Source organism: Scatophagus argus, chromosome 15 (assembly GCF_020382885.2).
Source record: "Scatophagus argus isolate fScaArg1 chromosome 15, fScaArg1.pri, whole genome shotgun sequence".
Lineage (NCBI taxonomy): Eukaryota > Metazoa > Chordata > Actinopteri > Scatophagidae > Scatophagus > Scatophagus argus.
This window is the reverse complement of record NC_058507.1, coordinates 15,933,655-16,218,086: the sequence shown is the minus strand read 5'-3', so window position 1 is coordinate 16,218,086 and position 284,432 is coordinate 15,933,655. Positions and strand designations below refer to the sequence as shown.

Genomic DNA, 284,432 nt, shown 5'->3' with positions numbered 1-284,432 from the left:
TTCACTTGCTTTATACTCCTAAACTAGGAGTAATTATAGCATCATAGAACTGAACGGCCACTGCTCAGGCTGCTGCATTTTACACACTGAGTGAGAATGTGTGACATGGTGGGCTGTCCCCATGTGGTTCAGACACTGAAACAATGTTTACTATCTGTCTCCTCTGCATTGCATTAACCTGATCTTTGATTTACTCTGGAAAACTCTGTCAGTATGATTGACCTTTGCCTAAGGTTTCTTTAACTGACTGCAGGTCCTTTCTCAAATGGCTGTATTATATTGACATGTGTGATTGTTCATTCCTAACCATTATTAGCACACACTATAACAGACCATTCAACAAATTAGGTTGCTTCTGAGGGTGTGTGCTGTGTGCCCGAAGTGAATTGAGGTTTGCCAAAGGGAAAGGGATAGAACATAATATGCATGTTTCATTTTTTTTTTTTTTAATTTAGAAGTGTAAAACCCATGTTGCTTACTTCATTAAAGGTGTTGCTGTAAATTAAAATACCACAAATACTGTATAAAAACAAATGTATTAATTGTTAACTGATTTAGCAGGTCGGTTTAACACTTTTGCAAGGCACTGTATGCGTGTCACGTTCTCATTAAGGGGTCGAGCCCTTAGTGTAGATGTACCTGAAGTGTAGATGAGAGACCACCCCTGGTTTAAGCACAAAAGGCCCCTGGAGCCCTCTCCCAGTCCTCCTCAGCAGCCCAACAGAGCACAAAAATACAATTTTTGTTTGGCACTGGGCAGTCAAATCCATGGGGGTCCAGATGGTGTGTTTTACATCTGAGCAGTCTGCAGAGCCCAGGAGGTTACCTGCACTACTTTCACCAACACAGAGACACTTATGCTCATTTGTTTTGTGTTTGTGCCAGAAGTTATGCCTGACACAGATAAGCCAGGAATGTGTTTTTGTGTGTGTATGTCAGTCAGTTTCACGTGATCGACTTTTGCTGCCAAGAGCTGCAAGTCTGGTTTGTGGGGTGGGGGGGCTCGGTACTCCATCAGGAGCTAGCAGTCAGTCACATGCCATATGTTTCCCTGAGGAGGATTCTTGCTAGAGAGAGAGAGAGAGAGAGAGATGAAGGAAGTGATGGACAGAGAGAAAGCAAATTAATGTATGCAAAAGGAAGACAGTACTAGTGTTAGAGCCGCAGGAGAGAAAGACAAAGCCGGAGACAGACGGAGAAAAATGCTCATGGGAAAAGTAGAGAGGGAACATGCAGGAATCAAAGGGAGAGTATTATTCACATTCTCCACCTCCACCTGACTGTGACACCAATCCTCCCAGGCAGCTACTGTAGGCGTTGCTTTGCAGCTGTCCCCAAGTCCTCAGCAGGGCTGCAAGAGCTCCGCAGAGAGAGACAGTGTATCCAGTTCTAATATCATATTCATAACCTGTGAGCTCCTTTAGCGTTATCAGCCCCATCCCATATTACTGCTGTTTCCCTTCCTGGTGTGTGTGTGGTGGGGAGGGTTGCAACTGATGCGAGAGTAGATTTCATTAGCAGTTGGCTTGTCAAATAATCAGCCTCATGGCACTCCTCTCTTGCCTTTCTGAATTAACTGGCTTGCATTCTCTGTGCAAACACTGCTGGATTGATTTTCATACCCTGCCTTTTGACATTTAATTAGAGAAAAGAGTGTGGTTCTGTGTTTGTGTGTGTGTGTCTGTGTGTGCGTGTGCGTCTCTCGGAAAGAGAGAGAAAACATTCAGTTTTGAAGTCCCCCACCCATCCACCTCCCCATGCCAGCACTATGGGGCATGAGTGAACTCAACCCTCCCAAAGGTGATTCTTATTTTCTTTTGTTGGTGTGTTTACTGTGGGACTGCTTTACTTTACAGTGACGTTAATGTTGCTTGAATGAATTGGAAGAGCTGAAAGAATTACAGGACGTGAATGAATTCAATGCAGGGAAACTGGTAGAAAAATATACCGTAAAAAAAGGACATCCTCACTAACAAAAGGCAAAGCACAATATTATATTTTCATTTAATTTGAGAATTAAGTTCATCCAACAAAAAGAAATGTTATGGAGTTGATTATATGACAAAATGTGGATGAAGGATTTTTTTCCTCTCAGTCTCACTCCTGCTTCAAAAAGTAGTTTTTTTGTTTGTTTTTTTTTGTTTTTTTTTGTTTGTTTTTTGCTTTGACAATCCTCCAGTTGCCACTTGTCACTACGCCATTGTGTCATCTGGCAAACCGCTACCAAACAGGTTAACTTCTGGGCTATGAACCAACTTGCACACCTATCAGCCCACCCTAATACAGCAGTCTGAAACTGGCCCTGCCGCCTCCATACCTCAGGATTCTCAGTGCCAACGGGGTTTGAAAAATTCATTTCCTATGAGTAAATAACTCATTTCTCTACAAAGGGACAAAAAGACCCTTAGGTGTGATTATTTGACAGCACTGGGCTCCTGGCAGAAGGGACCACACTATTCAACATGCAACACATGCAGAAAACACACACATACATCTGCCTCCCACACACACACAAACAGAGGCTGTGCGGCTGTTAAAGAGAACATCCGAAATGAATTCAAAATCAAAATCAATAGACTGCCTCGAAATATTCATAAGCTGCACATCTTCCCACATAAACCAGATGATCAGCAGCCGGTGTGTGAGTGACATGAGGCTAATCAATAGCAGAATACATGAAGAGTGAGTCACAGCTCAGCTACCGTCTCCCCTTTTCACCCACCATCCTCCTCCCTGCACCCAGTTTCCCACTCAAGTGTCGGTTAACGGGCAGAGAGCTTTACACACCAGGCTATGGAGGAGCTGCCAAAAAGCCCCAATGTAGTAGCTGTGGAGAAATATAGCGAGAAGCATTGGAGAGGCAGACAGAGATGAAAAGGAGAGACAAAAGCAGTTAGATGGTGCAGGTGTGTGTGAGAGGGAGGTTTAGCACCAAGTGTCCATTACAGTCACAAATATAGAAGGTGAAAGTGAACAGAAGAAGAAAAGGTACAGGAAACGTATGAGGTGGATTTCCTCTGACAAAGAGGAGGTTGATACGGACCCAAAAGCTCTGGCAGTTCTGTGAAACAAATGGCAGGACAAAGTTAGAAGAAGAGAAGAGGGTATCCATGGGGAAACTGTTTTGTAGTTTATGTAGCAATTCAAGCAGTCATATGGAAAAGTTGTGGAACGGCTGTGAAACAGTAGGCAGCCTCTAATGAAAAAGGCATTATGGGCAGTCCATTACAAAACATGACACAGCGTTATAGTGTGACTCTGACGCAAACACATGGGTTAGATAGCACTTCTAAATTATTCACCAGATGCTTGAGCTTATAAATGAAACACATTAACATCTCATGTTTACCTCCTGAGCGGGTTTATGGGTGTGTGTGTGTGTGTGTATGTGCATCTACAAGGATGAGAGCGAGTGTGCCAAGGTCTCCTCTGACACTCGCAAGGGCAAACTCCAGATCAGCACAAAATCCTGATGGCTCTATCATGGCACATTAACTATGAATGTTAGGGGAGCCAGGGTCCCCACCAGCTGAATGCATATTAACCCCTGAGAACACAGCACAGCCGCAGCTCATACACTCACAAACATGTTAGCTGGGGAAATAAACTGCAAGCAGCCATAATTCCCCCTGCGCTGTTGTTATCTGTGGTGTGGGACATTGCCACATTAATCAATGTGCTAATTTATTTAACTCCCCCATGGCCTCACGCTTTGTAGCCATTACAGTTGAAGCGCAAAGTTTTATTTCTTCCATTTCCAAAGTGTTTCTTTATAGTGTGTTACTACACACTACGTGAAGTGACTGTGACTGTTTACATGCTAAAGCGGTTCAAGTTGCTCAACATGAATTCGTACAGTGATCCCCAAAGGGATTCAGAGAAAGGAACGGGAAGTAACAGACAGCAACGCCTGCCTCTAAAATGCCAGATAACAGTGGAATATGATGCTGATAAAAGGCAGTTTTCATGTTAGTTTACAAGCCTACAAACCAACTCATTCGCATCACAGGGACCAGAACCAGACCATGAGTCTGAGAGATGCATTTCGAAAGCTTGCAGAGCTGTAATGCAGTGATACAAATCAGTAATATCTTCCCACTGTTACCTTGGAAGCTGGAACACCACCCTGCTAACTTTCATGCTCCCTCACTTTTACAGCTCAGGTGTGTGTGTGTCAGACTGTTTCAGCTGACACTCACAGGTTGCTCATTGGAGGATTTACTCTTATCCTCAGTTCAGGCAGTTGGGTAATTTTACCAAAAACACAATCAAACAGACCTTGACTTGTCATAGTCGGAAATTCAGCAGCATTATTAATATAATTAATATCATTAATGATGACTTTGTTCACTTTAAGTGTACCCTGAAGTGCTACATGAATTTTATTAGTTACACTTACACATTTGTCAAATATCTAAATGTCTTCTCTAAAGGGCAACATGAACTGAAAAGACCAGGGGCCTTAAAGTTAATTATACACAGAAGCCCCATCTGATCAGGGGAAGGGACACAGGACCTCTTCAGGCATTTTGTGGTCACCAGCATCACAATGTTCGATCCTTTGGCTCCTGTGAATTAAGAGTGGGACCTAGTGGGAGGGTGGACTTAATACAGTGCGTCCCACAGACCCTCTATCAGCTTGGGATCTGGGGAGTTTGTAGGGCGTTTTTGTGGGTTTTGAGACATTCCTGAGCTGTTATTTAAAATGTGACAGGGTGCATTGTTCAGCTGGGGACAGGCTGCTGCTGAAGGGAGGAACGTTACAAAATATTTCATTGTAAATAATTATTAATGTTATTCACTTCACCTGTCAGTGGTTTTAATGTTGTATGCACAGAGACGAAAACTCACAGCTCGTTCTCCCCCTGGGGGCCCTCTGGTGGGTTAATTCATCCCTGCCTCAGCCCCACCTTCACCTGGTATTCGTGTATTATCTGTATCCAAGAGGGTTCCAGGTTCAAATCCCGGTCTGGGCCCTTCTATGTGGAGTTTGCATGTTCTCCCTGTGCTCCGGCTTCCTCCCACAATACCAAAAACATGCACATTAGGTTAATTTGCTACACTAAATTGCCCCTAGGTGAGAGTGTGTGGTTGTGTGTTGGCCCTGCGATTGACTGGCGACCAGTCCAGGGTGTACCCCGCCTCTCGTCCGTGGTCAGCTGCGATAGGCTCCAGCTCCCCCGCGACTCTGACGGATAAGCGGTATAGAAAATGGATGGATGGATCTGTATCCGGACACAATGCACACTGTAGAGGCTGCATTTTACGCCTGACTGAAATTACATTGTAGTGTAGGCCAAACCAACTGCAGGTATGGTCTAACCCATTCAATGTATTCTGCCTGCATTTACACTCATTTTTTATGTAAGATATCCAGAACCAACATGTTAATACTAGGAGTAAATGCAGTCTCGATGATTGTGGTAAAGAAAACAAATTACACAGAGTCCATTTACAGATCTCTGGCAATGGCATTAAAAAATGAGAATGACACATCTGGTAAAGGAAAAAACAAACAAAAATAGCACTTTGTGATTACCTGCTGTGTTTCCCCATCTGCAAATTCACTCAAAAATTCACTACCTTGAAAGCAACAACTGCACTTTACCCAGCTTTGGGAAGTCTGCGGACACAAAACAAACTGAAAAGAGATCCAGAGGAGGAGTCAGGAGGGAGGGATGGTAGCAGGCCTGGAGGAGGTGTGGGAGGAGATCCTGTCTGTCAGAGGCTGACAGAGAGATGAGGAGGATGTTCATGAAATAATGATAAGTTTTATGGGCCATGACTGTTCAATCACACATATGCACACACACACACACACACACACACACTCCCAGTGAGTTCTCTAATGAACATGGAAATTAAGGAGCTGTCACCCTTTACACTCCTCAGCATGGGATAGACAACTAGCTGTCACTCTGATCATCATCGGTCTAACAAAGACACACACCCACACACCCACACACACCCACACACACACACACTAGAGACATCCGTCATGACTCAAAGTCACCCCCATCTCTCAGAGTGAGGCAGAATGTGTGCCCCTGTGATGGGAGTGAGTTTATGAAGACATCTGTCTGGTGTTTCATTAGAGCCGACTCTCATGTCATGTGGATATTTAAGGCATGCGGTCACGGTCAACGTCTGCTCTCATTGTCCCTCAGCGTAGCTCAGTCCTACAGGGGAGAGAAGATGGATAAAAACAGACAAAAAGTGATCACTAGCAGTGAGACATGAGGACACTCAAAGGGAGCTTCAGGTTTATTTTGCAGAGGAATAAATAAAAAATGAGAGCATGTCGTTTTGTTAAATTGCTCCTTCAACATTATGCAATTTAAATGCTATCATCTTTTTTTATCATTTACTTACATTTAATCTCTGTGTCTCCGAGAGATCAAAGCCGGTTTTCCAAGAGAGACCTTAATTCACTTACAGATTCCAACAGGCAGTCAGCATACAGTAAGGGAAGGAGAAAACAAAAGAGCTCTACTACACTATATAGTGCAATGAGATGTCATTATTTTGAGATCATCCAGTGGGAGAAGAATTTCTCATTTCAAAGGGTATTTCAGAAGGCTGCTCCATTCTCAGGAGCAAAGAGAAAGCACTCACTCCAAGATCAGTAATTTAAAGGTTTTATTTAAAATGAATAGACTGTGCAAAATTCTAGGGTTATGAAAGCATATAGGATTTAAAAACATGAGGTGTGAGGTACAGCGCCTCACAGGGAGATTCTCACAGATCAGACTGGACTGATTCTATTGTCACGTATCCATTAGAAATCATGTTAAAAGTCAAAATTTTGTTAGCTCAGCCCTTGCTTTTTCTTCTCTTCTTTCACTCTCTATTCAAGCCCTTTAGAGAGGGAGTTCACCAATTTTACAGTTTTGCTCAAGGTAACAGCATGTTTCCTTTGGCTGCCTGTCACCGTCCCACACGGAAAGGAAGTATGTGAACATATATCCAAATACATGCAGGGTATATGCAGAATATATGTTGCATATATGCCATATTTAGGGTCATATATGTGAATGTATGTGGATATATAGGAAATATATGTGCCATATATGACTCATATATAGTCACATATATGCAACAGTCAGGTGCATATTCATACATAATGCCTATATCTCACTTTATTTGCAAACGATGTAATGTGCATGTATGTTCAAACAAAATGTATTTGTGGTTGTACTTATTTTAATTCAATGCAGATTGAGGTTTGTAGAAGAAAATTCAATGTATAAGACAATAGCTTTTGATTGTTTTACAGTCATTTTTAAAGTGGCCTCACTTTATCATCCATCATCAACTCGATCCATACTGCGGCGACGGGCGAACTACCGACTCATAAAGCCGAACCGAGACAGCCGGCTGAGAAGGCTACAGGGCTCGAAAGTGTGACGTAGCGGAGTGGGAAAACCGCAATGTATTGTGGGCTTTGCGGTGTGCGTTTTACGGCGGCTGCACGCGTGACGCTGCTCTTGTGTTCTGTTGTTTTGTTTAAACAAGTTAAAACATGGCGCAAACGTGCCGTGTCGTTAACTGACAGAGTCGTTCACATGATCGCTTCGGTAAAAGCAAACGACGGGCTGAGATTTGTCTCATTTCCGACGTGGAAGCAAAGCCAAAGACCTCGGCTGGTCCTGGTGTCTCCATGCAGCTGGCCGCTGTTTACATTCATCAAAGTTTTTCCTCTTTTTTGCTGGAATTGTGCTACATCACGGCCTAACAACATGAGTTCATTACAGTAAGTGGACTTTAGAATATTTTATGCAACCTAAGATCGTAGTGTTGTCATTTATTCCCACCAGTGTGTGATAAAGAACATTTTAAACAATATCCCCATGTGCTTGACAAAACAGAAGTATGTTGTTCAGTAAGGACGTTCATTCTAGACCTTGAAAACACTATGCATAACATAACAGATTTAGAGGTCCAATTCCTACATTTTTGTAGCTTTCAACTACATCTCATATCTGTAACAGGAAGTGGAATAAGATTAAATAATCAAACGACCTAATGCCTGTACTTTATTCAGTCCCCTGAAAATGGAGACTTAGTCTTCCAGCTTATCAGACTGGATGGACAGATGTACATGATGCAACAGCAGAGCCGCGCTGTTGGTGCATCATGATGTTTACACCTTTTTCACTGTACAGTCCCACATGGAAAGAAAATATATATGTTTTTGATCTATGCCACATATATTTTCCAACATATGTGCACATATTTGAAATTGGCCACCCACATATATGTCTTTCAACTATATGTACACATATATGGACATATATGCTGTATATGGAAAATATATGTGGCATAGATAAAAAACATAAATGTTCATATATTTTCTTTCTGTGTGGGGTAACTTCCAGGTCAAAGTCAGAGAGCAAGTCAGCGAATGTGACTCAGTGTAATGTGAGTAAAAGTTTAAGGCGTTACCTTGCCCCTGAACGACTCATGTCAGAGAGATTTTCATCAGCGATGCTGGTTGTTTAACAATGAAGACAACAACTCCCATGATCCCACATTACTTCATCAATCATCAAACCAGGTCTTTTGTTTTGATCGAGTTGGATTGAGAAACCCATAATGGCTGAAGTTGCATACTGTGCATTTAACTTTTCAAAAAAAGCACTGCTCCGACTAAGAAAACAGTTGTATAATGGCTTCTTCCTTTGTCCTTGATGATGGCATGGTGATGTCATCAAGGTTATCTCAGATTTGATTTAGAGACTATCAAATTCAAGAGCCTGTATTACACACTGTGTACAGAGTTTAAAGATGCAGGCTTTTATCAGACAGTGAAGGTCTATCAGAGAGATGCTATCAGGCTGAATTATGGGAGACAGAATCCTGTGTATTTTGAGCTTAATTCATATGCAGGACTAAGGTTTCTTTCACACCTAATCTGTATGGAGTTCTGGCAAGTTTAGCCATTTGGTTTAGAACATTTGAGAGCTGTTATTGGAAGTGAACAACTAGACAGAGGTTGCCTTAAAATGAGAGTTCCATTTCAAGTGATTTTAGCATAAATTGAAAGCATAAATATTCAGTTCCTTTGTCAACTAGTGATGTGTAGTAAGTCACTGATTACAGTACTCAAGGAACTTCACCAACCCTGGTGACCACATAGTGACCATCCCACTGTAATATTAGAGTAAACATCCTTTGACTGTTCTGTTTGTGTCGGTCTGTGTGTTAAGGAGTAGTGCATTAATTAACATTAACTGGATTGTTTCATGTGGGTCCACATAGTGTTGATAATGCAGGAGGGTATCACCAAAACCTGCCCAGTCAGCTGTGGTGAAAGGAGTATTTTTTACTGAAGTAGAAGTAGTGACTCTACAATTAAGAAATATTCAGTTACATGTTCCTTAAAGTTCTCAAAATTTCACTGAAAGTATAAAAATGTTTGTTTAGAATGCACTCTAAGTATCAAAAGTGAAAGTATCAGTTTAACAGACAGCCAGTTATATTGCAGGAATATTAAAACTGAAGCATTAACATGTATAAAAACTAAAGTAAAGCACAGTTACCTAAGTACAGTCTTCGAGTAAATGTGCTTACTTAGTTACTTATCTGTCAGCCTATGGAAGTGTCATAGCAAGTTATCAGAGAGAGGACGCCTTTTTGTACATGTCAGTGTGTGCAAACAAAGAAATTGCGTAGGTCATAGTCACAAGAGCTTAGTGTTTCTCTGAGGAACATTAGGTCATGGTGTGTTTGGAGAGTAAAAGCACCAACCAGGAGATAATGAGTTATAACCTCTTCTGTGAAATCAGCCCCCTTCGCCAGGCTTCTCAGGAAACGTCAAACAAACAGCTAAACATAAGTAAAGCCACTTCAAAAATCTGAGTCCACGCTGATGAAGAGATGCATCAGGTCTCCTTCCTGTCATCTGCTGTTTGTCGGTCCATTCATCAAAATGTCGGCAGCAGGCGGGTGGAAACGTAACACTGCTCGGCCCTGCTTGGATATGGTGTGCTGTCTCTCAAAGTGCAGAATGTCAGTGTGCTACAGTAGCCCATCATCCTGTAATTACCAGCTGTGTGATTTGTACCCGTCGAGGGGCGTTAGCCTATTCAATAACTGATTGACTGGATTTTTGGTCGGCTGAATGAGATTTATATCCCGTTAAAGACAGAAGAGTCACATCACTTGGCGTTACCACTCATCCTTGTCTTTATTCATCCGTCTCCATTCTGCTTCACGCTGCAAATACCAATCAATCCCAAGAGGCCTCGAGGGGTCATAAGAATTGCTGTCTACTGCAGTATCAAGGTGTAACAACAGTCCTCTCATGGTGCGGTGTGATACAGCACACAGACTTTATGGTTGAACAATATTAGAAAAGCGATGAATGAAGACAAACTGTGTCTGTCAGAAAGCTCCACTGTCCCATTCTCTGCTAGTTGAACATTTTGGAAACTTGCCAGGAGATGAGATGTTGCCAGTCTTTATGCTGTGCTAAGCTAACAGACTGCTGGCTGTAGCTCTCATCTAACTCTCCGCAAGAAAGCAAATACATATATTTTATAAAATTTCAAACCATATCTTCAATAAATTACTCGATAAAGTGCACAGTAAATTGAACTTCAGAAATGATTTGTGTTGACACCGACTGGTGTGGTGTGGACAGCTTTTTTTTTTTTTTTTTTTTTCAAGCAAATAATTTTGTAAATGAAAGTGAAATATGCAAACGGAAAAATAAATAAAAAATGTCTAACTGAGTGAATGAATGTCCTCAATTAGACATTAAAATCAGACTGAACTTAGTTTAGGATATGATTTTTCATTCATATGCCTTCAGATCAATTGATTTTATACATTGATAATCTTCTTCCTTTAGAAAATCATGCCGACACCTTCAGGCAGCAGTTCAGACCTCTGACAGTTCACACAGCGGAATAAAGTTTAATTAGATCCTCAGGCATAACAAAGGCTACACCCTGTAAGTCATGACTGATTAGATTTACATGAAATTATGATCCATTTCGAACTCCACGGTGCTCAGTCGCATTTTTGTGCCACAAAATGTCGACTATGAGAGCCTGATCTGACTCTGCTCTGAAGTGCGTCTCACCTGGCAGCATTCAGCAGCTGTTTGAGCACACTGATTCAACTTATTTCAACATTTACACAAAATCTGTGAAACATGTTACTGAAGCTAAACATCTCACATTTTTCAAGTACAATAAACAGTGATCAATACAAGTTGTGTCTTCTAGGAAAAGTCACCAGACTTCCTTAAAAAATATTTTGTGAGTTCTTGAGTTATGAGAAACTTAAGAATGAGAAACGTAAAACTGGAAGCGTGAAATGTAGTCAGCAAAGGTTCTACAGTCACTTTTTTCCTTTCCATTGTGTCTGTCCCTTGAGACGTATGTGGAGGCGTATAATAATTCCATACCGAACTTGACCACATGTGATCGGCTCACCCACGTCAGATGTTAATGGTATGAACAGACTTTCAGTGTGTTGTTACATCTGTAGTGCAAGGCAACGATGTCATGGAGCTGACACTCAGAGCTGCCCCTTATGGTTTACGCATTTTCCACAAAAATGATTTTTATGGGAAAAGAAAACATTCAGAAGGACTATCAAAGAAAAGTCCATGTCAGACTTATTTAAAGCAAACTGATTCTCTTCAGCTTGTGCAGACAAACTCCCATCATGAGGGGTGTGTGTGTGTGTGTGTGTGTGTGTGCGCGCGCAACATACAGTAATTAGACAAGTTGATTCAGCAGAAGCTGAGCCTGCAAAAGTACACATGAACACATGCACACAGACAGAAATTTCTCTATAATGAAACCAAATCATTACTCTGTTCTGTGTCATTCTCATCCAGACCCTCACAACATCTTTTAAAAATACTGAAACAGGTCAGTCACTGTGCACTTCCAGGAAAATGTCAGCAGTGGAATTTAATGAGGACTTCTCGTAGTCACCGCTGAGAGAATTATAATGTTCAGTTATGAACCGGCCTCAACAGTTTCCATTAAAGTGAGACAGATATCATTTAATGAAGCCATATTTCTATGTAGCTTTGGGCACCACCAGGAGGTCTTCCAACACATAAAAGTAAAATTAAGATTTGAATGGCTGAGTTGAGTTAGAGTCAATATTCAGATCTGTACTTTTCAGTTTTATTTGCTAGGATTTCTCTCACTATTTTAATGGGAGAAAGTATGTATTCTGGCATCATCCTTGTTGTTTGTACATTCAATACGCTGTATTTTGTGAGGCATGAAAAAGCCCCGTTTAAAATACTGCAGTAATGTTCACTTTGATTTTGGGGTAAACTGTATAAAGAACAGAAATGGGAGCTTTTTCAAAAAGTTGTTCGGTGTTCGAAATCTCAGTGGTCATTAGAATCATTAGACAGGCAGACTGAGCGACAAAAAGAAAACCACAAATCCAGAGCCCAGTATGGAGCAATTGGTTAGCATTTCATTGAATTTCAGAAGTTGACTTCTGAGAGATGATCCACAATGGAAAATTCACAAAACAAAAAGCCAAAGCCTCAGAAACTCTACATTTTAAGTTTTGTTGAGTTGCAAACATTCCCGGCAAGCATCACAAATTAGTTATTAACAGAACTAAGAGACTTCAGTTACGTTAGCTTCTCCCTGAGGCGTACTGAGGCACAGCTGTGCTTTAAGCTAAACATCAGCTAAACATATTTGCCTCATACAGCAGGAGACAAAACAAGCTTTTCTCTCTCTTTCTCTCTCTCTGTCTGTCTCTTTGTTTGCAGATAGCTTGTCACCTCCTGTCAATGTGACCATCAAAGCAGTGAAAGCAAACTCTGCGGTGGTGACGTGGGACATCCCCGAGGGAGACCCCGTCATTGGCTTTGCCATCACACAACAGGTGAGCTACACACACAGACAGCACAGACACAACAATATATGGATTATATAGACAAAAGTATTGGGTGTTTTATATAATGACCATTATATGTGGACTGGACTCTTGTGAAATAGCGTTTTATGTGTGACCCGTATGTGTGACACATGTGGAGTTGGTCGCCCCTTTGCCGCTGTGGCAGCCGCCGCTCTTCTGGGAAGGCTTTCCACGGGTTTTTTGAGTGTTTCTGTGTGTGTGGGGGCGTTGTCATTCATGCAGTGGAGCATTTGTGGGGTTCGACAAGGAGGCCTCAGAGTCTCCAGCCTGTTGCAACTGAATTCAAGAGGTGTGTCCTAATACTTTTGTCTATATAGTGTAAGTATAATCACATGCAACCACACACACTTATTGAATTAAGTTGCGGTTCATCACTGGTTGTTTCCTGCCAAGTCCACTTCTCGTCATGTTGTTGTTGCCCTGCTCAGAGTCAGTGTGCATTATGGGAATTACCACAGGTTGCTGGATCCTTTTGGACTTGCTGTCTCCTGTTTGACAGCAGCAGACTCCGACAGCTCTGTGAAAGGGGAGGAAAAGGATATTATCTGCTGCCATCGTGCTCGCATAAACAAACAAACTCACACATGCAGACAATAACTACATCACTTTGCAAGCTGCCGACTTTATGGACACAAATACCGGTACACACAGACACAAACTCATTGACAGCAGCTGGCAGTAACATAATTGAAAGGACAGCTGCAGGGTCAGTGTGGGTCACTTTGTCACAGTGGTACTGAGGTGTGTGTGTGTGCAGGAAGTAGATATGGTGTAGAACTGTGATGTTCTGAAAGGGAAAGTACACATACATGACATTGTATTATTTCCAAAAAAAGCAAATAAAGTAGCAGCAGAAATATACAGTACATCTGTCAGTACTGTGATTATTGTTGGTACAATATACTGATTCCCCCTCATCTTACTGTACCTGCTGCCGTAATTATGCTATTTGTAATTTCACAGTACTTAAGGACGGTTTTGATAAATATTATTTGGGAAATATACTTAACTGCTTTCTTTGCGAAGATTGATACCACTTTCTTTTACCACTGCCCCTGGGTGAGGCATCTGTCCTCCTGCTGTACGTTCATCATCCTCTTCCATGTCATACTCCAACAGAAAAAAGACGTGCGCATGCTTCGATTCATCCAGGAAGTCAACACCACCACACGATCCTGTGCATTATGGGACTTGGAGGAAGAGACAGACTACATTGTGCATGTCCAGTCCATCAGCATGTCTGGGACAAGCCCGTTGAGCGAACCCTTGCGCTTCCGAACACCGAAGGAGGCCGAGACTCAAGCCTCTAAGAGTAAAGGTAAAGCGGCAAGCGAAAACACACTCACACATAAATGTGAACGCTTGCTCAGTCATCCGACATTTCCACTCACAAGATCTGCACATTTTCTTACTGTGTTTCTATCCTTTTCAAGAGAGCCAGCGCTGAGGGGACTTGGCCTTTTGACAATATCTTGACTGATTTTGTCTAAAGACCAATGAAAATCAATAGACACACAAAGCGTGAAATTAAATTTCACTACAGAGTGCTTCTGAAGCTCACCCCTGCTGACCACACGGGTGTATACTTCACTGTGTATTGACATGCATCACCAGGCTGCATCGTGTATGCACCCAGCATAACTACACAATAAAAAAAATGAGGAAACGCATTTATCAGACACAGAGAGGTAGTCAGAGCTGTGAGGGGTGGAGAATCAATGTGTTAAAGCCCTGTTCCATATATTCGTCCTCTCGTTAACATTCATCTGTCATGTGAGCTGCCATAATACTTAGGCAGGAGTCTGAACTTCTTTTATGTTGGCAAGTGGGCTGGCAGAGACATGTTGAATACAAATACAATCGTAGAGCAGTAAAGAAATGCTCCTCTCACTACTGAGGCTTAATTAGCACAGGAAGTGTTGTCTGTGTGTTGTTTCTGCAAGGGGAAGAATTTACAGAAATCAATAACTGCACAGGATCCAGATGAACAAGTGATTCTTTTTCCGTTTTCATCCTTCTGTATGGCGGCACATCATCATTTCCCTGAAGCTGCAGTTATAACTCTCTGTCCTGCTGTTTTCAAAAGCTGTGAAAACAGAAAAGTGACTCCAGCTCATTCACAATGCACAGACATGAGCAGAAGTGCCTCATAACGACAAACACACGCTCAGGTAAACAAAGAGATGTGGTAAGAGCGGTAATTCATTTTTTAATAAGAGATGGTGACACGGGAAAATCAAACTCTCCTCAGCAAAGGTTTGACATTTGTGTTCTTGCCAAAGGCTGAATGAGAAGACTGGAACCACTCTCATGTCTGTACACTAAGCTACTGCTAGCAGCTAGCTGATTCAGCTTAGCATACGGACTGGAAACACCGAACTCTGTCCTTAAAAATCCCACAAAATCCACTTATCTGCACCTTTAAACATAATTTTACTAGCAGTAAGTTTTAAATCTTGTTTCTATCTATAGTTTCTATCTTGTTTGTTCAGTGTGTACAATTAGTGTTAAAAAAGTGACCCCTGGGGTCTCCCAGACTTTCTTGGCCAAGAAAATACAGTGCCTAAAATGTTTTTCACGCTTTGGTTTTTGTGCACATTAAAAAATGTGACACAAGGCGTTAATGATCTCTAGAGATGCTTTAAGGTGGATTTTGTTATCGTTAGGCAGAGCCAGGATAGTTGTTTCCACCTGTTTCTTGTCTTTATGCTAAGCTAAGTTATCTAGCTGATGGTAATAGCTTCATGTGTGAGTGGGATCATTCTTCTCATCTAACTTATAGTGAGAAAGCAAATAAGCACATTACCCAAAATGTTCAATTATTCATTTAAATCCAGCAGAGGGCAGCCTTCAAGCTTTTCAAGTCAGGTTACTGAATGCAGTAGATGCCCCCATAAATGTTTGCTTGCTTGTTTTGTTTGGAAGGAAGGAACACAGTGCATCAGCTCACTCAGCCTTTTCTCCAAAAATGTAAGATCTTCATATACACACACGCTCACACATCGAATGAGCGCCTATTCACAGCAAAGAAGACTTCCCCGCTGCTCCACACATTTCCCACCATGCACACGTTTCACAAAGCAAATCTCCCCAGAGAGCACGTCTGATTCATCATCCTTCACTCACACTCAACAACAGCTTCACAGTTTAGGACAACACCACACATCTTTCTCCCTGGCCCATTTGCACCGCTTGCTCAAGGATGTCTGTTTAATTAGCTAAGTTGAAACAGTGAAACCCTCTGATGACAGATGAGCAGATGTTCTTCAAGTTAACATTTTGTAATGCAGTGGAAAATTAGTGTAGTTAAGATTTAGGACCACCCCAGTGTCAGAGTGAATGTTAGCTCATTTTTCATAAGTGCGAGTCATCTGTTTGAATCCACCAGGAAATGTTAGGCTTTTATACTGAAAGGCTTTATTTTACATGGTTTCCATTATTTTTTCCCCCCAACTAAGTAGCCAAAAACAAACAGCTGCAAAGTGATTACTGATCATTGATCACTGATTTTCACTGATTCGGACCTTCTTTAGAGATCAAAGCAATGATTCGGTGTGACCTTACCTGCTCATCATTTTACAAATTGCCATTAATATAAATAGTAACACATGAGTGTAAACTGAGGTGACAATATTGTTATGCTGAACTGATAAATCATTTCTAAGCTCACCTTTCATTAAGGGGACAACAAACCCAAACGTTTGGAAATGGGTTGTGTAGGTAGTGTGAAGGATTGACACTGAAAATGAGGCATAAAGAGAGGCACAGACTGTCTTACTGCAGATAATTGCACAGGGTAGAAAGTGTGGGAGAAAGAGTGTCACCCTACAGCTGCTGTTCCATTGTCTTGATATGACAGGCGACCATCCCTGGAAGAAAAGGGAGGTTTTCGCCATCCCCGCTCGACTACTCAGCCATTCTGTTCTGCCCTATCTGCTGATCTTAGTGGAAAGGATGAGCCCAAAATGCTGGATTATTCCATGTCTCTTCTAATTTCCTCTTTTAGAATGGGTTTAAGCTTCGGGAGATCAAAGGAAGTGAGTGAGTGAGTGAGAGAGAGAGAGAGAGAGAGAGAGAGGAAAAAACACAACCGGTGCACAAAGCAGGAGGGAGAGATAATGTATCAGAGAAAGACAGGAGGGGAGAACAGAGAGGGTCTGAGGAGAAAAGGAGGGCGAAGTCACAGAGCATGTCAGTGAGCACCAGACAATTAAATTCTACTGTTTTCCCAAAAACACTTTGTGCCACAGTGGGGAAATTTGTGATAGGATGCAAAAGACATACTAATATTTTTCTCTTTAAAATTGACCATTTTGAGGATAAGGAAAATTCAGAAGTACATGAACTTTACAACAACCTAACAATTTAATCCTGGTGGAATAGAAAACACTTTAAACATCATGTAGAGAAACTCTGTCACATACAGCTGTTTAAAATGGACAACCGGAGAACTGAAAAGGAGGCGGAGGGATTTTAGAAGCTATTTGAAATTCAGTTTGTGACCCTGCTGCTCACTCCTTCTGTACTTTACTCCACCTATAGTATAGGTTGCTAGATACAGTCTCTGACAGTAGGTTCCAGTCTTGTATCTTGTATTGCATCCTGCAATTGTTCACCAAAGAAAGAGTTATGCCACATAACTCCCCAAAAAATTCAATTCAATTCAATTTTATTTATAAAGCACAAAATACAGTCAAAATTGTCTCTAGGTGCTTTACAAAAACCCAGAGCCTGAACCCCCGAGCAATCAGGCAGTGGCAAGGAAAATCTCCCTTTTAACAGGAAGAAACCTTGAGCAGGACCGGGCTCACAAGGGAGTCGGCTGGGTGAAGGGGGGGAAGAAAAGGTAGACAGGACAGAGAGGATGGAAGAGAGAGAGAGAGAAACATGCAATAATCATCATTCATTACATCATGTTTAAATGTTTCTGTTTGGATTAAAGTGGCAATCCAACACACTTTGAAAGTGTATTCCTAAAACCCACAGCCCGATCTAGCAAATGGTCAGCATGTATGAGAGGCGTTACAGCTGACCAGTTAGTGCCAGTGAGGTTAGCTGGCCACAGTGTCAGGTGCCTTGGGCTGTTGTGCTTTGATTAGTTAATACTGGGCAACAGAGGCCAATCGATCCACAGAATTGCTTGTTGCTAAAGGCTACTGGAGCGTGGGGTTCCTGCCACCCTGGGCCCTCCAAATGTCACCCACGGCATCTAATAAAAGGACAGAAGTGTCTCTTCCACAACAGTCTGCAAGAGAAAGTTACTATGCATTGCTTCGTTTGATAGAAACCCGCAGGCATCTACAGGCAGACTGTTGCATGTGCAAGCTCACTTCTCTCTTTGATGCTTCTGATGTCTCCTGAATGCTTCAAAAGTGATGAAAGAGTTTTATTGCGACTGATGTGAGTCGATCCTGACTGTTATGATTAACTTTTTCTTTGTACCTTCATCACGCTCTCATCACGAGGATCCCCAGTGACCTAGACAAAGCCTTAAACATTCTCTTCATGTTCTGCTTCTTTGTGATCTTTTGACTTCTGCAGGCTTTCATGGAATCAGGCCTATTAGTGATCACTCGAAACACATCTCTATAGCTGCTCATGTATGTATCTGCCTGCGTTTAAATGCTGCTTTCATGAAGTCGGCCTTTAGAAAATCATCTTTTCTTGCTGCAGGATGCAAGGATCTTATCAACACCTGTGCTACAGCTCCTTTCCTATACTTTTCTGCACCTGTAATTTGAGACATAATCTCAACAGGAGAGGACTAGTCGACAAGTGCCAGTACAGACTGTAGTTTGAATGAGCGAAAGCACTCAGTTCAAAGACTATTCAAGAGGTAAGATACCAACCCTCAGTCGCTAAGTGACGAAGTTCAAGATCTCAAGAGTTAAGAATATAGACCTTGAACTGCAACTGTGCAAAATAAAAGAGTATGTCAGTGAAACCCCAAATGGTTAAAATGACAGAGCAGTATAGTTCAGTCATCCCTGTCTACACCAACGTGCTCTGAGAAGGTGGAAAGCAAAAGGCAGAGAAAAGACTCTTATCCTCATAGGAGCTGCAATAAACAGGAGTTGAGAGTAAAAAGATGACTTAAAACCATCTCCGTGGAAATAAGGAGAAACAGAAGGGAACTCTCCACCTTATCCACATTAGTGCGTAACTACTACTATAGCAGACGCAAAGGCAATAACTTAAAATGGCAGAGTGTTGAGGAAAAAGTAAAAAAAATAAAATGCTGGACTAGAACTGCAACTTTTAGGTCTTTTTACTTCATAATGCCAGTGTAAGTTAGAGAGGGGAAAATAACTTGGCCCTCTGCATATGTTATAGAGCAACCCCAGTGGCAGAATGAAATTCTCTTGCAGGACTTATGCACACCTTTGAGGTACTTCCTTTGAGGTATGTCTATTAATGCAACTTTATAGTTATAATCCACTTGATCTCAGAAGGAAATATTTTTCTATTTACTACCTCGGTTTGCTTTAGTCACTAGCTACTTGTCAGATAACAATTTTGCATACTCTTCCTGACCAGTAAAAACTGCATATTTCCAAATGAGCTTATTTCAAATGTTTGTGATAACTTGAAAGCTGAAGTGTTCCCTAATGTGTTAAAATCCTGCTACTTAAGCCAGTAACACTGTTTGTGTATTACACTCTGAGTACTTTTACTTTTCATACCTTAAGTACCTTTTGTTGATAATACTTACATATGTTTACAGAAGGACTTGCAGTGTAAATCCTGCACTTTCACAGTGTGGTATTGACTCTTTGATTTAAGTAGACAATCTGAACACTTCTTCCACCACTACAACCTTAATTGGCAAACATTTGATCTTTTTATTTAATTAGTCTCACAAGGAAAGGCTGAAATAAAAATCTAAACTGGTGATGACAAAACAATAAAGTAAAAGAGCCCTGCCCCATCAAAAGTCGGACTGCTACTGCAGTAAAAGGAAAAACAACAGAAACCTCCCCCATTTTTGTGCTCCCTCCTCCCCCTAATGATCATCTCTCAGTCTCTGAACTACCAGAAGAGGAAGAAATGCCCAAAATAAGTCGTTTACCATTTCATATCTGAATTTTGTATCAAACGTTTCACAATTTTTAAAGTTATTGAAATTACAAACCTCCGCTGTGATCACAACACCTTGATCTGTCAGCCGTTTTATCCCTGAGGAAATGGTGTTGATGCAAAGTTGTGAGTGCTTGAGTGCTTGTTCTGTGATACGGCAGGCTGGCAATTCTTATTACAAGAGGCCTGCACTGCACAAACATACTGGTGCTGACTTATTTGCTTTTGAGCTCAGTGCACTTGAAGTGTCAGTCATTTGACTAAGGGAAAATGCACATTTTGCTGATAAGTTCTATAATTTTGCTGTTTGGCTCTCCTTGTATCTCCTTGTTTTCCAAACTACAACTTGCCCTCAAGACTCAGAAAGTCTCCCACCTTGATGAAAATCTTTATGTCTGTAAAGTGGAAATTATTCAAAATTTAGCACAGCAAAGGCCTTCTTAAAAAGTGGGTGAATGGAAAATACTGTCATATCACCAAGATGAAGAGAAACTTTGACTGAAAATGTTGCTGCTAGGGCGGCACAGTGGTGCAGTGGTTAGCACTGTCGCCTCATAGCAAGAGGGTTCCAGGTTCGAATCCCGGTCTGGGCCCTTCTATGTGGAGTTTGCATGTTCTCCCTGTGCCATGCACATTAGGTTAACTGGCTATTCTACATTGCCCCTAGGTGTGAGTGTGAGAGTGTGTGGTTGTCTGTCTTTGTGTGTTGGCCCTGCGATTGACTGGCGACCAGTGCAGGGTCAACCCCGCCTCTCGCCCATAGTCAGCTGGGATTGGCTCCAGCTCCCCCTGATGGATAAGCGGTATAGAAAATGGATGGATGTTGCTGCTAACTATGAGTTCTGATGAAGATCAGCAGCACATTGACCAGTTATGCAGTATGATAGGATTTTTTAAATGAATAGAGTGGATGTACATGGAAAATGTACAAATTTCCTTTGTCTCATTCAGTGATAAATGACAAATAACTAGTCATATTGTCCACTGTTTTTCAATTAGAATACAAAATTTGACATTTTTGGTCATCGTCATCCACTTCCCACTAACATTCAGATAAACATGTTGCCCCCTGACTCCAGACGAAGTAACCATGGAAGAAGTGGGCCAGACTACCCAGCTGAGGGCAGGAGAGCTCATCATCATCGTGGTGGTGCTGATCATGTGGGCAGGTGAGGACCCAAAAATTTACTGAACCGGGATCAGACACCTTCACATATAGCATTTCTGTTATAATCTGTCTCAAAATCAAAAAAACCCTTGCTGGTGCTTACACAAGCAGGTAAATCTATTGATATTCAGAGGAAAGCCAGAGATGGCTGAACACTTTCTCCTTCTCCTTCCAGGTGTGATCGCTCTCTTCTGTCGCCAGTACGACATCATCAAAGACAACGAGCCCAACAACAACAAGGACAAAGCCAAAAACTCCTCAGAGTGCAGCACTCCTGAACATCCAACAGGGGGGCTGTTGCGCAGTAAGGTATAACCTATCACCCCCTCCTCCCCCCAGGGCGCCTCCCCCCTCAGCGGCGCTGGGCAGGTGAATTGTCCCGGCCACTTCTAGTCTCTTTCCACTGACACTTCACGCAAAATCATAGTGCCATCTGAACGTCAGCTTCAGATTTCAGCTAAACACCGCTTCAACGTGGCACCATTATGTGCATGACTCTGCAACATTCAAATGGCAAACACACGTCATGGCTTCTAATAACACTCAGGCCCCATACCATATCCATTTCCTGTGCTCAAAGTGCAGAAAACAAAAGTCAAAACAAATCTTTATTCAGTTCACTCTCTTGTTACAGACATCAATAAAACATCTGAGTACAGAGGCATCTTCATGCTCACTGAAGAAGCTTATAGCATGATTCCTGTGAGTCCTTCAGCCCTCTCATATCTGTCATCTTCCTCCTTCCTCCCACAGTTCCCCAAGAACAACAACAACAACAAAAGGATGCCATCTGTCAACATCATCGAGGTGTGACTGCCAGGACGCCTTCTCTTTATCCAAGACTTTGTGTTCTCACAAACAAGTGGGCCCGTTTTTAAGCCCATCTGCTTATCATGATGAGGCCAGGACTCTGGGCCCCTCGGCGGCATCTACTCTCCTTTGGCACGGGGCCTGGCACTGAAGTGAAGCTGCGGGACTGCGGGGGCCGGGCACAGCCTGTCCTGCCGGAGAGTGGAGTCTGCATTGGGACGACTGTGGTGAGAGTTCAGCAGCTGCACTGTGCTCAATAACTACTGTACCATGGGGCAGCAGAGCCAAACAGTCCCAGCTGTGGAGAGCCTGTAGATAAACCAACCCCAGGGACCAAAGCCCGTGAGCAGAGCCAGAGACCCTTTTGTTTTCACTCTCTCACCCTTTGCCACCTCTTCTTTCAGTGCATAGTCAACAACCACAAACCAGGACATTTCCTGGGTCACACTGAGATGCATCCACTTATATCTTTAATTGCATCTTCTTCAATTTACATTCTTCACATCCTTCTTTCTGCACTTTTGAAAGTTAACACTATACATCATTCAAGTTAGTTCACTATAGTTTTACTTATCTGACTTTTAATAAGGTGCCACCAGAATGCTTCTGTGGTTCTGGTATCCCCGTTTTTTCTTTTCTTTTCTTTTCTTTTTTTAGATGCCCACCTCAGGCAAAAACTCTTTGCCGTCCTGTGGGAAATGTTGTCATTCTGGCGAGCTTGTTTCCCCCCCCCTCAGGGAGTCCAGACTCCACCTGGCTAATTTAGGAGCCATTTCTTACATGCGCTGTGACGACGCCAGAGCAGCTTTAGCGGGATCACTTGGCTGACCGCCTGAGCTGCATCCCCCAGTCTTGTCAGAACAAAGGAAACTCATTCACTCGTATTGAAAGGCATCTCGTTGGTCATGTTTGCTTTTGTCCTCTAATTTCTTTAATGCTATAGATTGTTGAAATGTTACATTCCACATCTAGGATGAGCCCTTTAGTATTTCCCCGTGTCTTTCTCTTTGAGGGTGATGGATGAATTCAAAGCATTCTGGGGAGGTGAAAAACTGCCATTATGAAGTGCATTCATCTAGTTAATGAGCTTAAAAACTCTATGGACCTCTATGGGGAGGTGGACATTCCTCTGCAGAGACACTGAAGAGATCCCTTATATCAGCAATAACAGCCTTTGGAGGAGCATGGAAGCAAGGACTCAAACGTTTTTGTCCAAAACTTCACCTGCCAGCATGCAATGTTCAGAAAAATGAACAAACTGCACATTGAATATGTGGGAATTAACCCTGAGCCTCATTTACAGGTGATCCCTCTCCTACACTGTCAGAGGACAGTCTTTGAGCGCTGTTGTAAAAACTTTAGATGGTAAGCATGAACAAAAAAAAAAACTTTTTGTGAGCGCATTCTTCAACCCTGAAACATCCTTATGACATCCTCAACATAAGGGCTTCTATCGAGACTTTTCTCACTTATCAGTCAACATCTGTGCTGAGACTCCATGTTGAAGAGGCTAAAAACAATGATGTGGGGTTAACATACGGTACTGTGCACCGTATAGTTTAAGGGAATATGTTTTAAGAAAGCAAATGGTGTATCTGAGGGCTGATTCCAATTCAGTAGTGCTGCCTTAACAATTACTGTATCTTCTTATTCATCTAATAAGACAGAATGCCCCGTATCTTTATGTCACATTCATTAGCTTTCACATAATATTTGACTGTGTGTGAGAAAAGGAAAAGGAAAAAGGAAAAAAAAGGGAAATATGACTGACTGGTGACATAGACTGAGTTGAGGCATTTAATGTGTAAATATATTTTATATTTCGGTGGTGTCATTTTAGAGAGCCTTTAAAGAAATATGACAAGAACACCATGGAAAATGTATAGACTCCTAATGTAAAAGGTTAGCGCTAATGGCAAAAATACAGGTGAGACTTTAGGTTAATGCAATGCTTTCATGAATGGGCAACACTTCCCTACTATTATATATTTCTATTACATTATGTCATTGTGCTGTTCATGTGCAATAAGAAAAGACTCATTTTAAGAGGAAACGAAATGATTTAAAAGTGCAGGATATTTTAAGGTTGGAAGGTTGAGAGCCATTCAGCAACTGGAAAACTGTAGTGACATGCAGGATTTCATCACAGTCTGCAGTACTATGGCCAGTCATTTATTGTCAACTTACAAATACATGCGTGCTGGAAGAGAGAGCAGTGAAGGTTACAGTTGAGCAGAATGGGTGGAATGGTGACTGATGCAAAGGCAGGCTTCTATCACTCCCTACCTCACTCTCCCACTATTTCCACCCTTAATAAGAGTGGAAAGTCAGTCGCAGGGGCCCCTATGATTGATTAACGCAGACATTTAAGCTATTGCCAGGACAAGCGTGGTGAAGCACTGAAACAGCGTTCTGCTACGTTACACAGAGCGATCAGCATTTCAGCGAAAACGTCAGCGACCCGAAGGAGCAAGAACACTGCACCAGTAGCTGGCTCTACAATCAATAGGCATCTATCCACACCACAATGAATAATGAGGATTGTCTCCCTTTTGCCCAGGTCTATATTTTCTCAACAGTATTCCCAGTGGAATTGTTTTTTTAATTTACATTCCTCCTCTTCGGTTGCTTACATACGTAAAAGCAAGCAAAATCAGAAGTTTACTTTTGAAGCTGTTAGAGGTTTGACTGAATAAAGTTAATTCAAAACTGCATTCTGCATTCTAAACCCCAAGTTACTGTCCTCTTTGTTGCCACTGTACACACTGTATTCCTTATTACTGATTTAAATGTGGGTTGTTGTGAACATCCACTTCTGTGACAGGTTGTTGTCCAGTTTTACTGTAAAGGGAATGGTTTGACTGAGGGAAGTACATTTGTTCACTTTTTTGAAGAGCTTTAGATGACCGATAGCACTCACACATGTGCAAAGTACATGAAGCTAGAGCCAACAGTTGCTTACTGGAAACTGTGATTTGAGCAGAGCCAGGCTAGCCTTTCTCCCTTTGTTGGTGCCACTGAGTTAACCGACTGCTAGCGCCAGCTACATAGTGTACATACGAGAGTGAGGTCAACCATCTTGTTAATTTCTTGCCACAAAACTAAAACTATTCCTTTCAGGGTCTGCATAACAGTAATGTCTTTAGGTGAGCTCTCTACGCAGTGCTGGTAATCAGCTGCCTCACTCTAATACATGTCTTCTTTGATTTTACATGGAAGTTGGTCTGACCATATTGAAGACAGTTGGGCATCTTTATCAGAACCCACACATTTTATATCTGTTGGAGCGCAGTGAAGTTTGTTCTGTTAGTCATCCACCAACCTAACCGCTCCAACAGCTTAAGGAACTGATTATTTGTATTCAAGTTGTCTCTAGCCATAAGGACAGTCAGCCACTAGTGGTGTTTCTGATTAGAACCAGTTAAACTACCAATCACAGATGAAAAGATTTTTATTCCTCTCGATTACTGGTGTCGACTGTAAGAACTCAACATTCCACTTCAGCTGTGGTGACAAACCGCTCTTAACATAGAACTTTATTTTAGCAACAGGCCCAAAGTATCCAGTGCCTGAAAAATGCTATGTGCTCGATAGCAGAAATAATTTACAATGAGATAACAAACAAATTCACTAATGTGTATTTTGTATGACATGTCTGGAAACTCAAATGCGTCATTATGATATTACAGAGAAATTGGACTATTCAATTTCGGGTTCTTGAAATACAGCAATGAAATTCTCAAAGCAGCATGATTTAGAAAAATGAACTGCTTTATTAGTGTTATGTTTATATTCATTGTATGAAGTGTACAGCAGTCATTGCTTAATGAGGGCTAGCATGGTTTAACTCTTATGCACAAGGTTACACAACTTCTATTATGAAGGATATGGTGTATGCTTACTTGTGTATGCTCAAATAAAAAAAAACTAATCTTTTCCACAAATATCTGGGTTTGATCTTAATTGGGAATAATAACATTCAAAACAAGAGATTATCTAATCCTTTCTGAACAATGGGGTCAGGGTGGTGAAGCAGTTTTTCCAAAGACAACAGTTTTACAGAACCCAGAGAAGACATTTTTTTCTGTGTTGAATAATAAATGTGAGTCTCAAACTTGAGCAGACTTCAACTGTCAGAGTTTTCTCTATCAAAAAAAAGCACAAAGACTTTCAACTGTCCACCTTTCTGATATTGGGAAGGAAGGCAGTTCTGCCTGAGAAAGTCCTCCTGAAAAATTCACCCTGCAACATGACAGCAAGCAACTACATTTACTGCTGGGTCAGCACTTTGCGTAAGAAAACATGCCTGAATTTGTACTAACTGAAATCAATGAAAATTAAACAGAAAAACACAACAAATCACTTGGATGTTACTTAAGTTCCACATCAGATTATTTATTAACATGTTTGCCTATACATCAATACAAGAGCAAACACTTGCTGTACTGTTTGGCTGAACAGCAGAAATATACACTGGGATTTTGTAGTTGACAGGTGTGACTTCCATTTTAAATGAGTCTTTTGTTTTTGGTCATGTAGACCGTCTTGACAAAACCCAACACAGCCACAGAACTGTGAGGCATGACAGATAAACACAAACAGCTTCTTCACTGCTGAGAATCTGCTTGTGACTCTAGAGGGTGAAAACGAAGGTGTAGCGAGTTGCTGCAGCTGCTTGGCTGCACACGTGCCCTGCAGTCTGCACAGCATGTGTCACGAGGCCTTCCCCCCAACACCCACACACCTCTGCCTTCTGGATGGCTGGATAGGGACAGGCTGCTGCACTATATGTAGAGCCAGGGTTACTTTAACGGCCTGCATTATTCAATAGATGGGACCCATGATGATAAGTTCGTGTATTCTGGCTCCCTGGGGTCGCTTCTATCAGCCTATACTTGAACACAACACGCAGAAACAGCAAAGTAGACTCAGAATAAAGCTGACAAGTATGCTTCATTATTCTCCAAACGTTAACAAAAGGTGACGACTGTAATGCAAGTTGAACAGGCTGAGTTTTATTAAGAAAAAATAAAATTTGGGACCCTGGCAAAGCGCTTGTAATTGATCAGGTTCTTTGCCTGCCATTCATGAAGTGCCATTGTTGGCATCAAGTTTCCAAATCGTCTTTGGTAGTTCCTACAAGCAAGCACAAATCCAAAGCCACGCATTTTATACAGGTCCAAACACATCTGTCTAATTACTATTTTAAATCAAAACCTCTTCATAACTATAAACAAATCCAATGAGAATGATGTACCTGCGTGTGAGGTCAGAGGGATGCTGCCACTGCGGGCCATTAGTGCCTTGTGTCTGGTCAGCCACACGGGTCATCAGGTTCAGGAGCTCAGTCACAGGAACATCAGTCACATCTTCAGGACAAACAAATACACTTTTTTGAAAACAGGTTCAAAAATAACTACAATTACCACCTCACAGTTATGTTGTAGTTTACATCCAGACTGTGCAGACTCATACTATAGGAACAGATGGAGACTGAAGTCGAGGAACATTGCTGAGTATTTGATATGATTTAATTCCAATTTCGACTTTTGTGAATGCCTATTGTCCTGTGGGGTTTCCGTAGCCGTGTGACAAATGGACAGGAAGTGGAACTTCACTGTGAAAAGTTACTGATATACTAATAAACGAGTGACAGCGGAGGTACGTGGTTGTTTTACCGAGCCACCAAACGTTAGTGTTTCCAATTCAGTATTCCACCACATGTGAAATGAGGGCTATGACACTGAATAATGGCCAGAAATGTGGATGTAGAACATTAGGAAGTTAGAATGACATTAACCTATTGGTTATAAAATGATTGTATTATTTAGACCTGGACAGAACAGTGCTGTCCATGATTGAGTCTGTATGCTTGCTGGCTGAATCAGTTTCTCAGTTTTCACCCTCAAATTTAATGCCTGCCTCCTACAAATCCAAACATTGTAAGACATATTTTAGACCTTGAATGTCCAAATAAATAAATAAAAAAACACCTAAGAACAAGACATTGACCTTGGTTCTGAAGATAACGTATTCATGAGTATGGGACAGAAAACCCAATAACATAATAGGTGGGATGGAAGAAGGAAATACAGATATCAGAGCATATAAATTCAAGCACTTTCAATGACTCATGTATATTTATGTCTATTTACAAAAATGTTCAAAGTCTTACTTTAGTTTCCTCAAATTCACAAACTTTCAAGGACCTATAGGAAACCTGTATAACTCACCCAGCAGTATTCTACTACTGCATCAAAGCTCTGCGTTGCTCCAAACAAAATCCCCATTAAAAGGCAGCCTTGGTGTAGTTCTCTAACGACTCTTAGTAGAGCTAAGGGTCATACCTTGACCTCCTGCATTCTCATTCATGTGTCTGGCGACTGAATGAAGATACATCTGTTTGTCACGCTCCAAGTCCAGCTCACTGTCGAAAACCATCGGCCTGGGAAGTACAATATCCCTCTTTATAAGCACACTTAACTACATTCTGTAAACACACTCAACAAATATAGTTCTATAGAGTATGATGACACAGAAAGTGAGAAAGGTAAAAAAAAAAAAAAAAAAAACATAATACTTTTATCAATGATAAACAAAGTCCCCTCTAAAACCACCCAGACATAAAACAAACTTCCACATTCTGTTTTATATGGCCATACTGCTCCCCCTAGAGGTGAATGAAAACACAGTACCTTCCACTCCTGGCACTGCTGACACATTTGACAGAAACTCCAGTCTCCTTCAGGCTTGGCTTGGTCTGCTTTGGCAGAGCTCCTGCAGCTTGTTTAGTGCTGGAAGGGTGCTGACCAACAGCCACTACAACGGACTTCACCTTGAAGATGCAGAGGATGTGTGTGTGAACAGAGCATATGCATACTGTACTGTATAAAACGAGCTAGACAAACATGACTGCATGTGTGTAGAACCGCATCACACCAGCTGTAACAGCTTACCTGTACTTGGAGAGGCAGCGTAGCTTCATAGCTGATGTCCAAGGTGGTTCCCTCCCCACCAAGTGTGGGTCGACACCCATGGTTAGGGTCAATAATACTTCCATGCACATTCTCTGATACCTGCCTACTCTGATCGCTATCAGAATTCAACTTCACAATGACATTGTGACACACTGAAGATTCAAATATAGGGAAACCGATATTCCACACCTCTTCCACATCACCTTCTAAAAGCTCAACAGGAGAGTTCACAGACTCTAACAGTGGCCCACTGACAACAGGATCCAAATCACTAACTGTGAAGGAAACACCCTGTCCAGATAGCACAGCTTGTTTATGACACCCTGGGTGAGTAGATCTTTCAGGCTGGCACTCAACCTCTGTCACTTCAAAGTTATCTATTCTGAACAAGGGGCTAGAGACAGCTTGAGACAGCTGAGGGTCCAACGACCAAGAGGGGTCCTTTCCTGTTTTAAAGTCTTTTATGTAAGACAGAGAGGAATAGCGATTATCCTCCTCTATGTCTTTTACATTCACGTGCCTTTTCCTCTTCATATCCTCTTGTTCTTCTACCATTTGCCCATCTGCTCTGTCCAAGTCTTGCCTAAGTGCCACAGCGGGACAGAAGACATGCTTACTCTGAAACGTGCTATTACTTGGAGTTTTGCAGCTCTCTACATTGTCAGAAGGTCCACTAGCAGAATAAGTACCACAGAAATTGAGGCATAAAATGTCATTGACATCATCATCAAAGGCATGTGCAACATTAAAGAGGACCTTTTCATACTTCAAATGATTTGGCACAGTCAAATTACTATCCCCTGGTTCTGAGGACCCACATTCCACATGCTCCAACTGTAGCTGAGATGTCACAGTTTGTTTTATTTCACTGTTAACAGAATCTTGTCTTGCAATGGGAATGCAGCAGTCCATGAAACATCCAGAATCTGGAGACAAAGCTTCTGGATGAAAAGCCTTTTTTGCTGGAGTCTCAAAATGTTCATCAGAACCTGAGTCACCTAGTTTTCTATTTTTATGAAAATTGTTCATGATTTCAATTTTATAATTGTTGAACGAATTACAAAACTGATGAAGAAAGGGCTTTTGGTTGCAGGTGATCATCCTTGAATGTAGACAGAAGTATCAAGTGTAGAGCTGCAATCGAGTCAATTAAATGATTAGCACATACAAAGAAAACTGTTTGCCAACTGTTCTGAAGATAATCATTTCAGACATTTTCAATCCAAAATGTCAAACATGTGCTGGTTCCAACTTTTTATATGTATATGATTTGCTGCATTTTGTCACTTGATAATACAAAAACATTTTTAAAGGAAATTGCTGAATAGCGTGCCTTTAAATTTAGGGGAAGAATGCACATTGTATGCAATGCTATGATGTTAGCGATTACACATTTGTGAGGATTCCACCATTTAAGCTGCCAAGAAAAGCAGAGCAGAAACAGCACCATGCACTGAGCTATGGACAAAAGATGACAAGTCTTTACTGCTTCCTCAATTATCCGTCTTCCCAGATAATACAAATGTAAAATTACATCAACATAGTTTTGTAATCATTTTCTCAAAAATAAACATGGTGACTTCGGGTTCCAACTTCATCTTGTTTTGGTCTTTTTTTATTGTTCGATTTTTCATGCATGTTCAAAATGACTTAGCAACATGCACTGTCGGTTTAGGTCAGCGTGTTTTGCACAGAACTGTACTTATTTCTCAAAATGTGTGCGCACTAAATGCTACCACACAACACGCAGGCCTCAAATAGCATGTGGATTGTTCCCCTAAATTTAAGGACATCACGAACCTAGATGTTTCAGTGATTTGATAGCTCAATTAGTTCTGTCGTCTAACATTAACGGTTCGTATATAGCGTTAGCTAAACCCCACGAGTTTTAACACTCTTCGTGAAAACATAAAGTAGTACTTTTCGAAGTCAGCAAATGTCACTTTATCGTTTCGTTACGTAGATAACAACAACGTCCTCCAACCTTCAGCTACATTAACACTGAAATGGCACGGGGGTCTCAGTGATAAATGCTCTGTGGCCATTAGTGCTAACGTTACCTAACGTGCAGCAGTTAACTAGCTAATTTCGTCAACGTTACTAATTATATACAGAATATAAACTGTATGCAGTAAGTTACCTTTGGTGGATGCGAGCCATCTGAATTTGATATCAGTGCGCTACCCAAGTGTAAAAGCACTAAAATAAACTCGTCTTCTTTCATAAATCAGCTAGCTGAAAACAAACGACTCGCTGCTGCCTAAACGCCTCGCTCTGTGAGCCGCGCGATGTGCTTCGTGCGAGAACGTGCACACGGAAGTTACATTTCGTGGGAACGGGGCGCTGTTCAAGTTCAATCATTTATCTTCAAACGCCAATGTTCTAATTTCCGTTAGTTGGCTCAACAAGCTTTTCATACTTCCAAATGGGTGAAGTTTATGATATCATATTTATTCTGAAGAGAGACTTCAGCTTTTAAGTCTCATTATGCCCATTTGATTGTGTAGTTTTGGGCAAAACAAGACCACATTGTGCAACCATCTTGTTTATTTTTACAGTGTTGCAGGTGGTTACCACAGATATATATATATATATGTATATATATATATATATATAGATGGTGGTTACATTGATTTTATCTGGCTTGTGTTGTGTTATAAATACAGGAAGTATGTCCCCTACGTTTAATTCTATTTTACTCTACATATTTCTTTCGACCTTTTTCCTTTTGCTTGGGCTGAGAGAAACAATGTGCTTATAAAAGCCAAAAGAATGTGCACGCAAAGACACGGTAATGAAGTCCAGTTCTAGATATATCTGAATGTTTAAATATATGAAAACCATGCTTTTACCGCTCTTTCCTCTCATCTTCTCTTGTTTTTTTCTGATTGGGAGACTCTTCAGAATTAGACTGCTGCAGAATTAGTTGCTTTTTGTGCAGTCAAGTCTTTGGTCTTGGTCTCATTTGTCTGGGGACAGGCATTCTTCAGCACTGAAATCCTGAGTGGTTTATCCCAAATGTCTATGACATCAGGGTCAGTGTGAGACTTAGTGAGTCTTTACATACGAGTAAAAGAGGAAAAAAAGATGTTTTCTTATGTATGAGAAAATATCTGTGACGAATAATATACAGCATGTGCGAAATTGTTTGAATAAAAGCGGTTTCACAATCCTCCAAATCCACAATTTCATTTCCCTTTCCACTTTAAGCTCACGATTGGATTAAATTTTCAATTTAAACATTTTTTTTCCTAACACGGACATCTATTCAGTTGTTAGACTATCAAGTCAAGATTTGAGAGAGCTCAACAGCTGCTGAATAATTTCTGTATTTTTGTGATATTATATGAGGGTCATGTCACCCACCCCTATAGTTGAGAGGAAAATAGAGGAGACTGATAATCACTTATATCGCTCTTGATTTTGATAATTAAAATCAAATCCTGATTACAATCGATTTTTGATTTGAAACTGAAACTGTGAAACTCCTAACTAAAACACAGATAAACATCATTGCACTTGCACAACATGTGTACAGACACAAACATAAGTTGTAAATATGATAAATTTTGGTCATGATGAAAATAAAACAATTGATTTGATTTACTCTAAAAACACAAAACATCATATTATGTATTAAACCTACATGTAAATGCACACTTTTTACTCTGTGACATCTCTTTCAGTAGTCTGCTCTAAGCCTCAACAGCTTCATATTTTGAGAGTTTGTCATATTTTTTTGTCATGTTTTTTCTGGCGCTGATCGTTTATTGCAGTAAATTTAAAAGCTTGCTGGGAGCAAAGATAAAAGAAAAGGAAAGTAAGTGAACTTTTTTATTCATTTTTTGATAATCATTCATATTTGTTGCATGTTTGCAGTGGTTACCATGAAACAAGCCCAACTGCAGCACATTTTAAAAGATCATCTTGTGAATCAAACATTACTGATGATCACATGTATTTGGCACACATAAAGGGCCTCTTGGAATAGCAGTTTTCATCGTTCCAACGTCCCCAACCTGGAAAACACAACATGAACACCAGCCGTGTCATTATGTGAATTCAACATTTACGTAAATTAAAACACTCTGTCTGAATCCTCCACTGGTTTAATGACATGAAGTCAGAGTCAAGACTGAATAACCTTTTGTTATTATGTACAGATAAGTCACTCAATTTATTTTCTTCACCCCTTTGATTCATAAACACTCCCACTGCCCCATTTCTTTCTAACTTACTCCCGTAATTCATCTCGACACAGTCCTCGCTGAATAACCAGTTGTCTGGTTGCCATCTCGCCCATCTGCTGAACTTCATGCGTCCACTTCCATCAACCCAAGAAAAGCCAAACTAGAAAGAAAAGGTCAGTCAAATGGGAAGAAGAAACAGCATTTTTCTGTCAGTCATCGTAGTATTTGATTCATCCGTCCATCAGCTCTCCACTCACTCATCTTCCTTATGTATGTACAGAGGAATTCAGGACTCACCCGACCTCTCCTGGCTCCAATCCAGAAAACCTGTTTCCTAATAGCAAACCTGAACATGTTACACAGCACTTTGTCATAGTTGTCAAGGTTGTGTATTGACACCAGGTGACCACCGTCTGCCTTACAACGTTTCTGAAATAAAGAGAAATAAGAAGAAGAATCACATCCATTTCACCACGACTGTCTGAAAGGAATTTGTGTCCCCATTCTCACATATGTGAGTGTGTGTCACCTCTGCATCAGAAAAGGTCAGGCGTTCTACGTAGATCTTCATGCATCGCCTGTTATCCAGCCTGTACCAGTCTTTCACATTGCATTTTACGTCTGGATACTTGCTGTTACAGATTCTAGAAATTGTAGCTTTAAGACAGAAGAAAGTTTGTCATGTTTGGCTTCCTGTTGGGTTCCTCTGTGTAGAACATTAGTGATGGGGTGATTCTTACCAACGTTAGCCTCCGCCATGTGCATCAGAGCCACCAGAAGTAAGATGGCAGAAACCACGAGAGGACGCATGGCTCAGGGGTGATTCTCTCAGCGCTCTACAGCTGGAATGGACTGTGGAAATATCACACAGTTCATCTCTGTTAGAAACAGCATTCAGTGCCAATGTATTGTAGCCTACAGCGAGTCAGGTCTGCATTTTGGTTCAATTTTCTATCCCAAAGAGCTCAAAGAAAACTTCCACTCAGTTTCCTTACAACATCCGCAGGAACAAGAAGGACTCACCACAGAGGTGCGATAGCGGTTCCTCGTCTTTCCCCGGTCTGAATATCAGTCACATCTTCTCCACACTTAAATACTCGTGGCTGATGCCTTCAGCGCCTGCTGATTTTAATGTTCACACAATGTCAGAAGAGCGAGGCACACCTGGTAGGGGCAGGGCACCAGACAAACAGTCACATGACACCTTTCAGGGATCCTGCAGCATCTGTTTTATGAACTATGTTTAAATAGGTACATACGTGGCTCCATTCATGAAATACAGTTGTATAACGGTTGTGTTATGCAGAATTGGATCATCAGCTCCAGACTGACGTTTGTGCTCATCTTCTTTGTGCAGCTGTGCACAGAAAGCTGCTGCTGTTGCTTCTCACAGCAAGTGAATCATGGTCCTCTTCTGCCACCAAACCACTTGTCTGTAAAATACACATTCTAAGAACAAGAAACTAATTTTAAAGACTTTGTTGTATAATGGATAGTGCTGATTTGAAGGAGATCTCTGCCGACACCATCTTACTTGTACAAGAAGTTTATTATAAGAAGCTCAGCATCAAATGTGACATCACTAAAAATGAGGCAGATGGAGAAAGAGACATGAGCACTAAGATATTTGCTGACATACTGACACTGAAGTGTCTACATAAGTAGAGGCCGACATCTCAGTCACATCAGGCAGAAATGTGTGAGCAAAAACTCATCACACAAAAAGAAAATAACACACAGTGCTGCCTAAACACCAGTATGAAGTTGTGTTGACTTGGAATTAAATTGTATTGGTATAGTATTACAGTTTGTGACTGGGTCACAATGGTAGAAAGCCTCAGTCATCATTGGAATGAACTGAGCTCAGTTGGTAAAGACGAACAACAGGAAGCAGTGGGACATAATTACACTGCAGCAAAAAGTTGGACAGAGACAGTCAGGGTAGAAAGTTGGATGTCAAACCACATGACCATCACAGACCAGACCAAACGTCCCGTCTCATGCTTCAAGTCAGCATGTTATTTTCTAATATTTAACCAAAGTGATCAGTTCATGGACACACTGGGCTCCTACGGTACAGAATGAACACAGACATACAAAACTATGATGGGAAGCTTGCACTGTTAGTGAAAAGAAACTGAAAATTAACAGATGGACCATATAACAAACCAGAGGAAGCCTTGATGAACTAATCACATTACATACAAAATAGAAAGAACAGTGTACCAATAAACACATCTATTCAGGCCTGTTGCTGGTCTGGACAAATAAGGACAAACTGCACCCACATGAAAAAGCCACCTGATCCCATCTTGTAAAAAAGATGGTGATAAAAGTCACGTCTTCTGTACTGAAAGAAGCCTTAGGGAAACACTTGTACCATCAATATTGGCATTGTAATATAAATGCTTCGCATTGAGAGCCAAGATCAACACGTTATTCCACAAGATGACTGTCATGTGTCTCTTCATGTTTGAGTTTCTATATCTTCACTTCTTTCAGTATTTAACCATTACATGTCTGTGTCCTGACTTCTGGAATTCAGTGGCCTTAAATGGCTCCAAATGCATCACCACAGAGTGTAAGTATTCCTCATTTTCTCCTCCCCATAGAAAGATTTTTGATATTGATAAGTCACACAAGTAAAAAGAATGACAAGAGAGTGGAAGCTGGAGGTTCAACATGTATCAAACACCACAACACTCTACAAAGGAGGTGGCCCCTTCTTGCATTGAGAAATGTTCTACCGAGACAGTCCGAGACCAGACTATACATCCACACTTAGACCAAACTTCACCTTACTTTGACCACAGTGTTTTCCAAATCTTCATCAAGCATGCATCAGTTACAAAGACTCTTCACAAAGTCGGCATTTTATTTTGTTATCAATTTGAGGTCTGTTTAGCATAACTGATATGTAATGAACAAAGTATTCACAGTGAACGTGGGTTGGAAATATACAGTGTATATTGCATGTTGTTGTTTGTTGCATTAAAATGTACTTTATGCTTCCTGTTATTCGTGATATAATGTAATGATATGGTAAAAATTTTAACAAGCTAGCTAACACTGATTTATATATTCATTATTTATTTTAAATTTATTTCGAATTTCTATTTTAAATTGTAATTTATTGTCTCTTATTGTTGTTAATATTGTGTCTGTTTCTATTATTAATGATGTAAGGTGACCTTGAGTGTCTAGAAAGGCGCCTGTGAATAAAATGCATTATTATTTATTATTATTACCAGAAGCACTCAGTGAGGGTCAATCAATTAATAGTTTTGCTTAGTAATATCACTACTACTTTAATGTTACTACTAGCATAACTACTGATACACTGCTGCTTCCAGTAAAAGTAACAGCCCAGCCATCCATCGATTACTTTTCTCGTCCATCTAAATGGTTTGCTCTGCTGGTGAACTCAGTAACAAAAGCAAAGGGTTTAAGGAGGGTCTGACCTTTCCTAACCCTGAACTTTTGGCAATGTTCCATCTAAATGTTAAACTAGTTGTTCAATATGTATATAAAGAGGCATGGGGCTAAAATTTTCTTTTGTCCAGCTGGTCACATACTTCATCAGCAAGTGAAGAAAACGTCAGGATAAAAGCAAACGAAAATGTGTTGTACAGCTTTCAGCCATAAGAGGTCAGGAATGCACAGGCTTTAAGTGATGATACAAGCTCCATAACAGGAACCAATGGTGTACATTTTCTGGAATCTGGTCTCACATCAATTAATATAATGAGTTATGACAAAATCTACCAGATATTATTCATAATTACACTGAACACTGACACTTTGTTTAGGAAGTTTTTAACTTAAGATTTGAACTGAAATTGGTGAAAGAAAAAACGTTTTGAAGACTTACTTTCATATACATTTTAAGATTTTCTTTCTTTAGCTTTTCTTTGATAGAATTTGTTTTAAAATAATGGTAAAAATGGAAAATGAAAGCATGAGAATAGTAATCATTACTCAGTAACAGTTACAGGAGTTACAGAAACAAAGACCATTCGAAATGTTCAGACCAAAAAGAACAAACCCAAAACAACAATCTAAAGCTGTTCTAAAACTCTCCCAGCAAACAGGTAACCTTCAGTAAACGTTTTCTAAGCGTTCCCTAAAGGTTACATTTTTTAAACCTAAAGATTCCCCCAACATTTGCAACACTGGGAAACAACCGTTCCCAGAACATTCCAAAATTATGGTGGGAGAACATTTGCTGAAGGGGTCCCACAACCATTCCCCTACCCTTCAGGCCCCTCCAGGCCCGTTTCACAGAATCAACCTTTAGTCTCCTACAGTATGTATTTGATATGGTACTGCTGTCCCAGAGATTCAATTCAGTTTATTTATATAGCGCCAATTCACAACAAAAGTTATCTCATGACACTTTCCAATTAGAGCAGGTCTAGACCCAACTCTTTAATTAAACTGTAATACAGAGAACCTAACATTCCCTCTTGAGCAAGCACTTGGCGACAGTGGCGAGGAAAAACTTCCTTTTAGAAGGCAGGAACTTCGGAGAGTCTGCCTTGACCGGTTGGGTTGAGGGAGAGAAAGAGAGAGAGAAGGAGAGAGAGAAAGACAGACAAAGAGAGAGGGGCGGAGGCGGGTGGGGTGTGAAAGACGGAGTAATGTAATAATAATAATACCAGAAGTGTTGGAACAGTAGCTAATGAGAATGACAATGAAGTATACAGAAGGTACTATGGTGATTATGATAGCAACATTAGTAACAATAATAATGGTAGCAGCAGTACAGAGTAGTAACAGAATTAAAACAGATTATGACTAAACAGTAGCAATCGCAGAAAGTTTCGAGCAGAACCGCAGCAGGAAGTCCGACCACTATCCATGGGAACCTGAGAGACGAGAAAGCGCAAGAACTCCAGGGAAGAAGTTGAGTTAGTGATATGCATTAATGGGACGTGTGCAGAAGGAGAAGGAGAGGAAGAAAGAGCTCAGTGCGTCATGGGAGGACCCCTGGCAGTCTAAGAAGGAACAGGAACAGGAAAGTTTGATAAAGCTTTATCAAACAGGAAAGTTTTTAGTCTACTCTTAAATATAGAGAGGGTGTCCGCCTCCCGGACTGAAACCGGAAGATGGTTCCATAGTAGAGGAGCTCGATAACTAAAGGCTCTGGTTCTCAGTCTACTTTTAAGGACTCTAGGAACCACAAGTAGCCCTGCATTTTGGGAACACAAGGCTCTGGTGGGATAATAGGGAACTATCAACTCTTTAAGATAGGATGGTGCCTGACCGTTCAGGGCTTCATATGTGAGGAGGAGAATTTTAAAATCTATCCTGAATTTTACAGGTAGCCAATGTAGAGAAGCCAGTACAGGAGAAATATGATCTCTTCATTCATAGTCAATGAATGAAGTGTTAAGATACAAAAGTCTCGAATCCACTATTCTCTCCATCCATTCTCTTTATTTATTTGTGAATTAGCAACAGCTAGCTCAGCAGCTAGCTAAAAGCCTAATCATCTGTGTGGTTAAAACGCTTAAAATGTGGAATCTGCACTTACTGAAATTTTGCATGGCGTCCTACCGCTTAGCTAACCTCATTACCTTCGATAATTCACACAGGACGGGACGGCACGGTGGTGCAGTGGTTAGCAATGTCGCCTCATAGCAAGAGGGTTCCAGGTCTGAATCCCGGTCTGGGCCCTTCTATGTGGAGTTTGCATGTTCTCCTTGTGCCTGCGTGGGTTTTCTCCGGGTACTCCAGCTTCCTCCCACAATACCAAAAACATGCACGTTAGGTTAATTGGCTACTCTACATTGCCCCTAGGTGTGAGTGTGAGAGTGTGTGGTTGTCTGTCTTTGTGTGTTGGCCCTGCGACTGACTGGCGACCAGTCCAGGGTGTACCCTGCCTCTCACCCGTAGTCAGCTGGGATAGGCTCCAGCTTCCCCGCGACCCTGACGGATAAGCGGTATAGAAAATGGATGGATGAATTCACAAAGGACATGTGAATGTTCTCCAAAGGTGATGTTATTAAAAAAAAAAAATCATATCACATCCTTTCAATTTTCAGCCTGTTAAGAAGGACCTTTCACTCAGCACACATGCTTCAGTCTCACGCCTAAAACTAACCAACCTGACCAACAAAAGCAGTGAGGACCAGCCAACCAGAGGCATGTCAGTCACTACATGTAAACTGGTGCGCAGGATACAGCAATTGGTCGCAGTCCGGGCAAGTCTAAAGATGAATGGTTGAGTAACAATGCAAGTTGTATGACAACGAAATGACAGAGTTTATTTGAACAGTCTTCTTGTCACATCTTATCCTCTCATTCCTACAAGCACACACGTCAAGCCCCACTTATAATCAGATCAGTTCCCCCTTTGTCAGCGTGTTTTTGTATGGTACTTCTTCTATAGTTTGGCTGGTTGTCACTCCATTGCAAAGAAGTTTGATGGTTTCATATTACAGTTATTGTTAAAATTAAGTTGAAGATAAGGGTCGAGGTTGGAGGCTATGTAACATACTATGGCAAACATTGTCCTTACACTTAATAAAGTAGGCTACAGATTGTTGGTTTATGAGACAATATCCGATAAGGGCTTCAGTTTAGGCATGTACAACAAATAGTTGTAATGTACTGTTACTAGTAGTAAGGGTAAGATGATATTTTTTGAGTTTTAGATTACTATAAGTGTGGAGGGAAAATGGTGTGGTCATGGTGATTCATCTGTTTTCTTGTTGATAAGTGTAGTGGGAAAAGCCTGCACCACTGAGAGCATCTTGAGTGGGAGCATCACCACATGGATGGGCAGCTGCACAAAGCAGGACCTCTCGGCCCTTAGGAGGGTAGTCCGCTCAGCTGAGCGGACAATCAGAACAACCTTACCCGACCTGCAGGACATTTACATCAAACGATGCAGGTCGAGAGCCGAGAAGATCCTCAGGCAGCCCCATCACCCTGGACACTCTTCTCCCTGTTGCCATCAGGCCGTCGGTTCCGCTGCCTGAGAACCAACACTGAGAGGATGAGGAAAAGCTTCTTCCCCCAGTCCATCCGTCTGCTCAACAATGAGCGTTAATCTGGACAATCTCACTCCCACCTGCACTACATGCACTAGTTGTAAATACCACTTTTTTTTTTAAATTTAAATTTAAATTTAATTTTATTATTATTATTTTTTTCTTTAAATTAAAAACATTTTTTATTTACCTATTTTTTGGTAGCAGGGACACAAAGAATTTCACTGCACATTGTACCGTGTATGATTGTGTATGTGACAAATAAACCTATCTTGTATCTTGTAGTGTGACATCTCTCTCACATCATTAAACTGACAAGGATCACCAGAAGGAAGCAGTCAGAGATGGAAATTCCTACATGTAACAGATTTCATATTGTGTGTGATTCCCCTTGCATTTACTCTAGTAGTTAAACTCTATAGCATCGGGTCTAGTTCATTGCCACTCCGTGAGATATGTTGGAGGTGGGTTCCAAAAAGGGTAACAGTCATACACACACTATGCATAAATGGCTGTTTGTTCATTATTAACATAACTTTGCACTGTGAATCACGAAACTCTTACTGAGAAGTACTATGAGAGGGTTTGTTGCACTTTTGTGGCACTAAAATGCCCAAATAGCAATATATTACTTTCCTGTAATTTAGGTAGTTCACTGGTGTGCTGAAGTAACTTGCTGTCCGCAGATACATACACAAGTACTGTGTCCTGGGAGTGATGCTGCAAAACAGATTCATTAAACTATTTTTAAGAATGTGTGTAGACACTGAGGACAATGAACTTTCAGCAGAGCCATGGCTGTAAAAATCCTGGATAGATAGAGGCGACTGTCAATGATATGACCTATTCAGGTGTTACAGGAGAGAAAACGACCAGAGGATTTAGTTCTGATAAGTAAAACAATAATTCAGCTGGCTGCAATACAATACACTTATATGTAAATGTAATTATGTGCTAAAATAGTTTTTTACCGTATACACCAGTCAGAAACAACATGTTCTGTGGGAAAAAATTAGATTCTGGCAATCACGTGGATGTTCTCTGACACACACCACCCACCTAAACACTGCAGACCAAATACACCCCACCATCACCACCATCCCACCACCCATGGCCACAGCTCTTCCCATCAGCAGCAGCCACTCCCCCAGCTGAACGAAGTACCCCATCACATTTTGAAAATAGCTCAAGGATGTGTCAAGGACCATAACAACATCCTGCAGAATCCCCACATCCCAGCCTGATGGAGAATCTGTGGGATGCACCGGAATAGGCCAAATTCATCCTCCCACCCTCAATGCACAGAACCAAAGCATCCAACATTCCCATGCCGGTGACCACAAAATCCCCCCAGAGGTCCATTTTCCCTTCCCCTGACAGGTCAGAGCTGTTTTGGTAGCACAAAGGGGACCTACAAAATATCAAGCAGGTGGTTTTAATGTTGTGGCTGATTGGTGTATTGTAGACATATTGCAGTGATACAATAAACATGTAAATTTCAAACTCTAAATACCATGCAAACATATAAAATAAATGATAAGCAATAAGAAAAATACAGTACTCTAGAACAGACTATATAACATGGGCGACAAGTTAATTTTTACACACTCTCAGCTCACATGGAGTGACAGTACACACTCTCAGTATACAGGCTGACCTGTCTATGCTGTAGAGGTGCTGGTTACAGGATCTACAAAAGAAATTACAAGTAGTCTGTACTCAGTATTGTAGTTGACTGATTTTTCTTTTTACTTGCACTTTGAGTAGAACCAAAATCCTGCTTTCACTAAATTACATTTTTGCTGAAGTCTGAACTCCATTTTTTTTTTTTTTTTTTTATGGCCAGGCATGACACCACCGTTACCTCTCATGACTTACAGTAACCTCTCATGACTTACAGTAACAAAGAAAAGGAAATTCCCACATTGCACAAGCATTTTTTTTTCTGTGAATGAGGCTGCCAAACAGGCAGTGCTATTCCTATTACACACATACACGTGTTCAAAACACAATTCAAAGTCACGTTATTTGTGACAAATTTTACAAGCAACTCAAGACATTTCCTAAAGTCTTGGTCACTACTGTGCATCATGTGACACGCTATTTTCCATTGACAGTTTTGACAAGTAAACTCCAGAAGAAGTATCTTAGTTCCAGAAAATTTCTTCAGTACAGTGTTCTCTATTTTTGTTTTTCTGAACATGGAAGGTTTTTACCACTAACACTGCTGGTACTTTATGCTTTAAAGGTCAAGATAGAAGAAGTAAGGGAAGTTTCAGTGGTAGTGTCAGGTAAAGTGCCAAAGAGCTCCCTTCCCGTGGCAGCTGCTGAGCGCTATCTGTAAGATCAATGACTTCACTTCCTATCACATGTTTACTCAGGCTACACGAGTTTTCCCCTCCTCACCTAATTTCACTGGCTGGCAGAAATCACCAGATGCAAGGACACACCCACTGACTGAGAAACCAACAGCTATCAGTTGGACAATAACCAAAATAAAAACAGGACTAGTTTTCAAACTACATCTTTATAATGATTTATTGAGGAAAGTAAATCAGCTGAAACAGTGATGGCACATAAAATGTGACATGATTACGAAAAATACAGTTCACAAAGCACACAGTAAATAGAAGAACTCATGATGTATACTTTAAGACTTTAAGACATACGGTGAATGGACACAACCACCTCATAATATGCCTTCCAATACAACTCTATCTTCATTATACTATATATAGGTATATTTAAAAGAACTCTTCATATACTGTAAATATTATTACAAATATTACAATATCCATAACTGCATACAAATATTAGATATACTATTTTATATTTCTATTTAGCGTTTTATACAATATTGTGAACACATATCTATACATATTATATATGTATATATAAATAAATATATGTATATATGTGAATATATATAATATTTTTTTATAAATAATATACATATTTCAATAATAATTGCAGTTGGCAATTGCAATACTTATTCTTCTAACTGTCTTTTCAGTTCATAATGCCCTCTCAATTTCACTGTTCACTGTACTACTGTAAACAGCTGAAATGACAATGAGGAACCACTTCACTTGTCGTCATTTGACTAATACAACAGGACACTCAAAGGGCACTTCCTGGTGCTGCATTACGAGTCTCCTAGCTTCCACAGCTTTGATTCAAGTTAACACCAATACCCGGGTCCTGACTGGACCTGGGAAGGTTACTCCTTTGCTTATACGCCTTGGTCCTCAAAGTGCACTCTCTGGTGCAGCAAAGAGTCTGTAAGCTTCCACAGCCACGAGAACTATTCATGTGTGCACCAATAAATCACAGCCAACTGAGTGGCTATACAGCTTTTATCAAGGCTTATCAAGTGTTGAAATGCTGCTGTGTGCTAAGCTGAGATGTTGCTCTGTCAAATCTGGAAAATGGGCACTTCAAACTGAACATGAGAAAAGGCAATTTCTGGAATAGACTAAGTGTTTGAAGAGAGTTTGGCACATTAATTTTCACATATGGTATAATATCTACATATGGAGGCACTCGTGGTAGATTGGTCCAGGAACAATGAAACAATAGTGACAAGCTGTAAATCAACACCTGTAAAGTCGAAAAAGATACCAACATACAGTAAAGTCGAAAAAGATACCAACTAACCCTAACCCATACATAGTTTCCCAAACCAAAGGATGATTGAATCAATTAATGTACATGATTATTCTACATGCAAAAGATTGTCCTTAACTGATTCCATTCATAACCAATTTGTCAACAAATACACCTAAAAAGCTAAAAACGTTTCACATTTTCTTTCAGCAGTAGCATGTTGACAGAATGGAAGTGGGGAAAAGAAGGTTTTGCTACACAATAATCTCCACGCCATGAGCTGCTATTGTGTCAGTGTCTGCCATCTTAACTGTAGTGTAAAAGCATCCGTGGTGACTACAGCTGCAGATCCTATCAATGACAACACAGCATTATTTGAAACATGCCAGATGAGGGCAATGCATGTCATTTTATCTATCAACGTGATTTGGACATACCTGGCAATGTTTTGTCTGAATGTGTAGCAAAGGAACGCCAGAAACATGATAATGATGACAAGAGCAACAGCAGAAATCCAGTAGAGGGAACTCCCTGTGAGGAGAAAAGGCAGTTTGACAAATGACATGAGACTATCCCTACCAGCTCTATCTTAACTGTAGACAGATAACTTGTTTTCAAAGTGCTGCTTGTGGCCTGAAGAGTCATCCTTTGCTTGTGGAAAATGCCAGTGTATCTTACTCAGGACAACAAATTGCTGCATACCATTTATTCATGGAATCTGCTTCGAGACAGTCTGCGTGCGGTCTATGATTTTACACTCTCCAACACAAGGCTTTCACTCCACACAAGTCAAGCAGGAAGTACAGATTCATGATGTAATCTTACATTAACAATGTTTCTGACTTCTCGTGTTCTGCAATCTAAGCATGAGATAAGATATGCACTGCTGGACTGTCTGCTTACTTCACTTTAATACAGAGACTAACAGCAATGAAATTCATGACTTTTAGATCATCCCTACCTTCGCGTGCTTCAAACATTACATTTCTACTGCAGTTGACTGTAAAAAGAAGACAGTTTTACATCAGAACAGGGTCTACAATTAGCACTTGCCATCAAATGATGGCAAAATCTACATTGGCACATAAGATAAATGAGCTCAGTCACTACAGGAGGGTTGCGGAAATACACCAACTTCACTTCAAACTCTAATCATTATAACATGTAAGTTGACTGACAGGGTTTTGTTTTTAATCAATTGTGCTCACCGGTGGCAGCGTACAATGACCGTCGTAACCGTCAGTTATCAGAATGAAATTCTTGAAATTATACTCACTTGTACAGTTAACAGTGTAAGGTTCCCCCTATGGAGAGGAAACAAAAAGACAAAACAACGAGATCATTAGTGTGTGGAGGTTGGAGGAAAGGCATTTTCAAATGAATATGTTCAGCTCCAAAGTTTGACTAGTTTATCCAGAGTGCCATTTTTTAGTAATTTTAAGAAAATTTCACTACACTCAAGATATTGTGGCTCACTCAAAGTCAACCACATGCATTCTTGATGTTATTCCCACTAACATTTTAATTAATCGTCTGCAGTCTTGGGAGGGACTCCGGGGCACTGCACTCCACTGGCTGTGCTCTTACCTTCTTACCTCTTACCTTCTGGACAGAACTTTTGCAGTCAATAAAGATGAATACACGCCCTCCCCAGCGCACATCACCAATGGTGTACCGCAGGGCTCAATTTTAGGTCCGATTTTATTCTCTGTTTACATTTGATGTGATGCTTTAATTTATTGGTTTTAAATTATATATTTCCTTTTTATCTATTATATATTTTGTCCTTTTTTGCCTTTTTTAATTTAAATCTTAAACTATTTATGATAATATTTTATAAATCTATTTTATAAGTCTATTTATATTGTGTTTATTGCCTTCTGTTCTGTATACAATTTGTTTTTAGTGATTGTTAAGCACTTTGGAATCCTTTTTTTTGAAAGGCGCTACATGAATGAAGTTATTATTATTATTATTATTATTTTCGATGCCATGATCCAATTTGTTAGGTGTGGTCGATGTGCAGTAATATTTTTCACATGTTAAAAGTTTAATACCTCTGAGACACAGTTCAGTGAATAGATGACCATGTTCAGACATTTTAACATGACGAGCTCCTTCATGCTGTTTCTCTTCACCAGCTCAGGGGTTTCCGCTTCGTTGTGTGCAAGCACGTATTGCTGGAGCCAAAAAACAAAGGGGAAAAAAATCAGCCCATCACACAAACAAAACCAAAACCAAAACCCTAAGTCACACATATGTTATAGTGAGGATACAGTCTTTCATTCACCACCACGTAGCACAGTATATAACATAACATCAATAATGGCTGCCCTGCCACAGACACACTGCTACTATACATGCGGACCTCCTGGCATTGCTTACTGGTACATCTAAATGGAGTGAAGCCATATACTGATAATAATTAGAATGGTGCTATCAGTTACAACAGTTTTCTTGCTGTGACAAATAAACACATCTGTCACGAGGAATATGTGAAACACAGAAAATCTATCATGTCCGAAACCTGAGAAAACACTAAGTTAAACGATTCCGGCTTTTTTAACTTACAGTTGAGTTGGCCCATGTGTACTCGCAGTCGGCACCTAAATCATGAGGCAGGTTAAAGATGCTGTACACTGTTTGATTATCATCCTGAGTGGCATTGCAGAAAATTCCCCCTGCACTGCAAAGTGACAGAAAGCTGCCTAGGGACAGAGCAGAAGAAGAAAGATTTGGTTAATAACTGCTCTGAGCATCTATGCAGTATTGACGGTAATAATACAACTATTTCAAAGACAATGTCTGCAAATAACTATTAATCCTGTAGTACAAGCATAAACACAGTGCTACTGTTGCATTGCTGCTCAAGTGACTGGTATTGAGGATGAGCATATAAACAGCCTGAATACCATAATAAATACATAAGACTGCAGCACTAACGCAGACAATACTTAGGAATGTCAGAAAACAGAAACAAAATGTAAGCGTTGAGTAGGGTAAAGGTCAATGCAGGAGAGTAAGTGATATTTTGCAAGATAATGAGCCTGCCAGCAGAAGGGAATTCCCTTACAGTAAGAGCCCTCCCTCCACACTCACGTTACGTCACGCTCGTGTGTGCCTGTGTTGTCAAACACACACAACTCTCATTTCTACACACACACAAGCAAAAATCCGCCTATACTGTTGGTTATACATTGAAAATCATTTAAAGGCAACATGGATATGCTACTTACTACTAATTAGACCTACATAAACCTTTTTTTCTCACATATCGCTACACAGCGGCAATCAGAGCGAACTTTTTCAGTAGAAAGCAGTTGAAATCCGAGCGCTAAAACAGTGTCAATATGTGACAAACTTCATTGTAAATTAATCGCTTCCTTTCGGTCTGTACATTTCATCAAACGACACTAAACGACACCTGATTCGCGTCGACTGGTGTGAGATAAACTTCTAAAAAGCACCGAGAAAGCAAATAAAAATGTTTACCCCTAACGGCTTCAGGTTTGCTATACACGTTACAGGCTTTGGTTTCAATGAATCATTTGAATCTGAGGCATAACACCAACCTGAAAAGAGGACGACAAGAACCACCGCTGATGTCATGCCTGTCTTTGAATTACTGACTCAGGGCATTACGGAAGCCAAGCAAGCGCTAGCAGAAACACGCGACTTTTGATGACGTAAGACGCGAGTACGTAAAAGGAAAGTGATGATGAAATGTTACAAATGGTCTTTATCGATTGTAAGAAAAAAAAAAAACACCAGATTAATCCTTAATAATGGCAATAATAATAATAATGAGAAGAAGAAGAAGAAGAAGAAGAAGAAGAAGAAGAAGAAGAAGAAGAATCTGAGTGATCAATATTGGCTGGGATCCTCTCACACGCATGTGCTTGATTTGATGCTGACCCTTTGCTGAGCTAAGAAAGCTCTTATACAAGCAAGACGTGTCAGTGGAGATCTCTATCAGCATCTTCACATCATCGCCATCCAATACACAACAAGATTGGATTTATGAACAGGATAGAAGAAAGAATCAACGTTATTACCTGATGAGGTGTATTTGACTGAAACCACATGAAGCCGTAACCTGAAGGAGTTTGGATCACAAAGGAGAAGAGAGAGAGACTTTAGGTCTCTGCTGTAGATGGTTCAGTGTAGGGCAGCCTGGTAACAACAGCACTTTGGGTGCTCTTTTGCTCCTCCAACTCCAGTTCAGCACTTCAGTTCAAGAGAAAAGACAGCATGGCATGAAGAAAAATGCAAATTTTTAAAGAGCTGACTTTAGACACCATTATCATTCTGTTTCCTCAGGAATTTGTGAGTTTCCCTCTGGTGGGGAAACCGGTGACACTTCAGTGAGCTGTCTTTGTGCTGCCTGGGCAAAAGATGAATGAAGTAAATCTGCCTATGAGTATTTGCTCCATTATTCTGCAGTTCACTTCAATTCATATCCATTGGTGAATTAGAAACATCTTCCCGATGCTCGTCTTGTCTTACTTCAAACACCACAAATAACCAGAAGGATGAACAAAGTTTGTTTGCACACAATGGTAAAACATGGGCATAAACACATCATCGCTGAAAGGTCTTTCATATATTTTAATTTTTGAGTTAGTCAGGCGCCGTATTGAAAAGAAAGCTGGAAAACTTTTGGAAAGAATAGGAACCTGTATCTAACCAACACCCACATGGAGAACCCTCATTAAACGGTCATCATTTACAAAACATGCTGCAGCATCAGTCTGCATTATGTCTCTACAGATTCATATTTTAATAGTTTGTGTTTTGCATTGATGTGATGACATCAGTACAGATGGATTCTTTTTGAGTACCTCCACAATGGCACCAACAATCATGTGAGCAGAACACACAAATAAAACAAGAACCATGGACGTGTGTTTTCTGATGCTGATAGTTTATTGGAGTCATTTTTTTGTTCTTTTTTCATAATGCTTAAAACTTGCTGCATGTTTGCAGTGGTTACCATGAAACAAGCCCAGCTGCAGCACATTTTAAAAGATCATCTTGTCAATCAAACATTACTGATGATGATCACATGTTTTTGGCACACATAAAGGGCCTCTTGGAATTGCAGTTTTCATCGTTCCAACGTCCCCAACCTGGAAAACACAACATGAACACCAGCCGTGTCATTATGTGAATTCAACATTTACGGAAATTAAAACACTCTGTCTGAATCCTCCACTGGTTTCATGACATGAAGTCAGAGTCAAGACTGAATAACCTTTTGTTATTATGTACAGATAAGTCACTCAATTTATTTTCTTCACCCCTTTGATTCATAAACACTCCCACTGCCCCATTTCTTTCTAACTTACTCCCGTAATTCATCTCGACACAGTGCTCCCTGTTAAACCAGTTGTCTGGTTGCCATCTCGCCCATCTGCTGAACCCCATGCGTCCACTTCCATCAACCCAATAAAATCCATGCTAGAAAGAAAAGGTCAGTCAAATGGGAAGAAGAAACAGCATTTTTCTTTCTGTCAGTCATCGCAGTATTTGATTCATCCATCCATCAGCTCTCCACTCACTCATCTTCCTTATGTATGTACAGAGGAATTCAGGACTCACCCCACCTCTCCTGGCTCCAATCCAGAAAACCTGTTTCCTAATAGCAAACCTGAACATGTTACACAGCACTTTGTCATAGTTGTCAAGGTTGTGTATTGACACCAGTTGCCCACCGTCTGCCTTACAACGTTTCTGAAATAAAGAGAAATAAGAAGAAGAATCACATCCATTTCACCACGACTGTCTGAAAGGAATTTGTGTCCCCATTCTCACATATGTGAGTGTGTGTCACCTCTGCATCAGAAAAGGTCAGGCGTTCTACGTAGATCTTCATGCATCGCTTGTTATCCAGCCTGTACCAGTCTTTCACATTGCATTTTACGTCTGGATACTTGCTGTTACAGATTCTAGAAATTGTAGCTTTAAGACAGAAGAAAGTTTGTCATGTTTGGCTTCCTGCTGGGTTCCTCTGTGTAGAACATTAGTGATGGGGTGATTCTTACCAACGTTAGCCTCCGCCATGTGCATCAGAGCCACCAGAAGTAAGATGGCAGAAACCACGAGAGGACGCATGGCTCAGGGGTGATTCTCTCAGCGCTCTACAGCTGGAATGGACTGTGGAAATATCACACAGTTCATCTCTGTTAGAAACAGCATTCAGTGCCAATGTATTGTAGCCTACAGCGAGTCAGGTCTGCATTTTGGTTCAATTTTCTATGCCAAAGAGCTCAAAGAAAACTTCCGCTCAGTTTCCTTACAACATCCACAGGAACAAGAAGGACTCACCACAGAGGTGCGATTGCGGTTCCTCGTCTTTCCCCGGTCTGAATATCAGTCACATCTTCTCCACACTTAAATACTCGTGGCTGATGCCTTCAGCGCCTGCTGATTTTACTGTTCACACAATGTCAGAAGAGCGAGGCACACCTGGTAGGGGCAGGGCACCAGACAAACAGTCACATGACACCTTTCAGGGATCCTGCAGCATCTTCAAATAGGTACATACGTGGCTCCGGTCATGAAATACAGTTTTAAGTGTTGTGTTACACAGAATTGGATCATCAGCTCCAGACTGACGTTTGTGCTCATCTTCTTTGTGCAGCTGTGCACAGAAAGCTGCTGCTGTTGCTTCTCACAGCAAGTGAATCATGGTCCTCTTCTGCCACCAAACCACATATTGTCTGTAAAATACATATTCTGAGCTTGAGAAACCAATTTTCAAGGCTTGTCGTGCTTTAGTACAACTTATCTCTGATCTCATTTTTGTACTTTTGTTACCTTTGTCCTGTAAACATTTTACTTGTTGATGGTTGAAACCAGTGAACATGGTGACATCACTGAAAAGCAAGCAGATGGAGAAAGAGACATGAGCAGTAAGACATTATTACGTCTGACAAGTGTCTACATAAGTAGAGGCCGGCATCTCAGTCACACCGGAGAGGAATGAGCGAGCAAAAACTCACCACACAAGAAGAGAACAAGCGGTGCTGCTTGAACACCAGCATGAGGTCAACTCAATCGCATCTTTCTTTGCCTCAAAACACCAACTTTTCCAGCTCAGCCAACCAAAAAAATGTTCTGGTGTTTCCACTCAGGTGGATGGACACACACTTGAAGACTCAAGTCACAACTAACTTTTGTGTTCTAAGCACATTTTAAAAATATTCAATTGTTTTGTTAAATTATTACAGTTTGTACATCCATCCATCCATCCATCCATCTTCTTCCGCTTTATCCGGGACCGGGTCGCGGGGACAGCAGCTTGAGCAGGGATACCCAGACTTCCCTCTCCCCAGACACTTCCTCCAGCTCTTCCGGGTGGACCCCAAGGCGTTCCCAGGCCAGCTGAGTGACATAGTCCCTCCAGCGTGTCCTGGGTCTTCCTCGGGGCCTCCTCCCGGTGGGGCATGCCCGGAACACCTCCCCAGGAAGGCGTCCAGGGGACATTCGGGACAAATGCCCGAGCCACCTCAACTGGCTCCTTTCGATGTGGAGGAGCAGCGGCTCTACTCCGAGCTCCTCCCGGGTGACAGAGCTCCTCACCCTAAGAGCTCCTCACCCAGTTTGTACACTGCAGCAAAAAGTTGGACAGAGACAGTCAGGGTAGAAAGTTGGATGTCAAACCACATGACCATCACAGACCAGACCAAACGTCCTGTCTCATGCTTCAAGTCAGCATGTTATTTTCTAATATTTAACCAAAGTGATCAGTTCATGGACACACTGGGCTCCTACGGTACAGAATGAACACAGACATACAAAACTATGATGGGAAGCTTGCACTGCTAGTTACAAGTAACTGAAAGTAGCCAATGGATCACATAACAAACCAGAGGAAGCCTTTATGAACTAACCATAACCACATCCAGTGAGGCCTAATGTTGCTCTGCTTTCTACCCATAAGGACAAACTACACCCAGGTGAAAAAGCCACCTGATCCCATCTTGTAAAAAAGGATGGTGATAAAAGTCACGTCTTCTGTACTGAAAGAAGCCTTAGGGAAACACTTGTACCATTATTATTAATATTGCAGAACAATTGTTTTGTGTTGAGAGCCAAGATCAACACGTTATTCCACAAAATGACTGTCACGTGTCTCTTCAATTTTGGGTTTCCACATCTTTATTCTTTTAAATATTCAACCAGGGTACGTCTGCATCCTGAAAGATACTTCCATGGCTCAGTTTCACCCAAGTTCAATGGCCTTTATTCTCAGCGTTTCATCAGTTCATAAACTGGAATGTGAATTTAAAAAATTGACTCTGCTTTTACCAAATTTTCTGCCATTAGTTCATTTACAAAATCTTTGGTGGGTTTTCTTGTTCAGCAAAATAACTCATTTCATTTCAAACATATTCTAGCCTGAGGAAAGGTTTTTCAGACATTGTTGGATTTGTTAAAAGTACACAGTATTTCAAATGAAACATTTATGTGAACAGTCATCAAGAAAAAGCAACCACAAAACAGCAACAAGCACAAAATTCTGAAGATGTCACATACAATAAGTGTTTACATCTCACAAGCATACAGTAACTGCAAAGCAAATATTGCAAGTATGGTGCTAAAGAAATGTGCACTGAGCAGTTTGACTTTGAGTCCTATTATCTCATATTTGTCTTTATACACGGCCCGGTTAAGTATTTGTTGTTATTTTTGACTTTGTCAAACTGAAATTCGTTTTACAGTTTTTTAAAATAAATGCATTAATGTGAATTTCCAGCTTTTGAGTAACTTGAGAAGAAAGAAGAGACTTGGAAGAAAAAAGATACAGAAGCCTTTCAAACAGTTTCAAAGCAGCACTAAAATTATGACTTGTGTTTTGAGTCTCAAAGGCTAATTAGCAAGCATTAATGCTAACTAACAAGCTAGCATTATTACCCAGTAGACAGGGGAGAACTCAAATTTAAAAAACATAAGTAGAAAGAAAACTTAAATTATTGGACCTATTTGATGTAGAGTAAGATGGTAGTTCAGCTGAACTGAGGTCAGTCTTTGCACGGTCAGTGTTCCTCTCTTGTGGTGATGGTTAGGCAGTAGCTTAGCTACTAGCTTCACAAACAAATTCTCACTTTCCAAGGTTTGTCGACACATCTCTCAATAATTAGGTCATCAAGTGCATTTTAATTAAAAGGTGTTACTTGTTTGATATTCAATTCAATGTATTCAATTAAATGTACTTATATAGTGCCAAATCATAACCATTAATCATAAAAGTTGTTTGATGATGCTTTCCGATTAGAGCATGTCTAGGCCAAGCTCTAGACATGTGTTGGTGCAGAGTAACCCAACAAGACCCCCATGAGCGAGCACTTGGCGACAGTGGCACGGAAAAACTTCCTTTTAGAAGGCAGAAACCTCGGAGCAGACCCCGGCTCAACGTGGGCAGCCATCTGCCTTGACCGCTTGGGTTGTGAGAGAGAGAGAGAGAGAGAGAGAGAGAGAGAGAGAGAGAGAGAGAGAGAGAGAGAGAGAGAGAGAGGGTGGGGGGGGAGTACATGGACAGAGTTGCATAACAATGTACCATTGCTGGAAAAAGTTGTGAGTTCAAGACTCAGGTAACGCAAAAGGAACGTCTTATACCTTCTTGGGAATTGTCCTGTGAAAATTAGAGACATAGCATCAAGGTTTAACGACAATTCTGGTCCAGGCAGTTCTGTTCATGGGCCTGCTGTATTTCTCATTTGGTCCTTCTCCTCCTCATCTTCCTCCTTTGTCATCCTCCACCTCAATGCTTCAGGTTAGAACGCAATAGTATCTTGTACATTGAATCTGGGAACAGGTACTCTTCAGTTGAAGTCCTGAGGGCCCATTGACTTAGAAGTTAGTGTGAGGCTCAGCAAGCATGCAGTAAAGGAAACTGACCTTTTAACACATGTTAGAAAATCGAACGTGAAGTTTTTTAAGACATATAAAATGTATAAGAAATGATAAAAATTGTCGAGACACACATTACAAACACAATTCATTTCATGATGAAAATAAACCAAAAATCGTCAAATGTGGCAAAAAAACAAAAACATGCAAAACTGACGCTATGAGGTAGAAGAAAGAAACGTGTGATGAGGACATGGACACAGGAGCCGACCACATTAGATTCTGTGGCAGAGAAACTGACAGAGAAAGCACTGGGATCAATCAACTTTGTCATGAGAATCACAGACTTATTGCCTTGTTGAGACCATTCTGTTAAAGGTTTTGAGGTGTGTAGATATTAAATGTCCTTAAAAGTGAACTAACAACCATGTATTTTAATCAAATAGATAACTAATTCTAAATCTAGACAACAGAAAACGATAATCACCAACAATCATGTGAGCAGAACACACAAATAAAACAAGAACCATGGACGTGTGTTTTCTGATGCTGATAGTTTATTGGAGTCATTTTTTGTTCTTTTTTCTTAATGCTTAAAACTTGCTGCATGTTTGCAGTGGTTGCCATGAAACAAGCCCAGCTGCAGCACATTTTAAAAGATCATCTTGTCAATCAAACATTACTGATGATGATCACATGTTTTTGGCACACATAAAGGGCCTCTTGGAATTGCAGTTTTCATCGTTCCAACGTCCCCAACCTGGAAAACACAACATGAACACCAGCCGTGTTATTATGTGAATTCAACATTTACGTAAATTAAAACACTCTGTCTGAATCCTCCACTGGTTTAATGACATGAAGTCAGAGTCAAGACTGAATAACCTTTTGTTATTATGTACAGATAAGTCACTCAATTTATTTTCTTCACCCCTTTAATTCATAAACACTCCCACTGCCCCATTTCTTTCTAACTTACTCCCGTAATTCATCTCGACACAGTGCTCCCTGTTAAACCAGTTGTCTGGTTGCCATCTCGCCCATCTGCTGAACCCCATGCGTCCACTTCCATCAACCCAATAAAAGCCATGCTAGAAAGAAAAGGTCAGTCAAATGGGAAGAAGAAACAGCATTTTTCTTTCTGTCAGTCATCGTAGTATTTGATTCATCCATCCATCAGCTCTCCACTCACTCATCTTCCTTATGTATGTACAGAGGAATTCAGGACTCACCCCACCTCTCCTGGCTCCAATCCAGAAAACCTGTTTCCTAATAGCAAACCTGAACATGTTACACAGCACTTTGTCATAGTTGTCAAGGTTGTGTATTGACACCAGTTGCCCACCGTCTGCCTTACAACGTTTCTGAAATAAAGAGAAATAAGAAGAAGAATCACATCCATTTCACCACGACTGTCTGAAAGGAATTTGTGTCCCCATTCTCACATATGTGAGTGTGTGTCACCTCTGCATCAGAAAAGGTCAGGCGTTCTACGTAGATCTTCATGCATCGCTTGTTATCCAGCCTGTACCAGTCTTTCACGTTGCATTTTACGTCTGGATACTTGCTGTTACAGATTCTAGAAATTGTAGCTTTAAGACAGAAGAAAGTTTGTCATGTTTGGCTTCCTGTTGGGTTCCTCTGTGTAGAACATTAGTGATGGGGTGATTCTTACCAACGTTAGCCTCCGCCATGTGCATCAGAGCCACCAGAAGTAAGATGGCAGAAACCACGAGAGGACGCATGGCTCAGGGGTGATTCTCTCAGCGCTCTACAGCTGGAATGGACTGTGGAAATATCACACAGTTCATCTCTGTTAGAAACAGCATTCAGTGCCAATGTATTGTAGCCTACAGCGAGTCAGGTCTGCATTTTGGTTCAATTTTCTATGCCAAAGAGCTCAAAGAAAACTTCCGCTCAGTTTCCTTACAACATCCACAGGAACAAGAAGGACTCACCACAGAGGTGCGATTGTGGTTCCTCGTCTTTCCCCGGTCTGAATATCAGTCGCATCTTCTCCACACTTAAATACTCGTGGCTGATGCCTTCAGCGCCTGCTGATTTTACTGTTCACACAATGTCAGAAGAGCGAGGCACACCTGGTAGGGGCAGGGCACCAGACAAACAGTCACATGACACCTTTCAGGGATCCTGCAGCATCTTCAAATAGGTACATACGTGGCTCCGGTCATGAAATACAGTTTTAAGTGTTGTGTTACACAGAATTGGATCATCAGCTCCAGACTGACGTTTGTGCTCATCTTCTTTGTGCAGCTGTGCACAGAAAGCTGCTGCTGTTGCTTCTCACAGCAAGTGAATCATGGTCCTCTTCTGCCACCAAACCACATATTGTCTGTAAAATACATATTCTGAGCTTGAGAAACCAATTTTCAAGGCTTGTCGTGCTTTAGTACAACTTATCTCTGATCTCATTTTTGTACTTTTGTTACCTTTGTCCTGTAAACATTTTACTTGTTGATGGTTGAAACCAGTGAACATGGTGACATCACTGAAAAGCAGGCAGATGGAGAAAGAGACATGAGCAGTAAGACATTATTACGTCTGACAAGTGTCTACATAAGTAGAGGCCGGCATCTCAGTCACACCGGAGAGGAATGAGCGAGCAAAAACTCACCACACAAGAAGAGAACAAGCGGTGCTGCTTGAACACCAGCATGAGGTCAACTCAATCGCATCTTTCTTTGCCTCAAAACACCAACTTTTCCAACTCAGCCAACCAAAAAAATGTTCTGGTGTTTCCACTCAGGTGGATGGACACACACTTGAAGACTCAAGTCACAACTAACTTTTGTGTTCTAAGCACATTTTAAAAATATTCAATTGTTTTGTTAAATTATTACAGTTTGTACACTGCAGCAAAAAGTTGGACAGAGACAGTCAGGGTAGAAAGTTGGATGTCAAACCACATGACCATCACAGACCAGACCAAACGTCCTGTCTCATGCTTCAAGTCAGCATGTTATTTTCTAATATTTAACCAAAGTGATCAGTTCATGGACACACTGGGCTCCTACGGTACAGAATGAACACAGACATACAAAACTATGATGGGAAGCTTGCACTGCTAGTTACAAGTAACTGAAAGTAGCCAATGGATCACATAACAAACCAGAGGAAGCCTTTATGAACTAACCATAACCACATCCAGTTAGGCCTAATGTTGCTCTGCTTTCTACCCATAAGGACAAACTACACCCAGGTGAAAAAGCCACCTGATCCCATCTTGTAAAAAAGGATGGTGACAAAAGTCACGTCTTCTGTACTGAAAGAAGCCTTAGGGAAACACTTGTACCATTATTATTAATATTGCAGAACAATTGTTTTGTGTTGAGAGCCAAGATCAACACGTTATTCCACTAAAAGACTGTCACGTGTCTCTTCAATTTTGGGTTTCCACATCTTTATTCTTTTAAATATTCAACCAGGGTACGTCTGCATCCTGAAAGATACTTCCATGGCTCAGTTTCACCAAAGTTCAATGGCCTTTATTCTCAGCGTTTCATCAGTTCATAAACTGAAATGTGAATTTAAAAAATTGACTCTGCTTTTACCAAATTTTCTGTCATTAGTTCATTTACAAAATCTTTGATGAGTTTTTTTGCTCATCAAAATAACTCATTTCATTTCAAACATATTCTAGCCTAAGGAAAGGTTTTTCAGACATTGTTGGATTTGTTAAAAGTACACAGTATTTCAAATGAAACATTTATGTGAACAGTCATCAAGAAAAAGCAACCACAAAACAGCAACAAGCACAAAATTCTGAAGATGTCACATACAATAAGTGTTTACATCTCACAAGCATACAGTAACTGCAAAGCAAATATTGCAAGTATGGTGCTAAAGAAATGTGCACTGAGCAGTTTGACTTTGAGTCCTATTATCTCATATTTGTCTTTATACACGGCCCGGTTAAGTATTTGTTGTTATTTTTGACTTTGTCAAACTGAAATTCGTTTTACAGTTTTTTAAAATAAATGCATTAATGTGAATTTCCAGCTTTTGAGTAACTTGAGAAGAAAGAAGAGACTTGGAAGAAAAAAGATACAGAAGCCTTTCAAACAGTTTCAAAGCAGCACTAAAATTATGACTTGTGTTTTGAGTCTCAAAGGCTAATTAGCAAGAATTTATGCTAACTAACAAGCTAGCATTATTACCCAGTTGACAGGGGAGAACTCAAATTTAAAAAACATAAGTAGAAAGAAAACTTAAATTATTGGACCTATTTGATGTAGAGTAAGATGGTAGTTCAGCTGAACTGAGGTCAGTCTTTGCACGGTCAGTGTTCCTCTCTTGTGGTGATGGTTAGGCAGTAGCTTAGCTACTAGCTTCACAAACAAATTCTCACTTTCCAAGGTTTGTCGACACATCTCTCAATAATTAGGTCATCAAGTGCATTTTAATTAAAAGGTGTTACTTGTTTGATATTCAATTCAATGTATTCAATTAAATGTACTTATATAGTGCCAAATCATAACCATTAATCATAAAAGTTGTTTGATGATGCTTTCCGATTAGAGCATGTCTAGGCCAAGCTCTAGACATGTGTTGGTGCAGAGTAACCCAACAAGACCCCCATGAGCGAGCACTTGGCGACAGTGGCACGGAAAAACTTCCTTTTAGAAGGCAGAAACCTCGGAGCAGACCCCGGCTCAACGTGGGCAGCCATCTGCCTTGACCGCTTGGGTTGTGAGAGAGAGAGAGAGAGAGAGAGAGAGAGAGAGAGAGAGAGAGAGGGTGGGGGGGAGTACATGGACAGAGTTGCATAACAATGTACCATTGCTGGAAAAAGTTGTGAGTTCAAGACTCAGGTAACGCAAAAGGAACGTCTTATACCTTCTTGGGAATTGTCCTGTGAAAATTAGAGACATAGCATCAAGGTTTAACGACAATTCTGGTCCAGGCAGTTCTGTTCATGGGCCTGCTGTATTTCTCATTTGGTCCTTCTCCTCCTCATCTTCCTCCTTTGTCATCCTCCACCTCAATGCTTCAGGTTAGAACGCAATAGTATCTTGTACATTGAATCTGGGAACAGGTACTCTTCAGTTGAAGTCCTGAGGGCCCATTGACTTAGAAGTTAGTGTGAGGCTCAGCAAGCATGCAGTAAAGGAAACTGACCTTTTAACACATGTTAGAAAATCGAACGTGAAGTTTTTTAAGACATATAAAATGTATAAGAAATGATAAAAATTGTCGAGACACACATTACAAACACAATTCATTTCATGATGAAAATAAACCAAAAATCGTCAAATGTGGCAAAAAAACAAAAACATGCAAAACTGACGCTATGAGGTAGAAGAAAGAAACGTGTGATGAGGACATGGACACAGGAGCCGACCACATTAGATTCTGTGGCAGAGAAACTGACAGAGAAAGCACTGGGATCAATCAACTTTGTCATGAGAATCACAGACTTATTGCCTTGTTGAGACCATTCTGTTAAAGGTTTTGAGGTGTGTAGATATTAAATGTCCTTAAAAGTGAACTGACAACCATGTATTTTAATCAAATAGATAACTAATTCTAAATCTAGACAACAGAAAACGATAATCACCAACAATCATGTGAGCAGAACACACAAATAAAACAAGAACCATGGACGTGTGTTTTCTGATGCTGATAGTTTATTGGAGTCATTTTTTGTTCTTTTTTCTTAATGCTTAAAACTTGCTGCATGTTTGCAGTGGTTGCCATGAAACAAGCCCAGCTGCAGCACATTTTAAAAGATCATCTTGTCAATCAAACATTACTGATGATGATCACATGTTTTTGGCACACATAAAGGGCCTCTTGGAATTGCAGTTTTCATCGTTCCAACGTCCCCAACCTGGAAAACACAACATGAACACCAGCCGTGTTATTATGTGAATTCAACATTTACGTAAATTAAAACACTCTGTCTGAATCCTCCACTGGTTTAATGACATGAAGTCAGAGTCAAGACTGAATAACCTTTTGTTATTATGTACAGATAAGTCACTCAATTTATTTTCTTCACCCCTTTGATTCATAAACACTCCCACTGCCCCATTTCTTTCTAACTTACTCCCGTAATTCATCTCGACACAGTGCTCCCTGTTAAACCAGTTGTCTGGTTGCCATCTCGCCCATCTGCTGAACCCCATGCGTCCACTTCCATCAACCCAATAAAATCCATGCTAGAAAGAAAAGGTCAGTCAAATGGGAAGAAGAAACAGCATTTTTCTTTCTGTCAGTCATCGTAGTATTTGATTCATCCATCCATCAGCTCTCCACTCACTCATCTTCCTTATGTATGTACAGAGGAATTCAGGACTCACCCCACCTCTCCTGGCTCCAATCCAGAAAACCTGTTTCCTAATAGCAAACCTGAACATGTTACACAGCACTTTGTCATAGTTGTCAAGGTTGTGTATTGACACCAGTTGCCCACCGTCTGCCTTACAACGTTTCTGAAATAAAGAGAAATAAGAAGAAGAATCACATCCATTTCACCACGACTGTCTGAAAGGAATTTGTGTCCCCATTCTCACATATGTGAGTGTGTGTCACCTCTGCATCAGAAAAGGTCAGGAATTGTACGTAGATCTTCATGCATCGCTTGTTATCCAGCCTGTACCAGTCTTTCACGTTGCATTTTACGTCTGGATACTTGCTGTTACAGATTCTAGAAATTGTAGCTTTAAGACAGAAGAAAGTTTGTCATGTTTGGCTTCCTGTTGGGTTCCTCTGTGTAGAACATTAGTGATGGGGTGATTCTTACCAACGTTAGCCTCCGCCATGTGCATCAGAGCCACCAGAAGTAAGATGGCAGAAACCACGAGAGGACGCATGGCTCAGGGGTGATTCTCTCAGCGCTCTACAGCTGGAATGGACTGTGGAAATATCACACAGTTCATCTCTGTTAGAAACAGCATTCAGTGCCAATGTATTGTAGCCTACAGCGAGTCAGGTCTGCATTTTGGTTCAATTTTCTATGCCAAAGAGCTCAAAGAAAACTTCCGCTCAGTTTCCTTACAACATCCGCAGGAACAAGAAGGACTCACCACAGAGGTGCGATTGCGGTTCCTCGTCTTTCCCCGGTCTGAATATCAGTCGCATCTTCTCCACACTTAAATACTCGTGGCTGATGCCTTCAGCGCCTGCTGATTTTACTGTTCACACAATGTCAGAAGAGCGAGGCACACCTGGTAGGGGCAGGGCACCAGACAAACAGTCACATGACACCTTTCAGGGATCCTGCAGCATCTTCAAATAGGTACATACGTGGCTCCGGTCATGAAATACAGTTTTAAGTGTTGTGTTACACAGAATTGGATCATCAGCTCCAGACTGACGTTTGTGCTCATCTTCTTTGTGCAGCTGTGCACAGAAAGCTGCTGCTGTTGCTTCTCACAGCAAGTGAATCATGGTCCTCTTCTGCCACCAAACCACATATTGTCTGTAAAATACATATTCTGAGCTTATCTCTGATCTCATTTTTGTACTTTTGTTACCTTTGTCCTGTAAACATTTTACTTGTTGATGGTTGAAACCAGTGAACATGGTGACATCACTGAAAAGCAAGCAGATGGAGAAAGAGACATGAGCAGTAAGACATTATTACGTCTGACAAGTGTCTACATAAGTAGAGGCCGGCATCTCAGTCACACCGGAGAGGAATGAGCGAGCAAAAACTCACCACACAAGAAGAGAACAAGCGGTGCTGCTTGAACACCAGCATGAGGTCAACTCAATCGCATCTTTCTTTGCCTCAAAACACCAACTTTTCCAACTCAGCCAACCAAAAAAATGTTCTGGTGTTTCCACTCAGGTGGATGGACACACACTTGAAGACTCAAGTCACAACTAACTTTTGTGTTCTAAGCACATTTTAAAAATATTCAATTGTTTTGTTAAATTATTACAGTTTGTGACTGGGTCACAATGGTAGAAAGCCTCAGTCATCTTTGGGATGGACTGAGCTTGGTCGGCAAAGACGAACAACAGGAAGCAGTGGGACATAATTACACTGCAGCAAAATGTTGGACAGAGACAGTCAGGGTAGAAAGTTGGATGTCAAACCACATGACCATCACAGACCAGACCAAACGTCCCGTCTCATGCTTCAAGTCAGCATGTTATTTTCTAATATTTAACCAAAGTGATCAGTTCATGGACACACTGGGCTCCTACGGTACAGAATGAACACAGACATACAAAACTATGATGGGACGTTTGCACTGCTAGTTACAAGTAACTGAAAGTAGCCAATGGATCACATAACAAACCAGAGGAAGCCTTTATGAACTAACCATAACCACATCCAGTGAGGCCTAATGTTGCTCTGCTTTCTACCCATAAGGACAAACTACACCCAGGTGAAAAAGCCACCTGATCCCATCTTGTAAAATAGGATGGTGATAAAAGTCACGTCTTCTGTACTGAAAGAAGCCTTAGGGAAACACTTGTACCATTATTATTAATATTGCAGAACAATTGTTTTGTGTTGAGAGCCAAGATCAACACGTTATTCCACAAAATGACTGTCACGTGTCTCTTCAATTTTGGGTTTCCACATCTTTATTCTTTTAAATATTCAACCAGGGTACGTCTGCATCCTGAAAGATACTTCCATGGCTCAGTTTCACCAAAGTTCAATGGCCTTTATTCTCAGCGTTTCATCAGTTCATAAACTGAAATGTGAATTTAAAAAATTGACTCTGCTTTTACCAAATTTTCTGTCATTAGTTCATTTACAAAATCTTTGATGAGTTTTTTTGCTCATCAAAATAACTCATTTCATTTCAAACATATTCTAGCCTAAGGAAAGGTTTTTCAGACATTGTTGGATTTGTTAAAAGTACACAGTATTTCAAATGAAACATTTATGTGAACAGTCATCAAGAAAAAGCAACCACAAAACAGCAACAAGCACAAAATTCTGAAGATGTCACATACAATAAGTGTTTACATCTCACAAGCATACAGTAACTGCAAAGCAAATATTGCAAGTATGGTGCTAAAGAAATGTGCACTGAGCAGTTTGACTTTGAGTCCTATTATCTCATATTTGTCTTTATACACGGCCCGGTTAAGTATTTGTTGTTATTTTTGACTTTGTCAAACTGAAATTCGTTTTACAGTTTTTTAAAATAAATGCATTAATGTGAATTTCCAGCTTTTGAGTAACTTGAGAAGAAAGAAGAGACTTGGAAGAAAAAAGATACAGAAGCCTTTCAAACAGTTTCAAAGCAGCACTAAAATTATGACTTGTGTTTTGAGTCTCAAAGGCTAATTAGCAAGAATTTATGCTAACTAACAAGCTAGCATTATTACCCAGTTGACAGGGGAGAACTCAAATTTAAAAAACATAAGTAGAAAGAAAACTTAAATTATTGGACCTATTTGATGTAGAGTAAGATGGTAGTTCAGCTGAACTGAGGTCAGTCTTTGCACGGTCAGTGTTCCTCTCTTGTGGTGATGGTTAGGCAGTAGCTTAGCTACTAGCTTCACAAACAAATTCTCACTTTCCAAGGTTTGTCGACACATCTCTCAATAATTAGGTCATCAAGTGCATTTTAATTAAAAGGTGTTACTTGTTTGATATTCAATTCAATGTATTCAATTAAATGTACTTATATAGTGCCAAATCATAACCATTAATCATAAAAGTTGTTTGATGATGCTTTCCGATTAGAGCATGTCTAGGCCAAGCTCTAGACATGTGTTGGTGCAGAGTAACCCAACAAGACCCCCATGAGCGAGCACTTGGCGACAGTGGCACGGAAAAACTTCCTTTTAGAAGGCAGAAACCTCGGAGCAGACCCCGGCTCAACGTGGGCAGCCATCTGCCTTGACCGCTTGGGTTGTGAGAGAGAGAGAGAGAGAGAGAGAGAGAGAGAGAGAGAGAGAGAGAGGGGGGGGGGGAGTACATGGACAGAGTTGCATAACAATGTACCATTGCTGGAAAAAGTTGTGAGTTCAAGACTCAGGTAACGCAAAAGGAACGTCTTATACCTTCTTGGGAATTGTCCTGTGAAAATTAGAGACATAGCATCAAGGTTTAACGACAATTCTGGTCCAGGCAGTTCTGTTCATGGGCCTGCTGTATTTCTCATTTGGTCCTTCTCCTCCTCATCTTCCTCCTTTGTCATCCTCCACCTCAATGCTTCAGGTTAGAACGCAATAGTATCTTGTACATTGAATCTGGGAACAGGTACTCTTCAGTTGAAGTCCTGAGGGCCCATTGACTTAGAAGTTAGTGTGAGGCTCAGCAAGCATGCAGTAAAGGAAACTGACCTTTTAACACATGTTAGAAAATCGAACGTGAAGTTTTTTAAGACATATAAAATGTATAAGAAATGATAAAAATTGTCGAGACACACATTACAAACACAATTCATTTCATGATGAAAATAAACCAAAAATCGTCAAATGTGGCAAAAAAACAAAAACATGCAAAACTGACGCTATGAGGTAGAAGAAAGAAACGTGTGATGAGGACATGGACACAGGAGCCGACCACATTAGATTCTGTGGCAGAGAAACTGACAGAGAAAGCACTGGGATCAATCAACTTTGTCATGAGAATCACAGACTTATTGCCTTGTTGAGACCATTCTGTTAAAGGTTTTGAGGTGTGTAGATATTAAATGTCCTTAAAAGTGAACTGACAACCATGTATTTTAATCAAATAGATAACTAATTCTAAATCTAGACAACAGAAAACATGTTGACTTTTTTCCTCATTATGATCAACGGGCACTTCAGAGGTTCAGCAACAGTCCGCTGCCACCAGATGGCAGTGCAGTCTCTTACATTGAAACAAAAAAACTGGCCCACATTAAATATATTAATTCATCTATTTTTCCCCTAATTTTAAGGTCAGAGTTGACATACCTTACAAAACTGGCAAACTGGTTGCTTTTCAAAAGTGTCAGGGTCTTGGGCATGTGCTTACTAACTGTGCAATGAGAATGATGTACTTGCATGTAAGGTCTGAATTTAGTGCCTTCCTTCCTTCTGTCTGGTGAGCCACATGGGCCATTGGGTTCAGCAGCTCAGTCTGACATCTTCAGAAAACACAAACATACTTGATTACTGATGGTCTGCAGTACATAGTGATGTTGGAGGATGGGGTGAAAAGAAATGCTCCTCAGAAGCAAATGTGAGAGAACAAAGGATGTAAATATTAATAACCAATGCAGCAATTATACCATTAGAGTAAATTCTGATCATTATAACATGTACGTTGACTGACAGGGTTTTGTTTTTAATCAATTGTGCTCACCGGTGGCAGCGTACAATGACCGTCGTAACCGTCAGTTATTAGAACGAAATTCTTGAAATTATACTCACTTGTACAGTTAACAGTGTAAGGTTCCCCCTATGGAGAGGAAACAAAAAGACAAAACAATGAGATCATTAGTGTGTGGAGGTTGGAGGAAAGACATTTTCAAATGAATATCTTCAGCTCCATAGTTTGACAAGTTTATCCAGAGTGCCATTATCGATGCCATTATCCAATTTGTTAGCTGTTTGTAGTAATATTTTTGCACATAAAATGTGTAAGGAGAGGAAATAATATTTTGCCAGCAGAATCAGCCTGTCAGCTAATGACAGTCGTAGGGAATTCCCTTACTGTGTGTAAGAGCCCTCCCCTCCTATTTGCTCATGTCAGAGGAAACTTAAAACTTTGTTAAATTTCCGACAAAAAGCTGCAGGCTCTCGCATGATGGTACAAGATGTGAGTAACAGGAAACTGATGATGAAATGTAACTGTTTGTTTGATTGTTATAGAAATGGCATGAAGCCAACCTGAAAGTTTTAGACTTTAGACAGCATCATCATTCTGTTTCCTCAGGAATTTGAGAGCTCTCCAGGAGTTTCCCTCTGGTGGGGAAACCGGTGACACTTCAGTGAGCTGTCTTTGTGCTGCCTGGGCAAAAGATGAATGAAGTAAATCTGCCTATGAGTATTTACTCCATTATTCTGCAGTTCACCTCAATTCATATCCATTGGTGAATTGGAAACATCTTCCCGATGCTCGTCTTGTCTTACTTCAAACACCACAAATAACCAGAAGGATGAACAAAGTTTGTTTGCACACAATGGTAAAACATGGGCATAAACACATCATCACTGAAAGGTCTTTCATATATTTTAATTTTTGAGTTAGTCAGGCGCCGTATTGAAAAGAAAGCTGGAAAACTTTTGGAAAGAATAGGAACCTGTATCTAACCAACACCCACATGGAGAACCCTCATTAAACGGTCATCATTTACAAAACATGCTGCAGCATCAGTCTGCATTATGTCTCTACAGATTCATATTTTAATAGTTTGTGTTTTGCATTGATGTGATGACATCAGTACAGATGGATTCTTTTTGAGTACCTCCACAATGGCACCAACAATCATGTGAGCAGAACACACAAATAAAACAAGAACCATGGACGTGTGTTTTCTGATGCTGATAGTTTATTGGAGTCATTTTTTGTTCTTTTTTCTTAATGCTTAAAACTTGCTGCATGTTTGCAGTGGTTACCATGAAACAAACCCAGCTGCAGCACATTTTAAAAGATCACCTTGTCAATCAAACATTACTGATGATGATCACATGTTTTTGGCACACATAAAGGGCCTCTTGGAATTGCAGTTTTCATCGTTCCAACGTCCCCAACCTGGAAAACACAACATGAACACCAGCCGTGTTATTATGTGAATTCAACATTTACGTAAATTAAAACACTCTGTCTGAATCCTCCACTGGTTTAATGACATGAAGTCAGAGTCAAGACTGAATAACCTTTTGTTGTTATGTACAGATAAGTTACGCCATTTATTTTCTTCACCCCTTTGATTCATAAACACTCCCACTGCCCCATTTCTTTCTAACTTACTCCCGTAATTCATCTCGACACAGTGCTCCCTGAAAAACCAGTTGTCTGGTTGGCGTGACGCCCATCTGCTGAACCCCATGCGTCCACTTCCATCAACCCAATAAAAGCCATGCTAGAAAGAAAAGGTCAGTCAAATGGGAAGAAGAAACAGCATTTTTCTTTCTGTCAGTCATCACAGTATTTGATTCATCCATCCATCAGCTCTCCACTCACTCATCTTCCTTATGTATGTACAGAGGAATTCAGGACTCACCCCACCTCTCCTGGCTCCAATCCAGAAAACCTGTTTCCTAATAGCAAACCTGAACATGTTACACAGCACTTTGTCATAGTTGTCAAGGTTGTGTATTGACACCAGTTGCCCACCGTCTGCCTTACAACGTTTCTGAAATAAAGAGAAATAAGAAGAAGAATCACATCCATTTCACCACGACTGTCTGAAAGGAATTTGTGTCCCCATTCTCACATATGTGAGTGTGTGTCACCTCTGCATCAGAAAAGGTCAGGCGTTCTACGTAGATCTTCATGCATCGCTTGTTATCCAGCCTGTACCAGTCTTTCACATTGCATTTTACGTCTGGATACTTGCTGTTACAGATTCTAGAAATTGTAGCTTTAAGACAGAAGAAAGTTTGTCATGTTTGGCTTCCTGTTGGGTTCCTCTGTGTAGAACATTAGTGATGGGGTGATTCTTACCAACGTTAGCCTCCGCCATGTGCATCAGAGCCACCAGAAGTAAGATGGCAGAAACCACGAGAGGACGCATGGCTCAGGGGTGATTCTCTCAGCGCTCTACAGCTGGAATGGACTGTGGAAATATCACACAGTTCATCTCTGTTAGAAACAGCATTCAGTGCCAATATATTGTAGCCTACAGCGAGTCAGGTCTGCATTTTGGTTCAATTTTCTATGCCAAAGAGCTCAAAGAAAACTTCCGCTCAGTTTCCTTACAACATCCACAGGAACAAGAAGGACTCACCACAGAGGTGCGATTGCGGTTCCTCGTCTTTCCCCGGTCTGAATATCAGTCGCATCTTCTCCACACTTAAATACTCGTGGCTGATGCCTTCAGCGCCTGCTGATTTTAATGTTCACACAATGTCAGAAGAGCGAGGCACACCTGGTAGGGGCAGGGCACCAGACAAACAGTCACATGACACCTTTCAGGGATCCTGCAGCATCTTCAAATAGGTACATACGTGGCTCCGGTCATGAAATACAGTTTTAAGTGTTGTGTTACACAGAATTGGATCATCAGCTCCAGACTGACGTTTGTGCTCATCTTCTTTGTGCAGCTGTGCACAGAAAGCTGCTGCTGTTGCTTCTCACAGCAAGTGAATCATGGTCCTCTTCTGCCACCAAACCACATATTGTCTGTAAAATACATATTCTGAGCTTGAGAAACCAATTTTCAAGGCTTGTCGTGCTTTAGTACAACTTATCTCTGATCTCATTTTTGTACTTTTGTTACCTTTGTCCTGTAAACATTTTACTTGTTGATGGTTGAAACCAGTGAACATGGTGACATCACTGAAAAGCAAGCAGATGGAGAAAGAGACATGAGCAGTAAGACATTATTACGTCTGACAAGTGTCTACATAAGTAGAGGCCGGCATCTCAGTCACACCGGAGAGGAATGAGCGAGCAAAAACTCACCACACAAGAAGAGAACAAGCGGTGCTGCTTGAACACCAGCATGAGGTCAACTCAATCGCATCTTTCTTTGCCTCAAAACACCAACTTTTCCAGCTCAGCCAACCAAAAAAATGTTCCGCAGGTGGATGGACACACACTTGAAGACTCAAGTCACAACTAACTTTTGTGTTCTAAGCACATTTTAAAAATATACAATTGTTTTGTTAAATTATTACAGTTTGTGACTGGGTCACAATGGTAGAAAGCCTCAGTCATCTTTGGGATGGACTGAGCTTGGTCGGCAAAGACGAACAACAGGAAGCAGTGGGACATAATTACACTGCAGCAAAATGTTGGACAGAGACAGTCAGGGTAGAAAGTTGGATGTCAAACCACATGACCATCACAGACCAGACCAAACGTCCTGTCTCATGCTTCAAGTCAGCATGTTATTTTCTAATATTTAACCAAAGTGATCAGTTCATGGACACACTGGGCTCCTACGGTACAGAATGAACACAGACATACAAAACTATGATGGGAAGCTTGCACTGCTAGTTACAAGTAACTGAAAAGTAGCCAATGGATCACATAACAAACCAGAGGAAGCCTTTATGAACTAACCATAACCACATCCAGTTAGGCCTAATGTTGCTCTGCTTTCTACCCATAAGGACAAACTACACCCAGGTGAAAAAGCCACCTGATCCCCTCTTGTAAAAAAGGATGGTGATAAAAGTCACGTCTTCTGTACTGAAAGAAGCCTTAGGGAAACACTTGTACCATTATTATTAATATTGCAGAACAATTGTTTTGTGTTGAGAGCCAAGATCAACACGTTATTCCACTAAAAGACTGTCACGTGTCTCTTCAATTTTGGGTTTCCACATCTTTATTCTTTTAAATATTCAACCAGGGTACGTCTGCATCCTGAAAGATACTTCCATGGCTCAGTTTCACCAAAGTTCAATGGCCTTTATTCTCAGCGTTTCATCAGTTCATAAACTGAAATGTGAATTTAAAAAATTGACTCTGCTTTTACCAAATTTTCTGTCATTAGTTCATTTACAAAATCTTTGATGAGTTTTTTTCGCTCATCAAAATAACTCATTTCATTTCAAACATATTCTAGCCTGAGGAAAGGTTTTTCAGACATTGTTGGATTTGTTAAAAGTACACAGTATTTCAAATGAAACATTTATGTGAACAGTCATCAAGAAAAAGCAACCACAAAACAGCAACAAGCACAAAATTCTGAAGATGTCACATACAATAAGTGTTTACATCTCACAAGCATACAGTAACTGCAAAGCAAACATTGCAAGTATGGTGCTAAAGAAATGTGCACTGAGCAGTTTGACTTTGAGTCCTATTATCTCATATTTGTCTTTATACACGGCCCGGTTAAGTATTTGTTGTTATTTTTGACTTTGTCAAACTGAAATTCGTTTTACAGTTTTTTAAAATAAATGCATTAATGTGAATTTCCAGCTTTTGAGTAACTTGAGAAGAAAGAAGAGACTTGGAAGAAAAAAGATTCAGAAGCCTTTCAAACAGTTTCAAAGCAGCACTAAAATTATGACTTGTGTTTTGATTCTCAAAGGCTAATTAGCAAGCATTAATGCTAACTAACAAGCTAGCATTATTACCCAGTAGACAGGGGAGAACTCAAATTTAAAAAACATAAGTAGAAAGAAAACTTAAATTATTGGACCTATTTGATGTAGAGTAAGATGGTAGTTCAGCTGAACTGAGGTCAGTCTTTGCACGGTCAGTGTTCCTCTCTTGTGGTGATGGTTAGGCAGTAGCTTAGCTACTAGCTTCACAAACAAATTCTCACTTTCCAAGGTTTGTCGACACATCTCTCAATAATTAGGTCATCAAGTGCATTTTAATTAAAAGGTGTTACTTGTTTAATATTCAATTCAATGTATTCAACGAAATGTACTTATATAGTGCCAAATCATAACCATTAATCATAAAAGTTGTTTGATGATGCTTTCCGATTAGAGCATGTCTAGGCCAAGCTCTAGACATGTGTTGGTGCAGAGTAACCCAACAAGACCCCCATGAGCGAGCACTTGGCGACAGTGGCACGGAAAAACTTCCTTTTAGAAGGCAGAAACCTCGGAGCAGACCCCGGCTCAACGTGGGCAGCCATCTGCCTTGACCGCTTGGGTTGTGAGAGAGAGAGAGAGAGAGAGAGAGAGGGTGGGGGGGGGAGTACATGGACAGAGTTGCATAACAATGTACCATTGCTGGAAAAAGTTGTGAGTTCAAGACTCAGGTAACGCAAAAGGAACGTCTTATACCTTCTTGGGAATTGACAAGACATATAAAATGTATAAGAAATGATAAAAATTGTCGAGACACACATTACAAACACAATTCATTTCATGATGAAAATAAACCAAAAATCGTCAAATGTGGCAGAAAAACAAAAACATGCAAAACTGACGCTATGAGGTAGAAGAAAGAAACGTGTGATGAGGACATGGACACAGGAGCCGACCACATTAGATTCTGTGGCAGAGAAACTGACAGAGAAAGCACTGGGATCAATCAACTTTGTCATGAGAATCACAGACTTATTGCCTTGTTGAGACCATTCTGTTAAAGGTTTTGAGGTGTGTAGATATTAAATGTCCTTAAAAGTGAACTGACAACCATGTATTTTAATCAAATAGATAACTAATTCTAAATCTAGACAACAGAAAACGATAATCACCAACAATCACGTGAGCAGAACACACAAATAAAACAAGAACCATGGACGTGTGTTTTCTGATGCTGATAGTTTATTGGAGTCATTTTTTGTTCTTTTTTCTTAATGCTTAAAACTTGCTGCATGTTTGCAGTGGTTGCCATGAAACAAGCCCAGCTGCAGCACATTTTAAAAGATCATCTTGTCAATCAAACATTACTGATGATGATCACATGTTTTTGGCACACATAAAGGGCCTCTTGGAATTGCAGTTTTCATCGTTCCAACGTCCCCAACCTGGAAAACACAACATGAACACCAGCCGTGTCATTATGTGAATTCAACATTTACGTAAATTAAAACACTCTGTCTGAATCCTCCACTGGTTTAATGACATGAAGTCAGAGTCAAGACTGAATAACCTTTTGTTATTATGTACAGATAAGTCACTCAATTTATTTTCTTCACCCCTTTGATTCATAAACACTCCCACTGCCCCATTTCTTTCTAACTTACTCCCGTAATTCATCTCGACACAGTGCTCCCTGTTAAACCAGTTGTCTGGTTGCCATCTCGCCCATCTGCTGAACCCCATGCGTCCACTTCCATCAACCCAATAAAAGCCATGCTAGAAAGAAAAGGTCAGTCAAATGGGAAGAAGAAACAGCATTTTTCTTTCTGTCAGTCATCGCAGTATTTGATTCATCCATCCATCAGCTCTCCACTCACTCATCCTCCTTATGTATGTACAGAGGAATTCAGGACTCACCCCACCTCTCCTGGCTCCAATCCAGAAAACCTGTTTCCTAATAGCAAACCTGAACATGTTACACAGCACTTTGTCATAGTTGTCAAGGTTGTGTATTGACACCAGTTGCCCACCGTCTGCCTTACAACGTTTCTGAAATAAAGAGAAATAAGAAGAAGAATCACATCCATTTCACCACGACTGTCTGAAAGGAATTTGTGTCCCCATTCTCACATATGTGAGTGTGTGTCACCTCTGCATCAGAAAAGGTCAGGCGTTCTACGTAGATCTTCATGCATCGCTTGTTATCCAGCCTGTACCAGTCTTTCACGTTGCATTTTACGTCTGGATACTTGCTGTTACAGATTCTAGAAATTGTAGCTTTAAGACAGAAGAAAGTTTGTCATGTTTGGCTTCCTGTTGGGTTCCTCTGTGTAGAACATTAGTGATGGGGTGATTCTTACCAACGTTAGCCTCCGCCATGTGCATCAGAGCCACCAGAAGTAAGATGGCAGAAACCACGAGAGGACGCATGGCTCAGGGGTGATTCTCTCAGCGCTCTACAGCTGGAATGGACTGTGGAAATATCACACAGTTCATCTCTGTTAGAAACAGCATTCAGTGCCAATGTATTGTAGCCTACAGCGAGTCAGGTCTGCATTTTGGTTCAATTTTCTATGCCAAAGAGCTCAAAGAAAACTTCCGCTCAGTTTCCTTACAACATCCGCAGGAACAAGAAGGACTCACCACAGAGGTGCGATTGCGGTTCCTCGTCTTTCCCCGGTCTGAATATCAGTCACATCTTCTCCACACTTAAATACTCGTGGCTGATGCCTTCAGCGCCTGCTGATTTTACTGTTCACACAATGTCAGAAGAGCGAGGCACACCTGGTAGGGGCAGGGCACCAGACAAACAGTCACATGACACCTTTCAGGGATCCTGCAGCATCTTCAAATAGGTACATACGTGGCTCCGGTCATGAAATACAGTTTTAAGTGTTGTGTTACATAGAATTGGATCATCAGCTCCAGACTGACGTTTGTGCTCATCATCTTTGTGCAGCTGTGCACAGAAAGCTGCTGCTGTTGCTTCTCACAGCAAGTGAATCATGGTCCTCTTCTGCCACCAAACCACATATTGTCTGTAAAATACATATTCTGAGCTTGAGAAACCAATTTTCAAGGCTTGTCGTGCTTTAGTACAACTTATCTCTGATCTCATTTTTGTACTTTTGTTACCTTTGTCCTGTAAACATTTTACTTGTTGATGGTTGAAACCAGTGAACATGGTGACATCACTGAAAAGCAAGCAGATGGAGAAAGAGACATGAGCAGTAAGACATTATTACGTCTGACAAGTGTCTACATAAGTAGAGGCCGGCATCTCAGTCACACCGGAGAGGAATGAGCGAGCAAAAACTCACCACACAAGAAGAGAACAAGCGGTGCTGCTTGAACACCAGCATGAGGTCAACTCAATCGCATCTTTCTTTGCCTCAAAACACCAACTTTTCCAACTCAGCCAACCAAAAAAATGTTCTGGTGTTTCCACTCAGGTGGATGGACACACACTTGAAGACTCAAGTCACAACTAACTTTTGTGTTCTAAGCACATTTTAAAAATATTCAATTGTTTTGTTAAATTATTACAGTTTGTACATCCATCCATCCATCCATCCATCTTCTTCCGCTTTATCCGGGACCGGGTCGCGGGGGCAGCAGCTTGAGCAGGGATACCCAGACTTCCCTCTCCCCAGACACTTCCTCCAGCTCTTCCGGGTGGACCCCAAGGCGTTCCCAGGCCAGCTGAGTGACATAGTCCCTCCAGCGTGTCCTGGGTCTTCCTCGGGGCCTCCTCCCGGTGTGGCATGCCCGGAACACCTCCCCAGGAAGGCGTCCAGGGGACATTCGGGACAAATGCCCGAGCCACCTCAACTGGCTCCTTTCGATGTGGAGGAGCAGCGGCTCTACTCCGAGCTCCTCCCGGGTGACAGAGCTCCTCACCCTAAGAGCTCCTCACCCAGTTTGTACACTGCAGCAAAAAGTTGGACAGAGACAGTCAGGGTAGAAAGTTGGATGTCAAACCACATGACCATCACAGACCAGACCAAACGTCCCGTCTCATGCTTCAAGTCAGCATGTTATTTTCTAATATTTAACCAAAGTGATCAGTTCATTGACACACTGGGCTCCTACGGTACAGAATGAACACAGACATACAAAACTATGATGGGAAGCTTGCACTGCTAGTTACAAGTAACTGAAAGTAGCCAATGGATCACATAACAAACCAGAGGAAGCCTTTATGAACTAACCATAACCACATCCAGTGAGGCCTAATGTTGCTCTGCTTTCTACCCATAAGGACAAACTACACCCAGGTGAAAAAGCCACCTGATCCCATCTTGTAAAAAAGGATGGTGATAAAAGTCACGTCTTCTGTACTGAAAGAAGCCTTAGGGAAACACTTGTACCATTATTATTAATATTGCAGAACAATTGTTTTGTGTTGAGAGCCAAGATCAACACATTATTCCACAAAATGACTGTCACGTGTCTCTTCAATTTTGGGTTTCCACATCTTTATTCTTTTAAATATTCAACCAGGGTACGTCTGCATCCTGAAAGATACTTCCATGGCTCAGTTTCACCAAAGTTCAATGGCCTTTATTCTCAGCGTTTCATCAGTTCATAAACTGAAATGTGAATTTAAAAAATTGACTCTGCTTTTACCAAATTTTCTGTCATTAGTTCATTTACAAAATCTTTGATGAGTTTTTTCGCTCATCAAAATAACTCATTTCATTTCAAACATATTCTAGCCTGAGGAAAGGTTTTTCAGACATTGTTGGATTTGTTAAAAGTACACAGTATTTCAAATGAAACATTTATGTGAACAGTCATCAAGAAAAAGCAACCACAAAACAGCAACAAGCACAAAATTCTGAAGATGTCACATACAATAAGTGTTTACATCTCACAAGCATACAGTAACTGCAAAGCAAATATTGCAAGTATGGTGCTAAAGAAATGTGCACTGAGCAGTTTGACTTTGAGTCCTATTATCTCATATTTGTCTTTATACACGGCCCGGTTAAGTATTTGTTGTTATTTTTGACTTTGTCAAACTGAAATTCGTTTTACAGTTTTTTAAAATAAATGCATTAATGTGAATTTCCAGCTTTTGAGTAACTTGAGAAGAAAGAAGAGACTTGGAAGAAAAAAGATACAGAAGCCTTTCAAACAGTTTCAAAGCAGCACTAAAATTATGACTTGTGTTTTGAGTCTCAAAGGCTAATTAGCAAGCATTAATGCTAACTAACAAGCTAGCATTATTACCCAGTAGACAGGGGAGAACTCAAATTTAAAAAACATAAGTAGAAAGAAAACTTAAATTATTGGACCTATTTGATGTAGAGTAAGATGGTAGTTCAGCTGAACTGAGGTCAGTCTTTGCACGGTCAGTGTTCCTCTCTTGTGGTGATGGTTAGGCAGTAGCTTAGCTACTAGCTTCACAAACAAATTCTCACTTTCCAAGGTTTGTCGACACATCTCTCAATAATTAGGTCATCAAGTGCATTTTAATTAAAAGGTGTTACTTGTTTAATATTCAATTCAATGTATTCAACGAAATGTACTTATATAGTGCCAAATCATAACCATTAATCATAAAAGTTGTTTGATGATGCTTTCCGATTAGAGCATGTCTAGGCCAAGCTCTAGACATGTGTTGGTGCAGAGTAACCCAACAAGACCCCCATGAGCGAGCACTTGGCGACAGTGGCACGGAAAAACTTCCTTTTAGAAGGCAGAAACCTCGGAGCAGACCCCGGCTCAACGTGGGCAGCCATCTGCCTTGACCGCTTGGGTTGTGAGAGAGAGAGAGAGAGAGAGAGAGAGAGAGAGAGAGAGAGGGGGGGTGGGGGGGGAGTACATGGACAGAGTTGCATAACAATGTACCATTGCTGGAAAAAGTTGTGAGTTCAAGACTCAGGTAACGCAAAAGGAACGTCTTATACCTTCTTGGGAATTGTCCTGTGAAAATTAGAGACATAGCATCAAGGTTTAACGACAATTCTGGTCCAGGCAGTTCTGTTCATGGGCCTGCTGTATTTCTCATTTGGTCCTTCTCCTCCTCATCTTCCTCCTTTGTCATCCTCCACCTCAATGCTTCAGGTTAGAACGCAATAGTATCTTGTACATTGAATCTGGGAACAGGTACTCTTCAGTTGAAGTGCTGAGGGCCCATTGACTTAGAAGTTAGTGTGAGGCTCAGCAAGCATGCAGTAAAGGAAACTGACCTTTTAACACATGTTAGAAAATCGAAAGTGAAGTTTTTTAAGACATATAAAATGTATAAGAAATGATAAAAATTGTCGAGACACACATTACAAACACAATTCATTTCATGATGAAAATAAACCAAAAATCGTCAAATGTGGCAGAAAAACAAAAACATGCAAAACTGACGCTATGAGGTAGAAGAAAGAAACGTGTGATGAGGACATGGACACAGGAGCCGACCACATTAGATTCTGTGGCAGAGAAACTGACAGAGAAAGCACTGGGATCAATCAACTTTGTCATGAGAATCACAGACTTATTGCCTTGTTGAGACCATTCTGTTAAAGGTTTTGAGGTGTGTAGATATTAAATGTCCTTAAAAGTGAACTAACAACCATGTATTTTAATCAAATAGATAACTAATTCTAAATCTAGACAACAGAAAACGATAATCACCAACAATCATGTGAGCAGAACACACAAATAAAACAAGAACCATGGACGTGTGTTTTCTGATGCTGATAGTTTATTGGAGTCATTTTTTTGTTCTTTTTTCTTAATGCTTAAAACTTGCTGCATGTTTGCAGTGGTTACCATGAAACAAGCCCAGCTGCAGCACATTTTAAAAGATCATCTTGTCAATCGAACATTACTGATGATGATCACATGTTTTTGGCACACATAAAGGGCCTCTTGGAATAGCAGTTTTCATCGTTCCAACGTCCCCAACCTGGAAAACACAACATGAACACCAGCCGTGTCATTATGTGAATTCAACATTTACGTAAATTAAAACACTCTGTCTGAATCCTCCACTGGTTTAATGACATGAAGTCAGAGTCAAGACTGAATAACCTTTTGTTGTTATGTACAGATAAGTTACGCCATTTATTTTCTTCACCCCTTTGATTCATAAACACTCCCACTGCCCCATTTCTTTCTAACTTACTCCCGTAATTCATCTCGACACAGTGCTCCCTGAAAAACCAGTTGTCTGGTTGGCGTGACGCCCATCTGCTGAACCCCATGCGTCCACTTCCATCAACCCAATAAAAGCCATGCTAGAAAGAAAAGGTCAGTCAAATGGGAAGAAGAAACAGCATTTTTCTTTCTGTCAGTCATCACAGTATTTGATTCATCCGTCCATCAGCTCTCCACTCACTCATCTTCCTTATGTATGTACAGAGGAATTCAGGACTCACCCGACCTCTCCTGGCTCCAATCCAGAAAACCTGTTTCCTAATAGCAAACCTGAACATGTTACACAGCACTCTGTCATAGTTGTCAAGGTTGTGTATTGACACCAGTTGCCCACCGTCTGCCTTACAACGTTTCTGAAATAAAGAGAAATAAGAAGAAGAATCACATCCATTTCACCACGACTGTCTGAAAGGAATTTGTGTCCCCATTCTCACATATGTGAGTGTGTGTCACCTCTGCATCAGAAAAGGTCAGGAATTGTACGTAGATCTTCATGCATCGCTTGTTATCCAGCCTGTACCAGTCTTTCACATTGCATTTTACGTCTGGATACTTGCTGTTACAGATTCTAGAAATTGTAGCTTTAAGACAGAAGAAAGTTTGTCATGTTTGGCTTCCTGTTGGGTTCCTCTGTGTAGAACATTAGTGATGGGGTGATTCTTACCAACGTTAGCCTCCGCCATGTGCATCAGAGCCACCAGAAGTAAGATGGCAGAAACCACGAGAGGACGCATGGCTCAGGGGTGATTCTCTCAGCGCTCTACAGCTGGAATGGACTGTGGAAATATCACACAGTTCATCTCTGTTAGAAACAGCATTCAGTGCCAATGTACTGTAGCCTACAGCGAGTCAGGTCTGCATTTTGGTTCAATTTTCTATGCCAAAGAGCTCAAAGAAAACTTCCGCTCAGTTTCCTTACAACATCCGCAGGAACAAGAAGGACTCACCACAGAGGTTCGATTGCGGTTCCTCGTCTTTCCCCGGTCTGAATATCAGTCGCATCTTCTCCACACTTAAATACTCGTGGCTGATGCCCTCAGCACCGTCCGATTTTAATGTTCACACAATGTCAGAAGAGCGAGGCACACCTGGTAGGGGCAGGGCACCAGACAAACAGTCACATGACACCTTTCAGGGATCCTGCAGCATCTTCAAATAGGTACATACGTGGCTCCGGTCATGAAATACAGTTTTAAGTGTTGTGTTACACAGAATTGGATCATCAGCTCCAGACTGACGTTTGTGCTCATCTTCTTTGTGCAGCTGTGCACAGAAAGCTGCTGCTGTTGCTTCTCACAGCAAGTGAATCATGGTCCTCTTCTGCCACCAAACCACATATTGTCTGTAAAATACATATTCTGAGCTTATCTCTGATCTCATTTTTGTACTTTTGTTACCTTTGTCCTGTAAACATTTTACTTGTTGATGGTTGAAACCAGTGAACATGGTGACATCACTGAAAAGCAAGCAGATGGAGAAAGAGACATGAGCAGTAAGACATTATTACGTCTGACAAGTGTCTACATAAGTAGAGGCCGGCATCTCAGTCACACCGGAGAGGAATGAGCGAGCAAAAACTCACCACACAAGAAGAGAACAAGCGGTGCTGCTTGAACACCAGCATGAGGTCAACTCAATCGCATCTTTCTTTGCCTCAAAACACCAACTTTTCCAACTCAGCCAACCAAAAAAATGTTCCGGTGTTTCCACTCAGGTGGATGGACACACACTTGAAGACTCAAGTCACAACTAACTTTTGTGTTCATTTTAAAAATATTCAATTGTTTTGCTACATTATTACAGTTTGTGACTGGGTCACAATGGTAGAAAGCCTCAGTCATCTTTGGGATGAACTGAGCTTGGTCGGCAAAGACGAACAACAGGAAGCAGTGGGACATAATTACACTGCAGCAAAAAGTTGGACAGAGACAGTCAGGGTAGAAAGTTGGATGTCAAACCACATGACCATCACAGACCAGACCAAACGTCCCGTCTCATGCTTCAAGTCAGCATGTTATTTTCTAATATTTAACCAAAGTGATCAGTTCATGGACACACTGGGCTCCTACGGTACAGAATGAACACAGACATACAAAACTATGATGGGAAGCTTGCACTGCTAGTTACAAGTAACTGAAAAGTAGCCAATGGATCACATAACAAACCAGAGGAAGCCTTTATGAACTAACCATAACCACATCCAGTTAGGCCTAATGTTGCTCTGCTTTCTACCCATAAGGACAAACTACACCCAGGTGAAAAAGCCACCTGATCCCCTCTTGTAAAAAAGGATGGTGATAAAAGTCACGTCTTCTGCACTGAAAGAAGCCTTAGGGAAACACTTGTACCATTATTATTGATATTGCAAAATAATTTTTTCGTGTTGAGAGCCAAGATCAACACGTTATTCCACAAAATGACTGTCACGTGTCTCTTCAATTTTGGGTTTCCACATCTTTATTCTTTTAAATATTCAACCAGGGTACGTCTGCATCCTGAAAGATACTTCCATGGCTCAGTTTCACCAAAGTTCAATGGCCTTTATTCTCAGCGTTTCATCAGTTCATAAACTGAAATGTGAATTTAAAAAATTGACTCTGCTTTTACCAAATTTTCTGTCATTAGTTCATTTACAAAATCTTTGATGAGTTTTTTCGCTCATCAAAATAACTCATTTCATTTCAAACATATTCTAGCCTGAGGAAAGGTTTTTCAGACATTGTTGGATTTGTTAAAAGTACACAGTATTTCAAATGAAACATTTATGTGAACAGTCATCAAGAAAAAGCAACCACAAAACAGCAACAAGCACAAAATTCTGAAGATGTCACATACAATAAGTGTTTACATCTCACAAGCATACAGTAACTGCAAAGCAAATATTGCAAGTATGGTGCTAAAGAAATGTGCACTGAGCAGTTTGACTTTGAGTCCTATTATCTCATATTTGTCTTTATACACGGCCCGGTTAAGTATTTGTTGTTATTTTTGACTTTGTCAAACTGAAATTCGTTTTACAGTTTTTTAAAATAAATGCATTAATGTGAATTTCCAGCTTTTGAGTAACTTGAGAAGAAAGAAGAGACTTGGAAGAAAAAAGATACAGAAGCCTTTCAAACAGTTTCAAAGCAGCACTAAAATTATGACTTGTGTTTTGAGTCTCAAAGGCTAATTAGCAAGCATTAATGCTAACTAACAAGCTAGCATTATTACCCAGTTGACAGGGGAGAACTCAAATTTAAAAAACATAAGTAGAAAGAAAACTTAAATTATTGGACCTATTTGATGTAGAGTAAGATGGTAGTTCAGCTGAACTGAGGTCAGTCTTTGCACGGTCAGTGTTCCTCTCTTGTGGTGATGGTTAGGCAGTAGCTTAGCTACTAGCTTCACAAACAAATTCTCACTTTCCAAGGTTTGTCGACACATCTCTCAATAATTAGGTCATCAAGTGCATTTTAATTAAAAGGTGTTACTTGTTTAATATTCAATTCAATGTATTCAACGAAATGTACTTATATAGTGCCAAATCATAACCATTAATCATAAAAGTTGTTTGATGATGCTTTCCGATTAGAGCATGTCTAGGCCAAGCTCTAGACATGTGTTGGTGCAGAGTAACCCAACAAGACCCCCATGAGCGAGCACTTGGCGACAGTGGCACGGAAAAACTTCCTTTTAGAAGGCAGAAACCTCGGAGCAGACCCCGGCTCAACGTGGGCAGCCATCTGCCTTGACCGCTTGGGTTGTGAGAGAGAGAGAGAGAGAGAGAGAGAGAGAGAGAGAGAGAGGGGGGGTGGGGGGGGAGTACATGGACAGAGTTGCATAACAATGTACCATTGCTGGAAAAAGTTGTGAGTTCAAGACTCAGGTAACGCAAAAGGAACGTCTTATACCTTCTTGGGAATTGTCCTGTGAAAATTAGAGACATAGCATCAAGGTTTAACGACAATTCTGGTCCAGGCAGTTCTGTTCATGGGCCTGCTGTATTTCTCATTTGGTCCTTCTCCTCCTCATCTTCCTCCTTTGTCATCCTCCACCTCAATGCTTCAGGTTAGAACGCAATAGTATCTTGTACATTGAATCTGGGAACAGGTACTCTTCAGTTGAAGTGCTGAGGGCCCATTGACTTAGAAGTTAGTGTGAGGCTCAGCAAGCATGCAGTAAAGGAAACTGACCTTTTAACACATGTTAGAAAATCGAACGTGAAGTTTTTTAAGACATATAAAATGTATAAGAAATGATAAAAATTGTCGAGACACACATTACAAACACAATTCATTTCATGATGAAAATAAACCAAAAATCGTCAAATGTGGCAGAAAAACAAAAACATGCAAAACTGACGCTATGAGGTAGAAGAAAGAAACGTGTGATGAGGACATGGACACAGGAGCCGACCACATTAGATTCTGTGGCAGAGAAACTGACAGAGAAAGCACTGGGATCAATCAACTTTGTCATGAGAATCACAGACTTATTGCCTTGTTGAGACCATTCTGTTAAAGGTTTTGAGGTGTGTAGATATTAAATGTCCTTAAAAGTGAACTAACAACCATGTATTTTAATCAAATAGATAACTAATTCTAAATCTAGACAACAGAAAACGATAATCACCAACAATCATGTGAGCAGAACACACAAATAAAACAAGAACCATGGACGTGTGTTTTCTGATGCTGATAGTTTATTGGAGTCATTTTTTTGTTCTTTTTTCTTAATGCTTAAAACTTGCTGCATGTTTGCAGTGGTTACCATGAAACAAGCCCAGCTGCAGCACATTTTAAAAGATCATCTTGTCAATCGAACATTACTGATGATGATCACATGTTTTTGGCACACATAAAGGGCCTCTTGGAATAGCAGTTTTCATCGTTCCAACGTCCCCAACCTGGAAAACACAACATGAACACCAGCCGTGTCATTATGTGAATTCAACATTTACGTAAATTAAAACACTCTGTCTGAATCCTCCACTGGTTTAATGACATGAAGTCAGAGTCAAGACTGAATAACCTTTTGTTGTTATGTACAGATAAGTTACGCCATTTATTTTCTTCACCCCTTTGATTCATAAACACTCCCACTGCCCCATTTCTTTCTAACTTACTCCCGTAATTCATCTCGACACAGTGCTCCCTGAAAAACCAGTTGTCTGGTTGGCGTGACGCCCATCTGCTGAACCCCATGCGTCCACTTCCATCAACCCAATAAAAGCCATGCTAGAAAGAAAAGGTCAGTCAAATGGGAAGAAGAAACAGCATTTTTCTTTCTGTCAGTCATCACAGTATTTGATTCATCCGTCCATCAGCTCTCCACTCACTCATCTTCCTTATGTATGTACAGAGGAATTCAGGACTCACCCGACCTCTCCTGGCTCCAATCCAGAAAACCTGTTTCCTAATAGCAAACCTGAACATGTTACACAGCACTCTGTCATAGTTGTCAAGGTTGTGTATTGACACCAGTTGCCCACCGTCTGCCTTACAACGTTTCTGAAATAAAGAGAAATAAGAAGAAGAATCACATCCATTTCACCACGACTGTCTGAAAGGAATTTGTGTCCCCATTCTCACATATGTGAGTGTGTGTCACCTCTGCATCAGAAAAGGTCAGGAATTGTACGTAGATCTTCATGCATCGCTTGTTATCCAGCCTGTACCAGTCTTTCACATTGCATTTTACGTCTGGATACTTGCTGTTACAGATTCTAGAAATTGTAGCTTTAAGACAGAAGAAAGTTTGTCATGTTTGGCTTCCTGTTGGGTTCCTCTGTGTAGAACATTAGTGATGGGGTGATTCTTACCAACGTTAGCCTCCGCCATGTGCATCAGAGCCACCAGAAGTAAGATGGCAGAAACCACGAGAGGACGCATGGCTCAGGGGTGATTCTCTCAGCGCTCTACAGCTGGAATGGACTGTGGAAATATCACACAGTTCATCTCTGTTAGAAACAGCATTCAGTGCCAATGTACTGTAGCCTACAGCGAGTCAGGTCTGCATTTTGGTTCAATTTTCTATGCCAAAGAGCTCAAAGAAAACTTCCGCTCAGTTTCCTTACAACATCCGCAGGAACAAGAAGGACTCACCACAGAGGTTCGATTGCGGTTCCTCGTCTTTCCCCGGTCTGAATATCAGTCGCATCTTCTCCACACTTAAATACTCGTGGCTGATGCCCTCAGCACCGTCCGATTTTAATGTTCACACAATGTCAGAAGAGCGAGGCACACCTGGTAGGGGCAGGGCACCAGACAAACAGTCACATGACACCTTTCAGGGATCCTGCAGCATCTTCAAATAGGTACATACGTGGCTCCGGTCATGAAATACAGTTTTAAGTGTTGTGTTACACAGAATTGGATCATCAGCTCCAGACTGACGTTTGTGCTCATCTTCTTTGTGCAGCTGTGCACAGAAAGCTGCTGCTGTTGCTTCTCACAGCAAGTGAATCATGGTCCTCTTCTGCCACCAAACCACATATTGTCTGTAAAATACATATTCTGAGCTTATCTCTGATCTCATTTTTGTACTTTTGTTACCTTTGTCCTGTAAACATTTTACTTGTTGATGGTTGAAACCAGTGAACATGGTGACATCACTGAAAAGCAAGCAGATGGAGAAAGAGACATGAGCAGTAAGACATTATTACGTCTGACAAGTGTCTACATAAGTAGAGGCCGGCATCTCAGTCACACCGGAGAGGAATGAGCGAGCAAAAACTCACCACACAAGAAGAGAACAAGCGGTGCTGCTTGAACACCAGCATGAGGTCAACTCAATCGCATCTTTCTTTGCCTCAAAACACCAACTTTTCCAACTCAGCCAACCAAAAAAATGTTCCGGTGTTTCCACTCAGGTGGATGGACACACACTTGAAGACTCAAGTCACAACTAACTTTTGTGTTCATTTTAAAAATATTCAATTGTTTTGCTACATTATTACAGTTTGTGACTGGGTCACAATGGTAGAAAGCCTCAGTCATCTTTGGGATGAACTGAGCTTGGTCGGCAAAGACGAACAACAGGAAGCAGTGGGACATAATTACACTGCAGCAAAAAGTTGGACAGAGACAGTCAGGGTAGAAAGTTGGATGTCAAACCACATGACCATCACAGACCAGACCAAACGTCCCGTCTCATGCTTCAAGTCAGCATGTTATTTTCTAATATTTAACCAAAGTGATCAGTTCATGGACACACTGGGCTCCTACGGTACAGAATGAACACAGACATACAAAACTATGATGGGAAGCTTGCACTGCTAGTTACAAGTAACTGAAAAGTAGCCAATGGATCACATAACAAACCAGAGGAAGCCTTTATGAACTAACCATAACCACATCCAGTTAGGCCTAATGTTGCTCTGCTTTCTACCCATAAGGACAAACTACACCCAGGTGAAAAAGCCACCTGATCCCCTCTTGTAAAAAAGGATGGTGATAAAAGTCACGTCTTCTGCACTGAAAGAAGCCTTAGGGAAACACTTGTACCATTATTATTGATATTGCAAAATAATTGTTTCGTGTTGAGAGCCAAGATCAACACGTTATTCCACAAAATGACTGTCACGTGTCTCTTCAATTTTGGGTTTCCACATCTTTATTCTTTTAAATATTCAACCAGGGTACGTCTGCATCCTGAAAGATACTTCCATGGCTCAGTTTCACCAAAGTTCAATGGCCTTTATTCTCAACTTTTCATCAGTTCATAAACTGAAATGTGAATTTAAAAAATTGACTCTGCTTTTACCAAATTTTCTGTCATTAGTTCATTTACAAAATCTTTGATGAGTTTTTTCGCTCATCAAAATAACTCATTTCATTTCAAACATATTCTAGCCTGAGGAAAGGTTTTTCAGACATTGTTGGATTTGTTAAAAGTACACAGTATTTCAAATGAAACATTTATGTGAACAGTCATCAAGAAAAAGCAACCACAAAACAGCAACAAGCACAAAATTCTGAAGATGTCACATACAATAAGTGTTTACATCTCACAAGCATACAGTAACTGCAAAGCAAACATTGCAAGTATGGTGCTAAAGAAATGTGCACTGAGCAGTTTGACTTTGAGTCCTATTATCTCATATTTGTCTTTATACACGGCCCGGTTAAGTATTTGTTGTTATTTCTGACTTTGTCAAACTGAAATTCGTTTTACAGTTTTTTAAAATAAATGCATTAATGTGAAATTTCCAGCTTTTGAGTAACTTGAGAAGAAAGAAGAGACTTGGAAGTAAAAAGATTCCAAGGTTCGTCGACACATCTCTCAATAATTAGGTCATCAAGTGCATTTAAATTAAAAGGTGTTACTTGTTTGATATTCAATTCAATGTATTCAATGAAATGTACTTATATAGTGCCAAATCATAACCATTAATCATAAAAGTTGTTTGATGATGCTTTCCGATTAGAGCATGTCTAGGCCAAGCTCTAGACATGTGTTGGTGCAGAGTAACCCAACAAGACCCCCATGAGCGAGCACTTGGCGACAGTGGCACGGAAAAACTTCCTTTCAGAAGGCAGAAACCTCGGAGCAGACCCCGGCTCAACGTGGGCAGCCATCTGCCTTGACCGCTTGGGTTGTGAGAGAGAGAGAGAGAGAGAGAGAGAGAGAGAGAGAGAGTTGTGAGTTCAAGACTCAGGTAACGCGAAAGGAACGTCTTATACCTTCTTGGGAATTGTCCTGTGAAAATTAGAGACATAGCATCAAGGTTTAACGACAATTCTGGTCCAGGCAGTTCTGCTCATGGGCCTGCTGTATTTCTCATTTGGCCCTCAATGCTTCAAGTTAGAACGTAACATTGCCTTGTACATTGAATCTGGGAACAGGTACTCTTCAGTTGAAGTCCTGAGGGCCCATTGACCTAGAAGTTAGTGTGAGGCTCAGCAAGCATGCAGTAAAGGAAACTGACCTTTTAACACATGTTAGAAAATCGAACGTGAAGTTTTTTAAGACATATAAAATGTATAAGAAATGATAAAAACTGTCAAGACACACATTACAAACACAATTCATTTCATGATGAAAATAAACCAACAATCGTCAAATGTGGCAAAAAAACAAAAACATGCAAAGCTGACGCTATGAGGTAGAAGAAAGAAACGTGTGATGAGGACATGGACACAGGAGCCGACCACATTAGATTCTGTGGCAGAGAAACTGACAGAGAAAGCACTGGGATCAATCAACTTTGTCATGAGAATCACAGACTTATTGCCTTGTTGAGACCATTCTGTTAAAGGTTTTGAGGTGTGTAGATATTAAATGTCCTTAAAAGTGAACTAACAACCATGTATTTTAATCAAATAGATAACTAATTCTAAATCTAGACAACAGAAAACATGTTGACTTTTTTCCTCATTATGATCAACGGGCACTTCAGAGGTTCAGCAACAGTCCACTGCCACCAGATGGCAGTGCAGTCTCTTACATTGAAACAAAAAAACTGGCCCACATTAAATATATTAATTCATCTATTTTTCCCCTAATTTTAAGGTCAGAGTTGACATACCTTACAAAGGAACATATTCCCACCTAGCCATTGCAGTATCCAGCCATGTAGAAAATCCAGGTATCATTTGTTGAGGTATCTGTTGGTACGGCCCCTGCTGACCTCCCAGTACATAAACTCAAAAGCACCACCTGTTGGTTTCTTATGGGAATCCAAAAATGTCGCATTAAACTTTCCATTGGAACAATTTCTTCCATAGAGGTAGAAAGTAAGGCGTTAAGAAATGATGATTTCCATGAGCAATATTTTGCAGGTAACTTGCCCAATTAATGAAATGGTCTTTAAAATGTAAGAAAACAGTGAAGAATTCACATCGTCTTTTATCCAAAACAGTTCAAAAGTTTGCTTGACTAACAAAGACTAATCAGTCAAAAACCTTGTTGCAGATTAATTTTCTGTCAGTCGACTGACATTAATTGACTATGTGGCTCTGGTGGAAACAGTGAAAACTGTCTGATGAGATATTTGTGGATTACCCTGAGTAACCAAGGGATTCTTGATCTTCACGTACAATCTGAGGGGGAATGATGTGGTCAATCTGACCCCAGAAAAGAAATGGCCTCCTGCAAACACCACAAGATTTGGGACTGGCAAAACTGGCAAACTGGTTGCTTTTCAAAAGTGTCAGGGTCTTGGGCATGTGCTTACTAACTGTGCAATGAGAATGATGTACTTGCATGTAAGGTCTGAATTTAGTGCCTTCCTTCCTTCTGTCTGGTGAGCCACATGGGCCATTGGGTTCAGCAGCTCAGTCTGACATCTTCAGAAAACACAAACATACTTGATTACTGATGGTCTGCAGTACATAGTGATGTTGGAGGATGGGGTGAAAAGAAATGCTCTTCAGAAGCAAATGTGAGAGAACAAAGGAAGTAAATATTAATAACCAATGCAGCAATTATACCATTAGAGTAAATTCTGATCATTATAACATGTACGTTGACTGACAGGGTTTTGTTTTTAATCAATTGTGCTCACCGGTGGCAGCGTACAATGACCGTCGTAACCGTCAGTTATTAGAACGAAATTCTTGAAATTATACTCACTTGTACAGTTAACAGTGTAAGGTTCCCCCTATGGAGAGGAAACAAAAAGACAAAACAATGAGATCATTAGTGTGTGGAGGTTGGAGGAAAGACATTTTCAAATGAATATCTTCAGCTCCATAGTTTGACAAGTTTATCCAGAGTGCCATTATCGATGCCATTATCCAATTTGTTAGCTGTTTGTAGTAATATTTTTCATATAAAATGTGTAAGGAGAGGAAATAATATTTTGCCAGCACAATCAGCCTGTCAGCTAATGACAGTCGTAGGGAATTCCCTTACTGTGTGTAAGAGCCCTCCCCTCCTATTTGCTCATGTCAGAGGAAACTTAAAACTTTGTTAAATTTCCGACAAAAAGCTGCAGGATCTCGCATGATGGTACAAGATGTGAGTAACAGGAAACTGATGATGAAATGTAACTGTTTGTTTGATTGTTATAGAAATGGCATGAAGCCAACCTGAAAGTTTTAGACTTTAGACAGCATCATCATTCTGTTTCCTCAGGAATTTGAGAGCTCTCCAGGAGTTTCCCTCTGGTGGGGAAACCGGTGACACTTCAGTGAGCTGTCTTTGTGCTGCCTGGGCAAAAGATGAATGAAGTAAATCTGCCTATGAGTATTTGCTCCATTATTCTGCAGTTCACTTCAATTCATATCCATTGGTGAATTGGAAACATCTTCCCGATGCTCGTCTTGTCTTACTTCAAACACCACAAATAACCAGAAGGATGAACAAAGTTTGTTTGCACACAATGGTAAAACATGGGCATAAACACATCATCGCTGAAAGGTCTTTCATATATTTTAATTTTTGAGTTAGTCAGGCGCCGTATTGAAAAGAAAGCTGGAAAACTTTTGGAAAGAATAGGAACCTGTATCTAACCAACACCCACATGGAGAACCCTCATTAAACGGTCATCATTTACAAAACATGCTGCAGCATCAGTCTGCATTATGTCTCTACAGATTCATATTTTAATAGTTTGTGTTTTGCATTGATGTGATGACATCAGTACAGATGGATGGATTCTTTTTGAGTACCTCCACAATGGCACCAACAATCATGTGAGCAGAACACACAAATAAAACAAGAACCATGGACGTGTGTTTTCTGATGCTGATAGTTTATTGGAGTCATTTTTTTGTTCTTTTTTCATAATGCTTAAAACTTGCTGCATGTTTGCAGTGGTTGCCATGAAACAAGCCCAGCTGCAGCACATTTTAAAAGATCATCTTGTCAATCAAACATTACTGATGATGATCACATGTTTTTGGCACACATAAAGGGCCTCTTGGAATTGCAGTTTTCATCGTTCCAACGTCCCCAACCTGGAAAACACAACATGAACACCAGCCGTGTCATTATGTGAATTCAACATTTACGTAAATTAAAACACTCTGTCTGAATCCTCCACTGGTTTAATGACATGAAGTCAGAGTCAAGACTGAATAACCTTTTGTTGTTATGTACAGATAAGTTACGCCATTTATTTTCTTCACCCCTTTGATTCATAAACACTCCCACTGCCCCATTTCTTTCTAACTTACTCCCGTAATTCATCTCGACACAGTGCTCCCTGAAAAACCAGTTGTCTGGTTGGCGTGACGCCCATCTGCTGAACCCCATGCGTCCACTTCCATCAACCCAATAAAAGCCATGCTAGAAAGAAAAGGTCAGTCAAATGGGAAGAAGAAACAGCATTTTTCTTTCTGTCAGTCATCGCAGTATTTGATTCATCCGTCCATCAGCTCTCCACTCACTCATCTTCCTTATGTATGTACAGAGGAATTCAGGACTCACCCGACCTCTCCTGGCTCCAATCCAGAAAACCTGTTTCCTAATAGCAAACCTGAACATGTTACACAGCACTTTGTCATAGTTGTCAAGGTTGTGTATTGACACCAGTTGCCCACCGTCTGCCTTACAACGTTTCTGAAATAAAGAGAAATAAGAAGAAGAATCACATCCATTTCACCACGACTGTCTGAAAGGAATTTGTGTCCCCATTCTCACATATGTGAGTGTGTGTCACCTCTGCATCAGAAAAGGTCAGGAATTGTACGTAGATCTTCATGCATCGCTTGTTATCCAGCCTGTACCAGTCTTTCACATTGCATTTTACGTCTGGATACTTGCTGTTACAGATTCTAGAAATTGTAGCTTTAAGACAGAAGAAAGTTTGTCATGTTTGGCTTCCTGTTGGGTTCCTCTGTGTAGAACATTAGTGATGGGGTGATTCTTACCAACGTTAGCCTCCGCCATGTGCATCAGAGCCACCAGAAGTAAGATGGCAGAAACCACGAGAGGACGCATGGCTCAGGGGTGATTCTCTCAGCGCTCTACAGCTGGAATGGACTGTGGAAATATCACACAGTTCATCTCTGTTAGAAACAGCATTCAGTGCCAATATATTGTAGCCTACAGCGAGTCAGGTCTGCATTTTGGTTCAATTTTCTATGCCAAAGAGCTCAAAGAAAACTTCCGCTCAGTTTCCTTACAACATCCACAGGAACAAGAAGGACTCACCACAGAGGTGCGATTGCGGTTCCTCGTCTTTCCCCGGTCTGAATATCAGTCGCATCTTCTCCACACTTAAATACTCGTGGCTGATGCCCTCAGCACCGTCCGATTTTACTGTTCACACAATGTCAGAAGAGCGAGGCACACCTGGTAGGGGCAGGGCACCAGACAAACAGTCACATGACACCTTTCAGGGATCCTGCAGCATCTTCAAATAGGTACATACGTGGCTCCGGTCATGAAATACAGTTTTAAGTGTTGTGTTACACAGAATTGGATCATCAGCTCCAGACTGACGTTTGTGCTCATCTTCTTTGTGCAGCTGTGCACAGAAAGCTGCTGCTGTTGCTTCTCACAGCAAGTGAATCATGGTCCTCTTCTGCCACCAAACCACATATTGTCTGTAAAATACATATTCTGAGCTTGAGAAACCAATTTTCAAGGCTTGTCGTGCTTTAGTACAACTTATCTCTGATCTCATTTTTGTACTTTTGTTACCTTTGTCCTGTAAACATTTTACTTGTTGATGGTTGAAACCAGTGAACATGGTGACATCACTGAAAAGCAAGCAGATGGAGAAAGAGACATGAGCAGTAAGACATTATTACGTCTGACAAGTGTCTACATAAGTAGAGGCCGGCATCTCAGTCACACCGGAGAGGAATGAGCGAGCAAAAACTCACCACACAAGAAGAGAACAAGCGGTGCTGCTTGAACACCAGCATGAGGTCAACTCAATCGCATCTTTCTTTGCCTCAAAACACCAACTTTTCCAACTCAGCCAACCAAAAAAATGTTCTGGTGTTTCCACTCAGGTGGATGGACACACACTTGAAGACTCAAGTCACAACTAACTTTTGTGTTCTAAGCACATTTTAAAAATATTCAATTGTTTTGCTACATTATTACAGTTTGTGACTGGGTCACAATGGTAGAAAGCCTCAGTCATCTTTGGGATGGACTGAGCTTGGTCGGCAAAGACGAACAACAGGAAGCAGTGGGACATAATTACACTGCAGCAAAAAGTTGGACAGAGACAGTCAGGGTAGAAAGTTGGATGTCAAACCACATGACCATCACAGACCAGACCAAACGTCCCGTCTCATGCTTCAAGTCAGCATGTTATTTTCTAATATTTAACCAAAGTGATCAGTTCATGGACACACTGGGCTCCTACGGTACAGAATGAACACAGACATACAAAACTATGATGGGAAGCTTGCACTGCTAGTTACAAGTAACTGAAAGTAGCCAATGGATCACATAACAAACCAGAGGAAGCCTTTATGAACTAACCATAACCACATCCAGTTAGGCCTAATGTTGCTCTGCTTTCTACCCATAAGGACAAACTACACCCAGGTGAAAAAGCCACCTGATCCCATCTTTTAAAAAAGGATGGTGACAAAAGTCACGTCTTCTGCACTGAAAGAAGCCTTAGGGAAACACTTGTACCATTATTATTGATATTGCAGAACAATTGTTTCGTGTTGAGAGCCAAGATCAACACGTTATTCCACTAAAAGACTGTCACGTGTCTCTTCAATTTTGGGTTTCCACATCTTTATTCTTTTAAATATTCAACCAGGGTACGTCTGCATCCTGAAAGATACTTCCATGGCTCAGTTTCACCCAAGTTCAATGGCCTTTATTCTCAACTTTTCATCAGTTCATAAACTGAAATGTGAATTTAAAAAATTGACTCTGCTTTTACCAGAATTTCTGTCATTAGCTCATTTACAAAATCTTTGGTGCTGCTCAGCAGCAACAGATCAACTTGCAGTTGTATGGTGCTGTTGTACATCATCATAATCAGTCCGACATGTTTTCACTTACAAAATGTTGCTTCATGCAAAGACAGCAAAGTGGTCCTCAGTTACAATCATCTGGTTGTTGTTGAATAGTTTCATTCAGCTTTTGGTCACAAATATGTTGTAGTGTAGTGAATGTTGAAGTCATGGAAAAATGTATGAGAATTTATTGATTTTCAATATTAAGACAGAATCAGATACACATAGCCACAATGGTATCTCTGTGTGTACAGACTATAGCTGTATAAATGCATGATGAGGATGTGGACACAGTGGCTTCTTTCCCTTCCATAATCAACAGGCACTTCACAGGTTCAACACCAATCCACCACCACCAGATGGCAGTGCAATCTCTGCCCTTCAGATTTAGGTTCACAAACATAAACCTGAACCATCCATGTCGACAGTTCAGGTTTCATTTGTTGAAGTCTTGAGGTATCTGCTGTTTTGAGGGTCCCCCAGCTGACATTGTAATACAATTACGGTAAATGAAAGTAGTGTAATCAAAGCACTGGCAAAATATACTTTAAAACTGGAGAGCAGCAGCATTTCAATGACAAATCTAACATCCAAAGCACAAGCAGCTCTTTCTAACACTTCATTGTTTTACATGTGTTCAAATTGCTTGGCATTTGTGTGGAGATTGGAACCAGCATTTTAGTAGTATGCATTTGTAAATCTTTGAAGACACATCCAAGACCATCTATCCACCCTACCATTATCTTCTTCTTATCCTGGGTTGCAGTGCAGATCCTATCCATAAATGTCACAAACAAACAAGAGACAAGGGGCAAACTTGGTGTTTTGGGAGTCCACCACCCATGAAAACATGTTTGACTTTGTGCTGAGAACACAGACATGGCTTTCACTTTTCTCATAAAGGGACCAGATGGCTCTTAGTAAATTCCTCAGTACCCCAAACTTCTGCAGGACTCCCTGGGGGACAATGACATAGGCCTTCTCCAAATATACAAAACACATGTAGGCTTTACCCCTCCAACAAGTCTGCAAGGTTCAAGAGCTGGTCCACTATTCCAGGACTTGCTTGCATAGCTCCTTCTGAATTGGGGATTCAACAGTTGGTCAAAGCTCAAATTAAACTTTCCTGTCGAGGCTGAGCTGTGCGATAATGGCAACAACCACCCGGCCTGTCACTCCAGAGGCACCGTTCCTGACCTCCACGCAACACTGAAGAGATGTGTCAACCAGGACATTACATCAGGGCGAATCTCACACACACCAGGCACCGTGCTGACTACCTCAGGGACCTCTGCCAGGAATATGGGTGAGTCTGCGCCAAAGTCTTCAGACTCTGCCTCTTCCACAGAAGACGTGTTACTTGTTGTCAGGAGATTTTCAAAGTATACTTTTCACCACTCAACAATATCCCAAGTCCAGGTCAGAAGTTCTCCTTCCTGGGTGAACACTAGCTAATCCCAGTTTTTCTCTTCCTGAGTTGTCAGTTTGCTAGAACTTTCCTGAGGTCAATCAAAAATCCTTTTCCATAGCCTCTCCGAACTGCTCCCACACCTGGGTTTTTGCTTCACAGGTTCAGATTAGGCAGGCCACCTGCACCAGGTTTCTGTGTCACTGCCCATGTGAGTCTCCCAGAATAACTAGAGTTCCAAGGTGAATCCCTGTCCAGTACACCACTCAGGGACTCTAAAAAGACTTGGTAGTCTGAGTTGCTCTTCAGTACATAAGCACACACACAACAGTCAGAGCCTTACCCTCAGCAACTCACAGAAGCATAGAGGCAACACTCTTAATCTCTGGGGAGAACAACACAGCAGCGCTCAGATGACGGCTTGTAAGCATCTCCACACCCTCACCAGCGTCTCCCAACCTGGACAACTCTGGGGCGAAACAAAAAACAAAAAAAAAGCCCAGGCTCTCTACAAGTTTAGTTCCAGAACCAGAGCTATGTGTGGAGTTGAGCCCACCTCTGTCTAGTTGGTGCAGTAGATGCACTGACTACTGGCAGTATGGACATTTGTGACCATTTTGAGACTACTTTCTCTCCATACTTCAGGGATTACAGGTACGTCATTTTACAAAATTACAGACATAGAAGCTGATTTTGGAATAAACATTACGCATACACAATTTGACTTTGACTGAAATTTATGTAAATTAATGAATTAAATTAAAAATAACAATGCCAAAAATAACACTGGGAACCATTCCCGGAAAAAAACAGTAAACTAACAAAGTCAATGCAACAATATAATTTACCATACAGTGGTAGAGTGACAATAAAACAAGCTCACCCTCTTGAAGTTATGCTTTGTTGTTTCCAACTATGAATCACAATAGATTAATGTGACTTGCTGACAAACAAAACAACTCATGATTTCCCTCTGATGACAGTTTTATACTGAAATGTGCTACTATTGTTGCTTTTGCAGCTCTCTACAATGTTAGGAAATCTTGTGAGGCACAAGATCGTTGTCAACAGTGGACAGAAGATGGATGAGTTCATTGTGATTCAAAGTTGCGATTGAAACAAATCGGAAAAAGTACAATGTTAAGACTGAATACAAGCGCTGTATATAAGCTTAAATAATAAGTTGGATGCTTACTGACAAAAAATTCCCTCAAATAATGGATGAATGCAGAGTGCAAAAATAGATTTTGCATTAGCAATAAAATAAGATTGTCATTTTGTTCTCATCAATTTTTCACACAAACTTACTTTGACCTACACACACACCACTTCTTAAAGCTTTTGTTGCCCAACAAAAGGCTGAATCCTTGAAGCAAATAGGTAGTAACTTTATTGTTTTGCCCAATACTGAAACTGGTGCTTCAATGCCTTCCCCCTCCAGTCCAGTGACATTTCTCCATCTCTATGTAAATCCAATGTGACAGCACCTTTGTTGACCTTAACCTTAATGACACTCATGTCATTGTTCTCATACATTTCTATAATGTATATTCTCTCTCTCACACACACACACACACACGCACACCCCTCTCTCTTTAGCACATATGTACACAAGCACTTACCACAAACACATTACAAACAGTGAATAGGTAAACATACACAAAACAGGAAGTAATACACTGACTGTAACAAACATTAAATGACTGCATGTTGTTTCATAGAAAAAGCATAAATTGGTTTGTATTGCTTTGGCCTGTTCTGTGAGCAGCCCGCTCATGTTGTCCTTCTCTGGTCATGTAGGTGCAGAAGTATCAGGGAGCCACTGGACTGCACCACTAAGAGGACTTGGCAGCGGACAGAAGGTGGGAAACCTTACTGGTGTCACAGATGTCTCTATTGCCACTTCTCCACTCTCCAACAACGTTTTTGTCAAAATTTCTCTTTATCTTTCCCTGTTTTTCTTTCTTGGCAGAGGCTTCAGAACCCAAAAGTGTCTTTTTGTGCAGTGAAGTCTGTTTCCTCTTGGTCCCATTTGTCTGGGGACAGGCACTCTTCAGTGTTGAAGTCCTGAGAGTTTACCCCAATGTCCAGGACCTGGGGGTTAGTGCGAGACTCAGCGAGTCTGCAAGGAAGAGAAAAAAAGAGATGCGTTATTAGCAACTTCTGTGACAAAACCCATTTAATGGTCAAGATTCCTCTTATGGAAGGACAATTCATTACATTTTAAAAACTTGTGAACAGTGGGTAAGTACAGTGTGTACAGAATGCATGAGTTATAAACAAAGTGAAATTCCTATTTATAATGAAAAGAACCATGATAAAAAAGCAAAGTCACATGAGGCCAGATGTAGTGATAAAGTTATTCCCTTCATGAACTTATGGCAACCCAACATGAAACAAATATATAAAATAAACATAGAACATGCTAGAGCTACATGTGAACATATTTTTTATTCACCATGACTCTCTCATTCTGGAGTCCAAACCTGATGGATGCGAGGTGGAGACACGTAAAACGTTTGTGATGAAGATGTGGACAGAGTGGCAGACTACATCTGATTGTGTGACAGTGAATCTTGTCTTAAGGTCAGTGATGGACCAAACTGTGGAAATGATGAGGACTTTTTCCCTTTGAAGTATCTTAAAGTAAGCCATACAAGTCTCGTTAAAGGTATATGGCCTTAAATGAAATTGTGAAACTACATGAGTTTTGAACAGCCTGTGGAACACTGATATCCAGACAAATGAGCAGGCTTGAGTAGTGGATTGACTTGGGGAAAATGAGGTGGAAGTCAACAGATCCAGTGAATTACATCGTTACCTGAGTAGGATTCAAAGCTATCCAGACTGTGGCTGGGGGTGCAAAGGAAACATCACAAGTCAGGCAACAATTATTAAACTCTGAACTATTCTTAACACTCTGACAATTAAGTGAATGGATACATTTGTTGTGGCCTCAGCATGACTTGGTGTCCAAACTCTCATTCTTAGAGTTGACCAGCTTAAGGCCATAACATCAAGGTCAAGCATTTTACCTAGGTCAGAAAACATATGCACATCTTACTGGCTTTTTCCCTTCACCTCACGGCCACAACAGTGTTCAACATTCCACTGTCAGCAGATGGCAGCACAGTCACACAAACAGCGACCTAAAAGGTTCTCAACATTTGAATCCTATTCAGTTCACAGCGAAAAGGACAGTGACAAAACAGCTCATCTAAGATAATTTCACTTGCCCTAACACGAAAAAAAAAAAAAAAAATCAGAAGTTAAAAACAGCAGCTTTGAACCTCAGAACTGAAACTTTGGTGTTACAGCAAGACAGCAGATATGTGTGACGGCTCCACCATGCTGCCTGTTACATTTTGGAAGGATGACCTGGTGCCTGGGATGTTACATACTGAGCACTTTGATAAGATTTAGAGTGTACAATCTATCACTACTAAAATAAAGAATGAAAAAATCCTTTCCCGTCTCAGCCTAGCTGTAGATGGCGCATGCCTTTCTCAGGTTTACCCCTCTGACCACTCCGCTGTTTAATCTTTCAATATAAAATAACATTGTCAGGGGGAGTGATGAGGAGGTACATTTGCATCCAGAGTTTATTCTAATCCTCACTTCAATTGTACGTGCCACACACCAACTATCAGTTACACCGAACATATAAACACCACCATTCTATAGTATTTTCATTCACAGAATAAGAATTGTCTCTAATTTGACGTTGGACAAAGACATCAACATCAACCTAGACCTTGGACCCTTGAATTGCCTTCAGTTACAGAAATCTACATGTGGATGCATTTCTGCTTATGCTGGAAGCATCCTCATTAATCAAAGAGCAGAAGATTAACAGCATTAGGGTGCAATTACAACATGTGCAGACAAATAATCGTCTGATAACAGGGCTAAAATGACCCTCTTAGGGCTTGATTACAGAGACTGCGGAGCCCATTCTCCTTTTACTAACACTGTTGAATTACCAGGGGGAATGAAAAGCAGAGCCAGAAGAAATAAATGCACTAATAAAGTGTTGAATGGCAGTCCAAACAGTGGTAAACTTTTGCAATATACAACCTCACAGCAGACCACCCCAGCTTATCTGAGCGTGCTGCCGATACACACTAAATTGAAACATAAATCTTAGATGACTCCAGCTCCATTCTGATTAGTCTGCTGATGGTGTGAACAGAGTTTAAGGAATTCCAGTCTTTACAGGGAATGTACTTTCCTGTCAACCTTGAATCTGCCTATTATGAGACTGGAGTTTTCCACTGTGTGCTTTTATTCTTCTACAATGATAACACTGAAACAGCGCTATACTGCATCATAAGTTAGCAGCACCAGTTTTTAATTACAGGCTTTCTGAACTCCTATAAAATCAGTATGTGGGCCTGAAATGATGGTAAACTGAGCTTACAAAAGCTGCACGACTCAGGGCGGGTGGTGGCTGTGTTTCCCACTGCACTGGGGTGCTCTGAGGGAAAGGCAGTGTCTGTAACCAGAGCAGCCCAAACCCACGGGTGGCTATTTCTAGAACAGCAGTTTGTGTGGCTGTTTGGCAGAGGCCAAGCTTTAGGGAAAATCCAAATCCACAACGGCTCTCACCTTGAGAAAGCCTCGTCCAGACCATCCTCCAACTCCTGCCAGACAGAACATACACATACTGGTTAAAAGATAAAACCTATGTCTTGAGTGATTATAAGTAAAGAGTGCTTACTGATGAGATGCCGAGACACACACTCACACATGCACACAGTCACCTCTTGTCACTTTTCCCCGGGCTCAAATGGTCTTGCAGCCCCACACCCTCTGCAGCTATGTGACCATTAGATAAGGCCCGTTCTCTTCAATGGGCTATTGTCTGACTGTGCAGCAGCTGTAAAACTACAGACTCCACTCCTTTGAATACAGCAGGTACAGTACATCATCAGGCACTGTGGCTAATTAAGCAGTGTTTCCTGCATGGCATTCTTTTTTTCCTATCTTATCGAACCTAAGCAGAAGAAACTTACTGACCAGCCCAACTCTTGTCTTACCCATACAGTATTGTTGTTCTCTGTTGCGTGATTATGCACCATAAAGGGATCCGATTCAGTCTGCTTTGTTCCTGAGTGGACCAGCGCCATGTTGGCTCCCTCTGCCAAATCCAGAAGTTTTCCTGTGGCTACCTCTGTCATACAAAAAAGACAAACAATATTATAGAAAATATGCATACAAATGCATGAAAATTCACATCAATCTTCAATATTTACCATTAGATTTGCAGAGACTACAGTCAAACAATGAAGATAAATTTGTTTCAAGTACCTCTAATCAGATCCTAAGATTATCATACCCTCATGCAACAGTAAATAACAGCATGCATCAATTTTATGAGCCCATGCTATTTGTTAAAGCCCATTTTTCCTTATAAAGCCTCTAATGTATCACACAGATACAGCCATCTGTGGATTGTCACATTGTGATAAGTGAGCACGGAGTAACCTCCTGATATGCACACCTAACCACAGTGACACCACTGATCTGTAATGGGATTGGCTTGTAATGGCCTCATCTGATGATTAATGTGTGTCAATAACTAGTGTCAACAGTAATTTCTGTCTAGTCTTTAAGCTAATGAGAGCGGTAAAAACTCAATGACTCTTCTAATGCTAGCACAACTGAACTCAGATACGCACACTTTGTTTGCTGGCACTTAATATCCTTTAATGCCCTTTTTCTAAATTTCCTATTTTCCTCAAAGAGAGGCTCATATACAACTGAGTGAGAATGCAAAAGCAATTCCCTTCAACCTGTCCTCTCTGTCAACACTGGCTCAAAGGCATTTAGAGTATTTTGCTGTTATGAAGAAGGCAATAATGTGGGACTGGAACTGTCATTCATGTGGGAAGGAGAAAGGAGAACCAGCACATGTAATGCTAATGCCCCTGAGTTAACACTTCAGGTATTTGTTAGGGTGGAACTGGGGCTCCGGGGGTAAAGCAAAGCTGGCACATTTAACTAGAGCTGCAATTAGTCAATTAATTGACTAGATGATTGAAACAAATTATTTATGACTGAACTATTTTGATTATCTGAATTGTTTCATTCAAGTTTCAAGCAAAAACATAAAATACTTGGTTGCTTCTGAAATACAAGTATCTGCTGCTTTTCATTGTCAGGTCATGACAGTTAAGTTTTTTGACATTATACAAACTAAACCTAAATCGCTTAATCGAAAGAATAATCAGCGATAATCAGTGATGAAAGAACCACTAGATGTGTGTGTGAGTCCCTCTGACTGAACATGGCATGCTATCCGATTAGCCAGAGTGAAGGGTACATAAATGTAGCCTTCTGATGGCTCAAAAGCCCCGCTGTCCACAATCGTTGCTACAGGGCTGACAGTGAAAAGGAGAAAAATGCTCACCCTTTTTCACAGGGCACTCAGAAGCTTCTACTGTGCATTACTCTGCTGTACAATTATGTCAATTTGTTTCACAGAAATAAAATCCACTGGCAGTGAAATGACCCACCAAACGGTCAGTAGGATAAAGTTGGTCCAAAAATTGCACACCAAGCCTCTCTGTCACCATAGTCTGTTTCCAAGTCCTACTTTGGTGAGTCTTCTCACCGGGGATCATCCTTAAAACCCGTGTCAGCTGTAAAACACTACACATTCAGGGCCACAGCCCTGAATACAGTGTCAGAACAGATTTAGAGAGATCCCTCTCTGGCTGGAGGCCACCTGGCCAGCAGAAGAGGAAGCTGAGTACAAAGCTGACGTTTTCAGATGTTTGCCTGCGAAATAAAAGGCTGCCTCTGACTCAGACTGAAACCTCCAGTACTAAAAGGAGGTTTCAGGCTTATAAAGTAAGTTATTGTATCGTAGGCTGTGGACAATATGTGGAGCTAATAATGCCTTAAGGCTGTCTGGCTCACTAGATTTCAACAACATGTTTAGAAGGCATGACCCCCATATCACATCCTGCAACCTTCGTAAATTTGATCAAACCTGGAGGCGGGGGGGACTGGGAGACTGGACCTGTGTTTCCAGAGTGAGACAGCATACATTTGTTTGTCCATAAAATGACACGGCTTGTGAACTGACTTTTAATGGACCAACAACCCCTTTTCTATTATCATTACATATGATCATCCAAGAAATTAATTTGCTGTGCGCTGCAATGATGCAAGTGAGAAAAAAATAATCGAGAAAATGCAGATTGTCGTCAGCTGACCTGCAGGCTCAGTAAAGCGAACCTCTGACTAGTGGTTGAATACTCGGCTTCCCCTGAGGCAACGGTTGCTGTGACAGAAAGGGTGAGGGAGAGAGAAAGACATGATGATGGCTGACATGACTCACCTCCTCCCTTCAGGCTGCCCAGGCTGGCCGAGTTGTCCGGCTGAGGGTTGCCAGCTCCTTCTCCGTCTGAACCCGACTTCATTCGCTTCTCTTTCTCTGTGCAGGGAAACAATACGGGGGTAGAAGAAGAAAAGAAAGAAAAAAAATAGACTGTGAAGACAAGCTGGAAACATGGGCTAGAGCACCATAAAAAGGAACTGCTTACTTTTCTATCTGCTGAAAATTTGAGTATTAAATGTTTCACTAACCAAGCATATATTGTGTGTAAACAGATTAGCATTACTCAAACCATCTGCCAGCTGAAACCTGACAGGCGTTGTCTTCAGGCACCGTAACGTATGTTATACTTCATACAGCAGCAAGTACACTGACTGCAGCTTTTGAATAAATTAGGCATAGTGGGCATAGGATACCTGGGTGAGATGGATAACAGGCTCTGCTCTAAACTTTCTCACCTGCTAAGAAGGTTTTCTACACAGTGCAGGTCACTATGAGCAACTGACAACACTGTATTCATTATATTTTCCTGCACAAAACTGCTCTTTTTTTCTTTATAGCAGAGTAGGCTTGGATCTATGAAGCACGGAAAGCTAACCAATTAATAAAAACACTCGGGACTGGACACATATTTGGCAAGGGACAAGACGATACCTTGGACAGTTGAGAAGTCACTGTTTTATGACATTGAGCACTGCAGAGTGGAAGCTATGACATTTGACTGTATGATATATGAGCTTGAAATATTAGACTGTGGTAAAAATTCAAACAGCTGAAAATACCACTTTATGATGTGCACATTTAATATTGATATTTTTTATATAGGTTAATTATTTAGGTGACCTAGTAAGGCTATATAGGCCAAAAATATGAAGAAAGTATGAATTATCATGACGATATGTACACACATGGCAGCTGGTGGACTATCAAGAAAAGCAAACACAAACTTAATGTGACTCAGTTGTGGGAAGTCCAGTCACATGCTTTTACAGCTCCTGTAATGGTACTGTTGCATCATGCACATATGTCACATGTGGCAAACCCCTGAGCACCTCTCCATGGAAACAAGTCATCTTCTCTTCCACCTTTCAGTTACATTACTTGTTAACTTATGTATCCAACATCCTCTTCTTTGAAACATTATAAGCTCACTTGAAATAAGAGCAGTTTATTCACGGATATCATCTTTTTTTCCTACACAAGGACAGTCTCAAATATCATTCAAAACAATAAAAAAAAAAGGTAAGCTTTTTGTCATGAAGCACTTGTAAAGCATTTCTCATCTCGTAGAGCATCTTTTCTGAACATCTTCTGCCAACAGGTTATGGATTTTCCATAAACACCAACTGAGATGGGTTTGAGAGAGTTGATAATATTTGGGACTGATTTAGTAAATACAGCACATGTATTTTTCAAAGAGCGGAGTCTACTCACAAATGCACGCATAAACACCCACCGTAACTAAATCATCCCATCACAGGAAAACACAAGACTGTTCTAAGCAAGTGTGATACGATGCAGACCCACTGTAACTCAAACTGTGGCCGCAAACAACATGTCCTTTTTTGTCTATCCTGTTTATAGCAGGGAGGTGTTTTTATTTCATCATGGAGATCATGTCCCATGAGCCCAGGTAGCTTAGTGATGGCAGTGTTGTTTTCCCCCATGGCGTTCTAGTGTGTAGTTTCCTGTGTGACTTGAGTATCAAACTCCTGCTAAACACGGAAGCAACATAAAGATATGCCAGTTCAAAGCTAGCTGTCGTGTTGACAATGATTATTCTAGGAACAGAGATGGGAGCTGCAATATTCAGAGGAATGTGGGTCAGGAATGTGTTGTGGGCTGTGGAGAAAAACTGTGGGTGGTGGAGGAGAATTTGTAGAAAACAGAAGCAGCAAAACTAGACAGACATACAGTAGATCTCCCCACTTCATACCCTGATCCTCTTGGGTATTGTAACTTTAATGAAACAGACTCGAAAGGATTTTTCCCCTTAGCTCTCTTACTCCTTCTTCTTCTTCCCTGCCAGAAAAGAACATCACTACTTCTTATTTGAAAAAAATATTCTTCCTTTTCGCTCCACAACCCCACTACCAGATACCAAGTGGCAGAAGATTTTAATATTCAACTCTAAAATACGAGCAACCAAATGAAGAGGCGTGAGGCAAGGAGCCTGTGGCCTTGATCTTGTGGAAAATGATCCCTCCCCAAAATGGAAATGCACCCAAATGAAAACACCTCTAAACACCACAACAGAAGAGGAAGGGGTAGAAATGTGAAGTTCATAAAAGATAAAATTTGAAGCCAATAAAATTTTCATACAGTGCAAACGTGTGCCTCTAAAGGGCTGAAAAAATAAGCTGCCTCCATGAGAGATGGGATCAATGACACCGATGCTGAATCTGTCAGGGGCTGAGCTCCCACTGACACACGCGCACAATCATTTTCCTTTCTCTCTTCCACACCCCCCATCCCAGCACCCCTCACTGCCCTGCCTTTCATGCTCTCTTGCCCCCTCCCCTCCATCCCCATCCCCCTCCTTCACACATCTCCTTCCTTGTAATAAACAGAAACGAGCGCCATGATGGGGGGAGGAGAGTGAAAAGAAAATAACTCACCAGGGAAGAAGGCGGTGGGCAGGTGCAGAACAAGACGGACGGCAACAATGGATAATCACAAAATTCAGAGAGCACCTACAAGTCAACACCCATGTAAAGATGGAGGAGCTTTGAGGGCATGGTGGTGCAGAAGCCAGTATTATGTAGTAAGAATCGCTCATTTACTTTGGAGTCATGCACGCAGAAAATTACGTGCATGTTCTGCTGAGCTTTACAAAGGAATGTGTGTGACACCATCATTGGGCTTACACAGCACTCTGATTACCTGCTGTGTCCACGGCAGTGCCTGAACACGCACCGTGTGCTTATCTCCTCGGTGTGCTCTACTATTAATGGTACTCAGAAATGTAAAGAGGTTGAATGCTTTACAAGTTTGACATAAAAGTAAAGATAAGATATAAAACAAGGGAAAATCCCATCTCCCACACATCCGGGACCTGTTCTCACTATAAAAGAAACAGAAGATTTACTCCAGTCAGCACACCTCTGCCCCAGGCTAGCCTTAATTCCTCTCCACCCCTCCCCATGTCGATACCAAGATGAGTCTTTAACCATGACTGAGTTCCCTGTAATAAAGAGGCGTCACTAAACTAAAACACGTCTCTCTGCTCTCTAGACGATGATTTAACCACTGTGAGGTGGGGAACTGGTTCAATCAATGGGTACATTCCTCAACTGTATGTGAGAGCGTGTGTGAGGAAAAAAAAGAGAAAAACAGCCGTGAATGTAAGGAACTGCAGAACAGTTCTATATTTCACATGACCCCTCTAGAGGGTGTCAAGGCCACAACCAGGAAGACAAAGCAAAATCTATGTTTCCCTGTTTTGTTGGAAACCCAGAGAAAGACAGGATTGCTGTTTGGCCAAAAAAAGGAAGACAGAGTATGTATACTATAAATGGAGGGAACAACAGCAGAGGAAATAAATGGAAAGAGGGAGGAACATTTTCACTCATCCGTCACACTCCTCTGGTCATTGGGGGTGACCATGCGTACCTTCCTTGGCAGCCTGCCAGAATTCAAACGCCACTCTGAAAGCTTGAGCCACCGTTAGGGTTACCGCCTGGGCCTGTGGAAACAGAGACAGAGGCACGAGTGAGACAGAGCGGAAAAGCAAAGGAATAAAGGGACAATAGCTAAGTTATATGCATCTCATCCATGGGATTCAAACTCAAGGAAGTCAAGAGTTATGACTGTGCTAAAATCAGGAACTGTCCAGATACACAAGCACAAGTTCCTTGAGAGAAATTTGAAGAGGAGGAAGAGAAACCTGTGAGCTTCATGACAAGCTGTTGATGTAATTGGGAGGGTACATGGCCTTTTCGCCAGAACTAGATTAGTGAGGGGAAGGAAGAGGAGGGAGTGGCCCACTGGTTCTGCAAACCTCCAGGGATGGAGAGAATGCCAGAGAGGGATGACAACCTCTCCACCCTTCATGCTCTCACTCTTCATCTTTCTCCTGACTTTAGTTAATACTTGGACATTTGCATGCAAACAAGCAAAGTCTGACTCAAAGTGGCAGTGTGGTTGTTCTCAGGTCACTTTGTAACAACACATCTGTATGAAGTGCTTTTCACAGACTGCCAAAGGCAAAAACTGAATCAATACCTGAATGCAGAATTATGCACTATAAAGAATCTGTAGCCTAAGACTGTACAGTTGACATTCTCTTTCCTTATTTCAATAAACTGGTATCCGATGGCATTAAAAGAATAGTTTAAAATTTCGAAAGATCTGCTTATTATATACGGCACAGGAGAACAGAGAACAGTTTATTTTTGCACCTCTGCATTTGTTTATTTGTGGCATTGTGTCATATCGTCATTGCAATACTGAACAACGTTCATGTAGATTAAACAACTAACCAAATAATGAAGAAAATAATTAACAGAATAAATCGACAACGAAAATCATCATTACTTGTGTTCTACTAGACAGCTCCTTGGCTTGGGGAAGGGAGAGCGAGAGAGAGCAAAAGCAGATTCTACCAGCCTTGGTCATGTGGCTAATTAAACAATCCAATCTAATCCAAACAACAAAGAGTATTTCCGATAATCTTTATTCATTCATTCATTTTTTATACCGCTTATCTGTCAGGATCGCGGGGGAGCTGGAGCCAATCCCAGCTAACTACGGCGAGAGGCGGGGTTCACCCTGGACTGGTCGCAAGGCTGACACACAAAGACAGACAAGCAGCCAAGGGATTGTGGGGGCTGGGGAAAACCCACACAGGCACAGGGAGAACATACAAACTCCACATGGCCAAGACTGGGAATTGAACCTGGAACCTTCTTGCTAAGAGGTGACAGGGCTAACCACTGCACCACCGTGCTGCCCTATAATCTTCAATTATTTCTTTAATTAGAAAAGAATGGAAAGACTAATAATATATCTATCTAGTTGGTTTCAAATTCTGTAACCATTTACAGTAAATAGCTTACTTGTACAAAGTGGGCGTCTCAGAGAGACATAATTGCTCAGACTCATTTACTTACCATTTTCCGCTTAGTGCAGAGGAAGGCATGACATTCCAGCGTCTCATTGTGTTGGCTTTGGACGATGTAGGCAAACACTTTGTCATGCATCTTGTCTGCCGTGCAATATGATATTCTGAAAAAAAAAAAATAAAAAAAAAACAAAAACACACACACACACAAACAGATGCATGAATTTTAATACAAACTAAGACTTTAGAGAGTCACAGATCGAGGGGGGGGGGGGGGGGGGGGGGGTCATTATACAACTTCATCTGCACTAAGCCCTTAAGCTTGCCCAGCAATCTGACTCAAACTCTTCAATCCAGCATTTCTCTTAACTGTTACAGAAAAAAATCCCTGGGATTCTTGAAGCCAGCTGCACTCACAATCTTGTGGCTCTGCACATGATCAAATACACATCCCAGCTGTGCACAGGTACTGAGCTGAACAATGTCATGGATTTGAACTGAACACGTGTGCAGCCGACATCTGTGCTATTACCGTTCCTTTCTACTTTTCAGTTACTACATCACACTCCCACTGTGTGCACCTGTTTAACAGCCTTGGCACACATAGTTTTAAATCATAGCTTTTGAATTGGATCTGGCCACTGTATGGTACATGAAAAGACTCACACCAACAAAAGTGGCTGTTACTTGTCTTACCGTAAAAGGTCATCTTCTGCATTGAGATGTTTTTGTGTCACATATGAGAGAGGTATCACTCTTGCTTGTCAGTCTCAGGTGCAGAGTGGGGCTTTAAATTAAGCTGTAATGCTCCACAAATAGCTTTCCTCCACTATTTGATCACCATGTCATTACCGTAATACCAAAGAGATGGGTGTGCCGGCCAGTTGGTGAGGGAAACCCAAAACGATGGAGGAAGGCTATAATGAATGTCTGCCATCTGTCCTTCATTTCCCCTTTGAGCATCAGTACCGTGCACAAACTTCACTGTGGGACAGTCACAGACTGGGCTAACTAGTGACTAAACATTGTAAGGTGTGGAAATAATAAATAAAAGCAAGGAAGGAAAAGTTTGGAGAGGTTTAAGAATCATTGCTGTGGTCTGCACAACACAACCAAGATTTACAGGCAAATGTTTGGGAGGGATGGCGTCGGGGAAATTGGGTGTCTAGGCAAATCCATTTCTTTTATTGGTGATCCATCTTTTTAGCAGATGTCTTGGGAGTAGAGCTCCAGTGGGGTGCAAGACACAACCAACTGCTTTACGTCTACACACCATACTGAGGTCACAGCTGGACTCACCTCATGGAGTCAGCCTTTTAATTGCTGCAGTATTTACGTACCTCATATTCTTCAAATGAGAGAACCCGCTGTCACTGTGACATTTTACAGGAGACAGAGATGGTTGTGCACTTTAGGTATTTTTGCACATAAAACAAAAGTTGCCGTATGATAACTTTATATTTGAAATTTGTGATGAAGATACAGTCAGTGAAGCTGAATTGATTAGTTAAGATGAGTCTAATACTGTGAGGCTTAGCTCCCCTTGGGAGGTGCAGGAGAGGGAGTGACATCAGGCAAAGGTACTGCGTGAGGTGAAAGGTACAAGTGCATGCCAGTGTTTTAAAACAAAAAAAACATCAGCAAGTTTGGGCCACTCATTTGGGCCATTTACCAAGACTACCAGTGGCAGCAACGGCTGTGACACACAGCTCACAAAGGCAATTAAGCTAGTTAAGCTACTTCTACTCAAGAGTCATAACTCAGTGAGATCTGCACATTTTCCCATTCCATTACTATATTTCTTATCAAATGACAAATAGAAACTATCAAATCAATCATTGGCCGTGGCTCAGATTGTCAGTGAATCAAAATTGCACAGTACTGCAACTGATGTTCACTATGTCTGTATAGTCTGACCTCACTTAAAGCTTGCAACAACATAAACACCTTATCAGTTCAATTTTGATCACAGTGTCACGATGTATTTTTTCACAGTGTAAGACATGTGGCGTTTCTCATTTTGCCTCCTCTGATCGACTTTTGTGTGCAATGTTCCTCTGATTAAAACTGAACTGCCCAATGGCGTACAGACCAGATTTTTTAAATTAAGATAAATACTGTGTACCTGAGAAATTAAGTCCATGTAATGATTCCTCTGAGCTGCACAGCCAGAAAGAGATCGTTCTATAAACGGGGCGGGTGGGAAGAATGAAATTGTTCTCTAAAATATAGGAAACATCCCAATACGACACTGGAAAGCCAGAAACACTGTCAGTCTGGACAATGTGCAAATAAAACTGTTCAAGGCTAACTTTAAGAGAGCTGTCAATAGTCGAGATTTTGTCCTCAATCTGCCAGCTTTTAGAAGAAATTATTGAACATAAGACAACTCATGCTCAGAAAAATGATGGAAAGTCCCATCTCTCCTTGATATGTAGATTCATAAATGTGGAATTTTTGAAAAGTGATTCAAGCTTGGCCCATAAGCTCGAGGCCAATGGAGGTGAGGCAGCTTTAAGCATACAGGTTGTGGCAGGCAAGTGAGATCTGTAGGCATTTACTACGGAGAACACGTGTGTGTGTGTGTGTGTGTGTGTGTGTGTGTGTCTCAGGTTCAGACATACAGCTGCTGTAGTGCTCCCAAGAGAGCTGAGATTGATGAGACATAGTGCTGATAGACTGAGTACTCCCTCACTCTCTCACACACAGACTCTTTACGCGTTAGAGTACCACACCTCCTTACACTCACATCCATCCAGTGATGGATGAGAGTAATGGGAGAATAACAACTTTTGTTTTATTGGAGGCGATAAGGACATGAACGTATTTCATAACTGGGGTCGCCCAGGTGAGTCTGGGACACAGAGGAGGACTGACCTGTATATGGAGATGTTTTCTATCAGCTGGTTAGAGGCACCGTCATAAAGGATAATTCCTCGTGGGGAGACTTTTAATGTGACTTTCTGAAGTTTTTTTCCACTGGCTTTGGCCTGGAAGAAAGAGAAAGAAAGGATGAAGAAAATAGGATGTGTGAGTGAGCCAGAGATAAGAAAGGAAAAACAAGCCAACAATCCAGCTAAATGGCAACCTGGTATTCTGCAAATTACAACTCAGACTGCTGACATTTGATCAGGCCATCCAATCAAAATCTGATTAAGTAGGAATATGCCATAAACAAAATAACAATTGTCAAAATAACATAATTAACAATAACAAATTTGAATGCATCTGAGTGAGAACAAATTAGGCATCCAGTGAACAACAACTTCTCTAACTGTGGTGGACAAAATATTACTTTACACCACTTTAGTCCATGCATTACAGAAGATGACAAGTTAAAAACATCCCATTCAGCAGCCTGGCATCTTTTCACAGGGACAACAAGGGCAGCCAACAGATTAGGTCCAATCAGACCCTCTGCCTGTCCCTTCATACATCACCGTGTCCCGAGTCCCACCATTCTGCTGCTGCTAACTTCATTATCCATTGAGCTGCCAGATCCAATAACATTAAGCCTTTTCTACCACGATAAAGCTGGCTGAGCTGTATACTGAGCAATAGTGTCCAAACTAATTGCATCCTCCTCTAAATGTCAGCCTGGGCCTCAGGGGGCAAAGTAGGCAGCCAAACAGTTGCTGTTCACTAAGGTGTCAGTCAGGTCATAAATGTGGGGAAACTACTAGATGACTATGTTTTCCAAGTGGCGGAGGTGATGATGTGGAACAGATATAATAACAACAAAATTTTATATTATATGATATTATGCATGTCTCAGCGTGTTTAAAGTATGTGTGTTGTCTCTCACCGTGGCGACTATCCTCTTGACGGCAGCCGCGGACAGCTCCTCTCCTTTGGGCTGCTCAACCATTGTGACTCCCAAGTACTTGAGCTGGAACACCATGCCCTCCAGAAGGGTTTCCCTCGTGTCCGTCCAGTTCTCTGGCAGCTCTGCAGAGGAGAGACATGCACCAGTGACACTTCTGCTCACCAACAACCCCCACTGCTGGTACGGCACTGCCCTTAGAGACGTGTCAGTACAGTACAGCATTCTCTCAGTCCACTTGTAAGTCAGTAGACTCAGCAGCTTTAAATGCAACCAAATCATATCCTCATTATGAGTGTGTGTGATGAGCACATGCCTTTTTTATTCCTTCTTGCAGGTTGTAACTCTGCACATCTCAACTGCATGGTAAAGCAAGGCCAAGCATATGAGTGGCAGACAAGCAAGTTAGGGCTGTTTACAGTGCCACCATAGTTCTGTTTTGTAGCCGTCTTGTATAACCTTTATATTTACATCACAGAGACGATAACCCATTTTTTCTGGAAAATGAATCTGGGAAAAGGCAGATGGCCATGTAACAGCAATAAAAATAATTAATTAATTACCACCAACAATCTAGATTCCAATATCAATTTTTAAAACACCCCGTAGACAATAGCTAGACTTAAAATAGGCTATGAATTTCTCCAATTGCACCATTGAAAAACAGTATCTCATTAAAGACACAGCACAGTGTCCCGATCTGCCATGCTGTGACATCTATAACTATAAACTAAGTAGCACTGTTTATTTTACGTCACTCAAGCAATAAATTACGTGATGTAATTTATCCTATCAACGCAGCCATCTAACTGGTTACATCACTCTGTTGGTTTGTTCACATAGCACAGATCCACAAGTCAGTGAGGTTACGTGAAGTTTGGAAACTGAAGTGAAAAAGAAATACTGTGATATATAACTGGACTGAAAAATAGACTGTGGATGCTTTCAGGATTGAGAAAGCCTTTTTTATCAGGACGCAAACAATTTTTTTTTTTTATCCAGATGGCTTTAAGTGTTTGAGAACTTTGGAAATTCTGGGATTGAGTACATGCATGTAAACATTTTCTGCAGTTAAAAGTCTTCGAGATAAGTTGATTGTTATCATGCCTCAAGTGGCCATTCGAACTGTTTGCGGTACTCCCACGTTGGCGTCATGTGTCAGCCCCAGAGTAAATAAGGAGAAGTAATACAAGTCCACTTGACTTTTTGCCAGAACTCATTCACGATCATTCATTAAAGATGATCTCCATCCGTACTAGAGAATGACACTATTCCAGAACAAAATATTGTACATTTGTCAAGGGAATGAAACGCTATGGCGGTGGTTTTGATTTCTTTGATCCCAGGAATGGTGGGTTAGCTGCTCAAGGCCATGTCCTTATCTTCATATTATATCAGTATTTAAAGTGCCTGGGGTGCATAGTCACAGGACTACAACACAGAGAGGGAGCAGCTTAAGAGAAAACAACTTGCGTGAACTGGCCAGCCTTTAAAAACACCAAATAATTAAACCTCCTGTTAGAATTCTGCTGACAGTCAACACCAGATCTTTGCTATTCAGCAGACGATTAGGAACCAGCTGCACAGTTGTCTAATCAAGCAAAAGCAGAAACAACATTTCAAAGTGGAAGTTCACACAAGTAGACAGCAAACTGCTCCTTCAGTATTCAGTCATTTGCTCCAACAATAAACATGCCATAACTTCTCATTGAAGCTAACTCATAAAATGTTTGTGGAGTTGGTGTGATAGTAAGCAGAAGCAGAAAGATCCACATGTCTCTGCAAAAGTTCCAACGTAAAACACAATAAACAACATCAGCCATCTTCCTGGGATGTTTTCATAGCATCCAGTAGCTGCTGTGGATGCAAACAGAATCCTGTGGTCACTGAATTTGTGATTTTGTCTCAGTCAACATTCAGCCAGAAAAGAAATGAAATGAAAATAAAAAAAAGTTAGAAATAGGGGGGAAAAAAAGAAGCTTGTGCTCAGGTGCTTTACAGCACTTTCATGGGTCTGTATTTCAATGTTTTTTAAGCAAACTGCTAAAAATCTGATGGTTTCATCTTTTCAAATGTAAATAACCACTGGTTTTCTAAGTCTTACATGATGTTAAATGAATAGTTTGGCCTTTCTGAACAGACCGAACACAATGTCTCAACTTTGGCACTGAGAAACTGTGTTGGACATTTTTGACCATTTTCTGCTATACTAATTTGGAAAAAAATGGCAGATTAATCAAATTGTTGAGCAAGCACTCATATAAACAGATCCCAGTAAGTGAGGTATTTTAAAGCTTTTTGAATTCATTTCTACTTTGTGATCACTTGGCTTAAGAATACATGTCATTTAGGGAACATAAACCCCTGGGAAATGGTAGCAGGGGTTAACTTATAACATTCCTTTCTTCTCAAGCCAAACCAAGGCAACTTTGAGTGGTAACAGAGAAGGGTTTATAATGGTCTAAATGTAGCTCTAACCAAACCCATACTTAAGTAATGGGTGAGTCTGACAGTGAACACTCACTCTAAGGTCAAGGTCTTCGAGCTTCTAAATGTGGGGAGCAGATCAGGCCAGCTCTGCTCTGCTGATCCTGTAGTTGCATTAGTGCTTGAATAAGTAGCCCCCTGACTGTAATATAATCTGTGAGAAGGAATCATTTGCTCCTGTTCATGACCTGAATCAAGTTACCAAGTGTACGATAAAAGTCCATTACGAGGTGTAGTCATTTGGAACATGTGTAGACAGTTACACAAATATGACAGGGATAATGCAGGCTTAACCTTGGCTAGTATGACATTTCTAACTTTGAGTATTTGCTCGTGTTTATTAAAGCAGCAGTGAACCCGAGTCCAGAGATTTTCTGTGTTTATAAAAGGCAACATTCACTGAATTTCAACAATCTGTCAGATGGGCTTTAAAGATACTGCGAGTGATTCAAGGCTCAGGCAACGTGTCATTCATGTAATACACACAGTAGCAGTAACAGGCTTGTGCTGGTCCAGCCTCTATACTTCAGCTGTCTATGCTAATGTTTAAAGAGGGCAAAGTCTCACGGATCACCAGGAGTTCACCTGCAAAGTGTTAGGAATCCCCCATTCTAAGAGATCCTGAGGAGGCTACTGTAAGGCTAGACAATGCAGATGATGGTAAATCTTTACTCCAGTCCACCTGAAATAGATTAGATGAATATTCTGCAAAAAAAGAAGAAAAAAAAAACTCTGCAACCTCGGTGTAGCAGATATAGTGAGCAACAAAACAACAACTCTCTTCAAAATTGGACACAATGGCAGTAAAAATGAGCAAAAATAGCTGTGGCTCATTCTATTTTTAGATTGGTGCATACACCCAGAGTACTGCTTTGTATGGAAGAATAATCCAATTTCATATTTTCACATTTGCATTTACACAACCAACCCCCCAACCAATACCACCACCAGCAGCCCCTCCCTTCCTCTCCACGGCAGCTCTGAGCAGCTGCGGTGCTGATTAGAGCAAACTTCAAAGGCTTCTTGGCTGCGCTGGAGCTGTGATGAGCTGGTCAGTGAGCTGCTTGCCTGGGTGACACTGTCTGTAAATGAGCCAGAGAGAGCAGGCATGCAATGGAGTGGATGGTGATGGCACTGGTGAGGCAGGTAGAGGGCTGCAGATGCTGCCAACAGAGGTGAATGGAAGACATGCGAGGGTTTGTTTAACCAATCATCTTTAAAGAATCATGTCAATGTCGGTCTGTTGTTCAAGCACATGTTCTGAAAACCTTTTTATGAATGCCCAGCTCACCACATCTAGTATCACACAAATCAACCACCCTATAACACAGATGCTCACGCCAGAAGAAGGACAAATGTGTGAGGGAAGACTCGGTGAAAAAGAGCAAAACAAATACCTGCTGGTCAGTGGACTGAAAAATAAGAATTCCTGACATCTTTCAATCTTGGATTAACTCAGAGATAAGACCCTTCCTGATGATAGGTCTTCTAAATAAAGAAACATTAAACAAAATTCTGTCAATCTCCTATTCTTTGTTTTCCACTGTAAAAGACTTTTCACAGGGTTCTACAGATAGCCTTGGACATACAGTATAATCAACATTCATGAGCATGTACAGTCTCTGAGTGAGTTTTAAGAAGATTTAACAAGAAGATTTAACAAGAAGATTTAACAAGAAGATTTAAAAAGCGATGGCTCCATCAGCGACACCAGGCTTTTCTCAGTCATTGTCCTTATCTGTACTTGTGTGCTCATGGACTTGTGAAACATCATCATCACACCACATCTAGCCAAAGAAAATCCAGAACTTGTGTCTCTGTCTGTTTTACCGAAGACACTTTAAGATCTCATTTGGGTGAACTTGGGTTAAATAGGTATCCCAGCAGGAGGGAGTCATATCAGCAGCAAGCAGTCCACTCCCAGTCAACGTCTATCACCCCCCCCCCAAAAAAACAGGTCTTATCTCACTGTGGTGTCTTGGTATTTTAGTGGTTGTCTCAACGTCCCAGTAGTTTCACACATGCAATGATAAGTTTTCTAAGATATATATTTTGGTCTCAGAGTTGAATTATAACACTTTATGTACAGATCATTACACACATCAACTTAAACTGTAAATGCATAGAAATAAAACACAGGAGCGCCCAGGAGCTCACTTGGTAGAGCCCATACCATATCAAGGCTGAGTCATTTTGCAGCAGCCCAGGTTGAGAAATGTTTTAAAAACTCTACATTTGATCAAACTGCAGCAACTGTGACCAGTTTGAGAAAATGTAAGTGTAGACAAATGTAGACACAAGGTCTAATGTCGTTCATGATGTGGTTACAGTCATTATAGCAGATACTCCCTGTACAAAATAAAACTGGCAACCACTCACTGAAGTGTAATCGGCCTGTAATCGCACATCCAGTGTGAAGTCCACCCTGCCAGTCAGATGAAAACCCGCTCCCATCCCCTCTGTCTCCTCCTTCATCAGACAAGTCTCAACACTTTCACCAGCAAGGCTCGACCAGGAGAAGATGAGACTAACAAAGAAAGTGCATGCAGCTACTTCTTTCACTATGAAGTTCACCTCATCTAAACTCCTACAATTCTACATTAACTTTAAAATCTCCGTATCACACCGAGTTGAGTGTAAAAGGTAGACAGCTTTAATAATACAGGAACACCATACTCCTGGATCAAACGTTCCTCTAAATAAGTGCGAAAAGAGATCATTAAAGCAATAAGGTTTCTTCACAAAAAATGTGTCTGGTAGAATTTTAGCCTGTGTGAGAAAGTCAGAATGTTTTCAACACACATTTCAAGTTCATAGAATTGGTGGTATTTCAACATATTTCAAGCAAAGCAGTCTGCACATCAAGTAAGGAAAAAAAAACTTACAGAAAACAAAAGAGAATTATTCAAGACTGGGCTTTTGCCATATCATTTGACCTTTACTCGTTACTTCTATTTTGTGGAAATGGAACATCAGCCTCAAAAACAGCAGTGAAAAATTGTAGTATGGAAGTAGGTTACTGGAGCTGTGGGGTTCAATGAACCTGTGAGCAAAACCCATGCAGAGTCTGTCTGTTTGGGGAGAGAGCAACAGGCCAGGCTGTGGACATCCAACTCATCAGCTGGTTACAAGACTATCAAAGAAGAAAACACACTAAAAAATGTCTTAGCCTTTTATTTAAGGTTTGTTCATTTGAGTCTATGCATAAGTCAGGACTTTTCATAAAGTTTTAATGAAGCTAAAACTACAGAGGCACTTGGGCCCTTTTGATGCAACAAGAGATCTGGAGAGGCACGACAGCACAGAGGTCTCAGGAATTATAATCAAAGGGATTTGAGGGCTGAGCCAGTGTAGCAGTAGAGCACGAGAAGGGGGTGGTGAATGTGGTGGGTATTTTGGTCAAAGACAACAAAGAGGAAATGAAGCAGGCGATTTGTACGAGGAAGGGTCCGAGTGGATCACTAATGTTTTCCCTGTCAAGAACCAACATCAAAAACAGTAATGAGGACAGGAAAACCTGCTCTTCCTGGACTTGCCTGTGACAGACATAGGAAGACAAGATAGGCAGAGGCTGCAAGACATCCAGAAATGAAAAACAAGCAGACAAAAAAGGATGCGAGGTAATCCTGAAATTAAATGGAATATCATAAAACATATGCAAATGAAGGTAGTGAGTCAAAATCCCCACCATGAATTCACATACGCTTAAACAACAAATCTAACGGACAATTAGAGATATGCAACAGTTTAATCACCGTGGAAACAGCAAAGAACACTCAGCTCTGCTGTGAATGCAGGCTAAATGATGTAGTTAATACACTGGGGCTTGCAGAAAGGGAGACATGCATACAGCAACACAGACACAAAAATACAAATCACCACAATGCCATCCAGACAAATTTTTAATCATTCATTTTATCACTGCCATCTAGCTTGCTTCCAGCCAATATTGATGGTGTTTCTCTGCTGGACAATGGATGAAAAAGCTGCTTTGAATACAAGCTTTGACTGACCGACAGCTGAGGACAGACAAAGATAAATTAAAGATGACAATGTCAACATTTTTTCGCAGTTAGTGACACATTTCTCAACCAAAACCCTTCAGTAGGAGTTAATGTTCAAGCAGTATCTGGGAAAATCTTTTTACATCCTTGTCACTGACATCATTCTAAGTGGTACCAGATTCTGTCATCTGCGACTACATGAGTAAACCACTGCAGAGTTGAAATGACGGGTTACACCAGTTACATATTCAACCAAGTCTGTCAGGAATGATTATTCTAAGATTCTAGGAAGCGTTACCCAGCTTGGTTTCACATATAAACATAAACAGACGACAAAGGAGTTTCGGGTCAACAGTCAAAGCCCCACCACTCCACAGCTCCAGCAGGCTCCACAAGTCGAGCCTGCTGCATCAACAGTTTCCCCTTTGTTTAGATTTGAAAGGAGCTTCTGAGTACTGAGAGCTCACCGTGTGGTGTTGCATTGATGTCTGTGAATAACTGAGAATCCCAGCACATTCAAATGACCTCAGGAAACCAAAACTGTGAATGACTCATTGTTTTTGGTCTGTCTGGACACACGCCTGCCCACCTGCATACATTACGAAGATGGGAAATGAACACATCTCCACTGGGGATTCTGTTTCTCTAAAACACATTTGCCGCCAGGCAGTGTAACAAAGACTAAACCCAGGCAAACAGGGTGTCAGTTTTTGCTTTATTGGAGATGTGCGTCACCCTGGGATGTTGGAAAACGTGTGCACTATGGCTGCCTTTCATGTGATCCTCTCAGAGGATCAGAATGGACAGAGGAAACACTATCGGCTCACCAGAGACACTTTTTCAATTCTCAACCCAGACAAATCAGCATATGTGGGAACCTCCTGATGTCAATGACAAGCTTTTCATGTTTGGGTGCCAACAGCAGGCTGAACAACTCTTTAAGTAAGAACTTCCTTTAACAGCTGGACACTTAAGTTTTTAGAAAATGTGCAAACAGCACATTTGCCAGGGACTGTTTTCAGCAATGGAGCTGGATCAGCTTCAAAGATTCCATGCTCATCATCATAAGGAACATGTCATCTAGTGCAAAAGCGAGGCCCACTTTAACTGTTGATTTTTTTTGGACTTTTTGGTTTTGGAACACACACACGACTCAGTGGGATCAAATCTTTCTTTGTTTGGCTTTTTTCATGAGCTTTGACGACAACAAGAGAAATTACAGAAAGCAGATATGTGCTCAGTTAAATCACAAACAACTACTGAAAACACAGGTGCGTCCAAAAGAGTGTCTAAATGAGCAACAGTTCTGAATTACTGCATTATAGCCTGAATGCAATCAATCACCAAAACTGAAATTTTGCTCATGTATCCACTGCTATTAAAGTCCTCAGCTGACCTAGGTCTGTGGTGAGATGACCTCTTCTTATCTTGCAGCAAAAAGGCACATGCAGAAAAGACCTATTCCAGCATTATTAGATTCCAATTAGGACACTTTCAGCTAATTTAGAAACTGCCGACTCAGATGAGGAAAGATGCCTGGAGGGATACACAGAGACACAGCCCAAAGCCTGTTGAGACAGAGAGAGAGCCTTGTACAACCTCTAACTATGCCACAAAAAAAGTTAAGTACTAAACCTCTACAGCAAACTGTCTCCTGTGAATGACTGTCATGTAACCATGTCACGTGTTACACATATGTAAATGTTTCAGGCTGATGTACTTAGTGCAGGTCACAGATAAGCACCATCATCGCCACGTCTTGGAAAGAGACAAGCATTATGGGACAGGGTTGAGTAGAGCATTGTTAGGAAGAGAATGGCTGAGTGTTAGTTAAAGGGAAAAAGTGTGTTACTACACATGGGACGACTGTTACTGTCCGTCCCTGGCTGGTACAAAGACCAATCCAGTACTATTGTTCTTCCTCTTCACTTCAGCTTCTGTAGAAAAGAGAACGGAAATGTTTTACATATTATCGGAAACCCAGGTCAGAGTGTCTCTGTGTAACATACACAAACACACCAACTGCTTTAGTTTCAAATGGCCACAAAGACATAAACTACAGGCCAGTTCACTAAAGGAGCAATCGATACAAAGAAAGTAAGATGAACGGTCAGTGGAGATCCTTTAAGGTTCAGCAGCATGTGACCTCTTTTGTCTTTGTCCTCGGTCACCCGGGTTCTCCTTTAATTTCATCCTCTACACCAGCAGACTTGTGATATTCTTTCATTTCTGTTTCGGGGGCTTAAAGCATTCCCAATAATACAGAGGAAGTGTTGCATGACTGTGTAGCTATCAGTATTTAATTTGATGACCATCCGAAACAATTTCAGTTGGGTAAAGGAAAGGATTTGCAGTGGATAAGAGTCTTATAGTCCTGGTTTAAGTCGTAACTTTGAGACATGTGTCGTTCAGTATTGGCTAAATCCACTCAAAGACGGAAAGTGAGGAGAGGGAGGAGTAATGAGAGGTCATGCCAGTCAGGGATTACAGCTGATGACCAGCTGAGGCCCAGCTGAGGCCAGAATGTACTCTGAACCAGAAGCAAGGTTATGAAACTGATCCTCAAAACACCCTGTGCACAGCCACACTGAGCAGGAGCTAGTTTCTATTACAGCTCTAAATGATAATAACAAATAAGGACATTGTTTTTAAAATGAAGACTGGGTGCATTGTGTCTATTAACGTTTTACCTCACCAACTCCACTGATCTTTGTCAACATAAGCTTAACCAACCACAGTGATTTTTGTAAACATAAGATTATCATGAATTTGATGCCAGCAACAAATTTCAAACAAGTTGGGTGCAAAACATGGGTGACCCAAAAAGATGAAAACCAGCATTGGCATTGGCCTGAACAAACTACAGTATATAGACAAAATCACTGGGACACCTGACCATTACACCAGCAGTGACTTTAATAACATCGCATTCTAAATACATAGACAGTTTTGCAGCTATAACAGCTTACACTCTTCTGGGAAGGCTTTCCACAGGATTTGGAGCCTTTCTTGGGAAATTTTGCCCATTCATGCAGTAAAGCATTTGTGAAGTCCAAAAGGCCTGGCTCACAATATCTGTTCCAGTTCATCCCAAAGGCCTATGTTGGGGTTGAGGTCAGGGCTCTGCACAAGCCAGTCAAGTTCTTCCACACCAAACTCATCCAACCTTGTCTTTATGGAGCTTTGCTTTGTGCACTGGGACACAGTCATACTGGAATAGAAAAGGCTCTTCCCCAAACTGTTGCCACAAAGTTGGAAGCATAGTATTGTCCAAAATGTCTTGGTATGCTGAAGCATTTAGATCTCTCTTCAGTAGAAGTAAGGGGCCCAGACCAACCCCTGAAAAACAGCCACGTGAAGAGGTGGGTCTGGATATTTTGTCTACATAGAGTATGTACAAAATGCAATATAAAATGAAATACACATTATATATATATAATTTGGATCAGGCCTAACGTGGGTCCCTTTACACCAAAAACGATACAACAGAGAAAGCATAAAATGAACAACTATTAAAAGAAAGCATTCTTTTGTTTTGACTTTTTGATTCTCTATTTAGTCACATATTGCCCCAATGGCTGATGAAATTCCTTCTTGTTCAAGCTGTGTTTAACACACAGAACCACAGATTTGCTCAATGTGTGCCTTAGGTTTTGGAGTTGTGCATGGCTGCACCTCTCAAGATCTCTTCTCTGCATCCTTACTCCACTATGTGTATGTGCTTCTGTGAAGGAACATGTTTTAGCTTGTAATTTTGGCAAACAGGTAGAGAAAGACAGGTCAGTGAGTGGAGGTTAGGAATCTTCCATCAATAAAAATAATCACCCCTGCATTCCTACAAGGGGGTCGGGCTAAAAACGAGCAAGTCTTACCTGAATTACTTGCTCAAAGGAGCGGATGGAGGGGAGGGACAGGTCGGTTCATCAACTATCTTTAACCATCACCAGCCAACTACTATAAAGCACATTAGTGTTTGCTCATGTCTTAGGAGCTGCAGAGCAATGCTCTTATCATGCCTATAGTAGCATCCAGGATTAGCTCACTTGCTCAAAACTGACGGTAGGGAAGGAGTTGTAATTGTTGTGGACACTGAATGACTAAGCAACCAACTATTTCCAGGCTGAGCTGGCTGTCTAAATATACTTAATTGGGATTAGTAAGCTTGTAGATTTCCCCTTGCTGTTAAGGTCTCAGATGACAAGTTCTCATACTGACAATGAAGCTAAAGAACTGCCACAATGACCATATGTCTTAACATATGGCAGAAAGAAATTACATCAATTATTTCTCACCAGGAAGGTGAAATGGTTAGCCACAGTCCTTTCTGGCCAGACTTCCCCTCTGGCTTCACAGAATGACATGTTGTTTCAAAGTAGTGCTCTCCGCAAACAAACAAATAAATTAAATAAAAGCTATTCTGATGTTTGCTTGAATAAGAAAAAAAAGTCTTTTCTAATTTTGTTTTTGTATTTTCTTTGTTTTTGCTGTGGGAGCCAATTTTTCAGTTTCACAGAAAAATAAATAGCATTTACTCTGAAATAATAAAACAAGGGAACGGATGTACAATTCTTCTAATCAAGGAGGCAACCAAATACAATATAGTCCAGTGAATAAGACATGCAAATAGATGAGCTTTTGCTTCACAAATTTATCATACTGTAATTTACTGCTCAGCTTTGCCTATGCCAGTTACTGGTGTAATGACAACAGCTCTGATGTCTAAGGTACCCTGTTTTTGCTGCTGCATCAGCTGAAATAAGAAGAAGTCAAACACTCATTTCTCTACAAAATTAAAAATCATCCTGTAGGAGGAACAATGACAACTCATGAGTGTGCACTCCTGTCCACAGAAACATTCATGTGATTCCACACACACACTGAAGCAGTTTACAGTTACGGAACATGTAACAGAGCTATAAATCAGCAAGCAGTTTACAACTCTATAAAGGAGTCCAGCAGGAAGTAATCTCCATTACAGCCTGACAGCCCCCTTAGGATGACTTTGTGCAGGGGACACAGCACTGGCTGGCCAGGGCAGGGTTAGGCCAGAGGTACAGAGGGAACTGGCCAGTGCAAAACAAACACTTGATAATTGTTGGGGAAAAAAAAGGTGCCTATAGAGATTTAAAAAAGGTAATTACAACCTACCGTCTGTCATTAACCATGATGTGGTTGAAACTGAACTGAAGCTACTGCCATATGAACTCACACCAACCAAAACTTCTGCAGTGACACTATCTGATATCACGCACAAAATGCAAATTAGGCAGCAGCTACACCAACTATCTCAGGAGGCAGTTTCAACAACATTGGGTCACACTGTCTAGTTGTTATATTTGTCATATTTAAACAGTCTAGTTGTTAAATATGATGCAGTACTAATGGCTCAAGATCACACACACTTCTCATTAGCCACCTGCAGGGGGGGGGGGGGGGGGGGGGGGACTGTCTCTCTTCAAAGCAGACAGGGATTTTCTAGCTCCCACAAAAAAACAGGGCCTTCGTGACCTAAAAAGATGGTTGATGCTACATACAAACCCTCAGCCTCAGATTGGGAACTATCTGGATATAATGAGAGGTCATAGGCAGATAAACATTTTGTCAGTTCAGCAGACAGCCATACAGGAAATGACACAGCTGCTATATTACTGCCTGTGCAGAGGCACAAACTGCAAAAGTGGGGGAAATGTCGGCCTACTTTATTTGTCGACATGTACTGATCATTGCGCAGACACAGGGGAGTTTTATGAAAACAATACTGGAACCTGTTACAATCCGACACTGACAGTGGGAGAAAAGGAATGCAGTGCTGATGGATGCCAAAGAAGTGAACAGGCAGCTTTGACGAGGCCAAGTCTCCAAACAGGAGAGAGAGACAAGCTGGAGACATGCAAAACTTTGCTTCAAATTACGGACCTGTCTGAATCTAAAAATACTGTATTTTGATCCGAACCAGAAGGCACAGTATTAAAAAGAATTACAGCATTTTTTTAATTCTGTGCTATAAATTATAGCAGTATCTGGACACATCAAAACAGGACCCAGCTTGGAGCAGAAGCTTACTGACACTACAAGACGAAACAAGTTGCCTGCCTATTCATGAGTTTGCAGTTCACTGGTGCCTCCTGAATCTCAGTTAAGCCTATAATTACAACAACAGGTTGGGGAAAAAAAAAGAGGATGATGAACAGTTACTCAATCACAGACAAAACAGGAAGCTCCACTGAATAAGTAATGTGAGTGAAGAAATGATATGATAGAAGTAAAACGATTGTCAGGACCGTGACTGTTGTCTGTGGCAGCTGCAAGGGGGGACTGGTGAACTCATGGACAAAAGCTGAACCCGAGCTGCCAGCTTTAAGGATGGGTCTGCTGTTAGCACTCGGTGACCGCTGCCTGGTCAAACATGGAGGCACCTCACTGATGGTGCATCTCCACCTCCAGAGGGGGGTGGATCAAAACAAAGCACGGACTGCACTGTGTGGCACGTGTCACATCTTAGCTGCCAATTGCTCTATTGTCTGGGAAATTAAAAAAGGAGGGGAGAGGCATGGGCGCACGGGACATGGCCCCTTTGTGTAAGCAAACATAAAAGGGTCGAGGCAGCTCACTCAGCCTGCATGAGAAAGCCACGGTAGCACAGCCCGTGTGATCATTCTCAGCTGCATGGTTGTACACACTGGAGGGGGCACGCGGCAGCAGCTGGCGCCACGAATCATATGGAAATCCAAAATAAAACCGAAAGTGGCTTTCGTGATCATCCATCCCCTAATACGAGCTTGACATTAGGATGAACTAGAGTCCCCTGTAAGATTTAGACTCTGCAACAGCCTCTCATTTTTTGTTTCACGTAGTGTATCGCCTAGCAACAGTGCGTTGCGAGGATTGTAAAGCCTTGTCAGGAAGGTCGTCTCCCACACCTCTTCTTTTCACTCCGTGACTCCACTACTACTCTCTCCAGTCGCTCGATAGACCAGATAACACACCAAAATAGTTTAGCTCCCAGCGGAGCCTATGTTGGACACGTCTAAGTCGGCACAGTGACGTGGCAGAAGACAATACGATTTCACGTGAACCTAAAACTTTTGTTATGACATGCAGTCGCTTCAGGTGCGAGCAACTAAAAACAAGTAACTCCTGTGACTTGTTAACCATGCGGAGAACCAGCTCGGCAGCGTAAATTGCTTCAAAAGCCTCTACAAGAGTCACTTTACGAGCAGCGAAGCGCTGCTGTCACTTTGAGTATCAAGTTCAAAAGCACAAGACATTTCCGACTTCAAACACTCGCTCTGATGTTATATTGCTGTCGGTTTTCGAGTTGCCAAGTCTATCAAACATCCCTCACACTGACAAATAAAACTGTAGCTGACGTCCACAGACGAGTTGTAAAGTAGCGCTGACGTTAAGTACACGCCGGTTGTAATGTTAGCTCCTTGTCATGGCTAGCATGGTTTAGCCAAGTTAGCCCTGGTTTACACAAATTAGCACACGCTAACGCCTTCATGTGAATGTACTGAACAAGTTAATACTCACTTTTATGTTTGCCCGCACCCCACGACTGCTTGGCGATGCTGGGGCTCCGTATAATTGCCCTTCCAGCGGATTTCAAAGCGTCCATATCGTAATCCAAAAGTGGGGCAAAGAGCCCGACAAGCGCCTCTCCGTTTATGTCGAAATACTTCGCTGGGTTTAAAACAGCCCTGTCTCGTCCAAACTTTTTTTCAGCTCTTTTTTTTCTCGCCTCCGCACGGTTAGCTCTCTCAATCTATGGTAGATTACCATGTTCGTCCCCCTGGGCGGTGTTATGTATGTAAATTAACCGGATAATGTGCGTGACGCCCGTTTGAGGAATCACGCGAGTGGGGTAGTTGCAGCAGCAGGGCTCGCATCTCGGGCGGGCGGTGCTGCTGTTGCGGTTGTTCTTGTCAATACACGGTACTGTTTTTACTCCCACCCAGTGTCTTCTGTGAAAAATGATTTGGCAGTCACATCACGGACTGTGGTGAGACCTCTCATGTTTAATTCAACCACATGGCTTCTTCTATGCTGAGCTTTAATTCATCGTCTATTCAGTGGAAATGTCTGTAATGTCATAATCAGAAATAGGTTGGAGAGTAGAATTACTTCAGTGTTGGTTCCTCACATTTCCAGGCTGACATAGTACTGTAGAGCAAAAGATAAAAAACAACGTTTTCCTATGACAACAAATCCAATTTATTGTCTTAAAATGTTCTTTCCGTGACTGTTGATACATATTCAGTCAATATATTATTTCTGATACATCGGGAATCCCATTCCCTCCAGTGTACGTAAACCCAGCCCCCATATTCTGACCTAGTGCTTCGATGGGCCATCATACCCATCATACCAGTGAGCAGCTGCAGGGCAGGAAGGCTGAAAGGGTCCAATCCCGGAAAAGACGTACAAATAACAGTGAGCCATTGTTTAAAACCGGCCCTGCTGGGCATCTGGAGGAGTGGGGATGAAAAAGAAATGAAATAAGGTAGATCCAGACTGTACACAGTGCATGTCTCATTTTACAGACCTGAAAAGCAAACCCTGCTGGCTTGACAGGAGCACTCCCTGTCATATTGTCCTTCGTTGTACAAGATTAATAGATTTAAAAAAAAAAAAAAGAAAACAAGATAGGGTCAACTAACAACAATTCTGACAGCGGGAACTCCCCCTGAGACCAAAATGTCCATGTGTGACTTTTTGTACGCACTCTTTCTGCCGAGTGTTAATGGTGACGCAAGAAACAGTAAACTGTAGATGACGTATGTTCAGTCAGAGAGGAAAACCAGTTCAGCTGACCTCAAAACCATCTGAGTGTTGGTCAAAATATTTCCAGCACATTATAACTTTAGTCTTAGTCTTATTTATTAAAAAAAAACTGATGTATACTGTAATGTTGCTGATTGTAGACTGTTTTAGGCAAAGTTCCTCAGATGGCATAAAGAATTTTGTTCAGTGAAAATCATCCTCGAAGTAAGATATTAAAAAATATATTATTTACATTTGGTACCAAAATGTTCTTATTGCTTTGCGTCCAACATCAAAACACTTTATATCACAGCGAGGCCAATTCTGATACTGAGTTTCAGTGAGCTTACATCATCACTGACCAAATGAATTACTCAGAGGAATGACTTTCAAAACATTCTTGCAGTACCACATTTCATAGGAGATGACAAACTCATACAGGATACAGGACAGCAACAGGCAAACACGTCACCAAGGACATGTTAGGCAACATCAACCTTATCTACAATCTGAAGCTCTGTTAGTAGTGATACAGTATTCAATTTAACTTATTCTGTTGGGGGAAAAAAAGACTCCAAGGGAGATCTGTGGGTGTAAAACTGGAAACTGAATGATCCCTTTGAACTCAGTCAGGTGCATTCCTTTTAACTGTTTCTTTGTTGTCGACTATTACCATTTTTCACTGAAAGGCTTGAGACAAAAGGGTGCTAGTAAATCTGCCACTTACTGAAGCATGGGTGATAGTTATGGTAGGTGTGTTGGGGAAGAAAAGAATTCAATGAATTTCTACTGGGAAAGAGAAGAAGGATTCAGCTGCACTTAAAGGAAGGAGAGCAGGTTGCCTAGCAGTCAACAGAGATGATTCTTCAGTCTGAAGGTGAGTATGAAAGACAAAATACACGTGATTTATTTATACATGAGGACAAACACAGGTAAGCAGCCTCGCAGCATGGGCCACGGGAGTAAATCTATACATACATCTACTCATTCATACTGTAAATACACCAGTGATTACCTGAGAAAACCAACCACCGAGAAAATTTCTTGTGGATTTCGTTACATAGGTAGGTCAAGATAAACTGGAGGACTGTACGTGGAAGTTCTCATTTTTACCGTCTTCTTCACTAATAGCTGGATTTGATGTAGATTTGTTTGGCCTAATGCCATTGCAAGGACAGCTGTGCCAAATGTAGACTGCTAGAAAAGACCTATTATAACCTGTTAATTCCACATGACTGACTCTGCCAGCCAATGTGGTGCCAAATTGGAACAAGAAAAGCAATAAAATGCTGAGAATTGAGTGTAAAACGAATTTATGCCTAACCTAGACACCAGTTAATGCAGAGAAAAGGAACAAGGAGATTTACCTACATTTGTCTCACTGCACAAGTTAATCAGGCATATTTGGGGAAGCCTGGCATGTGACAGAATGCTGAGCAGAGGGCTTCTTTCATGCACTGAAATTCAATGTCCCTGGCAATGGGATTCTTTATCTCCCTCCCAAAAATTTCCAAGTGCATTACATGAATGAATTATCTCTCAAATCAAAATGTGTGGCAGCCCATAATTTGCTCCCTTTCAGGGTTCCATCACTGACTGAAATCTCAAGCCCAGAGGTCAGCAGAGCACAGAAACTCCCTGGTGGTGATTGCTTCTGAATTTGAAATGTAGACAAAGACGAGTGAGAGTGCAGAAACGTGTGCTTAAATGCAGAGTCTTAATATCAAAGACTAGCATTACCCTCTGGAATCATTTAAATGGTGCACACTCCCAACCAAACCAACGCTGCTTGATGGCTCTGTGAGAGCATCAGTGGTCACCCTTTTTTGACACGAAGTGACCGGTGGTTAGCATTAGCAAATTATTCATAAATTCCTTTTGTCAAAGCTCAATGGGATTTTCTGGTCTTGAATAGAGAGAATTAATGCTTCTCAACAGTGTTAATAACCAGAGTCTGTGCGGATAGATGATCTCTTTTAACCTACAGTACATTATATAGACACTGCCTCCTAGTGGTAATAAATTGATAGTGCATCTAATCTCAAACACAAAATTAGAGCCTGTGGGAAAAATGTTATTTTCCTTTTAAATAATAACAAAAATCAAATTGATGGGCTGAAATTGTTGGAGATACCTTACACAAATACAGCATTTTGGTATTTTTGGTATTTCACTTCCATAGAGGTTAGGGACTTAGAAGAGACAGATTAATAAAACAAAGGAAAAAGGCCACTTGAAGAAAACAAACTCATAGTCAAAGCTAACAAGCTGTACTGAAATACCTAGGCAGACATATGGTGGGAGAAATGACAACAAGTAGGGAAAGTCAATTTGCCAGAAAAAAGTTTATTCCTTGTAAACCTCACAGAGCGAGAGCACAGCCAAGGTCAGACCTGGGGAGAAACAGCAGTGACTGTGGGCATAGAAAACAAAAAACAAAACACTTCTCTATTATTCCAACAATCAGCTGACCAAACAACTGACTAAAGTGTAATTTTCACAACATATTTTTTTCCCAGGAGCCAATGACGGCAATTTGAGCAAAAAAAAAGCTTCTCCATTTACAGTAGGTGAAAACCACACAAACAGTGACCATTTCAAATGATGGTGAAACCACATCGGACCTCAAGCGATTTTCTCCCTCCAGGAAAATAATACGAGAAACAGGACTGAGGAAACCTGCCTTGGACAGCCACTTGCCCAACAATTGCAAATACTGTAACATTCACAAAAAGAAACTTGACTTTTCTAGTCCCTTAACTACTCAGTGTACTACAGACAGGTGACCACTCTCTCTACCGACTTAACAAAAACTTCCATTGAGTGATATTCAACTGGATATTTCTCAAAACTTGTCAGCCAATGCATTTGCAGTACATTCCTACACATTACTAGATAGAGAGAGACGCGTTCCATCCTTGGCACACGAACTGAATTGGAGGATTAATTAAATCAAATGAATCTGCTATTAATTAAGTTGGCATTTCCAAAGCTTTGTTAAAGTTGCACAGCCCGTCTTTACAGTTTTCCCTTTCAAACAGCATGGGTTTTCTACAGTGTAACTTTTTCCACTGGAAATTGAAAACAAGGGGGCAGCAGCTAAACCGAGGGATTTGGGGTTTAACAGCGGAAGAGATGAGCTCCTGTGAATGGACGTGTGACAAGCTGGAGACCTGTGTGCTGGAGGCTCTGTGGTGGATACCATGTCAACATATCAACAAGAGGCAAATCGGTCTTGGATTTGGTCCTGTCAAATCTATCTTGAACGTGACTGTTGAGTTGAATGTGACCAACATAAGGGACAAAGCTGCCACCGAATGGACGGGATGGATCATCTTCCCTGCCAGCTGGGAAATCAGCAGGAAGTCTATAAACAAAATCGCTATCCAACAGCAACTTTATCCCCCTTCACTAGGCAAGGTCAAATTCTTATCCTCTACAGCTCAGCCAGATGACTCACCACTAATTCAAAAGGGTTTGGCCATATTTCATTATCAAACTCACTCCATGTCCTCAGCTCAAGGCACTGTGATTATGACAATTGATGAAAGACTATGCAGAGCACTGAGAAAACAGCACATGTGCACATAGGGACTTCTTTTCTTACTGCACTCTTTCTTCAACTCAAAAACTCATGAGGAACTGCATGGGTTTATTTACTATTACAATCTACGTTCTGCTGACAACACAAGTTCTTCTCCAACTTGTTGCAATCAACACCTCCAGCCTGTTGAAATTAACACTTGAATCATAAGGAGTGAACAAAGAGAACCACACAGTAATCTTTAAAAACTATTTACCACCAAATCCCGAAGCAGCTGAGAGCAGGATTGATTTGGCTTCTAAAACTATAAATTATACATAACCAGGGCGAGCATCTGTGCCAACTTTGTACTACATTCCTCTGGTTGTTTACATGTTGCCATACTGTATTGGGAGAAAACAACCTGTCAAAGAAATAAGGATGCAAGAGAGGGTCTATGACTGTATGATAGAGAACTCCAATTTCAAATTTTTTGCAGGGGGGATAAAAAAAACAAGCTTAAATAATCAAGCAGCTATTCCCCAGGACCAAAGAGCAGTTAACTGGTTGCAGATGGTTACCGTGGTGGTGGGAACGGGAGAGCAAAACCCTTGAGATGAAGATACATACCCGATTCTGTGAGGTTTCACTAGACACTTAAGAGAAAAAAAAACTGGGACCCCCTAGTTGACAAGTGATGTCCGTTTTTAGTTTTTTTTTGTTTTTTTTTTGTCTTTTGTTTTAACTACAACAAATACAGTCACACAATACAACATCCTTCTGACCTGGCGAAGAGAAAAATAAAAACCCAAGAAAAACAAAGTTCTTGGCCGCAGACATGCGGAGCAAATTGGAAGGTGGTGGGCCTGCAGGGAGAAAAAAAACAATGACGGGAGGTTGGAAAGAGGCGAGGGGCGGGACGAAGCGTTCACTTTTTGAGTGGCTGGTAAACAGAGGCATTGGGATCTAGGCCGGAGGGACTGGTGTCCATGAACTTGGAGGAGTAGTGGGGGGCCACAGGGGTCATGCTGCTGGTGTCGGCTGTGTAGGAGATGCTGGGCATGACGGCCATAACTTCGGCTATCTTCTGCTTCAGATCTTTTATCTCCTGGTCCTTCTGCAGGATCTGACCTGAGAATGGGGGGGGCAACATGTCAGTCCAAATGCAGGATGACTGAGAATATGGTTCAAATCCAAAAATGGTTTGCTCACGTCCATTGTACAAAAAAATATTGCTTATGGAAATCAGGCTGACCTTGTGCAATCTCCAGCTGTCTTTTGGCATCCCCCAGCGCAGAGAAGAGGTCCAGTTTGATCCTGGTCTCTGCACTCAGGCTGTTCTCCAGGTGCTGGGTCTTGTCCTGCATGGCTGACAGTGCTGACATCAGCACCTCTGTGTCTTTTTCATTTTCCTTATATTTATGAAGCTCCTGTCAGATGGAGAACAGATAGTTAGGACCAAGTATAGGGGTTATACTGAATATTGGATGACCTGTGTTATACTGATATTTGCTTTTGTAACATCTCCTCAGCTTGCTACAGGAGCTGGCAAGGCACAGAAGAAACCAACACAAACTTTGTCTTCTTAACTTCAGCGACTGATGTGAAGCTTTGTCACACTTTTAAGCACTAGCTCTAGTTGCACGGATTGACAAATGCAGAGCTGGCAATGAATTATAGATTGGCAATAGATTCACATTTCTGGAATCCAGACTTTCATGAATCACTACGCAGAGTCAAAAGGCAAATTTGAAATCACACACTAAATCCTCTACTTTGCACATGACATCATAAAAAGACACAAATGAATTAAAGCACAATAATATTGGAAAAACATAAAACATTTTTTTCTGTACTTGCTGGTGTAATTCTTACCTGAACTTTCAATTCCAACTCTCTGATCTGGTCTTCCTTTAGTTTGATATCCATTGTTAGTTTCTTACACTCTGTTTCTAATTCAGTGATGCGCCGCCGCAATGTGTCTGTGCACTCCCCTCTGAGCAAATGGAGGTTTAAAAAAAGAAAAGGTGGTCAATTTATCAATGCTCATAATGAATAATGACTTCCAAGAAACAAGCAACAGGTCAGGAGTAAAATAGGTACTGAAAACTACTATTTCATGTGCAACTACCTGGATGCTGCTGCTAGTGCTACTGCTCTGGCTGCTGTGGCCTCCTCTAACTTCTTCCGCTTCTTCTCATCTGCAAGTTGTTTCTCTGCCATGGCTCGAGCCTCCTGCTCTGCTTTGAGCCTTTTCTCCAGTTGGCCCACTGCTTGTTTGTCCTTTTGCTTTGCCTGCACAGCATTATGAAGCCTACAAGTGCACACACATATCATAAAGCAGCACATTAACAAAACAGGAGATAAGGGGTAGCAGGATCAGTATTTGTTACCTGTTCTGTATGTATCCTTTACTGTTTCAATTGTGAAAGTGTTTGAATTGCATGTATAGAATTTCTTGAAGCATCCTTTTGAAATTAGACTGAAGTAGAAGAGAGTAAATATTCCCCAATCTTTGCCCCAATTCGTTATGATCCAAAACCAAAAGGATCACTAGTGTGACCTTGCTTTGATCTGGGGAGTAGTACCCTCACTCACTTGGTCTGCAGCAGCTCGTTCTCCTGGCGCAGTTGGCCCAGCTCAGTGCGTATGGAGCGCTCAGCGCTGCCCAACGAGCCAATCTGGCTTCGCAGGTCCTGCTCAACCTGTCGGCTGGCCTGCAGGTCTGCCTTCAGCTTTTTAACATCCTGCTCCAATCTGTCCCAGGTACAAGTGAGCAGAAAAGAGACACATTCACATGCTGTGCACAGGACACTCAGAAATATGCATTTATAATATATTTTAAGTAATGATAAACTTTAATATCAATACATGAATGTAGTTACAGATACACTATTTCAGATATTGTATCTACAACTGCAGGCCATGTTCATATTAAGCCTACATTAAGGACTAATCTAAGTGTTAAACAGTGTCACCAAGAAAATTACCCATTTACTTTATGCTTTTGAGTGTTGTAAAAATTATGTTGTCCTTCCTTTTCTGCAGGAGCTAAAAAGAGGCAAAGGAAGCTTCATAATAATTTCTATGTCCCATTCAGAGGATAGAATAGTATCAGTTCCAGTCAAGAGTCAAAATTGAAGATAAAAACCCAAGAAAAACAAAGTTGAGACCTTGTGATGTTGTGTAACAATGTGATGTTACAGATATTGGTATAAATTTTTGTTGGTTTATCTCCCATCGTATATGACAGACATCAAAACCCAGAGCAACACACTGTTGTTTACATTACCAGCACAGGACTACAGGAAGGGGAGGTCTTCAGACCAGAGCCAGGTGAGCCACATTTGCCATTACATGTGCTTGATGTTTGGCTATATATATTGTGGTCTAGATTTTCTTTTAAAAAAAAAAAAAAAAACATTATCTGCTATACTAAATCACCATTCTACTATGTTGTATTACTAAAGACTGCAAACAAATCAAGAGTGAAATTTTATCAAGCTCAGTCAAGTTAAATAAAACCAGCACGAGACCCTCTTTTTGCAATAAGTAGTTTCACTACTAAGGATGTCACAAGCTAATCACATTATAGGACCAATTCAATCAGTTTTTGATTCTTTGTTTGCACCACGTGTACCAGCTGTCAAAATCGAACTAGTCCGCTTAAACACCCATAAAAACACTGAAACCACGCATAAAATAAACAAACCATTAAAAAAACAAAAAACAAAAAACAAAACTGGCAGCAGTCTACAAAAGTGTTTCAGTTAACAGTATGCCAAAGTGAAGAAACAAATGACGCAAGAAAAAGCAAACTGAAAAACATCACTATGCTTTGAAAGCACTGCTGTTACATGAAAGGTCTCACATATTCTGTGTGGTGCTAGAGATGAATGGCTGTCTAAATCCTTTTTTAACCTTTTTGCCACATTAGATGATGTGATAGTCCTCTGACCAGAAATATTCTACCAAATACCATATGCTACAAAATATTACAGGAAACCACTGAGGATCATAGATGTGCAGGGAACTTAGTGCTGATCTATTCAGCTGTAAAACATTTAGACTTGACTAAATGTAACGTCAGTCTGCACAGCTAAGTGTTCACAGTGCAGCTATACTGTATGGGGTAAAAATAAATCAATCTCTGACTGAACTGGTCTTGTTTTTGGTATCAGGATTATGTACACCAGGACACCCCCAGCGTCAACATATAAACTCTATAGGTGTTGGGACACCTGAATATTACACCAACAGGGAGTTCACTTACAGCTTTCACTATTCAGGGGGGATTTTTCACAAGATCTTGAGTCTTTCTGTGGGAATTTTTGCCCATTCATGCAGTAGAGCATTTGTGAGGCCAGGCACTGACGTTGGCCCAAAATGCCTGGCTTGCAATCTCCACTACAGTTCATCCCAAAGGTGTTGAGGTCAGGACTCTGTGTGGGCCAGTCAAGTTCTTCCACACCAAACTCATCCAACCGTGTCTTTATGGACTTATGCTTTGTGTACAGGGAACAGAAAAGGGCCTTCCCCAAACTGTTGCCACAAAGTTGGAAGCATAGCATTGTCCATAATGTCTTGATATGCTGAAGCATTTAGATCTCCATTCACTGGAAGTGAGGGGCCCACCCCAACTCCTGAAAAACAGCCCCATCCAAAGTGTAGTGTAGCATAGCAGTGATGTATGTCTGTGTCTGAACATGTGCTTCTTACCTGACAAGTGCTTCAGGCTTGCTCAGCTGGTTGTTGGGGATACAGTTGTCTGTAGGATCCCTGTGGGAGCCACCTGATGTCCCCTTCCCTACTGTTAACTTGTGCTTCTTCTCATTCTTCCCTGTGGAAGAGGAGGATGGTGCAGAGGAGGGCACACTGCCATTGGTAGCACTGTGGCCACGGGGTGAGGAGTTGAGTGCTGTGGCATTGCTGCTAGCATTTTTGTAGTTTTTAGAGGAGGAGGACGACGTTGACGAGCAGGAGGAATTGTTGTCCTCTTTAAGCAACAGGTTCTCTGTGCTGCCCAGCTCTGTGGTCAGTCTCTTGTTGTTCATATGGTTCTCCATATACTCCATCTCCTGGAGTTTAGAGTCCACTGATGATGGCAGGATGCTGTTGCTGTTGTGCTGCTTTTTAGCCTCCCCGCCCCCCCTTCCCTCTTTCCCTTTTTCTCTATACTCTAACTCCGGCAGTGGTGCCGATGTCTTTTTATTGGCTGGGGCGCCATTCTGCGACACTGGAGGTGTGTCCACTTCAGATATTCCTTTTGCCGCTGCTGCTGAATGAAAATAAAGGAGGTCAAGGGGATACATATCAAACATATACTACTGCCGTGAGACTAAAGACAGTGTACACCAGTGTGTAATTCTCATATCTTATAAATGAGCAGGACTTTTTGTAACTAGTGTGAACAGTATTACAGTGGTGGTCCATTTGTGCAATGGTCAAGCATTTGGCTACAACTGCACAACACAACCACACAGCTGCACTGCACTGATCAATGTCTTGTCTAGTGATAATCCATTTTGTTCTGTTTTTAAAAACAATTTCTTGCTCTTGTAGGGAAATTAGAGCTTTTTTCAAGTCTTTGCCTAATCGTAACCAATGACCACAGTCTCTTCTGATCATTATGTGCTTAGTGTGTTTGTTTAAACTATGAAGCAGGTGCAGTGAGAGCCACAGATTTTGAATAGAGAGGGAAATGCTGCACATGCTGCAAAGGTATGCTGGAGTAATGTTGGCTTGTTTGACAGAACAGACTCTAGACAACAACTTGATAAAAAGCCTTGTTGTGATTGAAAAGATCATTCTGATTCATGCTGTTCAAGTATCACTATCCATCATATTGCATGACCAGAACAACAAAGCTACACTATTATGACTTCTACAAACTAAGACATCATTCAAACACATCTTTATCAGGCATTTATGTACCACAACAGCTGTACAAAAATAACAAAAATACCACCACTTCAAACTTTACCCTACTGCCTTTTTCAGGACTTTCTCATATACCTGCCATTTTTGTCAACATTGCTGACTGACTTTGAACTATCCAATCTATAGATAGAGCACCACTGACTCCCAGTAGTGAGCTATCTAACCATACAATGAAGGAAAGAGACAAGATGATACTATATGCCCACTATCATGTCAAATTAATCAAATAATGTGATTTTTATTGTTCAGTTCTAGTGGATGGTGTATGCAAGTCTCAGATTTCCTACACTAGGTAATTCATCTGTGCATACAATATGGTTGTATCTGTTTCAGTCTTACCTTCTTCTGCTTCTCGCTCTTGTCTCTGAAGCATCTGTTGCTCTGGAGGCAGAGCCTGCTGCAGGAGCTGCATGTAAAATTCATTTTCCTTCTGTACCTCCTTCTGCTTCCGGAGGCGCATTTTATAGCTTACGTAGCTCTTGAAGCCGAATCCCAGCGTGACCACCGGGTAGCCAATACTACAGAAATAGACACAGGAAATACAATCATAAGTTTATTTATGTTGGTTAAAGATAAAAAAGTATCACAAAGTGAGTAATGATGTTTCTGTACTCACTGCATCTTGCTAAAGGAGATACTCCTACTGACAATAAGAAATACTGAATCCAGTCTTAGACTGATTTATCATGAAAAAATGAGCAAAGGAGAGAAAAGAGGTGTGTAGCCCACCACATACCACATCATGTGACATTACTGACTTAATGTAGTGTGTAGTAAAGAATGAAGTTGTGTTATAATTTAGATTAGTTAATATAACGCGATCTTTACTCCATTCCTCTGCATCATGCTGACACATTAACAGTCTGCATTAAACGTAGACAAGCCTTACAGCCAAAGCACGTCTGTCAAGGACAGAGTTCCACTGCCCCTAGTTAAAACAGTACAATGGCTTACCAGTGTGCAGCAAAAGGACGACATAAGTCCACATGGAAGTTCTTCAGATCTTTGAATCTGATGGCTGCCTCTATGTACACAAAGAGTATCCACAGAGAAACAGTGGGCAAACAGACACCCCGCTCTGAAAAAATAAAGCAGAATAAGGATGTTAGAAAAGGGCAGCAAACCTTAAGCTTCTTTACACTCTGTGTTGACACACCATTATCACTGAACACACAGGGCGGTCAGGACACAGAGACTACCCATCGTCTCCTCAGCTGAAATAAACTTTCAGCACCAGGCAGTGGTAAGCGATATTAATACTTCTGTGACATCATATGGATATGAATGTCACGGGTGAGTTAAGTTGAAGTGCTCCAAAAGCAACTGGTGACCATTCTGCGCCCCCCCAACCCCCTACCCGGTACTAGGATTTCAATCCGACACCTGGCCTCAACACAGAGCGATGCCACTAAATCAGATTGACAACTCACCCGCAGCGCACAGCTCAGATACACACACCATGGAAAATTCTGAGAAGCAAGTCAACTATTTGTAAATAAGATAATGTGACAACGTACATGGGTATTGCACAAGGCTTTTCACACCTACTTCTTCCCTAAAGCCAGTGAAAAAACGACACATAATAGCAGAAATTTTAAGAATTAGTCCGATCTATAATTTAGAAGAATTCCTTATTTGAATAGCTCATGTTGTAAATTCACAGAAAGCTTCTTCTTTTCACCCTTTCTATGAAATATTAAACAAGAACTGATGAAGAGACAAAGTCCAACACAATAAATCTTTTGTTCCTCATTTGTACTATCAACCTTACGCAAAACATGAGTGAAGATAATTACTGGCATTTGCCAATTTTTCAGGCACTATGTATACTAACATATATCAAGACACCAACACCCTGGATGACATTACCTGTGTGCCAAACATACTGCACCCACACATAGGTACTGGCAGCGAAGAACAGCCATTGCACTGGGATGAAGAGGAGGCAAATGATGTCGGAGGTAAACGCAACACACACAAAGAATACTGAGAAGGCCTGTTGGGGAGAGGAAAGGTGGTTATTAAAATCAACGACGCATTCAGTAAGGAAAGATATAGGCTGTTTGTCCCTGTTAGTATTTCATGTTCAAAGCTTAAACTATTACTCCTAAAAAAAATTAAAATGAAAAATTGTTTCCAGGTTAGCCAGCAGCCTTAAGCTGTTGAGACACCAGTTCATAAAACTGGTTGTCAAATCTTAACCATTTATAATTGGAGTAACATTTTTTGAAAATAAAATTGTTAGGTGCCTTGCTCAAGGGCACCTCAGCCATTAGTAATGGAGGGGGAGAGCGTTGATTAATCACTCCACCCACATGTTAAAACAGCCTGGTTACTTAATTAGGCATCTAAATGCAGTGACTGTGACAACAGTTCTTGGGTGCAAAACACTTTCAAAACTCACCTTCTCAATGGGGGAAATTAGAATAGGAGGAATAATCAAGATCCTAACTTGCTTATTTTAGTGCAACATTAACATTTAAAAGTTGAGTGATAAACAAAATGTTGAAATACTGGTAATGTCTAGACTTTTATGAAAGTATAATAAATATCGAGACTTAGTAACTCACCAGACCCTGGTATCTAAAGGAGTCGTACACACTCCGGATGAAGAGCCAGAATGGCCAGAGGTACTCAAACCTAAACTCCAGGACAAAGTCAGCCAGTAGCACCAGTGCCCACACCACCAGGAACTTCAGGTATAGGAATGTACTAAAAAAGTAAGAAAGATGAGAGGGGATGTTTTGAAACGCAGCATCAAAGCAACACAAAACTTGAAAAGATTCACCTTTATTGTAAGTAAGTGAATGTGTGGTTGTGTGTGTGTGTGTATATATATATATATATATATATATATGTACATGTGGTGGTGGAGTGAATCAAGTTTAAAATGTTTGTTTGGAACCTCTTGCTACTATTTGACATTAAATGTCTGCACTTAGTTACTAAACAGCTTTTACCAGAAAATGCAACTGGGCATACATACAGAACACATTCAGAGAAATTTAAAAGATTTGTAACACCTTCTGGAAGAGATCCATGTCTGCACTTTGGTATGTTCCATGATGCTAGTTTGAATATTTGGCCATGCCAACAGTGCCAAACTATACGCTGTTATGGAGGTTAACATATAACTGTTACACACAGAAACTGTAAATTGTTGCTGGTTCATATTTACAGACAGAATTCCCGTTAATTATTAAGATGAACAAATGATCACAGCTGACATCTTTGGTCATCATTGGTAGAGCACGAAGACCCAGAAAGCGACAGAGCAGGAGTGTTGTTTGATCTCAAAGCTAACTATTTTGTGATGGGGACATCTCTTCAATAATTCAAGAACTGCCCCATATCTCCCATGTCTACATGCCACGTGTGTAACTACTGGCCTTAAACGAGTGGTTTCAAAGATAAATAAGCAGTCACACAGAGGCAGGACCTGTCAGATATGGCTGGGAAAGACAACTAAGCAAAAGCAAGTTTTCTAAAGCGCAGCACAGGCTCCTCAGAAGTGAGACTAACTGGCTGCAGTCAACTCATGTTTACAGTTAATGTTAACATGCAGTATCACTGGATAAAGGGACATGTGAAAAAGTTGGCAATGAGCAATGTGTTGCTAGCTAACATGAGTTACCTGGGCTAATAGCAAAACGGCAAATTTTGACGTCGATAGCGGATGACAACTTATGTGTGCAGACGATAGAGAGTCAAGGTTATTTCATTAGTATTCAAAAATCAAGTGCAATTTATTTCAAAATATAACACTGCTTTGAAAGAGACACTGGCATTCTTCAAAACAGGCTATTTCGCGGCCTAGCGATTCAGCTAGCTTAACAGCTAACGTTACCTGCTAATATACAACGAAAACATACCACTAGCATACCCGACGCTATCACTAGCAGCTGGCTAGCTTAATAAGCTAGCTAGCGGTGGCAGTTCACTGGCATGACTGGTAACGTTGGGAAGTGTCGTGTTCTGCAGCTATCAAGGCGCAAGCAACTTCATTCAGTGACCCTCTTCATTGTCATGAAAAAAGACCCCTTCGCCAGGCTCCATATAAGTTACCTGCCGTATATACCCTCAGTGATTCGGTTCCGTTTTAACGGCCGTCGGAGTTTGCTGCAGTCCGCATTGCGCCGCTTCATCCTCCTCCCCTTGGCTTTGGCCTTCGAGTAACGACTGTAATCCTATCCAGTTTTCTTGTGTATACGGACAAATACAATAAATGAAGTGGCTGCGTTATATGTCGCTGTTATTATTTTTCCCCACTGGAAACAAAGAAATAAATAAAGGACTCTATTCGGGAACCTCCTCTTTTTCTGTTAGCGCAGACTCAATATGTCCAAACCGCGCTGTATCTTACGTCCACTTGTCAGACGGCTGGTATATCCAATCAATCTAGCCGCCCAGGCCTCTATCTTTGATGGATTCAGGGATGAGCCATTTATGTCGCACTCACTTCTGCTCCGTCAAAGACAACCGGGTAGAGCGAGGATGGAAGGTCTTGTCGTTAAACCAATCAGATTTCTGTGGACAAATTGGGCATCCTGATTGACCAATGAACTGATCACGGAGGCGGGTTTTTTTTTCTTATAGCTTTTTTTCTCCCTTTGGCTTCTCTTGAGCAGAAAATATGAAGTCTCTGAGACAAAATTCCCTTTGTGACATATACAAAACATCCACTTATAACATATGGAGATTGTTTATATAAGGGCCTTTGTGTGTGGTTCATGGACAGACTTGCCCCAAGGCCCCGTATGCTATCTGTGTTTTGTTTCCAGGTTAAAATGTGGGCATCGCGTGCGCGTGCGCGTGTTTGACGAGAGTGGGTGCAGGTATTGTTGTTGCTCAACAGGCTATGATTAACGTTAGCCATGGCTTTGTGTTTACCATTGTCTTTAGGGCCATAACAAAGTGGCATGATAAAATGTAGCCTAATAACTTAAACATTCTAGATATAAATAAATATGGTAATATTAAAGGTTTTGTTAATTCAGTCCAAGGCATTATGAGGGTCTTGTCTTTTTTGCAAACAGTTCTATTTATGATACGGTTATGATTGTACTTTATTCATTCACAACATACAACACATACATACAACAAGAAAAGGAGGTTGTATGGCATTGTAATTTAGTTAACTATAAGACATTATTGTAATAATAAACAATAACAAGAAAATAAAAGTTCATCTTAAATGTCAGTGAATTTTTACAGCTTTGGTTGAAACGAATAAAGCATTTTTCCTTAGGCATCAAAAACTAACTTCACTCACGACTCTTAAAGACAGACGTTTTCATGTCCAACAGCTGATAAAAAAAAAAAAACCGAAAGTGTGTGCTTGGGGTTGCGCCCTGATCAAGGCGCCAGGGCTTCACATGCGTCAGTTGGAAGAAAAGTGCGCAGGGAACATCTCCGATGGCTCCTCAATACGCGCCCAATCTGCGCTTCCGTCTGGCACCTTTGCTGCTTTTTCTGCAGATAGGATTCATTATCATATATGCATTCGGAACTGAGATTGAAAGCAATGTAAAAATAGATGGGACCACCTTCAGCAACTTTTACCCAGGTAAGTGGTGAGTGTGGAAGGGGGAGAGTGTCAGATAACTGGGGCTGAGGACATTTCAAGTGTTATTTTTATAACTCATTGATGAAAAATGCATTTTAGTCTACTTCACACAGGTTCTTTAAGAAACGTAATACTGAATGCAGGAGTATGGGGAGGGGCTGCGGTTACTGTGGGGCATTGATAAGCTCATTCGGTTGCTGTTTTTTTGGTAGCAGACGACCTTAGCTGTATGCTGAAAATTAAACCCAGCAGAAGTGACTGTATTGTACAGAACAGCACACTTGACCTTTTTTTAACCTACTAATTCTTTTCTTTGACAGAGTTCCAGGATGTCAATGCAATGGTGATTCTAGGTTTTGGCTTCTTTTGCACTTTCCTGGTGCGGTATGGATTCAGTGGCTCTGGGTTCAATCTCCTGGTGGCTGTCATTGCCACTCAATGGGCTATCATACTCAATGGAATCGAGTCCTGGTATTACAGAGGAAAGATCAGAGCAGATTTGAGAAGGTAGCTCATCCCATGATCTCTACTGAATCCATTTGTTCTTATACAATATATGCAGCTTATAGCAAAATAAATACAATTTAACTGAACAGTATCAACAAATGTTTGAAATATTGCATAGTATAATAACATAATAAATAAATAATAACATAATATACATATTTCACAGTTCAAACATACAAGTCAATGGTTGTAATGTTTCATAGCTTAGCAGTTGCAGAGATGTGCGCAGCCTCTGCTCTTATTTCAATTGGAGCCATGCTGGGGAAGGCCAACCCTGTCCAGCTCATCCTCATCTCCCTGCTGGAGGTGTCAGGGTTTGTCCTGAATGAATGGGTCCTTCAGACTCTGCTAAAGGTAAGCCACATAGATGTTTATAGCTTTACATCAATTATTTAGGCCAAGCATATCTCCATACGTATGCAGTGCATGTTGTAAATTTGTTTATAATGGTGTTTTCTATATCCAGGTCCGACCTCCGAACAGCATCATGCTGCTTCATGTCTTTGGGGCCTTCTTTGGACTCATGCTGACCTGGATGTTGTATCGGAAAGGATCCGAGCAGCGATTTGAAAAAGAGAAATTTGACCGCAAAACAGGATTATTCTCCATATTAGGTAATCACCAGGCAATGTTTTCCTGGTGCTACTGATAGGATAGATAAGATTTGATATGCACTAGATATGGATAGGATTTGTAGAATGGTACAACAAATGGGATGACTACTGTTCAGCTGGAGATTTATGTTGAGATTTACCCTGCATTTGCAAAGCAGAAATTGAATATAAAATCTCTGTTTTAATCCAGGGACTGTGTTTCTCTGGATGTTTTGGCCCAGCTTCAATTCAGTCCTTGTTGATGATCGTACACCTGGGAGGAAGCTGGGGGCTGTCTGCAGCACCTACCTGGCCCTGGCAGTCAGTGCTGTAACAGCAGCTGCTGTGTCTGTGCTCTCATGTCCCAAGGGAAAACTGAACCCGGTATGATCTATCTTGAAAAGACTTGCAATTAGCTGGAATTACACCAGTTTAATTACCACAGCAGCTACTCAGAAAATCCAATTAATCAGTCATCTTCTCCACTCCTCCGTCAGATCCAAATGCAGTCTTGCATTCTTGCTGGTGGCGTTGCTGTTGGGGTATCTGTTTCAGCGGTTCATCAGCCATGGGAAGCCATGACAATAGGATTCACTGCTGCAGTTGTATCAACCATTGGATTTCGATACGTCAAGGTTTTGATCACCACATAGACTCATGTCCCCTGATTAAATACTCTATACATCACAACTCCTCATATGCTCTTAATTTGCAGACCCACATCCTTTTTGCATATCAGTGCCATGACACCTGTGCAGTCCTGAGCACACATGGACTTCCTGGTCTACTGGGATGGCTAGCACAACTCCTTCTACAGATAAGAGACTGTGATGATCATGCAACGTAAGAATACACCTGTCATGTCACGCGCACTCATATGTACATTAACACACAAAAGGTGCGACATTCTATGTAACTGGACCTTTATCTTTTAGGGCAATCCGGTTTGCCATATTTCAAATCAATACCATACTCATCACCATCGCTCTAAGTCTGTCCATGGGAATCATTACAGGTAAGTCATCTTGCAAGTGAGGTTTCCTTTCTCGACAGCACAATCATATAAGGATTGTTTTTAATTATCCTGTAGCAGTCAATAGTTAAATTTGACTAATATTTTAAATATTTTACTTAAAGTTTTTAGTATTTTAATGAAACTCAGGAGTCACTTGAAACCACCTCTTTTTAGTGTGCAACAATATTCATGTTGACAATCAAAAATACAATATATAGATGAATACAGCTTTATACAGTATTTTTTTTTGCCATTTGTAAGCTTTCTTAATGACTTTTATATGTAATTGGTTAAAGGGCTCCTTCTCAAGTGGAGGTTTTGGAGACCACCCCAAGACAAGAATTGTTTTGATGATCAGGCTTTCTGGGAGGTATACAACCAAGTTTTTATATCTGAAAAGATGTTATCAATTCTAGCGGTCTATAGTGATATTAAACAGTAATGCACTTAGCACTGTTTTGTTTTGTTGTGCTAGACCATAACAAAGTGAATTTAACAGAAAACATGTATTTTTTTTGCAGTTTCCTCATCATGCAGTGCACAAGTAAGAACACAGAGAAACACGAAGACCGAGTCTGACTCTGACAGCACTCTTTTTGCTTTTCATTCCTGCCTGTGTATATATTTCAAATATATTTTTTACTTTTGTGTAAATTAGATAGTAGATGTTTGTGCAACACTGGGATATAAAAAAAAATACATCAAGGCTCAGCAAACTCTTTTCCTGCTCAGCATATTGCTGTTTAATAACCGCATAGATGCTACATAAGCAAAAAGCCCGTGTTGCAGTCAAATACAAATCTCCAGTACACCTACATCACTCTACACTTTTGTTGTCTTCATGTTAGCGATGTGTGCCAATTCACTGTCAACAATAAATAAAGTGACAGTTAATTTTCAGAACTGATATTGTTATTTCAGGAAAAACATAAACAACCCCATATGGTTACATCCAATATTGTGAAATATTGCCCTCAAGGATAATTTGTACCATAAGTTATGCTGTTTTCACTTAAGAGACAGTTGAAATAAAGGATGTCACAGAAGTAAGTATAGCCAAAAGAAACACGGACAGTTCAAGGAAATAAGGCTCCCAAAATACACATTTTTTAACACAAGTTGTAAACCAGTATAACAACATGGCTACACAGTCTGAGTGCAAATAGACACATTTAGAGAAGTGCAACACTTGAAAATATTCACTTTTCAAGGTATCTCTGAAAAACTGTGCTTACTTATGATTTAGCTATTATACAGCAAATTATATAAATTAAACACGTTAATATGAAAGCTAAAAAAGATTTTATATAAAGTGAATAAGAAGAAGAATCAGAATAGCCATTGAAGCATATTGTTTCATACATTATAGCAGAGTTTATAAACAGTGGACATAAGCCACACTAGAGTCCATTACTGCCACAGGTCCTCTGTACGTCCAAACTTGAAGACCAAACCCCTAATCAGAAGACAGGAAGGACAATGTAAATATTTCCACAAAACACCTGTGCAAAAGCGTAAGCATGCATTTGAGGAGAGACACCATGGAGGCACATTAACTTACCCAAAAAAAATGAACGCATTTTGGAAGAAAATGGCGATACCAGGATACACAAAGGGCTTTTCTGCAAAAGACAACAGATTACAGGTATCAAAATGAGGCTGCGGTTATAATTGGAGTAACACGTAGGAAATGATGAGCTGTCTATGGTTGGATTGTTGCTCCTTTCATACAGCATAGAAACAACAATACTATAACGTGTCTCTCAATGTCACACCCTAAATTGTCACAACCCTGTAAATTATCACTGGGCCAGTTAATCTACAATGCTTCACAGCCAAACAGGACTTACGAGGCACTACGAATCCTCCAAACAAAATCCACATGGAGGCTATGAGGGAGCCAAAAGCCAGCATGAAGCCCAGGAAGAGCCACACCCGAGCGCCTGCAGACAGAGATAAGAAAGGGCAGGTCACTGGGTGACTCCACACAGGACTTCTTCATTTATGTTGAAATGGCAATACAAACTGTCTGAAATGAGGGCACAGGTACTGTGGAAACCAAGTGTAACAGTGCTAAAATATCCAGTGAACAAACCATGATTACAACAGGGAAGTTCAGAAAATGAAGTGCTCAGGGGTGATATATTCACAAGACACAGCAATTGATCATATCCAATCATACTCACCTGTCTGACCCATGCAGCCTTCACTGTAGCTGTCTCCTCTCACTTGGCCATTTGAAACGGCATTTATCCTAGATGGGTCAAATAAGGTTTTAAATAAGTTACAAACTACTCAGAAGCCATGTATGTTACATTCACTTGATTGTTCATGTTCATGTTTATGGTTGTTTACAAGCCACTGTTGTAAGACATGCAGAATGTGTCTTGACGCTGTCTTGCTAGAATAATGGATTACAACTGATGGCACATTACTACAAACTCGGTAAGTACTGTTTAGCATTAATGTTGCCTTCACAAATGTGCAAGCCACCCATCCTATGAGCACTTACACACCACCACAATATCACAGATGCTGGCTTTTCAACTTTGGGCTGGTAACAATCTGGTGATCCTTTTCCTCTTTACCTTGGAGGACATGATGTCCATGATTTCCAAAAACAATTTGAAGTGTGTATGTGCGTGTGGACACCTTGGACAAGTTTATCACAGAGGTGACATATAAAGACATCCAAATTCACGCCTGCATGTCTTTGGACTATGGCAGTAAGTACAAACTCAACACAGAAAGTCTCTGGCCGAGATTCAAGAACCCTCTTGCTGTAAGACAACAGTGCTAACCACTGCACCACCGTGCCATCCTATTGCCTTTGTACTGTTGTGCTGTCAAAAAGAATTATCCAATCAGTGCACTCAGTTTAATTTATGTTTTACACAGCATTACACAGTTCAAAATTTCCTTTTTTGGAATGGTGGTAGCAATGTATTGTACTAATCTCAAGGATCTAATATGCCTGAGAGTAGCTAAATGGGGGCTCACAGCAAGAGGGTTCTGGGTTTGAGTCCGAATCTGGGCCCTTCTGTGCAGAGTCTGCATGTTTTCGCTGTGCCTGCATGGGTTTTCTCTGGGTACTCTGGCTTCCTCCCACAGTCATTCGGTTAACTGGCTACATGTGAGTGTATCAGTGTATGTGACTTCCTGCCTTTCAGAGCACTGACAGGGAAAGGTTCAAATTCATCAACTGGGAGTCAGTGGATGGCCAGTGAAAGGAGAAGGCCACCGACATCTGACACCAGAAATCGTCCTTGAGGGAATCACTCAACCCCCAACAGCCAACAGTTTTGATGTGCATGAAACTCTACACTTAGATCACATGATAACATCTACATGACAAACGAGCTACTCCATACTCTGAGGAAATCCTTAAAATCAAAGTTTAAGCAACAATAAATATTCAAACCTTGTGACAGAGGACCACAATTCCCATGACAGTCTTTATAGTCTATCTTACATGAGAAAGGCCACTGTAGCGATGACTCCACAAGTGTGATAGGCATGATGAAACACTGCTTCTTCAGGATACATCACTGCTGCATCGATGATGATCCACCAACCGGTGAAGAACTGCAGCAATTACAAGTACAAATGTGTAATAAATTTGCTTAAGGGTACAGATCAGTAACACAAAAGCCTACATTTCTACTCTTTGGCATTGACTGAGAAAAACTGAAATACCAGAACTCCAGCAGCGACAGATGCGATGGTATTCCTTCTCTCTCCCCAGTCCACATTGCACTCACAGTCCCCGCACCGGATTCCGTCCAGAAAACCTGACATGACTCTAGGAAGGGCGTCAGGTCCGTCAATGCGTTAAAGTACACAAATGTTCATTTTATATAATAACCTAATTAATGTCCTCCACATTCTGATAGCAGAATTGTTTACGTTTGTGCGCAATCGCAGTAACCTTACTGCCAGTTTGTCAGTTAGATGATGCTATAGCTGCCTGGCTTTTACATTTGGCTATTTTTGTTTTTATTAAAGCTCTGTAACTTCTAGCATCTCACAAAACGGTCAATGCATAAACTTCACAGATGTTAAAACACAAGATGTATTCACGGTGTATATAAACAAACAACGTTGTGTCGTCGGATTCTTTTGTTCGTCGCTTTGGCACGAATAATCATTTCCTTGAAGGTTTCTGCTTGCTACGAAGTCGTAACATAAAAGCAAAACTCAAACGACAACGAAAGTACCAATCAAAAACAAGTGCCCTAACAGCATTACTCAGTGTTAATGATATTTTCAAAGAATTCTCACCTTTTATTTTCGGTTTTTGATGTAAACCCCCTATTTAAGCCTGACTTAGCTTCCGATAGAGCTCGGTCATGCACATGCGCAGTTGATCCACACCCATTTGATGAGCGAACTTCTGAGACGCCACTGATATTGGTGCTTTCAGGTGTTGTGGGCAAAACGGGAATTCGACAATACAAGCACACAAACCACTTTAGAGGAGGTATAGGGTATGCAGAAATGGTAATACGTCCATCTACTTAGATGTGACAAGTTTGCGACAATTAAATTAGTCCTCCACTAACTAACTAACCTAACTATTTCATACCGAAAGTGAAGAAATGCGAAACTGTATACTGTATTCTGTAAACTGTGCACTGCGTACTTCCTTCAGTGTACGACAACAGCGCAGTATTAACTGCTGAATATACTTGCAATATGTTGCAAAAACTCACGAAACTTTACGAAGCCGACTCTGCTGTAAACTTTTCTTTTTTTCAGAGAAATGCTTATACTTTCGCATGTATTTACGGGGCAATGCGTGGGAAGTACAAGCTGAGCAAAGCTTAATGTAGGAGGGACAGCAGCATGGGCATTTTGTAAGACTTGATACTTTCACATTCATTTATGAAGCTATTACAGATTGCAACACATCCTGGACGCGATCCTAAGAATAATGTACAAGCACATTTACCACCAAACACTTAAGGAAAAAATCATTTAAAAAAATTAGCGAAATATAATTCAAATCATATTTAAATGATGAAAAGATACATAAGTATGACAAAGAGGATGTCAGGAAAGGAATGTATGTGTATATTCTTTCCCTGTATATAGATGTCTTTGCATTTGACTCTGATTTGGTGGTGTGTGTGCAGAGCAGCTGAGTAAATGGTTAAAACATATTTTAATTAAAAACTACTTTGACACAATCAACAGAACTTTTTCTGAGATCTCTCTGTGTTTATTAAAATGACTAATGCATCTTCTTGAGTCTATTTTCCATTCAACCAAGCTGAAGCTGATGTGAGATTTGTGTCTGAGACATCATGCGTGAGTCACATGGGCCTTCATGCCTACAGCTGACCCTTTCATTGTTTGCAAATTTTAATGCCTACTGTGAAGAGAATACTGCTGAGAACATTTCTGGAGCTGTAGCATCAGTTAGCACTGACTTTATTGACAATTATTACAAGGAACATACAATCACAGCAAATATGGGAATATAAAGGTATCACATTTTTAAAAACACTTAAATAAAAATATGATTAGCAACACAATTTGAAATTAGCATTTAAAGATGTTTACAGGTACTTTAGAGCTGATACATTTGAAAATCACACGTAAGCCGGTAAAATCTGTAAAGAAGATGATAATTGTTTTAAAAGACTCCAATCAACTGCAAGGCTACAGCTATGGACAGAATGATGGCACCATAGTGGCCAATGTTGCCATAGCCACCATTCATCCTCTTGGCTGGATCTGTAATAAAACATAAAATAGGACAAATCAAACATTCACCAGAGCAACATCATATGAAAAGAGAACAATTACAATGCATGAAATGTACAATACATTTTTCACAATGTTTAACTGTGAGTTTAAAATTCTGAATGGCTAGTATTATGGCTAATACATATGACAATGTGTAAAGAAATTAATTACTTGCTTCAAATGCAATCAACAGCAAATGCGATAATTTAGATCTAGATAGACATGTCTTTCATGTCTTTCACTGACTTTGACCCACATGGTATCTTCTGTAAATGATTCAGCAAAACTAGATGTGATACGTGGACAAATACTCGACTGTCACCTCTGACACCTCAACAGCAGATTTACACTTCTCATACTGCAACGTTCTGAATATCATTTTACGATTATTAGGTGTTAACTTTTACGAGTTAAATCTCTCTGTGAGACTGCTTGGTAAAATTAAACTGCTCAGCACTGGAGACATTTTTCACCTAACAAGCAGTGTAGTACTAAATGAGAAGGTGAATGAAATATGATTATACTTACAATCATAACAATCATACTCAAAACATGTTTTAGACAGACGCAGAGTGGCTGAGCTGCTTTTGCCCTCTGTTAAATGTTTCCTCATCACATTAACATCATGCCAGTCTTACCTCCTGTGTAGTAGCCCCATGCATACGAAAACCTGCTGGTCACCCAAATAACCCCGAGCACAGATGCCGATAACTGAAATTATGAACAAAGAAATGGAGAATGATGTACCAGTGGTGATACAGTTTGATGAAAATATGTTGAATACATACACATACTTTTATATATACAATGTATATATTGTTTCATATTGTTTAAATACCTGTATTTTTAGATTTATACTTATCTTGTTTTTGTTTATCCTATTTTTATATCTTTCACTTTTCTTTCTTGGTCGGGAAAACTGCAAGTGCAATGTGTGTACGAAAAAGAATTTTCCTTTGGGGATCAATAAAGGAATTCTGATCTGATCTGATCTGAATCACGATAACACAGTCTTTTTGGACATGATCCTGTTCTGTGGAGGATTCATGTCAAAGATCACACACATTTTTTGCCCCTCCCACAGATCTGACATTAAGTGACAGCAGTTACAGTATCTCTTCATACAATTTTCTAGAATAAAAACTGCACACAAACTGATTCATGGCTGTTGTAGCATTAACTGCATACAAATCGTAACTTACCGGGTAGACAAGAGCAGCAATAGTGTGGAAAACAAGCCACAGAGCGTACACCTCTACAGTGTTCTGATGTGCTCTCTGAATACAATTGAATATGTGTTCCTTGTCACTGTACATAGTGGGAAACTGCCAAGTGAAGCAAAGATCAAATACGAGATATATTAGTCAGAAGCACAAATTGAAAAAGCTGCCAATACACTTGAGTTACCAGCGGTAACTTGATTTGCTTTATTTTCAATATTTTCCAGTTACAATTCCACCACAGTACCTTAACATCATACTTCTTCCTGGCGTACGTGACTTTGAGCGATAGATACATCATCATTATCCAGCTGTAGAGGTAAGTAAATATGACATATCCAAAGTTGGATGGCAACACACTCAGAATGTCCATCTCTGCTTGATATTTTAGGTTTCCAGAGGTCAGCAATGTGTGAATAACAAGAAATGCGACTTATAACCAGTGGCACACCCTCCTGCAGTGGTGAGGCAGGAGGTAACAAGGTAAACAGATAAGAGGTTCATGAAATCTCGCGAGATCGCTTGCCTGCTGGGGTTATATTTGAAGGGCAATAAGTTCAGTCTACATGCTGAAATATGAACAATTATTCTCTTACACCCCTCCATAATAACAACAACAATAACAACAACAACCTCATCTCACTCATGCCACAGGGCAATGTAGAGTAGCTAATTAACCTAATGTGCATCTTTCTGGGACAGTGGGGGGAAACTGGAGTACACGGAGAAAACCCACGCAGGGACACAAAGAACATACAAACCCTACATAGAAGGGTCCAGACCGGGGGACTGTAAACTGGAACCTTCTTGCCATGAAAAAAACAAACAGATTTTCTAACTGTTCCTTGCACTGCATAACTGCCTTCTTAAAACACAGACTGTGTTCTCACTCACTTGTACCCTCCATCAAATGCAGGAAACACAATACATATTTGATATGTGTTCCTATTGTGTGCTAAAGTGTACAAAATATCTCCACTGCACACCAGGTTAGAACTTGAGAATACACATGTACAACAACTGCGAAGAGAGAATAGACAGTTCTGCAAATACTGCATGCTACCTTATTTTCAGTATTTTTTTGGTTGAAGTAGGTCCTAACACTTTAGGTTCTCTGCTTGTTTGCCAGTTGGCCCAACTGAATAGATTATTTTGAACAACTAAGTCCACGTGAGCTAATGTTAAATCGATTTCCTTTAGTCCCAGGAGGACATATTTTTAGATGAGGGCAAAGGCAGCAAGGCTACTTTTATAGGATATGTATTGTGGAAATTAGCAACAGTTAGGACCGGGAAAGTGACAGCTTTCATCAAGAGTGAATGAACTTGTGACTCAGGAGTCCAGCAGCTTACATTACAGTCACGAGGCCTGTGGGTGAGGGTCTGTTTGGCGCTGTGAGTCCCATGCACTCACACGGGTGAGCCTCACACGCTCACAGGGGTGAGCCTGATGCAACTGATCCGGGTCAGCAATGGTTACGGCCATGCAGGAAGTTTTTCTAATCCGACTCCCTTGGATCCCTGAGTCCCTTGATGACAAATAAGGTAGCAACCATTGCTAGTCCATGTAATTTATGCTATTTGTTGCAACAGTTTTTTGCAAACAACTACTTAGAATGAGTGGGGTAGGTTTTAAGGGCAACAAGTGGCACAATTAAAAGTTTAAATTTACATGGGTTGTCAGCAGTAATGTTGCATGACATTACGTTTATTTAATGCCCCTATAAACTTTATTCATCCCAAAGACATGACACCACATAGCAATCTAATGTGTAGCTAATATATTTTGGTGTTATGTTGGAAGCAAACACTCTGTAGTACTGGGCTCTGTCCAATCTTCAGTTGGAAGTAAAACGCCGCTTGTTATGTGTACAGTGATGGAGATACTGCCTGCACCCTGAATTGCGCGGACTCGGATTTGCATGACTCGAGAGGAATTTGGAGATGGGTTTCACCAGTAGGTTCTTGGTGATACTGACTCAAGTGATTCACAGGACTCAAGTAACTCGGATCAGTATATTGAGTGATCCAACTAGATTTGGGCAACCAGATAAGCCATGACCACTCAGCTTCCTCCCACAATCTCAAAAATGTGCAAATTAGGTTAACTGGCCAGTCTACCTTTCCGCTAGGGGTAGGTGTGTGAGCATGCATGATTGTCTGTCTTTGTGTGTCGGCCCTGTGACTGACTGGCGACCAGTCTAGGTGCACCAGGGCCAAATGGATGGGCTCCAGCCACCCCTTGACCCTGCACGTATAAGCAGTATAGCAAAAGGATGGATGGGCCCCCTAGTTACACCACAGCTCTTCTAAGGACAGCCTGTCCACTCCCTATTAATGCCGCTGTATCGAAAATTGGCTGCAATTCACTAATGGGGCACTTGTGAGGTAATCCTCAATGAATGGGAGTGAAAGGAGCTAAGCGGCTAAAATAATTACTTATTTACATATACTTCTAGACAAAAATTTCCAAATTTTATTTTAGTTTTTGCCAATATAGTATTGATTGTATATCAGAACTGAAAAGAAAAAAAGCAAAAGTCTGTTCTTTTTTTCTTCCAGGGCAGAAAATTTTGTACATATAGTGCAAGCATTCTGCTAATGTATGCTGATTCGTTGATTAAATACTAATAACTAACAATATTAAGTTACGGTAGGCTAATTTCAATTATTTTTATATGAACATAACCACAATAACATGGTTTCAGCTTTGGTGAAATGTAGTCCTCCTGTCCTTGTGTATTTTCCTAATGATATATTCAGCACGTTAGAAGCGTGGTTAAAACAAAACACACAACTTCATGCTTGACTCATATGTGATACCAAAATGGTCAATGCTGTAAACTGGTGTGACACTGCAAATACTTAAATAATACTACAGAAAGGTATTTCATTTAAACAAAAGTGATAAAATCCAATCTAATGGAACCATATCTATTGTCTCAATTACTTATACTGAAAACATAAAGAAAATTGGCAGAAAACAATTTCTAGATTACGCTATAAAAGTTCCATTTTGGGGTTGCAGCTCCAAACGCCCCCATTAATGTTAAACCCAATTTAGCCACAGCCCTTCTACGGACAGCCTGTCCACTCCCAATTAAAAACCATTGTACTGAAAGTTGGCTGCAATTCACCGAGGGGGCATTCGTGAGATAGTCCTCAACAAACGGGAGTGTATGGAACTAAGTGGCCAAAATTATTATTTACACCTATTTCCTGAAAAAAAAAATATATTTTATAACTGTCGCATGCAAATCATTTTTACATGGCAATGCATTGGGAGTACAATCTGAGCAAAATTTAATGTAGGAATGATAGCAGCTGAGCATTTTGTAAGGCTTGACTTTCACATTCATTTATGAAGCTATTACAGCTTGCAACACATGCTGGATGTGATTCCAAAAATAATATACAAGCACATTTACCACCAAACACTTAAGCAAAAAATCATTTTAAAATCTGGAAAAACAGAATTCAAATCATATTTAAATGATGAAAAGATACATAAGTATGACAAAGAGGATGTCAGGAAAGGAATGTATGTGAATATTCTTTCCCTGTATAGACTTATTTGCATTGATTTAGTGTTGTGTATGCAGAGCAGCTGAATTAATGTTTAGAACATAGTGTTAATTGAAACAAATTGAGGAAAATGATCATTTTGAAGGAAACTACTTTGACACAATCAACAGAACTTTTTCTGAGATCTCTCTGTGTTTATTAAAATGACTAATGCATCTTCTTGAGTCTATTTTCCATTCAACCAAGCTGAAGCTGATGTGAGATTTGTGTCTGAGACATCATGCGTGAGTCACATGGGCCTTCATGCCTGCAGCTGACCCTTTTATTTTTGCAAATTTTAATGCCTACTGTGAACAGAATGCTGCTGAGAACATTTCTGGAGCTGTAGCAACAGTTAGCACCTACTTTACTGTCAATGGTTACTGAGTAGGCAATCACAACAAACATTGGAATATGAGGACATCAGATTCAGTGGCCCATAAAACCATGATTAGCAACACAATTTGAAATTAGCATTTTAAAGATGTTTACAGGTACTTTAGAGCTGATACATTTGAAAATCACATGTAAGCCGGTAAAAATCTGTAAAGAAGATGATAATTGTTTTAAAAGACTCCAACCAACTGCAAGGCTACAGCTATGGACAGAATGATGACACCTAAGTAGCCAATGTAGCCATAGGCACCATTCATCCTCTTGGCTGGATCTGTAATAAAACATAAAATAGGACAAATCAAACTTTCAACAGAGCAAAATTATATGAAAAGATAACAACTACGATGTATGAAATGTACAATACATTTCTCACAAGAGAATGTTTCGCTGGGGGTTAAAATTCTAATATTATAGTAAAAATGCATCATTTGTCTGAAAGGCACTCAACAACAATTATAATAATTTAAATGTATATCTGCGTATGTCTTTATAAAACATAGCAGCCATAAGTACAAATGATTATACTTAAATCTTTTGGGCCCCTATACTCATATAACTGTGACCCATGTTATATCACAGCCAAAAATCATACTCAAAACATGTTTTAGACAGATGCAGATTGGCTGAGCTGCTTTTGCCCTCTGTTAAATGTTTCCTCATCACATTAACATCATGCCAGTCTTACCTCCTGTGTAGTAGCCCCATGCATACGAAAACCTGCTGGTCACCCAAATAACCCCGAGCACAGATGCCGATAACTGAAATTATGAACAAAGAAAGGGAGAATGATGTACCAGTGGTGATACAGTTTGTTGAAAATATGCTGAATCACGATGACACAGTCTTTTTGGACATGATCCTGTTCTGTGGAGGATTCATGTCAAAGATCACGCACATTGTTTGCCCCTCCCACAGGTCTGACATTAAGCGACAGCGGTTAGAGTATCTCTTCATACAATTTTCTAGAATAAAAACTGCACACAAACTGATTCATGGCTGTTGTAGGATTTACTGCATACAAATCGTAACTTACCGGGTAGACAAGAGCAGCAATGGTCTGGAAAACAAGCCACTGAGGGTACACCTCTAGGGTGTTCTGATGTGCTCTCTGAATACAGTTGAACATGTGTTCCTTGTCACTGTACATAGTGGGATACTGCCAAGTGAAGCAAAGAACAAATATGCAATATACTAGTCAGCAACAAATTGAAAAAGCTGCCAATACAGTTGAGTTACCAGCAGTAACTTGACTTCATTTTCAATATTTTCCAGTCACAATTCCACCACAGTACCTTAACATCATACTTCTTCCTGGCAGACCCGACCTTTACTGATAAATACAGCAGCATAATCCAGCTGTAGAGGTAAGTAAATATGACATATCCAAAGCTGGATGGCAACACACTCAGAATGTCCATCTCTGCTCGATATTTTCACTTCGGTTTGGGTTTCCAGAGGACGGCGTCGAGGAAATAACAAGAAATGCGACTTAGCACCCTCCTGCAGTGGCGAGGCAGGAAGCAGCAAGGTAAACAGATAAGAGGCTCACGAAATCTCGCGAGATCGTTTGCTTGGTGACGTTATATTTAAAGGGCAACAACAATTATTCTCTTACACCCCTCCATAATAGCAACAGTGATAACAAGAGCAACAAGAACAATATTAGTAATAATAAAGTGCAATCCTTTCATGACACCTTAACTTTGCAATGCATACACATTTCTATTTTTTATTCATTCTGTTACGATGATTTGACGAAAACAGAATTCCTAATTGTTACACTGTATAACTGCATTCTTAAAATACAGATTGTCTCCTCACTCACTCGTTCCCTTCATCAAACGCAGGAAAAACAATACATATTATATGTGCTCTTATTGCGTGTCAAAACGTGCAAAAATATATCCACTACACACCAAGGAAAAGTTGAAGATAGGCATTTACCACAACTGCGAAGAGATAATAGATATTTGCAAGTACAGCATTCTGCGTTCTACTTTATTTTCACTATTTTTGGTCGAAATCGTTCCTAAATCTTTTTTCTTCGCTGGTTTTGCCGGTTGGCCCAACAACTACATCAGTCAGTTAGAGCGAATGCTTACTCGGTTTAATTTAGTATCTATTCCAATTTAGGTAAGGGCAAAGGCGATAATGCTACTTTTACAGAATACGGACTGTGGGAATTAGTAACAGTTAAGGCTGGCCTTTCACTCATATCGAATACAATTAAAACAATGAGTCAACAGACTTAAAGCTTTCAGAACAACACGTGACTGAACTGTTCCAGAAACTGCTCAAAGCCCGTTGCTCCACCAGTCTCGGCTTCATTCGAGTGACGACAACAGAAGGTTGCTCTACGAGGGACAGACAGCGATCGCTCTATCGTAAATATATTACTGTAAACCAACATATTTAAAGATTTTGATTTCTATTCCTTGATCATCGTCTCGTGGTACATTTTTGGAGGCATCCGTCTTGACATAAATCGTGTATATCGACGTTACTGGGACAAAGGTTTCAAGCTACATTCGGTCTGGTAAGAAATGCTACGTCCGCTAGCATAACTTTGCGTTGCAAATTAAGAGTTGTATGAAAACAGATTTAATCGTCCGTCGTAAATTTTAATGTGTTTCTCATGTAATTTTACTATTTGGGTCAAAATGGTTTTTAATCTTTAGTGAAAGGACTGGATGTAAGGTCTACCAGAGTGATAGCATACATTAGCTCAAGCTAATTTAGCTTGCGTCATCGTGGAAATTTCCAGTACGTTCCAGTCAACCGTTGCAGTTACGCAATGTTGCTTTGCTCGGTAGGGTCAGCACTGAGTAAAGTGTTAAGCTGCACGCTGAAAGACTAATTGTTTATAATCAAGAGCAAGGCACTTCTTTAAAATATGTAATGATGAACATTATTGCAACCATTATTACAAGGAAGCAGTCCTTTTTAAGTTTTATTCCGAAAAGTTTTCTTTCTATGAATCTCATACATTTTTGTTTTTCATTTCAGCTTGTGGCGGAAAACAAAACAATGGCCACAGTAAATGACCCACACTCAGAAATGGCCCATGCTCGACAGAGTGATGGCATCAGTGTAATCTTTGACCAACAAAGTCCTGCTTCATCTTTCTCTCACTCCCGATCCCGATCTACAAGCAGCAGTGACAGCAATGGCTCCTCAGTCTCAGGCCGCCGCAGGGGGCGTGCTAGCCACCGGGGACGTTACACGTCTTCGTCTTCTTCAACATCGTCTTCATCCCGCAGCAGGTCCTCTTCTCACCCCAGGTCCCGCTCTCACCCTCGTTGCCACAGACGTTCCTCCCGCTGTCGCTGTGACAACCATAACAGATATGGCCGTGGACGCTACCGCCGCTCCCCACCACGTCGCTACAGGGCCCGCTCTCGCTCCTACAGCCGCTCACCCTCCCCGGACAGGTACTCACGCCACAGACGCTACAGATCCAGGTCGAGGTCTTCAAGCCGTCTGAGCAGGAGGGTTGCAAGTCGCTTTGTATACAGGTCATCCCCATCCAGAACCCCATCCAGAACCCACAGGAGGCGCTCAAAGTCGAGATCTTCAGGACGCTCTGTCAGTTTAAGTTTGGATGGTAAGTTAAAGGGATTAAAATGAAGATTCAGTAATTACTCAGTTTGTACTTATTGTTTAGTGAGGCAGACTTAGAAGTCGGCAAAATTTCAACAGAAGAAACAGTTTAAACATTCTCTCATAACTTGTTTGTGTTATACAGATAAACGGGGACTCCTCAAAGCTGCGGCAGTCAATGCTATGAAGATCCTAGGTCTGGAGAAGGTGGAACTGCCTGAGAGTCTGAAACCAATCCTGTCTGAGCAGATGGAATCCACACGGGTGTCGCCAGAGCTCGAGACAAGGGTGAGACAAGACCCTGAAAAGACTCCGTCACAGGTGGGTGTCTGGGAGTGACTGTCACTACACATTGAACACATCACACACTTTAGATAAGGCTCTGTCACAGATTCTAATCATAGACCTAGAATTATCTTTATCTGTCTTGGACTAGATGTAAAAAAACAAGGTGAAGGGTGCTAAAGATAGTTTACCAAATGGGTAATGGTCTCATACATCTTTGGCTGTACAGGAAGTATTATTAAAACATATAAAAGTTAACCGAGCTATCACATTTTATCTAAGTTGCAACAGTTAAACATTATATCAAGCACAATGTAATTCCTCCACTTGTCTGTTGACAAGTTTGAAGTCTATGCTGTGTTGAATGTCCTGTCTTGTGTTAACCTTTGGACCCCTGAGGGAACACACACATTCTCTGTATTTATTCCTGTCTTCATAGATAACATGACAGTGATCTCCTTCACTCATCGGCACCTGGGATTAAAGGGCTGTCATGTGACTTGGGTGACGACAATATGTGTTTGCGTGAAAGGTTAACTGAACTCTTGAAATGTTCACAATGTTTAGTTGATCAGACAGAGCTTAGCAATTAAACAAACACATATGTAGATTACCAGACATTTTAGACATGTAGCACACAGTCCAATTAAATGCTAACTACACACATACATAGGGCGATATTACATAGATGATAAATGAGCAATTCCGATATAGTATTGCACTGATTCATATAGATTTTCAGAATTTTGACATTACAAATGTATTTATGCTTGCAGTTGAAATGAGTCATTGTTATTTAGCAGAATCTTCCACTCGCTGATGGAGCGCAGGCCTGTGGACTGCGTTATAGTGACTATTCCTGTCAAGAGAGCTAAAAACAGATGAAGAACTCCTCTCCGTATGCCACAGATAAGTTGGTACACGGGCCATGTGCTGAGGGGCTGGGAAACCCACGTCACCAACATTCTGCCACTGTAGACAGAGAAGACCTCCTTTTTACTTTGATATTTTGTTTGCAGTTTTTGTTTGGTTCTGTTTCAACATCTGTCCTTGAAACATTTTTTTTTAAATGGTCAAGACTAGTCTTTGACGGCAGTGTGAGAAGGGGGTGGGGGATGTGCATGAGAGCTGCAGTTTGTTGAAGCTAACACTTAAATAATTATCTATGCAAGAGAAGTGCTTTACAATATTACTGGAAACTATAATCCATCAATATGAACTTCACAAACTGTCAAAGCTCACTCTGCCATAAGTTTTCTACACGCATCTTGACATGGTCTGTTTGTCTTGTCTCTTTGAAACAGAGCAGTGTGGTGGAGGTTGATGACGTGTCCAGTCCAAAGATGTCCCCAAAAAGGAAAATGATCTCTTTCAGCATTAATGTAAGACTTACAGTTAATTTCCTTTTTTAAAGTTCTTTCCCCTGAACACTGCTTTACAACTTCTGTTTTCTCTCTCCTTAATGTTTTAGAATTCTGTGGCCAAACCAACAGTGGCAGCCCCATCGTGCGCTAAGGTAACTGCAAGAGTGGACCTCTATGAAAACAGGAAGCCCTATGGCCACTGGGTTCCAGTCGTAACGGGCCAAACCCGCAACACACGCAAACACAAACTCTCCACGTTACATTAGTGTGGCAGAGTACACGGACACTGTATATACTGTAAATATTTTGTATATATATCATGTTCTGTCATTTCATGGCCAACGTTTTCTTTCAGATGTTAAAGAGTTAAGTGAGACGAAGTGAAGAATTCGTTCAGGTGGGATTTTTGTTTCCCCTTTGTGTATTGTTCGGTTTATGGATTCAATAAAGATTTACTTGAAGAGTGATTGTTTCTGTTTTGATTTGTAAGGAGTCTCGTAAATCACTGGTCTGCACTCAGTGACTCACATTTTGAGCCTTGAAAACTGTTTAGGGAATATTTAATTTAATTGGGGGTTTATTGGAATGCTTTACAGCATCCTCTACTGACTGCAGTTGTACAATGTCAAGGTTAATTATTCCTACAGGAATAATCTTAACCCCTTATTGCTCAGTCATTTGAGTAAAGTGCATTCAAAGTATTTGATCAGGGTACATTAATGGAGGAAAGATTTATACACTGCAACTTTATCCATGTATAATAATAGTAATGCCTCTCTGCTTGAAGACATTGTGGAATTAACAGTAAGGCAAATTCTCTGGGTCTTCTTTTCTTACTTGTGTGTCTGCCTTGATATCCTACATTCATATGTAACTGCATGGCTGAGGGCTGCCCTTCTATGTCACTGCTGTCCTCTGACAGGACAAGGACAAGTAAGTCACCATGAGTCAGGTGCAAGTTCTCACGATGACCACTGGGTGTCAGTGTTGTCATAGATGTGCATAAACTGTAGGCGTGTGATGTTTTATTGAGAGATTTCATATGCTAAAGATGGTGCTGTAACCACGCTCCAGACCTCGAGTCATCAACATCCCTGATTTGTTTGGTGCATGGAATTGTACAGGGCCTTTTTTCATGGAAGCCATTTTGAAATGTCACAGCGGTAAAGCACAGGTATGTAATGAAAATGAAATCCATTTAGCTTCGGGGCATTGCTACACATAAACTATCCTTTCCAAGGCATGTGAATATAACAGAGTAATTGCTAATGGTATCACCTGTGCTTTTCTTACTGTCACAACTCAAAAGGATGTGTTGAGAGTAACACCCGTAATTGATCAATCACCATCTAGGGATCATAGCCACACTCAGTCACCATCTGCTGTCTGCTTACACAGGACCTGAATATGCTCCTTCTTGTATAAATTAATAAGTCCTGCTGCTGTGCTACTTACCTCACATCTGGTGTGCATTCATCCTGACATATTTTTAAAGCTGATATTTAGATAAATGCCACAGTCTGTTGGAATAAACAGGTAACATCACACAGCTCTGAATATGTGTCTACCAGACTGTGTTTCCTGCTGTAAACTGACTTATAACTGTGATTAATTACTTTGATATAATGTAAGATGTGTAAATGCATAACAGTAATAAATACATAACAGCAAGGATGGTGGATTTAAAGTAAAAGCGGTACTACATCAGGGAGTAGGTACTGTATACTTAACAGGTTTCATTGGTATACACACTAACAAAACATGGTCGACAGATTTATCTCATCAGTGTGTGTATACTATATGTGTTGTCTATTCTTTTTTAAGTAATTATTGTTGCCATTTATTCACTTGCTGACTCTATGGGAAACACACCTATTGACAGTCATTGTTCATCCAGTCATTAAATGTACAGGCAAAATGGGAATGCTTAAGGCAGTGGGCCTTAAAAGATCCAAAGGTGTTAGATGATCTGTGAGACAAAACACTGAATTTACGATGTGTTGCGCCTTGTACGACTCCCAGCCAATATCCTCAGGCTAATCATATAATATTACAAAAATATCACAATCATAACCCTTTACACTTAATACACTCACTGACTACTTCAGTGCAGTCAGATATCAAAGACATCATTTGAAGACCTCAACTACCCTTCTTCAGCAAAACACACACACACTTCACACACTATCCTTTGAGGGCTCTCCATAAATTTATTTTGTGTGGTTCACCAAGTTCACCGATTGACTACATTTAATAAAACAGGATATAAAAAGTGTGATTCAACTCAAAACAAAACAATGACTGTGTGCCCTGTAGAGTGGGCCTCTTTATTCACATAGGCAGGTCAGAAAGGGGAGACTTGCAGGAAAACCTGTTTTCTTGTCTTCTCCAGTCACAAGGCCTTCCTGCTTTAGTCGCAGCTTGCGGCAAGTTGGTTAAACTGAGATGATAATGAATAAATTGAATTGCTCAATTGTTGGTTCTTCTCTCCCCTGTGTGACTACACTAAAACATTCTTTTGGCTGGCATCTTCTGCTAAACATGCCCTGAGGTTTGATTGTAGCCAGTGGTAATTCATTCTCACGCTCAAAATGTCTTCCTCATGAGACCACACGCAATAAACCAATAAAAACCAACCAAGAAGTGTGCAAGATAACTGGATAATTGCAAGCGGTTTATTAAAAAAAAAAAAAAAAAGAAAAGAGGATCAGATAATCACAAGTGTTGTTGTAACTTCTAACACTGTACAAAGGAACACAACACATGTCTTTATCTTACTATCTTACTCCAATTATTTTTCAATCCAAAATAACCTGTGTGTTAAAACTGCCTTATAACAGAATTTATTAAAAAAAAGTTTGTTTCTGTATTTTTGGTATACGGTCAGTATTAAGAAGAAATCCGGGATGTGCACATGTCCACTGAGGTGACTAGACCCACTACACAGCAGTACCTCTCTCCAAGTTTTGTTTGATTTCTGCTGTGTATTTGCCGTAGAAACGCTCTGCCTTCTTGTTGAACTTGGCATTCCTCTCGTTGATGTAGTCGATGTCTGCGTCGTCGTTGTAGGCCCGGCGTCGGCTGTACTTGGCCCGCTTCTCGATCCTGACAATCACAAATAAAAGCAGCTTAGGGTTGATTTCATGAACCAGATGGCCACTATCCATGGCATATCCAATAACAATAATTGGCTGCAGGCAATAATCTGTGTGTGTGTGTGTGTGCGCGCGCGCATTTGAATTTGGTGAGGAAAGTGGCAATGGAAAACCTAGCACACACATGCACACTCAGAGGAAAATACTGTCAATTTTTGAGCTTCCAGTCTTAATTCACTGTGTCTTCAAAGCATTGTTGTGCGTCATAACCTGGCAACTGAATCCTTGTCTAATGCCCCACAGTCGCATCTCTATCATAAGCCTTCAACAGCCTCAAATACAGAGCAGTTCAGGGAAAGACCAGGGCAATCAAAGGTTAAAGGGACTTCTGTAGAAAAGACAAAAACTTACTGAAAAACTAAACTTGAGGCACCGAAGGTACAATTTGATCCCCCCTGTGTTGGGACTTAATGCTGGCCTCTTACATAGCTTTCATTAAGGTGGGTGGGGGTCTGTACAGTTCATTATTTTGTCAAAGATTTGCGTATTCAGCGTTTAGCTTGTTAAGCCAAGATAAACTTGTTATTTCACACTGGCACCAACAGCACCGTTAGCACCATGGTTTATCTATGGCGCCCACTGAGTCACACTGATACTTAATGGGTGGGCTGAGAGCAAGATTAAATTAGCAGCCAAGACAAAATCTCTCTTCTACTGTATGTTCTTGAGCACAACTTACTGTTTCTCAACATCGTCCACCATACGGTCAATGCCCTCCTTTGTGGGAACATGTGTGCCATGGATCAGGCTATTGGATGTGGGGTGAAAGTCCTCACCACTGTGGAGCACCAGGAATAAAGATTGTAAAGAAATTAGATATGCATTACCAAAGAGAACAACCGTTTTAACATGCTTATCCTGACTTTTCTATTCCATCATTGTGATTACGCTCACCCTAAAGAGCAAAGACGATTTGGTTTCGGGGCATAATGTGTTGGTGTATTCTTCACGGGTCTGCATGCGTCAGCCTTAACTGGTTCAAAGAAGTGCAGGCACTCAACTCTACTCTGACCTTAGCGTGCACACAATTTAAAATCTTTAGATTATTTCAGGAGTGTGCAGCTATGTCAATACTACCCCCGGGGCAAATGATGGAGTACAACTTATATAGAAAATACTCTGTGCACATGTGATGAGCGAATGAAAAGATTCATCAGCCAGACAAAATGCTCCAATTCATTTTACTTCACTAGAAATTTTACAGTTATGGTCTAAACAGTAGACACATCCTCGAGTACCATTTTTATAACCCTTTAGTGTAAGAATATACACAGATATAGAAATGTCAGATGACAAGTCTTCCGGTGTTGTCTGTTGATCTGGATTAACTATTAAAAGACACAACTCTAGTACTGTCACAGCAAAGGAATATGGAACAGAAGCTTAACTCACCATTCCTCCCTCTGCCTCTCATAGCCTTCCAAGTCTGGTCTGATTTGCTTTGTGAGCCTCTGGTACTGTCGGAACTGGGCCTCTGCATAACCTGCAATCCATTGTGTGAGACGGAAGAAAAAAATTCTTTGACCGAGTTATAATTACCGGAACAAACAGCAAGCAGGCACGAGGCTCAGCAAAACAACCTGCGGCTGGTCAAGGGGGGTGAAGAGACAACTTGCCCCTCCCTTCCTCTCTAGAAGCCCCTCTGGTGATAATTTTCTCCCCAGAGGTTTAAATCCAGAGGGGAATTTGATGCAACAGATGGCAGCCATATTTAGGAGACACAGCAAGTCTTTTGTCAGTAGATCAAATTGGGAGCGGTTTGAGATGATTAATATCCCTAGCGGTCCCTACATATAACCAGTACTGCTCTACACACTGGTACTACCTAACAACATTGCACTGTGTATCAAAGACCTGGAAAAAGAGTCACAGTCACATGCCATGACACAGGAGAGTAGCAGACCAAAATCACGGTGTGCTACTCGTTTCCTCAAAAGTACATCACGTTCAATTACTGATGAATAGAACAGCAATTTGATCAAATCACTGCATGTTTCCATGCTACTTTCTGACCCGACTTTACACGGGTTAATACAATCAGTGAATGGCAACTCCTTCAGTTTGTTAAACAATGAGTGCCCACCATGATCTTATTAGTTGTAAAAGGGACAAAAATGTCCTCTTGATCGATGAGAGAATGTGTAATCAGTTTAGATTTCTAAAAAGAAATTAAAGATAAATAAGACTGCAGTCTTTGTAGTCTGAAATTTGAGCTTGATCGATTCACACAGCTACTTATTTGTTAAAGTAAATACAAAACTGGTGACAACTTGTGTTGAGTAATCAAAAGGTCTTTTGGTTCCTCTGACTGACACTCATCCACACACATGCTAATCTGTAAGACAAATGGGCGCACAAAAGAATTTAAGTGCAGGAGGCTGTGTCATTATGGTCCAAACATGTATGCTATTTAAGGTGCTGACAGGACATGAAGTACAACACAGGAAACCCAGTTTTAGTAACAGCTTAATTGTTTAAAGACTTTGCATTGCACAGCTATGGAGGGTTACCACAGTGGCAACTATTTCATCTTTTATCACAACTACTGCAAACTAAACAGCAGAATTACAGTATTCATGTTACAATGTAATCCACCAGGAAAGTGTGTTGCCATGTATTTGACTGGCCAGTGCAGCACCTTGATGAGCCAACTTCTTCTTCTGTTTTTTTTTTGTCCAGAAGACCCTATGTTGTTTTGCCGGAGCTGACTTCATTGGCTCAATTCCAACAAATGAAAGGGCTGCTCAAGCCAGTATGAACGTGGCCTTGCTCAGGTTCATCGCAGAATTTTATCTGTGATCATAATATATTTTGAGGATAATAACAGAACTACCTCCTCATTGCTGTAGGCCTCCGTGCACCAGTAAAGCTGCACGTCACATCAAATATCTGTCCAGAATAGGTTATATATGTAGTGAAGACTTTGAAGGAATTTAATAAACAAAATGTAGTTCTTGACAAAATAGAAATTATCACCATACTGACACAGATGATTCCAGTGAACTATTTCCACTGAGAAACATGCTGTCTTTACTTAAAGATTAGTTTTACAGAGGAGAACAGTGGACTGATAGAGTCTCTCATCACATGATGCAACAAAAATCAGCTGGAGATCAATATCAGTAAGACCAAAGAGCTTGTGGTGGACTACAGCCGTACGCCTAATGGGCATGTAAGTTCATTGAGAGAAACAAGAAATCAAGTCAAATTTCTTGTACAACTTCATGTGCTTGCCAAAAAAAAAAAAAGCGAAAACACAACAAAAAAACTCACACACCAGCAAGCTACAAATGCTGAGAAGCTACAAAGTCTAATATGAGGATGCTTCATAGACATCTTCAAACCCCCAGCCACCTTTTGAGTTATGCTGTTGAATAATGGACAGAAGAGTGATTTTGGAGAACATCAGAGCATGATAATGTCACAGTGAATTTGACATTTCATCTTAATCTGTTTGACATTTGTGTGAAATTTTGTCATTACTAGTATGTGAATTCTTGAGTTATGGCTGAAACATGCAGATAAAAAAAATAAAAGACTCACCAAGCTAAACTGAACAATCAATTTGTTCCCAAATGATGTGTTTCTTGCTCTATAAATCATGTGCAACCAAAGAGCACATTGATAACAATCCATGCGTTTCTTCACAGAGGACCCTGCCACCAACCTGCAAATCCAGTGTCGGGGTTCTTCTTCTTCTTCTTCCTCTCCCACCGGTCTGCATCATCAGCAGTGATTTCTAGCAGTTTCACTCTGTCATATTCTTCCCCTCTGGCAGCACATTCCTGGAAGCCAATGTTTTAATGAACAAACAAAAGTGTCAAGATTCAGCCGTCCCTTGTTTGAGACATTATTTAAAATTTAGGAAACTTAAAGTCTACAAACTTTCTAGTTGTTGACATTACAAGGGTTGTATGCACTTAAAGTCATACATTCTGATATTTTTTTCTATCAGCTGTCTCTTGTCATCATGTTGAACAGACAGTACAGTACTACAGGCTCTATAAGCGCTGTACTCCATTACTTTTTTCTTTTCATCTTCGGCAAGTTCCCACTCCAGTCTGGCTTTCTTCGCCTCCCAGTTAGAGGGGAGTTTCAGTCTCTTGTCCTCCTCCACAACCTCCTGGTGATTGAGTTTTCGTGCTTCGTTCTGCAGTGCAAAATAAAACATACTGACATGTTATGCAAGCAGGTAGAGCTCTCAGAAATACCCATCCAAACACCTAATGGTAAATTTCGCGAACTGACACGGCATCTGCGGGTTAGAAGTCTTTTCCACTGTTAAATGTCAAGCTTACTACCACTACCACATAACCAAACAGCTCTCGAGAGACATTAAAAACTAAGACATTCTCGCTTTCTCTCCGACTGTTCTTTGAATCGATAAAAGGTACGCAACTCACCCGTTTAAAATGTAACTCTCGAAATTTTCGTAGTCTCGCTTCTCTCTTCTGACACGGTAGGGTTTCAACGGATTCCTCCTCTGTGGCTGAAACGTTAGCAGACTCCTGAAAATAACGTAGGTTATCATTGTATCATAATAAAATACGATAGAAAATAACACTGTGTGTGTAACTGCTAAGTTTAGCCTCTTGCAGTCAAAAAAGACGAAAAGACCTGGCAGAAGAAGTCAACTAAGGGTAGCGGATATCTCATAACACAGCCCGTGCGAGCTAACGTTAAATAGCAATCGTTACCATGGGTTAGCTTAGTACGACAACAAATGATTATAAAACACGCGTGAAAAAGAAATACAGTCTCCATCGGCATGATAAAACGCTCTAATTAGCCTTTCGATCAAGTATAATTTGCCATAACATCAAATAAAGTCGACAATAATAAAATGAGGAGAATACCTACCTCACTACAGGACGCCATTGTTGTGAAAACTCTACACTGCGGAAGAGCACAGGAAGTTTGACGTTCATACCGGATATTACGAATAAATGTAAAAACGGTCACATTTGAAATAATTTTATATACACCAATCTAAATTTTGTATGACACATTCATCTCTTTCTTTAAATATAGATGGATATATTATTTTTCTGCATAATGAATTGAAATCATACAGAAAATATTCAGAAAAAATAACAAGCTTTTCTTGATTTTCTCTTTTTCAAAAAAATCACAGACCTACATTATTTTCGAATATCTTTCTTTCATTTAATTACAAATGTACAACCCTCTGACAAAGACAAGTGGAGCAAATAATATAAATCTGCATATAACCTCCAAATTATTTACTTGTGTCCAGGATTTATACAACAGCTGATTTTCTTACCATTATTTTCCCTTTTCTATGACCCTGTGCATAGTTCAAGGTTGTCATTTTATTGTTTAAATAAGGAAGTTTAGGAGTCAACAGAAATAACAGTGTTATAAAGGAGGCATAACAACAAGAAAGCTACACATTCAAATTACATGAGGATAGACTACACTTTGAAATATGTTTGGCCATGAATGGATGTAAGATGAGATATTCATCAAACATGCAGCTGAAAAAATATCTCTGAACAGAGGGTATTTGGAAATTTAGTGTAGATATTATACCGTAGATGTTCTTTATATTATTTTAATTAGATTTTCCAGCAGTGGACATAGAACACTACCTGATGTTTTGAATGTCTTTTCTGGAGTTTAATCGCAGAGTCAAGTTAAAAGACATAAAACATTGTCAGACCTGTTATATGACCACGAGAATCTCTTAATTATTTGCTATAATATTACATGAGTCAAGTGCACGTTTGATCATTTTATCATGGTGCCATGGTAAAAGTAATTTCCAGGCAACTTATATTTTACAGCAATGTTTTTTTGTATAATTTTAAACCAAGCGACCGTGCACCCTTTTCAAGTTTAAATTCATCAAGAAATACCACTATACTGGTGGAAACTGGCAAACATGCACACAGTCAGCAATTATGAATATGACTGGAGGTTATACAGTGAGAGGCATGAAAGGTCAAGCACAAAGTCATCAGTGTGCCACACAGAGAGTCTGTTTAGACTCCACGAAATTCAAATGTTATGGTTGCTTTTGCTGCAGAGAAACGGAATCTCAGATGTATTACCATTGCATCTTATTTTTACCCACAAAAAACACAAGTATAAATCAGGGCTTTGGAACACAACCTAGGACTTCCAAATATGATTCTACCATCTGATCAGAGGACGAAAGTAAACACTTTCAAGAGCCATTTGAGCATGTTTGACTTGCTAAAATGGATGTGCTCCCAGTTTGATTGCATTATACTAATAGAGCTCTTTTGGAGGATGTAATTAAGTGGAGTTTATAGTCTTAGATTAAAGCATCCTCTAGATCACAGGCAATGTTAATGGAGTGATGCATTTTCACTGGAAACCAGATGGGAGCACATCACAACAGAGCAAAACATGATTGGCTACAGTAATGGGTATGGCACTACTACTGCCATGCAAAAGAGAAAACATCTTCATAATAAATGACAAATAAGTAAGAGAGTGAAACCCTAAGGCAACTTGAAAAAAGAGAATGAAACTAATTATCATTTCCTCTGTTTGTCAGTCAAACTCTTAATGGCAGTTTGCAGAACAGTGGCAAAAGACACTTTCACAGTTGTATACAGGTATATGACTATGACATCGACACAAACAGTCACTGCAACATGACCCTGGATAAGCAGACAAACAGGATGGATGGATGGAGCTGGAAAGATGGAAAACAAAAAGAGCATGAGAGTTCGCAGCATGTTTTAAGGGTGTGTTCTTTTTCGTCGTTAGCTGTTAATCTCTTAATTAATGTCATCCACGCATCCTCAGTTCTCAAGTGTTCTCATATGCTGACACAAGTCTACTCAGGGTACATTCACTCATTGTCCTGGAAGCTCAAGCAGGTTTGGGTGGAAAGCTAGTAAGCAAGAACTTATGTAGTAACACCTGTAACTTTGTGTTTAACATGTATGTCATGTATCAAAGAAAGGTGGGCCATAGCAACAGCTAATAGGGATTCAGATAATTATCTGCTACACATGCATTAGTTGACATTATGTTTGTACATTATATTCACACAGTACAGAAGCACCAGGATCATTCAGTTTGTTGAGTGTGAACAACATTGTAAGTTTAGGTACATATTGTAACAGTACTCTAGGTGTGGTTAAGGCCAAGGAAAAGGAGTCTTTCTGTTCATTCTTGTGCCAGTGCTTGTCATGGTTCCAACACCAGCATCACAGTGGAGATTGGTATGATCTAAATTTGAAATCCAAACTGGTTTATGACAGGCAGCATGAGGATCTAAGCAATGCTGTCAGTGCAATTTAAGGGATACTGAGCATTAGTGTATTACGACGTACATCTCACATGTTGAGGCCACCCAAAAATGCTGAACAGCCTTTCCTCAATATACTTTTATATCCTATACTTATATATGCTTTTCCAGTCAGGCAAATCAGGCCTGAAATAGAGTAACATTATATCTGCAAATAAATTGCACTTTACGGGAACATTTATAAATACAGGGCAGACCTCATGGTGCTTCATAACCATGTGACATTTATAAGACTGGACGTGATATTAGTTCAGTTTGTTACCTACCTACAGTGAATGAGACACTATGATGTTTGTACACACAGACATACATCTAACTGGCACCGTTATCTTGATCTTAATAAGAGTTCCTCTAGATAGCACATGGGGGGCAGGGTCTCTTGCTGCTCAAGCAGCTGCTTCACATCTGGAACTTAATATAAACATCATGGCCAATAAAATCATTCCATTTCCTTAATTACTATTCCTGTCATTTCCGCACTAAATGAAAAGTTATTAATTCAGCGCCAACACAAACATGCTTCTCCAATATGAGGAGCTACTCCCGATGCGTCGCCACCCTGACTACAGGCCGCTGTCACTGAACTGGAACCCCAAGCTCCTGCCTTGCTCTGCCAGTGTGCATTTGTGTGACTGTGACTGTGTGTGTGTATGTGTGTGGATGCATATTCCGTTAGTTGTGGGGACACAAATCTGTTTACACAGTCACATTGTTATGTGGACAAAACGGAAGTCCCCACAACATAAATCATTAAATATTAGGGTGAAGACTTGCTTTAAGGTTACTTTAAGGTTAGGGTTAGGATTAGGCAAGTAATATTTATTGTTATGGTTAGGTGGTGGTTAAGCCTCCAGAAAATCGATGTAAGTCTATGTAATGTCCCCAAAAGTGATGGAAACAGGACTGCGTGAGTGTGTGTAGGAAACAGGGTCCAGGGTGCTGTAGGCATGAATGGAACACAAGATGCCGTCTTGTTTTCCATCTCATCCAAATGTTCCCACTGGTGCCAGTATAATCATGACATGCACAACCCATCCTGTTTCATCTCTACTCCCTCCTCCTCTCTTCTGCACTCCAACTCTTGTTCTCCTGTTGCTTCTCTGTGTGTTCAACACATGCCATGCCACCTTTTTTCTCCTCCTCATTTATACTACTCTATCCCTTCATCCATTCTCTCTGTTCTTTTTTTTTTTTCTCTTACGTGCCTCCCAGTGCTATTTAGTCTGTGATGAATAGCAGGCTTGTTAGAGTAACATAACGGCCAATGACCAGACTTCAGGCATCGGGCATCAGTCTGTAGTATTGCCAAAACAACTACAAATCCTTATTGCAGCTATACATATGCTAAGGGGGAAATTGCAATCTCTCACAGGGTCATATGTCATCAAGCAATTTTTCAGCTGAAACATTCCTCATAGCGCATCATTATCAGCCATTTCTAGTCTTCAAATGCCTCTCATTGATTCCAAAGCTGCTGCTGGTGGTGTTAGACATATCCAAAGGGCATGGATGAATAGAGTGAATATAGAGCTATTTGGATGGGAGGTCTTGTAAAACGCCTTACATCAAAAGCATCTTTGTATCAGCATAAATGCCAGTGTATGTGTGTTCTTACTGAGCTTGACTGACCAAATTATCATCTTCCCCCGGTAGGGAAAATTATGCTAATACAACGTAAGTCATGATGTATATGATTTGACACAGTGCTAGCTGCTTTGATTACAACTGAAGCCATTCAGGCCAAGAGAGGTAGAGGATTTGGTGAGCAACACATATACTTACACAAAAGACGCATGCATGCACTCAAATACCACCAGTTTTGTAGTCAATGCTTTTGCTCCACCACACACAATTAAAGTCCCAATTAAAGGCCATTATGGGTTTTCCACTAGCAGCAACCACAGGGAGAACAGCTCCACGGCCCGTACATTGCGGGCACACAGATGTCTCCTGTGTTGTCATCCAAAGGAACTCGGACTGATCCACAAACTTTATGATCATAATTACTGATCAAAATTAAAGTGCAACAACAATCTAAGCTCAGAGGATGCAATAAAAAAGTTTGGGGATTCCGGTAAAAGGGGCCAAGTGGGACTACGAGAGGTAAGTGTTTGTGAGATGTTCTTCCTGAGAAGCAAAGTATACTGAAGTGATGACAAGCAGTGACTGAAGCCACGGCAGCCCATTAAACTCTGATTTACCACAAGAGGGAGGCATTTCCCTGATATTTTACCAGAAATGACAGTCCTATTTAATCTGAGTGGGAATATTAAATAAAAAGGCCACATTTTCATGTTTGTTCTTACTTTGGCAATTGTGTTTCTGTTTCCCACAAGCACCAACAGATTTGAGTTCTCACCACAGATGAAAGCACTGGGCTCCGTATCTGCTGTGAAGCATCCATTCACCACCATGCCCACACACAAGTTCAACATGAGTGTCTTCCCTTGAGCGGAGCACAAAAGTGTCATGCATTTCCGTTTCTGAGTTCCCATCCTCTTACCCAGTGACCTTAATGAGAAAGTTAAGTTCTCACTTGGCCAAACAATACGCTGTTGTGCAGGGCTGTGATAAGAGGTGGCCAGTCAACAGCCTGTGGACATGCAGCTGTGAACAGCCATCCCTATCTGTCCCCGGACTGACACGCAAAATAAGTTGCCAGATCAAGTAACCTCACATGAACACACACGTGTCAAAGTGAATGTGGTTGCCCACGCGCGCGCACACACACACACACACACAAAAGTGAATCCCATTCCCACCCAATTTTCTGTCTCGAGAACTAACAATCTGTTTAGTGCAAAAAAAGGCAGTGGCTCCTTTCATCTCAAGTTCAAGGCGCCGATGATCTAATTCCAAATCTGATGATGAACAAACCAGTGCCAAATATCTCAAACAAGCATCAACAACAACATCACTGTGAACTGTTAAGTTAAAAATGAGCTCTTTCTTCGTGGTCAGTTTGGTTTATCCTCTGAACTATTTAGAGCTTAAAGAAGTCTTTTATATTCATGAACAAACTTCTTTTCCAAGGCAGAACATGTTAATTTGGTAATTTTCAAGGTGCAAAGTATTTTCCCCTGGGAATGATGTCAAAGTAGAATTAAGTTTACATACATAGAAAATGTACAGGATTCATATTTTACTTTACCATTTTTTGAACACATAATTTTTGACCTTAGAAACAGGGGTTGAGAAAAAAAAAACACTGATTTGTTCTTGAGCTTTCATATTAAAGATAGTTATGATATATCATATGCAAAGTCCTCCGGAAAAATTTAATCATGTACTTCTACAATATCATGACAACTGAGTAAATTACATGAACATAATGAGAATGAGGCCTGATATCAGAAGCTTCAGAAGAGTTATGAAACTGTCAACTTAAATCATTCATCCCAATGGAGTCATGGCAATCAATAGATTTGCTCAGTGCTTAAGTGCAGAACTTAAATTTGAACATTACGCACTACAGAATCATACACAGAATAATACATACCGCTTAATGTACCACTTTCTTATACAACTTAAATCTCAAGATAGCAAGGAGCAATTATGATCTAAGGGAATTCAATTTTATTCTTTAATTCATAAGAAAATGTAATAGGAAGTATATACAGTATTTCTACTATTTTTATTGTGAAAATCTCATTTTGCTCGGTTATATTTTTATTTTTGTTTTTTGTTTGTTTTGTTTATTGATACTTTTTAGTATCAATCCCAATTTAGAAAGGGAGAGTATATGTCTATGTGGTACATGTTTTAACCCTTAGGCCCTTGGGTCATCCTATTTGTACTTTATTGTTATTGGTTTGGCTTGTTTTGTTTGTTAGCTTTTATATGGTAAGATTTGTCTTGTTTGTTGACTGTCACTGTGATGGTGTCTTGTGTTGCATTACGCCTTCATGTTTTGGTTAGTTGCTGTTGCACTGCTTCAGTTAGATGCTGTGCCATTTTGCAGTGTAGTCAATCAGTCAAGTAGAACAAAACAAACAAACTCAAAACTGAAGTAGACATCCTAGGTTCTACTGGTTGTGCTGCCCTTTAAAAGAGTGGAAATGGTTGTTGAGGAGGGGGTGTAGGAAGGTGAGGCTGGAAACAAGAGACAACCGGTGGGCAGGTGATGAATGGCTAGAGTTCTGGCATTCAACCAAGCCATGACAACCAAACACAATTAATGACAAAAGCGATTGCTGGTGTCAGGATAGGTTGAATAAAGCTCACTATTTTAAAGTATAAAAATTTCCAGTGTGGTATTGGCACCATTTGGTCCGTCAAGTTATAACTGGTTTGTGGGTGACTTGCAGTCATTAAAACCAGACGCACACGTGGGAGCACTGAACAGGACAAGGAAAACAATGACGGATATTCCAGAGTCAATGAACTGTCTCAGCCAGACTATCTGCACTGATGTGGGGTTGTGTGTGTGAATGAATGAGGTGTTTTCCCTAATGTGGGCTATAATCTGACGCTCGGGGCAGAAGAAGGAGGAGTGCAGTGGAAAATATTCAGGGCAACTTCAGACTAGAGGTCCATTTTTAAATCTTGCAACATGCACGGTAAAAGACAACAGAGCAAACAAAAACAGAAGAATGCAGAGAGAGTAAAAAAGGAATATAGAGGGGTGAAAAGGATAGAAAAGGCAAGCATTAGGCAGAGTCAGTTTGAGCCATGTGTAAACAGAATATAGAAACCAGATATGGCCAGTCCAAAAGGTAATACACAGAGAATGCGTTTAGCAGAGTCCATTAAAGCCAAAAGTCTCTGAGGGAACGCTTCTAGCCAGACGTGGGACTCTGATGGAGGTAGCCAAGACACTCTCACTCCAGGTTAGCCTTTCACTCTGAGTAATGGACCAGGGTGTTTTCAGAATCCCATGGTCCCTCACGAGTCCCGCCGAGCCCCCGTGATGAAGTTAGAGTGGTAGTAGGAGCGCTACGGCACAGAGAGAGAATGAGCCATGCCCGTCTCCTGTTGCTGCTGAATGTAATTTTGGATCGTATTGCAGCGGAAACACAACTGACAGAGGAGGAATCTATCGAATTCAGCTCAGACATCACAATAATATTGAGACTTGTTTATAAACACACATTCAGGATGCTTCAGGAGTATCATTCGTTTGAAGGCCACAGTGCATAGCACACAGCTTCAGGGTCCTAAGAGCAAATCCTGAAACAGGTGTTGAAATGGTGCTGCTTGATAAGGCTAGAGTAAAATTGTACTGGAAAAACAAAGACTGCAACTTCGACTATTTGGATCTTTTTGTTAAACTATATGTCATACATATATTTTACCGTGTATTTGTGAATAAGACTAAAAGCCTAGAGTTATGTTAGTGGTGCTCTGAGAATGCACAGTTGTGCTTTGAGCTAAATGTCAACAGTAGCATGCTAACATGTTCACAGTGCTCAGCAGATAGCTCCATTGTCCACTATGTTCACCTTTTTGTGTAGTGTGTTAGCACGTTTACATTTGCTAATTAGCGCTAAACATCTGACCTGATGATGGCACTGAGTGAACAAATCTATCCAATATTTATTGAGACACTACACTAAAAACTTCATGGTGGCATTAGAGGAAAAGTGAAAGGATCACAAAAGCGGTTAGGATTCAGCTTAATCAACATCTGTGCAAAATTTTATTGCCATCCATCTAACAGCTGTTACTTTAGCCTGGACTAGTGTTGTGTTGGACCTACCGTCTGCTAGATCTGAGCTTTTAGCATAGCTAAAAATGAGATCAATTAACCCTCACCTGACAAGCGAGACAAATCCTCCCTTTCCTTTCATGTCATTTATTGCACCCCCATGACTTTTCCTTAGTGGTTAACCAATTCTTGGCTCGTACCTCCAATTGCAACGCCATCGCTATTATAATGCCATCATCCCTGCCTGCCAAGCCATAGAAAATGATGTCACTTCCACCCTTGGTCATGGTGGTTTGGGTTTGGCCACTGGTGCATGTGACAATTTGTGCTCTACTAGGAAGCCCTGAAGCTTCCATCTTGGCAAGCAGCCATGTCGTCCACACCCTCACCCAATTTCACAGCGAGACGCTCAGTGATGCAGCTCAATGTTTTAATTCACTAGAGAGCTTTTGACTATGCCCTTATTTCTGCACTCACTTTAATACTGCCATGTTAAACATCAAGCCCCTGCTCCTCTTTTCCTGTCATGCTGTACAGTGTCTCCGCTCCCGTCATTTGCCCCATGCTTTTGTAGTTGTGTTGCAAGGCGTAAAAGGAGCAGGGCAGGGCGAGGCGCAGGCCCAGCGGTTGCTGATGTATGGCTTCTTGAGAGGAAAGCCAGCGCAGGCGATGAGGGAATGTGGAAATGTACGCACGGCATGATGCCCGGTGGGCCCAGCCCACTCTGCTCTGTGTTTAGAAGCAACCTTTCTTCTTGTGCCAGGTGGGTGGGGGATGAAAGAGGGTACAGGGGGGCTGGTGGGTGGACCTGGGTCTGGGATCAAACAGAGAGGCACTGGAGGGTGACCACGGTGAGGGTTGGTGGTTGTGTGATGAGTGTGAGGAGTGGTCAAATAACTGAACGGTTTTAATTCATATCTGATTAATTGCTGTATCCATCTCTGGTTTTGAAATATTACTGAGGCCATTAATGATGCATTCAGTAACGTTTTAGATACTTTGTTTCATTTCCTCTTCTGAAACCACCCAAAATGTTGATAAACTTCCGGCTGAAAACAGATCCTGCACCTATAGAAAGACCCAGTAAAATAATGAGATGTTTTCAATGGCTCTACATTTGTTCTAGCAAAGCATATTTTATGAAATATACCACTTTTTTTCTTTACAATCACTTTCCAAACTCTGATTCTGCATACTGTATTTGAGGCTGGGAATTTCACATTCATACTTGCAATGTGACTAAGAGCAGGGGCTGATGCCTTTGTTGTCCCCATAGTGTCTCATTATCCCAGCCCATCCAGCTCTGGCGTGTGGGTTCTCAGTGGGGAACCCCAGCCCAGAAGTGGTGGTAAGGATGGGACAAACCAACCACCACTCACAGGCTCCGGCCGGATGAAGAGGGAAGAAGACAACACTCGTCAATTGGAGGTTTTGGTCTGATTGCTTCCCCTTGTGAGGGACTTAACTGTCTCCGCTGGGAATGTGGTCCCTTTTACACCCACGCCTAAAGATAGAGAGAGAGAGAATGAGGTGTAAAAATACAAAAATAAGTAAGATATACAGCCAAGAGGGTGAAGCTGACACTGCAAAACAAAGTCGCGAAGTCAAGTCTCCAAGAAACAGCATGAATAAAATATATTTGAAGTCAGTCTATAAAGGACACATACATTATACTGCGGGAATGGGAAATGAGAGTGACTGGGTACTCATTATGGTGGGGAGGAATTCAGAAGAATCTCACTTTTAAATTACAGTTGAGGTCAAAGGTGAAACTATAGCAAAACTTCAGCCTCAACTTGAACTTTGATTGCAGTTCAAACATTAAAACAGCTATAATCAATATTTTGATATTAACATTGTTTCACATGACTTTATGTATGTGAAAGGGGTCACTCAAAGTGATGAACTTAAAGAGAATTATCACCTGACTCTGTAGTTTTCCTTAACTGTTTGGAACTTTCAGCGTCTCTCAGCTCACTGTTTTTATCTACTGTAAATTTACAGTGGAAGAGGATTGGAGAAAGTGGCAATTGTAAAGAGAAGTGAACCTGGGCAGTGCAACAGGCAGCTTTAGGTCTGTGAGGTGGATGGTGACTGCTGTCATGTCCAGGAAGATGTTCCCAGAGAAAAAGTGTGAACAAGCAACCGTACCCTACCTGTCCAGTATAAGATTGGACCACACTAAGTTAGCAACTAGCTAGTGACTGTAGTGGAGTATTCAGATACAAAGATATATTTTGGCTAATGGAGATCAGAGAGAAAGAGATAAAAACAGAGTGAATGTTGGACATTCACGTTACTCTGTGTGAGGTGGATGTGTAAAAAGCCAACTGTTTGCTAATCAACTTAAAAGATAATAATATCAATGTTGTCTTCACAGCTTGTTTGCTCAGGTTTGTTACTGCAGGTTTAAAATGTGCAGTAACTTTAACGAAAGTTATATGCATGACAGTGTCTGTCAATGATGGAAACCAGAGATTGTTTAGAGGATGTCTGACTATACCTCTGAAATTCAACCATGTTTGAAAGCAAGCCATATTTCATACCGAATTCCATGAGTTGGAATACATAATCAATGTAATTTTTGTCCTACTTTGCTATGTGCTCTTATACCTTCCTCGCCTGCTTGCCCACCCCTTGGTTTACAGTTGAATGCAATCGCTTTATTGGCTAAGTTGTTCCTGTTCTGAAGTGGTGGGGCCTTGCCAGTCGTCGTGGTTATTATAAAAAATAATGATTTCAATTTCCTTGTATCTTATTTCATTCATTTACTTTAATCACAGTCTATGGGAGGCGCCAATGTTTCCCCATGAGTGGCGTCTGCTAAAGAGAGCAGAAATTTAGAGTGGGCCGTGTTCAGCTGGCACTGGGGCAGAGACATCCATACTACTGTATTTAATGACTGCACTGGAGTCCAAGCGATTAGAGCTCATCTTAGAAGAGCTGCATGCCCTTTTGATCTTTGAATCCTGCAAATGAAGTCAACAGGAGAGACAGAGACGAATCACCTGCGGTTTTGGAAATCATTTAGGACGGACTGGCTTTCCAAACTGATAGGGGGTGAAAAAGGTTTGATCTTTGTTAGATGCACTGCTTCAGATTCCCTATCTGTCTTTCATTCTGGGAGTATGTATGGAGTATAAAAAAGCAAGAGTGGCTTGGGTTTCTCAGAAGGCTAATTGATGTGATTTTTTTTTAAACTGAAGAAAAAACAACAACACAATGTGAAACAATGTGTTGCATGAGTGGCCAGCAGCATGTGGATGATTGTGATCACTGAACTGCCTGCCACTGTGGCAGACTTGGGGCAATGAAGAATTATAGCCTTCGTCTGATCCATTAATTAACAGCCGTTCAGACAGGAAACCAGAGCCAGCACTCCAGTTGGCTTTCATGTCTCATCCCATTTGCCTGCAGAAACCTAATTTTTCAGTATTTACTGTATCACTTCCAGACTGATGATCATCAATATTGTGTAAATGAAGGGGGGAGAAACCTTTTTCGAAAAGGTTTGAAGTGCATAATAATTTGCTGTTGAAATACTGGCTTGTGGTACGTGCTGTTAGTGAAACCCTCAGAGGGCTGTCACAGCATGACATTAAAAAGGCAGCCTTGTACAGCCACACGTCCAGGCGTAACTATAATGAACCTCAGGGATTTTGAGAGCAGGGGGAAAGTGGACGCAAGTGTTTTATGATCTGGCAGCGCTGCGGACAAAGCAAATAATCGCCAGACACAGAGGAGCAGGTAGTTTCACTTAACCTATGCTCAGGGCTGAGCGCCAGCTTAACTGGAAGCACATGGCTGCAGAGCACATTAGATAGAAGGAGAGAGACAGAAAGAGACTTATTATTCTTATTAACTGACCTAGCAATTAAAGATCCTTCACAGTGCTGAGATGTAAGGCAGTGACCAACCTTATGACACTATTATCCCACAGTAGCTGGCTCTTTTGCTGGACTATACAAGCCAACAGTTACTCAAGTTACACTGGCCACACAGCAAGTGGTAACAAAAAAGGACTTGAGGAAGTCACAACTCTGGTTGATGCTTCGGTGTACCTGCATGGTCAAATGGAGGAGAGAGTGGACTGTGGTTTGCTGTTTACTGGATGTCTGTGGCCTGTGGCTTTGTCTCTCTCCCATTAGCGTGTTTGGTGTTGTTCACAAGCCGACTGGCCCTACGGTAAATGCTCCTTATCTGTTGGCCACTCATGAGGGCACGGCAGCCGCAGAAAACCCCTGAGAGAATGTAGAATGGATGAGGTGTGCACATTGGGGCAAGTGAGAGAAAGTGTCTGTTTAGGCATGTCATTTAGTGTACATACAGTACATATGTATGCATGTATGAAGACATTATGTTATGATATTGTGCATGATTGTTTGGAGTATATATACTAGAAGGGTCACTGCCTGCAACAGTGATCTTCCATCTCACAGGCCTGGAGCTGCTTGCCACACTACCCAGGTTAACTTCTCCCCTGGCCAAATGCCACTATCAGGTTCCCCCATGTGGTTCCACTTAGACCGCCAGGGGCTCCAGCTCAGGCCACAGGGTGGGAGTGGTGCAGGGGAAGGCCCCACCAACTGGATATGCAGCATGCTCAATAACCCACATCATGGTACACTCCTCATTGCTAGCAACTGGTGCCCCATGGCCTCTTTGGTGCCAGACTGCCCCAAGTGAACGTGTTACTCTCCACTGATCATTACTGTGCGTCTTTGCTTAGTTGGGATGATAAGATAAAGAGAGGCATTCCGGATGGTATTCTTTCTTTTAAGATGATTGTATCAATTAGAGGACAAAAAACAGATGATTTGGATGAAATATATTTTTTTAACTTTAGTCAGACACAGAAGTAAAATAAAAATTCCAAGGAGAAATTTTGTTAGAGTTTTGATTTATGTGACCAACGCACAATTTGGTGGTGAAATTACAGCTTTCATATGACACACCCTACTGTATATGTTCCCAGCTGTTTCTGCCTCAGCACACAGTAAAAGCTGGTTGTTCTTCTTAGCGTCCCTTCATTCCTCATTGTCCCTCTTCCACCACTTACAGTCTATCACTGTATATTTTTATTGATGAGGCCTGACAGCGCCCCAATTCCAATATAGCTTAGGATATTTGATACATACACCCCACCCTTAAAAATAAAAAAAGAAAAGAAAAATATTCCTTGGTCTCCCTCTCTCAGTCCAGAGACTCCACTCCATAACAGCAGGCCCTAATTTCTCTTTCCAGTCATGGAATATGATAATTTTCTTATTTGCAAGAAATATCAATTGCTCAAGGCGGACACATAATCATTGGGGAGGAAAGAAGAAGCTACCTGTGTAATGCGCTTAACAGGCTAACCCATTTAGCCGCAGGCGCTGTTTGAAAATGAGAAAGTGCTGATGGTCAAAATCAATTTTCCCTGTGTCCAAATTACTCCCTGCCCGGCTTAGAATTTCACCTAAATGGCCAAACCTTAAAACACTGATACTAATTCTATCATATTAGAGCCTGGTCATATAGTTGAAGTTATTGCTAATGCTATTTCGCTGTATTTATTGATGTAGTGAAATGACTTGGAGGCCAGGGAGCAGAGAGTTCTGTTACTGCCTTTGTGTTTGTGTAGATACATATCAGTACAACTCAGTGTAAGTACCGTACATGCAACCATCGGGTTTTAACAATGTTTAGGATATTTGTTGCTTATGGGCTTGCAAATCTCATATATCACGACAGAAAAACCATTTAAAGCTTGTGTTTTCCTTATATAACACCAAAAGGTTTATGGAGAGCAATATCTACATATCAGGTAATTTTTATCTGTAATCTTTATTCTTTGAGTTTCTTTGTTTCTTGAAGAGGAGTTTGTCAATTGTAATGTCTTAAGAAACTTCCCAGCATTATGTGCTAATTACAGTGAACATGAACAACAAGTACAGCAGGCACATTTAGTTAATAAGAAATAGACATAAACTCAATTATTATGGAAGGGGAGCTTTAGAAGAGTTTACAAGGTGCTATAATTTCTCAAATAATTCAGTGGGAAATTATTTTGAAAAGTATATAAGAATATAACAGCATTAGGTCATGTTTGCTGGTCTCTGTTGATGAAGATGTAAATGTGATGTCACAGGATGGTCTGTTTGAGGCCCTTGGATCAGTGGCCAACAAGTCAGCTTGACAAATAACTTTGTCTCCCACTGCGGTTTTAAGCTAAAGTTTAACCACTAACTTAGAATACAGTTTTCACTTTAATAGTATGTTAATATTTAGTCTGAACTCTTCAAGGAATAATTTGATATTTTGGGGAAATTCATTTATTCACGTCCCAGCCAATTAGCTTAGCTTAACAAAAAGGATTGCAGATAGGGAAACAAATCATTCGAAGTTTAAAAATCCACCCAAAAGAACCCTGAAAGCTAACTTAATAATACACATTATCTTCGTTTAGGTTTAATTTCTACAAAAACCGAAAAGTTCAGTGGGCAGAACCATTTTTTGTCATAACATCTTTTGTCAAAATTCAAAGAGGTGATGGAGATTTTCCTCCTTGTGGCTTCTATTCTCCAATGAACAGTTTTGCTATATACCGTATATAAATTATACAGCAGGTTGGTCTGTATTTAGAACAGTTTCTGAAAACCTTCACTTGCACAGACTGGCCTGTCACTGATATTTCTGTGTATAAAAATTGCCATTTGCTTGTTTTTCTGTTAATGACTTGTGAGGCTCACTCTAGAGAAGTGCTGCAGTATTTAAATAAACCTATTCATTTTCCCACTGAAGCTCTGCTTCAATTTTTCCAATTATGAATCCAGCATCCTGACAGTTCCTTCCAGGAAAATATTTTTAGACATTAACAATTTCTTATGAACTCAATCAAACTGACTTTTTAAAATTATTTTTATCCTTTTTTATTTTTATGTAACTACCCTATAATTACTGGAGTTTTTCATAGGAAGTTAAATTAACTGGGAGGCCTTTACCAACTGCGCTTGGTGCACTTTTACTCCATCTAATAAATGCAAATGGTTCCAGGAAACATCTTAGTAAATTATTAGTTACATATAAATTCCTTCCTTGAAATTATTCAGAAACAAAACCCGGAAACTGATGTGCATACACAGTTTTCTGGATATGCACACAGACTTGAAACAGTTAGTCACCATAATCAAGATACTTATTCACCTCTGGAAGAGTAAAGGGTGCAACACACTGTTTGAGCAACAGGTAGCTGGTCTGTAAAAGTTTTACACCTCATATTTCTTCTCACAAATGTTATTATTAAAAAGTTCCAGTAAAATGTGTTTGAGGGACTTGATTTCAACCACTGACAGTATGAGCTTTAAATGGGAATGTTGAAATCCATTAAAACTTGTGCTGTGACTTGCAATTTTCTCATGATTAGACTTGCAGTTGGGATTGCCCTTTGGACTTGTTGGGACAGACTTGACTGACTTGCATTCCCCCAAAAGACTTAAAAACAGCTCTGCTTGAGACTATAGATCTGTGGATTCGGTGTTAGGTTGGCTTGTGGCCGTGGCCTGTCCACCTGGGCTAGCCACATCATAAACAACAGCTGTGTGTCAGGTCTGCTTCTGTATCAACATCACCACACTGGCCACTGACCGGAGCCACACATAGGTATTATATCCATGAGACTTCCTGCTGGAGGACAGCCCTCTAAACACCAAGGCCACTGTCCAGGAAGTCAGGTACCTGCACAGAAACCAATACATTAAAGACTACAGAGGAAAGAACTATTGAGAAATGTATCTCAATATACGTTTGACTTACTCTCATGTTTAAAATGGTTTCACGGATTTGTTGCTGACTTCAACAAACCAGTGTCCCCTCATTCTTTTTCTCTGGGCAAATTCCTGTGGCTTGATATTCCATATCTTTAGCATTTTTGATTTATCATTTTAGCCCCATCCACTGCTCCGAACACAGATCAGGCTAATAACCTTTGTCAGCTCTTTAGGCGTGAATAAGGTATATTGTAACCATTTGGGCAGAAACGGGCCGGCTTTCCCGATATTGACTCAAACACACTGAGGGGAGAAGGAGGGGAGGCGCGGAATAAAGTGACACTAATGGAACATTGATGACAAAACAAGGCGCGCACAGGGACCACTTTCTAGCGTTTTTAATTCTTAATGCCGTCGCCTCGGGTTTCAGCATGTCTTAGTCCGATGCAGCTGCTTGCACCCGGACGGATCTGGTACAAGGATTTGGATGTCTTCGCGAGGAAATGGTCACGTGATTTACTGTTGCTGGAGAGGCGCTACAGGTGCCAGCGCGCGAGGAGGGAGGGATAAGATGACCGAGAAGTCGTCTCTTTGGAACCACACTACGCTTCTCACCCCGCTCCGGAATCAGCTCTATCGTGACTGGGCTGAGAGACCGGAGCGTCACCCTATACTTTGAAAACACACTTTGATGGCAATTAAATATTAATATGGGGAATCATAGCCTGAGAGCTGTATCTACATTACATGGAGCATGCAAATCGCTCCAATCAGTGAGCCAACTGAAATAGCATCTGGAGAGCTGTATAAATAAGACTACGGGTATCTTTAATATCATTAATATGAACTAAACCAACTGCGGAGGGAAAAAATAATATAAAACTGGGAAAAAATTACTATAATTATCATTATTTTGTTTTCATTTGCATGTGAACACATTGGGGTGTATGGCTGCTTTGACCTTGTCTTTTTCAATGGCTAACTAATAATGGTTAATAAAACATAAAAAGCTGATAATGGTGAGACAAATGGCTGTTTTTGTTTTCTTCATTAGACCTAAATGTCAAATTAAAAGTTTCTCAAATACGTGGGCTACAAAGATGGGAAAAATAATCTTTTATCTCTCCTCATCTCTACTCCACGCACAAACACACAAATATGCACACACACATTCAAACACAGTCATCTGCCTTTTCTCTTGGTTTCTCTCTCCCCTCCATAATCAGCCCTGGTTTCCTCCCAATAGGAAAACATCTCTCTTTCCTCATTGCCTGCGTCTGTCAGCGATTCTGTGTGGGCCTGGACTCAACTCAGCCCGTGGCCAAAAATATCCCCCCATGGCTCCTCTGAATGAGACAGGCCACATAGACCACAGGCGCACAGCCCTAAAAATACAGAGAAGCTCAGCCACAGCTCCCCTCGTTCATTCATTAGCACTGACCAGACTTGGGAGCTAACAGAGGGAAAGAAACACAGGGGCCCAGGAGATGACTGTACACATGGGGTGATGCAATGTTGATCTCTAACAGTATGTGTGGGAAAACAATGGCTGTCCACTGATCCACGATACAACTGCAGATCTCATTCACACCTAAAAAAAAGCTCATATTGTTTTACTAAAAGAGCAGAACGCCAGATAAATGCCAGATGAATCCCTTCAGATTTCAGCCTGGAGACAAAAACTTCTTCTGGCCGTGATTGAATATCAAGCGTTTGTGGTGGCGTGGGAGAAATTCATTACAAGTCATAAAGCTGTCTCACCAATATGATTAACTGGCCTCTGACTGGCTCTCATAGATAACCATCGTCTCGTCGCATAGTGCCACCCTTTATCTCCTTGATCTGATTATAGAGAGAGGGAGACAGAAGGTGAGAAAGAGCATTTAATTGCAGCAGTATTGTTTAATAAGCTATTCGTCTGCATTCCTCTGCTGCTGTTCACTCGGTACACTCCCCCCACTGTGTGCGATGCCAACTCGAACACTGGGCGGCTTCTCAATGTGTGGGCACTGTTTCTTAAGCATTCCGTTCTTCTAACTCGCCAACCGACAGGACAGGCCCGGGCCAAATCACATGGTGTGTGTGTGTGTGTACAGTGTGAGTGGAAGCGTCTATTTACGTGTCTATATTTGCAAATATGAATACGTTTTCATGGATACCGAGTTTATATAGATGTGCTCTGTGTTCGAGTGTTTGTCTGTGTGTGTCGCAGAGAAAGCATGCTGCACATTTGTGTTTTGTAAGTATGTGTAAGAGTGTATGTGTGTGTGTGTGCGCGCATGTGTAAACAGCTGGCAAGCCTGCCTGTGGTGCTGTGTAAACAGAAGTGAAGGTATTCTGGCTGAGGTTACGAGGTGGGTGGGAGGGGTATGGAGGGGCTGAAAGAGGCATTTAGTGCTGACAGTTAAAAATACGCTGGGTGCAACAAATGGTGCTGCAGCTAACTCCGATCCGCTAAAGGCGATCTACGCCACTTGCCCCCCCCCCACACGCACACACACATACACCCACATACACATACACCCACACACATCCACATACACACACACATGCACACTCTTCACATCAACCGCCCATTTCAGACCCAATCTGGGTTGTGGCTAAGCATGCTGAACCTGTTGTAAGATAATGGTTAACCAGAGGTATGAGTGCAGGCCTGGGAGTCCTCCCACACATGCAGACATGTGGGTTCTTTACAGGCATGAAATAAGTCGTTTGATATTCAAAAGTAAACAAGGCCTAATCATGCAGCATGATGATTCAGTGACGCTGTGTCTATCTACACTCAGCAATATTAGAGGCAGTAGATAGATTTATGGGTGTGTAACTTTTAATCATTGGGTTTAAAAAAAGGGAAAAGCTTTCTATTTTTTTCTTCACCACCAATACATCTGATTTATTTTACCCTTATTTTGATCTTTCATTGGCTCATTATTTGAGTCCTGACACACATTTAATCATTTATATATCTATTTTATATTTTTTTCTTACTACATTTGCAGTTTTTCTAATGCTGGGTTCCACACAGGAGGTGGAAGCACCACCAAGCTGCCTGTTTCCCTTTCATCAGCAATCAATTAATCAGTTCTATTTTCTCATTGTTCATTGCAAGCAAATCTGTTAAGAAAACATCAGTTATTAACTGCATAAATGATATATTACATACGCCTTTAACTGACCTGACTGTGATAGCTTAGATGATGTAGTGTGAATCCCATATTGTGTCCCTCCATTTGCTGTTGCTCTACTGTAGTTTCAATGCCCCTGACCCAGGACAAGGCAGGGCAGGCACTGGTCCAGGGTGTGTCTGTGGAAAAAGGGTTTATATTGCTTTGTTATAATAGTTATTGATGTCTTCAGTTATAATTCTTGACTTGAATATATTTTGTTTGGGGTTCCATATTTGAAGTGTTCAGCATGTACATCAACATTAAGTGAGCTGTAAATTCTCAGAAGTCATAATTATCTGGACTAAGTTCCCATTGGCTCAGGCTGCTTATACATTGGGACTGAAACAACAACTTAATTTCACTGATTCAATCTGGCCATTAAATCATTTTAGTCAGACGCAAATGGAGAGCTGTTTGCTGTTTATCAGGCTGAAAGGCTTCCTCTCATTCATTTAATGATAACATTACAGTAATATAGGTGTTTACGATAGGTGTGGGGCTTATTTAGAGTTAATAAAACATTCTCTTTCCTATGTAATGAAGGATGCTGTTTGACATAAGTGCTTTTTGTTTGTTCTGTTTGGTCTCAAGTGTGAGGAGAAGACCATTAACTTGAGACAAACATTTTTACCAGTGGTTTGTGAAAGCCTTCTCTGAAATGTACGGCAGGAAAGGCGCTGATGGATAGTTTCTCGACAGTGTTTGTTCAGTTCCAAATAGCAAGACCATGGGTGTAATGAAATTTTCAAACTTAAATCATACCTATAGGTACGATAGGTGACATTAAAATAAAAATAAAAGAAACTTTCTGTACATTTCCGTTTTTAACAGTTAAGTCCAAGTGTATTTCGATGCATATTTTGATGCATGATGTGGCTTGTGAAAGACTGTGCTATTAAAGTTAAGGGCTGTGTGAAAGTGATTCAAGGGCCCATGCTCACATGATTCATCAACATGAAACTTAACAGCACCTTTCCAGGGAATTTGAGGAATTCCAGCAGTGATCAGCAGTTTCTAGTCAAGGCAAACACATTGAAATACAGTAGGTGGAGCTCCAGCAGAAAAAAAAGAGACCAGTGTGTCTTTTTATGGGGGTGGGTTGGTAGAGGGGATATGGTTGACAAAATATAAAACAGAATGTGTGTTTTTGTGTTAAATTTGATAATGTTCCCCTCGGGTTTCCAGGAGCTTACGGATTGGGCTGAGTGAAGAGCGCACGACAGGGCTTCAAAAAGCAGCTATTTAAAAGTCTCAGTTAACGGGACCCTCCAAACAGCCAAACCACTTCAAACGTCAGCCAAACAAGATCCACATTGTTCAATGGCATGCCCAAAGTGGCTATAACCCAAGCACGGGGCCATAAACAACTTCTAATTGGTTTAATTATCATATAATTTTAAAAATATGTTTTAATATAGGGTCTATCCTTTTATTTACCCCGAACAGAGTGGAAATAAGACTTGGGACCAGTAACAAATTCAATATGTTCATTATGTAAACACCTTAAAGAGCTGGGAGAGAGAGAGAGAGAGAGAAGGAGTAAAAATGAAGAGACTCAATAAAAGTGGAGTTTTCATTGGAGTGCTGTTCAAATCCAAAATCACGTCAAACTAAATGTTTGGTGCTTTGTAAGACAACCCAAACGGTCTGAAGGACAGATAGAACAATGTCCAAAACCACTTCTGCCTTTGTTGCTGTTTATCCGAGAGAGCGACAGATGATGTGTAGAGGAAGCTGGCCGAGTGTTTCACAACAACTGCGTCCTTTCTGGATGGAGGTTCTAGTGCTAGAGAGGAGAAAAGGTCAAAATTGACAAAGAGGCCGTTGAGGAAAGTTTGTCAGCTCCTCCCTTTAAATTGCGAGCTGTAGAGGAGAGTAAATAAACTGCCTGCAGACCGCTGACCCCTAATCAATACTCTCTCTGGACCTGAGCTGTTGAGTGTTGACACGCAGAGGGCAAGACATGTCTCAAACACTGGTCCAGAAACTTGCGAGAACACATTGTACCACAATCACAACACACAGGAATGTTCAGCATGTTTACTGCCTTATTGGCAGTCTGATGTGGATTGCCACAAAAGCCTGCTTGGCACAACAACAATGAAAACATGCAAATGAGATGGCAGAACCCAACCCCAGCCATGTCTGTTCATGTCTAATGAGTTGGGAGCTGTGGTTACAATCAGAACACCTATTACAGAAATACTACATGGGGTTTACTCAAAGTGTGTGGCACGTCATGTTATGAAGAGCTTGAGGGAAGTAAATATCACTGTAGACACATTTTCAAATGAACTGATGAGAATTTCTGTTATTATTTCTGTGCTAATGATTTTTAAATCTCCATTACACAACCTACTGCATAATTATCAAAAATCATTAGTGGCTGTCAGTTATGCTTTACTTGACAGCTGTGTTTTATACAATACTTGTATTTGACAGCGTTTACATGGAGGAATCTTACATTTCCGCTGGATTATACTGATGATATTCAGAGCAAATTATTCAGAGGCAGAATAGAAATAGACAGAATTAATTAATTAAAGGAACACTGGGGTATTTTTGACCACTAGTGGTGCCACGGAGCAATATTTTCAAGAGCAGGTCCTCAGCTGTTTGTATCTCTTTTAGCACACACACACACACACACACAAGCATGGACATGTATGTAGGTTATTCAGCACATTCCGTCAAGCTTGGCTTTATAGCTATTCCACTGATCAAGCAATAATGTCTGTAGTGTACTACATAACACGACGATGTGCCAGCAATACGCAGGAAAGAAATCTGCTGGGAACATGGATGTACAATGCTGCTTTGCAAATGTTTGATTAGGAAGGAAATGCATTTATTCTGTTTGTTAGACCTCAAAGGTTTGTCTGTGACTGTTAAATAATCAAAATGTTGAGAATTGTTAGCGTATGTGATGGGAGGACTCAAATACAGTGAATTTGCTATTTGACAAATTTCTCTTCAAGTTATCAAATGAATAATGTTACACAGCAACAGCACACACTAACCAACAAGACAATAAGCCAGCAACCTACTGGTCACACTAGACCAAGTAAGGCTGCATCAGTAAACCCAGGAATGTACAGAATTGAACTCTGGTACATTTTATTACGGCTGAATTCAACTTTCCATTTGTAAGAGAAAAAACTTGCTATTTCTTTTTAATGTTACATAGTCTCACTTTAAATGACATGATACTTAATATAAGTTATAAGATACAATGTAGCCCACATGACAAGGTTAGAGTTGCATCATTGTGTTGCAGTACAAACCCATAACAAGGATAGTTCAGAGACGCCATTTCGCCTCCTTTGAGACCAAATGTTATCATGCCAGAGTTGTGGCCTCGCAACAATTTTAGGCAGCGCCAGAATGAAGAATAAATTGCCTTGAGTCATCGGATTCCTATTAGGGAAAATGTTTGCGGAATGATTGGCAGTGATACCAGAACCGCTTTTAAATGGTCAGAAAAGATGAAGAGGGAAAAAACGATTGAGGTATCACGTCTGTTCCAAGACTAAATCTGACTGTCAACAATGTTAGCTTGTGATCTGGCGCTCCAGAACGACACACACTGCACGCCATGCTTTTTGGAGGGGAAACAGAGTAAAAGAAGGAATCTGATAGTGTTTAGACGGTCAATTCAGCCATCCAGCAGACAGACAGAAATTTTCTGCTTAACTGCTGAGAAAGACCAACGTTATTCTCGCTCTTTTGTTTAGTATGCATGTAACAATTACAGTACACTGTTTATGTGGGATAACTGAGAACTAATACTCAAACCATGAAAGGACCAAATCTATGCACGCAATGAAAGAGCAGATTTTGGAAGCCCTGCACATCAATTCTTGCTTTGTCTTGAGTGAGCTCCGAAATGTGTGTTTCATTTGCAGCTTTGACCTTGGGATCACGTCATAATTTTCAAAACGAGTTCACTCCTCATTAGAGGTGAGAAGAGTGATGGAACGATGGGGGGGCAGAAAGGGAGAAATTGAAGAATAAAGATAAATGGGACATGAGGAACAGAGAGAGAAAGAGAGAAACAGCAAGAATGAACGGGTGTTGTGCTTGATGTGAGCCAAATGACAGGCGTTGGGACACGAATGTGAAAACTTAATGGGCCTGGCCTCTGAAGTGGGCCTCCCCTGTAAAATGAAAAGCCAGTGAAGCTGGCTCCTGTGATGGATGAAGCGTTTTGCTTGCTGGTCCATGACAGATTCTGGGAAAGCACTTGAGCCGTCTCCGGTCCTGATAAAGAAATAAGAGGAGAGCCAACGCTGCTCGTCTCGCTCCTGAGGTGACAGAAGAGTTTTAAAAGGTGGTGGTATTTTCCCAGTCAGATTGCCATTATGCTGAACACTGGATAACGATAACGTGATACCCTTTGCTCCTTTCTTTTATGACAAGTATAGGATCAGTACTTTAATTTGTGTAAATATCAACAGCCGTAAGTAGAAACATACATGTGTGACCTTGGTGGCAAAGGTGCTATCCCTCTGACAGACTGACTATTGATACAGAGACTTGGGACTCGGCCCATATGTCCCTGTTCAGGAGATGTCTGCAGTCTGGCTTCTAATTGGTACCATCTCTTCTCAGAGTGACATCACTGGAGTCATGGCAGAGGTGATGGGGACCAGATGGTGATGGGCCACTCCTGAGTCTCTCTTCTCTTCACCTCTCGTGCATATGGTTTCCTTTTGTTCCTTTGCTTATCTTATCTGTCAGATCCTCAGTTTCATCCTCCCCTGCTGTTGCCATTGAAATGTTTCTTATTGCCTTTGGTTTCCAATACAATTTCTGAAGACTAAATCAATAGCATTCAACTCAAACATCGTTCATGGTGTCTATGATTTATTGTACAGGATCAGTTGTCCTTTCATACATTCGATAGATTGCTTTGGGCTCAAAAGATTTTTGTAAAGTGGCTTGTGGTGGCTTTTGTAGACCTTCGACCTCTAATTAACACCCCCTCTGCCCTCCTCTTCCTCCTCCTATATAATTTCCCAAAAGTGATCCAATACAGCCCAAGCAGAAATCTTTGCTGTCCTGACGAAGGTCGAACCTCGTCAGCCCCTAACACATGCACATGCAAATACACAGAGGTGAAGACACATTGATCCTAGGGGCTGGTGTTCATTTCAGATTCCTGTTAGGATCCATCTGCCTTATTGATCTGACCATCTCCTCTGATTAGACAATTGAGGGTTACGTACTGGCGTTCCGACGGGCCTGATCAGGAAGACTTGCCCCAAAGGACAGCTGATGAAAAGACAAGGAAAACATGTAAGAGAGGCAGGGAAAAAACTGGCAGAGGCCAGAACTACATACATGAAATTGTGTTAAATCACTGAGCCTACCACAGGTGTATGTCCCATGCAAAAAGTCTACATCTTCTGATGATCATCATCCAACAGATGATCCATAGAAATCAAGAAACTGTAACTTATTGTCTTGCAGTATAGAGCTAGTCCGTATCCAAAGTTTGACAGCACCTGCCGTGCCTAACTACAATTACTAAGCTAAGATTACACAGTTGCTGTTTGGGAGAATCATACAGCAAATGGTCAATTAGTGATAGACATAAAAAAAGAAAAGAAAAAAAAAGAAAGAGCAACAACAATGGTCGCCTACATTGACTCAAAACAAAGGATCTGTGGTATGTACAAAGCAGTAGATTGTGTTCTGCTTAATGATTTCTGACCCAGAGGACAGAGTGCAGACACAAAGCCTGTGTGTACCCACGACACAGAACACATGCAACGACCTGGAACTGCTTCTGAACACACAGCGCAGACCACAGAAGTGGATCCAGTCATAGTAACAGAGGAAAACTGTCCAGGCATTCTTCCTCGTCTGTGTCAACAGTGACACACCTCTGCTCTTGTGCCCTCCCTTCTCCTGCTGTCCTTACAGCACTGACAGAGTGAAAGAGATAAAACAGGCCTGTGTCACACCGCAAAGCCAATACGCTTGCAGTCCTAACTGCCTTTATTCATGGCGCTTCGTTGTCTTGTGCAGTCCTTAATCCCAGCTTTGCTTGGGCTCTGCCTTTTTCTCGTTCTCTCTCTGGTACCTCTCGCTTTCTCTCTTCAGAGGGATAAAGCAGCAGTTGAAGAAGTAGCCCACCCTAGGGGTTGAAAGCTTGTATTCCATCCAACCCTGAAAGCTGTTTTCACTCAAAACATTGTCAGCATGCCCAAACATGTCAGAGGAAGTTATTTGTAACAAGAGGGATAGGGAACTATCCTTTAGATCTGTCATCAGGCTCTGGAGGCGAAGCTTGCTGCTCACTGGCTGCACGCCTCCACCGGCCAATCAGAAGGCAGGAAAGAAAAATAAATAGGAGGCTCTGTCCTTCAATGGACAGCTCACACCGGTGGTTTCATCATCTTCCTGGCGTGTCGGGTGCAATGGCAACAGTGTCTCCAAGAATGTTTTTACTTTACAGTTTTTCCTTTGCTGTTCCTTCGCTCTCATCTTTCCCTTTGGTGACCACTTTTAAACGCTTACTTCACTCTGTGAGTTGGTGCATTACATAAACAACAAAGTAGAGCAAGAGTGCTCTTGTTTTGGAAACCTAATATGCTCAAAGTATTACCTCATAATGACACTGCAACTTTCAACTTTTTCATACTCATATGCACATGACCTATGACACTGCTTGGCCTTAAAATACATTTTTTTCCATAAATTTGACTTCCAATAATGTAATATAGTGGACAAAAACATTTCACAAATTTGAAGCAGTAGAGGTTGACTTTTAGGCCAGACTTTTAGCCTGTGGTATGGCCAGCTTCATTTCCCATAATGCAAACCAACTGCATAGTTCATTAGACCCAGAACCACATAAGGTGTCAAAAATTGTTTTTTCAGTCAGTAACACTCCTCATTATGAGTAAACTGAACATAAAGTGTAAAACTGGTGTCTTTTTAAATTGTCAAGTATCAAAATGGTACTTTATTCTCAATGACAGCAGATGATAAACAACTGGAAATCAAATAAGCTTAGGAAGTTACAAAAGAAAAGATAAGTGCACTACTAGATTTCCTTCAAATGTATGCAGAAGCTGAGAATTTCATTCTGTTCTGTTTGTGATGGAGCAACATCTGTACTATGAGTCACTGTGCATCCAACAAGCTCTCTGGGTGTAAAAACAAACTTTATTAAAAGATCACAGGCACGAGGGCCGACAATAGGAGAAGTCATTAATCAAAAGTGGAACTGCCCTGGCATGCATGGCGTGGTGGGATGCTTGGTTGGAAAAGCATCACAGAAAATGACTCATGCTGTTTCAAAATTTTTGGTGCAATTCCCTGGCGGGTCCTCCTCCCTCATCAGCAACATCACATCAATCAGAGAAAATGACAGTGGTTGATTGACAAAGAATCAATACAAAGATGAAGACAAACAAATAGAAATGTTGCACTGCGCACATATCAGCTGATGTGCTCAAACATGCACTGAGTGACACAACAATCTGCATGCCAGTAAGCTTATTTCATGAACGCAATCATTTAAAAGTCTGCAGGCACACATGCATATGCTTTATCACAGCAACACACAGCACGCATAGGAGCTTCACCAAAGAAAGCTGTGCCCAATCAATTGCTGTAACCATTATTCAACATGTGTGGCTAATTTGTCCCTGGCAATTTCCATCATGGTTAGGTGATGATCTGCTGAGAGAGATAAAACAAAGAAGAGGCGGTCACATGACAAGTCCCAACCAAACCATCTCGACCACAAACACACAGAATAAATGTCAGCACTTTGACCAATCCAGCCTCCCATTCTGCTCCCATCAACACACTTCAGCACAAATAATATTAGCAAGGATAATGATGGTGCTAGAGAAAGTAGTGGAGTAATGAGACTAGACTTGCTAACACATCAGGATCTGCCAGGTAGCAAATGTGGAACGTATGAAGTTGCACTGAAGTCATTTAACTAAATTAACCCATTTAAATGTGTCGGAGCCTGTGGTTGGCAGAATATAAAGAGAAGAGTCACTACCTTGTCTACACACATTTGTTTAGGGCAGGCGGATGGACGGACGAATGCATATGCACGCACACATACACACAGGGTCTGTGGGTAATAGCGGCTGCATGGGTGTTAGAGGGGCGCCACTGTGGTCGGACTGGGCTGTCTGGGAGCATAAAATGGCCCTCTCATGGTACCACACTTGCCTGGGTGGTCTGGCTCTTGTGTTGGTGTGTGTGTGTGCGTGTGGACAGGGACGGACATACACTCATCCTGCAAAGGTGAGATGAGTGAGTGTGTGTGGTTGCAAAGGGTGGCAAAACAGCCTGGGCAGTGCCCACACATGGAGTGCCACAAGTCCCACTGACCTTCCTAAACATACTCTCTCTCTCTCTCTCTCTCTCTCTCTCTCTCTGACACACACACACACACATTCTCTCTCTCTCTCTCTCTCTCTCTCTGACACACACACACACACACACACACACAGTCCCTAGCCATGTGGAACAAATATTTTGACAGAGATGGGTAGCCGACGGGGCGTCTCCTCTCTCTCTAACTGGGTTACTTCTGGTGTTAGTCCATGCTCAGCACAGGATAGACTCGCTATACCTAAACAGGACCTGAGGAAACCTCAGCCACTTTTAGAGTCAATCAGCCCCCTCCTCCGCCAACCCCGCCCTGCAACTCTGGAGGCAAATGCTAACACTGAAGCATCAGATGGTGGAGCGAGGAGGACAGCAGATTCCTTGGGTTTCTAAGTTGTGGCCAAAAGGAGAAAAATAAACATTTTCTCCTTCCAATGAGATTTCAACAGGCAGATATACTGCCTGTCGCCCTTCCAGTTACATTGAAAAAAAAGTGTCATTCTGTCTCTCTCTCTCACTCATAAGTGCCAGACTATTTTGGTTTCCTAAAATATTTCCTAAGGCCTGAAGAGCTGCTTTTATATATCTGTCGCCCTTGCTGTTTGAAAGTGAGTGTGTCAGCTGAAAAGGACCATTCAGTGGCCAGAATCAAAGTGTTCTGACCATGTTAAATGGTTCTCTATTGAGAGGGAAGGACAACTCAGTCCACAGAGCAAAATTCTAGCCTCACAGCATGTCTGATACCGTAATCACTGGTGGTCATGTTAAAATGACTCGAGCTATTTGAATAGCTTTGTGAATCTGTCTAACAAGGCTGCTGTTGCTTTAAGGAGCTCTCTGCTCTCTTGACAGCAGCAGCAGTGATTTCAGTAAAACAAGCACAACAAGCTGTAACCACAAAATTAACATATCAACTTATTAATAAACAACAACATATCAACAACTTTATTTAAGTCTATAAGACACAGAACAATATTATTTTCATTTGTGGTTATGTTTTTGTCAATCTGATGAGTCCAATCCAATATCCACTGTCATTTTAACTCAGCTTGTTGTTAACTCTGTCATTTGGTGCTAGGCAGGTAACGTGCAGGGAGTTTTTCAGAGACTTTTCACTGGAAACAGCTGTCTGCTGTGGAAACAACACAAATGAGAGCAGTGACCCTGAAACCAAACATTTAAGATGGAGGTTATAAAACCAAAACAATAAGCTGAAACACACTGGAACACTCCATGGAGCAGAGGCGCTATGGAGTCGGGTGATAATTCCCTGTGGGTTTGTCACTATAAGCAGCGCATTTTCCATTACATGGGTTTTTGACCAATTGTTCGTGTTAAAGTAGAGATTAATGCAACTTTAGTAAGATGAATGTAACTTCTTCAATATATTTGATTTTATTTAACATGCAGCATATTTAAAAAACGCTCCACTAATCTTTTCCATTTTTGAAGGGTAAAGTCTTCACCCTCACTGTTGTAAAACTCTTTATACTGGAGACAGTATGAAGAGACATCTTAGACAAGATGCTTTGCTGTTATTTCTCTACCTCCTCCACTCTGCAGGCAGAGTTAAGGGAGCACCATTTATTATTGATCAGGCTATTTCCAAATGTCCTTATTGAGTAATAAACAGTCATTCATAGACAGTCGGTGCATTAGTGTCAGCAGGAGCGCCAGGCGGACAACAGAGGCCTATCAGTCACCATCACTCCCAACGTGACGAGACTGATTATAGGTTATTATTAAGCTGTATTGATTACTGCCAGGGGGAACTAAGTGTGCTGGAGAGAGACTGTTGAGCTGTATAAGGAGAGACTTTTACAGCTCCCTGCACTATACTGTACAGAGGTAATGCACACTATTGGACAGTTAAAGCAGCTTACAATCTTTGACAATAAACACAGTGTTTACCATCATGCTTTGTTTCTAGCCTTAAAAAAAACAACACACAATTTCCCCAGAGCATTTTCCTTTCTGAAACCGTGTCACGGAAGTCATATTTACCGTCAAATTCCATCAGTGGTTTTCAGCTTTTATCGTCACAATAATTATGACTGTCCGTTTAATAAATAAACTTTGGAAGCGGTTGCCCTTAGAGATGCCAGAGCCACCCCAAACACACCACTTTTGGGGGCAGAGGGAGCGGCTGACAGGCTTTGGAAGCTGTGTGGGTAACCTACCCTACACCACTCTGTCCACACACACACACACGCACTCACTCACACACACCATTCTCCCCTCCTAACCAATCATTATACCCATCCTGCCCACAGCTTGAGAGTCCTCAGGTCCACAGAACATACTTAGTTGTGGTCGAAGAAGCACTTACATCCACTCAGCACTCTGCCATTCCCTGCCCAAGACGATGCCGTTTTGGTGGGGGAGAACTTCTTTTATGAACTTCCTGCGATCATCCATCAGCCCGCTAAAAAGAAATGGGTGGGTACGGTGGCCACAGTCTCTAACCTCAAGAAGAGCCTAATGCAAGAGGCCTTTCTGGGCCCGCTCCACGGCCACTGTTGCATAAGAAGTAATGCCATTAATTATGAATGCTCCACTGGGTTTAATATTTAATGGTGGCGACATGTAATTTACACTTACACTCGAGAAATCACGGGGTACAGACCAAAATAAACAAGTGTATTTGCTCCAAACAGTGCAGGGGGTGTTATATGAATCCCATCCGGTAGGCTCTGATTTCACTAATAGTCTTCACTGTAAAACAGCAAACTGTCTGCTTGATTTGATTTATATCGGAAAAGTTTGGAACCAGCCGATTTTAATGCACCATTTATCAATGTGAACCAAATCAATAAAATTTAAAAGAAAAAAGATATTTCCTTTTTGCAAAATTGAAACTCAGAAGGGCTGCTTTTGATAAAACGATTATGTATGGGCTGTTATTGTAATATCCCATTGCTTAAAATGTCTCTTAAATAAAAGTATCATCATATACCATTTATAAAATCTCAATTAATAGCATTTGGCCTAACAACAAAATAAAGAACATGGGGTATTGTAGAACACTTTCCTTTCTTTCTTCTGGTCTGACATCTTTACAGTTAATACTGGTACTTGATACTAGAAAAGTACTTTATTCTATGTCCAGCTACACTGAGATCCTATTTATCTGGACCACAGATAAAAAAAAAAAACCTGTATCACAGAGCAAGGGCTTCAGCCAGTGAGGCTTCGGCACTTTGCAGACACTCCTGTCTGTTTATTCATGATTAAAGCGTCCCTCGTTTGCCAGTGACCCATCGAGGCTGTGCCGTAGCAGTAACCAGGGATTTAAATGAGGTGGTGAACTTTGAGTTAACACCTTTCAGGGTTACAGATGATGTGAACATGTGTTGTGAATTTAGTAGAACTGCATACTGCCATAAGAGAGCAGAGTGACCCCTGACATGTGTAACACCTCCTAATTTGTCCTGAGGAGAAGTTAACGAGGCCTACTGGGGCGAGGGTCATTAAAGTGAGGGCACTGGAAGCCTTGCTGACAGAGACAAGGAGTCTGTGTGTATATATGATGGGTTTGTGGAGTTAGGAGTCTTTTAACAAGTTTATGTCAATAATACATATATTTTTAGAGGGGACTTTTTATGATTTTTTTTTCAAACACAGGCAAATTACATCAGTGTAATGTAATATAGTGTTGGGGGGGAAACCCCGAAGGGATTACATGCAACGACACCTGTCACACTGTAGAATGTAATCTAGTGCAAGACAGCATGAACAGGAACTGAACAAGGTCAACATTCACTGCTGGGTTTGTTCAGACTGAAGTCTACTGTATGTGCTCACATTAGTGTGTCCACCCCTACCTGAATCAGGCTGCAGTGGTGGATGATCGTTAAATGAAAGTAACACCACCACAAAATTAAATTACCTTGTTAAAAAGTTTGCTTTCTAAATGTTATTTAAGTAGATGCTGCCAATTGAATGTACTTAAATAGACTTTTTGTACCCTTTCGATGTTGGCTGGTTGGTACATTGTTACAGATGCAGTAGTGGAGTATTCAATAAAATAATTAAAATACACAGTGAAGTGAAAGCAAGAAGTAACATCAAATGAAAATACGGCACTCAAGGGAAGTACAAGTAACTAAAACTTTACTTAGTGTAAGTTATTCAGCAAAATATAAAAATAAAAGCAGGTGTCCTACCAAAGATCAGGTGTCAATCAGCATCTTGTGGCAGGCAGTAAAATCAGTCTCTAGGAATAAGTCACGCTGATCTGGTTGACTGCCCAAATTACTGGGTCATAACTTAGCAATACATACAGCATTTTTTACTCTTTTATAAACTACTGACATCTTTTACAACTACAATACACAAGTATACTGTATACATGTGTATGTGAGTTGTGTGTTTTAAGTGTTTTAAGGGAATTTCATAGGAAGGTGCAGCAGTTAAAAATACTAAGTAATACTGTACTTATTTTAGCAGTGATTTTATCAGATGTGAATAGGTGGACAACACGCAGCAGATTTTACTACTAGAAACTCACATGTTCAGCCATCCGTAGGTCTCTTATGATCATACGACTCTTCCTTAAGTTCACCTCTAATACAAGCAGCAATGAAGCCACACCATGCTTTCAGGACAGCAGCGTGCTTACCACTGATAAACATTCCTCAGACTGTGGTGGAAACAGTTTTTTTTTTTTTTTTTTTAAGCTGCTGTGTGTGCCTTTGTCAGCCAGAAGCCCCTGACTACGACCGAAGGGGGATGCATGTAAAGCTGAGTGGCTCTGAAGGGCCCCTTTTAGCTGCTACACCACTGGAGGGCACTGCTCCGTCTGGCTTCACACAGAGTGCTCTTTGTTGGGAAACACTTTTGCCACAGACACTGGGGAAGATTTACAGGAACAAAGTGAGGGTTTTAAGTATTTGCCACATTTTTCATCACGTGTTATGAAAGCTTCAAACATATTTTTACTAAAGCCTCAGGAAATAGGGCCTTACTTTTATGTAGAGTATGATCACTCAAAGAGCTCGCTCCTTTCTTGAAGCACAGTGTTTACTGCTTCATTTCCAGTGTATTCAGTTCAGTATTGATACAACTGTACATACAGTAAGCTGGTCATAATGATAACACCAAAATGCACCCAAATGTTCATCCTTATCAGTGTTGAGAGTAAAAAGGTTTTTCTGTGGTGTGAACTACTTTGCTCACCAAGAAGAAAACAACAACAACACACAAATGCCACACAGCATGAAGCCTCCTCCACCACAAAGCTCGCAGCCATGTTTTTCTATTTCCTATTTTTTTGCCCACATTGGAATGCTACCAGGTTTGAGTCGTTTCAAATGAAATCTTTTGGCCTCCACACCTCCGCCCCCTCTAGCCACAATGTCACAAACACTTACATCCTTGATGGAGGAAAAAAAAGGCATAGTGTGCAAATACAGTTGGCAGTGATAAAGTGCAAAAACTGAGGCGGCCGCAGAACCAGAGCAGATCTGCTGACTCAGGGCTTTGCATAGCTTAGCACTAATGCTACAAGTGCTACTGCAGGACATCCTTATTTGGTGGAAAGAGTTGTTGAGTGGGTTTGACTTGAACTGGTGGTTATTAATTACAGATTATGACAGAATGGATGTGCAAATTACGTGTTACAAAATGTGCATAATACAGGCTGAAAGGAGATGATGAAAACTGGAGAACAGTTGGCATGTGGGTGAAAAAATAAAAAAAAACTAGACTAAAGGAAAAGTTGGAAAATCCATCAGAGACACAGTAGTATTCTGCATGACTGATAGCCCTTAATCAGAGGATACGATACAATGATGAAGGTCCAAACCACTGGCAGCCCCGTGCGTCTGGCCATGCGCAGTGCTGGAAGCGACGCCTGCAGAAGCTCCGGCTTTATTGGAAGTGGGCAGATGTTCAAGTTTTTCTTTGACGCTCCACCCCGCAAGCCGCTTTTATGGGCCTGTTTACTAGCATGGGCTTCCAGAGATCTTTATCCAGTGCTCCTTTGATTTGCCAGAGCTCTCATCCCACATCCCATATGCAGCGGCAGAGACACGGGCCTTTCAAGACACACAAATAGAAATCTGGCAGTCATTTCACAGTCAGATTTTTTTTTTGTCTCTCTTTCCCCCTCTCTCTGTTCACCCCTTCATTTTATTCCCTTATACCCCCTCTCCGTTTTCCACATCTTCAGATATAATTACGGAGGCTCTTTGCAGATGTCCCTCCTCTCCATTCTTCCTGCTATCCGGATTTTAGCAGATAAGTAGAAATTTGAGTTTGCGCCAACAGAAGAGGCAGATACATTCACTGTGAATAAACCACTTTCCTCTTTCATAAACTACGGGGAAATAGTAAATAATAAATAGAAATAGCAAAACCATCATCACACCATGTAGGCAGCAACACCATATGACAGAAGCAGTTGTATGCTAATTGCATTTATTTCCTATGACAACCGCTGTATCACGAAGGCTTTCAGCAAATGCACAGCAGCTGGAGTGGCTGCTGGGGTTTCTACTGTACAGTGTAGGTGGCCATGACACACAAACACAGTAAAGATACAGTTCCTGGTAACTATGCGTTCATTAGAACTAATCACATGCTTTTAAACTTTTGAAAGTGAGGACATGTCAGTAGACATAGCAGTTCAAAACCACTTTCGTCAGCCGAGACCAAAACTACAAAAAGACCGATCACCAGCCAGAGAAAAGAGGTCAAATAAGAAAAGTATAGGGTCTGAGAAGAAAAGTCAATACACACACTGCATATAGCTCCGGTCCAAGGATGACCAATAGACAGGGTGCAATTACCCTGCGTTGACACAAAAAACACACCGTCTGTAACATTCAGCCATTGTTAACACCAACCTCTGTGGGTAGGCGAGCAGCAAGCCGGGCCAAACACAGCTCCTCCCACGCGAGGAGGGAAACCAGACCTGACCAGACGATACCGGAACACCCAATCACAACAGGCCAACAACTAGACCTGTCACATGACCAAGGTCAACAGGAAGTTTCACAAAGGGAGAAATAACAGAGCATTTGGCAGGTTTTGGACACCAGTGAGTGAGCCTTCCTCTCCTATTCCCACTCTGATTTCATTTGCCATTCATCAAAGTGCCAGGAGCAGCTACTACATCCCAGGTTGTCAGACAGGCAATCCTCAGGTGTGCCTACTCAGCGATTTGGTGACAGCAAACCTAAAAGTTGCCATTTTAAGAATATAAAAAAAAATTGAGGCTCCCAGCTCTAAGTAGGAAGCAAAGGAATGAGTCTGGGCAAAAACACCTCTCTGTGGAGCAATTCATGAACTGCCACAGTCCGGCTGAGAGGTGTGATTTGGCTTGAAGCTGTAGAGGAGTTCTGCATGGTAGACACAGGCAGGAAGCTCTGACTGAGGCTGAGAGGGTCAGCAAGTCTATATAACGGTTTCCGAGAGAGAGAGAAGTTTAACTGAAACACAGAGCCTCTCGCTCGTAATCCTCCTGTGGTTTCCTTCCTCAGTTCCTCGGCCCCAAACCCCCATGCAGACAGCCTCCTTTTTACTGGAGCCCACTAAACTGTTCCACCCCCCCACCCCACCCACCACCAGTGCCCCCCCACCTTCTTCAATCTCTTTTTCTTTCTTTTTTTTCCCTTTGCGGTATAAAAAAGACGATGCTTATTCGGGTCTGGCTGTGGCCCTGGCTCCCCTCCATGGGAGGAGATGCGGTTTCTACAGCTGCTGTGAATCCTGCAATGAAGGTCTATGCATGAAGCCATGCTTAATTTGCGTGGTGGAGTCTCCGATACACCCCCACCAACACTTCACTCAACACACAAACATCTCTCAGTATTCTCTATCCCTCACCACCCCCGTGTATTATCACTCATGACTTTCTTTTTTTTTGTGATTTCTACATCTGCTTAGCTTCATTTCTCTGCTTCATGTCTGGACCAACACACCTCGATGAACAAAGCAGTGCATGCCACGTTCATCAAGTGTGTTGGTCTGTATATCCCTCAATGCTAAGCTAATGCTAATGCTAAGTAACTGATCATGTACATATTTACAACAACGGAGTGTCAGTTCCTGTGTGACATTTGATTTCTGAGTTGTTTGTAGTTAAATTAAATTAAAGTTCATAATTGATTATTTTCCTTCACTTTCTTGTGTGTCCAAAATTAACATCCGCCATGCTCCAGATATGGGTGGGTTTTATGTGTGGTGAATAAATGTTGGAAAGCTGTCTGCCACACTGGTGGGTAAAATATGAAAATAGTCACTATGCAGAAAGCATTTACCGTGTTCTGGTGTCATTTATGGGCTCCCTGCATCTATCCTCCGCTGTCTGGCAGTGTCAAAGTTTCATACATACACAGGGACACAGACTTCACAGTGCATTCAGGTACGAGGTGTAAACTCTGAAATCTACATTGCTTTGTATGGCAGAAAGCATGGGTAACAAAAGGGACTTCAAGGTGCATTGACGTGCAACTCGTAAACAATCTTCCTCAGCGTCGTACAGAGATGCAGCAACTGGTGATTTGAGGCTCTGTTGTTTAACTGACATTACATTTGATGAATAGTGGATTGTGATTTGTGAGGGATTTGAAACTAAAAATGTAGGACTTGGGCCTTGAATTGAGATTTGTCAGTCTTGACTTGGGACTTACTTGTGATTTGCAAGACAATGACTTGATCGCACCTCAGGTAATTATTAACCTAGGTCCAGCAGGAGAAAAGACATCTGAGATCCTTGGACTAATAGTATCTTGTGGGAAGCTTTCCCAATAGGAGTAGTCAGAGGTTGTCTTATGTTTGTGTCAATACAGTAATTAAACTTCAAATTTGTTGATTGAACACAGTATAATTTAAGTCAAATGAGACTACGAATGTTAAGAGACCAAAAACAACCTATTAGTGAAGTAAAAGTGAAGACAAATGGAGCCCTTTCATATGAGCTGAGAAACTGCCATGTCCACACATAAATCTCATTTACATCTCCCACACTAAACACTACCTACTGTACTGTGATCAGAACATTACATAAGACTGGTGTGCTGGTAGCTTAGGAAGTCTGGCTGGGATCCAGTGGCTTTCTAGAGGCCCTGGCTTCTCTCTGTACATTAGCCAGGATATTAAAGGAAATGCAGGCCGCCACAGGCTCCACTGCTGTGGTTTGCCATCAGCCGGAGCAAATCTGTGTTCCAGTGGCACACTCGCTGCCCAGTCTTGACATGCGGACTGCGTGTGTGCTGTGGGGAGAATAGGGAGTCGACAGGACAACAGCGTGACCACGGTGTTCCGTTCTGTGTGGCCTGTCAGCAGCTGGTCGCTATATAATACTCACTCATTACACGTAATAGTCCCAGAGACAAAGAGGCAGGCAGATGTAATGGACACGCGGACACAAACACACACACACACACACACACACACACACACACACACACACTCATGTTGTCATGAACGAGTGTTCCAGTAGGGCCTCTGTGCGTTCATGGGCCATTAGCATAGCTACAGTGTGAGCTAATCGGCTGTGGCAGTGTTTTGCTGTGGACAGGCGGGGCGGGACAGGTAACATTCAATTACCACCCTGCCTGCTCGGCACAGAGAAGACAAAAAGACAGCTTAGTATGTCACATTACAAAGCAAACATAGGGCACATTCTGCAGGAGGATAGAGACTGAATGAAAGTATGGGGAGCCACCTTGCCTCTGCAGTCTGAAGAGAAAGAGAGAGAGCAAGAGTTTTATTTCAATGAAAACCACCCAGTGCGTATGTGAAAGAAATGTGCCTGTGAGAATGTTCATAGTCATTAACTAATGACTCAACGAATATGTGTGTATTCATATTTATTAGTTGAATGTGTAAGTGTGTACTGTGTGTGTGCGTGTCTATGGGGGATTGTCTCTTAATATAGTTAAGCTGTGAAAAACCCCAAAGTCTTTGGCGAGGTCTCACACACACTTTTTCTCCTTCCTCCCTCTCACCAGAACCATTTATCAGAGCAGAACAGGGGCAGCTTGCGTGTCGTAAGCCTCTTTGGAGCCACAAACAAATCAAGCAGGGCTCTCCATCAAATGAACTCCCCACTCGACTGGCGGTTACATAAAGGTTTACTCACTCACTGTGTAAGAGCATGTTTCAGAGGGAATGGCTTCTGATTGAATACATCCATACGTACGAGCGCTGGGGAAGAAAAATGACTGAGACTCATAGTACGGTGGTGATTGTCAAACTTTTTTCACTTCTCCATATGTCAGGATGTTTGGAACTTTTACGCGTATGGCTGATTGCCTTATTTAAGTGCAGGTGTAGGATCCTTGCAGTTATGAGTTGCAAGCCAGCATAACTCAAATGATTTATTTACCATAATGTGACATTTAGCACAACAGAAATACAAACTCGCCATCTGTAATGACTGTGATACATATGTATATATGTTTTTCCCCAGTTGGTACTGAACTGTGGTGATGGGTTCACAGTATATGGTATAGGCATCTCAATCATGTGGCCGTCAGATTACTCTGATATTTTAAAAAGATGAAATCAGTTATACTTTGCTAATCATTTGCTATTAATTTTCCCATATTTTCCAGGTTCCCTGAACTCCCATGCTGTCCTTAGATACATACTTGTGCATTTCATTAATTTCAAGTTGTGGTCCCCCACACCTTCCACTAGATGCTACTAAAGTGTGTCTCACTGATATTATTTTAAAACACAGCTAGCTAGCATAATTAGCTCATTAATAAAGTAAATGAATGGATTATTTGACAGTTATTTCTACATCACCATATTGTACTTGTCTTGACAAGAAACCTGTGGCACAAGTATGAAGTTTACACTATGAGTCATTGTTACTGTGTTTGCAGGAATGTGTCTATGCACAGACAGACACACATAAACACAGACACCACCATGGCGACACAACAATAATATAGACAGCATGCACCATAGTGCCAGGACACAAGAACAACTAGGGCACAACTGCAGGAGTTCTTTCATCCCGGTTAGCTTGTGTTTCAAAATACATTTATCATTTGCATATTATGAAGGATACACAAAACATCATGCAAAGCATCAAAGCTCTCCAGATTTATCTACCAAGCTCAATCTCCTTTTCATTTAAAAGCGCCTTTTAAATGAATGCCTCAACTAATAATTCAACTGATCAATCATTGCCCAGATACAGTAAGGCCTTGGGCTTCACCACAGTACTCTGATATGATTCCCTTTTGGAATAGAAGATAACTAATCAATATCATCAACCAGTCAACCTGCCCTGCTGCCAACTCTGCAGCTAACAGGAGAGGCCTTTGTTATGCTGTGACCCCCCTCTCTCCACCAACCCGGTCATTGCCGACCGTGACCACACAGGCCACAAGGAGGGACCATTCACAATCTGGGGGTCCAAAGCATCGACAAAAGCCCAGGTCAGTGCAAAATGTGCAAACAGACGGAGTACGGAGCTCAGCCTTCTGCTCTGTGGTTGAGCTACAGCTGGGACAGTCACTCTGGCAACTTGACCTTCACCCCTGAACCTGACTGTGGCTTCAGTGGACAGAAAGAGGACTGTGCCCTGCACTGACTCCTGTGACTCTATTGGTAATGGCATTGATTACTGCTCCTGGACACAAGGATTTGTGTGTTCATGTGTGCGTGTATAGTAGCACATGCATAACCGTGTGTAAGCAGCGCTAATAGATGAAACAAACCTACAGCCTTGAATTATGGGGACAAGATGGATATTGTATGGCTCTGTTGAGTATTTTCAATGATTCATGGTGATGACAAACACTCACTACCTCTAGGCGTAAAATACAAAGTATACAGTCCCATTGGTCCCTACACCCTCTCAGCTCCATCTCACACCCCTCCCTTGTGGAGGACAAAGGGGCTTTTAGGGCTCTGATGAGGACGCAGTTGGAGTCACGGGGTGACGAGTTCTCTCAGTCTCGTCTCAATTACTGCTGTCATTAAGGCAAAGGACTTTGAGGAAGAGCTAGCCCACAGTGACACTTAGAGCACACGTCTCATCTGGGAATGGAGATGGTTCTCCACTCACTGAAGTACAGCATAGACAGATGCTTGACACATTTCAATATGTGTGCAATTGTTTTCAGTTTAAATCAATTAAGAACAAAAGTACCTTTTGCAAACTTGAAAATTATAAATTATAAACTACTTGACTGTCAAATGCACACTAATCGGCAATAATTAATACTTAATTTTTAACTAATAAACTGCACGAAAGGCTGACAGTTCATCAACACAGCATGGCATGACTATAGAGCAACAATCTGTAAGTGTTTGTCCAAATGATAGGCTGTAATTTGAAATGAAGTGTATACTCATCCATAGAGGGCCTGGTCTCCCAGGGACAGTAGTGCACATTAGGAGAGGTCTACAGCTCACACTACACATGAATATTTAAGGACACACTGGGACTCTTCCATTTGACATCCCAGAGGAGGAGAAGCAGGCCTCTATGTACTCCCTCCTGCCTTACTTCACTTTCTCCTAACCCTGTCACCTTCTTGCACTTTAGTTCCTTTCATTCCCTTGCTTCTTCTGTCTCTCTTTTTTGTTAGATTTTTCACACTTCCAAATTATCCCCATTCCTTACACTTGCCCACTGTCTCTTCTTTCTGTGGTTCCTCAGAGCTCAGAAGCCACTGAGGCATACGAATGGATGAGCACTTGTCCTTCCCCCTCTCCCTCTGCCCTGCCCAGCATGCTGCCAGTGTGTGGAGGAGATTGAGATGCGGTAGACGATGCGGCAGCTGGTTCTTCTTTTGCTCTAATCACTCCCAGAGACCGACTATGGTTTGATTTGGTTTTTTACAGCCTAGCCTTATTTTTCACATCAGTGATGTGAATTTCCCCCGCCCCCCCCCTCTTTTGATCAAATTTGCACCATATGCCTTTGAAGGGAGATGAACCGACTGGCAGGCATGCTTCTCTTTAACTCCCCTTTCCTGGCGCAAGTGGTTTGATGAGACCCCAGTCATGATGGGGGCAAGCTCTCTAGTCCTGAGACAGTATTATGTTCCCAAAATTGCCTGACTGGAGATAATGAAGGCCTATGATTTTTTGGAGCAGCGTTCACATCCAGAAAGAGGAGGAGACAGGGACTTGACTAGGGACGTGTTCACTAGACCATTACTACCAAATCAACATGCAGAGGTAGAAATATGCAGATATGGGCATCAAAGGAAAGGCAGCATACACCTAATCACCTCTAGCTTGATGCCTGTCCTTCACCAGTTTGTGATTCTCTCTCACTGCTGCAGCCAACAGGATTAAAAGAGTTTTATTTCACCTTGAATTACCACTGTGTGCACCACGCAGTGTAATCCATATTGAAAGACTTCTGGGAAAGGTTTGTCCAAATGGAGAAAGGGAAGGAAGGAGGGAGGATGGCGGGCTGATTGCTGAAATGAATGCCGTGTTGCCCCCATATCTTTATCCCAATGAAATCCTTCCCTCTTTCAGAAGGAGAGCCAATCAATGCCCTTATCAACTGTCTCATCAGGCCCACTGGCCAAATTAGTCTTTGGCAATTCACAGAGTGACGCATAGTTTGTGTAATCAGGGAGAAATCAACATCTAAGAAACAAGAGTATCCACTGGGAAAACAGTGAGTAGAACAGTTAATTAGAGGAATGGCCAGTGACAGAAACAGATGAAGAAGAAGATGATAAAGATCGAAGTCAACCAATCACAACCTTTAAGAGTACATAGGTACTGATAGATGCCTTATACCCAGAATGCCCATTACACTGACAAGCGGGGACAGAAAACAAACCTAGATGCATGCGTAAATGAGCTTGAAAAGTCACGAAGCTAATAATATTTAAACCACCAAACAGGTGGGATACTTTCACATCTTTACACAGATGGTTCTGGTTCACACACCGAGATGCTGTCTGTATGGTTACTGCTACATGTAAATGTATCAAAGACATACTTTATAAAACAATTATCTGCCAAAACAATAAATGATGCTGGTGCAACAAAGGAATTAATGAGTATTAATGAGCTGTGTTCTGCTCATTCTGCCATTTTTTGCAGAAGGGGCGAATGCTGAAAAGTGCTTTAAAGTTCAGCTGTAATAGTATGTCTTTTCTCCTCCTTCTCTCCTCCCCTTCCCCGTCCAGCCAGGATCTGGTCCTGCTCTCCACTGGTTGTCACAGAGGTTCCCAAACAGCTGTGGGAGTTTAATGGCTAGAAACAATAGCTTGTGTCTTTTCTTTGGCTCACGAGCACAAACATCTCTCGGCTCGAGTCTTTGCTAAAGTAAAGAATTAAGGGTCTTGAGGGGCAATCGGTCTTTAATTACCTGGTTAAACAACAGCAGCGAGAAGGCTGATCAAGATGATTAAATAGTTCTGTAAAATTGTGCTTTTAGAAATTGTCAGAGATGATATTCATAGGTGTGTGTTGTTTGTGGGTCTTTACCTTGCATAAACCTATCTATGGTCAAAGTCAAATGTTCCATCCATCCAGCCATGTGCATGTGTAGTTAAACATCAGCCATGCTAGCTGGCTTCTCTGACTACAGCTGAGCTGTGGATCATTAATCAACAGTAATGAACACTGCAAAGACATACTGTAACAGATGTGTGTGTGTGTAGATATATGTACTGTATGTGCTTAGAAAGTATCTTCAATACACTGCTTGCAGCATGCCTATCAGCAGCCCATCACTATTGATTTATTAATGCTAGAGAATGCTGCTGCGCTAATTGAATTGAGATCCAGGAAGTCAGTTAATGTAGCTGACAGCGATACAGGAATTTAATCTCCCCAGTGCACAGAATTATGACTCTTCCCTATCTGCGCTGTCAGAAGGATAAATAGTAAATCAATCATTTCTACAATGAGCCCCACTCAGAGCTTTTGCAGGATGGATTGTAACAACCTCTCTGTCTTAAACTATCAACAATCGCTATTCAAGCTGTTCAATCGGTTCATGGTCTCGTCCCTCTAAAGATAAATCAGAGTTCTAGAGAAGGCTGCAGCCCACGGTATGAGTAGTATTCAAACCCTATAATTATAAAACCTGTTGTTATTAATAGACAAAGTGCTCACTATAGTCAAATTACTTTAAGCATAGTAGTTTATAGACATCTACATTGTCCAAGTCAGGGCAATCACTCTTATGCTACACACTTCAAAATCCACTTCCTGAAATCCAGACCGGTCCAGCTGGTATCAAGCCACCACTCTCCACCACTGTGTGCCCTTGAAAGAGTCAGCCGACATCAGCGTTTCTATGCACTAGACCACCACCACTACAACGACCAATACAACCTCTCAGAATATCGGAACCTCCGCAGCACAGAGGCTCCAACATAAAGTCATTAATTCAGGCCTGGTTTAATGTATATGTTTGTACAGCTGCTATTTAGCTGCCGTCTGAAGTTAAGGAAAGCTATATAGCAGGTCTCTGACAGCACTGTGAGGCAGACAGTCCAGAGGAGCTAAAGCACAGACGCTGGCAGGCAAGTCAGGCAGGGGCCTGGGGCCAAACCACTACAGTGTACTCAAAGGCACCACCACCCAGCTGGCCAAGGTGTGTGGGCCCGCTGGCTGGGATCGGATGACCCTGGACAGTCAGTGTGTAGATGTGCACGCATTAAATATAGTATCTGACAAAAAGCACAGAAGCAAGTCAACAATACTGATCATATAGCACATACTTCACATAAATTCATGACCCAGAGAGGACACATATAGCCTTCCCGATGACAAGGTGCAATATAGCGGTGACAAATGGAGATAAACAGAGAGGAGAAGGGAGAAGGATGTGAGGATGAATATATTATATATTTATAATATAGACTGGTCAGGCCAAGGAAGAAAAGAAAAACATTTTTGCTCTTTCTGTTTCTCTTCTCAGTGGTTAATGGATACATGAGTTATATACAGTACTTATTTTAGTCCCTTTAATCATGAGCTTTTATCGCAAGTTCTGCCAAGACCTTCCACCAGTTACTGGTCGCGCCTGCCAAGAGAAATGAATGAAAATGTAGAGAAACCAAATATTGTGGAGCCATGGCTCAGAAGTCAAAACCAATCTTTTGCTTCCCTTTGAAGAGCTAAGCTATAAAAGAAACACCTAACTGGGACCAGGTATTGTGTTCACAGAGTGTGTGGATGAGAGACAGGGAAAATGCTTTAATTGGGCATAGTGATATGAGAAAAATCTGTGCGGTTAATTTTACCTGGCTAATGCTTGTGCAACATAAGCTCATATAAGCTAGGCAAAGACAAAACAAATGGCCATGTCAGCAATTTCAACTTACGTGGGTTAAGAACAGAGGAGACATCAACATCATTGATCATTTTCCAACATGCCTTGATCTGTGTGAGACAAAAAAATGCTAAAGTAATTCTTGTAAGTTCTAAACACATCATCTACAAATCACAGAGCAGCGCTTTTCAGCCATTGGCACTCATGAAGTGGTACAACAGTCAAATAAATGAGACAATACCCAGTCCAACGCAGTAAACATCCCCAGAGATCAAACCTTTTGCAACGATCAGAGGTGTCGACCATTATCCTGGTGCGCCCTTAATGGATGGAAAGCCTGCAGAGTGGATGAGTGTCTCTGGTCAGGTCTGATCTGTAGGCAGCTGCATTAGATGGGGCCAGGGCTGCGGCCACTGGAGCTCTTAGGCCCAGAGAGTACTACTTAATGCTTGGGGAGAGTGGGGGGACCTTCCTGCCCACAACGTCCTACCCTGTGCCCCTTGGAAAACCACAGCTGACCACCAGGGCACTGGGAAATGAAACCGAGGAAACCACGGGCTAGGCGAGAGCAGCACAGCAGCCGACGCCGAGGCGGAAAAAAACAAAGAGTCCGGCCTTTTGGCGGCTTGGTGGTTGCAGCTGATGGAGGTATTAAGATATTAATTGCTTTTTGACGTGATTTTGTTAAGAGAGGAGGGCAGGCCTGTGGCTTCTCACACAATGTCCAGTAATGGCAGAGAGGCCTGATGGGGTGGAAAGGCTCCAGCATGGGCCTCCAAGCTGACAACAAACATTCTGAAGATCACAATAACACTGGTAACTAGTAATTTATAAGGTTCACATAGTTTTTATAGATTTTACTTATGCTCTTACTTACTATTATAATTGCAGAAATGAAAGGGCAATTAAAAAGCAAAGAGCTGGTGAAACAAGGATGTGGAAATCCACTTTCTTGCCAAGAGTTAGATGTGAAGATCAATTCTACTTTCGTGTCTTTACATCAAATATGAAGCTATCACCAGCAGCCAGTTAGCTTAACTATGTACTGGAAAGGGGAATAGAGGTAAACAGTCCAAAATCTGCCTAGCCCCACCTTTAAACTAACTGACATGTTTTGTCTCATTTGTTTCTTTTGTAAAAAAAAAAACAAAACAACAAAAACTAAAATGTAAAAATGACTGGTCCAGGTTAGTTGTGTCTCCTTACTTCCAGTCTTTAGACTAAGCTAAGTTATCTATCTCCTGGTTGTAGCTTCATATTTGAAAAACAGACATGTGAGAGGTATTGCACTTTTGTCCACCTCCCAATAAGCCTATTTGCCAAGAAGTCTAACTATTCCTTCAATATTCGTCCCAGCGAGCAAACAGTGAATCAAAAGCCCTCCATCTTTGTTTAACAGTGTATGTACAAGTACGCCATTTTGGTAATTGTCAAATTAAAGTTAAAAAGTCACAGTGAATAAACAGGCAGTGCATTGAAAGTTAAATGGTTCTCCCATAGCACAGTGAGTTAACCCCGCTGAGGCGATAGTGCGTCAGCTGGGGGTGCAGCCTGCGTACACGACAGCAGACATAAACAGCAGTGCAGCAGCACTGACGCAAGGCCGTGGCCTCACACACACTCAGAAAGAGGCTAAGGTTGCAATGGGAGAAGTGAATCACCAACCCTGGTGATTCAGGACACAGAACCTATACTTATGGGCTGCTGTTTCATGAAACTGTACTCCACTGTATGTGTGCATGGGAGTGGCGTGTATTCCATGCATATGTGTATACACTGCAAGCAACTGCCAGGGGATGGGCAGGGAGCATTACCATCAGCATCTCTGCGGATCAAGGAGAAGCCCCCAGTAATCCTGGCCTCTCTCCAGGCTCCCACACGCCGCAATTAGGATTAATCCTCCCCTCCTCCCTCCTACCAGCGGAACAACGGAGAACATTGGAGTGTCTCTATGTGTGTCTGCGTGTGTGTGATGTGTGGCTATGGGTGGCAATTAGCCAACTTTGTACTTGGGGTGGAGATTCCCCCCTAAAACCACCAGACGACCACTAGGCTGTGGGACTGTGGGATTGTGCACATACACACACAAACTTGAAATACAGAGGGAGGGTAACAAATTGACCAAAGTGGTGGTGATATAAACAACTGTTTGACCAGTGGCCACATAATTGGCTGTAAAGCAGGAAGAGTTCTCACTATCTGCAGGGAGTTCTCTCCACAATCACCACAGAATTTGTCACTGTGCAGACATATTGTTTCTGTCATAAATCACACATTTTAATAGTCCATAATTTTTAAAAATCTATTACACTGTAAACAGTCAGGAACAGTGGGGGCGTATACCAGAGCAGAGGATGTCAGTGAGTCTGGAGTCTCTCTGAAGGGTAATTATGGCTTTCACTTGGTTTGACAGATTACCAGCAAACAGCTAAGGTGCTGCTGCTGAGTGCAGATTAAACATCTGCAGGGCAAACACAACCCACAGGGTCACTGTGCAGACACTTAGCACTGACAGGAAATATACCCAGGTGTATTTGAGGTAAGGCGTTCTTGGCTGCAGGAATTCTTGAGTGTACAACAGATACTCCACACTAAATCACAAAATATGCAGTAAGAAGGTCCTTACTAAAATGAAGGTTTCTGATCTGATACCCCTATTGCCAAAACATCAGTTGGCATCAGCATTTTTACAAAAGGTCAATGAATGATTAGAAAAATGATGCATATCACCATCAACACCTTGATGAAGATGAGGAAAATGTAATGGTTTTAAGATTTAGTCTTGCACTCCCGTCTGTGGACGCAAAAGAGACTAATCAAAAAAGTAACAGCCAAAATCAAAGAATGTTTTCAGCTATTATGACTTTGTATGGCTCAAGAGAGAACTGGTGTCCTCAGACAAACAACCAACCACACATAATTATTCAGTAAGAAAAAAATGATGATGGAAGCAGATATGCGCCATGTGTTCTCGTACTCATGGTTGTCACTAGTGCTGTTTTTGTTAAGAAGTGTCTAAAGTGATTTGCTTGCTCAGCTGAATGTTGGCAACAGACATGAGGGTCGGTGAGTGTTTCAGTAGAAGCAGCAGGAGAGCCAGCAGCAGATGAGTAGGGTGGGGAGAGGTGTCAGGGCGTAGGGACGTTAACGCACCAACCTCAGAGATCACGCCTTCACACTTCACAGCTACCTTAACTGACCACTTCCACACCATGTAGGAAGCAAATACATACTTTTCTGCAATATAAGTGTTGATTGTTTAGGCTTTAGCCCCTCCTTGATATTATCTACTAAGACTAACAAACACACCAACACTTCCTCTCAAAACAACTGCCGTGTTTACAATTACAATGCTTAAAAGTTTTACAGATATTAACAAAAAAACCTTTAGCAATTTTCTATAAAATGATCTCTCCCTCACAAGTTATTATGGTATTTTCCTCATAATGAAAAGTCAGGGAGTGCAAAATGTCCCCAATAGGCAGCTGCACGCTACAGCTAAAGCGTCAAAATCATTTCCAGACTGCTCCGCTACAGATCAAGGGGAAGGAGAGGCATGGGGAGAAGAAACCAAGACAAAATAAATTAATTGCAAATGTATCGGGCAGTGAGGGGGCAAATGGAAAAGACTGGAGCTTTTTATCTGTGCTGACGGAGGGAGACATGACCAGTAAGCTGACAAGGTGAGAGGATGGGGAACAGCGTGAGGCAACTGAGAAGCTACACAGGTGATGAGGTGCACAGATTCAGGCAAGTGAAAGATGGGCAGAGAAAGAACGAGGGAGCAGTGGGCTGTTACAGAGGCAGCTATGTCTGAGTGCATCTGAAAGCCAAGGCAGATCTGTTAATCTTTAGGAAAGCTGGCTCAGAGGCTGACTGCGGAGAGTTTGATTTGGGCTGTGGCTGTGACAATGATAAACGGCCTGAGGAAATAGGCTATGGAGATCAGTGAAACACCTGCCCAGCCCTGCATGAGCTCCACTCAACTCAAAAAAGATGTGAGAGCCGGAAGCACAGTGTGCCAACTCGGGAGGGAGGAGGCTGCCATCGCCACTGCCATTTCTCCCTTTGTTGGTTTAAAGCCACAAAAACATGGACAGGTTTATTGGTACCAAACGAGGAGCAGGATTCATGGCTTTTTAGCAAGATCAACACCGTGTGTTCAAGGATAAACTGCAGTAGTAAAATGTGATGTAAAGCAAATACAGTTAGATTATTAACGAAATAACTGTATGCTGAGAGTAGATCAATAAAGTCATTAACCAAATAAATTAAGCTTGGCTGACATATTTCAATTTAAAAATATACATGTAGTAAAAAATGTGCAACATTCCTTCACTTCATTCATGTTCTAATCACATATATTTTGTGTATTATATGTGTATTATTTGCTTCTAATTTTTGATTAAATGAGCAATTTTATAATACCAATGGAAAAACAAAAGAAAACCTAACTAATATACATAACATAACTTGGATGGAGTGATTTATATACTCATGCTGAAGCAAGAATGAACTGCTGATGAATTAACAACAGATTTTCAGTGGCAAGCACATTAACACACTTAGAGCCACTGTTTAGAAATTACAAACAGACAGACTAATCTGCAGATCAGTGTAACAATAACAAAAAAATATCTCTGTTAAAAATGCACCAATATGAAGGAAAAATATTGCACACTGTATTGAGTATCGCACTGCTAGTGAATCTAGTAAACAAAGATTTGTCCTTTTGGAGTCTACGCATAATTCTGTTTTTATTTCCCTGTCAAAATTCAATAAAAACTTGACAGCAAATGTTATTCTGTGTCAGAGAAAGTTTTATAAGCCTTAAATGGAATCAGGCTTGAAAGTGATGCATGACTTGACAACAGCAACATTGTTCACTGTCAGTGACTGTTTGTAGTTTTCAGCTATTCCAGGAAACCCATCATACACAGTGTGATGGACAATTATTTTCACATTTGACTTTGAAAAACTGAACATTATGATAAAATTGAACATTAAAGGATTTCTGATAGTGGTCAGCATAGTTGCCTCACAGCAAGAAGGATCTGGGTTCAAACAGGCCTGTTTGGGGTTTGCATGTCCTCCTCGTGGTGTTCCAGTTTCCTCCCACAGTCCAAAGACATGCAGGTTAAATTAAGTGATACCTCTAAATTTCCATAAATGTGAAAATGTGTCCGTCACTGTGCCAGCCCAGCCTCTCACCCCCTGGCGATCCTCTAAGCATACAGGTGTAGCTAATGGATGGAATTGCTAAAGGTGTTTAAAATTCAAACAGCAACCCCTCTCCCCCGACATCCTCTGCAGCAGACAGACCCAACAGACTTGCCAAAGTGAATTTACCTAGTAAAGTGAATTACAGGGTGATAAACGATACGTTGGCAGCAAGGCAGTAAACTGCTGAGAGAAGCTAAATGCTAATGTGATTTGTCAAGGAGTTTATAAGCCGTAAGTGCTGCGATGAAATGACCGCCCCCATTGGAGGAGATAAACACAAGGGGAGAGTCTTTGTTTTGCAGTCTGATTGACCACTGGAGGGGCAGAGAGCAAATGGTTAACATTTACTGTTATCATGTACACTAGTTTTTGCACATAAAAGGTAGGGACAGTGCTTTCCTATATGATAAAGCAATATTATGCTGTCTAACAGAGCAAGAACATGTTAGGATAGATACTGTGATTGTGTACTGATGTATGAGCTTCATATGAATAAGCATTTTCTGGTCCTCTTAATTTTCATATGGAAGGTCTCTTATATCTGGGAAAACTAGATCCTAAAAATATCTCCCTCAGCTTGCCCCAGACTCCAGCCGACCTACATGGATACACACACATACACACATTCCCTATCACTGCGGCTCTGCTGTGGGAGGCTGAAGTGGCCTTTGTGGGCTGAGCTGAATATCTCTGTCCACTCTGGCAGGGCCTCACAGTGCCTGCTGCCGCCTGCTGCCTCAGCCCCGGGCACGGGCTGCCAGCCGGCCCGCCGACCAGCCTCCCTGAACCACTGCCAAGCTCCTGACGCCACCCTGGGTGGTCCTGCTTCATGCGGCTCTGGCAGGGTGCAACTCAAATCGCCCCCTCCCACCTCCCCCCTCCTCTCTGGCTCCCTTCACAGCCGCAAACAACCTTGCTGTGTTCCTAATGTAGAGCTCCACTGAGAATCAGTCAGTGTTGCAAGTTATATTTTTATCGTAGCGGAGGATGTGGATGTACTGTATTTTTGAGGGTTTTGGAGAAGTGAAAAGTGAAAAAAGAATGTCTGTAGGCAGGGACGTTTATATTTAGTCTGCATATGAATTCATGTTTATATATTTGCATGCTTTTTGAGGGTAAAAGTGCTACTGATGGTTCGCACAGACTGAACCTCCGGACAAGTCTCTCATTGGTCTTTTCCCTCCAGATCTAACTAACTCTGTCTCTTTGTGTTAGTATCTCTAGCTGGATAGCCACAGGGTTACAGTGATGTGTTGGAAACCGACTGTCAAATTACATGATGAAGACTCGAGATTCTCCTGTTACAGATATCACAGCCAACAAATCAAGCCTGCTTGAGCCAGAACGGCACTCCCATTCCCCCGTCTCCCTGCCTTGGAGTTGAGAGTCAAGGAGCTCTGGAGGCAATTGTGGCACAATTACCTCCATGAGCCCCCCCTCTTCTGTTGCCCCACCAAAGAAAATACATTTCTGTCTTTCTCTCTCTCTCTGTCTGTCATGTCTCTGTCTCTCCTTCAGAATTCATGATTGCTGCACCTGATTGTGGATAATTAAAATCATTAGAGGTCGTTTGTGGGAGTCACTTACTGCTGAGCTTGCTGTATGGGTCAAGTAGAGTCTGGGGGGGTGAGGTCTGGTGAGGTGTCAAAGGGGAAGACTAGTATCACTCTCTCTTCTGACCTAAATGAAAGCATTACGAGCTGCCAGACCCCAAATGCACATACAGGCGCAAATATCCATCTGCCCCACCCGTCCACCTCCAACAGTCTCTCTCTCTCTCTCTCTCACACACACACACACACCAAAACCACCCAAGCTGCCACTGATACCATCAGCAAAAAGTCTCTGAAGAAAAGCACCAATGTGTGTATTAGCAGTGTGTGTAATCACGGGGCCTTTGGGGACCCTAATGGATTAGTACACTAACGCACTGTCAACAGCGGGCCAAGCTGGGCCCACACTTACACACAAATCGCTAACATTGTCAAATGACACAATCAGTGTGCTGGAAAAGTCCTAATTGCCCCTGTTAGACATCAACAGAGGACTTCATAATACTCAAATGACTCATTTTTGTGCCCAATGTTTTCAGTCAGTTGATTAGAAAAAGGCAACAATACAAACAGTGTATTTACAAGAAGTGATCATCGTCAGCTTTATGAAAATGTACTCGCTGTCAAAAGTGTGTACGACAAACTTATTTTGAACACAGATGCAGCACAGATGTGTTTAACTCAGTAAGTTAGAGCGATAACTGCAGTTGCTTTAAGCAGCCATGTATGAAGTTGAACACATGCTTGAAAACATGCTGTCGTTTGGCTGGTCCTGTGTGTGTCAGTCACTGGAGTGGCTGGACAGCTGTTGTAGCCAGTGCGTGCTGTGAGTGGATCACCGGGCTGTAAGGCATAAATAATAGATGCTGTTTATGAGTGTATGTTTTCCATCTGACCCCTGGGTCTACAACGAAAACTGCAGCAGGCCTCTTTTAAGGGGTTGAAGGAAAAGCAGGAGAGCAAGTGAGATTGAGAGACAGATGAAGCTCGTCCAGGGAGGCGATCGGTCATTTGGTGCCCAGAGACCCCCCCGTCAGCCATCAGTGACATGTTCAATCAGAGCTTATAATGTTATCCACAGAAGAACACACACTTCCCTGCTGGTGCAGACACTGAACAGTGAGTGCTGCCTTTACACACACAGCACTGTAGGGAGACAATGCAGCGTTTATGCCACAGTGTACAGCGTCATGAAAGCAGCCTTATATTAAACTGAGGTGTTTACACTGAAAGCTTTTTCCACAGATATTAACCTACAAAATATATAACGAGTTTTAATATGACTGTGACAGATATCAAACAGGCAAACACTGCATATGTTCAGCTCCTGAGTCGCTGCAGCGGGAAGCACGCTGCGTGAGGAGAGAGACATATTTGGGGCTCCAGATATTGCACCAGCTTGGTCATTAAAAACCACAGTGGGCGCCCTTTGGTAACAGCGGGAGAATTAGAGCCAGAGAGACCCTACAGCCTGACTAATGAAGGTCAGGCCTCTGGTGCAGGTTGTGAGGCCCAGACGGTGGGGTTAACCTGCTTCCCAACCTGCTGGCAATTAGGTAAGGCAGCGGAGAGCTGCTTAAGAGGCTGCACGCATTAAGACTCCCACAGCTGGCCTGAGTGGAAGCCTCTCCCTAACACTGTTCCTAATGACACAGGGGTCAGAGAATAAGTGTGTGTTTTACAGGGGTGGTTACGGTCTGTGGCTCCTGTCAGTATTCTCACATGTTGAGAGGTTTTGGTTTAGGGATCGAGAGCAGACGAGGAAACAGAGGGGTCGTCACAGTCATGATCACTGAGGCCGTAAAGTTCAGTCGAGCCTCCAGTCCCTGCTATCAACTGCAGCCTGTCAGGGATCTTTACGTTCATCTCCAGTGAATGTGACTTTGTTGTGAAGTTTGATAGTAAAGTTGGTGTAAACACACCCCATGCTGAGAAAAACCTGTGGCTGCAGCGCCACTAGGTGGCATGGTCACTTTGAACACGCACAAAGAAAACCGCTGAAAAATAAAAACCACAGACATGTGTGAGGCACAGCATTGTGACATTTCACAACATGCTCACAACTTGATGAGTAAGAAGTTTTATTGCATATCTGATTGATAAAGAGATAACAGTTGACATACATGAGAAGTACAAAAGCATCAAGACAGAAACTGAAGTTCCAGAGCATTATGTGAAGAGAAAATGCTGATTTGCTATCTGATATTTGAAAAATAACAAAGATAAGCACATTGACTATCTTTGGCTTTTGTACAAACAACATGATGACTGAGTCCTCAGAGGATGATATGTCTTCAAACATTGCTCACCATGTGATTTTATCCTGCACATTCAGCAAAGTCACTGTGTAACAATTCTCAGAAAAACTGTGCAGATGTTATTTTGGTACTGTATGAGCCGTTAAGAGGAACAATGATGCGTGTGTGAGAGTGTGTGAATGCAGGAGTACAGATCTGTGAGCATGCCTGTGTGTGATCACAGTTTTAGCATGCTGAATAATTCAGCATCCCACCGGTGTGAACACTGACACTAACTGAGGGGAGTCATTAAAGATCCATGAGGAGATCATTACAGGCCGCTGTGGCCTTCTCTCCAGCGGTCCCTCCACTTCCCTGGGGCTACCCACTCTCCGAGCAGTGGGGCCTAACCCCTCAACATGAGCTCACTCTGGAGCTGCTGCAGAGGCTGGGAGTCAGAGGTTAGCAAAGCAAAGGCATGACCCACGCCACTGAAGCACTTGTAACACTTAAAAACACTTTGGCAAAAGTTAAACAGAACACGCTCTCAAGGAGGACCACACAGATGGCCCGCTGGCCACTCTCTCCCATTTTTTCCTTTTCCCCTCACTCATTGCTTGGTCAGCTCTTGCTGTTTCTTTGGCTGCTCTACAGGCCAAGGTTAGAGGAAAGTGAGATGTGTAGTTGCTGTGTGCCTCCCTTTTTCCTTTTCTGTTCTAATTCATAACAAACTGAGACACTTTTGTCTCCATGACTTAGGCTCAGCTATCATAACACAAATAATGTTGACTGATGCAGTAAGCTGAAATATGTGTTGTGATGATACATGATGAGCAGAAACGAGTGGAAAAAAAAAAAATCAAAAATCACAATGACCTAAAACACATAAGCGCTGCTCGACTGCTGGTTCTCTCGGGCTCTCGAGTTCACAGAGACCTATGCGTGATAAGCATCAGTTCACATCAATCTGCCTTTCGCAACTCGCGCCCATCACCCCAGAGATCTCTGACTGTTATCGTGTCATGTGAGACCATCAGAGTGAGCTGAGGGCCTAAAGCACGCTGCCAGTCAACAATTAGCTCACATTTGAGGTGAGGTGAGGTGAGGTCCCTCTTGGTGGCAAATCCAATAAGGCAAGAGTTGTCACTACCTTTCCTCTCTCTGCCCAGCATCACACAGGCTGAGGTTTCAAAAGTCCCAACCATCTCTGAAACACACTGGCAACAGATTTGATTGACTTCCACTCCAATCATTTTGAAAAGTCCAGAGTGCATTTTTTGCTGTTGCGTTAAGCATCTTGGGGGTTAGTGGTCAGCTTTATTTACATATTACCATTTTGGGACTTGGGCTGTGGGTGTTTTCAGTTTCAGGTAAGCTGAAAAAATCTTTAACATCCGCACATTTTTCTTTTTCAGATCAAGCAGACAATGGTAACCTCATGTGAATCTATATACTCCACCCCCTTTTCTTTAAATGCAATCGTGGTTATGCGTTGTTACTGTGAAAAGCCTCTTAAGGAGGTAACTGTAATGTCATTTTTTTTAATGATGGCCGGGGTCAGAGGGTCAGCCAGCCACCAGAATGACAGCTGTCACTTAACTGATGGACAAGTGTCCCTCCCAACAGGAAGAAGACGTTTGGGTGCTGGAGGCTGTGGAGTGTGTGGTTAGCTGGCAGGTCAGTGGTGGGCCTAGAGTGGTCCAGGTCCAGCCACCACAAAGCTCTCAGGCAGCAGTGGCAGCCCAGAGCACTGACAGATAGTGGGCATTATCATTTGTTAAGTGCCCCCTTCGCCTTTGGTCAGGAACACTTAACAATGCCTGTGGTCACTAAATGCTGCTGGATTGCTAGTAGCAAGGTAAAATATTCATTGTCGCGGAGTGGTGGTTTTCCTCTGTACCAACACTAAAAGCCAAGCTTGGTTTTGCGTTTTTAACCAGGGCCCTAAAACCAGACCGGACAGAAGTGGCCTTTTACTGGACAATGTAATGGACCTCAATAAGATGTGCGTACCCTACCACAAAATCACAGCCACCGAAAAGATTCAGCCACAATGTGGATGGAAGATTTGTAAAATATAGGGCATATATGAAAGAACTGTAATCAAGAAAAGTAACATTTTTCAACAGAAATGCTGCTGTATGGTAGATTTTAACATCCTAAGAAACATCTTCACTAAATCTGACAATTTTGCATGGTTGCACTAAACCAAAACGCCAACATGAGGCGTTTTGGTTTAAGAATATAGTTTTCGAGGGGATTTTCGAACTCCAAAATTCCAAGGCAAAAAAATTTGATTTAGGTTAGCTATATTTGCTTTTCCCATTGTCAGTGAACGAGTGAGTCACCTGTGGTACACTTGCATTTGGATGATGTCGCTGGTAACATTCATGAGCACAGCCACATCTCTGACAATGGAGGGGACTTTCCAGAAGACCCTCGCAGCCTGTCCCCTCTTTAAAGAAACCACATGACATTTACAACTGTGTCAACATGCTGAGAAAAACTGAGCAAGTACCCTTTCTTATCGCTGACTTGTTGTTGAGTGTCTATTGTGACCACTGCCTGCAACATTGTTGGAAGTCAAGTCACAGAGTAGTTGAACAGACCCTCCATTTTGCTTGGTTTTTAATGGGTTGACAGAGGAGCTCCCACCTGTGGTGAGTCTGGCATTTAGCAGCCCATAAACTTCTCTCCCCTATTTTTCTCCCTCCCCTCTCCTCTCTCTTTTTTCTCTCTCTCAGCCATCCACACATAAAGACATTACAGTTGGTATCAGGTGCTTGTGTTCTTGTGATCTGAATCCAGTCTCATCTTTGTCCCGATTCAGCTGCAGTCTATGGTGTCTGAACATCACAGAACAGAGTTGGAGGCAAGAGTGGTTTCTCGCCTCAGACCAACTCCCTCTCAGGCTCTCAGGCGGGCTGAGGCATTGGGGTTGCAGGGTTCGGGCTGAGGAGAGCCCTGCCCCCAAGGGTGTTTGATGGCACGCTTGGTCAACCTAGGCACAGCTCGCTGGAGGCTTGAGGCCAAGCAGAAGCCAGGCTGTGGCAGGTGTGGCTATGGGATAGGGGAGGAAACAGCCACATACACAGCCACACACTACTGCAAGATGCAATGCCTCTTGTGTTGTGCAGAAGTTTAAACCTTAAAACAGTTCAGAAACTTATGGAAATATAAATGCAGAATGTAGGGTTTCTGTTTCTGTAGATTTTTAAAAGAATCACAGAATCCCAGCAGGACAAAAAGGCAGTTGACTAGTATGTAAAGCAGGACCTGGTCCTGGTTGCTACATGTAAGTCAGCGAAGGTTGGATGTGTTGGATTTATTACCCATTCCAATTATAGCTTGCAGGTGGATATAAACTGAAAGAGAAAGTGTCTTAAATATTTGCAGAAGACCAGAGACAGAGAGAGAGAGAGAGAGAGAGAGAGGGAGAAATGCAGAGCTGAAGATGAAATTTCATCTATGTTGCAAGATATTCTTTCCCAGAGACACTGGGCACGAGCCAGACAACCACAAGGGCTCACAGGAATGAGTCTGCACTTACTTGAGCATATTTGCCCAATATTTGATAATGATCATTTGTCATTAGGCAACCTACCTGTGGTGAGAAAATGAAAGCTGACCATTTAAACCTCACTGAAGGTCTGAGTAACAGGACCTCAGGAGTTTTTAAATCATTGTAGCGTGACTCCACTCAAACCACTCTGGGAAGCCTCACAGGTGGTGTTAAACCTTAGCGGTTGAATGAACCTTTTAGAATTTATCAAACAAATATTTCTACTGAGTATCTGTGGTTGATAACTTAAAAAACTTGTAAATACCCTCCACCTCATGCTCGCCCAAACCTCAAAAGACACACACAAAATTGCAGGGAGAGAACTTTCAGAGTTAAAGACAGGTTGATGTTGCTGTGGTTTGTAGGTGAGACCTACGTCAGCATTATCACATGGACACAGTGATGGCAGAACTGGTGGCTGGCCACTGCTCACGTCAGAGAAAGCTGCTGCTTAAGTTGAATTTCTTGGGAAACGGCAGACAATGACAAACTGCTATGCAGCTTGCAGCAATGACGTGTTTCTGAGAACGGTTTGCATGCTGGTGAAGGAAATGGGTTGCAGGCAATGCTACACATTTATCAAGAGGAATATCTTTGCTACGACTTAATATACATCTTCATCTGATATGTGCACTCACTTGTGATGCTGACTGCTGTTCTGACCGTCATGAGAATGTGGGCCTAAGAGATGCAGCCTCTGGTCTACACTGTCAGCGTCACAAAGATGACATTCCCACGCCAGCTGACTGTCGGCACAGCACAAGGGCCGAGTCACAGTATTTCTCATGAAACTACAGCGATGGCCATCAATAAACCAATAACTTCCTCAGCGTGCCGGCTCACTTCCGCCTTCTACGTGTGAGGACATGCCGTTGCCATGGATTCCACACTGGCGTTTGCGTGCGAGCAACTTAGACAGCCGTCTGGGGTTTCACGCACACATAACAGGAAGACACTGGTCGTACTTCTCAGCCGTTTCTCACTTCTGCCTTCTTGATTTAGGGAAGGCTGGGGAGACATGCAGACACAACACACAGCAACTGAACAGCCGTGGAAGCTCACCCCCCCAGTTTGAAAAAAAAAAAAAAAAAAAAAAAAAAGGCTGTATACAAAAATGTGATATAGCGTGATGTGCAATTGCGACGATTTGTTTTCCTAAGTACTTGTGACCAAATTAAAAGTAACCATGCTCAGTTAACATGTCTGGAAAAAATAAGGTTTTAGAAATTTGATAAATAATGTATATCTGCAAAATGTAACAATTATGCAATTATTATATAAGCCGTTATCGTTTCCATTTACTTTAATGACTTAAGTTGCACTCAAATATCTGTCATTTTGTGCGGAGCTTGTCGCTGATTGCAGATGTGGTTTGGAAGCAGGTATACTTTCTACATTAGCACAATGGAAACAACCTGCTAACGAATGAGACACTGTGAGAACCACAAGTGTTGGATGAGGTGATTCATATCTGCCTCCTCTTCTCCACGCTGTTGACCGTTGTATGGTGACTCACGGCTTACGTAAGAACTGTCAAACAATTAAAAATAGTGAATGAGACTCTATCTTTAATTACATTTTATCAATCACGGGTCATAGACTCTGATTGGAGAGAGTGACTGCAAGTGCCGTGAAGAAAGAAAAGGGTCCTGCAGGATAGATAAGTCACAAATATGGTCACACCGAGCAACTTGTCACACCACCAGTCACTTGAAGTGTAAAAACTGACTGTCAAAAGGATGAAAGACAACTTCTCTTCATTGTAGCACTTTTGTGCTTGTCTTTAGAGGAAGAAAAAAATGAAGCTGGTGAAATAGGTAGCCAAGTGTCAGTGTTAAGCAACCATAAGAGTAGCCTTAGCTGCTGAGTGCCTGTGGGAAAGTGCATAGCATGTCTGTCGCATGGTTAAGAGTTTCTCAGAGCACAGAGTTGTCAAGCCACAGAGAGGCAAACTATACTGTAAACTCATACCGGAACCCGTTTGTGGCCTGAGCTGTGCCAAGGCAAGTCTTCTTTATGCCAACCTGTCTCTGATTTCACTCAACTACAGCAGGCAGGTCTGCACTCTGCATACAACAAACAAACCTAAAACACATTCACACACACTGAAACCTTGTGTTCAGAAAAGAAACTGTATCCTCCGCCATATTTCTATTTTATAAGCGCAAGTTTCGAGTTTTGAAAGTTTGCCGACATTCCATCATGAATATTTTATATCCTGGTTTATTTTGAAAGAGGATTCAGGTTTCAAAAGATGAATATTTCAGTCAAGCTTATTTCCCATTTGTTTCCACATTGCTATTTTATTTGCTTCATTTTTCAACTTGCAAAAAATCAGCTGTATCACTGGTGTGACAGCAGACACAAAAGATCCATGAACTGCAGTAAATATTAGCTTTGCAGCTGTGTGTACATTATGGGACTATATCCAGTCCTACATGTTGATTCGATTTATGAAAATGTATGGTAGCCCTCACACCACCTTGTTTTTAATGTGTGCTACAACATGTCAGATTAAACAGTTTCTGATGGCGAACAATGGCTCACATACTGCTAGTGATGCAACAGGACAAGTCATTCCCATATGCACATGAATCACAACAGTGACAGCTCTGCGAAATATCAGATGATATATAATGGGTTGACGTTGAAGTGGAAAAGTGTGTATGTGTACGCGTGGGTTTGTAGAAACCACTTTTTAGCTTTTTGATAAATTACGAGGTACAACAGAACAGCAGTGTGGGTTGTTACGCACCTGTATATTTTTCTTTGGTAGCTAGTTCCACTTGTATCTCATAATGGCTCTAACTGGAAGGAAAATGTTGCAAAAAAAACCAATCCACAACAACATGAGGTGAAATCAGGACTTGAAAATGGTTAAATCTGTGTGTTTAATGTGCATGCGTGTAGGTTTAAGTACTTTATCTCTGTGACTCAGATAGCACATAGTGGTTTGTGTGAGGGTGAAGCTGAAGCTTTTAGCTGCATTGAGATGACTCAACTTAGCAGAACCTAGCCAAGAGTTCTGGGTAAAGAGGTTTGGCTAACCAACACTGTGAGAATGTGGCAACATGTGTCCTGTTCTGTGGCAACATCTGCCTCGATCCTTCACTCTCTCGGTATATGGTACATCAAAGGTGTAGCAATTCAAATCCCAACCACATGTGACTCCAAATCATCCACAAATAGATGATTTCTTATGATGAGATGAAAATAATTGCAATCAATAGCCTCTCCTTAAGTAATCTGCTTTTTTTATTTACCACATGATAAAACCAGGTATTCACACAGTGTTTGAGCCTTGGTTAGCCAGACTTTACCATACCACACCCATGTCACATCCCCACAGACCTGTGCTGCTGCTTTCAAGCCAGTAGGCCACAATGATATTCACCTCGGGCATCATGTGACACCGCGCCACCATGGTTCCTGAGCCAAGGCTGCGGGAATGGCAGAGCGCTATCTACTCCCACTCCAACCATTGTTTCCCTTTGTAGTGAGCCCGCAATAAGCTCCTCATGTGGGTTCGAACAGGGGCCTTTGATAAAGTTTATCTACTTTATCTTCTCATCTATCACTTGCTGCCGGTGTGTTTATACAGTGCAGTTACATTCGAAAATGGCAAACAGAGGTTCACTGTAGAAACTGCAGACAGAAAACAAGACAGAGGAAACAATGTTTTGTCTGCAGCATGTGCTGTTGCATTTGGCACATTCACAGTTCAGAGCTGCATAAGGAAAACTGAAGAGTAAAGACTCACATTAACACACACAGGCAGACTGCAGCAAACACTTATATACTCACATGCAATCAAGCAGCACTACAACGGAAACCAAATCCCCCTACAGTTGTCAAAATGCATGTCAGTTTGTGAGAGATATAGAGTAAAAATTATATTCACTTATATTCTCACACACACACGCAGATAGAAATACAAAAAAAAGTCAGTTCCTTCTCGGTTGTCTGCACAGCAAGCAAGCCACCAACCACAACCACAAAGCCTGAGTATGTTAGCAAGCACCTGGCTATACACCCGCTCCCAGACAGACAGGAGACACACACACATTCACACCAACACAGACACGCAACAATCTGCACACAAGCACCAAAAGATGCACACGATGTGCTTTTCTAGTCTTCCAAGGAAGATGCATAAAGCACCTGCTTCTTTCAAAGACTTGCCATATAATGTATATAGGTGGAGCAATACATGGATCACAGTGAGTGTCACATAGTCGTTAGTGTGTGTGTGTGTGTGTACATTATGTGTATGTGTGCTACAGATGAACCCAGCAGCCTCTAGACCTATTTACAGCAATGAGCGTGGGAAACAAGATCAGAAGTGTTGTGTTCACAACTGACAGATTAAGACTAAAGCACTACCATGTGATACATGCACAAGATATGTAAATATACTGCACAGTATGTTTACTACAACTTGTCCTTTATACACATACTAGGTTAGATATATAGAGATATATGTTATATATCTGAGCAATTTAAGCTTTCATTTACAAGCTTGCAAAGCTGCAACACTTTGCATGCAGCCACTCAGCCATTCACATACATACCTTCATGGATAAATAGGTGTGTTGGTGTCTTCACACACACTGAAGTTGGTCTTGGTTGATAGTGAGACAGATGCAGTGGGACGTCACAGCACAACTGTATTGTTCTTAATTGCTGTGAACAGTTTATATTCAAAGGCCCAAAGGTGTTAAAACCACACGACAAGCAGGGATATTCAAAACTTTCTCATTTCCATGTTGGTCTGCACCAGTTAGGCACCGAAACCCAACAGATGTGATAATTAAATAGCATCATGATCTCAAACTGAGTTTCTGTCTGTACTAGAATTTAAACTTTAGATACAGTTTGTTTTTTTATGTATGTGTGTGTATGTGTGTTGACACTTGCAGGAGCAGAACAGAAGCAAATATTGCATAAGCTGTACTACACACTTTAACAAAGTGCATAACCTTACATGCAGCTCCATCAGGAACATGTGCAGTTTAGTTGTTTTGTAAACTTCCTCTAAAACCATACAGCATCACTTTTAAGTGACAGTTAATTTGGTATAATTAATATGTTTTGAAGTTTTATTGTGTATAAAAAAGGCTGCAAAACCTCAGCAATTATTTTTGGTAAAACTGGCAACAACATTACAAAGTCAATTCTAAGTTGCCTTTCTTTTCCATTAAGGGTGCAAATCTTAAAACAGCCACAAATATATGTTTTAATTTTTAAAAATAATTTCATTTCCAAAAACAGCTGACCACTAACATTTTTGGTGAGCAGCAGGACAGTGTATGTGTCATTTATTAAAAACAGATATGCATGTTCATGGTAATAAAGGAACATGCCACCTACTACAACAATGTGACTCACTGATGTGTTTTTGGGCAACAACTGAGCTCTAAGACACAGAGTAATAAGCTGTGTCACATACACACACACACTACTTGTTAGTAGGATCAATTCACTGTTGGTTTTGGTATATTGGTAGGATTTGTTCATAATAACAATAACACAAAACATCACAAACTGGGACCACAGAGATGGATGTTTTTTGTCTGAATTCTTCATGCTGCGAGCCAGAAACACAGTAAGTGACATTTCCTGTAGATTTTAGGGGGAAAGTTTCTGACCTTGGAACATTTCTTCATGTAAATCACAACCAGTGTGCAGCAGTGGTTTGGAGTTTATTGTGTCTATGAGCATGCAGTCAAACATTTTATAAATAATTATTTTCTTGTGTGGCAAATATTTCTAAATGTTTTCATGTGGAATGAATTGGACCGTATTCTGCTGCGAATAACACGCTCTTTACAAATGCCAGAGGAGCGTTCTCTGTATCAAGTCCAAGCAGGAGATTCGTTTGAGGTGGCCTCAAGGTGCTCTTTGACGCTACAAGCACTGGTAGAATACATGTCTTCACAGTGGGAAACAGAGGTGAGTGAGACAGGTTTATGCAGTATATCTACTCCTCTGGTGTGTACCCCTGAGCCCCACCACTCATCCAGTCTGCCAGCCAGTCCAGGGGGCCTGGGATGCATTAGAGGCTGGGGAAGAGGCCACCCTGAGTGGCCTTCATTAGGGGCAGCACCCCCTCCTCCTACGCACACACACTCCCCTCCCACAAAGGAAACACTGTATGTCTCCCTCAGAATAAAAGCCAGCTCAGGATCATAGATCAGACATGTGTCTGCTGAATCTGGTTTTCAACTAGTGAGGGGGGCCCGCCAGAGCCGAGGGATTCAGCTACACACACACACACACACACACACACATAGACAGCGCACACATGCATTGCAATGGATGACAAAGAGCAATGAGCTCCGATATTAAAGAGCACAGAGGATGAACGGGGAGTCAGAGAGAGACAGGGGGACTTGAGAGATAGATAGATAGAGAGAGAGAGAGAGAGAGAGAGAGAGAGAGAGCATGTTTGTGTGTTTGAGGAGTTGAGACAGTGTTAGGGGCCATCAGGAGTGCCCTGTGTCACCATCACCTCATAAAACATCCTAATGGACATCGCTCTTATTTGTCAAAGAGAGAGACAAATGAAAGAGAGGCGTAGTGGGGGGGGGGTGAAAGAGAAAGTGAGAACGACATTTTAGAGAAAAATTGAGTGCGCTATTATGTTACTGGCTTTCAAAAAAGTTTATGCACATATGCCTACATTTACAGTTACACAGACACACACAGACTCCAGCGCACACACGTGCTGTGAGCATAGCTGTGGATTTCCTGAGCCCCCTTCTCTTGTTCTAGGTCAGTCAAAACCCACCGAGGTTCTGAAATGTGTGGGCTGCCATATGAAAGCAGGTCACTGCTGCAAGCACGCATACACACACACAAACACACAGAAATCAGTGACAGAGTGATGGGCCAAATGTATGCTTTCAGTGCTGCCCTTTACATCAGACAAACATACACTTTTTGATTTGAGCATGTGCAGCGTTACATCTTCTAACCTGCCAATAATGAAGTGAGCAAATATCTGGATGATGCATTAATTGACTTGTTTACTCCTCACATTGCATTTGCTTTTTCATTTGGTCCAATTTGACGGCAGCCGCTTTTAAGCTTCTGCAGTTATTAAATGTGTTCAGTATATTTAATATGCAGACAAGCACAATGTCACAATGACAATATTACCTTAGCAAACATGATTAAACTGAACACAAATAAACTGCTTATTAATTATTCCGATTATGTTTGAACTCGCAACAATGAGTATTTAAATGGGCAACACCAATATATTGTTCGTTTGTGTCAGATGTGAGCAAACGATAAACCACACTACTGGTTTGGTTAGAGCAGCTGAGTGTTAGCACGCTGCTCACATCATCTCTCACATGCTCTAGCCGTTACTTTGTCCAAGTGAGACTGGATAACAAATTCTCAGGCATCAGCCTCTTTATGGTCCAGAAATTACAGTACAATTAAGTAAAAGTAAGAGTACCTACACTCAGTGCTACTTTATACTTTTCTGAGAAAATATTGTGCTTTTTACTCCACTGCAATTATTTGACCCATATCGGATGCATGAGTAATAAAAATTCCATTTCAGTATATTTAATAGTATAACAAAGAAAGGGGTGATTATACCTGCATAATGAAAAGCATTTAATTTTGATACTGTGAGTTTCATATGGTTTCATTTATTCTATTTATATAATTATTGTTAATACCTTTTACATTGTGCTATTTAAATTTTTACCTTTGTAAATGAACTAAATACGTCTTACACAATGGCGTAGCTATGCAACTGAGCACTTAATTTACCACTTTAATAGCTACAAAAATGAGCTAATTGGGTTGAACCTCAGTGTCACTTTTTACAGTGTGGAGAAAGGCCTTTGGATGCACACTGGACATATGTTTCATGCAGTGATGTGGCCACACACGCTCACACGCTCACACAGTGTCTAAGTAAACCACTGTGCATCTGCTTTAGAGGAACATCCTGCCCCACACACATTAGCATGCTTGCAGGCTCGTCTGTCACTTCCAAAACCCATGTCTGCACCACAGGAAATACGAATGCGCGCACACACAAAGACACAAACACATGCAGGCATACACACACAGGTACTAAAACATAGTGAAAAACAGCAGTGTGACTTACTAAGTGCAGCTCTGCAAAGCAAAACCCTCAGCTACGCAGAAAATATGCATTTCTCATGAGTTGCATTTCAGCGGTAACGATGAAAGAGTGAAATGAGAAAAAAAAAACACTGCAACGTTGCAACATTCCACCTGTGTTAGCTCAAAAGATCCTGATCATGCGCTGAGGTCAGTGGGATCAGTTGGGTTTGTGGCAAGACCATGGTCTGCTCTATTCTGGTCTGGCTGGGGCTGAGCTGTGTGTGTATGTGAGTGTGTGTGCTGAGCTTTGGGGCATTTGGGGTAACTGAGGTCTCGGGTTTACGGGTGCTTTTATGTGAGGCTGCAGCGCTTCACCCTCCAGCTGCTCTGTTGCCATGATGTGGTGCCTCTGTGTACCTCAAAGGCAAGTGTAAATTTACCACTCTGGTGAAGACAAGCCGTTCACAAACACACAGGCACGGTATGAAAAGCGCTGATAGACAAAACATGATAAAACTAGAAGGCGCCCGGTGGAGTGTTTAGTTTGTTCTATCACCCAGCTTACTGTTTCGATTTACAGAGTAATAGCAACTGAATGCGATACACGTTTAGTCACACACGCTGCATCTTATCACACTTGAAAGCACCATTGTGTGGCACCTACACACCGAATAAAGGGAACAGAGTCAGTCCCAGATTAACAGTTTCTGAAAGGATGCAATTTGATACTGCTCCAAACCTACACATAAATTACAGAAAAAAAAATCTATCTGTTGTGATATGCTAAGTATTAAGTTCACTTGGAATAAATGAAAGATCTTGGAGCTTGCTGAACAGCACTGCTGAATTGAAACAACTTTTCTTTTAACTGTAATTTCTCATTGAGCTGTTTTCTCTCATTAATTGAAGACTGAAGTGATGTGACATCTATTTATTTTGTACTGCGTTTCATAAGGTACACAGGAAGAACTATAACTTGTCGAATAAGCCTATATAGCTCATTGCCAGTGGCTATCAAAGTTTTGAATCAACCTGCTGTAAATGAACGTTGCCACAGTTTCTGAATAACAGGAAGCGCATGGGTGAAGGGGGTAGGATGAAAAGTTTACCACCTGTAAACATGGTAAATTTGTCTTAAAGATCTGCTGCAGGTCCCAGACGTACAGTATTTCACTGAAGGACCACAGCTGTGAACTTCAGCTGGTGACTGTCACAATGTTGTGCATGATCTTCAATCTTAGCTGTCCTCACACAGCTTATCTTAGGTCATCGCTCGTAACAGTGATCTCCGCTGTGTCGACTTCCTCCATAAACACCTTGATTGCAGCATCAGTGCTCTCCTACTACTATGGCTCATCATAGACTTTTTGGTGTCTTGCTCCTGCCACATCTTACTGTACACATATAGTGCTCCTAAGGAACTCTGGGACACGACCTACTCAGTGTGTGGTGACCCGGCGTACTCCCCTCCTCTCTGTGTGGTTACCACAGTCAAGTCTCCATGTCTGCTGGAGCCAATAAATAAATAATGGGCCGGGTGATCACTTCCAACCGGGATACTGCATGCTAAAACCGCTGAATCTGGGAGTGCCTCGCTTACAGTGACAACAACAGCACACACACACACACACACAACACATGCACAGGCTGATACTGAACCAGTTACAGTGAACTAATTTCTCATACAGCTGCATCTTAGATCTCTTTAGAATAATGACTTCAACAGTTTGAATGCTGATGTCTTTTAACAGCAGTTTATTTAAAATGCGACAAGTGACAAAGGAATTTTTACATGTTTTATATTGTTGGTTCATATGCTCTCTTGTGCAAACCTGCTCTTTGGGGCTTCTTCTAAAAATACAGACAATACACTTCCAGACAAAGTAAAACGTCAGTGAACAGAGACTCTCTTTCTATTTGTACATCAAGTCCGTTCATTGTTATAAATCATAAGGGGTTAAGGGTATGTTGTACTGAGACTGGGCAGGAACATCAGTCAGTGGACAGAGCAGTGTAATATAATTAGAAGAAAATGGTCAGTATGAGGTGTGAGTGATCTGGTAGGACATTGGACCCATGCATGCAGCCCAAAACCGGGCTCCCTTGGCCTATCTTAGAGGCATGCAGGACCATGGTGTTTGATGCAATGACGGCCACTTCATTATAAAAGCCTCCTCTAGTCCCACGCTGCATTCCACGTTTATAGGGAACATATGGGGAAGCCTGCAATTTTTAGACCACAAAATAAGCCCCTTTGCAGCTGGACGCACGACCGCACTGGGTCCTTTTTGCCTCGCGAGCCACACCCGAGAGGCGTAGGACCACTGACAGTGATTAAACCACCACAGTTTTCTCAGCAAAACAGGAGTTATATTAAGCTTAAATACAGGGGCTTGATAAACAAGGCCTGGGCAGGGGAAAAAAAGAATTGAGTGAAAGACGGCCACAATGATCTTCAGACTATTTTCCCCTCACGGTCATGGGCAGTGCAAAGCCATGAGATACATTTCAAAACATGAAGCAGATGTTTACCTAGACAAAGAAGAAAAAATACAGAGCGAACTGAGGACAGAGAAAAAGGCCTCGACTCCAGTGCTTTCTTCAAATGTCAAGTTTGGACTGCACTACAATGGAGCCAATTCCTGTTCTTGCACAATGCTGTGGGATGGTCCTATATTTGTTTTGCTTTTCTCTATTCCTCATTGAAAATCCAGAGGCAACATCTCTTCCCACAAATGGACAAAAATAAGGAAACTGACAGTAATCTGAAACAGTCTCCTTGTGAAAACAGCCAGCAGAAGAATATATTACACACTTAAATGAAATCTGAAAAACAAAACGTGAATTTTTATCAGCAACATGTCTCACTTGCATAAATATATTCACGTAAAATGATTATAAACTGAAAGAACCACAAGCACTGTGAAACCAATACTCCAGCATCCCCTTTTCTAAACAAACACAGATGAGTACAGACCAGAACCATGCAGAGACCCTCCACGCCAAATGTAGCAGACTTGAGAACAAAAGACAAAGTCGTAAATGTCTTACAAGTACAATTCAGCACGAAGGCTGAGCCGTCACGTCCCTGGCCTTGCACAGAGCAGCGTTGCCGTGTGGGCCTGTGTGACAGCGGTACCTCTCGCTCAGCAGAGAGACACAGAGCTGTAATCTGTCCATGGGCTGGCAGGCCAAGGCAGAGGCCATGTCGGGAGGCAGCAGAGGTGTTAGAAAAGGAAGCCTCGCTGTGTGTGAGGTTAAGTCGGAGGCCTGTAGTGGCCGCGTGGACGGACTGATAAAAGCCCTGGGGCCGTGGCTGTGGCCTCAGTGTTCGGCCACACTTGCCGACACGCCGTGTCATTTAGCCCGCGCTGCCGCCTAACTCAACGGCAACTGCTCATTTACAGGGCAGTGCGGGCTACCAGGAAGAGCGGCAAGGCTCTCTCTCTCTCTCTCATACACACACACTCTTAGAACATGGTACTGTATATACACATACAAACACATGCTGTGGTCCATGTGCCAGTTTTGTCCGGCAATTAGCAGAGGGCACCGTGGGCTGACATTCATACACAAAGCAGTGTGAAGCAGACACAGAACAGAAATGTCTACACAGCTACACACACAGGTTCCCAGAGAAAGCAGTTGGGTCACATGAGTGACCAGACGGTGGTTTAGGTCTGTTGTCCCACGGCCAGACATGGTCAGTGTGTCACTGAGAGACAAGAGAAAGGAGAGAGGAAGTGTGTATACCACAGGTTTGGAAATGCCAGTGATTTGTGCATTCTCGCAAACACACAAACAGGCAGAACACACATACTCATGTAGTGCCGCAAGACTGTCAGGTTAACAGTACCACAACAAACAGTTAGTCCTTCTCTCTGACAGCAAATGTATCACTTTGCTCCTCAGTTCATTTCTCTACGGGTCTGAATTATTTACTGCTTCTCTCACAACTTCTCACAACTGCAGAAGGCACCAAATAAATAGCAGAAAAAAGAAAAGGCAACACTGGCTGATCACAGGCTGCTACTGTACAAGTAGAAGATGAACCTAGAAAAGGAAAAAGTGTGAAAACCACAACTGGGTTAAATCTCTGTGCACTTTCAGGGGGAGAAAGAGACTTCATTTGGCCACATATGCTCCAGTTTCTTTTTTTTCATACTGCAAAAGGAAGCACAGATAAGAAAAAAATATGAAACATAAATGTGTTACAGGGCTTGTTTATTTTAAGGTGAGTTAAAATGAAATATATATATAAAAAAAACACTGAGACAGATTGCCAAAGACTGAAAAACTGTAAACACAAGCTAAAACAAGAAAATGGGAGAGACGGGAGTCAGGACCAAAGGTAGAGTCGAGCAACTGGCAGTGCTGTTTCTAATGAGACTAAGATTACGATACTATCAAGTGGTAAGCGAGGGTGGAGGTTTTGCAGGCCCAAAACCACCAGTTCTTACAAACACAGATGTGCTGTGAGTCAGGCAAACATAAAACTAGCACAGGACATACATACGCAGTCAAGAAGAGCACGCAGTTGTTGTTCAGCAGTTAGACTGACACTTTCCTGTATTTCAGTCACAGCTAAAGCCACAGTCACCTCTTATTTTCTCACTCACTTAATCTGATTCACTCCTGTCTTTTCTCTCTCGTGTGTTTGTTATAGACTTAATACCTTTTAATGCCTCTCCAGCTCTTCAGGAGTGGTTTCAGAGCTCTCTGCAGACCTCAGTGAGCCACAGTGGTGCAGGCCGCTGCCTGGTTTGAACTCAAAAGAAAATAGAATGTTTCCAAAACTTGGACAACCAATGAAAAGTGAGAGTGAAGACGGCGACTCAGAGAAGGAGAAGCATGGAAAGAAAAAAAAAATGAAGCACAGAAACCAGAAAAAAAGCAAAGACGATAGCAGAAGAAGAGAGGGAGGGGAAGGAGGGTGAAAGGGTGGGAGGGAGAGGCCCGGTGACCTCACGTGACATGTGACGTGGGCTCCACCACTCACGGAGAGGAGTGTGTGTGTCTCTGTGTGGAGGATGGCGAGGAGGATGCAGATACACTGTGGCTTTTAGCCTCTTACTAGCACTGACGCTCCTGTCAGGCCACCACCATCGTGAGAGAGGAAGAAAAAGACAGACCGTACTATCGGGCTAGCTGGCTAACCTCAGACCCTCGGCCCCCTGTGTGACAGAGGACCACAAACCCAGCCCTCCCCGCCGGCCTGCTTCTGCCACCCGGGTTCCGTTGGGTGGGCCCCCTCTCATCTCCAGCCCTGGTGAGTCCACCTTGACACATGGAGATACAAATTCTGTTGCTTCTGCATAAACCGTCTCTCTCTTTCTGTTTCTTCTTTTCTTCCTCCCTCTGACCCTCTTCTCTCTCAAACGTCTCCTGGTGCTGCTGCAAACACATGCTGCTGCTCTCTCTGCAGGCTTGTGGCTTCGGATTCCTGTGGTAGTCACAAACCCTAGATTCTTGGTTACAAACGGGCTCTGAGCTCCAGGAGTTTTGTCCTCTCTGCTCTCCTTGCTTGTCTCCCTATCTTGCCTTTCAATTCTGTGTTTCAACCCTCCTTTTTTTCTCCCCAAGGTCGGTGGAGATCGACCACAGCGAAGGCTACACACCTTTTTGGCTTCCCTGTCATGGCATCCAACAGCATCTTTGACTCCTTCTCCAACTACAGCAGCAGTCTACTCAGAGGTGAGTGCACCCCCCCCCCCCCCTCTCCCCACTGCACTCCACTCACCCCATCCTTCCCTCCCACCTATCTCCATCCCACCCCCTGTCCAGTTGTTTTGAATATGCAACTGTCAGTTTGACGACCTGTTTCTTCTGACCAAAAAAAAAAAAATGCATTGAATTGAATACGTTCAAATGTGAGAGCCGCCTGTAGTATGCGTTGTAGTGTGTGCAAAGCCATATATCTCTCTGTCCACATGCACTCAGATGTGTGCTGAGGGAGGTTCACAAAAGAGGCTTGGATTTGCATTTGGATTTGCCCTCATCCAGCTGACTGATATGGCCCCTTGAATGCCTGTGCCTCGCTTGATGGAGTAGCACCATAATGGGATTCTCACCACAGAAATTCATTATCAATTGAAACTCAGCGCTCTCACTGTGAGAACACGAGCTCAGAGGCTCCATGTGACTGGGCCCTTTACTGGAACATGGCAATACAATAAAAGAGCAAAGTGGAGAAAAAAAAAACATATTAAGCTCTCTCACTGTGCTTTACTTCCAGGAGGTACTTTTGGTCTATGTGGTGAGGTGAGTGCACTATACATGACAGCGCTAAACACCAGCCTCAATGGAGAAGCCATTTGTTGCCATGGTAATTCTAATCAGACAGCTTTTACTTGCAAATAATAAATGTAGAGTCTTAAGAGAACAATCTTAAGTGTAGAGAATTAGAAGAAACTTTCACCTGATTTTAACTAGAATACTTGTTGACTTTACTCATGGAAGTGATGACAAACCTCCAGAAAACATAAGCATTAAGTTGTCTTGACATAGAAGTTAAGACTGTTAATCTGACGGCAGGACTCAGTTGTTCCCACTGTTTGTCACACAACCGCTGAGACAGCCACCAAAAGGCAGCAGAAATAAAAAAAAACAAAAACAAAATCTCCTTCCCAATTAAGGCCTTGTTGCAGTGTTAATTAGAGACAGCCACTGGAGAAGCACTTCCAGCTCCTAATTGTTTGCAGAGTCTATCTTAAAATCTCTGGAGCCTCACACACACACACACACACACACACACACACACACACACACACAGTCAAACACACACATCTGCGTCTCACATGAGAACGATCCTGATATCCTCAGTGGAACCACAGTGACAGGGGATGATGTTCCAGTGTTCTCACAGCTTCTACAGACGCCCCACCATTTATAGTTTCCTCCTGACAAGGCTCAGGCCTTTCCCTCTTTTCTTTATCCCATAACAGCTGGATCTGCATCCCTTTATCTCCTCACTGTTTACAGATCAGAGTGTCATAGACTCACGCATGCTGTCCATCAGCATTTTGAGCCGTTTTAACCTCTAACATGATGTGCTTTCGAGTGTCTGATTTTGAATCCTACCAGAGCAGTGAGACGGGATGTGAGACAGCAGGTCAAGAGGGGGAAGAGAAACAAGCGTTTAAAGCTTTAATCATCCATTGGAAATCATTAGTGAATATGCAATATCCTTTTACAATTCGCTCTGTCAGGAGACTGAAACCGAACTGCGAGAGAACAAAGGCCAACGGTCATTAAATCCTCTAGTTCAATCTGAAAGCATTTCAAATCAGGACTACCTCGTGTAAGCAAAATACCCTAGTGGTTAGTTTAACAACTTGCATTACACAGGCAAAGCAATTTGGCAAGCTCTCCTTTTTAGACTCAAATCAAACTGAAATTAAGAGGAACGGTTACAGAAAATCAAGGAGATTGTTAAATGTCTGGCTCCCCGAGTTCTGACTTTAATACTGTGCGACATTGTGCTCATGGAAATACTGTATTCATCTATTCAGAAGTCAAGAGACGCTCATTCATTTCAAACATGAAGCAAAAAGAAAATACACTCTTTTAAAGCCCCTGACTTTCTAAAAGTAAATTATAATTAAAATCATTTTGATCTTCCAGATCTTTTTTGAGTCGTGCTAACCTCTCAACTCATTTGTGATTAAAAAAAGACCCAAGCACAATCACAAATATTTGCAATAATAACAGTCTGTGCTGTAGGTGTTACACTGGTAACTCGTTTCAGCCTATCTCTCAGTGCAGAGAACACATGTAAGCATGTGATGTGCAACATCAGATACACATCGCGTGAGAAGCAAGAGGACGCCTCACCTCAGAAACCTCAGTCCTCTGCTGAAGCTCAGGGAGACAGAGACACGCACACACACACACACAGAGCATATGACACATGCATACCGAGTCACAAAGAGAGCAGACAGACAAGCAGCTGTCGTTCTCATGGTGTCCAACTCTGCATCAAGCACAAGAAAAACCTAATAGTAGTGTGACAGTTAGTCTGCTCAGGCAGAAAGAGAGACAAAGAGATGGAGAGCTTTGTGTCAAAGAGGCAATAATCTGATGCAGACTCACAGTGCTGCTGCAGCTCACTGATAATAACCACAATGAGGCTACACCTGCTAACCCTCACTCAGCAGCACCACTGTTTAATCAGAAAGCAGCATTTCTGAGACATTTTTTTAAAGCAGTAAGCACCAAAAAAAAAAAAAAAAAAAAAGTGGACTTTCCCCCTGTGAAGCAGAATTGTATAAACTTTACTGATTTTCCAATTCTGACATACTGGCAGTGTTTGCATCAGGTGGGGCACCTGGTTTATAGCAGCTGTGATCGGGCCTTGTGGTGAGTAGATCCTTGGCTCATTTTGTCACCGCATTTCCCTCCACTTGGAAGGGCAGCCGAGTTCCCTGCAGGCTGTTTTATACAGGGGTCCGTTTTTTAGAGTGTTACGCTCTTGGGAGCCAGTTCCCTTTGTGGCAGAGAAAAAGGCCCCGGTTTATTAGGGTGGGAATGGTTTTATATGTTTGGCTTATTGCGCTGCATGAATGGAAGTGAGGGCTTGTGTGTGAGAAACGCGCCATGCCTCACCACAGTTGTAGCGAGGTTATTTTGGAGGATTCTGGGAGGTGGTCTGGTTTGTTCAACAAGTTTCAGGGAGGGAGAAGCCTGAGAGAAGCATGCACAGTGTGAGAAAATGACACTTTAAATGTATCAAAATGAGTCACTCAAGGAGATAAAACTCATGATGAATTTCAAGCTAAGAACCACTAACAAATTAAAAGGAGCTAAACAGTAGCTCAAAAAAAATAAAAAAGGCTATAAATCTGACAGAACACACAAATGGCCTCTGGTGAATTTATTAATAACAATGTCATATGGTGAAGATTTTTTTTTTCTCCTCTCTTCGATTAACGCGTTTGATTGGAGCCTTTTCAAAATCCTGCTGAGTGTGAGGCCCCTGAGTGACGCCAAAACATGAAGACTGGGCTGAGCGAGCTGAAATCTGTAACCAGATATTAAGAGTTTCAATATTTTAAAGTGAAAGCAAATAATAGAAAACTCATGACAGCCACGGAGCAGCAAAGTCCTGTCTCCAATTTAGCCGAGTATAATATCTATTTATAAAACTCTGAAGGCATATTGGATAGAAGGAACGCTCTGGACCTGATTAGGGCTGTAAACGTTTTTGGAGGTACTTATTTACTTTTTGGTCCGTCTCGCCGTTTTCATCGTCTGTCAACATGACTTTATGGGGAACACTTCCAGGGGTTGCCAGTAAGATGGCTTCCAGGTAGAGTATGCAGAGGGGTGTGCTGATTATGTGGTCGACTAATCCCAAACCTGCCTCAGCCGCTGTATGCTTTTGGATTAAACCGCCATGCTTAGCGTTGCGTTGGTCAAGGTTAAAGTCGTGCTAAGTGTAGTAGTAAATACAATTTTCTGGTGGTCGGCAGGCAACCACAAGGGCCAGATTCTTTTCAGCTCGTCTGATAATATGGATTTATGCTGTAAAGGTTTCTCTAACTGGGGGGTGGGAGGTTCTGAAAGGTTGAGCAACTTCTTTCAGCAAACAATCCTGGAGTGGGAGTGGGTGCTGCGGGTTGTTTCTGTAATTCTACTGGAAAATAAACTGTAGGTGCATTGACTCTGAATCGTGTGAGGAGTGAATGTGATGTGAGGCGAGTGTTGGGCCAAGCAGACAGGAAGAACACTCTGCTCGGAGTCTCGGCCCCCTTTAACACAGTTCATCCAGCAGTTAGTCTGCATGTAAAACTCTGTGATGTGATTGCGCGTGGCAGCTGTAAGAGCTGTGACCTGGGGGGATGTTTGCTGAACACATTCACTGAGGTCACCTTCAGACGAAACAAAAAAAGAGAATAAAGAAGTGAGTATGCACTTTAGTCTTACGTGATAATTGAAAAGTGGTGGTTGAAAGTAACTGATATAAAGAACACAAACGTCCAGATATGGTACATGTGACGTGAGAGGAAGTCATAATGTCTAGACCGGCTTCTTTAAGTGGGACGTAAAACAGAAATCAAAACAGGAACAAACTCCATGTAGGCAGGAAAATATGCAGACTTTTGAAAATGCTTGTGTAATTGGATAATGAGGTGGAAATGATCACAATATAAAATTCTTCAGCTTGATTTTTAAGAAGTAATGTCCATACCGGATCAGGCTTTCCTGTTCCTATGACTCATTTCTTTATGGTTAACTTCCTTCACTTACGAGCTGATAATAATTCATATAAACCCGTACGTTAAAATGATTATATCCTCATCGCTGTTATTAGACTCTTCATGATCTCATTCGTCCTGCATGGTGGACGACTAAATTAAGGAAAAGCCTTTCTCGCAATTTTCTGTTTCTTAATTTTGTTTTAAACCTACGCCCTAAACCACAGGCCAGCCCCAAAGCTTATTACATGGTAAGGCTGGCATTGTAGAAAAAACCCAAGTATTATTATGGACTAATTTATGTATTATTAACCTAAATTTATGCAGCAGTTGGTATATGGAATTTGCTTGCAATTTTCAGCAAAGCTGGAAATAAGAAACAATTTAAAGTAAAACCTGACATAAAACACTGTTAGTTTGTTTTCAGTAGCTCTGGCTATACAATTTGAGAGATGTGACCTGAATTTGACTCAAATGAAGAGGACTTATTGTTTAGACCCCTCCCAGTATCGCTGAACAGACTGTCAACAACATCCTTTCTGTTGCACCAAGGAGGTGGAAAAGCAAAAACTGCTTGTGACTAAGCACAACGTCGATTGCTGTGCACTTTTGTTTTTAACATTACAGTTGCATTCTAACCCACAAATTACTTTAATGGGCGGGCATGGGTCTGGTCGGCAGCACATAAAATGACTCAAACTTATGGAGATCCCACATGTTCAGAAACATATCAGCAGCATTCTTTCTTTTTTTTAAAATTTATTATTATATGGAACACAGAGGAGGAACAGAGGGTTTTATTTTATCATGTGTGAAAGTTTAACAAAGATCTAAGGCCCAGAGGAACTCATTCTGTCACCATCAAAGGATTAAAAGGAATGTTTTTCACAGACAAAAAAAAAAAATCCATCCTCCAGACTGAATCTTCACGTCATTATGTGCAACTTTAATCATGCTCAAAACATCCTTATAGCCTATCCCTCTTCCCATAAGCAATAAAAAAAAACTTAATTACGGTGGAGGAAAAATGCAGATAATGATAGGATGTGAGAAGCTGCAGGCTATGAAATGTTTTCAGATTCTCTATTTTCCTCTATTTTCCCAGATTTTTTTTCTTTACTTGTTTACATACAGTTAATTGCAGTCGCTGCAATAAAACATGTTTTTGGGTTGCTTCTTCCCTCCCCTCAAACATAACTTTAACCACAGGGAATTGATTTTTGTGGAGACAGCATTTCAAAAATGGAATCTTTAGTTTTTTCCTAACCTATTCATGGTGGGCGGGGGGCAAATAACTGTCTGCGCTAACACCATCAGTAATGGGTCACCTCTGCAGAGGGAGGATGCTAACTTGAGCCTTAAGCATTGTCATTTATGTTTTGACCAAAAGTTAAGGATGAAGGATTAGTTTTGACATTTTATGAAATAAGCTCACTTGCTTTCTTGCTGAGAGTTTGACATTAATTACACAAGAAATCACTGTGCGCCCCCAAGAAATAACCCCCCCCCCAAAAAAAAATAATAATTAGTTTCGATTTTAATTTTTTTTTTAAATACATGGAGTTCCCAAAATGTTGCACTATTCCTTTAATTTATTATTTTTTTAAAATTGTGATTCATTAATAATTCTACTTCCTCCTCAAATGTTGCCCAAATTTCCCCAGTCAATTTCTTCACATTTTAAAAATTCATGCAGAACGTCCGTTATCTCTGTGTTGTAGCAGGCTGAGCCCTGAAGTAAACTTTAGCGAGTTTGTACTTTCTCACCAGCTGCTCACTTCTGTATTGGCTCAGTAGGAAACACCATGCCAGGGATTTCCCCTCAGCTGTGCAGCAGAAGTGGCCCCTCCATCTCTTCTCTATAGTCTGTCTGCCGTGAGGTCACTCTGTCTGCTGCACACACTCTTCTCATGGTCGGAGACACCGCCGTCACGAGCACGGACGCACAAGGAGCGTCACGGTGTACACACGAAGTGGTACATATAGGCCGTGCAGACAGACAGACACACACACACACACACACAGTTTCTTAGCCGTGCTGAGTCAGAGAGAAGCAGTGCATGTCAACATGATGACCGTGACGTTTCCTCACTCTAAATGCTGTCTGACCTCACCATAATAGATGGTCAGGACTAACATATGGTCTCACGATGCCTTAGTCCAGCAGGATTACCCACACAGTGACTACACAGCAGAGGACTTAACTGAAAAATATCAGTGACTGCTTTCTTGATTTTATGAAGTGCCAATTTATATCTTGTACTTAAAAAATGTTTAGCAGACTGTGTACTGTGGTTAATCTTGTACTGACTGACAGAGCTCCTGACCGGTGAACCTCTGCTGTGAGATACCTCACTGAATTCCTTGTCCACCAAAGTGTGGCTGGTTGTAGTTATGACAGAAGGGTAACATGAACTAAACAGCATCCTTACACATTCTGTCATGTTAAAATGAGCAAAATAACAAAGACATTAAGTTGGTCATCTCAGCTCTCCATGTTTTAGGAGGACAGTTAGCTGTGCTAACACTGCCAACCTGGCAAAAAGACGTTTGTGTTAGGAGGGCCTGACGGACCTGAACACAACTTTTCCCCTTTAATCAGTGTGATGACATAAGAGGCAGACAGCGGGGCAGTCATTCAGTCAGTATAGAGTTTGATTAACCTAATCACCAGGCAGCCAGGCTCCAGGCTACTGATTGGGTTTACAAACGCTCCTTGTCATCGTTGTGTCATTAGCTCGTCGTTAGCTGCGGCCGCCTTGACGTGGAGCAGCGACGTGCCGTGCCTAAACACAGCAATCAGGGGATCAGTGTGCATTTACAGCAAAGCCTCGATGGTCGCCTGAGGCTGTGAGTCAAAGAGGAGAAAGTCCTGCCTTACTGTGCTAGCTCCACGTGGACGGGGTGCTAACTGTACATGTGCGTCGCCACTACTGATTAGTAGTGCAGATGATGAGAGGAAACATTCAGTCGCTTCGGACACACGGGCTTCCCTGGTGGTTGGTTTCCCGGACTCCAATTAAGCCAAGTCTTTGACTGAAGCAATAGTTTGAATGGAGGGACTCCATTGAAAATAAGTTTTAGCCTCCAATTAGGTTAGCTTAATCTAGAACTGGGAATCGAGCCCACAGACATCACAGAAACAGAGAAGCATGCAACTCTCTGCAGTCTCTGTAGAAAGGCTCGGTGACATTTGGAGATTATTTATTTTCATTTGACTTCTGTTGAAATCAATCGCAATGATTGACAATAATCGCTTGCTGTGCAAAAGATTGGATTTATGAGGAATGACAATATTATGTGTCTAAGTGCTCTCCTGAGCTCCTTGGCTAGCAGGCTGAGAGTCGCCACACCCTTGTTTCCTTACGATGAAAAGCTCTGAGGGCCAGCCGTGTACTTTCCAAACGTTGTCTCATGTCTGCAGAGGAAAGTGGCACGGACACTTGTCAGGAAACCAGCGCCGGGTTCCTGCTCAAATCTGGTTGGATTCTGTGGTGAGTTAAATGGTGCTTGGGAGGCTGAACCCCTCTGAAGAGGGAAATAAATGCAAATTCAATATTTGGGGCTCTTTGAAGGCCATTTGCACTTGAATGAGTGTGACAGAACCTGGAATAACCCCTGTTGAAAGAGTCCCTTAACAGCGATGAAAAGAGTTGAAAGGACAAACAGTGATGACAATAGTTGAAAAGTTGGAAACGTATACATGGTGTGTGTTTGTCAGTGTTCACACAAGGCTATGCTTGAATGTGTTTGTGCAGTGGCGTTATATATGCACAGACAGCAGGGATGACTAAGACTTTGTCTCCTTAAAAACATTTGAATATGAAGGCACAGTGCAGCTATGAACAATACATTTGGCCCAGTGCCCGGTGAGTCCTCTCTGACTTACGCTTTTGCCGGTTAGTGTTCATGCCATTCATTTCATACGTAACATACCTCACCGTGTTTCTTCATAGTTGGAAGTAACAGGGACCGAGTCTCAAAAAATAAAAACATGTGGCTTTTGTTGCAGAGAGGAATGAACAACAGCATTCCATGTGCAACCACATCAAAGGTCCTCTGCGCCATAAGGCTGCAGACTGTCCTGCTTGCCCCTCCTGACATGACTGCCACTAATTAACCAGAAATCTAAAACTGACACTTCATCTTTATCACATTTCTTCACGTCTTCACTCTAATCTCCACAGTTTTCAAATGTGCGTGGCTTCTCTTTCGAGAGGGGACAGCCACACAACAAGCACAAAGGGGCATTGTCTGCTGGTGAAAATGTGGTTTACAGGCTCTGCTATAATGGCTTGTGGTTGCTGGAAGCCATGCGCACTTCCTAATATTCGACTCACATGCGATTTCATTTTGAGAAAAGACTGAGCTATGGGGCTTTGCCTTTGTGTGAGGGGGACGCCTCACAACTTATTTTCTGAGCAGACAGGCTTGGGCTCCCTTACCCCCTCCCTGCTCTTCACCCCCTCTTCCCCGCTCTGGTGGCGCTACTATATTTGTGTGGGATATGTAGCAATGGAAGAGTAGACGCAGGCTGCGTTGCCAGTCAAACGTGTTCGGGCTGTCAGACTGAACGGCTTCCAGCGCTGCGATCTGTCTCCTCTCCTCATCAGTATGAGCTGTTTGATCTGACAGAGAGACTCCATTAGAGACACAGGGAAATTCAACTGCTGGGAGGTTGGATGGCTTCAGCAGTCAGAGTAGCAGCCCAGAGAGGAAAAGGTTTGCACACACACAGTCTGGTTGCAATCTTGGTGTCTGCGCTGTGTATCTATAAATGTCTCTGAGTATTACTTGTCCTTATACTAGGTGTGTGTGGTTACACATTGACGAGTGCAACGTAAGAAAGCCCAACTGGACTTGGGCTGACATATTTTGGAGGTCTGTTGGGCAAAGGGGTGATGACGCAGTCGATGATGATTAATGATATCATAAATGTGTGGCGCTGCTGAGCCACAAGCGAGAGAGAGCGAGAGAGAGAGAGAGAGAGATTTTATTAGCTTAGGTGCTGAGAAGAGCAAGTAAAATGTGCTGTCTTCCTCTACATACACCATAGTTTCCCTTCAAGTGTCACAGTGGTGCTGACCTCATAAACCTGTGCTGTAATCCACAAAGTACAGGAGACAATGGTTTGACAAGTATGAATCAATGGCTCAGCCACAGACAGTCCCTACATCTCAACACTAATCCACTAATGAAGAGGAACTCAAATTTCTGTAACTAGAACTTGAATAGGCAAATGGCTAAATTCTCCAAGACATACTCACAAGTAATTTAAGGGGGTTGATATTAGACTGGAGTTAATTTCATCACTGGCTTGCACTGTGTGATAGCTGTTAGAAAGGAGCAGGGAGAGTGAATTGATGTGGCTCCTGTGAAAGTTTTGTCTCCTGATCTGTGTGTGGCAGCTGGGCTCTGGCAGGGTTCTGGCACCGGGACTGCATGGCAGTTAAACTGTCATTGGCAGGAACTGTAAATCTTTTACAGACAGTGAATGCAGCATGACAGCACTACAGGTGTGTGTGTGTGTGTGTGTGTGTGTGTGTGTGTGAGTGCTTACAGTTTGTCACAATACTATAGTTGCTTGTCTGTATGCCTTTGTCCCTCAGCCATCCTGAGAAGCAGTGTCCAAAATTTTAGCAAGGCACATTTGGCAAAATGAGAGTGAGTCAGGATACTCGTGTGTGTGTGTGTGTGTGTGTATGTACGTGGGTGTATGTGTGTGTGTGTCTGTAGGGGGTGGGGGTGCTGTCACTTTGGCAACACAACTGCACATATTGCAGCGATTACCACAGCGGAAAAATGTTTTTCTGCAACATGCAATTACTACAGATTACAGATTGTCGTCCTTGCATCAGAAGCTCTTGCTAGAAAAGGAGAAACACAGTGCGTTTGTGTGTGTGTGTGTGTCGTTACACACAAATAGACAGACACAGAGACAAAGAAAGATGAGAAATGATTATAGCTCACACTAAAAACCACAACTGAAAAAAAATGGGGGAGTTGATGTATTTATGGGACTCATTTAGATTTAAAAGTTATACTGACTTCCAGGGGTAAATAAAGACCCTGGAAAAGAACACAAGCTGTCCTTCAGTGAAATGACTAAAGTAGGGTACATTCCGTAGGCATTTGTCCATCATCATCAGCATTATGAAAAACATACACTGATGTCCTCTCGAAATACACAACCCTCAGCGCCACAAGTCATATCAACTTTGGACTTTACATTTTGTTCCAGGTTACAAATCACCATGAATATCAAAAAGCTTCCTTCAGGTCACACTAAACAATATAGCCTAAAAGTGGTGCCCCGCAGCAAGGCAGGGCCCTATTTACAAACCCACCAGATCAAAACTCAACCCAAAGTGTTCCTATAATAGCACTGGGGCCTTTTGGTGAGCTTACATCCAATGCTACTTTTAGTGGGTTTCCAAAGAATAAACAGGCTTGGGAACCACATCACAGACTGCTGACTGTCATCGTTGGGTGAGTGTACCCGACGAATGATGTGAGGGCGGAGCGACCCTGACACTGGGGCTTACGCCGAAACCCCCCCGCCCCCCACCCCCTTCCTCGGGTGTGGTGTGTGCCATTGCACTACCACTGAAAGGACAGGAAGGGGGGGGGCCTGACCACGTTCAACCCCCAAACGCCGAACACAGTGAAACCATCAGTGTCTTACCGTGCCTTTTGGGATTTTCCTTTAGCTATTGTGAAGAGGAAAGTAGCGAGTCCTGTCTTCTGGGTAATAAAAACAGAGGAGAATGTGCAAACACTTTTACTGATGAGGATCTGAGTATTTCTTCCACCATCACTCTAGAGGGGGCTGAGTATAACAACATTACAACATAAAAGCACACCATTACAAAAAAAAAAATCTTGCGCTGAAGATCCTACTTGTAAAAGTGCAAAAGTTAAAATGATTATTGGATAATGAGTGACTAGTGAATGGCAAAAGGAATTGTAACAGTAACACAAGTAGAAAAGATTCATAAAGTCAGCAAACTGGCTCAGTAATGTCGGTTTCACAGCAATGTCTATCTGAAGTTAGCTAACATTAGCCACCATAAGCTACCGGTCATAACCGACAATAAGTCTGTAGCAGCAAAATCCCTGAGTGTTCTGAAGTGAGAAAAGGCGACTGAAGGGAAATTAAACTTCACTTAGTGTTGCTTTATGGCATTTATAGCAAATACTCATTCCATAAGAAAAATGGTTTCTGTGCAGAAAAATGATTAGTCTGGCAAGTAGCGTTTTGCTGTTGTATCTGGTCAAGGCGGAGGTGGCTGAGACAACTTCACAGGCAGTTTAATTGGCAGGTTCCCAGGCTGCTCATCGGGGAGGGAAGAAAAGACTGAATTCACACACATTTGTGTTCATTTTCAACATGACTCTCTTTGGTTTTTAATTAAATATTTGATCATTTTACATCTTGTTATTTAAATTAAGCAATCTACAAAGCTTACAGTTGACCATTTGGTCTTTGGAAGAACTCATTGATATCCAAAGACAAAAAAGACACCGCTGGTTTAATCCTTTAAAGGTTCATCTTTTAGTTTATCTCAGTGTAAAAGCCCAATCTGATAACTAAGGCTGCCAAATAAGTGTAATACAGTAAAAAGTATAACATTACCCTCTAAAATGTACTCATGTAGAGGTATAAAGTTGCTTAAAATGGAATTGAAAATACTCAGGTAAAGTACAAGTACTTCAAACTGTCCTATTTCAGTAATTGTATTTGGTTATTTTCCACCATTGCCCCAGAGGACTGAGGAACATCAAAGTGGAACCACTACCAAACTAATCCCATAATTTATTCAACATAAACTCAAGCGTCAAATACAAATATGTGCTTGGTATGTTTGAAAATGAATGTACTCTTTAAGAAGTCCATTTACATTTAGCAGATAGAAATAAAAACGTAGCTACAGTTGTCCCCCAACAGTCATTATGTTGCCCAATTGATTCAGAGGGCTTTTATAAGCCCTTGGCTCCACTCTGCACCTTTTATAAAATGTAGGAAAATTAAAGATGCATGAGAATGTGCTCATTGCCTCCTCTGGTGACTGTCGCATCTCAGCTCATTACGCTTACATGGTAATTAGCTGCTGGGTTTGGAAATGTCATCATCCTCTTCATCATTTTTAGGATCGTATATACCCTAAACGCCTTCAAGGATCCGAAGTTTGGACCTGACACTGAGTTACTGGATGCATAAAATACTATGAGCAGCAAATTATCTATATATATATATATAAATTGAAATAAAAATAAAGTTTTTTTTAAGGTCATTAAGAGCTAAAACAAAGTTTGAATACGCAAGCACATTCCAGTGATCATTAAAACTAACACAGACAGCCCTGGTGGAGTAAAAATAACATACAAATTTATATGATCAAAAATGTCCAATGTGTTTCTTATTTTCTTGTCTGAACATCAAAATGGACAAAAATGACCACCAATTGTGATGTGCTGACATATTATGTAATCAAAATTTGAGAGAGGATCAGCTATCAGAGCAGCGAGAGCCCAAAACCCAAACAGTCTGCACCCACTCACTGTTGTTTGAAAGTTTCTCCATATACTTGTGTATATAAACACTCCAACGCTAGAATATGATTTGGCTTTGAGGAGACTGGCACAAATGGCTTTGGTGACTTACATCATGCTTGGAAGTCTAATCACAGACACTCTTGTCATATCAAGCAGAAAAAGTCCATTTCATAGTCAGCTAGGTCTCCCAAAAAAAAAAAAAAAAAGAAGGAGGGAAGGGTAAACAAGCCCGGCGTTCCACAGCCACCGCAGAATTCATCATTCATACAAAAAAACACCCCGAGCCCCAAAGTAGAGCTAATTTAATCCAAGAGGAATAAAACTCCATTTCATAGAAGTCGTCCATTCAGAACACTCATATTTCCACTCAGCAGAAACCCCCGGCTGAAATTCGAGCAGACACTTTTCGGAAGGAATGCATTCGGTGGGTTGAGGGCCAAAGCTTGCCCTGTAATTTGTGAATGTACAGAAATGTGTGACCGCCACAGCTCCTCTAAAGATAGAAATCTTTGTCTTATGTCATCACCGAACCTCAAACTATTTCTAATTGCCCCCATAGACCCCTTTTTCAAATGAATAGCTACCCATCCAAAGGCTTATATGTGCATGTCCGAAAATAGCCCAGGAGTTTACACAAGCTAATAGATCATATTCAGTCAAAAGGAAAAAAAAAAAGAGAAAGAAAGAAAAAAGAAAACCTGTAAAAACTCTGAAGACATCTCCACATATCTGACAGTGTCCCCATCTTCAAAGTGACTTTTAAGGGGCACTGAAAGCTGTGTGGGTGGCATTTAGAGTCAGGTATAAGTTTACAGAGCCCAAAGGCTTCCACTGCTTTCTCTGCTAATGGGGATCATACTCATATTAGTCCTTACAATCTGACTCATTACACATAAAACCTAAAGTGAGTGGGGTCTCCTTTGGCTGTGCGCTCACACAGGAGGAAGTGTCACTTTATAGGGACTCCGAGGAACTTTAGCATTAAGTAAACTTTTAGAATCGAGTGACTGTGATGCTGCTTCATGATGTGTTTCTAGCCAACAAACCATTTTCTGACACCACAGGAGACTCATTTTTGTGAGCGTTTGTTGTGCTTCAGATCAGGACTACAGAGATGGACCCACCTCCCGCCCCAGTCACAAGTTTTCTCAGAGCATCCAACATGAAACAATGATGTGATTTCTCGATTTAAATCTGAAGGATTTGTTTTCTTTTTATCATTCAAGGATAAGAATTGCGTACGTTGAGGCCTTTTTGAGGTGGGTCCGAGGTTTCACATATCTTCCGCGAGTCTTGTCTTGATGTCAGGCTCAACCCACCCGGATCATTAAAAATCGTTCAGGGGCATGGCTGGCTCTGTCCTCAATGCCTGTGTGGCTGAAACCGTAGAAACTGCATGCTGAAATGCAGAGGTCTAAATGTGACAGGCGCCCCGAGCGCACGTTACAGCTGAGCAGGGTGGCTGGGTTGTGTGGTCACATATTAATAATGAACTAGGTCAGGAGCATGACTAAAATATCACCGGCATTGTCATTGTCCCAGCTGGGCTGTACTCAAAATAGAGGCAGCATCAGATCAGAGGTGAGCTTTTTGCAGTTAGGACTGTGGGGATGTGGCTGCTGCTGCTTGTTGTAAAGGGTGATCAGAGTGTAATGTGGAATGTGCTTCTGTCATTTTGGGCTTCCCCGACATTTTCTATTGAGGAAAAAAAAAACAAAACAAAAAAACACCTAAATTAAAACACATTAATACTGTGGTGTTAACGTCTGTCCCTCAGACTCTTGTAAAGGATTTGAAGATTTATGCTGTTGCACTGAACTCAGAGGAGGAAGATGATGATGGAAATGACTTTATCCTCATAGTATAATGTTCTTCTTTTTTGCGGACTGGTATGTTTTCTGAATTAAAAAGGTGTGATGTTTTTCTACTTTGTGGACACCACACCCTACTGAAAGCAACCACCAACAGGGAGTGTCAGAGTGTTGTCGGTTAATATTGCTGTGACCCCGAAATGAGGCAGGATTTTTACCTGAGAATTTCAGAGATTTCATTTATAAAGCTAATATGTAGCAGCACTTTGTCACAGCGGATCATTCAGATGTATATACATATATATTTATACATTTTCTGCCAATTTATCTATTTTCTACATGCTGCACTGACACACTGATGGTGTGAGGACTGTGGCCAGGTTGGATCCCACATGAACAGCAAATGTAAAAGTCAGCTCTCAAACCTCAGCGTTATTTGGACTTTTGTGTAATTAGCAATTGTCTGTTCGTTCTTTCTAATTTTTTCCTAGTGTTTAATCTGCTGCTTTGTCTGTCTGCGGCTCTGATGTGATACTGAGGGAAAATCTGAAGCCACTCCGATGACGCCTCACGCCACTTATCTGCACTTAATTTATTTTCATGCGAGTAAACAACATCAAAACCACCACACACGCGCGCGCGCACACACACACACATATAGACGGGGGCGCGCGCAAGCGAAAATAAAACGTGTTATTATTAAAATGAAACATTGATTGATTGCATTTTAAAATGCGCTTCAAGGATAATCCAGATGACCTGTCCAAAATTTATTTTACTGTCGATTTACTGTTTGCATCAATGAATTTAAAACATTGATTATTATTATGACTATTTTTTTATTTATTATTTTCTTGCTTTTTTTTGTTTTTTAATCAAAGCTCCCAGGAATTTCTAAATTAATTTCTGCACCAGTCAAGTCGCAAAATCTTTCAGATTATAATCGGATGCTTAAACTCTGAGTGCTCACTAGATAAAACAAGTTAAAGTTATTTGCAGAATTTAAGCGTTAACTGATGAATTTGCTTATATGTATTTACAGTGAAGACACAAACAATTAATAAATTCTCTAAATGTAATATTTAGACACGGATGTGTTAACTCCGATCCATCACGTGGCTCCAGGGTGCGGTTATAAAACGAATAAATGCCGACGTTTTATAATCACATATTTTCTAAATAGTAATAAATATTATTGAGAATCATGCAAAAATTCCAAAACGGATGTGAGAGAAATGTCACTGCTTAACGGCAGAAACACGTCGCCACATGAGCTCATTTAACTTGTTCGGCTAAAGTGGAAATTAATTCAGATTTCCGACTATCACAGAGCACAGATAGAAGTTTCCTTTTCTCTGCAGATGTGAAATGTCTGCCTCAGACCGGCTGAGCTGATAGCGATTGAAAAGGCAAATGCGCCAACTAGTGTCAGGAAGCAGCATCGGCGGAGAGTTTGCAGGGTGTGCCGTCATTTGATGTAACCCCCAACATTTCAAGTTCCTAATGAATTCAGCCTCTGGCGGGCACACACACACACACACACACACATACACACACAGATTACTCTGTTGTGTCGTTTGATGTGTTGGAAAAACATTTGCCTGTTTGCTTTAATTCCCTTATTCATTCAGTTAAGCTAATTAAAATGATACAGATCTGTCATACAACAATAATAATTTCACTTTATCAAAATATTATTCACCAGGAGAGATGTGAAGCCTGCAGACATAAAAGCTTTTCAAAACGAATAAAAGAAAGTAAAACCACAGGCCTCTGCCGTCTGAATCCTTCTTTAGATAAATGACAGATAATTCCAGGACAAAATAAGTCGGTGAAGGTGCTGTGACAACCCAGCGTGACGTGGATGAAGGTGCATCTTTATTTTATAATTTCATCAAACTGGCTCCCTGAAATACTAATAATTCATAACGGCACAGAGGATTGTTTTGCACTGAAGAACAATGATCCATTTTACATGTTTAAATCCATCCTATTCAACATGTTACATATTTCTAGAGCTTCTTCATCCTATGTGAACGCTTCTTGTTACTGGCTATCAAAACCAATTTATGTGCAAGTAATTTATTTTCGGGTAACTGTGTACAAACCATATGTCCCCTGTTCAAAAACAAAAACAAACAAACTTAAAAACTCATACGGTCTCTCCTTTTGTTCCTGCAGCACGTCAGCGTGTGTCTATATGCTGTATTAAAACTCACGCAGAGAGAAGAGCTCAGATATGTATCAATAATTCAGCTCGTGTGTAACAACAGCACAGGTCTGGAGAAGGAGCAGCAGAGTGTTTCATTGGTCCGGTGAAAGCCCAGCCCAAGCAGATTCATTGGTGGAAATCATCTCCGCACTCCCAACCACTAAACACTAAAATGACTCGAGTAAAATAATATCGCGGCACTCTGCACTCCGTTCAGCTTCACGGCTCCTTCTTGCGTGCTGTAACTCCGCGCTAAAGGATAACTTTAAAAGGAAACTCCTCAACAGGAGCGACGGGGACAGGTCCTCTTACACCACGATATCTCTGTTGTTCCAACGAGGATAAAGTTGGAAGAACTTTTACGCACAAGGACAGAGATGTACTTCAGCTTCACTTTGACTAGAGATATTCGGCTTTGAGAGTTTTAGTTTAACGTTTTGTCCAGCGGCGTCTGGTGAGATCTGAAGAGGCAAAGTTTGGTTGTTTAGTTTGAAAAGAAAAACTTGATCCAAGAAAGCCAGTCAGCTGGATTGTTTCACCTTTTGCATCACGGTTGGATTACCTGATTACTGCCAACAGATTGTCATTGATCGGCACTCATTATTTTTATTTATTTTTTTTTAGAGGATTCATTGACTGGTTTCAGAGAGAGCGCGCGCTCAGGTAGTTTGCGGGGTTGCTGCACCGTGTACACGCGCGTCAAACTGTTTATCAAATGTGCGACAGATCAGAGCGCCGACACAAGACAAGCTCGGCACTTTGAGAGACTTTGGAGGCTTGGTACGGTTTTTGCAGAGCTTAGAGAGACTCAAAGAAACGCCGATGCTCCTCCGACTCACACATCCTGTGTTGATGATATAGCGCACAGTCACCAGAGTGTATCGTTTCTGTTAGGGCAGCGAGGCTCTCTTTACTCAGCCGTAGCGCACTCTCGCCTGCATCATTTGCGCTCGCACGGTGGACTCCTCAGAACATCCGCGTCTGGAGGAACAGAGACAAAAAAACTGTTTTTCTCTCAAAGATTCCCGCTCTTCTGATACAACCCAGTCAAGTGGCACTGACCCAGGCTGTTGTGATGCATATTCCCGTAGAGCCGCCCACCACCAGACGGTTCACGCCGCCCTCCACGTCCTTCCCCTGCAGTAAGATCGGAGACGGCAACGGGGCCATGGCCACCCCGGGGCCCCTCAGGTCAAGACCTGATACCAGGAACGTGGTGGACGTCCTGGCGGACCACGCCGGCGAGCTGGTCCGGACCGACAGCCCCAATTTCCTCTGCTCCGTCCTTCCTTCTCACTGGAGGTGCAACAAGACGCTCCCTGTGGCTTTCAAGGCAAGACACATGGCTTCTAATTATCATTTATTATATTTCCATTTTAATGACGCACACTGTGGTTTTAACTGTGGGAGACGAGAAAAGGCCTTTAAATATGATTTGAGACCAACCAGACTTATTTTAACGAGCTAATTTAATTGCATTTATTTAGAAATAAGAGTGGGTTCTGAAAGTTGTGCTTTTTGTTTTCTTCATTTTGTATTTGCGTAGGATATTAATCTATTAGAAAGCAAAGATAAGTTCTGCTTTTACCGGCTTTTAACGGCACCGTCCAGATAAAAATCTCCTCCATTGGGCCAGAAATTATTACAGATAACAGGTCTGAAATTACAATAAGTGTAAACAAGATAGCAAGATCGGAACTCAACATTTTTATTATATTTTTCTGTATTATAAATACTTTCCATCCTTTGTAGGTAAACATTTAGCTTGTGTCATTATTGAGCCTTGCACTGTCTGAAACATATTTTTGAAGGAAATTAAACAGCAGTAAATAAAAAAAGACAATGAAACGCATGTTACACAAATGTTAGAATTGATATTAAAATGTCATCAGTCATTAGCATCATTACAGGGTGTCCACTTGCTGAAATCTCAAAGCTAAATGATTTATGCAATGGTTTATTGTTGACATGGTGGTGAAATTGTGGAGATATTCCTGCTTAACATTATCGCATCCGGATGCGGTTTTACGCGAGCATGTGTACATTTGGTTTGGTGACCCAGAGTTGGCGCCTGCTTTACCCTGTGCAGGTCGTGGCTTTGGGTGATGTCCCCGACGGAACTCTGGTCACCGTGATGGCCGGGAACGACGAGAACTACTCGGCCGAGCTGAGGAACGCCTCCGCAGTGATGAAGAACCAGGTGGCCCGCTTCAACGACCTGCGCTTCGTGGGCAGGAGCGGACGAGGTGAGCTGAAATGCTCCCTCTCTCTCTCTCTCTCTCTCTCTCTCTCTCTCTCACACACACACACACACGCACACACACACACACACACACACGGGCCTAAGAGAAGACCGCTTTGTGATGCAATTTGCAGAAACATTTGGAGACGCGCTTATAATATAATGGATCATATTTCTGGGTCCAGGTGGGGTGACGACTGACAACAAACAACATGTTATTGCATTTAGTGAACGTGAAAAAACATGAAACATTTAGGTCACCAAATATGTAGCAGAGACGCGCACAAAGGAAACGGTGCTCAATTAAAATAGAACTTTTGAAATATTTTTTTTCCTGTCACTTTTAGCCTGACCTCCGTCAGGCTAAAAGTCTATTGCAAAGATTAAAAAACTGCAAATCTGGAATCATTTAGGCGAGGAGACGGCGAGTGCCCACACTGCCAACTGACGTCCACGGGTGTCATCCGAAACATCTGGTCTGCGTCACGGTGAACAGTTGCGAAGTGACTGTAATTTTCTTAATCCAAGCGAATACAAATAATTATCCACGTGGACTAAGTCAGAGGGGTGGATGAAAAACCACCTCGCGATTCATGTCCCGGGGCAATTTGTCAAACAGTCCTCGCTACTGGAAAGCTTATAGCCCAATGCATAATATTTATTATGGGTATCATATTTAATTGCTGTAATAATAATAAAAAAGAAAATCACGCACGATGTTTTCTGGATGGGACGTTATGGTTGAGGAATACCATAAACAACATTATTGTGCCATATTGAGCAAATCAAAACCTGTCAGTTTTCAGTCATAAATAATGAAATCTATCTCCAACAAAAAAAAAAATAACTGTTCACAAAAACCTTCATCTTGAGGTGGAATTTCCTCCATCCCTCTCAGGGCCTTTTCTGGCCTTCTGTGGGCCTTTTGTATTTTAATGTTGAAATAGCTGTCATCTGAGGAGAGAGAAAAATGGGTCTCGTGTCCAAATTCAAAAGTAGCCTTAATACCTTTCATTCTATGTAGTCAATTACCCCACCCGAGGATTCTGCCTTTTAATGGTTCCTCCCACGCAGGCTCTTCTCAGAGCAGGGGACGAGCACCGGACCCGCTGGGTGAAGCAGCCTTCCTCCCTCTGCACAGACTCTGATGCACATGGGAGCAAAACCCTGCCTTGTTGAACAATAAACTATCGCTGTAAGCCCCTTCGGACAATCTGGAACACATTCTCTCAATAATCTAAATCATACCCGCAGTCAGGCCTTCAAAAGAGGTGGTCTCTGCCTTTTTTTAATTCAAAGGCTTAATTCAAAGGCTGCAGCGGGACAAAAGCCGGTGATACTTTGAAGATGAACAAGCAAGGTATTGTTGCAAACAAAAAGAGAAAAAAGAAGTCTGCAAATAATTCGCCAAGGAGATTTCATAAAATAAAATGACATTCTTCCATAAATCTCATGGACATGTTGCTTTGCTGCAGGAAAGAGCTTCACTCTGACCATCACTGTGTTCACCGGACCGCCACAAGTGGCCACCTACCACCGCGCCATTAAAGTCACCGTGGATGGACCCCGAGAACCACGCAGTGAGTACACGTACCCACACACCCCCACACACGCGCGCTACTGTTGACGGTAAAGTTCATTGTGGTGTGAATGTTGCACAGCCACCCAGTCAGAGGCAGCTAATCTTGGTTCTGAAAGTGGTGGGTGTCAGTATCTCTGCATGCTTAAACAACTGTGTGATTCACATGCAGATGATAAATGAAAACCTAAAACTGCAAGCCTGTCTGATAATGTGAGTGTGTGTGTTTGCAAGCGTGTACTATGTGCTCATCCCATCGTGGAGGTAAAAAAAAAAAAAAAAGAAAGAAAAATCTGTTCTCACGATCACATGTGCAAAAAATTTGGTTTCCACTAGATTTATTTTGGTTTTGGGGTTAAGATTAGAATTAAGACTAGGTTAAGGTTGGGGTTAGGCATGAAGCGGTTATGGTAAGCCTCTAGAGAATGAATGTAGAGCAGTGCATTGTCCTCACAAGACGTGCAGGTCTGTGTGAGTGTGTGTGTAGCAGGGTGTGCGTGTGTGTGTGTGTGTATGTGCAGCAGGAGCACAGGGAAGGGCTCAGTCAGAGGAAATTGTAAAGCATATTAAGGCATAACCCAAGACCACTAAGAGGAGTTGAGTGAGTCTCCAAGCCGCAGGTGGCTCTGCTCAGTCGACCCCACTCCCCCCCTCCCTGCTCCTTCCTCACTCCTACAGTGTGTAGGGAGGGAGGGGCGCCGTACCTGACCGACCACATAAGTGGCTCGTTGATTTAACGTGGGGCAGACTCCAGCCACTGTGAGCCCTGGCAGGGAGGCCCGGTGCGCTAAAGCTGTTAGCGCCACGGTTGAGCCGCAGCTACATTCTCATGTGGTTTAATGCTGCTGGTGTGAGGGATGGTGGAGCATAGAGTTACTCAGATGAGTCAGGAGCTGTGGGCTGGCGACATATATGTGCATGCATGTATGATTGTTGTTTTTAATTTTATTTTTTTTTCATGAGCTCAAGGTGGGATAGACGAGATTGGGTAGGATTTCATGATGTACTTATGGAGGGATTGTGTTTATAATGGCTCTAGAGGCCTAAACAAACAGATAGCTGTGGCCCGTGCTCATGTCTGCGACGGGGGACGTTCGGGACAGGGTGGATTTAGCTCAGTCAAAACAGACCACAGCAGGAGAGGAGAGAGTGGGAGCAAGTACCACATAAGGGGTGGGTGGGTGGGGGGGGCATGGCTAGCAGAGAGGGTGCCGAGGGGCACAGAGAGAGGGGGCATCAGCTTCCTCCCACCTGCCAGGCTGAACACTATTTGTAGAGGCATTAAAGAGAACAGCGACTGCAAAAGCGGGGAGGGACTAGATAATAATAAACGCAATATGTCTGTGTGTGTGTGGATGGTTTCAATTTGATTGTCTTTAGTAAAAAAAAAAAAATAATAATCAGAAAATAAAAAGTTTAATGTGTGCATTTGTCGATGTCTCAGCTCGAAATAACTGTGTACATTAAGGTCGTCTCCTGCCTGTCTGTCAACATGTTACGGCTCCAGCTGAGGCGTCAGAGTGGCCGTGCTACTTTTACACTGGCGCTGGGTGCTATAAAGTGACACTGTTTAATATAGGGCAGGAAGAATTTAGGGCTCTATTAAACTCTGTTACACTGTGCTGTGAGGGAATTCACAGAATGACAGAAAAGAAACATCTACAAAGGCTGAGTTTTTCCTTTTCAAATGCATCTGCATATGATTTCAGTATGTACTAACTAGAATCTGCTTCAGCTCAGCCCACTGGACCCACAGATTGTTTGATTTGTGCAAATGTTAAAATGGCTGAAATAGAGTCAAAGCTGATTTAAAATGTGAATGATACATCAGTTAAACTTCAGTGTAAACAGAACCAGCAATAACCAGGAAATTCAAACTGCTGATCATATTTAATAGAATACGCAGTTTGAAACACTGCACATTTATATTGTTCATTATATTGGTCTGAATGAGCTGTCAGATCTGAGGCTTAGATGAGTTTGCAGTCCAACTGAGCGTACTGAAGGACTCGTAGCCTCAAAATAGAAATCACTTGTGGGATGAGATAAAGGACCTCTCATATTTAAACAAGAAACACATTCTAAGAGTATAATATCAGTCATGCCCCGGCACAGTAAAAGCACAGGAAAACGCACTACCATTCAGACATTATTAGGTCCATAAAAATAATCAGATTCTTCTCTCACCACAAGGCACCACATTATATCGTCTGTACGGCGTTTTGAGCCAAAGCAGAGAGGTGCTTTTGCCAACACATAAAACTAACTGCATCTTTTCATTACAAATCTCATCTCAGAGACAGCTACATATTCCAAAGCCGCTCTGATTCCAGTTTTTTTAAGAAAAAAAAAAAAATCAATGCCACACAACACTGCCCGCACACCTTCATCATTCACAGAGTGTAGACAGCCTGAAGCCAGACTTGGCTGCACTGTGCTCACCTGTCCTGGCGCTGGCAGGCTGCGGGGCCGGCCTGCGCATGGCTTTACAGGTTGTTTGTATAGGGCCTGCATTTGCGTGGCTGCCAACTGAGCCACGGCAGGAGCTGGCACAGATGAGGAGGAGGTTTTATTAATGTTTACTGATCCAGTCAGGAGAACCTGATGGACAGGACTGCAGCGGGTGCCTCACCTGAGGCAAAGTAACAAAGAACACCATACCTTCTGAAAACGCTTCAGCAGTAAGTGTGTAGACACGCACATGGGCACAAATGTGCACACTAATATATCTAATATTTTTTCACATGCACCCCTCAACAAACACCACCACCACTACACACACAGAGACCACATTCTGTCTCCGAACAGAAAGTAGGCTAAATGTTCAGATAAGTATTTTCGTCTCCCTTGCTGCTGATTTCCTCATCACACTTCCGACATTCGTCATCAAACTGCCACCACCCGCAGCCCCCCTCCTGGGTCCATCCGTCATACTATATTATCAAACTCCTGCTGAGGCCAAACTAGAGGCACAACTGTTGCAACTGAAAAGTCTCCCTGCACTTCTGTCTGAGCAGCAGCTTTAACAACAGGCCACATCCAGCAACAGGAGCGAGCGTGCCGAGCTAAAAAGGCAGGGACGTAAAAAAGGAAAGCAGGTGACCTTAAGTATGGAGACACTCCCTGTTTGTCGCTGCTATCAGATGCCTCTGCACCAGTGCTTGCACATTTAATGCTCCCTGTATGGTTATCCTCACCAATTAAACCCACAACTATATTTTTGGTCCCCTCCTCACTCCCTCACTTATATATGACATCAGCTGCTGCTTATTTACTCACAGGGGAGGGGCTGTTTGTATTTCTGTATCTCTCAACCTGAAATGAATCAGTCCCCAGGAAGATGAGATGAACTCATTGCCGGTCTGCCTGGGTAACAAATATTTTGCAATGCTGGTAACTTTCACAGTGTGGATAGTGTGTATGTAAAAAAAGAAAACATGAGAGCACTGGAATACGTGAACATTATAATAAATAATATGTCATTTTCATTTTCAAAGTCAAATCTGTGAATATGTAGAAAAGATCTGCAAATGATGCATAATTAAAATTTGCTCCTAATTTTGAAATTCAGATAAGAAAAATAAGCTATTTCTGTTGCTGATTCAAAGATGTTATCTGTGTGAGAAAATCAACTTTCAGGTCAAGTCACTGTGTGTGAGATACTGAAGTTACAAGGCAGAAATCGACAGCTGAATCTGACAGAAAAAAAAGAAAGTAATATTTTTCTTAACTTGGTCAGAATTAACTGAATCTGTCCGGCTTAACCAATGATTCTAGCTTGTTTATTATTTATTCAAATGATTTCTAAAAATCAAAATCACTTTTTGTTCCCATCCAGATATCTGTGGACTAACAAGCTGAGTGAAACAATAAGGAAATTCAGTTGTTTGCTGAATGTTAAGGATGTGGAAATCTGTTGTGTACAATGAGACTCGAAAATGATACGCATGAATTCACCCTAACCGCTAACACAAATGATACAGAGTGTACATGCAATACCTGCATACATTCAGAGCTCACACTACCTTCCCACCCATAGGCCCACACATCACACAAGTGCTGTCGTGTTTTGTTGCCTCTGTTTACTTGGCTGGGTGTGTTCTCACCAGTCCAGGAGGAGAATGGCAGGCGTGGGGCGGCAGCAGGGGTGGCAGGGGTGCATGTTGGAGTTGGCGGGTTGATTCTATTTGCATTTGGCACACAGACTGTACAAAGTATGCAAATAGACAAACAATGACATTTGCTGTGTTATTTTTCCTGTGATATTGCAGTCTCTCTGTAAAGTCAACAAAAAGATAGCATGCGTGTTGTTGGGTACGTATTTGCGTGTGCGGGTGCTCAGTTCATACACCTGCCAGGTGCGTCCATCTCTTTAAGTCGGCCCCACGAGCCACGCCCATGCCCCACAAATCACATGAAAGGCTCACCCTCGCTGTGAATTGCTCTCTCAAAGGCAACTTTGATGTTTGAAAATGGAGATGGGTGTCTTTGAAAGAAAGGCCTACAGGTGTATCAGTGCCAGGGGAGGGGAAAGCAGTGGCATGTCTGATGCTGGGTGCTTTCCTGACTGCTAATAGCTCACCATGACTCCCAGATATATAACCTGGAGCCATAAGTGACTTACACATGCATCACTCACCCACAAACATGCACACAAATATTGTGTAGTCTCTACAATCAAACTCATGACCACCTAATTTATGATTTTGTTGAGAAGATATTCTGCCTTAATAGCACTGACAGTCAGGAGCAGATAAAGAGAAGATTTTATGACTTTAACACTCTGTGGCGTCTGTAATGATTGGAAGCCGCTGACTGTGGCGGTCCACTTCCCTGGGGTCACTCAAGACACGTCATACCTAACCTCAATGATTAGAAGTAGAGCAAATATTGGCCAACTGATAAATCCACTGGAATGCAGCAGTGCATACTGAATATGTCTGGACTGATTTAAGAGAGGAACAAAACATTCACCACAGTCTGAGGTTTGAGGCTTGTGATGGGTGGCACATGAGGACTGTTTCCTCCAGTTACCAGGAAGGATGTCTGCAAATTAGAGACAGCCAATCACATTCCATTGTAAATAATTTTGTGAGACATTTTTATGTGTTTTTAAGTTAGATATGGACCAACGTAGTCACAGTCATTAAAGTGTGATTGGACAGATATGTAAGCATCTGTAATATAATCACATGTTGTTGTGGGAGAGTGCATAAAGGACTGAGATGGAGCCTATTTGACCACTGTTGCCACCTTAACCACATCTAGAAGCTTTGAGGCCAACTCCCTTTACACACGCACACACACAGCTGCTGGTAATCCTACTTAGGCTTTTGTACTTAGGCTTTCCTGTGAAAGCGAAGCTAATTAGTCTAAATACCTGAACTAAACTGAGATAAAAACAAAGAAAATATACCCATTACTCTATTACTGGCAATTTTCCTCTCTTCTCCCCTCACTGCCTCTGTTTGCTCTTTGGCATGTTGCTGCAGTGTCAGTGCACAAGTCTCTGCTTAAAACAGGAAAAAAGAAGAACATTGTCTAACATTTTCAAACAGCGCGATGTCTCCTCCTCGGGCCAGTGGATGACTGTCAGAGACACACAGACACACACACACAACATCCCCGGGGTGAAATGCCCTTTCTTTTTTCACTCAGACAAAAATTTCCACCCCATATTTGCTGACGCCAGATAGAACAGCAGGGCGTACTAGGAACTACCGAATTATTCACAGAGGCCCCAGACAGAGCCTTTAATTCCTTGGGATGATGCAAGAAGAAGACATTTTCTCAGAATCACTGACAAGCACGGCCAGCGTCACTTCTTAGCCCTCTCTCTCTCTCTCTCAACCCCTCTGTCTCTCCACCTACTCCTCGCACACTGCCCCTCTAAACTCACCAGCCAAGCGTCTTTCCTGTTTATCTACCTATGAAGGGAAGTAAAATGCCCACTCTGTGTGTGCTCACTCTTCCTTATTTACACTGACCCATACAGGAGGGAGCCATTACAACCTTTCGACTGTAATTCAATAAAAGTTCCGTTCTGCATTTAGAGAAAATAAATGGCCCATGAGTGCAGGAATATTTTCTCCCTTGCTGCATTATGACAATAAACCATTTTCTGTGTTGGGGCGGTATGGACGAGGGTGGAGTGGGGGGGGGGGGTTTGTGTGGGAAGAACGCACCTGCTGGTAACTGGAAAAGACACTGTGTACCACCACCCTGCGGTTTTTGGATATTTATTTCTTCAGGCCTTAATGGTTAGCAACAGAGAGCAAATAATATGTGTTGTGAGACCTTTCTTTTGCTTCCAAGAGCAGAGAAGGGTGTAATCCTCTGGGTAAACACAGAGGGATGCCTTGCTTTTCAAAATAGGCTGGAAACTTCACAGAAAAAAAGAGGTCAACCTTTATAACCTCAACATTACTGCAGCAGTCCACTAATATAACCTCAGAGAAAGTACAGAAAGTGAAATACGTGCAAGCCTACACAGTGGAAAAGTCACACATTTCACACAGTTATTTTGACCCACCTGGAATATCAATTGTCATTCTGTGGAAATGCATCTGTGTGTGTGTGTGTGTGTGTGTGTGTGTGTGTGTGTGTGTTAAGGGGCAAATGCATGCTTGTTGCGCATTATTGTGTGTGACCTAGTATGCACGGAGGTGTGAACGCAAAGCCGTTTGACACATCTGCTGGCGTTGCATTGATGTATGTGACAGCGACAGCTTGCTTTCCTTTCCCACAGTTCTGCAAGGCCCCCACCTTTCCCCCGGTGCCTCGCTGCTTAGAACAACTTTACCTGACTACCACGTACATGTAAACATGCACACACATACACGGACATGCACAACAACCCCATTCACCATTAGAGCTAAAATAGTATACTCAAAGCAGCTTATTGCTTTAATATGATCTGTCACCGGAGCCAAATAGGCCTTCTGTGCTCGACAAGGCCAGAGCAGCAGCACTGGGAAATCCACGAAGTCTGCAGGCAAGCAGCCAAAAAAAAGGCCTGAAAAACAACCCCACTCATATCAACCTCCACACGCCTGAACTCCAGAGAAGAAGACAGTTACAAACACACACACACACACACACAGACAGTATGGAACAGTGGGACAAAAGAGGCATGATTGCTATGGGCCTTGTTATATTGTTAGAGAATCCGGGTGCACTGGGTCTTATTTTGTTACCCCTCCACTCTATTTGCTTGCCTCAACCTGCCTCGCTGTAGGGCTGTCCTTGTGTGGCACTGCTTCTGTTCCACACACACACACACACACACACACACACACACAAACAGACACACGCAAAGAGCTTTATCCCCTTATCAGAAAAGGAAGGCTGCACTCTTTGCTCAAACAGTCTCATGTAGCAACTTCCGCTGTGAGCAGCTTGTTTTCAGACCTGTGAGGGGGATTTTCACACTGCTGATGTCCCCAGAGAGACTGCTGCATCTGCCTGAGAGACCAGACAGTCCCCCAGCTGTGGTCAGAGAGGGCAAACTACACATATATGCGTGCCAAAACGTTTGCTGACCTCCTCTTGAAAGCATAGATGGAAATAATGTTTTCACCAAGCCTCCCTTGTCACTGTAATCAGTGGTGCTATGTTTTGTTTTGTTTTTATGCAGACTTCAACTCACACTTAGTTTATGTTGCAATAAATACAAAGTCTGTGCATTCAATCCATGTAGTGATATAGTCGTAAAACTTGATGCATTCATTCTGAAAGTGTGACAAGAATGTTATGTAAATGAGTATAAACTAGTGTGATGTCGGTGTGTGGCTAGCATCAACTCATTTAGGCCCAGACGAGACAGCCACAATCACCAGCCAAGGGTAAAACCCACATCCTTCAGGGTCAGCCTCAAAACAAGAACTTTGATTCGTCCCCACTGTAAAATACCCAACAGTGTGATTGGAGACCTGGGGAAACAAATACTCTGCAGAGATGCTTCTTGAGCTGTTCTACGATGCCAGTAATAGAACAAAAAAGGGAAGTACAACAAAGAGCAGTGGAAAGAAGCAGGGTGGGACTGAAAATCTAGGGGGTTCGGGTCTGCTAGAGAGGAGGAAGAGGAAGACAGGTGTACAAGACTTTGCTCAACAGATGTTGAAACGTCCTCAGTGTCTGTTGAGGGCAAACGGAAGTTTGCTCGCAAGCAAGTAGAGCTCGCTGTAGCATGTGTTCAACTGTCGCCCCACATTTCACTTTGGGGTTTCATGTTAGATAAGGATGCTGCTCTTGTGTTTGCATCGCTTCAACATTTAACTTTCACTATATTACCACATGAAGCACAGGCTTCCCTAGACGTGTTTTAAGATGTGGTACTGTTGACTTCAGTCATCAACACACACATCCAAAAATACATGTAATAACTGTGATCACAATAGTCTTCATATTAGAATCACAAATGCTTCTTACAGTGCCCAGACATTTTTGTATGTAATCCTATAGTATACTTACACAGACTCTACAGTCCAGACATAGTTTTCAGTGTTAAGTCTTGATACCTGGACTCCAAATCAATTCTGGTCTGTTATCAGGGGCCTATCAAGTCCATTTATACGTCAAATACAAATATTTACACTTCAAATATATTCAGTGCAGACCTGGGCTGGTGCCAAAGCACGTATTGCCCTTTGCCGTCCAGATAGAGTTTCACTTTGCCCCTGAAAAAAGCGCCCTGCCCTTTACTAAAAAGAGCTTGTGTTTAATGTGTCTCCCTTTGGACTGGAACATATGTTTCTTTCTTTCAGTAGCGACAGAGACAAAGAAAGAGGAGAAGCAGAGAAAACGTGGGGGTTGAAGGAAGGAAACGGGTCGTATTGGGTGATCATTCAGCTGTGGCGCTGGTGTTCAAGGCCTGGCTGTCACCTCGCTGAGCAAACACTGTCTCTGTGTTGAGCTGATATAGGTTTTGTGGAGGCCAGGCTGGGCGAGACTCGCCGGAGAGTGGCGTTCACATGGCCTGTTCTTAGAGCACCGGGTGCAATCTCACGAGAAATAATTTCACACCTTTCACATCACTTACGCTTCAACCTATCTCCATGCGCTTCAAAGCACAAAGGGAAAAGAGCAGAACAACATCTCAAGTTATTCTGCAGTTAAGATACACAACACTATCAGGAAGTAAAGAGACACACATACACACACACAAAACAAAGCGGTGCTGAGAACGGCACACCCATTTCTTCAAAACACAGCCATCGCCTTTCAGTGCATCGTTAATACCAGACATTTTATATCAAGCATTTTATTTGTTCTTCATAGACTTCCATAATGCTTTCAGATGATGCGACCGCTACTCTGAGAGAAGGCTAGTAAATCTACAACCCTTAGCATCCATTTTGGCTCTGGGTGCGTATTGAGCGCTGCTGTTTAGGCCTCATGTGTGCATTGGCCCCCATCTCCCAGCTCTATCTTGTGGTTATGATATCATAGGGAGAAAAACAAGGGCAGTCTCTCCTAAGTGCACCCTGACACATTAAATATTCATCCGACCACAGAAACCCTTCTGAAATGGGGCCGGTGTGGAGCGCCGGCACCCCTCTGGCCCCCAGACCAGCAGAGTAGAAGTCAAATGTTGGCGGTCGGAGCAGACACGCTGTGGCTACAGGCAGGGTCAACCGGCCAAAGAGAGCGCATTAACACGAGGTTTAACTGGACCATACAGACTGAGCCTCGCTGCGAGACAGACTGAGACTGCGATGATTTCAGTAGTCAGAATAAAAACTTTTATTCAGTGACTAATGCTGTTTTGCTTTGACGAGGGTCAACATGCAGAGGAGAAATACAGAGGCAAAAAGTTTAAAGCATTGCTCCAACATGAATCGTTTTAAATGACAGAACAGATATGTGTTAATAAAGAACAGTTTAACTCAGCATGTCTGCACTCAAAACTCAGATCATATTGAGACTAAACAGTATTTTTAATTAAGAGAAGGGGAAAATGTCTTTTAAAAGTATGAGTGAGCCTGCAGCCAAAATTATTTTATACATATCTAAGTGACAAAAGCAGAAAAAAAAAAAGAAATCAGAGGACAAGGGGAAAAGAAAGTTTCGGGACACCTCCTGGTTGATTAGTGGTGTTAACAGCGACTGTGGGCCCTGGGTTAATGAGCTCCAGGCCTCATTTTAATGCAGTCCTCTCACGGCCCACTAAACCCCCCCTACTGGAAGCTTCGAACAGAGTGTCGCCAAATGCAGTGTGTCCCCTGCCAACTGGAATTGGGCCACGGCTAGGCTAAAGTGTGTGTATGTGTGTGTTTGTGGGCAACTGAATGATCACTTTCATCCGTGAAGAGCCAGCCAATTCATCTTAGACCACCACTGGCCACAGAAAAACTGACCAATTATCATTTTTTTCCCCCTGCCGTCTGTCTTTTTTTCCAACCAGAGAGCGGTGGGATGTATCATTTCCCTGACCTCAGCCGTTTGAGGTGGTGTAAATCTCTTAATAACTACACAAGGACACATATAGGGGCTATATTTGGAGGGCTGCTTCCCCTGGCCACCCCTGCTCTGGCCTGGAACAGACAGTAGCCACAGTGTCTATGTGGGTGATGGAGCCCGGACCTGGCACTCTGTGTGTGTGTGTGTGTGTCCGTGTGTGTATGTGTATGAGAGAAAGACAGAGTGAGAATGCAGGCCTTCATTCCTTCCACCACAGTTTAAAGAACGTGATCGTGAATAAAAAAGATATCACAGTGCGTGTGTTGTGTTGACATGGGTCCGTCTGAGTAACGGCACAGAGCAAACTGGTGGGCGGGTGGGTGGAATTTGTCTCTCAAACACACACACACACACACCTACGCACACAGAGTTCCTTTCCTGTGGTGTCCAACGTGTTAATGCTGCAGAAAACAAACGGCGGCAAAAAACTGCTGTTTCTGCTCAGACAGATTAGTCATGACGTGTCTCTTTCTTTCTCAGACATGTAAAGGGTTAAGTAACTGTTCATCAGTGGGTGTTAATAAAAAATAAAAAAAAGTCTACGTGCCACACTCTAACTTCAGACAGCCAGGACTTTGATTCAGTGCCTGCTTGCACTGTGTGTGTGTGTCAATGAGTGCCTGTACACCCTTCGTGTATCTGTACCCATGCGTGTTGGGGGCCATCAGTGTCAGATATTTCTATACAGTTTGTGAAGAGAGGATGGAGGGGAGGTGATGGGCACAAACAAATGGACAGAGCGGTAAACGAGAGGAAACTTTACCCATGGGTCAGCCTCTGAGGGAAGATATATTGCCCATGGGTCAGTGGAGAGAAAGGACGGGCAAAATCCATATTGGTCCGTCTGCCTTGCCCCCTTTATATAGTGATAAAATATTCAAATCCAGCCATTACTTCACATTAGGCTACTCTGTAGAGATGCCAGGGAGAAAACCACAGAATGTATACATGCTGGTTCACACACAGTTTTGGTGCATTGATAGTTACATTAAAATCTCTTCCTCCCATTAGAGGCATAGCCCTCATCCGGACTCATGTCTGACATTTAAGGTGTGTTCACATGTAGAGCATGTGCACATACGAGTGCGTGTGTGCGTCCACATAAAAGGCAGGATCAGAGGGGTTTTTTCTTTTCTCTTACCATCTCCCTGAATGGGACATCAAAGTGATAGGGGCGCCAAGTGTGTTGGGTAGTTTTCCAGGTCTGGATAAAAGAGATGGAGCAGATACGCTTCACTTACTTACATTAATTCTCACCTCCCACACACATGTACACACTCAGATCACACTAAAAAACGCAATTTTTTTCCTCTCTCTTTTTTCTATCTGTTATGTTTAAAACTGATGACTATATGGTCTGGAAGTTTTGTCTGGGTGTTTCCTTCTGACTAAGTGCTGCGTCAGTCAGTTCTGAATGTGTGTGTGGGTGTTTGTGAGAGGATTGGTTATTGGGGGTACATCTACTCACTATATAACCATTGCTTTTTAAGCAAGCTAAGCAAAGACAGCTCATAAAAACTCCTTATTTAATAACAAGCCTTAGTTTTTTTTTATTATTTATTACGCTTGAGGTTCAGGGAAAACAGCATTCCTCAAGCTATCATTTCAACCACTATTGTTATTTGTGTTATCTTTGGATGACGCAGCAGCAGGTGCAGCTTTGGTAACACTTAGTGTCTAGCCAATGTATTTCAAGGTCTGCTAACATTCAAAAATTATTTTTGTATTTGGAAGCTGAAAACATGGTGACAGCGTCTGCCCCCCTCCCTTACATAATTTCCTGTGCGAGTTTTTGTGAATTACAATGGTGGATATTGATGTTATTCACAGTCCAAGTCAATTTTATACTAATTACAGCACAGACAGACATTTTTTTTTTCCAAGGCATGTCAAAATGCCCAGCTTCATTAAGAAATTTGGGAGAACATTTGGGAGAAGAAAAGGTTTTCCAGTGAGACTCTTGTTATTGTTTATACTATTTTTGTCCAACTCTGGAAATACTAAAAGTCATTTGGTCCCATTTCCTTGTTGTATAGTTGGTAAATTGGCAAGTCGTTGGTTTTTCTCTTACCCATCCTCCTCATGTCGCTGTTTCAGGGCACAGAGTGAAGATTGAAGACCCCCAGAAGATGCAGTTTTCGGACAGATTGTCAGAGATTGAGCGCTACCAACGGAGTATGCGAATACCAGTGAACAATAATCCCCGTCCCATCCACCAATCCCACCTGGGTACCACACAAGGTGAGGATCACTGATACATATGACCACAAGGAACCAACATCTACCTAACAACAACCACCACAACACTGTTAAATCAGTCCACATTAACTGACAAAGTAAATAGAAAAAAGAATGAGAAGTAAATTACTTCTTTAATAAAACAAACATTCAGTTTTTTTGGCCACAGGGTAACTAATCCACAATACAAACACGTTACACGTCAACACAGTACATACCGTTCAAGAAGCATTAAACTAAGCCAAGAGCACTTCATGTGCGTTTCCTCCGCGGAGGGGTGGGGGGGCGGCTGAGTTCTTTTCCACTAATTTGGGGGCTGTTATGTGTGTTGGCCCTTCGAGGGGAAGCTCATGTCGGTACTGTCCCCGGATGGCCTGCGTTGGTGGGTCCAGGCCCCACAGTGTGCAGGGTTGAGTCTGTGGCCAGGTGGCATGGCGGGTACTGCCAACCAAGCTTGGCCTGGGTGCTGAAGCTGGCCTCTGCACAGTACAGCCTCAGGAATGTAACATCCGCCCGCTACCTTGGCAATCACGTCACTCTCAGACTGGTCGAATGTGCGGGGGCGTGGGAGGGGGGCTAGGACTCAGACTGAGGTGGTGTGATGGACGGGAGGGGGTTGTTACATGCATACGTGTGTGTGCTGTGGCTGTGGACAGCTGTGTGGGTGATGGCTGGAGTGAGGATGAGTGTTCACTCTCCGTCATATGTCAGAACCTCTTTAACAGGATGCCACGTCTGGAAGCATGCAGACTAAACACACACACACACACACAGAGCGTGCGCTCTTATTCCACCTACTCTCTAGTTCTCATGCTGGCTAATGAATCTCATTACCTTTGTATCAGCATGTTGCTGTGTACAGGAGGGCTTGTTTGAAAGTTTTGTGCCGTGTGTGGGTGGAACTCTATCAGTGTGTATCACAGCCTTATACTGGTGTTTGGCCTTGTGCTTAGCTTGGCCAGCACTGAGTCACCAGTATGGGCATATCTAACAGCTGACTGCAGGGAACACAGGGTATGTTACCCTGCTCCCCACTGTCCTTACTTACTGTTCATATTGATTGTATTCGCTTGCACAGCCTGTACGGAGGAGAAAACATGTCAGCCATTTTAGAAACACCACCGACTGGTTATGCTGAAAATAACCACTGTGGAGCTTCAACACAATACAGCCACTGTGATGATAATTTTATGATGATTTAGAGGTTGGCGCAAGCACTGTAGGTTGTCTGCCAATAAAAAGCCCCCCTGCAGCTAAGCTTATATTGGGAGCTTTAAGTTTCTGAGGGCTGACTTGAATGTGGGACGTGGGGGGGGGGGGGTGTACAGACTTGGTCCAGACAGCAGACGAAGAGCAGCTCTTTGCTCTGCTCTCGTCTGCCTCACACAGGATTAGGGCAGGAATTAGAGCGTCATAGGCCTGTCAGGCTTCAAAGGCCCATGATATTGCAACACACACACACACACGTACAGTACATACACTGTGAGCAGACACAACACATTAACATCAGTTGGAACTGTCAGAGACAGTAAAGGCCTTGAGCTTCATGTTACAGCTGCCAATGACTGTAGGCCGTCTGTAAGAAGTGTGTGTGAGTGAGGCAGACGAGGGGAAGGGCTGTAAAAAACCACACACCTTAATCTGTGGTATTACCATCATGACGGCATACCGCAGGGCAAGAGTGGTAAAATAATTAAATAACAGAGCGGAGGGCTCCCTCCCACCTCGCCTATCTGTTGGAGCGTCTCAGCAGCAGACTGGAGATGTATGTCCTGGCACACGTCACGCAGAGTGCTCCCGTATGTGTAGGACTCATACACAGACAACAACACTACAGTATTACAAGTGAAGCTCAAACAAAAATAGACTTGTTGTAATAAATCCCATTCAGAGACACAGGGAAGTGTTTACATATCAACAGCACACACGTCTCTGCTTTTTGGCAGCCCTGCCAGACACTGTTGTATTTTGCAGATACTTTAAATCCTGGGGCCTGTTTGTTTGAGAATTGCCGGGTGATAGATCACCCATCAACACGTTATAATTAAATGGATTCCCGTCTCTCTGTTACAAAAGATGTTTTTCATTATCCCGGCCTAGAACCTTGCATTTTCCCCTTGAAGACAACTACATAAGAAAATACAGTGTCATCTCCTCCTAAAGCCTACTTGCTTCATTTTGTTGTCTGAACTATGAAATACTGTCTCGGTTTTATTGTCAACAGGACGTGTCTCCAGACAACTGCTCAGTGCTACCCTGGATTCTTAAATCACACACACACACACACACACACAAATGATTGCAACATAGGCACATCGAAAATACAAAACACACACAAACACAATTCTGTGCTAGTGTTGCAAGTTCTCTGTTAGTGGCCCAGACAGACAGGGTAATTAAGAGCTCATTACAGTGCATGCAGTGACAGGACTCCTGCACGCTGGCAGACGCTGCATTCACTGCTTGTTTTTGTTCTTCTGTGGCCACAGGTAAGCCTGCTAGACATGTGGAATGATTCTCAGTCAGGGTGGAGGGAGTGCGTGTATGTGTGTATGTGTGCGTGTGTGTGTCTGTGTGTGGTTGAAAATGCATAGTTCAACTAGTGCAGTCGGGCAAATCTGACACTCAGACAATCAAGTACTAAATTGTTATTCTGGTTTTCAAAACCTCAAGTGAGGTACCTGTGTATACTATATGTGTCTGTGGGTGGTGGCAGGTTCTTTCTTTTTCTTCCGCTGATACAGAACGTTGTTTATTAACATCTAAACATGATATTGCACTTACAACACAGGCATGGTGCTTTCCACTCTAAAGGAAAGCAAACAAATGATAGAAAATTTGATTTTCCTCAAAGTGTAAAGGGGAAAATAGATTCCACTGTTACTTTGTTCCATTTTAAATGCAGACAAAACCCAACAAGCCCCTGGCACAGCCTCTAACAGACAGCCAAGACGAAAGCGGCTCTTTTAACTTAAATGTGTTTTAACAGTAAAGGGGGGGCAGAAACACTGCAGCAATTTAATCATCCATAGAAAAAAAAAATCCCGGCACTTTTGAGGTGGTATCATTTAACATGTTATTTGTTCCAACACCTGTGTGTTCCTCTCTGAAGATGAATATCAGATACTAGCATAACGTTCCACCATCAAGTCAAGTGCTTAGCGCTTTGATGAAAGCCCAAAAGTGTGTGTGTGTGTGTGTGTGTGTGTGTGTGTCTGTGTGTCTGTGTGTGTGTGTCTGTGTGTGTCTGTGTGCCTGTCGGTCTGAATGTATGACCCATGTGGCGATGTTATTAAAAATGTCAGTAAGGATCTTGCAGAAATAATATGCAGCACATTTTTCCTTTCATCCTGCAAATTCTAATTTAAAAAAAGAAAACATTTCTATTAATTACACTTTCACAAATGTTGGTAACGCTGACTTCCTCTTGCACAACTGGCAAACATCTGCTGCAGCTGTGCTTTGACCCTACTGTTCAGTGTGATCAGGCTGTGGCCTCTGGACTGGACTTAACTCGAGAAAGTCCTGTTTGATGGAGAATCAGCCCAATGTAACCGTGCCCCTCCCGCCTTGTCCACAGTGACCACACTGTTTACTCCACATAAACAAGCTGGCTGGCCCCCCAGGTTCGAGGTGGCACTCTGCTACTGCCGCAGCCAACAGGCTCACACTAATTCACACATCCAGTATGACATGATCAGCCAATTAGAAGCAAGAGCAAGACAGGAAATTAGCACCGTCAGGTAGCTGTGGTGTGGACTTTTGAGTATAGCCGTCACGCTAGTTGGGTTTCATGCTGATTTCTGCCAAACCCAAGCAGGAAGCTGGCCTTCAGAGGCCAATACAACTAACACGAGCAGGAATCTGGACCAGTCTTTTAGACACTCTGTTTTACTTCTGCACTCCACTATTTACATAATATGTCAATGGCCGCCATGGAGTTTATTTGTTATGGTGCCTGAAAGCGTCACTTGTGGTTACTCTCTTTTTGTGACCCTGAGATGAATAATTCAGACTGAAAATGTTTTTGTTCTTCAAAAAAAAAAAAAAAATCTTTTGAAGCTGCTTCCTTGGTGAAAAAAAAGAAAGAAAAAGAGAAGTGAGAGCAACTTCTTTTTTTTTTTTTTCTTAAACCAGACTCAACTGTTTGTGTAAGTTATAATTTCACATCAGAGTCAGGCTGAGTTTTACATTTCAGCAATTACAGAAACTACATGTGTGCCATGAACAGTCTCTATTGAGTCTGGGGAGAGGGCAAGGGTGGGTGGACGACAAGCTCTCAAAGAGAACATAGGATTTTTCAGCCCATGTGTTTGTTTTTGCTCACGTTATAAGTGAGGGCTCAAAAGACATATCAAATGTCCCACATAGCTGAGCCAAGGCCATGTTCCTCCCCTCTCTAACACACTCTCTGTCTCTCCCCTTCCCTCGCTGGCGTCTTTCTTTCTCTCTTGCTTGCTCTCTCACATTCTCTCCCCATTGCGACGCCTAAGGCCTAAGCGAAACAGGAAGCCAGCACAAGGACCGGCATTCACTGTGTCTCAATGACACGCTTCATTACGGCAGGCGCATTACATGTCTCTGAGGCGTTGCTGGATCCGGAGTCACGAGGATGGATGCCATTTTGGCTCAAACATCTTCTCAGCCACCTCTTTCATCTACACATGCACTTCAAAAGCAGTGCATGTGTTTATTTGTGTCCTCCCCGAAACTACACTGGCACCACCCCAAAGCTCCTCAGTGACGGAGTCGCCACTTCTTCCCATTTCAGCCCTTGCCTTCCCCTCTCCTTAGCTCCGCCCAGGAGGTTGGCCCTCTTATTAACAGGGGTAATCTGTGCCTCTGGTATTGACGTTGTCTGCTGGCCAATCAAAATATTTGAAGGAAATGTTTATTTTCTTGAGCGAATCGCACCAGCTGCTTGGAAGCCTTTCTGAATAAGGCCATTTATGCGTAAGAATTTGCCATTGTGAGGCATAGTGCAGGACCTCTCGGTGACTGAGTGCTGATTTGGGCCTTTGCAAAGGAAATGGAGGAGCTCCAGGGGAAGCACAGATCTTACACATGCTGAGCCCAGTGCGGCTATAGGTGAACAGCCCGCCACTACCCCCCTTCTCTGTTTCTGGCATCCTTCGAAGTCCTAATTGCCACTACAGGAGGTTAGGAGTTTACTATATTGCGGTATCTCAACAGTGGAGAGCGGAGCCACAGTAATACCACATGACTGCTGCTGTCATTAAAAGTAGAGCAACATGAAAGTGGTTATATAATATGCAGGTTTCCATTTTAATGATGATATTACTTTTTTAGCAAATAAGTTTTTACCAATACATAACACTGTCCAGAGGCATGAGGACTGTAGACCCACATGCTGAGATTGCCCGTGGCCACAGCGCTCCGTGCAAGTTGTCTTGTAACAACTGCACGACCTCCGAGCTAGAGCAAACACCCCCTGTTTGCGTCTCCCCTCCTGCGGTGTGGCCCTCGAGTGTGAAACAGGGTCCCACGCGTTGGGCCAGTAGGTCCTTCGCTTCCTGACAGCTTGGCTGGACCTGCTAGCAAGTGTCCTACACTTCACAATTCTCCGCTGGCCCTTCAGTGTCTCGCCTGAAAGACCCAAAAATATCTCCCATGCACCCATCAAGCATGTTTTTCCAAGCCTGGTCTCACTCTGGTGAGAAAACTCTCCCTCCTCTTCCCAGTCTTCACGGCTCAGTCAGCAGAGGCCAACCTGTGACAGGAAGGCACATCTCCAAATCGCCAAATGTCAAGACAGTTTTGACAAGTCTATCATGAACAGTTTTTCTAGACTGTGCTTTAGATTTCTATGGAACAAGCAGTGACTTCCTCACCCCATACACATGTGCAACCCACACATTTCTCTGCCTTCCATAAAACACTAAAATTTTTGCACAAACACAATCCCTCCACTGACATCTTATTCTAATACACGATTCTAGTATTAAACTGTTGTTCACATATTGTGTATTCCAGCAGCCCTTTGGCAGGAGCAAATTGACACACCTGCTCTGAAGACATGCAAGGTGGAGGAGGATCTGAGACCATGGCCAGGTGAGACATTTACAATGCTCTTCCTATTTTACTATGCTAAAGACTTTCTGGATAACTATGATTTTTAGTCTTGCAAGCCTTTTTTTTCCTCTCTCGCTCTCTCTTTTTTTTTTTAGCTTTCCAAATTTGACCCCAGTTTTGATGTGAATTTGAGAAAATTGAGTCTATGAGCAGATCTGTGCTTTTGTGTGTGTTAATAAGAACATTTTTGTCAAGGGTATTTGTTGGTTGTTGAGACATAATCACAATGTGCAGCTCAATCAACAAGCAGCACGAGAGGTGAGGCCACACAGCCGGCTTAATTACCAAGCGTAAAAAAAAAAAAAAAAACTGCAAAAGAGGGTTCACACCTTTCAAACGGCACATTTTGAAGATCATTTTAATTAGCAGACACAATGACAGCCTTAACAATTGAAACAAACAACAGTGAAGAGGAGAAGCGGGAAAGACGGGCATGGGTGTGCCGTTCGTTGTGACAATTTTGGAGTTTGTTTCGTTTTGCCTGTAGGGCCCTAATGCACCCCACAACATTCCTGGAACGCCACCACCCTGCCTGCCTGCCTTCTACTTCTTCCTTCTCTCCCAGTCCCTCTTTCTTTCGTTTGTTTCTTGGGGATTTTAACCTTTCTGCTGTCAAACAGTTCCCTCGGTCTCCCACCCGTCCTCTACCCAGAAACCACCACACCAGACATGCTGAGTCATCCACTCAAATTGTGATGAGGACACACATTCAGACACACACAGAGAAGAAAGAATAAAAAGACTTTTCTCTCTCCTACAGTGCGGGTATAACACAATGCCTGAAGGAGAGTATTGAGACTGGGGAATTACATTTACATATTCCACTGCTTGTGCAAGCCTTTTTCCAGACAGAGATTCACTGTGGAGCTAGACAAGATGATGATGGTGTGAAAAATGTGGCAGACAATGAAGCACATGTAAACGCATATGTTTGAAATTCCAGGACATCCAGATTACGTAGTCATACACCCTCATCTTTACAGTAACAGCATACATGGTCTGGCATCACCAATACTCACACCAGTATCTCAAGGAAATTCAATCGAAAGCAACTGGACTTAGTTATTTGTCTCTGAAGACGTTTCACCTCTCATCCAAGAGGCTTCATCAGTTCATGAAATGCTTTCGATTCAATTTCCTTGAGATAACCATGACCTGGATGAATGAGAATATTCACAGGCTTACCCACACCAGTGGTTTTACAAGGAAACAAGGAAATCTCTCAGAGAAAAACATTTACTTAACAAACAAACATTAATCATGTCACCTTGTTTGTTGATGCATTAGGAAAATCTCAGGTTTTCAGCAATCACAAACTTCCTTTCCCATTACTTGCATTGCATGACACAAGTTGGGAACATGCAAAATCCTCTGTGCTGGTAAAGTGCCTAACATGGATGAGGCTTTGGGGCTGTTGACCGTGGTGCCTGAGTACAGAGGTGATTATCATTTGCATTCGACATGATGCTCCAGCCCCAAAGCCTTGTTGCTTAAAAAAACACCTGGAGATCATTTGTGTTCATTTGGGTCTCCTATTCTTTGGTCTGTACAGCAGCAGCAGCTCTGCCCTGGCATCGTGTTGCTTTGTCATCACCCTGTTATCAACAATGACTGTTCATACTCATGGCATCCACTGCCGAAACCAAACACGTCTGGAAATCAAAGACGAGCTCTCTGCCTTTGGATGGAACAGTTGAGCGATGTTTCTTTATGGATGATGTGAGGGAGAAGATTAGAAAACTGCATCACTGCACAGCACAGTGTGTCTTTACACGTAGCTGGACCAGTCTGGGGTTTTCTCTCTCTCCCCTTTCCTTCCCTCCACTTATTTGCCTGAGACACCATTCCCTGGGCGCTGGTCGTCACAGTTTGCATCAAGCCTGAGTAAACATTTCACAGGTGAGCGCCTGGATTTGCATCTCCCCATCTCCAGCCACCACATGCGGAGGCACATGCATACACACACACACATAACTCTGCGCACGATTACACATAGAGACATGACCGCCTCAAACTTGCTCTTATGTTAACAACCAAAATCAGTTTCTCCCTTACGCAAATGAGGCAAACCTGCTGTCATATCTGGGTTACACGCTTGACTGTGGACTAGTGGACTTCTTGAGCCAAGCACAAAGGAGGATGACTCCACCCTTGGTGCTGCAGGATTAAATGAATGCGTGGTTCTATGCTTCAAAGCTAGAGGAGGAAAGAGAGGGCTGGAACACTATGTTCTCTATAAAAGCCCTGATTCCCAGCTACTCGCTTCATAGACTGGGAACATCACAGACAGCAGACTGTGCCAGCTAGCCCTCTGGGGTCCATCCCCTCTCCTGTCCCTGCAATTTAGTCAACACGTTTCAGATGAGCCTAATGGAGATCATGTGTGGTTTTGGGCCGCAGAGGTTACAGGCAGCTACTACTAGGCTCAGTTAGGAAGACCCTGTCTGCCAAAGATACACCACGGTTACCACAGCCACAACAGCGCAGCCTGTACTTATACTGGGTGGGGGAGGGTGGGGATACAGTAAGGTATGCAACATAGTTAAGAAAGAGAAAAAGCAGACTGTAAGACTTTACTTCTCAATTTCAAAACAGTGTGTTCAGCCCTCTCCTCCAGAGGGAGCTACTGTGCTGTGGAGGGTTTAAGGTGGCAGCACGCTCCTCTTGGCTCAGAGCCAAGAGCTTGATACTGCACAAGCCCATTAAGGTGTTGTGATAAGTGTCCAGTTCAGTTTCCCCTGACAGAACACAGGAGTCGATCCTGCCCGCAGTTTAGCCAACACGTTTCCACCGACTCTAATCAAATGGAGATCATGTGCAGGGTGGGTCGCAAGCAGCAAGGACCATCAACTCCCCACGCCACATAACCCCTCCCCACCCTCACCCTGAAGCCTAAATTTAGCACACACACAGAGAGATGAGGGGGCAGAGAGAGACAGAGAGAGAGGAGAAGAGGGAGAGAAAACTTTTTGGGAGTCCTGCAGGAATTAGTGGGCCGTCTCCACTTCACCCGAATCAACAGCAGCTGAAGGCTTGGATTTTCCTCACGTGAAATCAGATACGCACCCCAACTCCGGTGCCTGGTAGACTCTGGAAAAAGAAACAGCCCCCCCACCCACCCAGTACCACCAAACACCCTCATCCCAAAAAGAGAGGAAATTCAACTGCATAAATGTGTTAAAAAAATAGCAGGGGCCATGGATGGAAATTGCAAAGGAACAGATTTTTTGTAGCTGAAAATGGACCCAGCTCTCCAGACATAGGGAAAAGACATTTCAACAAGACTGTGGCACGCAAGTTTGGCATTCTCCCCCCTCAGGGCTGTGGCGTGCAAGTGCTTGCTATTTCACAAATACAAGCTCTCTTTTCTCTGCCATCCAAATCCACATTTTACACTTGCAGTCATGTGGGTACATTGGACCCATGAAAGCCACATGCAGACAAACAAATAACCATGAACTGAGGTTTGTGTCAGTGTACTGAGCGTGTGTACAAGCAGCAAGTGTGGACAGAGCATCCAGGATGTTGACATCAGGTATGAGGAACTCTCCCTTGTCATTGTGACATACAACCAGATTAAGGGCGTTTACAAAGCTCTGGAGTATTTCGGGTTGGCGCTTGGCCACCTTACCTTCTTCCAAAATATCTGAGTATCATGATACTCTGTTACAAAGTTAAGTTATGACTCCACATGCTTAACTTGTCAGGTGAGACTCTAAACGAGAATTATAATGCAGTGATTGTGGACCCAAAACAACTGATACCCGTTTCTTGGTGACAAACAAACATACTACAAACAGACCTGAGAAATCAGTAAAAAGTAAGCATTGCCTCAGTGACTTTATACTCATAAAAATGATACAATAACTTCTAAATCATGTAACACAGCATATATATGGAACTGGAATAACTGTCCCTTTACCAGGGCCCAAACACAATTACTAGAGTAGGTGGCAGAACGAGTTCAGAAGTCCTACATGACTGCATGACTTTGAGTGGATTCATATCTGAAGCTCAGGATGTATGACCAGCCAATAATACTCCACGGTTAAGTGCGTGCGGCAATATGGTGTTTGACTTAAGGAACTACGTTGGTGACAGAAGCGGTCCCAAATCTCAGAGATGCAAACTGCCAAGTCAAACCCTTGAGTGATATTTTTATTTCCCTTTTGTCAGCTGAATAAATTAGAAAGTGTGCGGTGAAATTGAAGTCCTAACAGCTGGGCTCACAGTGCTCTGTTACCGATGAGGTTACACTTAGCAGTTAACTCTGACAGGTCCTGGACTGCGATACACATTAGTTTAGCGGATATTCGCATAGAAACGCTCTTGCTCTCTTCTTTGTATCTTTTCCTTCCTGCTTTCCTTTCATTTTCCTTCTGTCTCTGACTGCGTCCGTCTGCCTCTGTCGTCTATGTATGATTTATGATGAGCTGCATAACAGAGCAACAAGCCGTCGGTGTTTATACAAAGCACCCCTCAGCACTGACAATGCTGCTTTTCATTGCGCTGAAAAAGACAGAATACTGTACGTTGCCCTCCTTTTGAAGGAGTGGTAGGAGGGCCGTGGCAAGGGGGCCTTTTCATAACTTCAGTCCTGTGCACAGGGCTGTGGGATGATGTGCTGTCAGTGTTTGATGACTGTTATTAAGCAAAAAAATGTCTCAGTTCATCACTTTGAGCAAACATTTCATGGCACAGAAATCTGAGCTCAGAATTGAGGGTTTGGGGAATTCTGCCATTTTGGTCGTTTTCTTAGAATAATAGAAAATGAAAAATCTCTCCCACTTTTCAAAATCACAACAGCAGTTTTCATTCATGGCTGACTTTTTGTTGACTCTTTTGTTTCTGCCAACAGGGACTACAGATCTCTTCCAGCAGAGGAGCACCTTCCCGTCTCTGTCTCCGCTGACTGACCCGCGCTTCTCAGACCCCCGGATGCACTACCCTGGTGCCTTTCCCTACTCCAACACCTCCAGCACTGGCATCAGCGGCCTCAGCATGTCAGCCTCTTCCAGATACCACACCTACCTGCCGCCCCCCTACTCAAACAACCAAACCCAGAACTTCCAGTCCAACTCCTATCTGTATTATGGCACAGGCTCTGGATCCTACCAGTTCTCCATGGTGGCACCAGGAAACACCGGGGGAGAGCGTTCCCCCACCCGCCTGCTGTCCTGCTCGGGGGCCACAGGCACCGGAGGGACCAACAGCCTTATGAACCCGGGGCTGAACAACCAGAGCGAGGGCGTGGAGGCCGACGGCAGCCACAGCAACTCCCCCACTGCCATGAGCGCCTCGGGCCGTTTGGATGAGTCTGTCTGGAGGCCTTACTGACTGACAGATAGCTAGACAGTCAGATGGTGCAGGAGAAGTGAGGGAGGAAAATTAAAGGGGATGATGAACAAATAATATGAACACTGAAAGACAAAAAAAACAAAAAAAAAAGAGAAATTCTGCATGTTTGCCTTTTATTTCTCCAGCACTCGCTTTCAAGACTCTCTGCGTTTTACCAACTCTCAAGACTTCCATGTATTTTGTAAATTTTGAGTAAACTCCTGCACTGTGCTAAAAACATTTACTCTTTAAAAGGACTATATAAATTGAGATTATGTTGAGCTGAAACTGTAAATAGGATTGAGGCAAAACCAGAGAAGAAACCTTTCAGGGTCTCTTTTCTGGTGTACACAGCTAGTCATTAAAGACAAAAGACAGTGGCGCTTTGGTCACTCAGTACAGCTGATGATGAACTGAAAAACCACAGTGGACATTCATCAAACAGACTGTTCAGACTGGAGAAAAAGCAGTCAGACGGATGTCTGCTCACCTGAGTGACGGCCTTCCACCGCATGGCTGCACTGCTGTAGCAATCGGTTCTTCTAAGCTTTGATTTCTGTAAAAATTTGATTACTTCAAAAATGTGTCAGTTGTGAAAACATCTTCATTTGCATCCAGGGCTGTTTCATGTGCTCTCGGTACTCATGTAGTACCTTATTGCCTAATTTATTATCCAAATGGACACATTTGCCTTTGGTGCTATGATATGCAGTTGATGATTCAACACACATCGCTGAAACAACATCATTTTAATCTTCAGGACTCATGTTTATGAAATGAATTCTCCTCTGCTGTGTCATCAGTGTATCCAGTTTCAACAGGACTGGCTGATTTCTGAGGAATGTAAAAGACTCACACAGAGGGTGTTTGTTGGTTTCTAAACTACAGGAATATTTAAGTCCTGTTGTGTTTAATCTTTACTTTTTTTTTCAGATTTCTTATTGAAGCTTCTTTCTGCAAAAAACAGTCCTGGTATTGTATTTTTGAACTGGATGACATGGTTTACTTTTGATATTTATTTGAGCCAAATTGTGAAGAAATGTGCGCATATATGCAAGATCCTTAAGCATTTCTTTCTACCTTTCCTTTTTCATACACACACACACACACACACAGTATATTTACCATATTTTGTTGTTAAGTATAAATTTGGAATTTGTGTAATATATTGTTACTAAATTATAAAAAAACAAAACCTTTAATGTAATTATTTTGTCTCCCAATGTAGCTTTGATGCACTAAAAACTTTTATTCCTTACGAACCACGCCCAACAGGTTCTGTTAGTGAGATGGTGTATCTAGAGCCATAATCTTTTAAACAATTTCCAAACTGCCTTCCTGCGCCAAATAAGCCATTTGCTTAATTTTTGCACTATGTTTGAACTTTCATTTCTCTTTTTTTTTTTTTTTTGGTTATGTATTTACAAATAGCTGAAACTCTGCCCAACCAAATATTAAGTATTCCTTCACATACATTTGCTGAACATGCTTAAAGTGTCCTTTTATCAAATCCTCCTCCAATTAACCAATGATTTCATGGCACACACACATATTCCTGCACAACAGGTGTGTGTGTACATTCCCCCTGCTTGTTGGGTGTTTACCCTGCAGTTACACATGTGATCCCTCAACCACTAGAGGAGGAAGAGTGGGATGAAGGGATAGAAAAAGGAGGTGGGGTCAGAGTGGTATCTTCTTACCAACACCAAGGGCAGTTACGCAAAAAAAAGAGAAAAAGAAAAAAAAAGCCATCTCTTGTTGTGCACGGGTCCCTTTGTTCTGTATAATCAGTGAGTGCTTTGAAGCCTTTATGGCCCAGACTCTGGTCTTTCCTGGTCTAATTTACTGATCATCAGTGCCAGGGGCTGATGGCTTTGCCAATAATTCATATGCCTACACGGATCATCTGGGTATGAATTGTGTAGAGGCATTTACAGCAGGTGTCAGGTGTCTCACATCTACTAGAAAAGCCAGTCTAGGAAGCATTCGTTACTCTGAAAGATGGACATTTAGTTGCTATAAAAGTGAGATTTAATTTCAACGTGACTAGTGATCAAAAAGGCTTGTATTGCAGCTCAGGTAAACGTGTGTTTGCAAGGTGTTTTGAAGATTTCACATGAAGACCCTCAGCCTTATTCCACTTTGAACAATGAGCAACAATGTCTCATTCCCATTTCCCTTTGATTTTAGAGGAAAAGCATGCTTCCCTGCTCTCTCCTCTGGAGCCTTTATACCATAGAGGACCTTACTTTATTATGGGCAGAAATCATGCAGCTAGAGAGAGACCACATGTGTACTTATATTTGTGTGGTTCCTTCAAAAAGAAAAAACCAAAGATATTCACAACTGCCTGTAATACTGTCAGGATGTCAATGATGGGAAAGCTGTGTGGCAAATGAGTCATGTCATGCTCTCTTATATCATTCTTTATGCAAAATTAAGAAGCAAAACTGTACAAGTGAGTTGTGTTTTATTGTATATTGGATGAAAGAGCACAATGTTATTTTATTTTATTTTTACATGCCCTTTTCATATACCAAAATGTTAATTCATCTTCCTTTCATTTCTCTTTATGCTCAAAGCATGTACATCTGAAACTGATATGTTAATTTAAGAATCTCATCTATGTATGTAATGATATCGTTAATGCTTCCATACTGAGTGCCTGTAAAGTTTGCTGATAATGTAGTTTTTAATCATTTTAATTAAAAAAAAAAAAAACGTGTCTCACTTTTGTCTTCACAACTGCAGTTTTAATTAAAAGGAACTCCAGGAGAAAGTTCTGACAACACATTATATATTTTTTTTCCAGCTTAAAGGTCCCGTCTGACCTCTTGAGAAAACCCACGTTAGTAGGTTCCGTATGTATGGTCACATTCTTCTACATTAATCACTTTACTATAAAAACAATTGTACACCATCAGCATTCTTTATTTTTGAAATTCAATGCTCAAAAGATTGTGAGGTCTTTCATGGTTTAACGATGGGGAGGTGTTGAGAGTGAAAAGGTTAAACATAGAGGCACAGGGTATGATTCACCTCCAGAAACCATCACGTCAGCTGACAAACAAGCAGGACCAAAAAAAAAAAAAATAAATAAAAAAAAAATGTCCAAACAAATTCAGCTCTTCTTCTCTAGCCTCATACTGTAAATGCCATACATGCCTTCATCACATAACCCTGGCATTAAATTGGTATTCTGTTCCCTATAACCTCCTTTAATAATTATCCTCTTCCATTAGCGAGACGCTTGCTGGCGATCGCCCCACACTTCTCATGGTTTTGAAAATGCCTCAGCTGTCAACACGGTGGTACCCAGAGCGTAAATAAAGCACAGCTAAGGAATCCAACACCGCCCTGGCAGCCTCCATGTTAGCACACGTCGGCAAGTTGTCACTTGTTAAAAACAATACAAGAGAAGTTTGGAATGTCGGCTTTCTTTTTTACCAGCTATGTGGTTGTTAATTTATGCGGTGCTGATGGCATCCTTTTGGCCCATTT

The 284,432-nt window shown here is 41.7% G+C and overlaps 18 protein-coding genes and 2 long non-coding RNA genes across 40 annotated transcripts; 4 read left to right on the top strand and 16 right to left on the bottom strand.

Moving 5' to 3' along the window:
• The first annotated feature begins 7,465 nt into the window (after positions 1-7,465).
• fndc5a (fibronectin type III domain containing 5a) lies at positions 7,466-24,679 on the top strand. 3 transcript variants are annotated; one of them, XM_046413163.1, is made up of 6 exons: positions 7,466-7,753; positions 12,764-12,879; positions 14,032-14,230; positions 21,069-21,158; positions 21,333-21,466; positions 21,911-24,679. In XM_046413163.1, exons 3-6 carry the CDS (start codon positions 14,047-14,049, stop codon positions 21,968-21,970), a joined length of 468 nt encoding a protein of 155 aa, XP_046269119.1. In that variant the 5' UTR covers positions 7,466-7,753; positions 12,764-12,879; positions 14,032-14,046; the 3' UTR covers positions 21,971-24,679. The 3 variants fall into 3 exon arrangements, 2 of the variants coding, with proteins under 2 accessions (XP_046269119.1, XP_046269121.1); XR_006845439.1 differs by having other exon boundaries at positions 7,467-7,753; positions 21,333-21,526; XM_046413165.1 differs by lacking the exon at positions 7,466-7,753 and having other exon boundaries at positions 12,648-12,879.
• A 2,281-nt stretch (positions 24,680-26,960) lies between these two features.
• Positions 26,961-31,282, bottom strand: LOC124072039 (S100P-binding protein-like). Of its 2 annotated transcripts, none has more exons than XM_046413162.1 (6): positions 31,085-31,282; positions 28,924-29,527; positions 28,663-28,802; positions 28,315-28,412; positions 27,225-27,336; positions 26,961-27,103 (listed from the first exon to the last, which is right to left on the bottom strand). In XM_046413162.1, exons 1-6 carry the CDS (start codon positions 31,102-31,104, stop codon positions 26,986-26,988), a joined length of 1,092 nt encoding a protein of 363 aa, XP_046269118.1. In that variant the 5' UTR covers positions 31,105-31,282; the 3' UTR covers positions 26,961-26,985. The 2 variants fall into 2 exon arrangements, with proteins under 2 accessions (XP_046269118.1, XP_046269117.1); XM_046413161.1 differs by having other exon boundaries at positions 28,924-30,078; positions 31,085-31,281.
• A 1,519-nt stretch (positions 31,283-32,801) lies between these two features.
• LOC124072051 (C-type lectin BML-1-like) lies at positions 32,802-34,349 on the bottom strand. Of its 2 annotated transcripts, XM_046413187.1 has the most exons (6): positions 34,158-34,349; positions 33,875-33,986; positions 33,664-33,791; positions 33,432-33,563; positions 33,183-33,294; positions 32,802-32,963 (listed from the first exon to the last, which is right to left on the bottom strand). In XM_046413187.1, exons 2-6 carry the CDS (start codon positions 33,942-33,944, stop codon positions 32,896-32,898), a joined length of 510 nt encoding a protein of 169 aa, XP_046269143.1. In that variant the 5' UTR covers positions 33,945-33,986; positions 34,158-34,349; the 3' UTR covers positions 32,802-32,895. The 2 variants fall into 2 exon arrangements, with proteins under 2 accessions (XP_046269143.1, XP_046269142.1); XM_046413186.1 differs by lacking the exon at positions 34,158-34,349 and having other exon boundaries at positions 32,803-32,963; positions 33,875-34,081.
• A 14,292-nt stretch (positions 34,350-48,641) lies between these two features.
• Positions 48,642-50,957, bottom strand: LOC124072052. Of its 3 annotated transcripts, none has more exons than XR_006845442.1 (6): positions 50,327-50,957; positions 50,066-50,206; positions 49,783-49,894; positions 49,572-49,699; positions 49,087-49,471; positions 48,642-48,867 (listed from the first exon to the last, which is right to left on the bottom strand). It is a non-coding gene; the product is annotated as an uncharacterized LOC124072052 (long non-coding RNA). The 3 variants fall into 3 exon arrangements; XR_006845441.1 differs by having other exon boundaries at positions 50,066-50,460; positions 50,558-50,957; XR_006845440.1 differs by having other exon boundaries at positions 50,066-50,957.
• Positions 50,958-54,132: 3,175 nt separating this feature from the next.
• LOC124072049 (lectin-like) lies at positions 54,133-57,720 on the bottom strand. 2 transcript variants are annotated; one of them, XM_046413181.1, is made up of 7 exons: positions 56,044-57,720; positions 55,552-55,946; positions 55,269-55,380; positions 55,058-55,185; positions 54,826-54,957; positions 54,573-54,684; positions 54,133-54,353 (listed from the first exon to the last, which is right to left on the bottom strand). In XM_046413181.1, the coding sequence occupies exons 3-7, from the start codon at positions 55,336-55,338 to the stop codon at positions 54,286-54,288; spliced, it is 510 nt and encodes a 169-aa protein (XP_046269137.1). In that variant the 5' UTR covers positions 55,339-55,380; positions 55,552-55,946; positions 56,044-57,720; the 3' UTR covers positions 54,133-54,285. The 2 variants fall into 2 exon arrangements, with proteins under 2 accessions (XP_046269137.1, XP_046269136.1); XM_046413180.1 differs by having other exon boundaries at positions 55,552-57,720.
• Positions 57,721-59,223: 1,503 nt separating this feature from the next.
• On the bottom strand, positions 59,224-61,932 carry LOC124072053. The gene is made up of 6 exons (XR_006845443.1): positions 61,093-61,932; positions 60,643-61,037; positions 60,360-60,471; positions 60,149-60,276; positions 59,664-60,048; positions 59,224-59,444 (listed from the first exon to the last, which is right to left on the bottom strand). It is a non-coding gene; the product is annotated as an uncharacterized LOC124072053 (long non-coding RNA).
• Positions 61,933-66,134: 4,202 nt separating this feature from the next.
• LOC124072050 (C-type lectin lectoxin-Lio2-like) lies at positions 66,135-68,227 on the bottom strand. 3 transcript variants are annotated; one of them, XM_046413184.1, is made up of 7 exons: positions 67,720-68,227; positions 67,459-67,599; positions 67,176-67,287; positions 66,965-67,092; positions 66,733-66,864; positions 66,480-66,591; positions 66,135-66,260 (listed from the first exon to the last, which is right to left on the bottom strand). In XM_046413184.1, exons 3-7 carry the CDS (start codon positions 67,243-67,245, stop codon positions 66,193-66,195), a joined length of 510 nt encoding a protein of 169 aa, XP_046269140.1. In that variant the 5' UTR covers positions 67,246-67,287; positions 67,459-67,599; positions 67,720-68,227; the 3' UTR covers positions 66,135-66,192. The 3 variants fall into 3 exon arrangements, with proteins under 3 accessions (XP_046269140.1, XP_046269139.1, XP_046269138.1); XM_046413183.1 differs by having other exon boundaries at positions 67,459-67,853; positions 67,951-68,227; XM_046413182.1 differs by having other exon boundaries at positions 67,459-68,227.
• Positions 68,228-70,894: 2,667 nt separating this feature from the next.
• LOC124072463 (lectin-like) lies at positions 70,895-72,562 on the bottom strand. Its single transcript, XM_046413914.1, has 6 exons — positions 72,314-72,562; positions 72,031-72,142; positions 71,820-71,947; positions 71,588-71,719; positions 71,335-71,446; positions 70,895-71,115 (listed from the first exon to the last, which is right to left on the bottom strand). The coding sequence occupies exons 2-6, from the start codon at positions 72,098-72,100 to the stop codon at positions 71,048-71,050; spliced, it is 510 nt and encodes a 169-aa protein (XP_046269870.1). The 5' UTR covers positions 72,101-72,142; positions 72,314-72,562; the 3' UTR covers positions 70,895-71,047.
• A 3,851-nt stretch (positions 72,563-76,413) lies between these two features.
• On the bottom strand, positions 76,414-77,872 carry LOC124072462 (C-type lectin lectoxin-Lio2-like). The gene is made up of 6 exons (XM_046413913.1): positions 77,779-77,872; positions 77,496-77,607; positions 77,285-77,412; positions 77,053-77,184; positions 76,800-76,911; positions 76,414-76,580 (listed from the first exon to the last, which is right to left on the bottom strand). Exons 2-6 carry the CDS (start codon positions 77,563-77,565, stop codon positions 76,513-76,515), a joined length of 510 nt encoding a protein of 169 aa, XP_046269869.1. The 5' UTR covers positions 77,566-77,607; positions 77,779-77,872; the 3' UTR covers positions 76,414-76,512.
• A 3,688-nt stretch (positions 77,873-81,560) lies between these two features.
• LOC124071994 (C-type lectin lectoxin-Lio2-like) lies at positions 81,561-83,011 on the bottom strand. The gene is made up of 6 exons (XM_046413109.1): positions 82,918-83,011; positions 82,635-82,746; positions 82,424-82,551; positions 82,192-82,323; positions 81,939-82,050; positions 81,561-81,719 (listed from the first exon to the last, which is right to left on the bottom strand). The coding sequence occupies exons 2-6, from the start codon at positions 82,702-82,704 to the stop codon at positions 81,652-81,654; spliced, it is 510 nt and encodes a 169-aa protein (XP_046269065.1). The 5' UTR covers positions 82,705-82,746; positions 82,918-83,011; the 3' UTR covers positions 81,561-81,651.
• A 5,479-nt stretch (positions 83,012-88,490) lies between these two features.
• LOC124072508 (C-type lectin lectoxin-Lio2-like) lies at positions 88,491-90,019 on the bottom strand. Its single transcript, XM_046413980.1, has 6 exons — positions 89,915-90,019; positions 89,632-89,743; positions 89,421-89,548; positions 89,189-89,320; positions 88,936-89,047; positions 88,491-88,716 (listed from the first exon to the last, which is right to left on the bottom strand). The coding sequence occupies exons 2-6, from the start codon at positions 89,699-89,701 to the stop codon at positions 88,649-88,651; spliced, it is 510 nt and encodes a 169-aa protein (XP_046269936.1). The 5' UTR covers positions 89,702-89,743; positions 89,915-90,019; the 3' UTR covers positions 88,491-88,648.
• A 1,851-nt stretch (positions 90,020-91,870) lies between these two features.
• ldlrap1b (low density lipoprotein receptor adaptor protein 1b) lies at positions 91,871-123,733 on the bottom strand. 7 transcript variants are annotated; one of them, XM_046412632.1, is made up of 10 exons: positions 123,361-123,733; positions 109,319-109,461; positions 108,391-108,503; positions 105,563-105,677; positions 104,064-104,136; positions 100,455-100,550; positions 98,146-98,279; positions 97,715-97,749; positions 95,928-95,959; positions 91,871-95,228 (listed from the first exon to the last, which is right to left on the bottom strand). In XM_046412632.1, the coding sequence occupies exons 1-10, from the start codon at positions 123,443-123,445 to the stop codon at positions 95,182-95,184; spliced, it is 873 nt and encodes a 290-aa protein (XP_046268588.1). In that variant the 5' UTR covers positions 123,446-123,733; the 3' UTR covers positions 91,871-95,181. The 7 variants fall into 7 exon arrangements, 4 of the variants coding, with proteins under 4 accessions (XP_046268588.1, XP_046268590.1, XP_046268587.1 ...); XM_046412634.1 differs by having other exon boundaries at positions 98,185-98,279; XR_006845391.1 differs by having other exon boundaries at positions 95,108-95,228; positions 97,870-98,279; positions 123,361-123,730.
• A 3,183-nt stretch (positions 123,734-126,916) lies between these two features.
• Positions 126,917-138,549, bottom strand: maco1b (macoilin 1b). 2 transcript variants are annotated; one of them, XM_046413641.1, is made up of 11 exons: positions 138,119-138,549; positions 136,624-136,765; positions 135,923-136,049; positions 135,008-135,131; positions 134,393-134,571; positions 132,833-133,391; positions 130,712-130,870; positions 130,245-130,427; positions 129,989-130,109; positions 129,369-129,543; positions 126,917-129,244 (listed from the first exon to the last, which is right to left on the bottom strand). In XM_046413641.1, the coding sequence occupies exons 1-11, from the start codon at positions 138,196-138,198 to the stop codon at positions 129,042-129,044; spliced, it is 2,052 nt and encodes a 683-aa protein (XP_046269597.1). In that variant the 5' UTR covers positions 138,199-138,549; the 3' UTR covers positions 126,917-129,041. The 2 variants fall into 2 exon arrangements, with proteins under 2 accessions (XP_046269597.1, XP_046269598.1); XM_046413642.1 differs by having other exon boundaries at positions 132,833-133,388; positions 138,119-138,548.
• Positions 138,550-139,394: 845 nt separating this feature from the next.
• On the top strand, positions 139,395-142,391 carry rhd (Rh blood group, D antigen). 3 transcript variants are annotated; one of them, XM_046413644.1, is made up of 10 exons: positions 139,396-139,619; positions 139,940-140,126; positions 140,330-140,480; positions 140,593-140,740; positions 140,931-141,103; positions 141,217-141,354; positions 141,435-141,562; positions 141,655-141,734; positions 142,031-142,104; positions 142,256-142,391. In XM_046413644.1, exons 1-10 carry the CDS (start codon positions 139,469-139,471, stop codon positions 142,280-142,282), a joined length of 1,257 nt encoding a protein of 418 aa, XP_046269600.1. In that variant the 5' UTR covers positions 139,396-139,468; the 3' UTR covers positions 142,283-142,391. The 3 variants fall into 3 exon arrangements, with proteins under 3 accessions (XP_046269599.1, XP_046269600.1, XP_046269601.1); XM_046413643.1 differs by lacking the exon at positions 142,256-142,391 and having other exon boundaries at positions 139,395-139,619; positions 142,031-142,227; XM_046413645.1 differs by lacking the exon at positions 142,256-142,391 and having other exon boundaries at positions 139,479-139,855; positions 139,926-140,126; positions 142,031-142,227.
• Positions 142,392-142,819: 428 nt separating this feature from the next.
• tmem50a (transmembrane protein 50A) lies at positions 142,820-146,172 on the bottom strand. The gene is made up of 7 exons (XM_046413647.1): positions 146,016-146,172; positions 145,431-145,536; positions 145,207-145,319; positions 143,921-143,988; positions 143,585-143,677; positions 143,296-143,356; positions 142,820-143,190 (listed from the first exon to the last, which is right to left on the bottom strand). The coding sequence occupies exons 2-7, from the start codon at positions 145,530-145,532 to the stop codon at positions 143,145-143,147; spliced, it is 483 nt and encodes a 160-aa protein (XP_046269603.1). The 5' UTR covers positions 145,533-145,536; positions 146,016-146,172; the 3' UTR covers positions 142,820-143,144.
• A 767-nt stretch (positions 146,173-146,939) lies between these two features.
• On the bottom strand, positions 146,940-150,729 carry LOC124072323 (microsomal glutathione S-transferase 3-like). The gene is made up of 4 exons (XM_046413648.1): positions 148,953-150,729; positions 148,688-148,810; positions 148,124-148,196; positions 146,940-147,473 (listed from the first exon to the last, which is right to left on the bottom strand). Exons 1-4 carry the CDS (start codon positions 149,076-149,078, stop codon positions 147,373-147,375), a joined length of 423 nt encoding a protein of 140 aa, XP_046269604.1. The 5' UTR covers positions 149,079-150,729; the 3' UTR covers positions 146,940-147,372.
• Positions 150,730-151,983: 1,254 nt separating this feature from the next.
• Positions 151,984-154,221, bottom strand: LOC124072318 (microsomal glutathione S-transferase 3-like). The gene is made up of 4 exons (XM_046413640.1): positions 153,957-154,221; positions 153,698-153,820; positions 153,350-153,422; positions 151,984-152,935 (listed from the first exon to the last, which is right to left on the bottom strand). The coding sequence occupies exons 1-4, from the start codon at positions 154,080-154,082 to the stop codon at positions 152,835-152,837; spliced, it is 423 nt and encodes a 140-aa protein (XP_046269596.1). The 5' UTR covers positions 154,083-154,221; the 3' UTR covers positions 151,984-152,834.
• A 592-nt stretch (positions 154,222-154,813) lies between these two features.
• rsrp1 (arginine/serine-rich protein 1) lies at positions 154,814-158,380 on the top strand. Its single transcript, XM_046413638.1, has 5 exons — positions 154,814-155,200; positions 155,671-156,268; positions 156,410-156,585; positions 157,854-157,931; positions 158,021-158,380. Exons 2-5 carry the CDS (start codon positions 155,692-155,694, stop codon positions 158,177-158,179), a joined length of 990 nt encoding a protein of 329 aa, XP_046269594.1. The 5' UTR covers positions 154,814-155,200; positions 155,671-155,691; the 3' UTR covers positions 158,180-158,380.
• A 1,723-nt stretch (positions 158,381-160,103) lies between these two features.
• syf2 (SYF2 pre-mRNA-splicing factor) lies at positions 160,104-166,054 on the bottom strand. The gene is made up of 7 exons (XM_046413639.1): positions 165,929-166,054; positions 165,472-165,576; positions 165,093-165,218; positions 164,736-164,853; positions 162,461-162,551; positions 161,748-161,846; positions 160,104-161,018 (listed from the first exon to the last, which is right to left on the bottom strand). The coding sequence occupies exons 1-7, from the start codon at positions 165,944-165,946 to the stop codon at positions 160,853-160,855; spliced, it is 723 nt and encodes a 240-aa protein (XP_046269595.1). The 5' UTR covers positions 165,947-166,054; the 3' UTR covers positions 160,104-160,852.
• Positions 166,055-235,224: 69,170 nt separating this feature from the next.
• runx3 (RUNX family transcription factor 3) lies at positions 235,225-283,661 on the top strand. 3 transcript variants are annotated; one of them, XM_046412202.1, is made up of 8 exons: positions 235,228-235,475; positions 235,790-235,900; positions 254,073-254,314; positions 255,071-255,227; positions 256,699-256,803; positions 269,361-269,504; positions 275,496-275,573; positions 280,453-283,661. In XM_046412202.1, exons 2-8 carry the CDS (start codon positions 235,843-235,845, stop codon positions 280,929-280,931), a joined length of 1,263 nt encoding a protein of 420 aa, XP_046268158.1. In that variant the 5' UTR covers positions 235,228-235,475; positions 235,790-235,842; the 3' UTR covers positions 280,932-283,661. The 3 variants fall into 3 exon arrangements, with proteins under 3 accessions (XP_046268160.1, XP_046268158.1, XP_046268159.1); XM_046412204.1 differs by lacking the exon at positions 269,361-269,504 and having other exon boundaries at positions 235,225-235,475; XM_046412203.1 differs by lacking the exons at positions 235,228-235,475; positions 235,790-235,900 and adding an exon at positions 245,005-245,124.
• Positions 283,662-284,432: the final 771 nt, after the last annotated feature.

Bases quoted from the DNA above. Each gene is read 5' to 3' on its own strand.
- fndc5a (XM_046413163.1), top strand. From the start codon at position 14,047: ATGCTTCGATTCATCCAGGAAGTCAACACCACCACACGATCCTGTGCA. The intron at 14,231-21,068 runs GTAAAGCGGCAA...CCCTGACTCCAG, and splicing joins TCAAGCCTCTAAGAGTAAAG to ACGAAGTAACCATGGAAGAA. The intron at 21,467-21,910 runs GTATAACCTATC...TTCCTCCCACAG, and splicing joins GGGGGCTGTTGCGCAGTAAG to TTCCCCAAGAACAACAACAA.
- LOC124072039 (XM_046413161.1), bottom strand. From the start codon at position 30,045: ATGATCACCTGCAACCAAAAGCCCTTTCTTCATCAGTTTTGTAATTCG. The intron at 28,803-28,923 runs GTAAGCTGTTAC...TGCATCTTCAAG, and splicing joins CGCTGCCTCTCCAAGTACAG to GTGAAGTCCGTTGTAGTGGC. The intron at 28,413-28,662 runs GTACTGTGTTTT...TGTACTTCCCAG, and splicing joins AGCAGTGCCAGGAGTGGAAG to GCCGATGGTTTTCGACAGTG.
- LOC124072051 (XM_046413187.1), bottom strand. From the start codon at position 33,944: ATGCGTCCTCTCGTGGTTTCTGCCATCTTACTTCTGGTGGCTCTGATG. The intron at 33,792-33,874 runs GTAAGAATCACC...TCTGTCTTAAAG, and splicing joins CATGGCGGAGGCTAACGTTG to CTACAATTTCTAGAATCTGT. The intron at 33,295-33,431 runs GTGAGTCCTGAA...TTTTCTTTCTAG, and splicing joins TTGGAGCCAGGAGAGGTCGG to TTTGGCTTTTCTTGGGTTGA.
- LOC124072049 (XM_046413180.1), bottom strand. From the start codon at position 55,338: ATGCGTCCTCTCGTGGTTTCTGCCATCTTACTTCTGGTGGCTCTGATG. The intron at 55,186-55,268 runs GTAAGAATCACC...TCTGTCTTAAAG, and splicing joins CATGGCGGAGGCTAACGTTG to CTACAATTTCTAGAATCTGT. The intron at 54,685-54,825 runs GTGAGTCCTGAA...TTTTCTTTCTAG, and splicing joins TTGGAGCCAGGAGAGGTGGG to CATGGCTTTTATTGGGTTGA.
- LOC124072050 (XM_046413182.1), bottom strand. From the start codon at position 67,245: ATGCGTCCTCTCGTGGTTTCTGCCATCTTACTTCTGGTGGCTCTGATG. The intron at 66,865-66,964 runs GTGACACACACT...TCTTTATTTCAG, and splicing joins TGACCTTTTCTGATGCAGAG to AAACGTTGTAAGGCAGACGG. The intron at 66,592-66,732 runs GTGAGTCCTGAA...TTTTCTTTCTAG, and splicing joins TTGGAGCCAGGAGAGGTGGG to CATGGCTTTTATTGGGTTGA.
- LOC124072463 (XM_046413914.1), bottom strand. From the start codon at position 72,100: ATGCGTCCTCTCGTGGTTTCTGCCATCTTACTTCTGGTGGCTCTGATG. The intron at 71,948-72,030 runs GTAAGAATCACC...TCTGTCTTAAAG, and splicing joins CATGGCGGAGGCTAACGTTG to CTACAATTTCTAGAATCTGT. The intron at 71,447-71,587 runs GTGAGTCCTGAA...TTTTCTTTCTAG, and splicing joins TTGGAGCCAGGAGAGGTGGG to CATGGCTTTTATTGGGTTGA.
- LOC124072462 (XM_046413913.1), bottom strand. From the start codon at position 77,565: ATGCGTCCTCTCGTGGTTTCTGCCATCTTACTTCTGGTGGCTCTGATG. The intron at 77,413-77,495 runs GTAAGAATCACC...TCTGTCTTAAAG, and splicing joins CATGGCGGAGGCTAACGTTG to CTACAATTTCTAGAATCTGT. The intron at 76,912-77,052 runs GTGAGTCCTGAA...TTTTCTTTCTAG, and splicing joins TTGGAGCCAGGAGAGGTCGG to CATGGCTTTTATTGGGTTGA.
- LOC124071994 (XM_046413109.1), bottom strand. From the start codon at position 82,704: ATGCGTCCTCTCGTGGTTTCTGCCATCTTACTTCTGGTGGCTCTGATG. The intron at 82,552-82,634 runs GTAAGAATCACC...TCTGTCTTAAAG, and splicing joins CATGGCGGAGGCTAACGTTG to CTACAATTTCTAGAATCTGT. The intron at 82,051-82,191 runs GTGAGTCCTGAA...TTTTCTTTCTAG, and splicing joins TTGGAGCCAGGAGAGGTCGG to CATGGCTTTTATTGGGTTGA.
- LOC124072508 (XM_046413980.1), bottom strand. From the start codon at position 89,701: ATGCGTCCTCTCGTGGTTTCTGCCATCTTACTTCTGGTGGCTCTGATG. The intron at 89,048-89,188 runs GTGAGTCCTGAA...TTTTCTTTCTAG, and splicing joins TTGGAGCCAGGAGAGGTCGG to CATGGCTTTTATTGGGTTGA. The intron at 88,717-88,935 runs GTAAGTTAGAAA...TGTGTTTTCCAG, and splicing joins TGTCGAGATGAATTACGGGA to GTTGGGGACGTTGGAACGAT.
- ldlrap1b (XM_046412630.1), bottom strand. From the start codon at position 123,445: ATGGACGCTTTGAAATCCGCTGGAAGGGCAATTATACGGAGCCCCAGC. The intron at 98,280-100,454 runs GTGAGTCATGTC...TTTGTATGACAG, and splicing joins GGGCAGCCTGAAGGGAGGAG to AGGTAGCCACAGGAAAACTT. The intron at 95,229-97,714 runs GTGAGAGCCGTT...TCTTCCTTGCAG, and splicing joins CTGGACGAGGCTTTCTCAAG to ACTCGCTGAGTCTCGCACTA.
- maco1b (XM_046413641.1), bottom strand. From the start codon at position 138,198: ATGAAGCGGCGCAATGCGGACTGCAGCAAACTCCGACGGCCGTTAAAA. The intron at 134,572-135,007 runs GTAAGCCATTGT...CTATTTCTGTAG, and splicing joins CGTCCTTTTGCTGCACACTG to TATTGGCTACCCGGTGGTCA. The intron at 129,245-129,368 runs GTCAGCCTGATT...CCCCATTCTCAG, and splicing joins ACAGCTGGAGATTGCACAAG to GTCAGATCCTGCAGAAGGAC.
- rhd (XM_046413643.1), top strand. From the start codon at position 139,469: ATGGCTCCTCAATACGCGCCCAATCTGCGCTTCCGTCTGGCACCTTTG. The intron at 140,127-140,329 runs GTAGCTCATCCC...AATGTTTCATAG, and splicing joins ATCAGAGCAGATTTGAGAAG to CTTAGCAGTTGCAGAGATGT. The intron at 141,563-141,654 runs GTAAGAATACAC...TTTATCTTTTAG, and splicing joins GACTGTGATGATCATGCAAC to GGCAATCCGGTTTGCCATAT.
- tmem50a (XM_046413647.1), bottom strand. From the start codon at position 145,532: ATGTCAGGTTTTCTGGACGGAATCCGGTGCGGGGACTGTGAGTGCAAT. The intron at 145,320-145,430 runs GTATTTCAGTTT...TAATTGCTGCAG, and splicing joins CTGTCGCTGCTGGAGTTCTG to TTCTTCACCGGTTGGTGGAT. The intron at 143,678-143,920 runs GTGAGTATGATT...CTCTGTCTGCAG, and splicing joins AGGCTGCATGGGTCAGACAG to GCGCTCGGGTGTGGCTCTTC.
- LOC124072323 (XM_046413648.1), bottom strand. From the start codon at position 149,078: ATGGACATTCTGAGTGTGTTGCCATCCAACTTTGGATATGTCATATTT. The intron at 148,197-148,687 runs GTAAGTTACGAT...TCATAATTTCAG, and splicing joins TTGCTGCTCTTGTCTACCCG to TTATCGGCATCTGTGCTCGG. The intron at 147,474-148,123 runs GTAAGACTGGCA...GTTTTATTACAG, and splicing joins ATGGGGCTACTACACAGGAG to ATCCAGCCAAGAGGATGAAT.
- LOC124072318 (XM_046413640.1), bottom strand. From the start codon at position 154,082: ATGGACATTCTGAGTGTGTTGCCATCCAGCTTTGGATATGTCATATTT. The intron at 153,821-153,956 runs GTACTGTGGTGG...TTCACTTGGCAG, and splicing joins GGAAGAAGTATGATGTTAAG to TATCCCACTATGTACAGTGA. The intron at 152,936-153,349 runs GTAAGACTGGCA...GTTTTATTACAG, and splicing joins ATGGGGCTACTACACAGGAG to ATCCAGCCAAGAGGATGAAT.
- rsrp1 (XM_046413638.1), top strand. From the start codon at position 155,692: ATGGCCACAGTAAATGACCCACACTCAGAAATGGCCCATGCTCGACAG. The intron at 156,269-156,409 runs GTAAGTTAAAGG...TGTGTTATACAG, and splicing joins TGTCAGTTTAAGTTTGGATG to ATAAACGGGGACTCCTCAAA. The intron at 157,932-158,020 runs GTAAGACTTACA...TTAATGTTTTAG, and splicing joins TGATCTCTTTCAGCATTAAT to AATTCTGTGGCCAAACCAAC.
- syf2 (XM_046413639.1), bottom strand. The intron at 165,219-165,471 runs GTGAGTTGCGTA...TTTGCACTGCAG, and splicing joins GAGAGTTACATTTTAAACGG to AACGAAGCACGAAAACTCAA. The intron at 161,019-161,747 runs GTAAGTTGTGCT...TGTGATTGTCAG, and splicing joins GTGGACGATGTTGAGAAACA to GATCGAGAAGCGGGCCAAGT.
- runx3 (XM_046412202.1), top strand. From the start codon at position 235,843: ATGGCATCCAACAGCATCTTTGACTCCTTCTCCAACTACAGCAGCAGT. The intron at 235,901-254,072 runs GTGAGTGCACCC...ATATTCCCGTAG, and splicing joins CAGCAGCAGTCTACTCAGAG to AGCCGCCCACCACCAGACGG. The intron at 255,228-256,698 runs GTGAGCTGAAAT...GCTTTGCTGCAG, and splicing joins CGTGGGCAGGAGCGGACGAG to GAAAGAGCTTCACTCTGACC.